The sequence below is a fragment of the Schistocerca gregaria genome, chromosome 3 (genome assembly GCF_023897955.1).
Source record: "Schistocerca gregaria isolate iqSchGreg1 chromosome 3, iqSchGreg1.2, whole genome shotgun sequence".
Classification (NCBI taxonomy): Eukaryota; Metazoa; Arthropoda; class Insecta; order Orthoptera; family Acrididae; genus Schistocerca; species Schistocerca gregaria.
The window spans coordinates 871,346,493-871,634,850 of NC_064922.1; positions in this window are offsets into that span (position 1 = coordinate 871,346,493).

Below are 288,358 nucleotides of genomic sequence, written 5' to 3' on the forward strand. Positions count from 1 at the left end.
GATGACGGTTTGGATGTACCGTGCACTATTCAGTGTCCCCTCGACGATCACCAGAGATGTACGGCCAGTGTAGGAGATCGCTCCCCACACAATGATGTCGGGTGTTGGCCCTGTGTGCCTCGGTCGTATGCAGTCCTGATTGTGGCGCTCACCTGCACGGCGCCAAACACGCATACGACCATCATTGGCACCAAGGCAGAAGCGACTCTCATCGCCGAAGACGACACGTCTCCATTTGTCCCTCCATTCACGCCTGTCGCGACAACACTGGAGGCGGGCTGCACGATGTTGGGGCGTGAGCGGAAGACGGCCTAACGGTGTGCGGGACCGTAGCCCAGCTTCATGGAGACGGTTGCGAATGGTCCTCGCCGATACCCCAGGAGCAACAGTGTCCCTAATTTGCTGGGAAGTGGCGGTGCGGTCCCCTACGGCACTGCGTAGGATCCTACAGTCTTGGCGTGCATCCGTGCGTCGCTGCGGTCCGGTCCCAGGTCGACGGGCACGTGCACCTTCCGCCGACCACTGGCGACAACATCGATGTACTGTGGAGACCTCACGCCCCACGTGTTGAGCAATTCGGCGGTACGTCCACCCGGCCTCCCGCATGCCCACTATACGCCCTCGCTCAAAGTCCGTCAACTGCACATACGGTTCACGTCCACGCTGTCGCGGCATGCTACCACTGTTGAAGACTGCGATGGAGCTCCGTATGCCACGGCAAACTGGCTGACACTGACGGCGGCGGTGCATAAATGCTGCGCAGCTAGCGCCATTCGACGGCCAACACCGCGGTTCCTGGTGTGTCCGCTGTGCCGTGCGTGTGATCATTGCTTGTACAGCCCTCTCGCAGTGTCCGGAGCAAGTATGGTGGGTCTGACACACCGGTGTCAATGTGTTCTTTTTTCCATTTCCAGGAGTGTAGTATATCCTGTCCAGTTTATCAAATTGTATGTATTACACATAATAATTAACAATTTTAACAAGTAGACTTACAATTTATATTACATCGAGAGTACCCCATCAGGATCATCAGTGTCACTTGTACAATGATAAACTTTGTTTTCTTGGGTAATCTTAGTTCCTTTTGGTCTTTAAAATCTGAGGCTCTGTGTATTTGTCATCTTTGGTTGAATGTCATCATTTGAGTAGCCCGGTGATTTTTACAGTGTTTCCTTTTTGACATACTAAAATGAAATTAATTTCTGCTTCACATGGAGCTTAATATCTAAACTGTAATTCATCTATAGTATAAACAGATTTGAAAAAAAGTTACACAACTGAAACGTATTATAAAATTATGATGGTTGTATTGTATGCCTTGATTTATTTACTGCATAAAATTATTATCTTCTATATATGGGTTTTTAATTTACTTTCAAAAACAAAATATAACTCACTTTCAGTACTGTCTCAAATTAATGATATTTTGAAGTGCATGTTATTTCATGAGTTGTAAATCCATAATGATTGTGAGTAGTTCGTTAGTTGTGTGCCTTAAATTATTTGGTGTACTTCCAATGCGATTATTTGAGTTACTTGCAAATAACTACAATTTTGCTTTATTATGTGTGTGATATCAACCAGAGATCACAGTGTCACACCCAGATCAGCAATGCAAATTGATACCACAGATATTAGCGAATGCTCTGTAATCTGCAATAACGAATGGAGGCACTCAAGAAGATAATATCTCCCTCACAGCATACCAGCGTCCATACACTGAGGTTAATATAGTATCAGGCATGCAGGAGTTCAGCCCAGTTCAATACCTCAGGTACAGCACTCAACATCATAGCGCAGGGCTAACGAGTAGTAGAAGTTTCTGATAAAAATGTACTTTTATTAGTGTTGAACTTTGTACCTCAGGAGATCAGTTTGTGAATTGGTACAAGTGATGCTTTCATAGTCAATGACAGTTGTAAATCATCCAGTATTCCTGTGGCAAGAAGTGTGTCAAAGTTAAGTTAATCTTTTATCCATTAATGTAATAAAGTGAACTAATATTTCCTGTCAGCAGACAAACATATGGATCTCAAGGCAGTAGTGTAGATGGTGTGTACAAAGTGTAGTATGTGCACAGTCACTGCTCCATGTGTTTATTTGCCTAGAGCAATAGGCTGGGACACTTACTTGTCACTGAGATCAGTTAACACAGACCTGGCTTTTGCATTACGCCACGTTCTTGATTCCTCAGCTGATTGTTTTAGCCATTCACACTGGTTACGTTTTGTGCTTTACTTCATGTCAGTCTCTACATAGTGTTTGGATTTTCTGCTCCTCCATAGATTGACATACACATCAAGTCAATCCTCTTCCATGGTCTTGTTTCCCGGTTTCCAGGCCGAGCATCCATCATCAGCTAGAGTAGTTACATTAGTGCCAACAGGATGGTTGCACAGCACTGTGATGCCTGTGTAGATACAAAACTGGAGGCGCTTTTTCCTTTTCACAGTATTAATTTGTGGTCACCATAGACCTGGAATTTTTACAAACTGGCAGGAACAATTGTGGCTCCAGAAACAGTAACATTCGCAACGTTTATCGGGCTCTTCGCGTCGCTCTCCTTCCATATCTGTTTCCATTCAATGGGCAAGTCGACGGTCCTGCCATAACTGTCATTTGGTACACATTAGACAGAAGTGTCTGCACACAGACACCATCTGTGGAGTGTGCCAAAGACGTAGCCCACTTGACATCAGTTTGTGACAGTCGATGAGCTCATGCTTGCTACAGAGAGCAAAACTGTCGTGTTGTTGTCTCTCTGGCATCGCTATCTCGCACACTTCAGCCATTGCATGCATCACTGTTGGCTATGTCTCAGATGAAAGTTTTACGTGGAAACACATCTTCTGGCTGGTGATCAATCGTGACATTAAACATCTTGTGTGGGGTGACACAGCCTGTACACAGAAACAGCATGCACCAGTTACCTCCTTGGCCAGGCCGAGATCACTTCCTGTGCCCTTTTTTGACATGCATGTGGTTGTTGGCGGTGGATGTGTTGTCTGATTTCATGTATGTAGTCAAACTCTCCTCCACAACATCGACAGTATTTTATCTAGGAATCCTGCCTACTTGGGTCACTAGAGAAACAGTCAAACAACTCGTATTAGTGAGTTTTATTACAAAAATAACAATTACAATACTTAACTTTGAAATGGGTCGCAAGAAAGAGGGCGACATACAAAGTAATCAGTCTGTGCAGTGACTGCTGATCTCTGGCTGACAAAAGTGTTTCCTGAACTGCCATCAAAGTGCCGAGCGTTGACGCTGCTATCCATGTCACTAACCAAGTCTGCCACCACCAGTTGGATGCAAGGTTTATCTCCTCTCCACATAGAGGCCGCTGCTTTCGCGTTGTCGTCCTGGAAGGGGATCGCTCAGCATGCTATTGGCTGACCTCTTCTCACAGCCTTTTCTTTACTGTCATTCCGGACTGGCGTGCTGGCGTTTGACTTTACACTGTAACAGACAACAATTATTCATATGTTACCAGTCATTAATGTTATTTAGTGTTCCCCTCGGTCTCTCATATCATAATGGTCGGTAGTTTGTGTCTTAGGAATTTGAGTTCTTTTTTGCATTTGCAACAGCATCAAGCATCTGACTACCACCCCATTTCACCCAGCTTGTAACTCAGAAACAGAGTGGGTCATGGAAACTTTGAAGAACCGAATGAAGAAGACGTCAAGTGACTTGCCCCATAATGTTGCACTGTCTAGTTTTCTAGCCACAATCCGTACAATTCTTGTTACTAGGTGTTGTATTGCGAAACCGTCGAATGGTGTTCCAATCTCAATGGCACAGTCCTGCAAGGAACAATAGGTCTGTTATTGGAATAATACCTTTAGGAACAACGAACAACATGTGGTATCAACACGATGGGTGTCTGGCACAGTTTTCGCTGATGGCTACAAATGAGTTGCAGAGACCATTCCCAAATCGTTGGACTGGACGCGGAGGAGACGTGTTGTGACTGGCTCGTTCGCCAGACTTGACGCCTCTGGATTTTTTCTTACAGGGATTCGTAAAAGACATTGTTTATAAAGACGTTCCAACTACACCTGAAGATATGCGCGAGAGAATTTTCAGAGAATCTGCTTCGATAAGTGCCGAAGTAATAAGGAATACCACTCAATCCTTGATAAGAAGATTGCACCACTTCAATGATACCAATGGTCATTACTTCGAACACCTTCTGTAGACGGACGTTCATGCCACCTCAGTGACCTTCGTTGACCTTCAAAGACCTTACTGTTACACATCATTGGATTCGTCTCGATAACCGCTATCAGAAAATAAGTAATAAACTATAGCATCCCATTTAAGAAAAAACAAAATTGACCTTCATATCTCTGAAGCGACCCCAGCTAGCAACAAAAAACCAGCGGCATATTATGGCCCCCACTGTCCCATGTTAATGTTATCCCACAAACTTTTCAGCTACTATCATACTTTAGGGGTTATTCTTGGTGGCAATAGTTAGTGACTCACCCTATACAGGGTGTTAAAAAAAGGTACGGCCAAACTTTCAGTAAACATTCCTCACACACAAATAAAGAAAAGATGTTATGTGGACATGTGTCCGGAAACGCTTAATTTTCATGTTAGAGCTCATTTTAGTTTCGTCAGTATGTACTGTACTTCCTCGATTCACCGCCAGTTGGACCAATTTGAGGAAGGTAATGTTGACTTCGGTGCTTGTGTTGACATGCGACTCATTGCTCTACAGTACTAGCATCAAACACATCAGTACGTAGCATCAACAGCTTAGTGTTCATCACGAACGTGGTTTTGCAGTCAGTGCAATGTTTACAAGTGCGGAGTTGTCAGATGCCCATTTGATGTATGGATTAGCACGGGGCAATAGCCGTGCCGCGGTACGTTTGTATCGAGACAGATTTCCAGAACGAAGGTGTCCCGACAGGAAGACGTTCGAAGCAATTGATCGGCGTCGTAGGAAGCATGGAATATTCCAGCCTATGACTCGCGACTAGGGAAGACCTAGAACTACTAGGACACCTGCAATGGACGAGGAAATTCTTCGTGCAGTTGACGATAACCCTAATGTCAGTGTCAGAGAAGTTGCTGCTGTACAAGGTAACGTTGACCACGTCACTGTATGGAGAGTGCTACGGGTGAACCAGTTGTTTCCATACCATGTACAGCGTGTGCAGCCACTATCAGCAGCTGATTGGCCTCCACGGGTACACTTCTGCGAATGGTTTATCCAACAGTGTGTCAATCCACATTTCAGTGCAAATGTTCTCTTTACGGATGAGGCTTCATTCCAACGTGATCAAATTGTAAATTTTCACAATCAACATGTGTGGGCTGACGAGACTTCGCACGCAATTGTGCAATCACGTCATCAACACAGATTTTCTGTGAGCGTTCGGTCAAGCATGTCTTGATTGAGCCCCATGTTCTTCCACCTACGCTCAATGGAGCACGTTATCATGATATCATACGGGCTACTCTACCTGTGCTGCTAGAACACTTTACAAGTGCGACACAACATGTGGTTCATCCACGATGGAGCTCCTGCACATTTCAGTCGAAGTGTTCGTACGCTTCTCAACAACAGATTCAGTGACCGATGGATTGGTAGAGGCGGACCAATTCCACGCTCTCATGACCTCAACCCTCTTGACTTTCATTTATGGGGGCATTTGAAAGCTCTTGTCTACGCAACCCCGGTACCAAATGTAGAGACTCTTCGTGCTCGTATTGTGGACGGCTGTGTACAATACGCCATTCTCCAGGGCTGCATCAGCGCATCAGGGATTCCATGCGACGGAGGGTGGATGCATGTATCCTCGCTAACGGAGGACATTTTGAACATTTCCTGTAACAAAGTGTTTGAAGTCACGCTGGTACGTTCTGTTGCTGTGTGTTTCCATTCCATGATTACTGCGATTTGAAGAGAAGAAATAAAATGAGCTCTAACATGGAAAGTAAGCGTTTCCGGTCACATGTCCACATAACATATTTTCTTTCTCTGTGTGTGAGAAATGTTTCCTGAAAGTTTGGCCGTACCTTTTTGTAACACCCTGTATATAGAATACATTGTTCTACTACAGCTGGTCCCTCAGGGAGAGCACTTTATCAAAGGCCTAACCAGAATGTAATTGATGCAGTATGTAGCAGGGGAGGGGAGAGTGACGGTGACACGGGCTCACTTCATGGGAAGCTGCTCGCATGTCAGCGGAGCAGTGGCGATAGAAACTGAGAACGAGTGCATAAGTGCCCTAAGACTAAGCAGTGGGCGCTCAGAGCTTAAAAATGGGACAGTAAGTGGCTTTACAGCTTAGAATTTCAAATTTTGCTGTTGAGAAGATCCTCCACCACCTGGCTGGCTGGGGACACCAACTCATGCGACTGTGACTTGAACAAACCACCCCCGACTTTTCCCTAGCGAAACTTAAGGGCAATCATGTTCTACAGACGTCAAGATGCAGCCACTTAGTGCCAAAGGAAGCGGAGGTGAACTATATTCAGTAAACTGGGCGCCAGTCGGGATTCTAGCGTATCCCTTCGCCTAATGGGTAAAACTGGTGCACTTTTTTCCGCACCAAAACTTCTAAGGCAGCTTTCCCATCAGTATTTTCAACATTATGGTTTATTCAGTCACATGTGCTATCGATATTGCACTTCACGGGACAAAAGTGTAAGTAGGGAACAGTTCAGTGAGATGACTAGCTGCTTTGCGAATTTACAATTATTATGTTTAATTGACCAATTAGAGACTGGTATTACAAGGTTTTCTATCTGCACAGGCATGTCAGCTCTGCGAAACCGTCTTGTCAACCCAGATGTCAGTACTGTAGCCACTGATAGGTGCTTGACCCAGAAGCTGATGAGTGGGCCCCAGAAGAGGAAAAATGTGATGCACAGGTTAGTCTATGGAGAAACAGGGAGCCCAAACATTATGTAGAGACTGTCACAGAGAAAAGTATAAAAAGTGACCAGTATGAATGACTGAAAGAACTAGCATGCATAAGCCAAAGCAATGTTAGCCAATCGCAGTGCAAGAACTGTCCGGCTCAACATATCGCTGCTAGCAAGTAAACGACTGGGTCAGCAGTTCTGTCCATCCAACCCTCCACATATGATGTGTGTGTCAGATTTCTGCACTATTCTGCTGCAAGATCAACGCCAGCTCATTTCCTTATCTGCTTCCATGTTTATGTTTGCTGGCAGGGATAGTGAATGCCTCCCTCCCCTCCTCCTTGAAAATACCACTCATGGCCAAAAATGGCCTGTTTTCTGCTGTGACCTTCATCATTCAACCAGAGAGGGTGCAAGATTCCCCAGCAGTGGGTCGACCACCGAAACAGGCAACTATGACTCAGCTAACTCCAGCAAAATGGCAGAGGAATGTGGAGGCTGCCGCAATAGCACATGAGGACTCGTCTACAGGTGAGAGGGGAAAGTGTGACACGGGTATTCCATTGTTTCAGCATTGGGAGTCAGACGAATGATTGCTGCCAGCGCCATATTCTGTGGGGAAAGGGCAGCAGATATACAAGCCGCCACAACTAGGAACTTACTACTGAGAAAATGCTGTGGCTGGCCCTGTCTCCCAGTTGACATAGAGACGGTGGCGCCACAGGTCCAAAGGGGCATGGACACAACTGATTTGCATGACAGATCAGCTCTTCCTGACTGACATTCATTAAAAAGTAATGCAGACCTTTGTGGCTCACCACTCCATGCAGCATCCACCCTTGCTGCTGGCCAAGTAACCAGGCCCAAAAAGACCCTCCTCCCCAAGGAAAACGCAGAGAGCCGAAAATTTACGAGGCATGCTAATCATGGTATAACAAATTCAAGAGGCTCCATGGCTGGTGCCCATGCAAACATTCTGCCAAATTGTAAATATTCCCCGAATATATTTGTGACCTTCTTACTGTTACACATCATTGGATTCGTCTCGATAGTTGCTATCAGAAAATAAGTACCAAACTACAGCATCCCATTTACAAAAACAAGTTTGACCTTCATATCTCTGAAGCGATCGCACCCAGCAACAAAAAACCAACGTCATATTATGGCCCCCGTTGCAACTTTTGTCCAACAAACGTTTCAGCTACTGTCATACTTTAGGAGTTATTCTAGGTGGCAATAGTTAGTGACTCTTCCTCTATATATATAAAGTACTAAATAACTTATGTTGGGTAATGCATGATGTCCATGCTATAGACCATCTATTCATTCATAGGCTGTTACAGAGACAGTGGCTTAATACGCGTTGTACGATGGAACCACAGTTACACTATGTGTTGCAAAAGGTTTCCATGTGCCTCAATTCATGTGTCTATGCCATGTACACTACTGGCCATTAAAATTGCTACACCAAGAAGAAATTCAGATGATAAACGGGTATTCATTGGACAAATATCTTATACTAGAACTGACAAGTGATTACATTTTCACGCAATTTGGGTGCATAGATCCTGAGAAATCAGTAGGCAGAACAACCACCTCTGGCCGTAATAACGGCCTTGATACGCCTGGCCAAGAAGTCAACCAGAGCTCGAATCGCGTGTACCGGTACAGCTGCCCATACAGCTTCAACATGATACCATAGTTCATCAGTAGTGACTGGCGTATTGTGACGAGCCAATTGCTCAGCCACCACTGACGTTTTCAATTGGTGAGAGATCTGGAGAATGTGCTGGCCAGGGAAGCAGTCGAACATTTTCTGTATCCAGCTAGGCCCGTACAGGACTTGCAACGTGCGGTCGTGTATTACCCTGCTGAAATGTAGGGTTTCGCAGGGATAGAATGAAGGGTAGAGCCACGGGCCGTAACACATTTGAAATGTAACGTCCACTGTTCAAAGAGCCGTCAAAGCGAACAAGAGGTGACCGAGACGTGTAACCATTGGCACCCCATATCATCACGCCAGGTGATACGCCAGTATGGCGATGACGAATACACGCTTCCCATGTGCGTTCACCGCGATGTCGCCAAACACGGATGCGACCATCATGATGCTGTAAACAGAACCTGGATTCGGCCGAAAAAATGGCGTTTTGCCATTCGTGCACCCACGTTCGTCGTTGAGTACACCATCGCAGGCGCTCCTGCCTGTGATGCAGCGTCACGGGTAACCGCAGCCACGGTCTCCGAGCTGATAGTCCATGCTGCTGCATAAGTCGTCGAACTGTTCGTGCACATCGTTGTTGTCTTGCAAACGTCCCCATCTGTTGACTGAGGGATCGAGACGTGGCCGCACGATCCGTTACAGCCATGCGGATAAGATGCCTGTCATCTCGACTCTAGTGTACGAGGCCGTTGGGATCCAGTGAAGGCGTTCCGTATTACCCTCCTGAACCCACCGATACAATATTGTGCTAACAGTAATTGGATCTCGACCAATGCGAGCAGCAATGTCGCTATACGATAAACCGCAATCGCGATAGGCTACCATCCGACTTTTATCAACGTCGGAAACGTGATGGTACGCATTTCCCCTCCTTACAGGAGGCATCACAGCAACTTTTCACCAGGCAACTCCGGTCAAGAGCTGTTTGTGTATGTGAAATCTGTTGGAAACTTTCCTCATGTCAGCACGGTGTAGGTGTCGCCACCGGCGCCAACCTTCTGTGAATGCTCTGAAAAGCTAATCATTTGCATATCACATCATCTGCTTCCTGTCGGTTAAATTTCACGTCTGTAGCACGTCATCTTCGTGGTGTAGCAATTTTAATGGCCAGTAGTGTAGCGTGTTCTGTCTCGTATGTTCACATTGGCCAGGCTGCATCCGAACAGTGTCGGAAGCAGCATGAATGCGTTGCTCCAGTGTCTCCATATCTGGAATGTTCTTTGCATGCATAATAATTTTGAGATGCCCCTATAACCAGAAATCGCACAGGTTGGGAGTGGGTGAATGAGTAGGTCATGCAACTGGATCCCCTCCACTAGTCCATCGACATCAAATCATCAATAACACTACTTCCAGCAGGGGAAGCAAAGTCACCCACAAGAAACGCCCATAGTTCCGGTCTGTTAGTCGATGTCGAAGAAAAACTGGTGCTGGCCCACACATTCCAGCTGCTCCGATACTGATGATTCGCTGTCACCACACCTCTGGGGTGCTGCATACTTTCTCACTAATGACTGTTATGAAAGTTGAAAGTACCACTTCTGTAAAGGTGGCGTCAGCTGCAAATAGGATGGACGATACAAATCCCTGAATAGTGGTTGCCTGGTGAAGAAACCAGCGACAAAACTTGTCCCAATGTGGGAAGTTTGTCGCTGGTAAGCCTTGCACATGCTGCAAGTGATAAAGGTGGTAATAATCGTCTGGCTTACACTGTACTGGCGTGATAACTTCCTGGTACCAGTCGCCTTCCGCAGTGGTAATTACATTTTCCTCCAAGTCTCGTGTCCGAACATTTCCGGTACGTCCTCCATGATTTACTACTTGCTGAACCGATCCGGTCTCATACAAATGGCGAAACACTCTTGCAAACATTGAATGCTGTGGTTGTTGATGGCGGGGATAGGTTTCCTCATACAACCTTGCTGCCTGCTGCCCGTTTCCATTTGCGTTGCAGTAAGTAATCACCATGGCGGCAAGCTCTCGATTCAAATACAGAACTATTGTGTACAACGCTGGATCACACCCACTACAAGGTGAGTCAGCAAGGGAAAATCGGACACAAAATTACCAAGTACTATGGCAGGAGAAGTCGTGAGGGTATGACGTATGAGGAACATTACGACGCTCTAGGAGGAAACCATGCAAACTGTAACTGGGGCTGCATGGTACAGCGTATTAGATTGCAGTCTCTGCAACGAATTATGAGTGAATAAATGGTTTCTAGCATGGAAACCATGTATATACAGGCATAAGTTCAGTAGACCTCTTTTGTCCCGTGTCTCTCGTCGATCTCACCCTCCGTGTATGTATGTGTGTGTGTGTGTGTGTGTGTGTGTGTGTGTGTGTGTGATCTGTTGTTTCATTGAATTTTAATGCACTGTTGGCCCATAACTAGATGCTGTCTTAAACATTCTGAACATTGTTCAAGTAGGGCAACAGAGTAACCATTGCTAATTCCTTAATAAACTGCTTGCACTTGTTTTTAACTGACGAGTATGTATTTCCTATTTTGTTGAGTTATTGTGGCAGGAAGGAGATCCCTTATTCCATACAAGGCACGCTAAGCAGGAAATGTTCAAATGTTGTATCAGAAAAATTATATCACATTAACCTCTCCTGCAGGTAGACAAAGAAGTCAGAATTGGTTGTGTAAGAGGCAAATTAATCAATCATTCTATTTGTATATGAATTAATATCAAATGCAGAGCACCGTTTTTATCTGCCAGCACCAGCTGCTTTCACTCAATTGTGACGTAATCGCTGGCTTATCACAAGTTAGTGCAGCAGACTGTTAGCATACACGAACATTTTATTACATGTTATGCATCCTTGATCATCTCCTCCCAATGGATTTATGTAACTAAAATGTATGAATAGTCATACATTTTTAAATCTCTCTATGAAAACATAAGAGACATAATTAATTTCTAGTCATGCATGCACATAGTCTAGGTACACGAAAGACATTCCGATGTGGTCGTACCGTCACTCATTTCTAGACAAGCCAATGCAAAATGGCAGCGCCAGTATATAAAGTAGAGTATAAGGCCAGCTTCGTTTTGTGCATCTAAAGGGGAACAGAGCTGCCAGAGAACATACCAAAATGATAGAGGTGTACGGTAACAATCCACCATCATATGACACAGAGGTAAAGCAGTGCAGCTACTTCCAGTGTGGTAAAGCAAGTCTAAATGATCACGAACGAAGTGGCAGACCATCTGTCTGTGAAGAACCGGGAATCACAAGACAAGCGGAAGCCATGGTGCTTGAAGATCGACGTAACACAATCGAGATGAGATTAATTAAGGTTGAGATTGCAGTTAAGGATGAGATTGCATATTTATTTACACGTCAAGTTCCGTAGGACCAAATCGAGGAGCAAATCTCCAAGGTCATGGAACGTGCCAATACATGAAGTTACAACATAAAAGTAATAACAGATAAAAATAAAACGTTTATAAACCCAAAAAAGTCAAGCCATAAGTTTAAGTAAACGCAATCAACAATATAACATAAGAACCAACTTAAGTTTTCAAGGAACTCCTCAACAGAGTAGAAGGAGTGACCCATGAGAAAACTCTTCAGTTTCGATTTGAAAGCGCGTGGATTACTGCTAAGAGTTTTTAATTCTTGTGATAGCGTATTCAAAATGGATACAGCAGTATACTGCACACCTTCCCCACAAGAGGTAAGGAAGTCCGATCCGAATGCAGGTTGGATTTCTGCCGAGTATTAACTGAGTGAAAACTGCTTGTTCTTTGGAATAAGCTGATATTGTTAACAAGGAACGACAGTAAAGAATATATATATATATATATATATATATATATATATATATATATATATATATATATATATTGAGGGGCCAATGTCAAAATACCTAGACTAGTGAAATGGAGCCGACAAGAGGTTCGCGAACTTACAGCATTTATTGCCCGAACAGAAGGTTTCTAAGCCAAAAATATCCTTTTAGAATGGGAAGAGTTGCCCCAAAATATAATACCATACGACATAAGCGAATGAAAATAAGCAAAATAAACTAATTTTCGTGTCGAATGATCACTCACTCCAGATATTGTTCGAATAGTAGAAATGGCATCATGAAGTCTCTGAACAAGAGCCTGAATGTGGGCTTTCCACGACAGTTTACTATCAATTTGAACACGTAGAAATCTGAACTGTTCAGTTTCACTAATCATATGCCAGTTCTGTGTAATTAAAACGTCAGGTTTTGTTGAATTGTGTGTTAGAAACTGTAGAAACTGAGTGTTACTGTGATTTGTAATATGACAACGGCCATCAATCACTGGGTTCTGCAACGGACATCCATTCGAAAAGCATGTCGAGCCGAGGTAATAGCAGAAATATTTAGTTGTGTCGTGCCAGTCTAGATGACTGCCTGATCACTGCTGAAGTGCATGACTTCACCACTTCAGGAAGAGGCGAAGGCGCAGCCAGCACTGAGCAAGGCTACATAGTGTCCATTTTGGGACTGGCTCAATGTACCTTGTGCTCATCTGGGTCAGACTACTGAAATCTCCTGACAACGTTATTCGAGGCTCTACAAACAAAGCATCAAGAAAAGCTGTCCGAGCGGGTGCTTCTGCTCATTTGCAAAGGACACAGTCGCTTATGGTGCTTCTTTGAGCCATCAAAAGCAGCCACACACCCATTGTGCTCCCGAAATGACTCTAGTGACTATTTCCCCTTCCATCGAATGAAGAGGCCACTGCATGGTAATCATTTTCAGAATGACATCGATGTGATTTTGGAGGCAGAACGTTTCTTGAAAACTCAAAACGCAGTCTTCTACAGCCAAGGTACAAGACATGTTCAGAAAGTAATTATTTGGAAAGAATGTATTTGAGAAACAATTACAGGGTATTGTTGATACACTTTTTGACTATTTTGCCACATAAACACTGTCCTGTTCAATACCTGTGGCGAGCTGCAGTGCAAGGCTTCTTTATGCCTTCCTCGAAGTACTCTTCCACCGAATCCTTCCTCCACTTCAAAACTTCTTTCTGCACCGGACCATCGGTTGAAAATTTTATTCCGATCATGTATGCCTTCAGTGAGACGAAAAGATAGTCTGAAGGTGCCATGTCAGGAGAAATGGGGAGTGGTTCAAAACATCCCAATCAAATGAGTCCAAGGACGCCTTGATGGTGAGGCTCTGTGAGGACTGTTAGACCAAAATCATGCCTTTTCGGTACAAAACACTGAGGCTATGATTTTTTTAAATAAATATCTGACATTGATCTGAGAGCGATCAATTAATTCCGCCTAAAGAGAGCTTTTTATGATATAAAGTTTATTACCTTGACTGAAAGTATGTACATAGGATTACTAGTTCGCCAGGACGAAGCTGCCAGCTTCAGATCCATAAGCCAATTCAGGAACCAACTCAGAAACATGTGGCACTTCTTGATGTGCCATGTGCCACACTTGTATGACTCTATCTGGCCATGATGCACAGCTATAATTTTTAATGTTCTACTCTCTTTTTATTATGAGTCCATTATGATGGTACGAATACAAAAAAAATGGTTCAAATGGCTCTGAGCACTATGGGACTTAACATCTGAGGTCATCAGTTGCTTAGAACTTACAACTACTTAAATCTAACTAACCTAAGGACATCACACACATCCATGCCCGAGGCAGGATTCGAACCAGCGACCGTAGCGGTCGCGCGGCTCCAGACTGAAGCGCCTAGAACCGCTCGGCCACTCCGGCCGGCGTACGAATACGAATGTGCAATTTATGGCACAGCATGATTTCATCGAAGATGGCAACTTAGTCCTATCAAAGCTATTAACCCAGTGTATAAACGTGCGGTCAGTACAATAAAAAACATCATATCAGAAGCTTTCTTCATACGATTTTTTTGCCTGAAATTGTAGTTTTGTACTTTTGGCAAATGGGAAATTGGTATGACATCACTGTGATGACTGTCCTTTTGTCTCAGGCGTGTAATAAGACCCACGTTTCATCTCCAGTCACGATAGAGCTCAGAACGTCTTCACCTTCCAATTCTAGTGGCTCAAGAAACTTGCGGACTCAATGGACCTTCTCGTTCCTGTGCTGTTATGTCAGCTGGTTTGGGATCCATCTTGTGGACTATCTCCGGCATCCCAGTGTTTCTGTGAGAGTCTCGTGTAAAAGAGCTTTGGAGTAATGTGGGAACATCGCAGAAATTTCACCCACTAACAATCGGCGGTCTTCGCCAACAGTTTCCTAGACTTCTAGCACCAACTCATCAGTCAAAACGGAGGGACTTCCACTTCTCAGTTCGCCATGAACATTTGTTCTGCCTCCACTAAATTTCCTACATCACCTAAACACAGCCTTTCTGTTCATAACATTTTCGCCGTAAACCGTTCGTTCGCGAAAAGATTTCGGTGAGTGTTATTCCTTCCGCAAGTAGGAAGCGGGTCATAGCACACGGATCGCAGTTGGAGGGAATTCTTAGCGACACCTTTCATGCAACAGGACACAACAATGTGAGTACTATCGTGTCCCTGCGATGCTCGCTCTGGTCAGGGGATCCCCCTCTACCACTCATTGTTTCAAACCTAAAAAAAACACAGCTGGTTATGCTCATAGTACGCATGGTTTCTGAACATGCCTCATACCTGTCACATCGTCGATTGTTTGGAAATACGTGGGTGAATACGTAGAGAGTGACTAACAGCATCAATTTTCTTGGTCACAGCTTGATTGTTTCGAGACGATAATTAAAATGTTAAGACTACCTAGTTCTTACTAACCATCTAACCACCCATCGTCCAGTACCTTATTATGCACATTCTCGGTGTCACCATCTGTGGCTGCTCTTTTGGGATGCCGTTCAAGTGAATCGTCTTCAAGTGAATGGCCACATTTGTATTCTGCAGCCGGCCACATTTGTATTCTGCAGCCATTTATGAAGTCATGGCACTCGCAATTATCCATATGAACGAAACACACATAATATCACTATTTGTAAATGCTGTACAGTATCTCACAGTAAGACATTCACCCATTTTGTCTTCACCTGTAGGCATCTAAGCTGGAGTCTGCTCCTTTAGGTCTGCGTCCCAGTTTTGTTTTTTAGCTTTTGGTAATAAGGAAATAATTTTCTTCGCCCGTCTAACATCCAGTCAACTAGGCACATGCACATTTCATTACGACCGTAATTATTACTACCCTGCTCAATTTATTTGTTTTTCTGCTCTCCCAGTAATTTCCATCCTGAATCCCTCCATTGCTATCCAAATGAAACTATTCCACTGGTGAAGTAGACACTTGGCTTACATATCATGCATTAGATACCGAGATGAAAAAAATAAATTTCATCAGCCCATTTACCAGTCAAATTTGTTATGAACGTTCACATTTCATGATGTCCCCACGTTAGTCCACAAACGTCATTCTTCTTCCGTTGGACAGACTATCGTAAATTGTCCCAAATGTCTTGTGAGCTTTGCAACCCAAGGCTCTACACTGACAATCGACGACACAGGACTTCAGAAGAAGTCGTCATCGAGTACTGATAATACGCAGTCACGTTTACTGGTGTAGTGAAAGTTGGAACTCTTCGTTACAAATAATCCCAGTTTTTAGTTGGCGAGTAAAGCTTAAATGCAGAGTTTCCAACAACCCTACCACAACAAAGGTCAAAAATTAATTATGAATTATGGTGTTGCTCACGCTGTTAAATACCGCATTTTCGAGCAACAAAAAAGTTATATTATGTCGCAGGTGTCATTAGAGAACAGTTAATAAAGTCATTTCATGAACTAATGGATAAACTAGGCACTCACGCTGGTCTCGATGTGAACTCATGGCTCAATCGTCGAAAATCTAGAAAGTGATGATTCCAAGCTCGGATGCAAAGAGGCCTAGGTGTTATAATGCGATTTATTGATGTGTTTCATAAACCATTCTTGAAGATTAAACTTTTGCAAGTTAGCACAATGGTGATGTAAAAAAGTAATCAGCACTCCGAATTTAAGTTACACTTCTTTTCTATTACTTTTGTTGCAGGATCATGTAACACACAAAACGTCACATTATAAAACATACTTGAAAATATCTTCCTCACTGTTAAGAGGCCTAGGTGTTATTATGCGATATTCAAAAGTTTTATACATGTGTTTCATAAACCATTCTGGAAGATTAAACTTTTGCAAGTTGGCACAATGGTGATGTAAAAAAGTAATCAGCACTCCGAATTTAAGTTACACTTCTTATTTATTACTTTTGTTGCAGTATCACGTAACGCACGAAACATCACATTATAAAACATACTTGAAAATATCTTCCTCACTGTTAAGAGGCCTAGGTGTTATTATGCGATATTCAAAAGTTTTATACATGTGTTTCATAAACCATTCTGGAAGATTAAACTTTTGCAAGTTGGCACAATGGTGATGTAAAAAAGTAATCAGCACTCCGAATTTAAGTTACACTTCTTATTTATTACTTTTGTTGCAGTATCACGTAACGCACGAAACATCACATTATAAAACATACTTGAAAACATCTTCCTCACTGTTAAAGTTCACATTTTATAAACTGGCTACAATTTGCGTCTTTGCAACATGACGACCAAGACATGACTCACTAACAACCGCTTACGCGGCCAAAAATCAGAGTTACAAATACGTCAAAGATCATAGTGACAAAAGAGAGAATTCACATAAGAATAATATCATTGCAATATAAACATATCGATGTATCAAAGTACCTCTACATTAATGAAATCAAATCTGAATGTTGTCTCAGAAATATGTTAACTACTTTACGGAAACACAGCAGAATATTGCTGGTATCGAGAGGTTGAGGTGAGGTGCCGTAATGGTTACGTAATTGAAGTACCATTACAAGTTATCGAGCGAAATATGCAATGCTAGCTCATCACTACCGAAATTGCGTCGTCATTGTTTCCCTGGGCGCAGTGTTGCTGAGCTAATAGCCATAACTGTCACCTGGTGATGAACCACATTGAATGAACCGCATCGTAACACTTAAAATCCAATGACTTGTTGCATTGTGTTTGTTTCTTTATTAAACATAGTACAGTCACGCAAGCAGTCTTTAATGTCTATGTGTAAACCATGTTCTCTTTTCCTAGTGGCACAGGCTACGTTGCTAGAACTGCATCGCCACTGGCTCAGTCTGCTGCTGCTGCGCAGTGCCCGCAGTGCTGCTCAGTTTGCAGCGGCGGCGACTGTACGACCGTCTGGCAGCAGCGCTGCTGTGACGTCACCCATACATTCTCTCTGAGCGAGCCGAGGTCGCGCCTGGAATGCGGCGCCGCCGACCTCCCCACTCCTCCAACGGAGCACAAAAAAAGAAAAGAGTTACAGCGAGGAGCTGACAACGGTATAAAGGCGGCATTGTAGTTACTGCCTTCTCGGGTTTGCAACGCATATTTAAAATTCGTCAACAGTTGTGCCTCGAACGTTGCGTCTGTGCAGAAAATTGGCGCAGCAGTTGCCGCTTAGTTGCGCTAGCGGCCGGGAGAGGCGCTGCTGCACTGCTCTGGTGCGTTGCCCCGACTGTCGGCTGACCTCGAAGCGTCTGGTTGATTCCAGCTAAGCGACTGCACTTCCTTTGCCTTCCTGTGCGAGACTCCTCCAGCGGTAGAGTACACAACCTGCAAACGCCTCACTGAGACCACACGCTAGTCGCTCGATACATTCGCTTGCAACAGCACGAACCTTTCCAGGTTCGTATCTACTCGATGGTTTGATGCTACAGTTCTGTTAACACTACATCTAATCCCACATCTGGCAAGTATATTCATTTACATTTTTTATGTTATTATTCAGCGAAATTTGCTGCTTTGCAAACAGGCCCTACTTCAACAGTCAGTGTACCAAAGAACAGTCTTCATTTAATACGGCACAAACATGCTAATAAAAATCTGCGTTGACATCGCTGAAGGACTTTCTACAAGGGAACAGCCGTGCCAGTCATTTATTCATAGTCAATATTTTGCTGGCGATAGTGGAACAATTAAAGTGTGCCGCTGCTATGATACTACGGTACGAACACCGTTACAACCTTTTCTGTCATTCTTTATTTTTGTGTTAGCTGAAGAGCCAGCACCGTGTTATGAGTGGAGCCCGAAATGCACGCGTTTTAGCTGACAGGCTGGCGTGAGCAGGGAAGAACTATACGGACGTGAGGTCTGGAACATGACAAGGAATGAGAATTCAGAAAGCGGACGTAATTAGCTTGATACTTAACTTTAATCCATTAATGATGAATGTCGCTCTTAACGGTACATGATTCACAATATTATCTGTTCAGAATACATTCTTGAAGATAGTACTTATAGCAACTGAATATGGCGCCTTGCTAGGTCGTAGCAAATGACGTAGCTGAAGGCTGTGCCAAACTGTCGTCTCTGCAAATGAGAGCGTATGTAGACAGTGAACCATCGCTAGCAAAGTCGGCTGTGCAACTAGGGCGAGTGCTAGGGAGTCTCTCTAGAATAGACCTGCCGTGTGGCGGCGCTCGGTCTGCAATCACTAATAGTGGCGACACGCGGGTCCGACGTATACTAACGGACCGCGGCCGATTTAAAGGCTACCACCTAGCAAGTGTGGTGTCTGGCGGTGACACCACATTTATTTTCATACTAAACCAGAAAGTCAGACAACCAGTCGCCTCTAGTAGTTCGAACAAGAGAGTACGCGAAATTCTGCTCTCTAGCCAAGGACCATTGATCACATCAACTTCTTCTTTCGATTCATTTGTTAAAGTCACTTCTATCGTACCAAATCTTTATTTCTTAAGATGTAATCGTTTCTCCTTTGTGTAATTATACATCCAAACTCTTTCTATCAGAGTGAAATTCGTGGTAAAAAATTTACCTTCACATTAAGGGATGGAAGAAAAAAATGGTTCAAATGGCTCTGAGCACTATGGGACTCAACTGCTGTGGTCATCAGTCCCCTAGAACTTAGAACTACTTGAACCTAACTAACCTAAGGACATCACACACACCCATGCCCGAGGCAGGATTCGAACCTGCGACCGTAGCAGTCGCACCGTTCCTGACTGCGCGCCTAGAACCGCGAGACCACCGCGACCGGCAGAGATGGAAGAGTGACTGTTTGTACACCTTTCTGCGAACTATTATTATCCCAGTTTTATCGGTGCCACTTCTACCAACAGATACAGTAGATAGGTCTCAGTACCGAGAACGATCGTAGTTTTGCTGTCGGAGTTTTATAAGCAGGTGCGCTCTAGATTTAAGACTTGTTTCTTCGTGAGTTCAGCAGTTAAGATTCTTTCACCATCAAAACTAATGATTATTCGCACAGTCCTTCTTTGGTTACTCTTGATGTACGCTTTTCTTATGAGTCCTCTGTACAGTGTGATTGTGAAGTCCCTCACATTCACGTAAATGTTTATCTAAGTAGGAGTTACAAGCAAGGAACGAAGACACCAATGGAACGTTTTTTCAAGAGGAACGAGTCTGTTGGACAGTATTTTGCAAGTCGTTCGTAGACATGCGTTGTCGACGCACTTTGTGTGAAACATCCAGATGACGCAGTGCCGAACAATTCAAAAATAACGAGATTAATCGCCAGTTTCCATGAATGCCGACCGTTATGCAGACAAGAATAGCAGAGGGAGGCAGGCCGTTTTGACAGGGGACAAATGTGATGCTGAGTTCGCTTTCAAAAAGTGTGAGGAGACCAACTGCGCAATCTCTGTAGTAGTACTCAGAAAGCGGTACAGAAGTTAAGGTTTCGTAGATATCATGTACGCAGTGTGTAGGAATTGAAGGCACTCGATAAAGAAAAGCAGATGTGTGGTACACGGTATCGGTCATTTATTGGCATTTATGGAAGTGTAGATCAGGTCCACCTTTTCTTCACTGACGACGCGTGGCTTCACCTTAGTTTATACACGAATAGTTAAGACGCAAAATTTGGTCAGTCGAAAATTCACATGTCTTTCATGCAACCCCTCTGCACTGTGTGGTGTTGGCGTATGGCGTCCTAGAATTTATATAAATATATATTTTCAAATACAGTGAACAGTGTGGTGTTCCAAGGCATTGCACAGTTTATCCCGCTCCTTGAGACTGATGAACGCTATTGTCTGTTGCAGCAGGACTGCACCAACTGTTACAATGTGACAGAATCATCTTTAAAGGATTATGGTAACCGTGCTCTCCCGATTTTACGTCTCCAGACTTCTTTCTGTGAGGCGCCTTAAAGTTATAGCCTATAGAAACAGACAGCACACACTGGCCGAACTAAATATTAACTATATCATAATCAACGTACTCTACAAAGAGGCTTCGTACATGTTCAGTTGAGTTCGAGTACGTATTTTGAGCAAAAGTGACAATGTGTGCGAGGTTATGACATGCGCTGAGGTGACAAAAGTCAGAAGTGCAGGTCGTTGAATGGACATTACAACCGTTAGGATGTGTTCGAAGTTATCCTCGTACCTTAGTGCCAACCTGTACCCGTCGTCGTAATCAATTTTCGAATCCTTTCACGCCTGAATCATTCCGAAACTCAACATTCAGTTCTACTGTGTTAACCGGATTGGCGTACACTGCACCTTTAAGGTGGCCCCAAACACAGAAATCCATGGGACGTAGACCAAGTGATCTCGAAGGCCACAGTACGAGTGCTTCCCGGTCAATCCGTCTTTGACGATATGGGTGGTCTGAATGTCGTTTCCCCACAGCAGTAAAACGTTCTTGTACCACATGCTCTGGCGTTACTCGAAGGGAACATATTCAAACAATCCTGATAGATGTTCCCGCAGGAAATGAAGGTAACTGGGTACACTGAGTTTCATGTGTATGGCCCATTAAGACGATTACCTAGTACCCACAACCACGCATTCAATTACAAACGTCGCTGATATGGAGTCCCGTGCACAGCATGTGTGTTGGAACCTAGATGATACAAATGGGAGGACTTTGAAAATAAAGCACACCATAACGAGTAAAGCCTGATTCATCTGTATAGAAACTGTTATTTTCAAACGTACAGTTGCCTACAGCTTCCTGTAGCATCCACCGACAGAACTTAAATCGCCTCACTAAGCCAATGAATTCGTTGGAAGTGGAATAGGTACTGCAATGTGATACATTATTCTCGGAACACTACTGGAGCTCATTCCCATAACGGGTTGGCAAGTCCCCTTCTAATATATTGATTGTTCCTTGCTACTGTAGTGTTGTCTTGAATCTCTGAGACTGCAGCACAGGTGCTCCAAGGCGCGGAAGCAGAGACGATGTTGAGGGCAGACAAAACTAGGAGAGATATTGTTGCATGAAGTAAACAGTAAGGGGAGAGCCTTGCGAAAATGCAGACGCCCCCATACGCGGTCCCAGGGCGTTAGTTACTCTTCAAGGAATTAACTTGTAACTTCATATGTCGTCTAGACGCTGTAGTAGATTGTCACCGTAGAACTTTGTAACCAACAGGCACGTACTAGTATATAAAGCCAGCTTGAGAACAGCAACGTCAGTAGACTCACAAGGGTTAGAAAGAGAGCGAAAACGCCAAAAATTGTTGACCCAACAGTCCCTACTCCGGGGAGCCCGAGGGGCGGGGCTAAATGACGTATAACAATAATGTTGCAAGCCTTATTTGGCAGCGCAGTTACGTTTAGCTGTCAGCTGAACAATGTTGATACCAAGTACAGACTTGGTGCAACTGCATTAACATCCCCGCCTTAGGAGCAGTAGAGGGGACCTAACTAAACTATGATTGGCAGACACCTGCAAGAGACCTACGGGATTGGCTGGATGGCTTTAAGTGGGAAAAAAACAGTGCCCCCACGCGACTGTTTAAAACCCCTAGATTCCGTATTTGGCAGAGTTCTCAGTCAGACGATCCGGGCGCCGAATACGCGTCCGTCGACTCCAGCCTCGGTCCAGCTCCGCATAAGTCTGCTCTCTCTCACTTGGAGCGCCTCAGTGAACAGTGTCACATTCATTGTGTATTGTTTTGCAACTAAGTTGTTGCCTTAAGATGCTGCAAGTTTTTGCTACAGTGGTTAGCATCCACTTCAGCACTGGCTTCTGTTGTAACGGTGTTATTCATGCTTTTTCTAACCCTAGAACTAGCCTCCAGGGTATTAGTTAGTCCCGTCTGGAATAAACAACTATTTCAAAACCCTGTTTGTCCGAGAGTCTCCAAAACGAGTTCCCTGCCGAGTCTCACCACCTGCATTTCTAGTAAATGCTTGTACTAGTGTTGGCTCGGATTGAAGAAAACAATTAAATGCTTTCACTGTGAATTGTCCTTCTGCCTTAAGCTCTGTACTGCTCCAGAGCGCAGAGTGACCAGCAACCCCTTTCTCCCTCTCCCACCTGTCAGGACACGACACCCTTGTCGATATTCCCGGACGGTGTTCGACTGTTTCCAACACCGCATCTTCAAGCAGTGTCCGACACTCGGGGTGACTCCGAGCAGCATATGATTCTTGAACAAGCGAGAAGACTCCCACGAATTGCTTTCAGCTCTGCCATACGCGAAATGCATATCCACATTCCGCTCATTACTGTAATGGCCCATGTTACCACCAGTGCTTGTATTACACATCTGAAGCTCTGCTAACAACTGACTCGAGAGTCATTCTGATTGGGTACCGTTCTATCGTATCCACTCTGTTTACAACTCCACGTCTCGAACATGTATACGAAGGCAACACGACAGACCAGCGTGTTGCGCTGGCTCAGATGGTTTAAATGGCTCTGAGCACTATGGGACTTGACATCAGAGGTCATCAGTCCCCTAGAACTTAGAACTACTTAAAACTAACTACCCTAAGGACATCACATATATCCATGTCTGAGACAGGGTTCGAACCTGCGGCCGTAGCGGTCGTGCGGTTCCGGACTGAAGCGCCTAGAACTGCTCGGCCACAACGGCCAGCACATGGGATGGCGACATGCACATATACAGAGATGGTAGCATCGCTTACACAACGTATAAAAGGACATTGCATTCGCGGAACTATCATACACTACTTGCCATTAAAATTGCTACACCAAAAGGAAGTGCGGATGATAAACGGGTATTCATTGGACATATATATTATACTAGAACTGACATGTGATTACACTTTCAAGCAATTTGGGTGCATAGATCCTGAGATCCCCCCCCCCATGAACCATGGACCTTGCCGTTGGTGGGGAGGCTTGCGTGCCTCAGCGATACAGATGGCCGTACCGTAGGTGCAACCACAACGGAGGGGTATCTGTTGAGAGGCCAGACAAACGTGTGGTTCCTGAAGAGGGGCAGCAGCCTTTTCAGTAGTTGCAGGGGCAACAGTCTGGATGATTGACTGATCTGGCCTTGCAACATTAACCAAAACGGCCTTGCTGTGCTGGTACTGCGAACGGCTGAAAGCAAGGGGAAACTACAGCCGTAATTTTTCCCGAGGACATGCAGCTTTACTGTATGATTAAATGATGATGGCATCCTCTTGGGTAAAATATTCCGGAGGTAAAATAGTCCCCCATTCGGATCTCCGGGCGGGGACTACTCAGGAGGATGTCGTTATCAGGAGAAAGAAAACTGGCGTTCTACGGATCAGAGCGTGGAATGTCAGATCCCTTAATCGGGCAGGTAGGTTAGAAAATTTAAAAAGGGAAATGGATAGGTTAAAGTTAGATATAGTGGGAATTAGTGAAGTTCGGTGGCAGGAGGTACAAGACTTCTGGTCAGGTGACTACAGGGTTATAAACACAAAATCAAATAGGGGTAATGCAGGAGTATGTTTAATAATGAATAGGAAAATAGGAATGCGGGTAAGCTACTACAAACAGCATAGTGAACGCATTATTGTGGCCAAGATAGATACGAAGCCCACACCTACTACAGTAGTACAAGTTTATATGCCAACTAGCTCTGCAGATGACGAAGAAATTGAAGAAATGTACGATGAAATAAAAGAAATTATTCAGAGAGTGAAGGGAGACGAAAATTTAATAGTAATGGGTGACTGGAATTCGAGTGTAGGAAAAGGGAGAGAAGGAAACATAGTAGGGGAATATGGATTGGGGCTAAGAAATGAAAGAGGAAGCCGCCTAGTAGAATTTTGTACAGAGCACAACTTAATCATAGGTAACACTTGGTTTAAGAATCATGAAAGAAGGTTGTATACGTGGAAGAACCCTGGAGATACTAAAAGGTATCAGATAGATTATATAATGGTAAGACAGAGATTTAGGAGCCAGGTTTTAAATTGTAAGACATTTCCAGGGGCAGATGTGGACTCTGACCACAATCTATTGGTTATGACCTGTAGATTAAAACTGAAGAAACTGCAAAAATGTGGGAAATTAAGGAGATGGGACCTGGATAAACTGAAAGAACCAGAGGTTGTACAGAGTTTCAGGGAGAGCATAAGGGGACAACTGACAGGAATAGGGGAAAGAAATACAGTAGAAGAAGAATGGGTAGCTTTGAGGGATGAAGTAGTGAAGGCAGCAGAGGATAAAGTAGGTAAAAAGACGAGGGCTGCTAGAAATCCTTGGGTAGCAGAAGAAATATTGAATTTAATTGATGAAAGGAGAAAATATAAAAATGCAGTAAATGAAGCAGGCAAAAAGGAATACAGACGTCTCAAAAATGAGATCGACAGGAAGTGCAAAATGGCTAAACAGGGATGGCTAGAGGACAAATGTAAGGATGTAGAAGCTTATCTCACTAGGGGTAAGATAGATATTGCCTACAGGAAAATTAAAGAGACCTTTGGAGAGAAGAGAACCATGTGTATGAATATCAAGAGCTCAGATGGCAACCCAGTTCTAAGCAAAGAAGGGAAGGCAGAAAGGTGGAAGGAGTATATAGAAGGTTTATACAAGGGTGATGTACTTGAGGACAATATTATGGAAATGGAAGAGAATGTAGATGAAGACGAAATGGGAGATACGATACTGCGTGAAGAGTTTGACAGAGCACTGAAAGACCTGAGTCGAAACAAGGCCCCCGGAGTAGACAACATTCCATTTGAACTACTGACGGCCTTGGGAGAGCCAGTCATGACAAAACTCTACCAGCTGGTGAGCAAGATGTATGAGACAGGCGAAATACCCTCAGACTTCAAGAAGAATATAATAATTCCAATCCCAAAGAAAGCAGGTGCTGACAGATGTGAAAATTACCGAACCAGCAGTTTAATAAGTCACAGCTGCAAAATACTTACGCGAATTCTTTACAGACGAATGGAAAAACTGGTAGATGCGGACCTCGGGGAGGATCAGTTTGGATTCCGTCGAAATGTTGGAACACGTGAGGCAATACTGACCTTACGACTTATCTTAGAAGAAAGATTAAGAAAAGGCAAACCTACGTTTCTAGCATTTGTAGACTTAGAGAAAGCTTTTGACAATGTTGACTAGAATACTCTTTTTCAAATTCTAAAGGTGGTAGGGGTAAAATACAGGGAGCGGAAGGCTATTTACAATTTGTACAGAAACCAGATGGCAGTCATAAGAGTCGAGGGGCATGAAAGGGAAGCAGTGGTTGGGAAAGGAGTGAGGCAGGGTTGTAGCCTCTCCCCGATGTTATTCAATCTGTATATTGAGCAAGCAGTAAAGGAAACAAAAGAAAAATTTGGAGTAGGTATTAAAATTCATGGAGACGAAGTAAAAACTTTGAGGTTCGCCGATGACATTGTAATTCTGTCAGAGACGACAAAGGACTTGGAAGAGCAGTTGAACGGAATGGACAGTGTCTTGAAAGGAGGATATAAGATGAACATCAACAAAAGCAAAACGAGGATAATGGAATGTAGTCAAATTAAATCGGGTGATGCTGAGGGAATTAGATTAGGAAATGAGACACTTAAAGTAGTAAAGGAGTTTTGCTATTTAGGAAGTAAAATAACTGATGATGGTCGAAGTAGAGAGGATATAAAATGTAGACTGGCAATGGCAAGGAAAGCGTTTCTGAAGAAGAGAAATTTGTTAACATCGAATATAGATTTAAGTGTCAGGAAGTCATTTCTGAAAATATTTGTTTGAAGTGTAGCCATGTATGGAAGTGAAACATGGACGATAACTAGTTTGGACAAGAAGAGAATAGAAGCTTTCGAAATGTGGTGCTACAGAAGAATACTGAAGATAAGGTGGATAGATCACGTAACTAATGAGGAGGTATTGAATAGGATTGGGGAGAAGAGAAGTTTGTGGCACAACTTGACTAGAAGAAGGGATCGGTTGGTAGGACATGTTTTGAGGCATCAAGGGATCACAAATTTAGCATTGGAGGGCAGTGTGGAGGGTAAAAGTCGTAGAGGGAGACCGAGAGATGAGTACACTAAGCAGATTCAGAAGGATGTAGGTTGTAGTAGGTACTGGGAGATGAAGCAGCTTGCACAGGATAGAGTAGCATGGAGAGCTGCATCAAACCAGTCTCAGGACTGAAGACAACAACAACAACAAGATCCTGAGAAATCAGTACCAAGAACAACCACCTCTGGCCGTAATAACGGCCGTGATACGGCTGGGCATTGAGTCAAACAGAGCTTGGATGGTGTGTACAGGTACAGCTGCCCATGCAGCTTCAACACAATACCACAGTTCTTCAAGAATAGTGACTGGCGTATTGTGACGAGCCAGCTGCTCGGCCACCATTGACCAGATGTTTTCATTTGGTGAGAGATCTGGAGAATGTGCTGACCAGGGCAGCAGTCGAACATTTTCTGTATCCAGAAAGGCCCGTACAGGACCTGCAATATGCGGTAGTGCATTATCCTGCTGAAATGTAGGGTTTCGCAAGGATCGAATTAAGGGTATAGCCACGGGTCGTAACACATCTGAAATGTATCGTCCACTGTTGAAAGTGCCGTCAATGCCAACAAGAGATGACCGAGACGTGGAACCAATGGCACCCCATACCATCACGCCAAATGATACGCCAGTATGGTGATGACGAATACATGCTTCCAATGTGCGTTCACCGCGATGTCGCCAAACACGGATGAGACCATCATGATGCTGTAAACAGAACCCGAATTCATCCGAAAAAATGGCGTTTTGCTATTCGTGCACCCACGTTCGCCGCTGAGTACACCATCGCAGGCGCTCTTGTCTATGATGCAGCGTCAAGGGTTTCCGCAGCCACGGTCTCCGAGCTGATAGTCCATGCTGCTGCAAACGTCGTCGAACTGTTCGTGGAGATGGTTGTTGTCTTGCAAACGTCCCCATCTGTTGACTCAGAGATCGAGGCGTGGCTGCACGATCCGTTACAGCAATAAGTATAAGATGCTAGTGATACGAGGCCGTTGGGATCCAGCACGACGTTCCGCATTACCCTCCTGAAGCCACCGATTCCATATTCTGCTAACAGTCATGGATCTCGAGCAACGCGAGCAGCAATGTCGCGATACGATACACAGCAGTGGCGATAGGCTACAATCCGATATTTATCAAAGTCGGAAACGTGATGGTACGCATTTCTCCTCCTTAGATGAGGCATCACAACAACGTTTCACCAGGCAAAGCCGGTCAACTGCTGTATTTGTATGAGAAATCGGTTGGACACTTTCCTCATCTGAGCACGTTGTAGGTGTCGCCACCGGTGCCAACCTTGAGTGAATGCTCTGAAAAGCTAATCATTTGCATATCACAGCATCTTCTTCGTGTCGGTTAAATTTCGCGTCTGTAGCACGTCATCTTTGTGGTGTAGCAATTTTAATGGCCAGTAGTGTATGTTCTCAGGTGATACACTGAAAAGGTTCCCGACGTGTTTATGGCCACATGATGGCATCTAACAGATCATGGACCTAACGTATGCGACATTCCATTCGGGAATCGTTAGAGAATTCATTTCCCCAAGATCCCCAGTATGAAGAGTGTGTTGAGAATACCAAATTTCAGTCATTACCACTCACCGTGGATAGCGCAGTGGCGAAGGCCTTCACTTGACGACCGACAGCAGCGGCGTTTTGTAGAGTCGTCAGTGCTAGTAGACAAGCAACACTGCGTGAAATAACCGCAGAAATAAATATGGGAGTACGACTAACGTATCCGTTAGGGCAGTGCGGCGAAATTTGGCGTTAATGCGCTATGGCAGCATACAGCCGGAGCGAGTGCTTCTGGTGGCAGCACGACATTGCCAGCAGCGCCTCTCCTAGGCTCGCGACCATATCGTTTGGGCCTCAGACGACTGGAAAACTGTGGTCTGGTCAGACGAGCCCGACTTCAGTTGACAAGAGTTAATGATTGGGTGCGAGTGTGGCACAGACCCCACAAAGCCATGAGTCCATGTTGTCAACAAGACATTGTGCAAGCTGGTGGCGGGTATATAGTGGAGTGGCCTGTGTTTGCAAGAAATGGTCTGGGTCTTCTGGTCCACCTGAAACGATCGTTGACTGGAAATAGTGAAAGTGGATCATCCCGCTACCTGGAGACCATTCGCAGTTATTCATGGACCTCATTATCGCAAACAACGTTGAAATTTTTATTGATGAAAATGCACCACGTCACAGGGCCACAATTTTTCGCGATTGTTTTGAAGAGCATTCTGGAAGAATGATTTGGTCACTCAGATCGCCTGACACGAATCTCATCGAACATGGCGTAGTTGATGAATCGGGGAATATACCACAACGCCCAAAGTGTCGCTCACATATGGATCGCGAAGATTACTCTAACTGCAACATGCACAGAGGCGTTTCAGCCATCGTTCATCTCGCGCTACTTATGGAATGAAATGGTAAAAAGCGTTAATAACCGGTACAATGAGTCGTAGCCTCTGCATACACTTCTCAGTCGTCTGAACATTATAAATGTAGATGCAGATGTAGAGTGCAATCTGTCGTTCCAAAGAAATTAATGTACGGAAAAGTGAACGATAAATCTTAAAGAAGATAGGGCTTGCAGAATTTCAAGAACCGATTTTTAAATGATGGCTAGCAATGCACTGAAGCCTCTTCATATTGCTCCAGTAGGGTTCGTAAGAACAGCGTGCAGAGAGGTATTTAAACAGCCATTCTTCCATACGTGAATGAAACGGGAAGAAGCGTTAGTAACAGGTACATTGCAAGTTCCCTGTGCCATACACCTCATAGTGGTTTGCATAGTATGGATGTAGACGTAGATGTACAATATGGACTTTCCACCTTACATCTCTATTCACTGTTAGTTTCAAATTTTTGAATGACGTGACTGACTGTAGTTGTGATACAACAGTGCGGCAGCCAGTCACGTTTCGTGAAGAACACGACTTTGCATACATCTAAATAGCAGTTAACGGCCAGTCCTTACATAAGGCTGATATTCTTTCCAAATCTAGCTAGACTTTACTGTAATTTTCATCAAACAGAATTACTTCATAATAATTGCGTTATACGCGATAAGCCTGAGATTGCATTTAACACCGTCTGATACGCCTTCCCGTCAGATCACCGATGTGAAGCACTGTCGGGCTGGGCTAGCACTAGGATAGGTAACCATCCGGTCTGCCGATCGCTGTTGGTAAGCCCTTGTGAGGCAAACTGCGGAGCTACTTGATCGCGAAGTAGCGGCTCCGATCTCGTAAGCTGACATACAGCCGGGAGAGTGGTGTGCTGGCCACATGTCCCTCCATATCCGTATCCAGTGTGCACTGAGGATGACACGGAGGCCGGTCACTGCCTATTCGGGCAGAGCTTGGTTTTTGATACGTGATTAACATATGAGATTAACAGTGAGTGTGCTACTACATTGTTCTGGAGCACATCAGATATCACTTCAGTATCTGGAGATGACTCTGCGTCCATAATGACGTGTTGCATTCTGCGTGTGAGGAGATTTTCGATCCAGCCGCAAACCAGTTTACTTGTGTCATTAGAACGTATTTTCCTCAGGTGTCCATGTAGTGCAGTATCAAAAACACCGGTTCTCTTAACAACCCTCTTCCAGGACACTCTGGACATGAAGTGTAAAGATCACGAGCTGAGTTTTGCATGATCGATGTTTTCCGAATCTATGCTGATTTCCAAGGGACGTTATTTTATCCCATGTAAGTGGATTTCTTTGAAGTATTACTTTTTTGCTGCAAATTTATGTACAAGTTACTCGAAACATACAATAATGTTGTTTCAAACTGTATCTTATTCTTTCCCACATATTTACGGGCACTAGTTAACAATAACCAAGGATTATACGAGGGGTGTTTGAAAAGTCCGTGCAAAAATAAAAACAACTTACCTGTTCGGGGTAAACATTTATATTTTTCGACATAGTGTCCTTTTAGACTTATACATTACGTGCAACACTGTTCTAATTTGTTGATCCCTTCCGAATAATAGGGATTGTTTTTGTTGATCCCTTCCGAATAATAGGGATTGTCTAAGTGCTGCAAAATAGCTATTAGTTGATGCAATCACCTCCTCATTTGAATAAAATCTTTGTCTCGCCAGCCATTTCTTCAAATTGGAGAACAAATAGTAATCTGAGGGAGCCAAGTCTGGAGGATAGGGGGGCTGTGAAACGAGTTGGAATCCTATTTCCATTAATTTTGCGACCACAACTGCTGAGGTGTATGCTGGTGCACTGTCGTGATGGAAAAGAACTTTTTTTGCGGTCCAATTGTTGGCGTTTTTCTTGCAGCTCGGTTTTAAAACGGTCCAATAACGATTAATAATATGAACCCGTAATAGTTTTACTCTTTTCCAGATAGTCGATCAGGATTATCCCTTGCGAATCCCAAAAGACAGTCACCATAAGCTTTCTGGCCGATGGAATGGTCTTCGCCATTTTTGATGCAGATTCTCCCTTGGTAACCCATTGTTTAGATTGTTCTTTGGTCTTCAGGAGTATAGAAACGACGCTTAAAGTCCTGCAGATTCTTCCTGAACAGCTGCAAACCATCCTTGTAACATGATTCCGTTTCTGGGTGGCGGAACCCATCTTGCAGATAGCTTTCTCATGTCCAAATGTTTATTCAAAATATTATGTACCCGTTCATTTGAGATGCCCACAGCATTAGCAATCTCACGCACCTTAACTCTTGTGTCATCCGTCACTATATCATGGATTTTATCAATGATTTTTGGAGTCGTAACTTCCACAGGGCGCCCAGAACGTTCAGCATCACTTGTGCCCATATGGCCACTCCGAAACTTTTGAAATCACTTATTAACTGTTCTAATCGTAGGTGCAGAGCCACCGTGCTTATCAAGCTTCTCTTTAGTCTCCTGAGGCATTTTGCCTTTCGTAAAATAGTGTGTAATCACCACACGAAATTCTTTTTCGTTCATTTTTTGACAATCACTCGACTTCTTTTATTCACACGAATGCCAAACACAAAGAAATAGACCAATATGGCTGAAACTTGGAGTGCATTCTTTCCAAAGATGCTACTAACTAAACATGACCTCGATACGCGCCGGTGGTGCTATCTCTCAGACTTTGCACGGACTTTTCTAAAGCCCCTCGTATTTATGCTGCACCCTCAGTGAAAATTAGGTTTTGAACAGTTATAATGAAACATGTGGCAGGATATATATCGGATAAGGAATCAGTTTGTGGACATTTGATGACACTTCAGTTTATAATGTGCTTGACATGGAATGAAGACAAGGAATGATTCTATGTATACATAAAAATAATGTTTCAAATTACTTGATACAATGATATTTCTGTTTAAAGATGCTTGATTTCATCAACAGTAACAGGTTGTTCTGCCTACAAGCTGTATGCTCGTCGTGTTTTCGTCGTTCTGTTCAAGTACTGACATTTTTATGACGCGCCCGTCTCCTTCTTCAAGGTGAGACATCAGTTTAAGGACGTTTGTACTAAAGACTGTTAAGTAAATGTTACGAGGAAGTTTAACGTGGATCCTTCAAGGCAGAAGCTATCACTATTATGTCTTCTTTTTATGAGAGGTGTCAGTTGTTTCAACAACCAGGAAGTTGCTTAAAAATATTTAGTGACGTTGGTGTGGTTAAATAAAGTTTAGCCTGGTGAAATGAGTTCTAATGTCATAGATTTCAGACGGTGCGAGTTTAGTGTGGATCGTTAAAACACTGCAGTGGCTGCACAAAAACAGGGGCCTGCGAACGTCATTTCCTCTCAAAACGTGTTAGCCGGAGTGAGTGCTTACGTAACGCACTTTGTTTATCCTCGAATGCTTTTAGCTTTCTCCGCTCCGTCAACAGCAGGAATATCCCCATCCGGGAACAGCACTCTGAATCAGACTAAGATAGACTGTATAGTACGTTACATGAACTAGCACCTCCTGCCTCGCTAGATTTCGAGTATTGTTAACTTTTACCAATGATCACGTTCCTGACACGAGTTTTTTGTTCATTCTGATTTTACTGCGATTTCTCGTCGTGAACCAACATGTTGCTTACTTAACTGTGCTCTGAATTTAAGTTAAACCAATCACGCCGTATGACGACGTGCCTTTAATTCTGACTGTCGCTGTCAGTCAATGGCCAAGTTGTAAAATTGATAAAACTCTTACAACAAAACCTCAAAAATTTTGCATCAGTTTTTCGAATGGATGCATTACTAACATCTACTTATTTCAAATCATTGGTTGTGGGTTATATTTTGCAAAAAACAATATTTTTCCAGAATGAGATTTTCACTCTGCAGCGGAGTGCGCGCTGATGTGAAACTTCCTGGCAGATTAAAACTGTGTGCCGGACCGAGACTCGAACTCGGGACCTTTGCCTTTCGTGGACAAGTGCTCTACCAACTTTTTTTTTTTTTAAAAAATCTCATTTTGTTCGTTTTCGTTCGTTTCATCTGCTCGGTGCGGACGTTGCAAGACACCCATTTCAGTTCGTCGTTGATCCATTAACTCAATTTTTTTATTACAGAGGGCAAGCTAATCCTCTGACCGAACACGCTGAGTTACCGAGCCGGCGTCCAACTGAGCTACCCGAGCACGACTCACGCCCCGTCCTCACACCTTTACTTCTGCCAGTACCTCGCCTCCTACCTTCCAAACTTTACAGATGGTCTCCTGCTCGTCAGTTGGTAGAGCACTTGCCCGGGAAAGGCAAAGGTCCCGAGTTCGAGTCTCGGTCCGGCACACAGTTTTAATCTGCCAGGATGTTTCAAAAACAATATGTGTTTTCAAATAAGTTATATATTGGAATAAGAGAACGATAATCCGTTCTCTAGATGTGTATTTTAACAGAGTACAACACATCTCCACCATCAATTTTGTGATGTTTTATTTATTCTAGACTCATAATATTGCCAACAATTATAACTACAGGTCTCTGAGAGAAAAAAAAGAAAAGAAAGTGCCTAACGTTAAATAGAGGATGATGCCGTGATGATCTTACAAACCTTCAAGGATGGTGGAGAAGGGTAAATATATCAACTTAAAGTAAGGGGCTCTGGTCCCGAAACGAGCAAGTAGAAATGTGTTAGCGAAAATCGTTCTGATATCCCTGACAGTAGAATACATGTACCGGTACTGTTGTTGCTAAGATTGTTGGGTAGGAAACTTTCAGAGGTGGTAGTATGGACCTAAATATGACAAAGATGTCTAGTAAAGACAAGCTTTAAAACCGCATACCATAAGAGCTATGAAAATTGGTTCCTCTTCGATGATGTGAAACGCATCTCCTTTGCTGCAAGCTCTTAGTTTTCCATATTTTTGGAAGGGGTAGTATGAACGAAAGCAAGAAAAACTTTCCATTAAATATGGACTCTAAAATGCATACTAGGAGCACTTGTTCATCTTTTCTACTGTGGAACACATCTCTTATAATGAAGAAGTGTCCACAGTTCTTAAGGTATATTTTTTCTTGTTATGATCCAAGACTATGGAAACCAAAGAGGTTACTGTAGAAGAGATGTGTTTCATCGTATCGAAGGCGAACTAGTGCTCATCGTGCTAAAGGTGTGTATTTTAGAGCCCAAATTTACTAAGTGTTTTTTTTTCTTGTTTTGGTCCATAACCACGTTTGAAAGTTGTCTGTTCTAGAGTCTTAGCAACAACAGTACCCGCTTATGTATTTCACTTTCAGAGGTATCAAACTGATTTTGTAATTTTTGACTCGGTCGTTCCCGGACAAGGGTCCCTTAGATTGAGACGTTTATCCTTCTCCATCGTTCCTGACTATTTGTAACATATAGCACGTAATCGCTCTCTATGTCGCGAGAAATAACGAATTTCTTCTCGTACTAAGCTGCAGTATACGTTGAGAGTTTGTAACTCCGATTAATGCCTTTTGTATAACAGAAAGAAATGCGACTGCAGACACGCAGAAGGCGCGGATCCGTGCATCGGCGAGGACAGCTTTGGTACGCTTCAGCCCAGATCATGTACGATTGCATTGGTTTTAGCCGAGCTTTGAGCTCGTTAGATGACAGTTACAGTATGTGACTTACAACTCAGAGTGACGTCGACAGTAGACCGTGATTTATGCCATGCGTTTGTGGGTCTTGTCATTTGTAGGTGTGTTCTTAGACGAAACGTTACTAAAAATTGCTGTAAGACGGCAAACTCTAACCTTACTTACTCCCTTTCTTCATGTATTGTGATAAACTAATAACATATCAGAATTATTCTGATATCTGTTACTTCCTATGGTCATGTGCACAATACTCACTACAATTCTTAGCCATCAGGATTTTCCATCTATTTCGACGAGTAACTATTGTTAATGTAGACTACTTGTATCATCATGTGGCTTTTGGGTACTTGTTTTTCTCTTAGACGATAGAACGATACCGTTCTCTGTGAAAATGATCATTGTGAATAATATGTCTCGGTATTTTCATGTTTCAGGATCGCAGTAAGGAAAGACGCAGATACAGTTCATCACATTGGCTTCTACTATATTATGCGTAGCTCGACGCTGCTTTAGCCGTGCGTGACAACCAGTGCAAAGGGTTAAAGTAGACCACAACATAAAACAATCCTCTGTAAATGTAGGAGTCATTTAATTCCAACAATACCTCAGCCTTGGGATGATGAAGTGAAAACTTCAGAATACTTTCTTTCCTTCGGTAGAGAGAACGATAATAGAAAAAAAACCGCATGACTAATGTGTCAGTGATTATTAATGTCAGTATTGTAAATTATTCCTATTCACAATTATCAGAATCATCATCATCATCAGTTATCTGCTATATTAGCAGGTCCTTTGTCTCTCCATTTTCTGCGATCCATTGTTTCCTTCTTAAGGCTGCTGTATGTTGTACCGTCCATCATGTCATACAGTATCTGGAATCTCTTCCTTCCTCCCTTCATTTTCCCTTCTACATAACCTTCTAAAACTGTTTTTATCAGTTCGTCATTCTTTCTTAATATATGCCCAATCCAATTTCTTATTCTTCTCTTTATTATATCTAGTAACTGTCTTTTCTCTCCCACCCTTCTCAGTACCTCTTCATTTTCTACTCTGTCCATCCAACTTATTCTTTCCATCCTCCGCCATGTCCAGATCTCAAACGCCTCCAGCCTTTCTCTGTCTGTTTTCCTCATAGTCCACGTTTCAGCGCCATATAGAAGAACACACCATACAAGACATTTTATGAGTCTCTTTATGAGTTCTCTGTCCAGACCGCTGCAGAAAATTCTCCTTTTCTTATAAAACGCCTCTTTTGCCATTGCTATCCTTGTTTTAATTTCTGTGGTGCACTTCCAGTCGGAGTCTATCCTGCTTCCAAGAAACTTAAAATTTTGCACCTGTTTTAGTATTTCTCCATTCAGGATAATTTTTATTTCCTTTTTTCCTCCTAGTGCCAATACTTTTGTTTTATTTGTGTTAATTTGCATTCCATATTTTTTTCCGTTAGTTGCAATGGTGTCCACCAAATTCTGTAATTCCTTTTCCCCTGTGGCTAAAAGGACCATGTCATCAGCAAATCTTCTTCCCCCAATTTCTACTCCTTTGTCATCTTATGAGCTTTGGTCAACCATATTTTCCCAGTAGAGGTTGAAAAGAGTAGATGATCGGCAGCATCCCTGTCTTACGCCTTTTCCTAGTCTGATCCAGTTTGTACTTTCTCCTCTCACTTTAACTTTTTGATTAAGATATAACGAGTTTATAAGTCTCCTGGTTTTCCAGTCCACTCTCTTTTCCCTCATTATAGTCGCCAGCTTGTCCCAAACCACATTGTCAAATGCCTTTTTAATAAACCTTTCTCCCAAGATTCGTAGGAGCCCTATTGCATCTCTGGTGCCCGTATTCCGTCTAAAGCCAAACTGCTCCTCGCAGAATTATCAGAACAGTCGACAATCATAATAAAAGACGTGAGCTCGATTCCTGGTATCTCACTGGTTTCTCACCTTGTGTATGGAGGTTTGTAATTGACACTGCTTTGCTATTTGAGGAACAGCTAGAGTTAGAAACCAGCGTCCTTGTGTAACTTCTGCAACTACTGAAAGATGGAAATATGACTACAGCTTCTAATCGACTTTCGTCTGTCGTACTGTGGTTGGCTATGGATTCTCCCTTTTCTATTTTGCACAAGCTCTCATGTCTGTCCCGGTGTATACCCTGTGATTAGCAGTTTTTTTTTTACCAATGTGAGCTTGTTTTAACTAAATATGACGTTGTCCCACGATTATTTACTGATCTATTACAAGATGGTGATTTTACATCTGGAATTTCGTAGGAAGCTAATATTTTTCTTAATTTATGGCCAAATTTGAGCTCGACGACATGTTAAGTGTCCTGCAATACATTTTAAAGACATAAAATCAAATAAATGAAACTGGCGTAATAGGCTGAAATCTGGCTTGTACTTAAATCAACAAAAACAGTCAAAATGTGGTGTGGTGCTTTAAAAAATAAAAAGAGCCCAATTCGACTTTTAGAGGAGGTAGGTGACCATAATTACACAAAGCGCAGAATTAATGTCTTGATCACGTTCTGAATGAAAATGTAACCAAGAAGGTAGTTTCTTCAGTTTGTCAGCTCAACAAAGGATGTGTTTGATTTAATCATTTAGGCAGCGAACTCCAGTATGTTTCTCGGTTTTATCCGTTATGAGAACGACAGAGCCCACTTTTGACACTGAGGCTCACACACAGAAGGCTCTGTTGCTGACTTCTGGGTACCCTTCATGTTTTGTATGGACAGAGAGTAGTCTCCGACATCCTAAAGTGTGGCGCAGTTGTCGTTGCCCTGGTGGCTGTGAAAGTGACACTAAGGGGCAAGGAGTGTGCAGAACTGCCTGGGCTCAAAATTTATTTCTTGTTATCGTATCTCTGAAGAGCCAAGCTTCCTAAGAGAAACAAATAAAGGACATTACCATTTACGTTTGTATCAATTTGTATATTGAGCAAGCAGTAAAGGAAACAAAAGAAAAATTCGGAGTAGGTATTAAAATCCAGGGAGAAGAAATAAAAACTTCGAGGTTCGCCGATGACATTGTACTTCTGTCAGGGACAGCAAAGGACTTGGAAGAGCAGTTGAACGGAATGGACAGTGTCTTGAAAGGAGGATATAAGATGAACATCAACAAAAGCAAAAGGAGGATAATGGAATGTAGTCGAATTAAGTCGGGTGATGCTGAAGTAATTAGATTAGGAAATGATACACTTAAAGAAGGAAGGGAGTTTTGCTATTTGGGGACCAAAGTAACTGATGACGGTCGAAGTAGAGAGGATATAAAATGTAGACTGGCAATGGCAAGGAAAGCGTTTCTGAAGAAGAGAAAATTGTTAATATCGAGTATAGATTTAAGTGTCAGGAAGTCGTTTCTGAAAGTTTTTGTATAGAGTGTAGCCATGTATGGAAGTGAAACATGGACGGTAAATAGTTTGGACAAAAAGAGAATAGAAGTTTTCGAAATGTGGTGCTACAGAAGAATGCTGAAGATTAGATGGGTAGATCAGGTAACTAATGAGGAGGTATTGAACAGAAGTGGGGAGAAGAGGAGTTTGTGGCACAACTTGACTAGGAGAAGGGATCGGTTGGTAGGACATATTCCGAGGCATCAAGGGATCACCAATTTAGTATTGGAGGGCAGTGTGGGGAGAAAAATCGTAGAGGGAGATCAAAAGATGAATACACTAAGCAGATTCAGAAGGATGTAGGTTGCAGAAGGTACAGGGAGATGAATCAGCTTGCACAGGATAAAGTAGCATCGAGAGCTGCATCAAACCAGTCTCAGGACTGAAGACCACAACAACAACAACAGTTTACGTATACATACCTCTGCTGAAGCACAACTCTTTGGTTAAACGAAGTTCTAACCTCAGTGTTGATGTGCTGTGAAGCTGTTACCTTCCTGCCTTCGTGTATAGGAAGATAAATTTTGAAATAATTTCTCATCACTATCATCAGAGTTCCACGCAGTACTCAAAAACCCGTCCACGATGGATGCTGCGTTAATCAGTCCAACAAAGTGACAGGAAATGTCTTCTTCTTTCTGGTACCCTCAGCAAAGTTAGGCAGGTACTCACTCTCAAAGAAATACTTATCCCTTAGACGTCAAACTACAATCTACAGAAAGGAGCGAATGACTGAACGCTTACTGATTGTGAAAACGACACTTTCTTCTCCCACCCTCAACAGAGTTCGGGTAATGTTTAGTGAACTGTTATAACTAACGGATATCTTTCCTTTCTGCAAGATACAGTTTGCACTTCGCTTCCAGTAACATCACCCTCTCTTGGGTGTCATATTCTGATTCACATAGGTGGAGGAATAACTCGGCTGAGTTTAGTTAGTTCTAAAGCTCTCAAGGTGTGCCACCAACATGCACACGTCAAATATTTATCTACAAACCAGGCAGGAATAGGTGGGCAGTTTCAGAAAAAGAATATCTATGACTGCGTTATGATGTAAACATTAACGATTGATTCATAGTAAATGAGTCTTACTGATAAGAAATACGTTCGCTTCCTTTCTGCAAGTTTCAGTTAGTGTTACTAATAATCTGATTCACCTATTCGCCCAACAAAATTGCACTTGAAGCCTTCGCCACTGTCCCTATTTTCTGCATATTTTAACCTTGTTTGGTCTCTAAATATTTAGTAGTCTACATGTCAAACCCAAATCTCCAAAGTGAAGGAAATGGTCCCAATCCTTTAAAAGAGTTCAGCTTTACTCTCTTCAAGCTTCATTGTCATCTAGACGACGTTAGTATACAAAAGTGGAAGATGTGGGTGAAAAGGTATAATTAAGACCCTATCTCTAGTAATTTTGCTGTCGCTCAGAGTAATATAATAAATCACAAATGTACGGAATGCCTGGACACTTACGGACGTAAGACAGCTTTTCCAAGTCTTAAGGAATTCACCTCTTGCTACGACTTTTCTTTTTTGTTAAAGTTGGCCTTGTCTTCTTTGTCTTATTTTCGCTCCAGTTACTAAGCTCCACTATGCGCGTATTAATTTGCTATATTATTTCAACAGTATACATCGGCCACCTCACATTAAATCATGGTAACATTTCGTCTTACTGAAGAAGTTGTCTTTTTAAGATACATTCACGAATAATAATTGCAGAAACTGTTTCGCGATTATTCCACATTTTGATCCAACACCGTGACATAATTATAACGTTCTCCATGGAATAACGTGAGGTTCATTGTGTCCTTGCGGCATTTGTACGCACTCCATAGAACGCTGCCTTTGAGAACGGAACAGTTCATTAGTCGTAGCCACCACTGGTTGCCACGGATGTCGCACAATTATATGCGTTTTTCTTTTTTTAATATTAACGAGCTCTTCGATGCTCGTCTCGCTACAGGTTCTGATAGTACCACTGACATCTTAATGTTTATCTAGAAAAAAATTGCGACTACCTGAACAGGAGGGAGTCTCTATGTCCGTTCTGCGATGTAAGCATGCAACAGGGACTAAAAAAATTGAGAGTGTCAACACATTAAGGCTCGAGGCACTATGTCCCTTACTTAATCGCCTTATCGGAAATATGTAATGCATCACTAAGTCAAGAACTTTTCTAGAGACTGAATTATACTGTTGTCAAACCCCTCCAAAAGAAAGAACAGAGACCTCAGTCAGTGGTAATTACCGATTTCTTTCACTGCTGTCATCATTTTCCAAAATTTTTGAGAAGATGATTTATTCTAGAATAGTGTGTCACTGGGGCTATAATAATATCCTTAGAAAATCACAGTTTGGATTTCAGAAGAGATGTACTACTTAGAATGCTATTTACATGTTCACTCACCAAATTTTACAAGCATTAAATAATAATACAGCCTAGGCAACTGAGTGTGTGAATCCCACATTCTCCTAGATGAATTGAAGATTTATGGAATTGATGGTTTGGTTGGCCGATGATGATGTCATATGTGAACAAAAGAATGCAGAAAATTGCTTAGTAATTCAACCAAAGTATTCCGGGGACATTATTTTGAATGGGGTGAAATCACCACATATGGGGTTCCTTAAGGCTCAATCTTACGTCCGCTATTGTTCGTCATACATGTAAACGATCTTCTGCCTAATATACAACAAGTAGAATTAGTTCTTTTTGGAGATGACACTAGTATTGTAATGAATCAAAAACATACATACATAAACCGAAGTAATAGTAAACGATGTTCTTAGCTTTAAGCATAATATATACCATCCTTATCACTTCCATAAATTTTTTGAGATAATGGTGCGAATGGTCTCACACTCAGTTTTAAAAAGACGCAACATACTCACTTCTGCACATCCAGGGATAACACACCAATGATAAGTGTAACAAATTATGGGGTGAAAACCTCAAAATTCTTATGTGTCCACGTCCCTCATGAATTGTTGCAAATAATCCAATGCAGTTCACAATGAACAGTGATGTACAGCATTGCAATACTAGAAGCAAAAATGGCGTTAATTAATCTACATTAAGGTTGTCTTTAGCACAAAGGGGGTTCACAGTGCTGCAACTAAGATTGTTGATAACTTAACCTGTAATATAAATCTTCTGACAGATGGCAAAGTAAAATTTGAAAACAAACTGCAAAAGTTTTTCCTTTACAACTCCTTCTACTCAATAGAAGAATTTCTGTTGCTGTAAGCTATAAAAGGTGTAGGTGGGAATTAATAACTCACATCAGTAAATTAAAAAAACAGAATCCTTTATAAATGTTCAGCCATATTTAAAAATTAATTTGCGATGTACATGTAAAATGATCATTCCTCATCATTAAAATGTATGGTGCAAACTAAATCTAAGGCTGCGGTCACAGTGGCACCCACCTTGGTTGCTTCCGCCGACTAACGACATCGGCCGAAAATGTCCGAGCATTTCAGTACGCCACAATATGCACGGTCACAATATACCCGATCTCATCGACCGAGCTTACTGACTTGGAACGACATCAGTGAAATTCATATCAGTTTGTTTTCTTCCATCATATGGCGACACAACACGAAACGTGGACTGTGAGAACCACATAAATTTACTCAAAGAAGGAGTTTATGGCATCCTCAGGATAAAAATATATTCGGGATATAGATCTAAATCTATGGGCTGAAATCGCAGATTTACTGCAAACCATAAGTAGGCAAAATCTGTATCCGAATCTTTAGGCGTAAATTATAACCTCAAAAAATTTGTTAAACTGAGAAGGATGGTGTATCTTATGCTTAAAGCAAATGTAGTGGATCTTCTTTGGGTTGTGGTAGATGGACATTAGCTGTCTACAAATTTTTATCAGTGATTACTGACGTTTGGTGCCAGTAAGGTGGTGATTCTGTTACATGAAGTGGTTTGAAAATGTGCTGCATGTTTCTCCACTTTCAGTGCTTAGGCGTTTAGTTTATCTTATTCTAAACGTTATGTTTGTCTTTCACACGTATGCTGAATGACAGACATTGAAGATAAATTGACGTATGTCTACACAAATTCAAATAAATTCCGCAAAACAGTGTCTGTAAGCTTGTTTTTCAAGGTAGCTACGAATTACCTCGAATATGTAACAGGACGTTTCTCCCTTCATGTCATATATTCGTAAAACTTGTTTGGTGATTCCAGTGCCTGGGTCGACAGAATACATAGCACTCGCCACATTCTTTTCGAGACAGATATAGCTCATTTGCATGCATTCGGCATCCTTTTAATAGCAAAAGCCGCTTGTAGCTCCCATTTCCAAGCATAGAGGCGTTGTGGTATCCACCCCACCCTTGGAGGTTAAAATTAAACCCATAGAATAGACTCTAATATGACCTAACCTAATCTCATTGACCCCGCCAAAAACTGACGAAGGAGATCGGCGATAGTCTCATTCGTGCCTCTAGGTCACAGCTGACACGATAGCCATTTGCCTACCCTCGTTAGATTTTAGCCAGCATTTGGTCTTTAAAAAACTCGAGATGTTAAAGGTCCGACACACGAGAGTCGGATCGCAGTAACCCGTCATACGCGATATCGCTGCAATCAGCGCCCGCCACGCACGAGCGACTTGGGTCAAGAAGTTCTGCTATGGAAAATGAACTCCTACTTTTAGCAGCAGTCGCAGCTGATCTGAGTATCCCCAAGAATACTTGCAAAAAATGAATTTATAGAAACGGGAACTGTAATTCTTTAGACTTGTTCTGAACCGCTTTCCTCGAGAAGTTTACAACTATATTACATTTTTCACTGACGTCGCGCGTGCAGCGTAAATCTTTCCACTGTGCTAATACAATTCGTTTTATGTTTATAAGTCCTCCATTCTACACTGCGGCGCCAAAGAAACTGATGTAGGCATGCGTATTCAAGTACAGAGGTATGTCAACAGGTAGAATTCGATGCTATGGTCGGCAATGCCTATATAAGACAACGGATGCCTGCCGCAGTTGTTAAATGGGTTACTGCTGCTACAATGGCAGGTTATCAAGATTTAAGTGAGTTTGAATGTGGTATTATAATCGGCACACGAGCGATGGAACACAACATCTCCGAGGTAGCGATGAAGGGGGGATTTTCACCTTACGAATATTTCACGAGTGTACCGTGAATATCAGGAATATCCTACATCGCTGCAGCCAGAAAAAGATCCTTTAAGAACGGGACCTAAGACGACTGAAGAGAATCTTTGAACGGGACAGAAGTGCAACCCTCCCGCAAATTGCTGCAGATTTCAGTGCTCAACCATCAACAAGTGTTAGCGTGCGAAATATTCAACGAATTATCTTCGATATGGGGTTTCGGAGCCGAAGGCCCATTCATGTTGCCTTGACGACTGCACAACACAAATCTTTACGCCTCGCCTGTGCCCGTCAACACCGTCATTGGACTGTTAATGACTGGTAAAACGTTGCCTGGTTGGACGAGTCTCGTTTTCAATTGTATCGAGCGGATGGACGTGTACGGGTATGGAGACAAACACATGATTTCATGGACCCTGTATGTCAGCAGGCATCTGTTCAAGCTGGTGGAGGCTGGTTAATGGTGAGGGGTGTGTGCAGTTGCAGTGATATGGGACCCCTGTTACGTCTAGATTCGATTCTGACAGGTGACAAATACGTAAGCATACTGTCTGATCACCTGCATCCATCCATGTCCATTGTGTTTTCCGACGGACTGGGTGATTCCAGCAGGACAATGCGACACCCCACACGTCTAGAATTGCTGCAGAGTGGCTCGAGGAGCACTGGCCACCAAACTTCCCAGACATGAACATTATTGAGCATATCTGGGATGCCTTCCAACGCGCTCTTCAGAAGAGGTCTCCACCCTCTCTTACTCTTACCGCTTTATGGACGGTCCTGCGGGATTCATGGTGTCAATGCCCTCCAGCAGTACTTCAGATATCAGTCGAGTCCATACCACGTCGTGTTGCGGTACTGCTGGCCGCGGTGGTCTCGCGGTTCTAGGCGCGCACACCGGAACCGTGCGACTGTTACGGTCGCAGGTTCGAATCCTGCCTCGGGCCTGGATGTGTGTGATGTCCTTAGGTTAGTTAGGTTTAAGTAGTTCTAAGTTCTAGGGGACTAATGACCACAGCAGTTGAGTCCCATAGTGCTCAAAGATTTGAACCGTTTTTTGTTGCGGTACTCCTGCGTGCTCGCGGGGGCCCTACACGATATTAGGCAGGTGTACCAGTTTGTTTGGCTCTTCAGTATTTTTCCATTCATTGATCCTATAGTCCAATTCAAGCGCTTACAGACCAATCTGTTTTGCGTTCTCGATGAGTTTATAACTCTTGTTATGAACAGTGTGAGCGCGAGTTAGATTATATAACATGACAAGGTACTTGAGTATGGCTGTAATAGATTTACACTGAATGTCCACTGAGTATTAGTACCTACGCTATTCTGTTTGCAAGTTAAAAACTTTCATAATGCTTGCAACTCTTTCATAAATACTGTAGCTCGAAATCATGAGATGGAGCCCAGTGTATCGACATAACACTGCGAACTCTTTCATAAATACTGTAGCTCGAAATCATGAGATGGAGCCCAGTGTATCGATATAACACTACGAACATCCCATCAATTCTACTTCTAATGCAAGAGCTTCGAAATGCTATTCACTACAAAATCGGAGGGTATAATTTGTATCACTTCTTAATATACAGGGTAGCTCCGGCCTCCACATCGCTTTTCATAGTAGTTCGTGGCCAATGAATAACTACATTGGTCAATCAAAACATTGTGACACCTGCCCACGGCGACGTTGGATGCCGCCTTGTGGCGGTAACAGAAGAATGTAAGCAGAGCGGACACGGACGGGGCTGCAAATGGCGAAACCCTCTGAAGTAAGCGACTTTGACAATGGGTAGAATATTATCACGCAGTGTACGAGTATGTCGAAAACGACGAAGCTGGTCGAATGGTCACATGCTACAGACGTTAGCCTCTACGGAAAGATGTAGAAAGATGTTTAACTACCAATAAGCAATAAATGACTACGCGTCCACGGCTCTTCACAGAACATGGGGTTCGGATGCTTATCTACTCTGTAAAGTAGGATAAATGGTGATCTGTGACATCTCTTCGAAAAAGCACAATGATAGTGCACTCACAAGTGTTTCGGAGCACAACGCTCATTGCATATTGTTGAATACGGAGCTCCACAGCAAACCAACCCTACGTGTTCACATGTCGACCCAACGACATCGTCGATTGCGATTAAAGTGGGTACGGGACCATTGGGATTCGACCGTCGATAAATGGAAACATGACTGCTCTGGTGAATCAGTTTTTTGCTACTTTAGGTCGATGGTTGTCTCCACGAGCGCCGCGATCGGTGTGAACGGCGGCTCGAAACTGACGCAGGCTTCTGGGAGCAGTGTTATGCTCTCGTGCGCTTGGATGGGACATGTGGTGGTAATGGAAGGCAAGCTGACAACTGCGAACCACCTGCACTCCTTCATTTTTGATGTCTTCCCTGACGTCGATGTCATCTTTCAGCAGTGTAACTGCCAGTGTCTCGGAGCCAGAACCGTGTGACAGTGGTTTGAGGAGCTTTATAGTGAACTCACGTTGATGTCTCGGGGACCAGATTCACCTGATGTAAAACCTATGGAACCCTGCCTCGGGCATGGATGTGTGTGATGTCCTCAGGTTAGTTAAGTTTAAGTAGTTCTAAGTTCTAGGGGACTGATGACCTCAGATGTTATGTCCCATGGTGCTCAGAGGCATTTGAACCAGCCATCTGGGTCGCTATCGGTCGCCTCACCGCGTACGCAAATCAGAGGCCCGTTATTTACGCGGATCACGACCTGTGCGTAGACATCTAATGCCACATACCTCGACAAACCTACCAACAAGCTGTCGTATCCCTGACACGCAGAATCATTGATGTACAGGTTGACACAGAAAAACGGGAACATTTCCATAATCCAATAGAACTAGAAGTGATGAAGGAAAGAAACTGCGTTCATAGTAATTGAAACCTTACAACTTTTCCATTTACGAAACATTGATGGTATTTATTATTTTTTTTAAATTAGTTCCTTTAGACGGCGCCCTCCTGTACGAATACATTCGTGAAATTTGCTGTTGAGATTCCTCATTGACCGCTGCATCATCTCAGTTGGGATTGAATTGCATCCCGAATTCTCTGTTTTAACTCATCCAGGGTTCTTGGTCGAGTCAAGTAGACTTTGCGATCTATGGGACCAGGGAATGTTACCCCTCGTGAGATCACACGGTTGCCAAACAATTCTGGCACATATACCATTGATTGCAGTGCAGTGTGTCATGTCGATCTGTCCTGTTGAAAGTGGGCTTCTTGAACATTTGGAAAATTGTTCAATGCAGGTGTAACGAAAGTTCGTAACATCTCCACGTAACGATCGGCACTGACAGTTATCTACATCTACATCTACATAGATACTCTGCAAATCACATTTAAGTGCCTGGCAGAGGGTTCACCGAATCACCTTCACAATTCTTTATTATTCCAATCTCGTATAGGGCACGGGAAGAATGAACACCTATAGCTTTCCGTACGAGCTCTGATTTCCCTTATTTTATCTTGATGATCGTTCCTCCCTATGTAAGTCGGTGTCAACAACATATTTTCGCATTGGGAGGAGAAAGTTGGTGATTGGAGTTTCGTGAGAAGATTCCGTCGCAACGAAAAACGCCTTTCTTTTAATGATGTCCATTCCAAATCCTGTATCATTTCTGTGACACTCTCTCCCATATTTCGCGATAATACAAAAGGTGCTGCCTTTCTTTGAACTATTTCGATGTACTCAGTTAGCCCTATCTTGTAAGGATACCACACCGCACAACAGTATTCAAAAAGTGGACGGACAAGCGTAGTGTAGGCGGTCTCCTTAGTAGGTCTGTTACATTTTCTAAGTATCCTGCCAATAAAACGCAGTCTTTGGTTAGCCTTCCCCGCAACATTTTCTGTGTGTTCCCTCCAATTTAAATTGTTCGTAATTGTAATGCCTAGATATTTAGTTGAATTTACGGTTTTTAGATTAGACTGATTTATCGTGTAACAGAAATTTAACGCGTTCCTTTTAGCACTCATGTGGATGACCTCACACTTTTCGTTATTTAAGGTCAACTACCACTTTTCACACCATTCCGATATTTCTCCTAAATCGTTTTGCAGTTTGTTGTGATATTCTGATGACTTTACTAGTCGATAAACGACAGCGTCATCTGAAAACAAACGAAGACGGCTGCTCAGATTGTCTCCCAAATCGTTTATATAGATAAGGAACGGCAAAGAGCGTATAACGCTACCTTGGGGAACGGCAGAAATCACTTCTGTTTTACTCGATGACTTTCCGTCAGTTACTGTGAACTGTGACGTCTCTGACAGAAAATTACAAATCAAGGCAAGTAACTGAGACGATATTCCATAAGCACGCAATTTCACTACGAGCCGCTTGTGTGGTACAGTGTCAAAATCCATCTGGAAATCCAGAAATACGGAATCGATCTGTAATCCCTTGTCAATAGCACTCAGCACTTCATGTGAATAAAGAGCTAGTTGTGTTTCACAGGAACGATGTTTTCTAAACCCACGTTGACTGTGTGTCAATAGACCGTTTTCTGCGAGGTTATTCATTATGTTCGAACACATGTTATTGTGTTTACCTGTTCATTTGCGAAAAAATACGTGCCGATAATCCCTTGTTATGAAACACCACACTATACTGTCACTATACTAGCGTGTAACGGACGCTCATGAACGTCATTAGGACTTTTGTTTGCCCAGTAACAGTAGCTCTGTTGATTCACATAACCTGTGAGACGAAAATGTGCCTCATCTGACATCCACAACTTGCTTAGAAATTCAGCGTCATCATTTTTTTTTATCATTTGTTGACAGAATCCTTATCGTAACCAGTAATCGTTGTCGTTCAATTGTTGCACCGTCTGTAGTTGGTACGGATGAAATTTTAAATCAAAATACAAAATTCTGCGAACACTCTCCCGGGACATCCCAACCGCTGCTGCTTGCTTACGAATTGAATGCCGTGGGCTCCGTAAGACAGACTCGCGTACATCAATGCACCCTGGAGAACGCACACATTTTGGTCGTCCTGTCGGCTTCTTCTTGAGAGCAGATCCAGTCTCTTTAGAGTTATTAATCCAACACTTTATCGCGTGTTTCGACGGAATGGCATCATGACGTCCTAAATTATAAAAACGTCGAAACTCCCGCTGCGCCACTACCAAACTATCACTGTTTTTATAAAACGTTTTTATGGCTAACGCATACTGTTGTCTCTTCCACTGATCCATGATTACTGAAATGGCGGACTGCTTACACACTAACTGCCAACAACATGCAGTGCCGCCACCACACCATGGCTGCCACTACTCGTTTCAAACATTCCCGTTATTTTGTGTCACCCTGTATTGCGTTCCAACGACGAACAAACAAGCTATTAAGCAGAAGGTAAAATGTTTTGGCTCATCAGTGCATATATTCTAAAGTGAAGTTCTTAGTCAACGTGGGCAATGCTAGGCCGATAGAAAACTGCATAACCACACTCAGTACTGTTGTTGTTGTTGTGGTCTTCAGTCCTGAGACTGGTTTGATGCAGCTCTCCATGCTACTCTATCCTGTGCAAGGGTCTTCATCTCCCAGTACCTACTGCAACCCACATTCTTCTCAATCTCTTAAGTGTATTCATCTCTTGGTCTCCCTCTACGATTTTTACCCTCCACGCTGCCCTCCAATATTAAATTGGTGATCCCTTGATGCCTCAAAAAATTCCCTACCAAACGATTTCTCCTTCTAGTCAAGTTGCACCACAAATTTCTCTTCTCTCCAATGCTATTCAGTACCTCCTCATTAACTACGTGATCTACCCATTTAATCTTCCGTATTCTTCTGTAACACCACATTTCGAAAGCTTCTATTATCTTCTTGTCTAAACTATTTATCGTCCACGTTTCACTTGCATACATGGCTACACTCCATACAAATACTTTCAAAAAAGACTTCCTGACACTTAAATCTGTACTCGATGTTAACAAATTTCTCTTCTTCAGAAACGCGTTCTTTGCCACTGCCAGTCTACATTTTATATCCTCTCTACTTCGACCATCATCAGTTATTTTGCTCCCCAAATAGCAAAACTCCTTTACTACTTTAAGTGTCTCATTTCCTAATCTTTTTCCCTCAGCATCACCCGACTTAATTCGACTACATTCCATTATCCTCGTTTTGCTTTTGTTGATGTTCATCTTATGTCCTCCTTTCAAGACACTGTCCATTCCTTTCAACTGCTCATCCAAGTCATTTGCTGTCTCTGACAGAATTACAATGTCATAGGCGAACCTCAAAGCTTGTATTTCTTCTCCATGGATTTTAATACCTACTCCGAACTTTTCTTTTGTTTCCTTTACTGCTTGCTCAATATACAGATTGAATAACATGGGGGAGAGGCTACAACCCTGTCACACTCCCCTCCCAACCACTGCTTCACTTTCATACCCCTCGACTATTATAAGTGCTATCTGGTTGCTGTACAAATTGTAAATAGCCTTTCGCTCCCTGTGTTTTACCCCTGTCACCCTCAGAATTTGAAAGAGAGTTTTCCAGTCAACATTGTCAAAAGCTTTCTCTAAGTCTACAAATGCTAGAAACGTAGGTTTGCCTCTCCTTAATCTTTCTTCTAAGATAAGTCGTAAGGTCAGTATTGCCTCACGTGTTCTGACATTTCTACGGAATCCAAACTGATCTTCCCCGAGGTCGACTTCTACCAGTTTTTCCATTCGTCTGTAAAGAATTCGCGTTAGTACTTTGCGGCTGTGACTTATTAAACCGATAGTTCGGTAATTTTCACATCTGTCAACACCTGCTTTCTTTGGGATTGGAATTATTATATTCTTCTTCAAGTCTGAGGGTATTTCACCTGTCTCATACATCTTGCTCACCAGATCGTAGAGTTTTGTCAGGACTGGCTCTCCCAAGGCCGTCAGTAGTTCTAATGGAATGTTGTCTACTCCGGTTTGGACTCAGGTCTTTCAGTGCTCTGTCAAACTCTTCACGCAGTATCATATCTCCCATTTTATCTTCATCTACATCCTCTTCCATTTCCATAATATTGTCGTCAAGTACATCGCCCTTGTATAGACCCTGTATATGCTCCTTCCACCTTTCTGCTTTCCCTTCTTTGCTTAGAACTGGGTTTCCAACTGAGCTCTTGATATTCATACAAGTGGTTCTCTTTTCTCCAAGGGTCTCTTTAATTAATAGGCAGTATCTATCTTACCCCTAGTGAGATAAGCCTCTTCATCCTTACATTTGTCCTCTAGCCATCCCTGCTTAGCCATTTTGCACTTCCTGTCGATCTCATTTTTGAGACGTTTGTATTTCTTTTTGCTTTCTTCATTTACTGCATTTTTATATTTTCCTCTTTCACCAATCAAATTCAATATATCTTCTGTTACCCAAGGATTTCTGCTAACCCTCATCTTTTTACCTACTTGATCCTCTGCTACCTTCACTATTTCGTCTCTCAAAGCTACCCATTGTTCTTTTATTGTATTTCTTCCCGCATTCTTGTCAATCGTTCCCTAACGCTCTCCCTGAAGCTCTCTGCAGCGTCTGGTTCTTTCAGTTTATCCAGGTCCCATCTCCTCAATTCCCACCTTTTTGCAGTTTCTTCAGTTTTAATCCACAGTTCATAACCAATAGATTGTGGTCAGAGTCCACATCTGCCCCTGGAAATGTCTTACAATTTAAAACCTGGTTCCTAAGTCTGTGTCTTACCATTATATAACCTATCTTACCGAGCGAGGTGACGCAGTGGTTAGCACACTGGACTCGCATTCGGGAGGACGACGGTTCAATCCCGTCTCCGGCCTTCCTGATTTAGGTATTCCGTGATTTCTCTAAATCGTTTCAGGCAAATGTCGGGATGGTTCCTTTGAAAGGGCACGGCCGATTTCCTTCCCAATCCTTCCCTAACCCGAGCTTGCGCTCCCTCTCTAATGACCTCGTTGTCGACGGGACGTTAAACACTAACATCCACCTATAATCTGTCTTATACCTTCTAGTATCTCAGGATTCTTCCATGTATACAATCTACCATCTACGAAGTGATCGGTCGCCCATGCGGCGACTTGCTGCGATTCGTCTCTCGTGTGTGGAGCCTTTAAGATTAGCATCTAAGAAACGGGGGATGTGCTTGAACAGTTGGCAGACACGACCGACCTGGCATCTGCAGGGCTGAGCCAGTGGCGCCAGCAGCCGGCTGGCGGCAGATCTGGCATCGTGGCAGCCGCCGAGTGCCTGGCGCGGCTCGCTGTGCCTTTTTTGATACCCGCTGGCGGCAGCGGCTGCGCCGAGCTAACGGAGCGTGGGAAACGGCCAACAGGCTCGGCGCCGCGAAACACAGCCGCTCTCTGTGCCCATGCGAGCGAGCGCGGTACACTCCGGCCGCACAACAAACTGGGCGACACTCGTTGCTGGACGCAGCTGTCGACTGTTACTTGTTTTTATGTGGGTAGTTCCTTTACTCTGGGCAGCGCGTACCCCGTCACCAATAACTGTAGCATTGTGAAACTTGATGCAAACTTCAAACCACATTGCGAACAGAATTCTTTGTTACATTGACAATATCTAAGAGGACTTGATGGAACTACACAAGAACTCATAAAAGAAATTGTGTCAGACACAAAAGCGAGGGTGAGATTCAGAGGAATTTGAGATCAAGACTGGTGTTAAACAAGGAGACGGATTGTCACCATTGTTGTTCAATATAGCACTGGACGAAGTGATCAGGTAGTGGAGAGCAATAAACGAGGAAATACGAATACCAAAGACCCATGTGGGGAACAAAAAGGACAACAGGGCTCAAGTGGACTGCCTAGCCTTTGCAGACGACATAGCAATAGTAAGTGAGACGGAAGAAGACTCAAAGACACAACTGGACAACTTAAGTAAGGTAGCCAGGAAGGTGGGACTGAGAATCGCCTATAACGATACAAAGACATTAAACACCACAGCAGACTGGGAAACACCAGAAGGCACTGTGCAAATGGTGGACAAATTTAAATACCTGGGAGAATTTATAACAGGAAGGAACAGGAGCAAGGCGGGAATGACAGAGAGGATAAAGAAGATGAGGTCAGCCTTCTGTATGAGAAGAGAGATATACAGTAAAAAGAATATATCCACAGAGGCAAAGATAAGCCACTACAAGGCAACGGTCAGGAATGCACTATTATATGCTGCTGAGACGATGACACTAGGAAGAAATGGGGTAGAACATCTAGAGAAAGAAGAGAGAAAAACACTGAGAAAATGCTATGTCTCAAAAGGGGTGGAGAGAGGTGGATGTGAAGACCTAGGAAAGAATTGTACCGGAACATGAGAACAATATCTGGGGAAATCAGACTCAAAAGGGCAAGGTTTGCTGGACATGTAGTTAGGATGAGTATGGACAGAATGACAAAGAGAGTGTGGGAAACAACAGGGAGGACAAGGGTAAAGACAGGAACCAAGTGGGTTGTTGAACTTCGGAAGGATTGGTTGGAATTGGGGATCAAGGTCGAAGGAAAGGAAAATTGGAGGAACAAATATACGCCGACCAGTATGCCGGAGATCAATAACAGAGAAGAATACAAGAAAAGATTAGATTGTCACCAGTGGAGCCGACAGGAGAAAAGGACACTGAAGACCTCGGAAGAAGAGTGGGAGAGAAGGGAAAGAATGAAGAGGTTCTGGGAGAAGAAGAGGAAAATGCAGTCCACAAAGTGGCTACCCGTGGTCGTACAGAGGCTGTAATGAAGGAAGAAGAAGAAGAAGAAGACATTAACTAAAAACACAGACTTTCAAATCAGAAGCACCTGGATGGCTAACACCATAATCTCGGCATTTACATTATGCTACTAAGCGTTATGGTCAGTTTGCTTCGCAGGTGTCTCGATTTTTTCAGTTATCGACATGACTCTCTGTACTTTTTCTTTCCTTTCAACTAATCATTCTAGACGGTCAATATTTGTTGCATATCTCAAGAAAATATTACACGATCATACACTTCACGGATATATACATTCTAAGACAAAAAAAAAGACACACAATGGTGGAGTTATCGGAATAGAGCGGAAATAAGTAGATGTGACATACATGCACAGGCAAATAAATGACTTCAGAAAAATTGGGTGATTTATTTCAGACAAAGTTTATCAAAAAATGGTTCAAATGGCTCCAAGCTCTATGAGGTCTCGCAGTGGCTGGCCAAAGTTGATCACAAATTGAGCAAGTCAACAACGCGTTGGTCCACCTCTGACCCTTATACAAGCAATTATGTGGCTGGGCATTGACTGACAGAGTTGTTCGATATGCCAAATTGTGTCGTACTGGCGCGTCAGATAGTCAAAATGCCAAGGTAGTTGGAGAGCCCTGCTCATAATGCTCCAAACGTTCTCAATTGGGGAGAGATCTGGCTACCTTGCCGGCCAAAGTAGGATTTGACAAGCACGAAGTCCTGATTACAAAATTCTCGCCGTGTGCAGGCAGACATTATCTTGCTGCAGTGTAAGCCCAGGATGACTTGCCATGGACGACGTATAATATCATCAACGCACAGTTATGCTGTAAGGGTGCCGCGAAAGACAACCAAAGCGGTCCTACTATGAAAAGAGATGCCATCCCAAACCATCACTCGTGGCTGTCAGGCCATACGCCAAACGACAGTCATATTGGTACCCCACCACTGTCCATGAGGTCTCCACACATGTCTTGTGCCTATAATCTCATTGACTGGAGAAGAATTGTCTTCAGTGATGAGTCCCGCTTGGAACTGCGCCCCAATGACCATCGAAGACGTGTCTGGAGATGCCTCGGACAGCTGTAGGGTACCAACCTGGCTGTCGGCCGCCATACCACCTGACAACCAGAAGTGGTGGTCTGGAGAGCTATTTTTTTTTTTTTTTTTTTCGTGGCAGGACCCCTTTGCTTGTCATTCGCGGCATCCTTGCAACACATCAGTACGACGACTACATTCCATATTCTACCCTTCATGACAATCCATCCTGGGCTTACGTTTCAGCAAGATAATACCCGCCTTCACACGGGTGGAGTTTCTACTACTTGCCTTTGTGGTTGCCAATGATTACTTTGCGAGCAAAGTCGACGGATCTCTCCAGCAACGTCGACTCTCCCCAGTTGTGAACGTTTGGAGCATTCTGGGCAGGAACCTCCAACCAGTTTGGGATTTTGACGATCTAACGCGACAGTTGGACAAAAATTGCCGGCCGCTGTGGTCGAGTGGTCCTAGGCGCTTCAGTCCGGAACCGCGCTGCTGCTACGGACGCAGATTCTAATCCTGCCTCGAGCTTGGATGTGTGTGATGTTCTCAGGTTAGTTAGGTTTAAGTAGTTCTAAGTCTAGGGCACTGATGACCTCAGATGTTAATCCCCACAGTGCTTAGAGCCATTTGGACAAAATTTGGCATGATATCCCTAGGTGGACATCAAACAACTCCACCAATCAATGCCAAGCCAAATAGCTGCTTGTACACGGGTCAGAGGTGGACAAACGCGTTATTGACTTACTCAGTTGTGAAGCTCTTCGTCTTGAATAAAGGATCCAATCTTTCTGAAAATACTATCATTTGTCTGTCTGTGCATGCCCGTCACGTATAGTGATTTCCGTCCCATTCGGATAATTCCTTCGTGGTGCATCTCGTTTTTTGTGTTGAGAGTGTAGAAATGACTGGTATCTTGTGAAGCTCCAAAAAGCTGTTCATGGATGACGCTATTGTATATAGAGCAAATGCAGAATTTGTAAATTGTGGCATAATGCAGGTGGACAGCAGAGAATTAACGCTTGGTATACGGTCTGACCACCAGCACGAAAAAATTAACGTATCGCTCGTAAAAATACGGAACGACAAGATTTTGTACGATTCCACAATTCATGAATAGCCACTCAAAGCAGACACATCCGCTAAATACCTGCTAGTAGGTGGGAAGTGTAGTGATTAAAAACTGTAGAGAGAATGAGGCCAAGGATTGAAATTGCTTTACTGACTGGGACCTTTCTCCAACAAGGTTACAGAGGAAGCAGAGAATATTCAAAAAGGAAAGCGTATTTCATCACAGGTTCTTTTACTAAGCACGAAAACGTAAGGGTGAAGATTTGACGCTCACCCAACTCTAGTGGCAGATGCTACAAGAAAATGGCTCTGAGCACTATGGGACTTAACATCTATGGTCATCAGTCCCCTAGAACTCAGATCTACTTAAACCTAACTAACCTAAGGACATCACAGAACACTCAGTCATCACGAGGCAGAGAAAATCCCTGACTCCGGGAACCCGGGCGTGGGAAGCGAGAACGCTACCGCACGATCACGAGCTGCAGACAAATGCTACAAGAGACACGTGCCTCACGATATGGTTTGTTACTAAAATTCCGAGAGCGTTCTTTCTTAGAAAAGTGTCAACCAATATATTGCTTCCTCCCCACTCATATTTCGCGAAAATACCGCGAAGGCAACATTAGAGCTCTCTTGGAGGCTTACCAACGATCGTTCTTCCCGCGCATCAGTCGCTACTGCAACAGAAAGAGGGACTGACAATGGTACGTGAAGTACCCTCCGCCACACACCATAAACTGTCGTGCGAAATATACATGTAACTGTAAATACCTTATCTTTCGGGGTTTTTAGGCTCTGTAGCATTTATTATATTCAACTTATAAATAACACATCAAATGAAAAGCAACTCAAACTGTTTTGTTTGTATACCTGTCCGCAAAGTAATGAAAGAGTACGGGACTATCAAGAGTGACTGATGAACTCGTTGAACAGTTAACCCAAAGAAATCAGTTCGGAAAGCTAATACTGAATTACTAATTCCAACAGTTAACCCAAAGAAATCAGTTCGGAAAGCTAATACTTAATTACTAATTCCAGTAAAGTCTGTGTGGAGGCTTTTAACAAGACGCTTAAAACTGTGTCCTTTATTGTTTGCAGCTGTTACAAGCCGTGAAGGCCTGCAGGCTCCGCTTTACGTGTCAACTTCGCAAACGCAACCTTCCTGCATGACGATGAAGGTTTTCTAGAATTCGTCGTATTCAGTGATGAATCGGTGTTTCACTTAAGTGTAAATATGAATACACGTAACATGCGCGTCTAGGAGTCAGAAAATTCCCACGAGGTGATAGAGTTGCTACGGGACTGCCCTAAATTGAATGATTTTGTACCATATAACGGTGGATAGTTTATGGGCCTTTCTTTTTCTGTGGAAGTCAGGGGCGGTGACAAGGGGGGGGGGGGTGCTATGGGGCCTATAGATCCCCCCCCCCCCCCCTCACGGAGTATCGTATTACACTGGATAAAATGACTTCAGAAATCAGCGAATATGTGACTCGAACAGATCCAATTTTTTATATAATTACGTAGCAATATAGGTTGCAGTGTTTTTGAAGGATGTTTTAACAAAAGAATAATAATAGTAAATAGCTTACTATCTAAACCAATAAATATCACTTAACTTAAAGTAGGCGTCTTATTATTTATTAATGCACATTTTTTACCCTTAACTCCAAAACAGTTACCAAAAACTACTTTAAGCAACAACAAATTTTACCCCCTCCTCCATTAGCCCTCCCCCCCCCCCCCCCTCCCTCAGTGACCGACTTCTAGAATTGCCCCTGGTGGAAGCTATTGTAAATAGTGTTTCTTACACTGATGATTAAGATTTTTCATTATCTCGAATTCCTTTTTTTTCTGTTTTGAAGCCCTGATTAAATCTAATGGCAGCAATAGCACTGAGGAACGCAGACTGTATTATGTAACACATGTCCTGCGCTAAGACCATTGCGCAACGTTGTCAGAAGATACTGCGCGTTCCAGACTTCCTGCATACACAGTTCTTGAATTAAATAATTTATTCGCATTACCAACTGCAAATATTTATATTGGATGAATTTTATCCATAATGGATGCTGTTGAACTCCGTGCCTATTCCTTTATATAGAGTGTTGGATAAGATCCGCTACCGGGAAAGCTAGTACTGAATTAGTAATTGCAGTGAAGTCTGTGTGGAGACTTTTAACGAGACGCTTACAGCTGTGTCCTTCTCGTATGCAGTTGTTTCAAGGTGTAAGGCCTGCAGGCTGCGATTTACGTGTCAATTTTTCAAACGCAATTGAATGTGTTTATTTAAGGCACGATCGGTGTTGGGCTATTGCCCATCTTCAGATGATGAACTTTAAATGCTGGAGTTCACTGTTTAAATAAAAGGCAAATTACGTGATATTGACTAAACGAACACCAGTGAAAGAGATGGTCATAGGGAAGCGGTATGTGTTGAAAATGTTAATCTACTTACACACAGCCGGAGAATCCGAATCGTAATTGCGCATTTGTCACAGTTTTTAAAAACACAGTTTCGATTTTCACGCATTAAGCAGTGAACGTAAACTGTGAACACCAGTGAAAGTTGGAAACTTGAAAGTGAATGTATAACCACCTGAAGATGGGCAGGAGCCTAAGACTGGCCGTGTTTTCAGTATGTTACCTTCAGTTGTGACTGGTAGTGGATATTATTCTGCTGCCTGTTTGCATTTTTACTTGTGCGTTGTTTTGCCTCTCTAGTCTTGCTGTGGTCGTTTTGTGGTTTTACTGTAAACGGAGAACTGGGAAATATAAATTTTCTGATTTTTACGTGCAACACTGACATCACTATTCAACGCCATAGCAAGGAACAAGAGGCGTGGAAAATTAAACAGAGGCGTTGCTCTCCTGTGTAACAATGCAATAGCCCATGCGGCAGACGCAACACGAGATTTCCATCTGCGTTTTCTATGGAAGGTTTCGAAGCATCCGCCATACAGTCCGAATCTCACATCATGCGATTTCCATGTTTCTAACAAGCTGAAAGAACACCTGGGGAAAAGAGATTTTCCAATAGTGAAGACGATTACATAGCGGTTCTCGAATGGCTCGTTGTCCACGGAATAGGTTACTGTGGTCGCCAACGTTCCGACAGTTGCTTACATAGAATGTGTGACTTACTTATTGAAATCCCCTCGTACATATTCTTCGACATACTAATACATACTGAATCAACGCTATCAGTACAGAGTTTTTTTTCATCCGGGTCCAAAACAATCTGAAAATCTACGAATCTCAAACTGGTAGGACAGTCTCATTGCGCATTTCTGTATTTGTGTATCGACTTGCAAATGGTCCATTTCGCTGTATCCACTTTTAAATTCCTTCACTATATCCCCACTACCTCCTCCTTTTATTTCGAGGCTGTCGCATGTTGCTGTTAAACAAGCGCCTGTCCCCAGTCCCGTTCAACACGAACATTCGTATATGCCGTATATCGTAATGACTACATTGTACACGGAATGTTCGTTACTGTAATTACTCACTCGTCTTGACTCCTCGCCTCTTCTCTGCTCCTGCTCACTAGTTCTGCGTCCGGTTTCATTTGCTGAGGCAACATGTGGGCAGCCCTATCTCATTCCACGCTTCCGCACTTCCGCTTATGCCCTGTCAGCTGCTTCCTCACTTCCTCCTTCCCCCTCCACAGACACCGCAAGTTAGTGAAAAAACAGCTTTACTAAACTTCCGATTCTCTGACTCAATATTGCCTCGTCAGGAACAAAGAATATCCTCGATCTTAACAATCTGAGCAGCGTAACAGAATCACTCGTTCCCATCAGGGCTTCCTTCTCTAAAAGCCTTTTAGTTGCAGAAACCTCACTTTGGGACACTCTCCCTTCACAACATCACATCTCTAGCATCAAAACACAACTAACGACCTTTATTCTAAATCAACAACAGCTTCTATCCTTGCTTTTGTACGCACTCTTTATACCCTCCTCTCGTCTCGTCCGCAAACTCCCGCAACAGTGCAGTCCTCATGAATTACTCTCTCTTAGCATTTGTAGACTTAGAGAAACCGTTTGACAATGTTGACTGGAATACTCTCTTTCAAATTCTAAAGGTGGAAGGGGTAAAATACAGGGAGCGAAAGGCTATTTACAATTTGTACAGAAACCAGATGGCAGTTATAAGAGTCGAGGGGCATGAAAGGGAAGCACTGGTTGGGAAGGGAGTGAGACAGGGTTGTAGCCTATTACCGATGTTATTCAATCTGTATATTGAGCAAGCAGTAAAGGAAACAAAACAAAATTTCGGAGTAGGTATTAAAGTCCATGTAGAAGAAATAAAAACTTTGAGGTTCGCCAATGACATTGTAATTCTGTCAGAGACACCAAAGGACTTGAAAGAGCAGTTGAACGGAATGGACAGTGTCTTGAAAGGAAGATATAAGATGAACATCAATAAAAGCAAAACGAGGATAATCGAATGTAGTCGAATTAAGTCGGGTGATGCTGAGGGCATTAGATTAGGAAGTGAGACACTTAAAGTAGTAAAGGAGTTTTGCTATTTGGGGAGCAAAGTAACTGATGATGGTCGAAGTAGAGAGGATATAAAATGTAGACTGGCAATGGCAAGAAAGCGTTTCTGAAGAAGAGAAATTCGTTAACAACGGGTATTGATATAAGTGTGAGGAAGTCATTTCTGAAAGTATTTGTATGGAGTGTAGCCATATATGGAAGTGAAACATGGACGATAAATAGTTTGGACAAGAAGAGAATAGAAGCTTTCGAAATGTGGTGCTACAGAAGAAGGGATCGGTTGGTGGGACATGTTCTGAGGCATCAAGAGATCACCAATTCAGTATTGGAGGGCAGCGTGGAGGGTAAAAATCGTAGAGGGAGACCAAGAGAAGAATACACTAAGCAGATTCAGAAGGATGTATGTTGCAGTAGGTACTGTGAGATGAAGAAGCTTGCAGAGGATAGAGTAGCATGGAGAGCTCCATCAAACCAGTCTCAGGACTGAAGACCACAACAACAACAACAGAATTCGTTGTGTCCCGTCTCACTTTTCACAGGTTGTTTTGTTACAATGCCGGTAACTGGTATTAAGATTATTGTTATTGTTATGGTTGTAGGATTACTGACAGTAATGCTGTTATCATCATTTCATGCCCAGTGCTTCTATCCAAAATGTTCTCTGATATATGCAATTCTTCGTTTCACTTCCATTATTATTATTACTTTTACTATTAGTATTATTATTTATAACATTATGATCATCGTTATTTGATTATACCGTGATGCAAAGGGTGCTCTGTGTGCGAAACCTTGGTCTGATGTAAGAAAATATTTCAAGCCCTAATCTGGTTAGATTACGTAAATCAAGTATAACGAATAAGACAAATGAATTCCTTCGCTTGCTTTCTCTGAAACAGCAATGCGACTTACACTTCGAACTCAACAGCGCAGTGATAATAATAGTTTTTTTCTGTGTGTTCCTTACTTTCACTGACTGCGTCATTTTCCACGTGGCACTGTAACAATGCACCTGTGTATGTAAAAGTGCATGTGACACGCAGACTTTGTAATAACGAAACAAGGAGATAAAAGATGCAGAACGAAGACGGTGCACCCAAATGTAAACGTAGCGTAAGTATACGATTTGGAAAAACGTGGTAGTTATTGAAATTGTGATTCTCCACAGACCAGCTTCAGCATTCAAAACGCAGTCGAAAGAAGCTAAAGAATGAGGAATATGTAGCTGTATTAAAATAACTGAAGATGGCAGAAAACCAGAATTGCGACCTCGCATATATACAGTTATTGTTTCACATTCAAAAGTAATGCAATCCTTGTCCAAACAACTTAACCACGATTATCATAGCTAAATTAATATGGATGACACTTTTATTTCTGCACCATGAAGATGGGTATAACGATAAAAGGAATTATCGAACGATGCCGGAGTTCATGACTAGTATCAACTGCGGATGGTTAAAAACTTACTGCAACCCCGTGAACGCTGAGAAGACTGAGGTCATATTCTTTCTACAACACATTATTGGTGCTGCTCTCTCAAATGGCTGTAAGGACTATGGGGCTTACTATCTGAGGTCATCAGCCCCCTAGACTGAGAACTACTTAAACCTAACTAACCTAAGGACATCACACACATCCATGCCCGAGGCAGGATTCGAACCTGCGACCGTAGCAGCAGCGCGGTTACGGACTGAAGCGCCTAGAACCGTTCGGCCACATAGGTCGGCCGATGACACCACCACCCCGGGAAATTTTCACCGCTACCAAAAGCAACTGACATCTCTTCTTTAGAGCAAGCTACATAAAAGTATAAACATGAGCAGCCGTATAAACATAAAGTTGCCGCTTTGAAGCAGGTAAAGTCTCTATATGTTTTGTAATAGACAGCATTATTAACAGCGACTGGCTGGTTGCGGCAGGTATATTTGATTTATAAATAACTCTTTGGAGGTTTATCTCTCTGTTAGCAATAAGAAGTTGATAGCGAAGAGCTCTGTCGTCACAGACTTTTCAACACACTGTACAGATTCACTATAGCCGCAGGTACCCGCATCCAAAACCAACATACCTATGTTTATTGTCTACAAAGTGTGTGTGTTTGCGTGTTTGTGGGTGCGCAAATGAAGAAACAAATATTCTAACAATGGCGATCTATTAACATCTGTCCACAGCTCGTGGTCGTGCGGTAGCGTTCTCGCTTCCTTCGCCCGGGTTCCCGGATTCGATTCCCGGCGGTGTCAGGGATTTTCTCTGCCTCGTGATGACTGGGTGTTGTGTGGTTTCCTTAGGTTAGTTAGGTTTAAGTAGTTATAAGTTCTAGGGGACTGATGACCATAGATGTTAGGTCCAATAGTGCTCAGAGCCATTTGCACCATTATCAAAATCTACCTGTATATATATATATCCGCCCATGAACCATGGACCTTGCCGTTGGTGGGGAGGCTTGCGTGCCTCAGCGATACAGATGGCCGTACCGTAGGTGCAACCACAACGGAGGGGTATCTGTTGAGAGGCCAGACAAACGTGTGGTTCCTGAAGAGGGGCAGCAGCCTTTTCAGTAGTTGCAGGGGCAACAGTCTGGATGATTGACTGATCTGGCCTTGCAACATTAACCAAAACGGCCTTGCTGTGCTGGTACTGCGAACGGCTGAAAGCAAGGGGAAACTACAGCCGTAATTTTTCCCGAGGACATGCAGCTTTACTGTATGATTAAATGATGATGGCATCCTCTTGGGTAAAATATTCCGGAGGTAAAATAGTCCCCCATTCGGATCTCCGGGCGGGGACTACTCAGGAGGATGTCGTTATCAGGAGAAAGAAAACTGGCGTTCTACGGATCGGAGCGTGGAATGTCAGATCCCTTAATCGGGCAGGTAGGTTAGAAAATTTAAAAAGGGAAATGGATAGGTTAAAGTTAGATATAGCGGGAATTAGTGAAGTTCGGTGGCAGGAAGAACAAGACTTCTGGTCAGGTGACTACAGGGTTATAAACACAAAATCAAATAGGGGTAATGCAGGAGTAGGTTTAATAATGAATAGGAAAATAGGAATGCGGGTAAGCTACTACAAACAGCATAGTGAACGCATTATTGTGGCTAAGATAGATACGAAGCCCACACCTACTACAGTAGTACAAGTTTATATGCCAACTAGTTTTGCAGATGATGAAGAAATTGAAGAAATGTACGATGAAATAAAAGAAATTATTCAGATAGTGAAGGGAGACGAAAATTTAATAGTAATGGGTGACTGGAATTCGAGTGTAGGAAAAGGGAGAGAAGGAAACATAGTAGGTGAATATGGATTGGGGCTAAGAAATGAAAGAGGAAGCCGCCTAATAGAATTTTGCACAGAGCACAACTTAATCATAGCTGACACTTGGTTTAAGAATCATGAAAGAAGTTTGTATACGTGGAAGAACCCTGGAGATACTAAAAGGTATCAGATAGATTATATAATGGTAAGACAGAGATTTAGGAACCAGGTTTTAAGTTGTAAGACATTTCCAGGGGCAGATGTGGACTCTGACCACAATCTATTGGTTATGACCTGTAGATTAAAACTGAAGAAACTGCAAAAATGTGGGAAATTAAGGAGATGGGACCTGGATAAACTGAAAGAACCAGAGGTTGTACAGAGTTTCAGAGAGAGCATAAGGGAACAATTGACAGGAATAGGGGAAAGAAATACAGTAGAAGAAGAATGGGTAGCTCTGAGGGATGTAGTAGTGAAGGCAGCAGAGGATAAAGTAGGTACAAAGACGAGGGCTGCTAGAAATCCTTGGGTAACAGAAGAAATATTGAATTTAATTGATGAAAGGAGAAAATATAAAAATGCAGTAAATGAAGCAGGCAAAAAGGAATACAAACGTCTCAAAAATGAGATCGACAGGAAGTGCAAAATGGCTAAACAGGGATGGCTAGAGGACAAATGTAAGGATGTAGAAGCTTATCTCACTAGGGGTAAGATAGATACTGCCTACAGGAAAATTAAAGAGACCTTTGGAGAGAAGAGAACCACGTGTATGAATATCAAGAGCTCAGATGGCAGCCCAGTTCTAAGCAAAGAAGGGAAGGCAGAAAGGTGGAAGGAGTATATAGAAGGTTTATACAAGGGCGATGTACTTGAGGACAATATTATGGAAATAGAAGAGGATGTAGATGAAGACGAAATGGGAGATACGATACTGCGTGAAGAGTTTGACAGAGCACTGAAAGACCTGAGTCGAAACAAGGCCCCCGGAGTAGACAACATTCCATTAGAACTACTGACGGCCTTGGGAGAGCCAGTCATGACAAAACTCTACCAGCTGGTGAGCAAGATGTATGAGACAGGCGAAATACCCTCAGACTTCAAGAAGAATATAATAATTCCAATCCCAAAGAAAGCAGGTGCTGACAGATGTGAAAATTACCGAACTATCAGTTTAATAAGCCACGGCTGCAAAATACTAACGCGAATTCTTTACAGACGAATGGAAAAACTGGTAGATGCAGACCTCGGGGAGGATCAGTTTGGATTCCGTCGAAATGTTGGAACACGTGAGGCAATACTGACCTTACGACTTGTCTTAGAAGAAAGATTAAGAAAAGGCAAACCTACGTTTCTAGCATTTGTAGACTTAGAGAAAGCTTTTGACAATGTTGACTGGAATACTCTTTTTCAAATTCTAAAGGTGGCAGGGGTAAAATACAGGGAGCGAAAGGCTATTTATAATTTGTACAGAAACCAGATGGCAGTCATAAGAGTCGAGGGGCATGAAAGGGAAGCAGTGGTTGGGAAAGGAGTGAGACAGGGTTGTAGCCTCTCCCCGATGTTATTCAATCTGTATATTGAGCAAGCAGTAAAAGAAACAAAAGAAAAATTTGGAGTAGGTATTAAAATTCATGGAGACGAAGTAAAAACCTTGAGGTTCGCCGATGACATTGTAATTCTGTCAGAGACGGCAAAGGACTTGGAAGAGCAGTTGAACGGAATGGACAGTGTCTTGAAAGGAGGATATAAGATGAACATTAACAAAAGCAAAACGAGGATAATGGAATGTAGTCAAATTAAATCGGGTGATGCTGAGGGAATTAGATTAGGAAATGAGACACTTAAAGTAGTAAAGGAGTTTTGCTATTTAGGAAGTAAAATAACTGATGATGGTCGAAGTAGAGAGGATATAAAATGTAGACTGGCAATGGCAAGGAAAGCGTTTCTGAAGAAGAGAAATTTGTTAACATCGAATATAGATTTATGTATCAGGAAGTCGTTTCTGAAAGTATTTGTTTGGAGTGTAGCCATGTATGGAAGTGAAACATGGACGATAACTAGTTTGGACAAGAAGAGAATAGAAGCTTTCGAAATGTGGTGCTACAGAAGAATACTGAAGATAAGGTGGATAGATCACGTAACTAATGAGGAGGTATTGAATAGGATTGGGGAGAAGAGAAGTTTGTGGCACAACTTGACTAGAAGAAGGGATCGGTTGGTAGGACATGTTTTGAGGCATCAAGGGATCACAAATTTAGCATTGGAGGGCAGCGTGGAGGGTAAAAATCGTAGAGGGAGACGGAGAGATGAGTACACTAAGCAGATTCAGAAGGATGTAGGTTGCAGTAGGTACTGGGAGATGAAGCAGCTTGCACAGGATAGAGTAGCATGGAGAGCTGCATCAAACCAGTCTCAGGACTGAAGACAACAACAACAACAACATATATATATATATATGTAGTATGGCTATATGGTGTAAACTAAATAAAGGCCAGTAAAAAGGAGTACCTTTTTAAATAATTTTGTTGCTTACAAGACCATGTTTCTTGTAGCCATTGTCTCAGCATATCGTCAACGTAGATGTTAACCCTCGTAGTACTGTAAGGTGTCAGGCAAATCCAACACCTTCCATGAGAACCCTGACATGATAAGCAAATCCAGTAGTATGTGATATAGCTCTGAATAAATCGTGACATTAAATTAACCAAAGTTATACGAGTAACAAGTGAGCAAATGGAATACCACAGACTAACACAAGAATGCCTAAATGCATGTCATACCTTCCCACCGTGACCCGACACAGTTCCGAGGGGAGAAACGAGGACAGAAGCCGAGAGCAAAACCGTGTTAAGCTAGAAGGCCCTACGATAAGGGACGGCCGGACACCCACATCGCTAGCTTACCTCTTTTCTTGAAAACAGTGCTATATGTGTTAATCTATATGGGCCGATTGGCACCCGTGAAAAGACGAAATAAGCAAAAAGTTTACAATCCGTCTGTACAACTAGATTTAACTTTACGGCAATGACTCACAGTCTATTCACAGGAAAATCATTCAAAAACAGATGGTTACTAAGCGAACAATCAAGAGCTGCATGTTGTGAATTACAGGGAGAGACTGGAAAAGAAGCAGACGGATCAGGTACCAGATTGAAGTGGAAGATGTAATTGTGACTGCAATGAAAACGTAGTGATGGGAAGAATGTGTAGCTAGGCGACAATAATAGATGAACCGAGGAAGCTCTTCGCTGGATTCAAAGCGCTAAGGAAAGTCCTAGATAACCATCTAATGGAAGGTGTGTAGATAGCAGCTTATGTTGATCAATACTACGTTCTTTAAATACGAGGTGTGCTCATAACAATGGTTTTTAAAGCATTTTATTTATTCGACCACATCATTGATAACGCTTCAAAATAGTCCCTATTAGATGTTAAAGGCTTATGTCAGTGCTTTTTCTAATTCTCGAACTCGGTCTTTGGGATAGCTCTTAGTTACTTCAATGACGCGTTTTTAATCTCGTCTGTGCTTGAAAAATGACAGCGTTTAAAGTCTTCTTTTATTTTTGCGAACAGAAAAATGTCACATCGGGCCAGGTCTGATTTTTTTTTGCAATAAATTTACGAACAAGCAGCGAACCTTCACATTCGACGGCACTTGTCAAGCTGTTTCCGGTCTTGGCAGTCCAGAATGTTTTCACTAAGACGGTATATCCGTATACCCAAGTTTCATTACCTGTTCTGCCCACCATTCAGTAGTTTTGCGTCGTTTTTGAACATCCGAAAAAATGTCATGGCATGAGCGAATTGATACGCCAACATCGTCTGCGACCTCTCCTCTTGTGATAAGGTGATTCTTTATATTCATTTCTTTCAAACGTTTTCGCATGAGTTAACTCATAGATCAATGTCATCTACGACTTCTCTGTTTGTGATTCCGCGATCTTTCATATTATTTCTTTCACTTTTTTCACGATTTCGTAGGTTGATGAAGTGCTGGGGCGTCCGGACCAATCTTCCCAGCGTCTTCACAGGATCTTTGGAAAGGTTAGCGTTACACTAAATCCATATTTTACTCATAGTATGCTCACCAAATGCAATATGTAATATTTCCCAAACTTTTCCGCACTTTATTCCGTTCTTGTAAGAAAATTTCATGGAAATTCTCTTATCCGATTTTATACCCTATAAATAATGGCCGCTGCTACCAAGATACTGCTGATAACAAAGTAAGAATCCTATATGACTAACACCGTAACTTCCTTTTCATGCATTTTTACCAACGCTGCAACTAAAAAATTGCACGAGTCTGGCCTGTATGCACACGAAATTACAGAACCAACGTTCTTTTCTAGACATGCCTCTTACTTAGAGACAGCGTGGCATCGCCTGCGTTAAACACACTGAAACGGAAAGGACGTTAGCGATACATCGAGTAGTCTCCGGCATGTATCATCGTATGGTAGGACGCGGAGAACAGGTGTAGACAGAATAAGGGTGGTACACGGCTGAGCATCAGTTTTAAATAGGGAACGCAGGAGAGGATGTGCTGCTGCAAAAATTCCGAGAAACGGCTGTAGCAGAAGACTTGTAACGGTCTAGCGGGGCACAGGACGCGCTTATCTGCAGTCGGCTGTGAGCAGAAAGAGCGTCCTTTCATGTAGGGTTATCGCCTGTCGGGTCCCGGCCTGCAGCAGGCAGCAGCAGCTGCGGTGCGTTCTCAGCCGGAGCGGAGGCATGCGATACATCCGCCTTTGAATGGAGTGACGCGGCGCCGGCGCGCAGCCGGCGGTGCTGCGTTGCCAGGCAACCGCGCCGGGCGCATTCCACAGGCGGTGGCGCGGTCGGCCGGTAGAGTCGCTGCCGCTGCCGCTGCACGGGACCCCACACAGCGCCGGCTGCCGTGTAAAACCGCCGCTTCTCCATCGCCGAATCTGTTTCACGTAGTCACTATCAAATTTCTATGTCAAAGATTTGATCAAAGATGTGATCAAATATTCCGTCAAATATATTTCACAAAGATCTTTGACGTAGCGCTCGAGGGGGTATTACACGGTCATCATATTTTTCGTCAAATTTCAAGATGGCTGACAACAACAACAACTTGTTATTACCGGCAGCAGTTGCATGTACCACAATTGGACTGTGTGCATATGCGGATGAGAAGCGCGGAGAAAAAAGGGAATCATACCTGGGTGAAGCCGTCGGTTTTACGAACACACGATAAAAGCATTCAACAAGACTTTTTATGTGAGCTTATAGTGGAGGACGTCAAGTCGTACATCAATTACTTAAGAATGGTTGAGCATACATTTCTGTATATGCTCAGTGAAATGTGTCCTCATATCACAAATCAAAATATTTATTTAAGAACTACTACATTTGCAGAAGACAGGCTCACTGAAACACTCCGATTCCTTGCTACAGGAGAGGGTTAGGTTAGGTTACGTCAGGTCAGGTCTCCAATCTTCTTAATCTATTTTTGTATTTAGGGTGCCTCACGTTGTTAAGCGCCTCATCAGCTTCATACATCTCTATTAATTTTGTAGTTGTCGGCACACACCATTTATATTTACCGGCAATGTTTATAAAAACACTACAGACGACAGAACGCTGCAGCGAAACTAGCGCTCCATGTGGTAACATGTCACATTGCAGTGAACAGAAGACAAGCGTCTTCTTTGATCAAATCTACAGATTTGATCAAATATTGGACGATATTTGACAAATTTCGCTATTACACCATCAACTATCTTTGACAAAGATTTTTGACAAATATATTTGACAAAGAAACTTGATAGTGTAATACCAGCCTAAACCCGGTTTGCTCCTCCTGCGCGATATTTCCTAAAATTACATAGAGAGATTGTGTAGAAGACATATACATCTACATGGATACTTTGCAAATCACATTTAAGTGCCTGGCAGAGGGTTCATCGAACCACCTTGACAATTCTCTATTATCCCAATCTCGTATAGCGCGCGGGAAGAATGAACACCTGTATCTTTCCATACGAGCTCTGATTTCCCTTATTTTATCTTGGTGATCGTTTCTCCCTATGTAAGTCGGTGTCAACAAAATATTTATGCTTTCGGAGGAGAAAGTTGGTGATTGGAATTTCGTGAGAAGATTCCGTCGGAACGAAAAACGCCTTTCATTTAATGATGTCCACCTCAAATCCTGTATCATTTCTGTGGCACTCTCTCCCATATTATGCGATAATACAAAACGTGTTGCCTTTCTTTGAACTTTTTCAATATACTCAGTCAGTCCTATCTGGTAAGGATCCCACATCGCGTAACAGTATTATAAAAAGGGGACGGACAAGCGTAGTGTAGGCAGTCTCCTCAGCATGTCTGTTACATTTTCTAAGTGTCTTGCTAATAAAACTCAGCCTTTGGTTAGCATTCCTCACAACATTTTCTGTGTGTTCCTTCCAAATTAAATTGTTCCTAATTGTAATACCTAGGTACTTAGTTGAATTTACGGCTTTTAGATTAAACTGATTTTTCGTGTATCTGAAGTTTAGCGCGTTCCTTTTAGCACTCATGTGGATGAACTATCACTTTTCGTTATTTAGGGTCAACTGCCACTTTTCGCAGCATTCCTATATTTCTCCTAAATCGTTCTGCAGTTTGTTTTGATCTTCTGATGACTTTATTAGTCGATAAACGACAGCGTCATCTGAAAACAAACGAAGACGGTTGCTCAGATTGTCTCCCTAATCGTTTACATTCACAGCAAAGGGCCTATAACACTACCTTGGGGAACGGCAGAAATCACCTCTGTTTCACTCAATGACTTCCGTCAATTACAACGAACTGTGATCTCTCTGACAGGAAATCAGAGATCCAGTCATATAACTGGGACGATATTCCATAAGCACGCAATTTCACTACGAGCCGCTTGTCTGGTTCAGTGTCAAACTCCTTCCGGAAATCCATAAATACGGAATCGATCAGAAATCCCCTCCAGTACTAAAATACTGATTACTTGATGTTTCAGAATGTGTCCTGTCAATCGATCCCTTATTTTGGTCAGGTTGTACCACAAATTCCTTGTCTCCCCAATTCTGTTCAGTTACACTTCTGTTCTCATGAGTTACATGATCGACCCATCTAATCTTCAGCATTATTCTGTAGTACCATATTTAGAAAGCTTTTATATTTCCAGTATTTTAGTGAACTAACATAAAAAGATTCATTGCAGTTGTTCAGTGTTACAGTATGATTCCAAAGCTGTGACGACGGGTCGTGAGTTGTGCTAGGGGAGCTCACATGATAACCGAAACGGTAGCTTAGCGTGTTCGATCAGAGAGCCGGTTGGCCTCTGCAATAAAAAAGCTGAGTGGAAGGATCAACAAACGAACTTGAACGGATGTCATGTGACTTCCGCACCGACCAAACACAACGATCAGCAACGGTAGAAAAAGATGGCATAGCACTTGCCCGCGAAAGTCAAAGGTCCCGAGTTCGAGTCTCGGCCGGGTACACAGTTTTAATCTGCCAGGAAGTTTCATATCAGCGCACACTCCGCTTCAAAGTGAAAATCTCATTCTGGAAGTATGCTTCCATTTTCGTAAACATTACGTTGAAGAAACAAAAAGATATTTAGATTTATACCATATTGACACCAATTGTAGGCAGTGCAAAAATCATAAATAAATTTTAATGTGTGAACGCAGCATAACCGGATACAATTGACTTAGAGGAACAAAGCCATATTTCGAAAATAATAATTTTGAAGACAAGGGAGAGATAAACGAGGGCTAGTCGGAAAGTAAGTTCCTATCGGACGTGAAATGGAAACCACAAAATGGGAAATGTATGATTTGCAACAGTTACCTTTACCTTTCAGCTTCTCTGTATATACGGCGCTCCGATTCAGACATCTGTCGTAGTGTTGTGGCAACTTTCCAATACTCTCTTCATAGACGCAGCCGCCTGTGTTTTCCGCCAATACTCTTCGCAGGCATACAGTTCGTTGACTGTACCAAAACGTTGTCTTTAAAGTCAGCGGTTCATGTGAGCAGAGATGAAACCTAGAGGCACCCGGTTGTGGGCTGTATTGTAGGTAATCAAACACATCCCACCGAAAACGCTGCGAGAGCATCTGCATTGCCTCTGCAGATTCCGGCCGATAATTGGCATGAACAAGAAACCGCATGATAGTTGTTGTGTTATGTGGGCTGCGTAACATCAAGCGAAATCCCGTATCAGACCCTCATAATTGGCAGGTGATGCTATTTCCTAGGCATCTTTAAAGGCTCACTGTGCCCTCAGAACTGCTAAGAATGACGTGGCGCTATCGATTGGCATACTAGAGACGCTACCCAACACATCTGTCCCGAGCTTCATCGGAGTTTCACAGTCGTTTCCATTTCGCGACCGATTGGAGCCCACTTTCCGAATAGCCCTCGTATTTCCGAAATGCTTATGGGCTCATATTGACCCAGTGGTACTCTAGACATTCATGGTCGTGTCTGTTTGTTCTATATCGTGTCTCCCTACCACTTTCGCGCAACGACGCTCTGAGCATGTTTTTTAGGGGATTAACTAGTTTGAACCTGGGACCTGAAGCTGGTAAGGAGACGCCAGACCACACATGACATGTAGAATTCATAAAAGTTCAGTGAGACTAGCGATGATATAACCAAATACTAAATTATCTCAGCGTCAGCTCCACTGCACTCGCTGTAAAAGAATCTTAATACTAACTAAATATAGTGGAAAGAGTTCAAGGCTTTCCTATTTTTAGTTAGCTGGTAAAATAACGTCGAAAAAGCAGTTAAGTTTACCATTGGAAATTTTATTCTACTCACAAAACATCATTTATAAATTGCACTATTGATAAAAGGAAATGTTTTAATACAGGATGGTAAAAACCAACTGCGTTCAACAAATATGTGAACGAATATTCCCTGAGTGGGTTTCCAAGTTCTACAATCGATCGAAGGATTACCTATGCCATATCACCTCTATAATCTAGGTTTAATTTAAGTTTCACAAAAGAGAAAACTATCAAAATGGTCTACAGTGACCCTCAATTATCTTTAATTACTTATCTGACTTGTCGTAAATTACAGTGGCTTATGTGGCATCTCAATAACTATATAAAAGAAAAATCATCGCGTTTCAGATCTGTTCTTCAAGTGGCAAATGTGAACACCATGAGTTTTAATTAACGATCGACACTAGTATTACGCAAAAAAGGGGTGTAACACATGAGTCTTCTGCAGTTCTGAGTGAAGCCTTATGCCCTCAAAAATATGACATAGCGTGCGTTCATTACATTGTCGGTATTTAGGCAGCGTCAGGGCGACAGCGGCCGGCGCACCAGCCATCCAGCTCGCCGTCTCGGAACTAACTCTCCCCTAAATTCTCCTTACTACAATTTACCGAAGTTGGTTTAAAAAAAAAAAACTATCTGGCTGTGTTTTCATCTGAACAATCAGGGTCTCAATGTTAACATTAAGCTACGCCGACAAAAATTCTGTCTATCCAATGAGAAACGTTATACTTTTCGTGGTGGGGCAATGTTTTTAAAGTTTGCAACGTAACAAAGACGAGAAAAAGTCACACGCTAAAACCTGCAGCTGGTGTGGTCCTTTTAGCGTTATCGTGAGATCTATACTGTTCTTCTGGAGGGCTGTATCTTTTAACATGGGCTGGGGTGTGGTCCTAATGCAATAGACACGCGAAATGGCTCACGCTAAAACTTGCGGGTGGTAGTGGCCCTTTTTGTGTTATTGTAAGATCTATACTGTTTTTCTGGAGGGCTCTAGCTTTTAACATGGGCTGGGGGGTGGTCCTTGACGTAACAGAGACGCGAAAAAGTCTCACGCTAAAACGTGTGGGTGGTAGTCTTAGAGGTAGGCTAGCGATGTGGGTGTCCAGTCCGTCCCTTATCGTAGGGCCTTCTAGCTTAACACGGTTCTGCTCTCGGCTTCACGTTTCTCCCCTCGGAACTGTGTCGGTCTCACAGTGGGAAGGTACAACATGCATTTAGGCATTCTTGTGTTAGTCTGTGGTATTCCATTTGCTCACTCGTTACTCGTATTACTTTGGTTAATTTAATGTCACGATTTATTCAGAGCTATATAACATACTACTGGATTTGATTATCATGTCAGGGTTTTCATGGAAGGTGTTGGATTTGCCTGACACCTTACAGTACTACGAGGGTTAACATCTACGTTGACGATATGCTGAGACAATGGCTACAAGAAACATGGTCTTGTAAGCAACAAAATTATTTAAAAAGGTACTCCTTTTTACTGGCCTTTATTTAGTTTACACCATATAGCCATACTATTTTATATATATATATATATATATATATATATATATATATATATATATATATATATATACACAGGTAGATTTTGATAATGGTGCAAATGGCTCTGAGCACTATTGGACCTAACATCTATGGTCATCAGTCCTCTAGAACTTATAACTACTTAAACCTAACTAACCTTAGGACACCACACAACACCAAGTCATCACGAGGCAGAGAAAATCCCTGACACCGCCGGGAAGCGAACCCGGGAATCCGGGCGAAGGAAGCAATAACGCTACCGCACGACCACGAGCTGTGGACAGATGTTAATAGATCACCATTGTTAGAATATTTGTTTGTTCATTTGCGCACCCACAAACACGCAAACACACACACTTTGTAGACAGAATAAACATAGGTATGTTGGTTTTGGATGCGGGTACCTGCGGCTATAGTGAATCAGTACAGTGTGTTGAAAAGTCTGTGACGACAGAGCTCTTCGCTATCAACTTCTTATTGCTAACAGAGAGATAAACCTCCAAAGAGTTATTTATAAATCAAATATACCTGCCGCAACCAGCCAGTCGCTGTTAATAATGCTGTCTATTACAAAACAAATAGAGACTTTACCTGCTTCAAAGCGCCAACTTTAGCTTTATACGGCTGCTCATGTTTATACTTTTATGTAGCTTGCTCTAAAGAAGAGATGTCGGTTGCTTTTGGTAGCGGTGAAAATTTCCTGGGGTGGTGGTGTCATCGGCCGGCCTATGTGGCCGAACGGTTCTAGGCGCTTCAGTCCGTAACCGCGCTGCTGCTACGGTCGCAGGTTCGAATCCTGCCTCGGGCATGGATGTGTGTGATGTCCTTAGGTTAGTTAGGTTTAAGTAGTTCTAAGTCTAGGGGACTGATGACCTCAGATGTTAAGTCCCATAGTGCTTAGAGCCATTTGAACCATTTGGTGTCATCGAAAAGCTGCGTTATTTTGTGGCACTATTGATTGTTTTTTAACGAAATTCTTGTTTTGCGAAATAATAAGAATGATACAAAACTTTCCAACAGTGCAACATGTTAGTAGAATGCGTTGCCTCGTGGAAGGTAATGGTAATATTCTATGTACAATGAAGATACGGACCCTGCATGTTTCATGTGCTTGAGCGTTGTCTACTGAAAGAGAGCAGCGCCGGCCATTGTGGCCGAGCGGTTCTAGGCGCTTCAGTCCGGAACCACGCGGCTGCTACGTCGCAGGTTCGAATCCTGCCTCGGGTATGAATGTGTGTGATGTCCTTAAGTTAGTTAGGTTTATGTAGTTCTCAGTCTGGTGGGCTGATGACCTCAGATAGTAAGCCCCATAGTCCTTACAGCCATTTGAGAGAGCAGCACCAATGATGTGTTGTAGAAAGAATATGACCTCTGTCTTCTCAGCGTTCACGGGGTTGCAGTAAGTTTTTAACCATCCGCAGTTGATACTAGTCGTGAACTCCGGCATCGTTCCATAATTCCTTTTATCGTTATACTCATCTTCACGGTGCAGAAATAAAAGTGTCATCCATATTAATTTAGCTATGATAATCGTGGTTAAGTTCTTTGGACAAGGATTGCATTACTTTTGAATGTGAAACAATAACTGTATATATGCGAGGTCGCAATTCTGGTTTTCTGGCATCTTCAGTTCTTTTAATTCAGCTACATATTCGTCATTCTTTAGCTTCTGTCGACTGCGTTTTGAATGCTGATGCTGGTCTGTGGAGAATCACAATTTCATTAACTACCACGTTTTTCCAAATCGTATACTTACGCTACGTTTACATTTGGGTGCACCGTCTTCGTTCTGCATCTTTTATCTCCTTGTTTCGCTATTACAAAGTCTGCGTGTCACATACACTTTTATACACAGGTGCATTGTTACAGTGCCACGTGGTGGATGATGCGGTCAGTGAAAGTAACGGACATACAAAAATGACTATAATTATCACTGCGCTGTTGAGTTCGAAGTGTAAGTCGCATTGCCGTTTCAGAGAAAGCAAGCGAAGGAATTCATTTGTCTTAGTCGTTATACTTGATTTACGTAATCTAACCAGATTAGGGCTTGAAATCGTTTCTTACATCAGACCAAGGTTTCGCACACAGAGCACCCTTTGCTTCACGGTATAATCAAATAACGATGATCATAATGTTATAAATAATAATACTAATAGTAAAAGTAATAATAATAATGGAAGTGAAACGAAGAATTGCATATATCAAAGAACATTTTGGATAGCAGCACTGCTCATGAAATGATGATAACAGCATTACTATCAGTAATCCTACAACCATAACAATAACAATAGTCTTAATACCAGTTACCGGCATTGTAACAAAACAACCTGTGAAAAGTGAGACGGGACACAACGAATTCTAAGAGAGAGTAATTCATGAGGATTGCTCTGTTGCGGGAGTTTGCGGACGAGACCAGTGGGAGAGGAGGGTATAAAGAGTGCGTACAAAAGCAAGGATAGAAGCTGTTGTTGATTTAGAACAAAGGTCGTTAGCTGTGTTTTGATGCTAGAGATGTGATGTTGTGAGGGAGAGTGTTCCAAAGTGAGGTTTGTGCTACTAAAAGGCCTTTAGAGAAGGCAGCCCTCTTGCCGGCAGCGGTGGTCTCGCGGTTCTAGGCCCGCAGTCCGGAACCGTACGACTGCTACAGTCGCAGGTTCGAATCCTGCCTCGGGAATAGATGTGTGTGATGTCCTAAGGTTAGTTAGGTTTAAGTAGTTCTAAGTTCTAGGGGACTGATGACCACAGATGTCAAGTCCCATAGTGCTCAGAGCCATTTGAACCAGCCCTGGTGCGAACGAGTGATTCTGTTACGCCGCTCAGATTGTTAAGATCGACGATATTCTTTGTTCCTGACGAGGCAATATTGAGTCAGAGAATCGGAAGTTTAGTAAAGCTGTTTGTTCACCAACTTGCGGTGTCTGTGGAGAGGGAAGGAGGAAGTGAGGAAGCAGCTGACAGGGCATAAGCGGAAGTGCGGAAGCGTGGAATGAGATAGGGCTGCCCACTATGTTGCCTCAGCAAATGAAACCGGACGCAAATGATTAGCTTTTCAGAGCATTCACACGAGGTTGGCGCCGGTGGCGACACCTACAACGTGCTGACATGAGGAAAGTTTCCAACCGATTTCTCATACACAAACGGCAGTTGACCGGCGTTGCCTGGTGAAACGATGTTGTGATGCCTCGTGTAAGGAGGAGAAATGAGTACCATCACGTTTCCGACTTTGATAAAGGTCGGATTGTAGCCTATCGCGATTGCGGTTTATCGTATCGCGACATTGCTGCTCGCATTGGTCGAGATCCAAAGACTGTTGGCAGAATATGAGATCGCTAGGTACAGGAGGGTAATACGGAATGCCGTGCTGGATCCCAACGGCCTCGTATCACTAGCAGTCAAGATGACAGGCACCTTACCCGCATGGCTGTAACGGATCGTGCAGCCACGTCTCGAACCCTGGGTCAACAGGTGGGGACGTTTCCAAGACAACCACCATCTGCACGAAATGGACTATCAGCTCGGAGACCATGGCTGTGGTTACCCTCGACGCTGCATCACAGACAGGAACGCCTGCGATGGTGTCCTCAACGACCAACATGGGTGCACGAATGGCAAAACGTCATTTTTTGGGATGAATCCAGGTTCTGTTTACAGCATCATGATGGTCGCATCCGTGTTTGGCGACATCGCGGTGAACGCACATTAGAAGCGTGTATTCGTCATCGCCGTACTGGCGCATCACCCAGATTGATGGCATGGGGTGCCATTGGTTATACGTGTGGGTCACCTCTTGTTCACACCGACGGCACTTTGAACAGTGGACGTGACATTTCAGATGTGTTACGACCCGTGGCTTTACCCTTCATTCGATCCCTGTGAAACCTTACATTTCAGCAGGATAATGCACGACCGCCTGTTGCAGGTCATGTAGGGGCTTTCGGGACACAGAAAATGTTCGACTGCTGCCCTGGGCAGCACATTCTCCAGATCTGTCACCAATTGAAAACGTCTGGTCAATGGTGGTCGAGCAACTGGCTCGTCACAATACGTCAGTTCAAGAAGGGTAGTAGGAGTAATCCATTTAACTACAGACCTATATCATTGACGTCGGTTTGCAGTAGGGTTTTGGAGCATATACTGTATTCAATCATTATGAATCACCTCGAAGAGAACGATCTATTGACACGTAATCAGCATGGCTTCAGAAAACATCGCTCTTGTGCAACGCAGCTAGCTCTTTATTCGCACGAAGTAATGACCGCTATCGACAGGGGATCTCAAGTTGATTCCGTATTTCTAGATTTCCGGAAAGCTTTTGACACCGTTCCTCACAAGCGACTTCTAATCAAGCTGCGGAGCTATGGGGTATCGTCTCAGTTGTGCGACTGGATTCGTGATTTCCTGTCAGGAAGGTCGCAGTTCGTAGTAATAGACGGCAAATCATCGAGTAAAACTGAAGTGATATCAGGTGTTCCCCAGGGAAGCGTCCTGGGACCTCTACCGTTCCTGATCTATATAAATGACCTGGGTGACAATCTGAGCAGTTCTCTTAGGTTGTTCGCAGATGATGCTGTAATTTACCGTCTAGTAAGGTCATCCGAAGACCAGTATCAGCTGCAAAGCGATTTAGAAAAGATTGCTGTATGGTGTGTCAGGTGGCAGTTGACGCTAAATAACGAAAAGTGTGAGATGATCCACATGAGTTCCAAAAGAAATCCGTTGGAATTCGATTACTCGATAAATAGTACAATTCTCAAGGCTGTCAATTCAACTAAGTACCTGGGTGTTAAAATTACAAACAACTTCAGTTGGAAGGACCACATAGATAATATTGTCGGGAAGGCCAGCCAAAGGTTGCGTTTCATTGGCAGGACACTTAGAAGATGCAACAAGTCCACTAAAGAGACAGCTTACACTACACTCGTTCGTCCTCTGTTAGAATATTGCTGCGCGGTGTGGGATCCTTACCAGGTGGGATTGACGGAGGACATCGAGAGGGTGCAAAGAAGGGCAGCTCGTTTTGTATTATCGCGTTATAGCGGAGAGAGTGTGGCAGATATGATACACGAGTTGGGATGGAAGTCATTACAGCATAGACGTTTTTCATCGCGGCGAGACCTTTTTACGAAATTTCAGTCACCAACTTTCTCTTCCGAATGCGAAAATATTTTGTTGAGCCCAACCTACATAGGTAGGAATGATCATCAAAATAAAATAAGAGAAATCAGAGCTCGAACAGAAAGGTTTAGGTGTTCGTTTTTCCCGCTCGCTGTTCGGGAGTGGAATAGTAGAGAGATAGTATGATTGTGGTTCGATGAACCCTCTGCCAAGCACTTAAATGTGAATTGCAGAGTAGTCATGTAGACTCTTGATGAACTGTGGTATCGTGTTGAAGCTGCATGGGCAGCTGTGTCTGTACACGCCATCCAAGCTCAACACAATGCCCAGGCGTATCAAGGCCGTTATTACGGCCAGAGGTGGTTGTTCTGGGTACTGATTTATCAGGATCTAAGCACTCAAATTGCGTGACATGTATTCTAGTATAATATATTAGTCCAATGAATACCCGTTTACCATCTGCAATTTTTCTTGGTGTAGCAATTGTAATGGCCAGTAGTGAAGTTACTACGATACACGCCACATACGAATCTTTGTGTTGAACGGAATGGGGGACACACACTTGCGTAACAGCAACATGCGACATCGTCGTCATAAAAGAAGGGGGCAGTGGGGATATAATGATGTAATTTAAAAGTTGATACAGCAAAATGGACCATTTGCATGCCGAGACACAACTAAAGAAAGGCGCAATGAGACTGTACTAGTACTTTGAGATTCGTAGATTTTCAGATTGTTTTGGACCCGGATGAAACAAACTCTATTCTGACGGCCTTGGCAAATAAGGCGTTGATTGAGTCTGTATTAGTACGTCGAAGTATATGTACGAAGGGTTTTCAATACGTAAGTCACACATTCTTACGGCAGGCCAACTAACTTTTGCAGATGCTGCACTACTCTACAAAGTGACATACAGCCATGACTATGTTTTTGAACATTGTCACTAAGTCTATGTGAGCAATTGTCGGAACGTTCTCGACCATAGTAGCCCGCTCCTTGGACAACTTCGAGAACCGCTATGTGTACGTCTTCACCATTGTAAAATCTCTTTTCCTCGAGTGTTCTTAACAGCTTGTTAGAAACATGGAAATCGCATGGTGTGAGATTTGGACTATACGGCAGATGCTTCCAAACCTTCCATCGAAAACGCAGAAGGAAATCTCGTGTTGTGTTCTCCGTATGGGCTGTTGCAGTGTCACACAGGAGGACGACGCCTTTGTTTAATTTTCCACGCCTCTTGTGCCTTTATACGGCGTTGAATAGTGATGTCAGTGTTGCATGTAAAAGACAGAAAATTTATGTTTCCCAGTTCTCCGTTTACACTACAACCACAAAACGACGACAGCAAGACCAGAGAGGCAAAACAACATACACGTAAAAATGTAAACAAGCTGTAGAATAATATCCACTACCAGTCACAACTGAAGGTAACGTATTGAAAACACGGCCAGTTTTAGGCTCCTGCCCATCTTCAGGTGATTATACATTCACTTTCAAGTTTCCAACTTTCACTGGTTTTCACAGTTTACGTTCACTGCTTACTGCGTGAAAATATAAAATGTGTTTGTAAAAACTGTGACAAATGAGCAATTACGATTCGGATTCTCCGACTGTTTGTAAGTAGATTAATATTTTCAACACATACCGCTTTCTTATGACCATTTCTTTCACTGGAGTCCATTTAGTCAATATCACGTAATTTGCCTTTTATTTAAACAGTGAACTCCAGCATCTAAAGTTCATCATCTGAAGATGGGCACTAGCCCAAAACCGATCGTGCCTTAAATAAATTGCATTCAGTTGTGACTGGTAGCGGATCTTATCCTAACTCTATATAAAGGAACAGTCAGGGGGTTCAACAGCATCCATTATGGATAAAATTCACCAATATAAATATTTGCACTTAGTAATGCGAATAAATTCTCGAAACGCGCCGTGTTACGAGTAAAACAGTAAATGGTGTAGTGTTATTATTTAAATCATGAACTGTCTCTGCAGGAAGCCTGGAACGCGTAGTTTTTCTAACATTGTTGCGCACTGGTCTTAGCGCAGGACATGTGTTACTTAATTCAGTCTGCGTTCCTCAGTGCTACTGCTGCCATTAGATTTCATCAGGGCTTCAAAAGAGGAAGAGGAGGCAGGCAAGGAGATTCCATGTTGCCAGAACTATTCTCAGCACTCCAGGGTATTCACATTCTTAAAGTAGGAACACGAAGAGGGAATTCAAGACAGTGAAAAATTTTAATCATCAGTGTAAGAAACATCATTTACAGTAACTTCCAACAGGGATTCTAGAATCGGTCAAGGGGTAGGGGGGTTAATGGGGGGGGGGGGGAGGGGGGGGACAAGTGCCGTCGAATGTGAAGGTTCGCTGCTTGTTCGTAAATTTATTGAAAAAAAAAAAAAACAGACCTGGCCCGATGTGACATTTTTCTGTTCCCAAAAATAAAAGAAGACTTTAAACGCTGTCATTTTTCAAGCTCAGATGAGATTAAAAACGCGTCATTGAAGTAACTAAGAGCTATCCCAAAGACCGAGTTCGAGAATTAGAAAAAGCACTGACATAAGCCTTTAACATCTAATAGGGACTATTTTGAAGCTTTATCAATGATGTGGTCGAATAAATGCATTAAAAACCATTGTTATGAGCACACCTCGTATTTAAAGAACGTAGTATTGATCAACATAAGCTGCTATCTACACACCTTCCATTAGATGGTTATCTAGGACTTTCCTTAGCGCTTTGAATCCAGCGAAGAGCTTCCTCGGTTCATCTGTTATTGTCGCCTAGCTACATATTCTTCCCATCACTGCGTTTTAATTGCAGTCACAATTACATCTTCCACTTCAATCTGGTACCTGATCCGTTTGCTTCTTTTCCAGTCTCTCCCTGTAATTCACAACATGCAGCTCTTGATTGTTCGCTTAGTAACCATCCGTTTTTGAATGATTTTCCTGTGAATAGACTGTGAGTCATTGCCGTAAAGTTAAATCTAGTTGTACAGACGGATTGTAAACTTTTTGCTTATTTCGTCTTTGCACGGGTGCCAATCGGCCCATATAAATTAACACATATAGCACTGTTTTCAAGAAAACACTGGTCAGTCTGGCTGTGATGTGGGGGTGGTTTATTTATTTCAAGTTTCTGCTAACAGTCACTTTTTATTTGATGCTTAATCTAACAATAAGCAACGCGTTTCGAACATGTTTTGTTTATCTTCAAGCGTTTGTACATACATACATACATCGAGAAATGTTACTTAAGAATAAACAGTCTTAAACTAGATTAATCTAGAGCACTTTGTTTTTTACCGTAGCAAAGTGTTCTATATTAATCTAGTTTAAGACTGTTTATTCCTTAATTAACATTTCTCGATGTACGTATATATGTACAAATGCTTGAAGATGAACAAAACATGTTCGAAACACGTTGCATTATGTTAGATTAAGCATAAAATAAAAAGTGACTGGTAGCAGAAACTTGAAATAAATAATTTTCCCACACAGTCACGGTTCTCAAACATAGCCATTATGGCTCAAAATAATGGGGGTGATTTTCTCTCAATTATTGTCTAGGCAGGTGCCGCGTAGGTCTGTTATCTCGACCTCGTGACCGACCCTGGTAGCTGAGTGGTCAGCGCGACGGAATGTCATACCTAACGCCCCGGGTTCGATCCCCGGCTGGGTCGGAGATTTTCTCCGCTCAGGGACTGGGTGTTGTTTTTGTCCTTATCGTCATCATTTCATCCCCACCGACACGCAAATCACCGAAGTGGCGTCGATTCGAAAGGCTTGCACCAGGCAAACGGTCTACCCGACAGGAGGCCCTAGCCACACAGCATTTACATCTTGGCCTCGTAAACATGTCATACAAATAGTTCGAAATCCTATACACACAAAATAAAGAAAATAATAAATAAATCAGAAGGTCCACGGACGAGCTGGCTACAAGCTATTCCTCCATGTTGAAGAGAGTATGCTCACAGGAGTGACACCGGGCCATTGAAATAGACACGCCAAAAAAAAAAAAAATCGCGACACCAAGAAGGAGTTGTGCGACATAAACAGAAGTTGGTAGGCGTGTTTCTACATCTGAAAGTCGACGCGTATTGATATTTGGCACCACTCGCATAAGAGTAGCGGTAGTTGCGCCACTATGAGGGTGCAAATCAGGTTTGCTTCAAATACACGCTGTAACGGTCGTGAGCTTTAGTTACCTTTGAGTTTGGAAGTGGTGAGCTGATGTCAGTAAAAAATGCCTTTAAGGCGTCAAAGATGTCGTTATCGACACCTTGTTGAGTTCGTGTGATGTGTGTGCAATTTTATGGGACTTCTTCTAAGGTCATCAGTCCCTGACCTTACACAGGGGTTGACACTACATATCTTAATTAGGCATGGTATTATTGGAGATGGTTTGCCCTTACCACTCTCTGACTTTTGAACTGACATCCAGTTAGCTGCGGGGTACCTACATTTGCTGTAGACACCGAATCACTGAGTGATTTAGCGTTTTTCACAAATACAAGTCTTTGCCAAAGATGAAAGTAGTAACAATGAACTCAAAAATTCTGGGATGATTGTTTTGTAGTCTGAAAGTTACTTAGTTAGCAAACCTGCCACACGTCACCAGTCTAAGTGCATATATGCTGTCCGCCGAATAATAACTATAAGTTTCTGCGTAACTTCACTTCGCCACAGATCCTAGATTGTAGTATACTGCTGTTTATTTCCGCTGACATTTCTGTAAGTTATACAAAAGTGACTGGGCACCACATAGCGGGTGGTGTGGTAGCCCTACGTCAATGAGTGTTTAAGTAACAGTAGAATTTAGTTCTCAAACCGCAAACTTACCCCAATCGTGGCAGATATAGCCCACCTGTTGTGGTTTGTCCTGTGGTTACTGGACTCCATTGTTTATTGTTTGTCGGCCTCGTGTGTTCTTATTTGTCTTATTTTACTTTACTGCTTTTCACCTTCTGTCTCTCTTTCGACTGTTGCAACTGCAGTCTGATTCCTGTAAAAGCTGTAGATAGACTTTTGCTCCCTGTAAAGGTAAAATAATCGTCTCCTGTCTGTGTATTATCTGAGGCGTGCAAGTTTTAGCACAGGATTGTCTAACATTCTTTGAAATGTGATCTGCATGGAACACTATCTTGCTAAGCAGACGACCAAAACATCTATGATCGAGTCACTGAACGGTAGAGAGACTGTTGGATCTAGAGCAAACTATACAACGCACATAACTTTGCACCTAGAGGAAGATGTAAACTACATCTGCAGAAAGCTGTAAGAGATACTTCGTACCTAGAGGAAGCTACACAGCACACTATGCGTAGAAGAAAATATATATAACTTGTTGTCTAATGTAGTCTATCGGCTATGTGACCCTGATTATGATTGTACACCGTGTACAGCATAGATAAGGTGCGAATGAGATTTCATTCGTGGCCGCTATGTGCCAGAAAAGTCAGTTTTCAGTTTTCCAATAGTAAATACAGACATATCATTACTAATAGGGAAACTGATACAAGGAAGGGCACACGATATTACAAGAAAAAACATACCAGCAAACATGCATGTGTGGTTATGAGCCGTCACTGACTTCAGTATGAAACATTCTTCTAAGCAGTACACATGTATTTGAAACGTAAACTAACCAAATGGGTTCTAATGTCAATAGGGTAACCGCATTTTAATGTTAAAAAACTAGGGGATTTCAGCTAGCGTGATATATTTCACATGTTTTCCATTTCCTTGGACCGTTTCAGTACATCTTTTTACAGATAATTCTGTTATAGTACTGAAAGCGTGCTACATATTAAATGTCGCGCAGTGAAATCAACAACAGCTTTACACGTTGAACAGTGAGTTTGTTCTGCCCATATGTCCATTGAACATTAGCAGAGAAAATATTCTCTCTACAGTTGCGTTATGTACAGGTATGGCAAAATCGTACTGTACAGCTTTCAACAATTCAGTGCACTACGCATTTATTGGTACCATTCCTCAGCAACCAATGTTGCAGAGTTCATCATGTAATATGTTCTTAAAGCACTTATTTAATCGTACAGTACAGAGTCATCAATAACAATATTAACACCTCTTAAAAATACAACAGTTTATCCACTGCTTGTCACTCTGGCTCTTTTTCCAGGGTTAACCACAGAAATCTAAACACAACAGTGCATTAGGTTTTCCACCTATTAATATAATTGTAACTAACTGTGCAAAAAGTGTGCATTTCATTTTAAAAGACTTAAACTAAATTTCCATCATCACAATTAGGAATAATTTCGTTTACTTTTAAAGGGACAAATGGTTTTCTGCCCTTTCATAGAAATTAGTGGCAGTTCTCTGTAAAACAGAGTACGCTTTACAAAATTTTGGTTCTCGCCTTAAATGTGTAGAGTTTTCTTTGCAAAAAAAACCTCATTACACTGTGTGCAATTGTCAAAAGTGAAATGGATTTCCTGGATGTCTGTTGCCAGAGCCAGGATTGAAAATAAACTAAAGTGCTAAGTAAATGATATATTTCCCTCAGCAACCAATGTTGCAGAGTTCATCATGTAATATGTTCTTAAAGCACTTATTTAATCGTACAGTACAGAGTCATCGATAACAATATTAACACCTCTTAAAAATACAACAGTTTTTCCACTGCTTGTCATTCTGGCTCTTTTTCCAGGGTTAACCACAGAAATCTAAACACAACATTGCATTAGGTTTTCCACCTATTAATATAATTGTAACTAACTGTGCAAAAAGTGTGCATTTCATTTTAAAAGACTTAAACTAAATTTCCATCATCACAATTAGGAATAATTTCGTTTACTTTTAAAGGGACAAATGGTTTTCTGCCCTTTCTTAGAAATTAGTGGCAGTTCTCTGTAAAACAGAGTACGCTTTACAAAATTTTGGTTCTCGCCTTAAATGTGTAGAGTTTTCTTTGCAAAAAAAACCTCATTACACTGTGTGCAATTGTCAAAAGTGAAATGGATTTCCTGGATGTCTGTTGCCAGATCCAGGATTGAAAATAAACTAAAGTGGTAAATAAATGATATATTTCATTTTTTACTAAAAGCGGGTGGTTTCGCAGAAAGTTCCAAAATTGATTGGGGGGGGGGGGGGAGGAGGCGGGGAAGGGTTGCCTCCGATAAAAACAGGTAATATGGTAACACTAAATATCAACCATGGGAACGTGATAAGTGCGTGTTGCGGTCCTGGAACATTTTGCTGCCAAAGTATGACTACAACTCACGCGCCAATATGGCCAAGGTATACAGGTCGAACAGAACTTTTTAAAGCCTGAAAGAGTGCCTTACCTTAATCCTTTGGATCCTTCTGTCTGGAGTCACCCAAAAGTGAAGCACTCTCAATGAAAAAGTCGAAGAACTAGAGAACAGAATGTAAAATCTTGTGAAGAGTTACAAGACGATCGGAGGGGGGGGGGGGGGTGTTTAAACAACTAGTATTAACTGTAGAGACGAATGCAGTATTGCATCTAAATGCGAGGACGACACTGGAAAACTTGCTTTAGAAAGTGGTAACACGTAATGTGTTGATGGAGTATTGTATTTTTTTCTAATGGACAGCCACGGGTGAAATCTGAGTCCAATTAGATGGGGACTTAATCGAGCAGTTCACATTTCACGTACATTTTACTAACTAGGACAATATTTCATACTGAAGTCAGTGGCGTCTCGTAACGGCACACTCGCAGTTGCCCTTCAAGTTGCTTGTTTAGAGACCTATGTTTACTGAACATTTTTGGTTCTGTTGTCGTATATCTAGACCCGTATCAGTTTTCACTACTAATTATGGTATACTTAATTTATCCCTTATGTTGGTTGTAGAACTCCTTGGCTGTGGATTACACTATTTTAATAAGTACAGCAACCAGCCCCGTTTTTAACTTAGTTTTAGTTGCGCCAATACGAGTTTCGGGCTTTTACTCATGTTCAGTGGGCATAATATATATTTCAATCGTCAGTTGTACATCGTTAAGACATCATCCGCAATTTTGATGCTGCACCTGGCCTGTGCAAATTAAAGTTTTGTTTAGCTAATACACTTTGCGAGCTCTATATTGACGAGATATTACTGGTGAGCTGTACTTCCTTTCTGCTCTGCATCTTCTTCTCTTTAAATCGTGGCGCAAACACTTTTCCACTTGTTTCTTGCACAAGAACAGCGCAGTATCCGCCATGCTGCTGGCTGACATATTTGCTTGCACCGGATAATTAAATCTATGGTCAAAGTCATATTTTATTGACAGGTTATGAATGTACTGTTTCTACTTAAAGCTCTGTGTGACTAAAAACTAGGAATTCCCTAGCATGAATGTACTGAGTTCTAGTATGGTTATTCAATAAACGCATCAGTGACTGGTTAATGAAACTATATTGATTATTATAAAAACAATATAGTACGTTTTATATAAAAGAATTAAAATTACATAGTTTACTCACACCTGGAGTGACATGTACAAACAACACAGGCAAAACAACTAAAGCACTTGATGCAGAATTACTGTATGCACTGGATGGGCTAATATCACAACTGTACATCACGTGTGGCAATATAAGTAAATTATGAAAATACTATAGAAACAACGAGATTGTGGCAACTCCTTAGATACAACAAAATTATGGAATTTTCTTAGAAACAACAATTTTTTGTAAGGAATTCCGTAGCTTACTTACTCAGCCATGCACTAAGAAAGTCGTCAAATAACATAATTCAATAGAAGCCCAACCAGTGCATATAGTAACTGTACATAAATTATGTTGTTTTTGTTGTTGTTTGTATGTCACTCGAGATGTAAGTAAAATATGTAACAATAATTCTTTTACGTAAAATATACTGTGTTATTTGTATAATAATCAACAGAGTTTCATTAACTTGTCGCTATTGCACTTATTAAATAACCGCGGTAGCATTGAGCACATCCATGCTAAGCAATTTCAGTTCTTTTAGTCATGCTGAGCTTAAAGTAGAAATATTTCTTTCAGAACCTCTAATAACTTTGACCGCCGATTTAATTTTCCGATGTAAACAAAGACGTCAGTTTGCAACATGACGCATACGGCCCTGTTTCTGTGCAAGGCACAAGCGCAAAAGTGTGTGCCATGACTTTAAAGGCGAAAATCGGAACAAAAACAAGTAGAATAGAAAGTAAGTACCTGTAACAAGTAATCCGTCGTAAATATAAAGCTTGTGAAGTGTACTAATTAAATAAAACTGTTAATTTGTGCAGATTAGCTGCAGCATCCAAATTGCTGTTGATGCTTTAACGAAGTGCAACTGAAGACTGAAATTATATATTACGCTATTTGAAGATGGTGAAAGTCCGAAACGCATATCACAAAAATAAAAATACATAAAAAGTTTCTGGTTGCTGTATTTCTAAAAATAAAGTGATACACACTGTACTCTTCCGCTTTTGCGTCGGCCAACTGAAGCAATTCGTTAATGTCTAAGCCGGTCGCGGTGGTCTCGCGGTTCTAGGCGCTCAGTCCGGAACCGCGCGACAGCTACGGTCGCAGGTTCGAATCCTGTCTCGGGCGTGGATGTGTGTGATGTCCTTAGGTTAGTTAGGTTTAAGTAGTTCTAAGTTCTAGGGGACTGATGACCACAGATGTTAAGTCCCATAGTTCTCAGAGCCATTTTTTTCGTTAATGTCTAAAAATGAACTCTAGTAGAACAGATATACTTCCCTGTTTACTTTCTGACAAATTCTAAAAATCGTAAAGTAATGTGAAAGGAGTTCAACGTCCTTGTGCAAGTATATGAATGCGAGTGTTTCACAGGGAGTCGGAGGTGTGACCGCAAGGCTACATAAGGGCGCTTACGCAGGGGAAATTTTGCCTTCTGCTTATTCAGCCACGCCCGGACGTGTTGTTTCTACAAAATCGTTTCTCCTCGCCTCAGCTCCCTTCCGGGAATGCGTCCCTGAATAGCCGCACCCTTCCGCTGCGTAGCAGGCGACGTCACAGGATATCCGCTCACCTCCCCTGGAGCCTCCAGCGACGCGACTGAGGGGGGAACTACCTGTGCCGTGTGCAAAGGGCGCATAAACCTTCTACCACGCAACGCACGCTCTGCAGTAGGAAGTTGTGAGTCATAAACAGACACACGTCGCTGGATACCTGTCGACCGTATAATGTGAATATCAGACCGCACAGAGTATTTGATGCAAGCAGCCTGTAGGATTTTGTAGCCTGGTGGGTCAGTACCTACAGAACCACATTAACTATTCATCTATCCCATGGAACGAGATTGCCCAACACAGTAATTAGCTCGAACACCAACGGTAAAAAATAGTGGATTAGTATTCCCTAAAGACGAAGGACAAGGAAAAGAAAGCAAGAGACGTATAGTATTGTTGCATAGGGGATCCTGTGCGGTAGATTCTGCCATGTAATAGGAGACTGCAGACTGACCACTTCCCTCGCGATGAGGGACGGTTGTCTCTTACGTGTACCTGTCGAGTGTGGGTGATATAACGGATGTGTGTACAGTGTGTTGCCATGTTTGTGTTGTGTGATGATGAGAGACACCAGATCCTTGTCCATACCTTGAAGGCCCAAGAAATGTCGACCGACCGCCATGTCGTCCTCTGTCTTGAGGTGGATGCGGCACGGAGGGGCGTATGGTCGACACACCGCGCTCCAGGCCGCTTTGCCGAGTCTTCACATCTTGGAGCCGCTACGTCTCAATCAAGTAGCTCCTCAGTTGGTATCATGAGCTTGATTGAACCCGTACCAATCCTTCCTCCCAGGAAAATCCTCGGCAGTGCCAGAAATCGAACCCGGGTACCCCACATGGCAGCGATCTACACTGACAGCTACAGACGCGGACTGTGATGAGAGAACGGATAGGGTAAAACCCACTGTCGGCACGTAGCCTACTCTCGAACAGCAGAAGGGAACCCGCTTGTATTAACGTTCACCTCCGACGGACAGATCATCATTAACAGTGTCACATGCCCTCACACCATGAAACACAGATAGGTTTGAAATTGATTCTAAGATAATTATGCAAAGTCGGGTGATCAGGAACTTGACGCCAATACCTCTCCTTCCCTTGCTGGTCCCTTGCTGCCACCACCAGGTTTCGAACTGGCTACCCGATGCCACCTCACAGGCTGCAGAGGTGGATGCTAGATGGGAGAAAGAGAGATAGGGGAAAATCGGTTCTGCATTTTGGCAGAGGAGGCCTCCGGCATTCACCTTAAGCTATTTAGTGACAATGTATGATCCTCACACGCAGCATATGACTGAGGATAGTCTTTTGAGACGGTCTGTACTGGTTAACAGAAAATATTCAATTATGTATTCGTGCCGGAAAACAAAATTCATTTAAAATTTAAAAAATCTAGGAAAGCCTTCGTCTTCCTGGCCACACAGGGAGCTGAACCTACGTCATCCTGAGTATGAGTCCTGTTTTAGTGTTATGCAACTTCGACTCGTTGCTAGCTGTGGAAGAAAGTCTCGTAATCGAAGTTTTGTTGGAGGTGAGTAGAGGTGTCAGTAAACACTGTCTGAGCAGCAGACTGTATTCTACTGTATTCATCAGATCTTCAGAGCCTGTTAAAGACGAAAGCAGCATAAATAATTTATGCTAGTCCACCCACCACGTGGGATGGAAACAGTCGAGATTTGGAACTGGGAAGAGTTAGGAAGCTCTCACATCAGTGTTGTATGTATCGACCGAGCGATGGTGTAACAGGAGTATCGATACGTCATTTAGAACAGTGGCGCTGTCGGGCATACTAGGCCAGAAGCGCGACCCACAATCCTGCTGCTGCTATCGGAATGCAGGTGCGTAGGGGTATGCGGTCAGTCAGTCAACATAGAAGTTAACCGTACGTAGGGCCGCGTTATGTTGTAAAGTGACTGCCACCAGCTGCAGAAAACCGACGTTTGCACCGCGGTGGCCTTCCTCAGCGTCTGCTAAAGCTGTTTATGGTGTCCATTAGACACGAAAGATGACTCAAAATTGTGAAAATAAATGATAAAAATAAAAAAACTCCGCTGCTCCGGTGCCAAGTCCCGGGTCTCACCATACAAGAGGTGAAGAAGGAGGAGGGGAAGGAGTAACAACCTCGTTAAAAAACCTAAGTTCACCTGGCCCAGGTGATAGTACCTTGTAAGGGCTCCTTGCTAGGACTAAAGTGGCGACCTCAACGGTAGTGAGGGGAGAGGGAATAGTTCTCGGTACGGCTGAACTAGCGGAAGAGTCAACCAAAGAAAAAAAATCCACTTGGCGCCTGCCTTGAAACAAGCGGCTAAGTGGTCAGCGTCTGCCCACCAGTGATGCTGCTGAAAACAGCTTCTCGGAGCTAACAACCTCGAGTAGAATCGTTAGGGGACTTGTTTCCCTAATCCGACAAACAATCAACAATGTATACGCCCATTGTAAGAGATTTTACCCCAGGGCGTAAAAAATCTCCAATTTCTCAGGAACTTAAAAGTAGGTATTCGCAATCTGGGGGCCTACAGCAATGTGCGAAGGATGAGTCGGAGCTGCCTGAAACTTGCCTTAAGCTAGCAACAAATAAAATTAAACACAAAAATATAAACTATTTGGCAACTTTCAACGCAAACTCACTTCTAAAAACAGGAAGACTTAAAATGTTAATAAATTTTATAAAACAGAAAAATAGAATGATAACGGCATTCCAAGAAATAAGGTATACTATGAACATTCATTTGATTCAGAGGGATTCAGAATCTTCAAAGGGAAGCTGGGAAAAAGAGTTATGAAGAATGTACACCAATTTGGAATAGGATTCATTGTAAACCAAAATATATTAAACTCAATAGTAGAATTTAAATGTATCAATGAAAGACTTTCAACATTAACCTTCAAATCAGTAAACAAACTGGATACCATTATAAATACACATGCACCAACAAATGAGAAAAACAGAACACAAAAAGAACAAATAGAACTTTTCTGACAGGAACTGTCAAACACATTAGACCAGGCTTCATCCAAAAACGCAATATATTGCTGGGAGACTTTAAAGCTCAAATCGGTAAAGAACGTCATCACTGATCTATAGTAGGTAAATTCCCTGCACAGAAAAGAACAAATGCAAATGGAGAAAGAGTTATGAATTTAAGCAGAGAACATGACATAGTTCTAAAATCTACATTTTTCAAAAAACTCCCTAGGGTGTCCCCGAATCCAGTCTGTGGGGAGAAACAACTTGATCATGTTGCTATAAGAAGACAGCCAACATCAGAGACATTAATGTAAAAGTTGCTAAGAGTGCAGATTTAGATTAATATCACTCTCTACCTATCGATAAATTCAAAATTAGGCCAATATATAAAAGAAAGAACCTATATCAACCAAAAACGTTTGACACTCAGAAATTAACTAAGGAAGATAATTTGGAAAAGAGAACACTTAAAACATGGGAACAACTTCAAAAAGACATAGTACAGACAGCAGAAGAAACCATTCTCTTTACAAAAAATGGGAACATGCCTGCTGGAATGATGAGTATGACGAACCAGCTTGGAACATATGGAATGCAAATAAAAATGATAAAAATAGGAACTCCCTAAAAGAAACCCGGAAGCAAGCATCAAAAAGCCTTAAAAAGATGAACGTACAATACATGAAAGACCAACAAGCATCAATAGACTCCAACTTCAAACAGAAAAATGCCAGGGGTTGTTACAAAACATTCAAGAGAAGCTTAAAGAAATTCACTCCACCTAATCTGTCACGGAACCAAACACGTAGAAACTGCATATAATAGCACAGAGAACTATAGAATACTTCCCGAACACTAACTGTGATCCATCGAAAGAAAAATGTACTTTCTATATTGTAAGCCCAACACCACCGAGCTCAAAGCCGCCAACCACAGAAGGAAAAGAAGACCTTAAAAATAATAAAGCAAATGCAGAGAATAATATAGTTGCTGAACTATGGAAGTACTCTAGTGACAACGTCTGCATCTTCATCAATACTCCGCAAGCCACCAGACGTTGTGTGGTGGAGGGTACCTTGAATACCTCTATTGGTTCTCCATTCTATTCAAGTCTCGTATTGTTCGTGGAAAGACAGATTGTCGGTATGCATCTGTGTGGGCTCTAATCTCTTTGATTTTATCCTCATGGTCTCTTCGCCAGATATACGTAGTAAGCAGCAATAATACTGCTTGACTCCTCGGTGAAGGTATGTTCTCGAAATTTCAACAAAAGACGGGCCGAGCTACTGAGTCTCTCTGGCAGAGTCTTCCACTGGAGTTTATCTATCATCTCCGTAACGCTTTCGCGCTTATTAAATGATCCTGTAAAGAAGCGCGCTGCTCTCCGTTGGATCTTCTCTATCTCTTCTATCAACCCTATCTGGTACGGATACCACACTGGTGAGCAGTATTCAAGCAGTGGGCGAAAAAGTGTACTGTAACCTACTTCCTTTGTTTTCGGACTGTATGTCCTTAAGATTCTTCCAATGAATCTCAGTCTGGCATCTGTTTTACCGACGATTAATTTTGTATGGTCATTCAGTTCTAAATCACTCCTAATGCCTACTCCCAGATAATTTATGGAATTAACTGCTTCCAATTGCTGACCTGCTATATTGCAGCTAAACAATAAAGGATCTTTCTTTCTATGTATTCGCAGCACATTACACTTGTCTACATTGAGATTCAATTGCCATTCCCTGCATCATTCGTCAATTCGTTGCAGATCCTCCTACATTTCAGTACAATTTTCCATTGTTAAAACCTCTCGATATACGACAGCATCATCCACAAAAAGTCTCAGTGAACTTCCGATGTTATCCACAATTTATATATATTGTGAATAGCATCGGTCCTACGACACTTCCCTGCGGCACACCTGAAATCACTCTTACTTCGGAAGAATTCTCGCCATTGAGAATGACATGCTGCGTTCTGTTACCTGGGAACTCTTCAATCCAATCACACAATTGGTTTGATAGTCGATATGATCTTACTTTGTTCATTAAACGAAGGTGGGGAACTATATAAAAAGCCTTGCGGAAGTCAAGAAACGCGGCACATACCTAGGAACCCTTGTCAAATGCCCTCTGAGTCTCGTGGGCGAATAGCGCGAGCTGGGTTTCACATGATCGTCTTTTTCGAAACCCATGCTGATTCATACAGAATAGATTTCTAGTCTCCAGAAAAGTCATTATACTCGAACATAATACGTGTTCCAAAATTCTACAACTGATCGCCGTTAGAGATATAGGTCTACAGTTCTACATATCTGTTCGACGTCCCTTCTTGAAACCGGCGATGACCTGTGCCCTTTTCCAATCTTCTGGAACGCTACGGTCTTCTAGAGACCTATAGTACACCGCTGCAAGAAGGGGGGTAAGTTCCTTCGCGAACACTGTATAAAATCGAACTGGTATCCCGTCGGGTCCAGCGGCCTTTCCGCTTTTGACCTATTTTAATTGTTTTTCTATCCCCTCTGTCATCTTTTCGATATCTACCATTTTGTCATCTGTGCGACAGTCTAGAGAAGCAACTACAGTGCAGTCTTCTTCTGTGAAACAGCTTTGGAAAAATACATTTAGTATTTCGGCCTTTAGTCTGTCATCCTCTGTTTCAGTACCATTTTGGTCACAGAGTGTCTGGACATTTTGTTTTGATTCAACTACCGCTTTGACATAAGACAAAAATTTGTTAGGATTTTCTGCCAAGTCAGTACAAAGAGCTTTACTTTCGAATTAATTGAACGCCTCTCGCATAGCCCTCCTCACACTACACTTCGCTTCGCGTAATTTTTTTTTTTTTTTATTTTTTTTGTCTGCAATGCTTTGGCTATGTTTATGTTTGCTGTGAAGTTCCCTTTGCTTCCGCAGCAGTTTTCTAACGTGGTTGTTGTACCACAGTGGCTCTTTTCCATCTCTTACGATCTTGCTTGGCACATACTCATCTAATGCATATTGGACGATGGTTTTGAACTTTGTCCACTGATATGTACGCGAGATAAAACTTTTGTCTTGAGCCGCCAAGTACTCTGAAATCTGCTTTTTGTCCCTTTTGCTAAACACAAAAATCTTCCTACTTTTTTCAATATTTCTATTTACGGTTGAAATCATCGATGCTCTAACTGCTTTATGATCCCTGATTCCCTGTTCTTTGTTAACTGTTTCAAATAGTTCGGGTCTGTTCGTCACCAGAAGGTCTAGTATGATATCTCCACGAGTCAGTTCTCTGTGTAACTGCTCAAGGTAGTTTTCAGCTAATGCATTCAAAATAATTTCCCTGGATTATTTGTCCCTGCCACCCGTTATAAACGTTTGAGTCTACCAGTCTATATCTGTTGAATTAAAATCTCCACCCAAAACTATAACATGGTCGGGAAATTTACTCGAAATATTTTCTAAATTTTCCTTCAGGTGCTCTGCCACAACAGCTGCTGAGCCAGGGGCCTACAGAGACATCCAGGTACCAAGTTTGCGCCCGCTTTAACCGTGACCTTCACCCAAATTAATTCACGTTTCGGATCTCCGTAAGTTTCCTTCGATACTATTACACTTTTTATCGCTATAAACACACCTCCCCCTTCACTATCCAGCCTGTCTCTGCGGTATGCACTCCAATCAAAGATTTTCATTACTGTTTATATCTGGTTTCAGCCAACATTCCGTCCCTAGTACTATGTGGGTACTGTGATCATTTATTAATGAGAGCAATTCTGGGACCTTTCTATAGACGCTCCTCCAGTTAACTATTACCACATTAATATTGTCATTGGCTGTTGCGTTTTGCCTACTGCTACCTTGTCGCGTCTCAGGCGTCTTGTCGGGCCTAGGGAGGAAATTCTCTAACCTAAAAAACCCACATGTGCACTCCTCACGTATTTCGCTACCCTTGTAGCCGCTTCCTGCGTGTAGTGCACGCCTGACCTATTCAGGGGGACCCTACATTTCTTTACCCGATAGCGGAGGTCGAGAAATTTGCGCCCTAGATCTCCAGAATCGTCTGAGTCTCTGGTTTAAGCCTTCCACTTGGCTCCAAACCAGAGGACCGCGATCGGTTCTGGAACGACACTACAAATAATTAGCTCAGATTCCACCCCACAAGGGAGGCTTTCCTCCTTCAACAACTCCGCCAACAGCCTGTACGAACTGAGGATGACCTCTGAACCCAGACGGCAGGAGTCATCGGTGCCGACATGAGCAACAATTTGCAGTCGGATGCACCCAGTGCTCTCAATCGCCGCCGGCAGGGCCTCCTCCACATCTCGGGCCCCCCGGCAAGCAGACAGAGTGAACACTGGCCTTCTTCCCCGACCTTTCTGCTATTTTCCTAAGGGGCTCCATCACCCACCTAACATTGGAGCTCCCAATCACTAATAAGCTCCTCCCCCGGGTGCTTGCTCCGACCTTGGTGAAGGAACGGCCACATATCCACTCACATGCAGAGCGGACGATGCCACACGGCCAGCCTCCACATTGACCCTCCGCCTCGTGCGACGCGAACGCCGTTGAGCCCACCACTCCCCTTGGGGAGAGGGTGGCCCAACCGCACCCGGTACCTGTGAAGATGTCTCGACAGCAGGGACAGTGGGTGAAGCATGTAACACCTGGGGTGTACCTTGTGACCCACCAGACTCCCCACTGCCGCTACACTCCGAGGCAGCAGCCTGAAGATGGCTGACCGCGGCCATCAGCACATTATACAATGTCTATCAGAAATACTCAAATAAATCTGGTCAACCCACAGCTTACCATCAGAATGGACATCAGCACTAATAAATGCACTACATAAAAAAGCAAAGAAGACAGACCCTAGCAATTATAGGGGAATCTCCCTCTTACCACTGACCTATAATATCTTGTCTAACGTACTTTTAAAAAGAGCAGAAGAACCACTTGACAAACAACTAGGAGACTATCAGGGTGGTTTTAGGAAGGGAAGGTCAAGTGCGTAACAAATATTAAACTTAAATAACATATTACAAATGAGGAAAATCAAGAACTTTCCACTTTTGTGGATTTTGAAAAGGCCTATGATTTCATCGACAGAAATACACTGCTTGATATTTTAAAAGAACTGGGACTCGATATTAAAACAACTGAAATAAATAAAGCAACTTTGAAAAATACAAAATTGAAAGTAAAATTTAGGGGAGAGCTCTCAAAATCGTTTGAAATAAAGTCAGGTGTCCGACAGGGAGATGGTTTGTCACCTCTGATGTTCAATTGTGTGTCAGAGAAGGTAATTCGAGAATGAAGGAAGGCCATCAATACTAAAGGGATTCAACGAGGAAGAAATCCAAACAAGATCACTGTCGACTCTTTATCCTTCAGAGATGACATGGCATTGATTACAGATTCGCAAGATAATGGCCAAGCACCAATAAGAGAACTGCAAAAACAAGCAGTCAAATTAAGACTTCAAATTTCCTTTGAAAAAACAAAGTTCATGACAAACATCTGTGAAGCCCCTCAAAATATCGCAGTTGACAACAATTCAATACACAAAACAGATTCTCTAAATACCTAGGCGAGTGGATTACATACAATGCAAAAGAAAAGATAGCTGTAGAAACTAGGGTGCACAAAATGGAAAGAGTGTTTCATATGACCAAAAACGCTTAGTGTAGATGCCTTTCACTGTATCACCTTTTTTTCCTTTGGCTGATGGTAGTATTTCAGAGTACTAAAAATTGAATGACATGATCTCAAATTTAGCTAGACTTTTTTACATCAAAATCATCATCATCATCATCATCATCATCATCATTCTGATTATGCATTTCAGCGTTCAGTCTGAAGCATAGTCTCCCTTATAAAATTCCTCCATGATCCCCTTTTCATTGCTAACATTGGTGCCTCTTCTGATGTTAAGCCTATTACTTCAAAATCATTCTTAACCGAATCCAGGTACCTTCTCCTTGGTCTAACCCGACTCCTCCTACCCTCTACTGCTGAACCCATGAGTCTCTTGGGTAACCTTGCTTCTCCCATGCGTGTAACATGACCCCACCATCTAAGCCTGTTCGCCCTGACTGCTACATCTATAAAGTTCATTCCCAGTTTTTCTTTGATTTCCTCATTGTGCACACCCTCCTGCCATTGTTCCCATCTACTATACCTGCAATCATCCTAGCTACTTTCATATCCGTAACATCAACCTTATTGATAAGGTAACCTGAATCCATCCAGCTTTCACTCCCATACAACAAAGTTGGTCGAAAGATTGAACGGTGCACAGATAACTTAGTCTTGGCATTGACTTCCTTCTTGCAGAAGAGAGTAGATCGTAGCTGAGCGCTTACTGCATTAGCTTTGCTACACCTCGCTTCCAGTTCTTTCACTATGTTGCCATTCTGGGAGAACATGCATCCTAAGTACTTGAAACCGTCCACCTGTTCTAACTTTGTTCCTCCTATTTGGCACTCAATCCTTTTATATCTCTTTCCCACTGACATTACTTTCGTTTTGGAGATGCTAATCTTCATACATTTTTGATCTAGCTCTGAAATATTACTTTGCAAACTTTCAATCGAATCTGCCATCACAACTAAGTCACCTACATATGCGAAACTGCTTATATTGTGTTCACATATCTTAATCTCACCCAGCCAGTCTATTGTTTTCAACATATGATCCATAAATAATATGAACAACAGTGGAGACAGGTTGCAGCCTTGTCTTACCCCTGAAACTACTCTGAACCATGAACTCAATTTACCGTCAACTCTAACTGCTGCATGACTATCTATGTAAAGACCTCTAATTGCTTGCAAAAGTTTGCCTTCCATTCCATAATCTAGTAGAACAGACAATAACTTCCTCCTAGGAAACCGGTCATATGCCTTTTCTAGATCTATAAAGCATAGATACAATTCCTTGTTCCATTCATAACTCTTCTCAATTATTTGCGATAAGCTAAAGATCTGGTCCTGACAACCTCTAAGAGGCCTAAACCCACACTAATTTTCATCCAATTTGTCCTCAAATAATACTCGCACTTTCCTTTCAACAATACCTGAGAAGATTTTACCCACAACGCTGATTAAAGAGATACCTCTGTAGTTGCTACAATCTTTTCTGTTTCCGTGTTTAAAGATTGCTGTGATTACTGCTTTCGTCCAGTCTGATGGGACCTGTTCCGACTCCCAAGCCATTTCAGTTATCCTGTGTAGCCATTTAAGACCTGACATTCCGCTGTATTTGATGAGTTCTGACTTAATTTCATCCACGCCAGTCGCTTTATTGCACTGCAGTCTATTGACCATTTTCTCCACTTCCTCAAATGTGATCCTATTTCCATCATCATTCCTGTCCCATTGTACATCAAAACCTGAAACATTACTAATCGTATTTTCACCTACATTGAGCAACTCTTCAAAATATTCCCTCCATCTGGCCAAGGCATCAACAGGATTCACCAGCAGTTTCCCTGACCTGTCCAAAATACTTGGCATTTCCTTCTTACCTCCCTTTCGAAGACTGCTAATTACACTCCAGAATGGTTTTCCAGCCGCTTGACCCAATGTCTCCAACCTGTTTCCAAAGTCTTCCCAAGATTTCTTCTTGGATGCTGTTATTATCTGTTTGGCTTTGTTTCTTTCTTTAACATAACTTTCTCTGTCTACCTGAGGTCTAGTATGTAGCCATTTTTGATACGCCTTCTTTTTCCTTTTACAGGCTGCCTTGACTGTGTCATTCCAGCAAGCTGTTTGCTTCATCCTACTTTTACACACTACTGTTCCAAGACGTTCTTTAGCCACTTCTAGTACTGTGTCCCTGTACTTTGTCCATTCCTTTTGCAATGACTGTAATCGACTATCTTCAACTAATCGGTACCTTTCTGAGATCATTGTTATGTACTTGTGCCTGATTTCCTTATCCTGAAGTTTCTCCACTCTTATCCTCCTACATATGGACCTGACCTCCTGCACTTTCGGCCTCACAATACCAATTTCACCGCAGATTAAATAGTGATCAGTGTCATAAAGAATCCCCTTAATACATGTGTGTCCCTCACAGCCTCCCTGAATTCCTGATTTGTTATTATATAGTCAATGACAGATCTGGTTCCCCTACCTTCCCAAGTATACCGGTGAATGTTCTTATGTTTAAAAAAAGGAGTTTGTGATCACTAAGCCCATACTGGCACAGAAATCCAAGAGCTGTTTCCCGTTCCTGTTGGCCTCCATATCCTCTCCAAATTTACCCATAACGTTTTCATACCCTTCTGTTCGATTTCCAGTCCCTGCATTAAAATCACCCATGATCAGAACACTGTCCATGTCCTTTACTCTAACAGCTATATCACTGAGTGCGTCATAAAAACTATCCATCTTAACTTGATCTGTCCCTTCACAATGCGAATATACTGACACAATCTTAATTTTCTTGCTAGACACTGTCAAATCTATCCACATCAGTCGTTCGTTTACATACCTTATTGCAACTACGCTGGGTTCCATTTCTTTTCTGATGAAAAGCCCTACACCACATTGTGCTATTCCTGCTTTGACTCCTGACAGGTTGACCTTGTATTCTTCCACTGCCTCTTCTTTCCCACCCCTTACCCGAATGTCACTAACATCTAAAACGCCCAACCCCATCCTACTTGCAGCCTCTGCCAGCTCTACCTTCTTCCCAGAGTAGCTCCCATTGATATTAATAGCTCCCCTCCTCGTTACCATTCGTTTGCCGAGTCGTATCTTAGGAGTCCCTGGTTTGTCAATTAGAGGTGGGACTCCGTCACCTCCAAAGGTCCGAGGCATTTTGCTCTGATTGTTGCCAGCATCATATATAAAGTACCAGGGAAGCAGGTTGCTAGCCTTACTTGCCCCGAGTTCCATTCGGTTTTACCCCTAACGGCTGAGGGACTAATCGATGGATTTGGTAGTCTTTGTCGTCTGAGCACAAAGGTGACCACGACTCAGAATATGTCCGAGATGCCCAGCCTTCTTCCAAAGTAACTGGTATCCCGACTGTCGGGACCACTTACTTGGCCACTCATACGTTGCCCGTGATTCATGAACTAGGACATGACTACAGGAACCCACACCATGAACCACTTTTTTTACATCGCACTATTAATTTTAAGCAGTCGCTTAATGCACAGTACAACTTGTGTCGACTGAGACGAGATTTGGAAGAAACCACTCGATCTCGGACGGAATACGCAATAAGCTGATACTTCCTGGGTTTCGCCAGCAACAATTAATTGTCTCTTCGTTAGACTGTGTAAGTACATTCTCGAGACTGTGACTTCCGGTAGATTGATGTGGTGTTGCAGGTTTACTCAGCTGGCGGGTTACAGTAATCGTATCTCATTGTGTCTTCCAAAATTCGTTCTTCAGAATGGGCTGTGTTTCAAAACCACAACGAGAAGCAAGTCACACACTCACAGTTTATCTGTACCGCCTCTTTCTCCCTGTTTCCGTTTTAGGTTGAATGGATATGTCTACTGATTCCAGCAGCTTCTACTCAGTAATAAATGTGCTTCCTCGGCTACACCACTTGATTTCAGGCAAGAAGACTACGTGTCCAACATTTAGTCTCACAAAACGTATCTACGAATACAGTATCAGTGACTCACAATTAGGAGTAGCAGTCAGTAAGCAATGCAACATACTTTTTTTCTGAAAGCAGATTGGTTTTATTTAGCATCCCAATACACCATTACTATTTCCCACGGTTTTAGCTACAAAACACTACTTTTCAACATAATTTCCCTTCAATACAATGGCCTTACGCCACCTCACTGGGGAGGGAGAGGGGGGACCTGTATGGCCGCACTGTACGACTCCACTGGTCGACGCCTTGCTGCACCAATAACCTCCCCATCATCCACGTACTGGTCCCCGCGGAGGGCAGCCTTCATTGGGCCAAACAGATGGAAGGCGGAAGCTGCTAGAGCCGTGTTTCAGAGTTAATCGCTGCACCATGAGGGAAGATATCAAACAGAATAACCGCTTCAGAGTCCCATAGAGATGGTGGCCATGACTTTGCCGGATGATGCCGCGGCTTCGAACTTTTTCTTCGGAGGGGAGGAGGTGTGGCGCCACTCCATGGATAGCCGATTTGTTTCCGGTTCGAAGTAATGAACTCGTGAAACTTAATGTCAGATTAAAGCTGCGTGCCGGACCGAGACTCGAACTCGGGACCTTTGCCCTTCGCGGGCTAGAGCTCTACCATTCTGATGAACTTATGTTTCATCACCTGTGACAATGTTCGACAAAAAATTATGAGGACGAGCCTCGTAACGCGCAAGATGGTGCTTCGTTGCTCTTAATGATGCTCTGTCAGGCAGCGAGGAGCTCAGTGAACCCACAACTCTTGAGTATCCCAACTGGTGGACGAACGTGTCAGTATTAGCGACAGAGACGTCCACTGCAGAAGCGAGGTATTTAATTGTGATCCGTCGATCATCTCGAAGGAGAGTACCCGCACGTTCCAATACTGCAGCAATCACAGCTGCGTGCCGTCGGCCGATACACGGGAGGTCGGACACGTACGCGGGACTTTGTTGCGACGTTGACAGACTAACAACTCGCCGTACTTCTTTTCACTGCCAGGTCTTTGTAGACATTCTGCAAGCGCCTACCAACATCTGCAATACTCTGGTTTTCCAGCAAAAGAAACTCAATGACAGCTGTTCTCTTCGAACGCTCCTCCGTTACAGAGGCCATTTTGAAGGCTTTGTGTAGCACCGAAACTATCGAAACTTCATGAGACTATAGGGGATGAAGCGGGCGTATGTGCCACTGTTAATTCCGCATTTTTTCCATCGAAATTGGCCACGAGAAATTAGTGTTGCGTTACTTACTGGAGGCCACTCGCATTATCTGAACAGACAAAGGCCTAGTAAACTTTAAAATCCTATCTATGTCTCGCTACATTAGACGCGAATTTTCTGCGGTAATTCGACTGCACTTAAAGTAGCATCGTGCTACTATACAGGGTGGTCGGAAATTCCTGTTACAAACTTCTAGGTCATGTAGAGGGTAGTGAGTACAGAACGTTTTGAATGGGAACCCATGTCCAGAAACGCATCGTTTCCGTTCCACGACAGTTTCAGTTCAGATGTGTACCTCGTCAACGTCTGCATAGGGCAAGAGAAACGTCTCAGAGTTCCCTGTCCTGGTATGCAACAGGGTAGACACGATGACGTGTACTACGCCAAACGATCCCCAGATGTCACTTATTGTCCGCTTTCTTGTGAGACCGAGTCAACGCCTGTGCATCACCGATTGAGGAAACATTGTGCAGTACACGTTTGCGGAACACACAGACATATTCCTTGTGTATGGCGAAGCTGGAGGTAACGGAAGAGCTGCTAGTCGGCTATATCGAGAACGTTTTCCACACCGTCACACTCCATCGCACAAACTGTTTGCCCAAGTTACACAACGGCTACGAGAAACGGGTACCTTCACCGTGAGGAGGCAGGACTGTGGTGCTCCACGGCGACGCTGCAGTCCCGAATTTGCAGAAGGTGTACTGCGTCGCATTGAAGATAGCCCGTCAACGAGTTCGCGAACAATTGCGCGTCCAATGGCTGTTAGTCACAGTACCGTCATGGACGTCCTGCATGAGCAACAACTACATCCGTACCACTTACAAAGGGTACACGCAATGGGTCCAGCAGACTTTCCACAACGCGTCGCCTTCTGCACGTGGTTCCTGCACCGTTGCATCGACGCGCCCCAGTTTCCACGTCGAGTTCTCTTCATAGATGAATGTAGGTTCACAAGAGATTATGTTCTGAACGCTCGAAATAGCCATGTCTGGGCGGACGAAAACCCTCATGCCACTCATGTACAGCGATTTCAAGACAGGTTTGGAATTAACGTGCGGACAGGTATTCTGGACGGTCATGTGATAGAACCGCACCTCCTTCCATCCAAGGCCGGCAGCTGTGGTGTAGCGGGTCAAGGCTCTACAGTCCGGAACCGCGGGACCGCTACGGTCGCAGGTTCGAATCCTGCCTCGGGCATGGATGTGTGTAATGTCCTTACGTTAATTAGGTTTAAGTAGTTCTAAGTTCTAGGGGACTGATGACCGAAGGTGTTAAGTCCCATAGTGCTCAGAGCCATTTGAACCATTTTTGAACCGTCCATCCAAGCTCATTGGTCCCGCATACTTAGTCTTCCTATGAGACGTATTGTACCCGTTCTTGGAAGCTGTGCCATTGAATGCCCGTCAGGAAATGTGGTTTCAGTATGATGGAGCACCACCTCACATTTCACTGGCTGTCCGGAGACATCTCAACAGACGGTATGGTGAAAGATGGCTGGGCCTTGGTGGCCCAACCGCGGGGCCGCCACGATCGCCGGATTTAACCCCTATGGACTACTTAGGCGCTTCAGTCTGGAACCGCGCGACCGCTACGGTCACAGGTTTGAATCCTGCTTAGGTATGGATGTGTGTGATGTCCCTAGGTTAGTTAGGTTTAAGTAGTTCTAAGTTCTAGGGGACTGATGACCTCAGATGTTAAGTCCCATAGTGCTCAGAGCCATTTGAACCATTTTTGAACACCTGTAGAGTCAGGAAGATCTGCTGACACTAGTTAAGGCCGCTGCACAAGACATTGAAGAGACACCAGGTGGGATGGAGAGAGTGTACCACAACATGCTTTGGCGGTACAATGTGTGTCACAACGTTGGTGGTCGCCACATCGAGCGGCTGTTGTAATGCATCGGTTCGTTGCGACTGGTGCCGTAGATGCTGGGTTCTTGTTGTTGTCGACTAATGTAGAAAATAAGGTGTATATTGTTGTCGACTAATGTAAAAACTAAGGTGTATATTGTAATGCAAATGCGTAAGTAATAACGGAAAGAGTCAGTATTCTTTTCAAATGTAAGGCAACAATTGTACAGAGTCACGCCTGAGTACATTCCTCACATCGGTGCGGATGAGATAATCATCTGCATTGAAACTGTCGTAGAACGGAAACGATACGTTTCCCGACATGGGTTCCTATTCAAAAAGTTATGTACTCCCTCTACATGTTTTAGAAGTTTGTAGCGGGAATTTCCGACCACCCTGTATTGGTGAGATGTTTCTCTATTCGATGTCCCTTACCCTTCTCTGATATTGTCAGGTAATTTTCTCCATCCTGTAAAAAATTAGTTATTTCCTTGTCAGAAGTTCTACGTATCAGCAGTATTTACATTTATTTCAATTTTCTGAGTGTGGCTGGTGAGCCGCAAATCAGATAGCTTAGACGAGCGGTTTCATCTATCCCACCCCGCCCAGGCAGTTGGGTTGAGCCAGGCCTGGCGAATGCCAAAGTATTTGGCGCGTGACGGGTGGTAGCGGCGCAGTTCCTGGAAAAGCGATATCGAGCCCGGCGGATGTGTGCTCGAGAAGGCTCATGCTTGCGAGGCTGTGTCTGGAGCACGCCCCGGTCTGAGATAGCGGCCCCCGCCGTAAACAGATACAGAGCCGCAGGGCACGGCCTGCGTCACCCCGCTGCCCGTAAACGGCGCCGCCGGCTGCAGGTCCGCACCTGCCGAGCCCTCATCTTTATTCCTACTGTCCTAACGGGATGCCAACTGTCTTTAAACACCGAGCTCTTATTGCGAAACAGTCTCATGAAGCAAGGACTGCACAAGAACAACCAACAAAATGGGAAACGTCGTTGAGAAATAAACTCTGTCATCCCGATAGCAGAAGATTCAAGCGAATTTTATACAATCATATTTAACATGCTAACTCTTCGGCATACGATAAAAACTGTTTACCCTACCCAAATAATAGCGAGGTAGCAAAAGTTATCCTGTCACAGTCGTCAGTTTTAAAATACCAGTTTGCCACTCCCGTCCAATAAAAATACTATTTGCCATTCCTTAACACTGGCTTGATGTTAGAGGTTCTCTTGGCAGACGGCACCAACTATAAATTCTCCTACAGATAGGCAACAAATATTGAACGTTCAATTTAAGTAAACCAGCTGCATCGCTTATACGAGGGCTATCCACAAAGTACATTACGTTTTCGTTTGTGTCCGTTAGGGGCGGGGCTAGCGCGGCCATCTTGGTGTCGTGGCATTCCGCCGCTCAGTCGGCATCCTGCCGTGCTAGTGAGAGGTTCGTCCTTTTTTTTTTTTTTTTTTTTTTTTTTTTTTTTTTTTTTTTCCTTTATTGTGATTTTAATACCTGTGACAAACAGGTAGGCCGGCAGCGGACCAGGTATGCCGCTCTTCGGCCTCAGAGTATACACAGAACACTCATCTCTGTTCTGTGTTGCCACTCCCGTCCAATAAAAATACTATTTGCCATTCCTTAACACTGGCTTGATGTTAGAGGTTCTCTTGGCAGACGGCACCAACTATAAATTCTCCTACAGATAGGCAACAAATATTGAACGTTCAATTTAAGTAAACCAGCTGCATCGCTTATACGAGGGCTATCCACAAAGTACATTACGTTTTCGTTTGTGTCCGTTAGGGGCGGGGCTAGCGCGGCCATCTTGGTGTCGTGGCATTCCGCCGCTCAGTCGGCATCCTGCCGTGCTAGTGAGAGGTTCGTCCTGTACTCCGTTGAGTTACTGTGGCAGTTTGAAATGTCAGCGTTAATTGAAAATGCAGCAAAGTGTGAATTGCGTGCTGTGATAAGGTTTCTGACTGCAGAAAATTGTACACCGATAGAAATCTATCGGCAGCTTTGTGAAGTGTATGGGGACAACATAATCACTGAAGGTGGAGTGCGTCAATGGGTCATAAAATTTAAAAATGGCCGAACTAACGTTCACGACGAAGAGCGACGTGGAAGACCCAGCATAGTGACTGCCGAACTAGTCGAAAAAGTCGATGCCGCGGTCCGTGAAAACTGTAATTTAACAATAACGGAACTCTCTCTGAGTTTTCCACAACTTTCACGAAGTTTGTTGCACAAAATCATTACCGAAATGCTTGGTTACCATAAGTTTTGTGCAAGATGGATACCAAAAATCTTGACAGTGATTCACAAAAATCAGCGAATGGCTGCAGCTTTACCTTTTTTGGACGCTTACGAGAAAGATGGCGAGTCATTACTCGATCGCATGGTTACTGGTGACGAAACATGGGTTAAGCATGTGAACTGCAAGACAAAGTTGCAGTCAATGCAGTGGGGGCACACAAATTCCCCCCAAAAACCCAAGAAATGCATGCAGACAATGTCGGCAAGAAAGGTGATGGCGACTGTCTTTTGGGACAGAAAAGGTGTGATTTTTGTTTATTTCCTGGAAAGAGGCACTACACTAAAATCTCAAAGGTATTGCCAAACTCTGCACAACCTTAGAAGAGCAATACAAAACAAGCGCAGGAGAAAGTTGGGCTCGAAGATCTTGTTGATTCACGATAACGCCCGGGCCCACACGGCAAATGCCAGTCGTGAAGTTCTCGAATCTTTTAAGTGGGAATTGTTTCCCCATCCGCCGTACAGTCCCGATCTGGCACCGAACGACTTCCACTTATTCCCAGCAATGAAGAAGTGGTTGGCTATGCAGCGTTTTGATGACGACGCACAGCTTCAAGAAGAGGTAACCACGTGGTTGAAGGCGCAGGCGGCCGAATTTTACGACGAAGGAATTTCCAAGCTCGTCCATCGCTACGATAAGTGCCTTAATTTAAATGGAAACTATGTAGAAAAGTAGTATTTAAGTGTGGCTTTCACCTGTATATAATAAAAAAATTCCAATACTTCTTTTATTTTTAATTCCAAAACGTAATCACTTTGTGGATAGCCCTCGTACAAAGCACGAAGATGATTTTAATCTTGCTAGTACAGAAGTAGCACGTTTTCTATTTTGAACACTTGCATGAAACAACACTGACATGTCGTTTTTTTCTACAATGCTCCTGTGTTCAATCTATAATTTGAATTCTCATAGCAGTCGGCTATATACGAGGGTAATCCCAATGTAAGGTCTCCGATTTTTTTATAAGTACATAGACATGTTTATTTGTACAATTGTTTACATCAGTTTACAGCTTGAACATTTAACTATTTTTCGACATAATCACCATTTCTGTCGATGCATTTTTGTAGACGCTGTGACAGTTTTATGTCTATGTCATACCAGCTCGTCGCCATGCTGTTCAGAAAGTTATGAACCTCTTCTTTCACCTCGTCGTGGGAGCTGAATCGCTGGAACCACAATTAACGCTGATAGGTGCTGTGAAACTCAGAAAAAACTCAAACAGGCAATTTAGAACCGGAGAAGAGGAATGTTGAGCAAGGGCGCACGCATTCTCCATGACAACGCTCGGCCACACATTGCTCGGCAAACCGTTGCTCTCCTCCAACGGTTTCAGTGGAACATAATCACCCACCCACCCTATAGTCCTGACTTGGCGCCCTGTGACTATTACCTGTTCCCTAGGTTAAAAGAACATTTGGCCGGAAAGCGATTCAACTCCGGCGATGAGGTGAAAGAAGAGGTTCATAACTTTCTGAACAGCATGCGGGGAGCTGGTATGACATGGCCATACAAAAACTGCCACAGCGTCCACAAAAATGCATCAACAGAAATGGTGATTATGTCGAAAAATAGCTAAATGTTCAAGCTGTAAACTGGTGTAAACCATTGTAGAAATAAACAGGTCTATGTATTTCTAAAATAATAGGAGACCTTAGTTTTGACATTACCCTCGTATATAAAAATCGATGTAACTAACTAGTATAATATAACTAAGTGCTAGAAGATCTTGACAGGGCGCTGAAAGACTTAAGTAGAAACAAGGTCCCATCAGTAGACTCCATTTCGTAGGAACTACTGATAGCCTTAGGAGAAATATCCATGACAAAACTATTCAATCTGGTGTACAAGATGTATGAGACAGGGGAAATACACTCAGACGTCAAGAAGAATTTAATAATTCCCGTTCCACAAAAGCAGGAGCTAACAGGTCTGATTATTACCGAACCATCAAGTTTAATAAGTCATGGTTACAAAATACTAACATGAATATCTTACAGAACAATGGAAAAACTGGTAGAAGCCGACCCCGGGGAAGAACAGCTGCGATTCCGTAGAAATGGAGGAACACACGAAGCAATACTGACCCTACGACTTATCTTAGACAATGGGTTAAGGAAAGGCAAACCTACGTTTATAGCATTTGAGAAAACTTTTGACAATTTTGACTATAATACTTCTTTGAAATCCTGAAAGTAGCAGGGGTAAAATACAGGGAGCGACAGGCTATTCACAACTTGTACAGAAACCAGACGGCAGTTATAAGAGCCTAGGGCTACGAAAGGGAAGCAGTAGTTGGAAAGGGTGTGACACAGGGTTGTTGCCTCTCCCCAATGTTATTCAATATGTATCCTGAGCAAGCAGCAAAGGAAACCGAAGAAAAATTTGAAGTAGGAATTAAAATTCCGGAAGGAGAAATAAAATTTTGAGTTTTGCCGGTAACATTTTAATTCAGAGACAGCAAAGGACCTGGAAGAGCAGTTGAGTGCATTGGAGAGTGTCTTGAAAGGAGTATATAAGGCGAGCATCAACAAAAGGAAAACAAGGCTAATGGACCGAGCGAGGTGGCGCAGTGGTTAGACACTGGACTCGAATTCGGAAAGACGACGGTTCAATCCCGCGTCCGGCCATCCTGATTTAGGTTTTCCGTGATTTCCCTAAATCACTCCAGGCAAATGCCGGGATGGTTCCTCTGAAAGGGCACGGCGGACTTCCTTCCCCATCCTTCCCTAATCCGATGAGACCGATGACCACGCTGTCTGGTCTCCTTCCCCAAACAAACCAGCCAACCAGCTAATGGAATGTAGTTGATTTAAATAAGGTGATGCTGAAGGAGTTAGATTAGAAAACGAGACACGAAAAGTAGTAGGTGAGTTTTCCTATTTGGGTAGTAAAATGATCGAAGGAGAGAGAATATCAAATGCAGGCTGGCAATGGCAAAAAAAACATTTCTGAAGAAGAGAAATTTGTTAACATCGAATATAGATTTAAGAGTTATGAAGCCTTTCCTGAAAGTATTTGTATGGAGTGTAGCCATGTGAAGAATTGGAACATGGGCGATAAACAATTTAGACAATGTTAATAGAGGTGTTTGAAATGTGGTGCTACAGAAGAATACTGAAGCTTAGATGGGTAGTGCGTGTAACTAATTAAGGGCTACTAAATAGAATTGGGCAGAAAAGAAATTTGTGGCACAGCTTGAGTAAAATGAGGGTTCGGTTGATAGGATACATTCTGAGAGATCAAGGGATCACCAGTTTCGTGTGGGGGATAAGAATCGCAGAGGGGGATCAGGGGATGAATGCAGCAAGCAGATTCAGAAGAATGTAAGTTTCAGGGGTTATTCGTAGATGAAGAGGCTTGCACAGAATAGAGTAGCATGGAGAGATGCATCAAACCAGTCTTCTGATGGAAGACCACAACACAGAACTACCGAATCGATTGAAACAGCAAAAACACTACAAACTTTAATGGCTCGAAACTAAGATAACTGTGTTACGCCTCCCATGCGCGCCCCCCCCCCCCCCCCTTTCTCCAGAAGTAGTGATATACATAGCACGTATGAAATTTAACCATAATCTTTTAAAAACAAGTGCTGTATGTATCGCTTACGGTGTCCGTTTCATTTGCTGTCGTTTTGGGAAGTCTGAGTCATCCTATAGGCGATGCCTTTCTTCGTTATAGTAGTTGTTCCCAACCTCATGTGGATGTCGACATCTCGGGGTGGCCGTTTTCGCATGTGGTCTCATATTGCAGATCTTCTCCTGCTCATACCTGATCCAAAATGCTTTTCGAGCAATATCAATAGCGATAAAACACACCTTGACTTACTCGCAGGATCTAAATTTGCCAATGCCTGGTTACATGGATAATCGCAACTCCTTGAGAACTGTCTACAGAAGTTGACAGACTCTGTTGCTCTCAAGAGAGCAGTAACATATTTGAGGTCCTCGTACTCCATAACACTCAACTGTTTAATTGATCGATCTATTGTGACTTTCATTTCGGGACATCCTAATGTTATGCAGTAAACGAATTCACAATTGCGAATATGGACAACCATCATCTGTAGAACGGATTGATAACAATGAAAATTTGTGCCGGAGCGCTGCAGTCACAGACTATGAGGTTGGTCCCGGCGGAGGTTCGAGTCCTCCCTCGGGCATGGGTGTGTGTGTTTGTCCTTAGGATAATTTACGTTAAGTAGTGTGTAAGCTTAGGGACTGATGACCTGAGCAGTTAAGTCCCATAAGATTTCACACAAATTTGAACATTATTTTTGTGCCGGAGCAGGACACGAAGCCGGATTTTCCGCTTAGCATTTGCTTATTCGTGCACAACTCACGCCAGACCCAAACTTCGATATATCGTCAACCATGTGTCACGCACAGGCGAGACATTTTATTTGAAAATCGCTTGCCCGGTGTCGGCGGATACGATATGGCTGTGGCTGTGTTATTCCGACTACGATGCAAGGTTTCTTTGGATATGCTTGCATATCCGAAGGAACTTTTCAATGTAATTTCGAATAACACAGGCTCTGCAATATCGTGTCCTAATATTGTGTGTTTTATAAATTCTTCGTCTCGACGTGTTCAAAGAAGGGCGTCAGTAAATTTCAGCCAGTGTAAATGTTGGTTTTTTACCGACCGTGACTAAATCTGCTGTGTAGAAAATCATAGCACATGACCAAAATTGTTTTGTAAAGCAGATTTTTTTAAACTAACGTATTATCAAAAGAGAACTGCGAGGCTGCTAAAATATTTTAAGAATTTTATTACCGGACAAAATAAGCTCTCTCCACAGATTCGACCATTACTTTTCGCCTTCAGGTCTTCATTCGATGTTTAGCGTGCTCTATCATCTTGCGTATTTAAAAAGTCATTGATTGTCACAGTCAGTTAGGAAGATTTTTTTAACTAAAATAAAAGAATCGACTAAAATTAATTGAAATATACGATGCTGTTGCTGATGACTGTCACTTAAATGTGCAACCGGACAGTTTGGTGTAGGAAAACAAAATTACATTTCAGTTATAGCTAAGGTATTACTATCGCTACTAAAAGAAATGCACCCATCCTGGTTAGAACAGAGCGAAAATACACAAACGGAACTACAGGAAGTCGCAAGATCTGTTAAGCGAGTGGCCGACAAATTATGGCGTGCCTTTAGTTATTTGTCAGCAGAATTCTTCTGGGCCTGCTGCCATGTCAGCTTATAAAATAATTATATAGTAAAAAACTTCGGTTATTCTAGTATTTAAGGATTTTAATTGTGTATAAGATGAAGCGGCCGTACACCCAAGATTCTATTGAGACTGACAGTGTACTGACACGGACATCGATTGTGAAAGCCTACGTATTTACTGAGTTATTTCATTTCATAATTGTTTCTTCTGCCCCAAAATTGTGATTTAATATAGCCGGAGGAAGAATAAGTGCCCTTATCACCAGCACCTTAACTGACGCCCGTGAAATGAATTAAAAGACCAGAGGGAGAGCTCCTTTCTTACAGCTTAACTAGATGATTTATAAAGGACACTCTTTCAGCCAGTTAACCACCTCGGCTTGCAGTGACGTAACCACAACAGTTCGCCTTCACAGTTAACGAACTCTTCCTTTGGGCATGGCGCACACTAGCACCAAAAACTCTTCCACGTGGCTCCTGTCTTCAGACTGCACCGTCGATGTGCCGAGATCAAAGCCTACTTGGTAAAGCTTTTTTAAACATCACAAACCCACTATCTTGGAGCTAGTTCTATCGCGTATACAATATTTTACTGGCAGAACACATGGAAGATGCAGAAGTTCTACTAAAGAGACTGCTTACATTACGCTTGTCTGTCCACTGATAGAGCATTGCTGTGCGATATGGAATCCTTACCAATAGGAATGACGAAGTAAATCGAAAAATTCACAGAAGGGCAGCTCGTTTTGCGTTATCGCGAAATAGTAGAAAGAGTTTCACGGATATGATAAGGAAGATTGGGGGGTGATCATTAAAACAAAGAAGTTTCTCATTGCGGCGAGATCTTTTCTCGAAATTTCAGTCGCCAATTTTCTCCTCAGAATGTGAAAATATTTTACTGTTGCTACCTACGTAGGGAGCAATGATCATCAAAATAAAATAAGATAAATCAGAGCTCGTACAGAAACATTTAAGTGTTCATTTCCCCCGCGTGCTGTTAGCGAGTGCATTGATTGAGAAATACGAAATAGCAGTGTCTGTGTTATTAAGAATGTGTGCATCTCGAAAGAATATTGGCTGGTACTTCTTGATGACATACACACTGCTATTTCTTATTTATTCACTAATACCAGCCTCTCTAATCTCAAAAAAATATGTCCTTCCTGGGCGGGAATATAAGTAACGTACGAGTGCAGGTTGTGACGCAAGGATGAAGGCATATCAATGCTTGGCTCTGGCCGTGGTTTTGGCACGGATGGCCGAAGCGGTTAAGGCGAGCGCTCTCATAAAGCGAGAAATCTGCGTTTGAGTCCCGGTCCAGTTCAAATATTCATTGTCATTTCAATATACAGCAAAAGGTGGTTCACATACACAACTGCGAATACGTTTCCGGTAGAGACATAATCTGAAAGAGGTTAAATGAACCATCTACCTGGCACTTAACTGTGAACTGTAGAGTAATCATGTAGATCAGATGCAAAGCACCAGTTTGCTTTTGTTCTACAATATTACTTTTATTGCTAACCGGTTTTCTGCTAGCAACGCCATCTTCAGACATTTACTGAGTATTATCACCAAAGAAGTTAAATGTTAGCAGACAACATTGGAAGAGAAGTAACACATCTAGACTGAATAGCTCTGAGCACTATGGGACTTAACATCTATGGTCATCAGTCCCCTAGAGGTTAGAACTACTTAAACCTAACTAACCTAAGCACAGCACACAACACCCTGCCATCACGAGGCAGAGAAAATCCCTGACCCCGGCGGTCTAGATTGAAGTAGAAACATACAGTAAGTAACATCTTTGCAATGAAATAGTAAAAACTGAACAGTACATAAATAACAATGGAGTGGGCAGGAAAACCTTTAGTACAAAATAGGAATAGCATGCCTACATAACAGTTTCTATTAATAAACAAAACTACTAAAATAAGATAAAATTAGTACTAGACAAGTCTGCATCAAGAGATATGAAACATGGAGAGTGATACACAACCAATTAAAAAAGAAGAGACAGTTGTCAATGTAAATACAGAATACATAAGGAACTTAAGCAATATCAATAAGATAAACAGAAATTAATAAATGCAGGAAAATGGAGCTGTTTGAGGGAACATACAGTTTGAGAGTGTGGTGCTACTGCATTTTAACATTAACATTATAATCAGAGCAGTGGCTGTGTACCAGTTTTCATTAAATAAACGAGCAAAGTAAAATATGAACAGTATTTGATGAGACAACTACAAGGGGAGCTAAACATGGACAGTAATACAAGTACAAGTTAAAAGGAAACCCTTAATTATTGAAACTATAGCCTATGTGGAATACAAAGATAACTGCAACAAATAAAACAACTTAATGAATACAGGAAAATGGGAATATGTAGGAAGAGAGAGTGTGGGAAGTAATGAACAACAAAGATGATTATATGAAGTTTAGGAGAGGGGAAGTGTTGAGTTGTGTCTGGTAATTTAGGATGAGATCTGGACTGTGTGCAAGATGTTTGTTAATTTCAAGGGCTTCCAGCAGGTTGAGTTTATGGCCTTTGTTTGTTATCAAACCGGTTAGCAATAAAAGTAATATTGTAGAACAAAAGCAAACTGGTGCTTTTCATTTATTATACTGTTGTTCTACCAAGAACCGACGGAAGATTCTGTTAATAGATTAGATGTAGTGTCGGTAAACGAAATACAGCATTTCACGTAATTCACTGAAGAGCCAAAGTGCCGGCCGGTGTGGCCGAGCGATTCTAGGCGCTTCAGTCTGGAACCGCGCGACCGCTACGGACGCAGGTTCTAATCTGCCTCGGACATGGATGTGTGTGATGTCCTTAGGTTAGTTAGGTTTAAGTACTTCTAAGTTCTAGGGAACTGATGACCTCAGCTGTTAAGTCCCATATTGCCTAGGGCCATTTGGGCAAAATTTGGCACGATACCCTTAGGTGGACATCCTACAACTCCACCAATCAATGCCAAGCCGAATAACTTCTTGCATAAGGGCCAAAGAAACTGGCACATCACATCCACGTAATATCGTGTAGGGCCCCCGTGGGAACGCAGAAATGCCGCAACACGACATGGCATGTCTGAAGTCGGGCTGGAGGGAATTGACACCATGAATCCTGCAGGCCTGTCCATAAATCCGTAAGAGTACGACGAGGTGGAGATCTCTCCTGAACAGCACGTTGCAAGACATCCCGGATATGCTCAATAATGTTCATCTCTGGGGAGTCTCGTGGCTAGCGGAAGTGTTTAAACTCAAAAGGTTATTGAAGAAGCCACTCTGTAGCATTCTGTTGCGTTCTCCTGGTGTAATTGCCCAAGTACGTCGGAATGCACAATGCACATGAGTGGATGCAGGTGATGAGATAGGATGCTTACGTACGTGTCACTTGTCAGAGTCGTATCTAGACGTATCAGGTGCCCCATATCACTGCAACTGCACCATGACAGAGCATCCACCAACTTGAACAGTCCCCTGCTGACATGCAGGGTCCATGGATTCATGAGGTTGTCTCCATACCCGTAAACGTTCATCCGCTCGATACAATTTGAAACGACACTCGTCCGACCAGGCAACATGTTTCAAGTCATCAACTCTCCAATGTCGGTTTTGACGGGCCCATTCAAACACACTTACGTCATGATAACTCGCCATTGTAGCCGTAGTAACCGATCTAACAACTGGGCCAGACACTTGTTGTCTTACAAGGCGTTCCCGACCACAGCGTCCTTTTCTGAATGTTGAGAGTAGCCGGCCGCGGTGGTCTCGCGGTTCTAGGCGCGCAGTCCGGAGCCGTGCGACTGCTACGGTCGCAGGTTCGAATCCTGCCTCGGGCATGGATGTGTGTGATGTCCTTAGGTTAGTTAGGTTTAAGTAGTTCTAAGTTCTAGGGGACTAATGACCACAGCAGTTGAGTCCCATAGTGCTCAGAGCCATTTGAACCATTTGTTGAGAGTACGCATGCCTATAACATTTCCTTTGGCGCTTCAGTATAGGTCAGTTCTCAAGGCAAAAGTGACAAAATAATCATGTTACCCGTGAACGCAAGACAATTGTGTTTTGAGCTTTCCACGTGTGTATGGCGAGTGGCAGCGTGTTGCATACTTCGCTGAATCGATCATGATCATCAGCCGGCGCTAAATTTCATTGTCTGGAGACACGACACCTGTTGTTGCTACGTGTTGGAAGAACAATTGTGTGGTATTTGTTTGCTGTTTCTTTTTTAATTTTGTATTTTAAAGTGCAAGAAGCAAACAGTAATCACCTAGACAACAGACTTGAACACAACATTAAAGCTCCTCCTCCTAGGAACAATATGCGTACATGTGTGCGAATCAATGGTTTCACCGCAATACGGCTGAATAAAATGTTTTGGATCTTCCAGCCTCGTAAAGTGACGATGCATCCACGAGCTTTTTGCCAAGTTCTCCTCAGCTATTATCAAGCGGTAACTGTTTATTTTTTTCCAGTGAGTCTCAACGTAACCCTAAAACACGAAGTTTTCAAACGGGCGTTGTTGTTTTCTCTGGCGATACACAACAGGACGGCTGTCAATGTCTGACAGAAATCATCAGCTCATGAAGCACGATCACTACTTTCCACATCAATTGTTTGCATCAGCTGAGACCTTCAGATCGTTTCGACTTTTTGGATATTTTACAAAGGGGAGCGTCGGTTGTGTGAAGTTCAGTGGGTGTTTTAAAGTTGACTGGACTGTCCTCCCAACATCTACCAAACGTAATTATTACAAGAACTATATTTACTATACACAGACGGTCAAGCAAAGAATTGACAACAAATGCTTAGCATTTCCTTGGAACATTTCGTAAGAGAATGGGTCATTCCTTTTCAACAAGTCGGGCTGTAATGCCAAATAAAAAAATGTTGTTTGAGAAGAAGTTAAAGTAGCGTCTGCTTAAATCTTTTTGCAGTGGATGAACGATGTAAGGGATTTCACATCAGATTTACTAACATCTACTTGAGAAGGAGATAGACAAGACGAACATGTTCCTTCGACACACTTACTTATCCAGGTTTTAAATGACCATAAAAGTTTCTTTCTAAACTACCTGGTTGAAGTTTTTAGGTATTTCCATTCCAATGCGTGCAGCGCGTCTTTCTAAATGGCTTCGTAGGAGTTAAGGTAAGGCAGTTAAGCCCTTCTTGAAGGGATAAAGGTTGGAGACAAGAGAATACGGCTATTTAAACTCGTTCTTTCTGGAGTCGCACATGTTCATTCATCAAATGCATCTTCGCGGTACAGATAACTCGGAAACGTGATTTTTGATGAGGCTTTCAGTTTTTTCAGTGTTATAGTAATTAAGATATGCATGCTTGAGATGAAATAGGTGACGGATTTCGTCCAGCCCAATGAGAATTCCTGAAGGACGGTTGTACAATGCGTTTTGCATACTTTTGTTGAAAGTTTGTAGCAACGCCACAAAATGGAGGCCACTTACAGTTAGTGGACTTGTTGTACCCCAGACGTTACAGAACTTTGTGTACAATACTACTCACTAGAAAAGTGCTTTCTTATTGCATTATTTAGGAAATCGATTTAAACGCTGAAGGACGCAGTTAGCAAGTTTTATTCGTTCCGACTTGTCATCGGATTTAATCGGTAGCAAAAGTTGTAATCGACATGAATAGAACTGTTATACGTCATCCAAGGACTGAACGCACGGTCGTGTTAGGAGTCTGGAATTCCTGAGGAGTCGTCTGAAAAAACTGCCTGTACACGTTCATAATACCTTGCTGTGTTCCGAATGCATTGACAGCCATCCACAATCTGTTTCAGTAGCCCATCAACAGTGTTAACAGCGCTAGAACACACCAAAACTTTTAAATTTCCCCACGCAAAAAAAATCCAACAGATTAAAGTCGTTGACCTGGAAGGCTATGCTACTGGCGAGCCACGACACTTGCCGAAGATTCGAGCTACGTATTCCCCAACAGCCACACGGAAGTATTTCAGTGTACCATTAACCACGTGCCACATACGAGACGAAAAAGAAAGTGGTATATGCATACGTATTCAAATTCAGAGGTATATAAATAGGGAGAATACGGCGCTGCGTTCGGTAACGCCTGTGTAAGACAACAAGTGTCTGGCGCAGTTGTTAGATCGGTTACTGCTGCTACAATGGCTGCTTTTCAAGATTTAAGTGAGTTTGAATGTCGTGTTATAGTCGGCACGGGAACGATGGGACACAGCATCAAATGGCTCTGAGCACTATGGGATTTAACTTCTGAGGTCATCAGTCTCCTAGAACTTTGAACTACTTAAATCTAACTAACCTAAGGACATCACACACATCCATGCCCGAGGCAGGATTCGAACCTGCGACGGTATCGGTAGCGCGGTTCCAGACTGTAGCGCCTAGAACCGCCCGGCGGGCATAGCATCTTCGAGGCAGCGATGAAGTGGGGATTGCCCCGTACGATCATTTCACGAGTGTACTGTGAATATCGGGAAAGCGGTAAAACATCAAATATCCAAGATCGCTGCGACCGAAAAAGAAATCCTGCGGGACCAACGACGACTGAAGAGAATCGTTCAACGTGACGGGAGTGCAACCCTTCCGCAAACTGCTGCAGATTTCAATGCTGGGCCATCAACAAGTATCAGCGTGCGAACCTTCAACGAAACATCGTCGATATGGGCTTTCAGAGCCGGGGGCCTACTCGTATCCCCAAGACTGCACGACACGAACTTTTCCGTCTCGCCTCGCCCCGTCAAAACTTACATTGGACTGTTGATGACTGATAATATGTTGACTAGTCGCACAAGTTTCGTTCCCAAATGTGTCGAGTGGATGGACATGTACGGCTATGCAGACAACTTCATGAATCCACGGACCCTGAATATCAGCACGGGGTGTTCCAGCTGGTGGAGACTCACAAATGGTGTGGGGTGAGTAGAGTTGGAGAGATATGGGACCCCGATAAGTCTAGATATGACTCTGACACGTGACACGTACGTAAGCATCCTGTCTGATCACCTGCATCCATTAATGTCCATTGTGCATTACAACGGACTTGGCCAATTCCAACAGGACAATGAAACACCCTACACATCCAGAATTGATACAGAGTGGGTCCAGGAACACTCTTCTGAGTTTAAATACTTCCGCTGGCCACCGAACTCGCCAGACATGAACATTACTAAGCATATCTGGGATGCCTTGCAACTTGCTGTTCAGAAGAAGTCTCCACCTCCTCGTACTCGAACGGATTTATGGACAGCTCTATGGGATTCAAGACACCAGTTCCCTCCATCACTACTACAGACATTAGTTGAGTCCATACCACATCGTGTTGCGGCACATCTGTTTGCTCGCGGGGTCCTACACGATATTAGGCAGATGTACCAGTTTCTCTGGCTCTTCAGTGTACGTTCGCATCCTGTCACCGCATGAAACACCATCTAAAAAGTAGCTTCAGACATCAACAATGGTGTTAGACTGCCATGATTGCAGTTCTGTATACATCGTATCGCGAAAACCACAGCTTGCCGCACCCATGCTTATAAGGATTGTTAGCTTGTTTCCTTGTCCTCTAGTAGGCCCTTTCGTTTGTAAATATAATAGCCAAACATCCTGTACACTGCTACAATTTCTCAATGTCGAAACTCAAGTTGTAAATAATTTTTAATATAGCTTTAACGTCTTTCGTCTTTTGTTTACGGTGAAATGGGCTGTGCCCGAAAACAAATAAACTTTTTAAAAAAATAATAAACCGTGTTCAGTACAGTGTAATGTCGTGACCCTCCAGATCTTTGTAGGCAGTTCTTGCTATTTCAGAGCAAACACAATGCCCTATGCAGTCCACCGATTGTCGATTTTGTAATGATGTTCGAGTTGCTATAAATTACAGAGAACAATCTCTGCTAAGAACAACAGAAAGCAGCCTATCGACAGCAGTATCTAAATATACGCCACTGTAGGATCGTGGCGGAGGGTACTTCTTACCATTGTCAGAGATTTTCTATTCTGTTACATTCGCGTGTTGAGCGATGGAAAAATGATTGCCCATATGACTCTGTAACCGCCCTAAATACTCTTGCCTTTTTCTCATGCCATCTACGATGTTTGCAGCAGAACTGGCACACTCTTCTTCGAATACTGGTTCTCTAAATTTAGCCAAGAAGATTTCGGCTGAAAAGGATGTGATTCTACCAAAGATTTGCTTTAGGATTAACAAAAAGTGGGTGAACATCCTGGCTTTGGCATGTCCTTGGGATAGAACAGGATGAACGACTAAAAAGGTATTTGAATGGAGGCCAGCCGGAAGAGGAAGGAGGGATGGACAATGTGGAGGTAGATACAAAATTTTTCAGAGCCAAAGGATGACGGAGAACCGCGCTGGAGAGGACGGTATGGAGGATACTTGTTGAAGAAGCTAAAGTCCATGCAGAGTTGTAATGCCACGAGAAGAAGCCTCTCTGTTACGCCTTGGTATGGGCTGTTATAATCGTCTGAAGCCGTTTGACATCTGCTGTCATGTCTACTTGTCACTGCAGACGCTGGAGCATTCCTCTAAAATTGCACGGACCAGCGTCTCGTGTGTTGTTTCCTTTACGTATTCACTACACTTTCTCTTCGAAAAAGTTTCAGTCTTCCATTCGCCTTGCTTAACACTGATTTCATGTTTTCATTGCATTTTACATAGATTCTCCCTATTATCCTTAAATATTTGGATGGTGAGACGTGCTGAAGATGTTAACCACCAATCTTCTAATCATGCGCTATCCAGTTCTTTCTCACTGTTGTACAACCATTTCACATTTATCCACATTTGAAGAGAATTACCATTTGTCTCTCCAAGTGCAAACTTTGTCCAGGTGATCCTTCATACCTTACAGCCACCCAGGTACGACACTGATCTGGAAAGAACAGCTTCGATAGCGAACAATTTAACAGTGTTGCTGTTTCTACCTGATATATTTTTTACGTGTGTTCATAACATATACTCAGGTGACAAAAGTCATCTGGTACCTCCTAATATCAGGGCGTCTTTCCGTCCGGCGCAGTGCAGAAGTTCGACGTGGCGTGGATTCAACAAGTCGTTGGTAGTCCACTGCAGAGTCTGCTCCCACAGCCCACTAACGCCAGATTACGCCACATTCTCGTAACGGAGAAGTTCGTCGTACGTCCCACAATGGTTTTGTTGTTATTTCACACTGTGTTGCTTGTCTTTTAGCATTGACAATTACATGCAAACGCCGCTGCTCTCGATTAAACAAACATTCATTGAGCCAGTCGCATATTTCTGGAGATATTTTATACGATTGTACCTTGATATTTAGGCTAGCATTTGGTACCGTGTCGTATTCTCGCCAGCACCTCCAGTTGCTTCTCAGATGACAGGGAATTCCTCTGTGTTCGCTTGCAGATGTGTTCAGCCAGGGGCTGGCGGACGGTTTGGCCTCCCTACACGCTGTATCGGCTGTCCCAGGCTGTTCTGGAAGCGGAAATGCCAGCGGTTAGACTTTCACCGCAGCTGACGACACTTCGGCGAATCCCTCGCAGGCTGTAACATTTTAATGACTCCACTGGCGCCTCGCCCGCTGCAGCGTCTAGTGGGGACGAAGAGGAGGCCTACTCGCGTATTCTGGCCGAAGACTTGATGGCAACAGTACCTCCGTGATGACAGCTTTAGTCTGTACGTATTCCTCGAAGGCACGTGCTGTTAAATATAGATGCTATTGCCGGACATTTAGCCTGACAACTCACACTTGCTGGAACTGAACACGTACTTGATGAAAATCAGCTTGTACATGAAATGCATACGGAGTTGCAAATACGAAGAACCGTCATCTGTATATGGGAATGATGACAATAAAAATTTGTGCCGGATCGGGACTCGAACCCAGTTTTCCGCTTTACACAAACGGTCGCCTTAAACACTTTCATAAATTTTACAAGAATCGTTTTCCAGCATTACAAAATAAAATATTTCAATTACGAATGCTGATAACAAAACAAATTATCACTGAAGAGCCAAAGAAAATGGTACACATGCCTGATAGAGTGTAGGGCCCCCGCAAGCACGCAGAAGTGCTGCCACACGACGTGTCTTGAACTCGACTAATGTCTGAAGTAGTGCTGGAGGGAAATGACACCATGAATGCTACAGGGCCGTTCATAAATCCGTAAGAGTATGAGAGGGTGCAGACATCGCAGATATACTCAATAATGTTCACGTCTGGGAAGTTTCGTGGCCGGCGGAATTGTTTAAACTCAGAAGAGTGTTCCCGATGCAACTTTGTAGCAATTCTGGGCTGTCGCATTGTCCTGCTGCAATTGCCCAAGTCCTCCGGAATGCACAATGGACATGAATGGATGCAGGTGATCAGACAGGATGCTAACGTACTTGTCACCTGTCAGAATCCAATCTAGACGTAACAGGTGTCCCATATCACTGGAACTGCACACGCCCCACACCATTACAGAGCCTCCACCATCTTTAACAGTCCCCTGCTGACATTCAGGGTCCAAGGATTCATGAGGTTGTCTCCGTACCCATACACGTCCGTCCTCTCGGTGCAATCTGAAATGAGACTCGTCCGACCAGGCAACATGTTTCAAATCATCGACAGTCCGGTGGCGGTGTTGACGGCCTAGGCGAGGCGTAAAGCAGTCATCAACGGTACATCAGTAGACCTTCGGCTCCGAAATCCCATATCGATGATGTTTCGTCGAATGGTTCGCACACTGACACATGTTGACGGCCCAGCACTGAAAGTTGAGGGACGGTTGCACTTCTGTCTCGTTGAACGATTCTCTTCAGTCATTGTTAGTCCTGTTTTTGCAGGATCTTCTTCCGGCCTCAGCGATGTCGGAGATTTGATGTTTTAGCGAATTACTGATATTCGCGGTACGCTCGTGAAATTGTCTTACAGGAAAACCCCCACTTTTTCGCTACCTCGGAGATGCTGTGTTCCATCGCTCGTGCGCCGACTATTACACCATGTTCAAACTCATTTAAATCTTGACAACCTGCCATTGTAGAAGCAGTAACCGATCTAACAACTGCACCAGACACTTGTCTTATATAGGCGTTGCCGACAGGAACGCTATATTCTTTACATATCTCTGTATTTGAATACGCATGGCTATGTCAGTTCCTTCGGCGCTTCAGTGTATACACGTGAACATAATAATGATAGCTCCTACATGAAACAGCACTTTCTCTAAAGTTAGTTGCTATCTATTGACTAGAAATCACAGAATACAGATATACGGAGACACGTGTGTCTTCTTTTCTTTGTTACACAGTGTAACAAGAATAACAGAAAACTCCTTTACTTAACATAACGCATCTCGTGGTCGCGCGGTAGCGTTCTTGCTTCCCGCGCCCGGGTTCCCGGGTTCGATTCCCGGCGGGGTCTGGGATTTTCTCTGCCTCGTGATGGCTGGGTGTTGTGTGTTGTCCTTAAGTTAGTTAGGTTTAAGTAGTTCTACGTTCTAGGGGACTGATGACCATAAATGTTAAGTCCCATAGTGCTCAGAGCCATTTAACATAAGAAACAGGAAAAAATATCTTAAAGATTCTCCTGCTGCACGAAAAGGAACTGGAGATCGCTCGTTTCGGAGACGTCGGTTGGGGACATGCCTTCGGATATTAGCGCCCAGACTTTGACGGTCACAAGAATAGAGCTGCTGCTGTGAACACTGCTCAACGGGGAGGTTCCAACTGCGGGGCGGGTTGGAAAAAGTAAGAGCTAAATATGAAACTTCCTGGCAGATTAAAACTGTGTGCCCGACCGAGACTCGAACTCGGGACCTTCGCCTTTCGCGGGCAAGTGCTCTACCAACTGAGCTACCGAAGCACGACTCACGCCCGGTACTCACAGCTTTACTTCTGCCAGTATCCGTCTCCTACCTTCCAAACTTTACAGAAGCTCTTCTGAGAACCTTGCAGAACTAGCACTCCTGGCAGAAGTAAAGCTGTGAGTACCGGGCGTGAGTCGTGCTTGCCCGCGAAAGGCGAAGGTCCCGAGTTCGAGTCTCGGTCGGGCACACAGTTTTAATCTGCCAGGAAGTTTCATATCAGCGCACACTCCGCTGCAGAGTGAAAATCTCATTCTGGAAACATCCCCCAGGCTGTGGCTAAGCCATGTCTCCGCAGTATCCTTTCTATCAGGAGTGCTAGTTCTGCAAGGTTCTCAGAAGAGCTTCTGTAAAGTTTGGAAGGTAGGAGACGGATACTGGCAGAAGTAAAGCTGTGAGTACCGGACGTGAGTCGTGCTTCGGTAGCTCAGTTGGTAGAGCACTTGCCCGCGAAAGGCGAAGGTCCCGAGTTCGAGTCTCGGTCGGGCACACAGTTTTAATCTGCCAGGAAGTTTCATATCAGCGCACACTCCGCTGCAGAGTGAAAATCTCATTCAAGAGCTAAATAGTCAGCAAAAGTGGACTGGTGCCTGACGTGTCTTCTCGTTATGTGGTGTCGTGTTAGTAAAAACGCTCAAAAATCGATCACGTTCTTGGTTCCATTTCGGAAAAGATAAAGAACCGTCATACCATTTATCCAGGTGACCGCATGCGTCCTTGATAGTGGAAAATAAATCTCTTCCGAAGAGAGGAGCATACTGGGGACGATCATGTGCGTTGGCAGCCGGAGATACAGGGCCAGTATCCGACGGAGAAGGAACCATACGCCCGCCGCCGCATCGCAGATGAGACGGTGTTCGTCCTTCTCGTCTACATCGCACCTCAGGCAGAGGGAGTTGTCTGGCGGGGTGATGGCATGGAGTGTGTGTTGCGCCAGGTATTGACCGTAACGACGATGTACCAGGTGGCGCTCGTTTCCGTGGGCAGTCTGTTAGTGGTGGTTTTATAAATCTTTTATGAATTATCTTTATTTAAAGTTGAAACACAGTCGTTTTAGAAGACACTGCATATTTGGCGCTTCTATATACTACTGTGGAAGTCTGCTTAGTTTAGTGCTACAACACTCATTCTTCAATATAAAGAGAATGAAATGATGCGTAATTCAAAACATGTGAATTTCAAACACTCTCTTAGAAGCATCTGAGTGATAGATGAGGAGGGGAAAAAATTAAATAGCGTAAGGAGTCAACATTTGAAACCCCCTTTGAAAAATTAAGAATGACACTGCTGGAAAAACTCTTGCGTTATTTGGTACAGAGACAGCTGAGTAAAACTGAACGTACTCAGACATTACTCTCTTTCGTTATTCTGATCAACACTAAACTGACACACAATATTTTTTTTAGCGCAACGCAGTCTGACTTTAAATAACCCCCTACAAAAGAATGGCCCTGACTGACAATAACCTATACCTTTCATGATTCACTTACGTCAAAAGCAAACACGTCACCCAAACGCAAATTTGGGTAAAACTGTTATTACAATATTGTTGTCATAAATATACTAATGATGTAAATGTACACTCCTGGAATTGAAATAAGAACACCGTGAATTCATTGTCCCAGGAAGGGGAAACTTTATTGACACATTCCTGGGGTCAGATACATCACATGATCACACTGACAGAACCACAGGCACATAGACACAGGCAACAGAGCATGCACTATGTCGGCACTAGTACAGTGTATATCCACCTTTCGCAGCAATGCAGGCTGCTATTCTCCCATGGAGACGATCGTAGAGATGCTGGATGTAGTCCTGTAGAACGGCTTGCCATGCCATTTCCACCTGGCGCCTCAGTTGGACCAGCGTTCGTGCTGGACGTGCAGACCACGTGAGACGACGCTTCATCCAGTCCCAAACATGCTCAATGGGGGACAGATCCGGAGATCTTGCTGGCCAGGGTAGTTGACTTACACCTTCTAGAGCACGTTGGGTGGCACGGGATACATGCGGACGTGCATTGTCCTGTTGGAACAGCAAGTTCCCTTGCCGGTCTAGGAATGGTAGAACGATGGGTTCGATGACGGTTTGGATGTACCGTGCACTATTCAGTGTCCCCTCGACGATCACCAGAGGTGTACGGCCAGTGTAGGAGATCGCTCCCCACACCATGATGCCGGGTGTTGGCCCTGTGTGCCTCGGTCGTATGCAGTCCTGATTGTGGCGCTCACCTGCACGGCGCCAAACACGCATACGACCATCATTGGCACCAAGGCAGAAGCGACTTTCATCGCTGAAGACGACACGTCTCCATTCGTCCCTCCATTCACGCCTGTCGCGACACCACTGGAGGCGGGCTGCACGATGTTGGGGCGTGAGCGGAAGACGGCCTAACGGTGTGCGGGACCGTAGCCCAGCTTCATGGAGACGGTTGCGAATGGTCCTCGCCGATACCCCAGGAGCAACAGTGTCCCTAATTTGCCGGGAAGTGGCGGTACGGTCCCCTACGGCACTGCGTAGGATCCTACGGTCTTGGCGTGCATCCGTGCGTCGCTGCGGTCCGGTCCCAGGTCGACGGGCACGTGCACCTTTCGCCGACCACTGGCGACAACATCGATGTACTGTGGAGACCTCACGCCCCACGTGTTGAGCAATTCGGCGGTACGTCCACCCAGCCTCCTGCATGCCCACTATACGCCTTCGCTCAAAGTCCGTCAACTGCACATACGGTTCACGTCCACGCTGTCGCGGCATGCTACCAGTGTTAAAGACTGCGATGGAGCTCCGTATGCCACGGCAAACTGGCTGACACTGACGGCGGCGGTGCACAAATGCTGCGCAGCTAGCGCCATTCGACGGCCAACACCGCGGTTCCTGGTGTGTCCGCTGTGCCGTGCGTGTGATCATTGCTTGTACAGCCCTCTCGCAGTGTCCGGAGCAAGTATGGTGGGTCTGACACACCGGTGTCAATATGTTCTTTTTTCCATTTCTAGGAGTGTATTATGTTTTCTATGAACTTCCTAACGCAGAACTGTGTAAATTTCGAATATTTTATAGCGTAAGTACTACAGCTTTTATTACTATTAAAATATGGGAGTGTTCTGTTTGACTGATCACGACGGAGATGTTTGCTTTTGCACAAACATGCAGCGCACATGTTTCCTTTCGCTTGGCTTAGGCAAAATTGCAGTAAACATTAAAATGATGCTGGTTTGTCATGTAAAATTACAAAAATATTAATTACGTGATAACTATGTGATATCACGTATGCAGAAAGTAGGCTTAGTAAGACATTCAGATGGGCAGTCCGGTGTCTGTCTGCAGACTGCCACACTCACACTCTTCCTTGTCACTTTCATTGTTTAGACGACATTCAGGTGTCTCCTCAAGAACTGTCTTATACCAACACAAGCTGCTGTTGCTTTTCTAGTTGTTACCAAACGTCAACTCTACAGATGACCAACCCCTGTTCTGCAGAGAATTGAACTCTCCAGTATCACTCTACAGTCTAAAGTTTTTGGTTGATTTCATTGTAGCAGTGGGCACTTGGCGATGAACAGGTGTTGCTCTCTCCACCACCGAGTGTTCCTTCCTCTTCCCACTTTCCTTTCCCCTTTTCTGGAAAATCCTCTGCCTATCATGAATTTGGTCGATGTTCCTGAATCTTGTAGATAATTTTTGTGCTTATCACAGGTCAGTCATCTCCCAGTTTTTTCACTTCCCCTGCAGATTGGTAGATACTGTAGCATTCTTCCTTGGCGCACATGGTAGGTAGCTTTCTCTGGAACTTATCGCTCCTGGCAAACACTCTGTCAGCGGATATGAAACCGCGCCCCCAGACAGGAAATTTATCATCTTTGATGTTCTGACTGGCAGTGCCCAAAAAATATGTCAATGTGTGGATCAGGGAGTTGTTTTTATTTTTCCCTGGGCAAAACAGTCTTATTGTGTGAACATTTTCAGGCAAACCATTTGCCTTTGAGACCGGAAAATTCAAAAGGGCCGAGGATGTTTCAATCGCCCCTCGTCCAGCTTGTTCCTTACTCCAAGTACAAAATACTGGATCTCTTGCACGTGATCCAACAACACAAAAGAAATAAAAGCTAAGGTGTCTTTTATAAAATGCCTCCTGGATGGGGGTTTGGGGAAGGGGTTGTATCTGTTGTGGGTCAGAGCAGAAGCTTACCTCGTCATCTTTATTCTCCTTCATGACTACGTAAAAACACTTAGCTCCTTTTCTGTGGATTCGTTTTTTTTAACATAGATTTCTTGATGAATAATTTTTCTCTGTTAGGTTTAGTATGATTTAATTTAAAGGTCTAGCTCACAGCAAGTGCAGCATACACCAGTAGCAGGGGATCAAAACCTTATATTCTACTCATAAAATACCCTATTAAACATGCTTTTTAAAACTGTTAGATCCTGCGAAACTGTGGCATTGCAAATAGCTCGCAATTAAAGCCTTATTTATATCTGCCTGTAGGTAAATCCTCTTCGATTTCTTTCCGTTATAATGGCTCTCTCTACCTTTCTGGTTACTCAAAGCCTGCTTTTGCCTCTCTTGGTTGTTATACTTTCTTCATTTTTTACCTTTAGAGCAATGTTGTGCAAGCGGGTTGCTTTTAAAAGGGCAATGTGCGTAAATAACTTTATGCACACAGGTTATCATCTGTTATACTTTAATATAAAGTGCTGATATAGGCCTGGCTCTATGTATCTTAACGTTATTTGTACTTACCCAGCTGGCAATGGGTCCATCTTGTTTATTCTTATCCGTGTCTTTATAAGGAACTTTTCTTGATACAAAGTGTTTCTGGATCTCACTCGATCACCTTTACTGCCTTCGTTCAAGTGTGGACAAGGGTGGAAAACATGACAACACTGTTTTTTATCTTAGCTAATGTCCTTATATATGATGTCTTTTGTTTCTTTCCTGATCCTTGATCTGCAGCACCAAATGTAACTGAACCGTCGTCACCATATTTTCTAGAAATATTGAACTAAAACTTTCACAAAAACTAATTGAATAGACACTGTGCAAATCTAAACACTGCATTTCTAACGTCCAAACACACACTGAGTGGAGTGACTGGTGTACCAAATTGTAATACTGCAGATCACGTGGGCACGTGGAGTCTTCACTTTGGCTGAGAGAACATGTTTGTGTATACTTGGAACTAACCGGGACATATTTCTCTTTGCTCTGAACCTGCACATTTCGATGGTTAGTTTAAATGGGGCCTTATTTTTTTGACTTATTTCAAGTAAAACAAGGGGCAACAGAGGCATTAAACCTTTCAAATCATGTGCTATCTCAATTTTCTTTCATGGACGTGTTAGCTTTTGCTTGGAAACTCATTAATTTTTCCTCCTCCTGGTACGCCCTAGAATGTTCCCTAATGTACTCATTCATCAGAAATTCTCTGTGCGTGGTTCTACCATCCTTTTCTGCAACCGAAGAGTTTTCTTCCAAACTCCGTGTTTCTCATTCTTTGTTTTCTTATGGCACGTAAGGCTCATGCAAAAAAATCTGTCATTTCCGAAGCTTGAAACCTGAATTCGTTTTTTCTCTATTAGTAGTCCTTGCTCACTAACGCAGATGCTGCTCGTTATAGCCATTGTTCTGCAGAATTTTATTAGTATCTGTCCTATCACTTCTTTGTCCAACGGTCGAACGAAGTGGCTCAGCGGTTACCGCTCTGGATTCGTTTCCAAGACGACGGCGATTCACATCCGTAGCTGGCCATCCGGATTCACGTTTAGCGTGCTTTCCTTAAACCGCTGAGTGCAAGCGCACACACACACACACACACACACACACACACAATATGTATTCGTTCCTGTAGCAGCTACACTACAGAAACCAGCGCTAAAAATTCAAAGTTAGTGCCACACTGGACACTCAACGAATAAGGTAGGAGCGACAGTACGGAGCACGTATCGATGAGCGAGGCGGCATAAGTTTTCCTGCGTCTCGTTTTCCTGTAATCGCGGTCCACGAACAGCCCCAGTGAGGGTGCGCAATCTGACGGAAAGCGCAAGCAGAGAAAGTTCACTACTCTTGCCCTGACAACTCTTTGAACTCCTCTTCTTCTTCTTCCTGAAACGTTTCTGCTTTCGCAGGTCGTTCACGGCGCTTTTCTCCTACAGTCCAACATTTAGCACTTCCCCCCATTGCAGTCCTTTTCGCTTCACGTCATCCTTCACCTGGTCTCGCCATCTTGTTACTGATCTTCCAGTTGGTCTTCATCCAGATTCTGTCCTTTCTAGGGCTCTTCTCGGAAGCGTTTCTTTTCTTTTAATGTGGCCAAACCATTTAAACCTATTACTCTACATATTTTATTTTAAGGGCCTGTTTCATATTGTTTCATTCTTACCCACATCTGTCGTAGAAAGCGCATCTCTGTTGCTTGTATTCTGCTCAGATCTCTCCTTGTCAAAGTCCAACATTCTGAATAAAGGGACAAAATTGGCAGATAATATTTGTACATCACGATCTTTGCTTTGACAAGTATTTTCCAATTTCTGATTACGTTCGATACAAAATTTCGAACAATTTTCTTTTCTTTATAAAGTTCCATCCCTGGTATTCCCTTTCGTAGTTAATTTACTTACTAGATGCTTGAAAGCATCTACTTTCTTAAAACATTTTCCATTGTGTATTACATATTTCATTTTCTTTTCATTTTTCTTGCTGATTTTCATTACTTCATTTTTAGTTCAGCTTATTTCGACGTCTGCTTCTTCAGTAACACTCTGCTAGGTATTTAGTTGTTCTTGCAAGCTCTGCTCATTTTCTTCCGAAATCATCACATCATCTGCATATACTGCTGACGCCTCCTTACACCGAGGAACATAATCTTTCTACTGCTTTGCAGATAATGTGCTGTACAGCCACAAATCGCAGAAAAGAAGGCCAACCATTACACCACCTTAAAATATATGTAGTTTCGGGTGAACAATCATAACAACAAATTGCACATAATTCCGATCTAAAGTGGAGAAACAACCAAAAGTTTTGCGTAGTGTAAACAGAGGTGGTTCAAATGGCTCTGAGCACTATGGGACTTAACATCTGTGGTCATCAGTCCCCTAGAACTTAGAACTACTTAAACCTAACTAAGCTAAGGACATCACACACATCCATGGCAGAGGCAGGATTCGAACCTGCGACCGTAGCAGTCGCGCGGTTCCGGACTGAGCGCATAGAACCGCGAAACAACCGCGGCCGGCTGTAAACAGAGACTCGCGGAAGATGACACGTAGGTGTCGAAACATGTTATAGGCAGGGAATACGAAAAGGAAAATAATTTTTGTTTTGCGGAACGTGGAATATAAGAAGAGGCAAATCTGTATCAGTTACCGATCAATCTATGCTGGACGTGGAAAAAAACCACATCTATGAACCTCGAGAGTTGGCAAAGCACATCTAAATAAACAAGGTACGAAAGCCCGTATCGACAAATACTGGTTTTTCTCTACAGACATACATGTCCACAAGGTACAACAAATAAAATAATCTTCATCTGCATCCATAGTCTGCAAACCATTGTTAAGTGCAAAACAGAGTCTATCGCGCATCGCGTTTCCTCCCGTTCCATTCAGGTACCACAATTTAAAAATTCCTCTGAACGCAATGTAATCAGTCCAATCCCGTTTACGCTTTGCCTATGGGATCGATCTGTATGAGTGTTCTGTATGCAGTTTTCTTCCTAGATTTTTTCATTTGTTAACTGTTTCTTTCCAGTATCTCACCAGTGAACCTTACTAAGTCTGCTATCTGATTTACCTTTGGCCTGAGCCTCTACAATCATTCCATTTCGTATCCCCACAAATGGTTACATTCACGCATTTGTATAATTTGACTGGCTACAATTGTGATTTTGTGTTCTGTTAAGTGAGCAATTTTATCTTTCTGAACATTTAAAACAAATTGCCAATCTTTTCATCACTTTAACATAGTGTCAAAATCTGACTGCAAATTTATGCAACGTTTTTTGAGGTCGTAATTCATTATTGGTAACTGCAAAAATCTGACGTTATTGTTAATATCGTCTACCACGTCGTTAACAGCAACAATTCCGATACATTTTCTTGGGACTCTTGAAGTTAGTTCTACAGGGTGAAAAGTATTTAAACCGACAAACTCTGGGAGGTTATAGTGGACATCAAAACAAATATTTTTCCCTAATATCATTTTTTCCTATGAGGATTATTTAAACCGGTAGTGGAAGATTTCTCTGGCGGCAAATTAATTAACCCAACAAACACTTTTCCATTTTTTTATGACCAAGAGACGACACCTTAACACAATCGAATTTCAATTACAGTAGATTTTCAAAAATGCCTCCATTAACACGTAAACAAAGGTTACACCGTCGGATCATGTTCTGTCTGACACGGGCAAAAACCCCAGGAGTATTCTGAATTGTTCCTGCTGCTGCTACTATCCGGGCAACCAGCTCCTCTTCTGATGCGACAGGAGTTGCGAAAACAAGGGTCGCATCTCTCCCCACACAAAAAAGTCTAGAGGGGACATATCTGGGGATCGAGCAAGCCATAGTACAGGACTAGCTCTGCCAATCCACGTTTCTGGGAACCGTCGGTCCCGGAATCGACGCACACGAAGACTGAAATGTGTTGGCGCCCCGTCATGTTGGAACCACATGCGTCGTCTTGTAGGGAGCGGGACGTCTTCCTGCAATTCTGGCAATGCTCTGGCGAGAAAATTGTAATGGTGCCTGTCGTTTAATGGCCTAGATAGCAGATACGGCCCAATTAAACAGTGCCCAACAACACTGACTCACACACTAACGAAGAACCGCACTTGATGAGTGCTAGTAACTGTGGCATGTGGGTTATCCTCACTCCAAACATACGAATTGTGCATGTTGAAGACTCCATCACGCCCGAACGTTGCCTCATCGGTAAACAACATAGAGAATGAAACGTAGGATGCATTTCACACTGTTCCAGGTACCACTGCGAAAACTGTGCTCTGGGTGGATAATCAACTGGTTCCAGGTTGTGGACACGCTGTAGGTGAAATGGACGTAACAATCGCTCTCAAAGGACTGTTCTTACATTCGCCTGATTCGTCCCTATGTTACTTGCAATTGCACGAGTGCTGATTGAAGGATCCCGCTCCACATGCTGCAAGACAGCTTCCTCAAATTGCAGCCTTTTTACCGTGCGACGGCTTCCCTGTCCAGGTAATCTACTAAATAACCCGGTCTCACGCAGACGTTGGTACACAGCAGCAAAGGTCGTATGATGCGGGATATGACGATTAGGATATTGTTGTTGATAAATCCGCTGTGCAGCTCGTCCGTTGTGGTGTGCTGCGCAGTACGCTCCAACCATATCAATTTACTCACTGCAGGTGTATCGCCGCATCTCGTGGTCGTGCGGTAGCGTTCTCGCTTCCTACGCCCGGGTTCCCGGGTTCGATTCCCGGTGGGGTCGGGGATTTTCTATGCCTCGTGATGGCTGGGTGTTGTGTGATGTCCTTAGGTTAGTTAGGTTTAAGTAGTTCTAAGTTCTAGGGGACTGATGACCATAGATGTTAAGCCCCATAGTGCTCAGAGCCATTTGAACCGTTTGAACCAGGTGTATCGCTTCGTTAGTAAACAGAGCCAGTACGTTTTGATGTCCCCTACAATCTCCCAGAGTTTGTCGCTTTAAATGCTTTTCACCATGTAGATGTGACAACGGTTTTCCGTGCAGGATTACATACTGTGTTCTCGCCACAAAGAAATCCTCAATCCAATAATATTGTACAAGGTGTAGCCATAAATCCCCTTAGCCACAGAACTCAGCCATGTCGCCATGTATCATGTAGTATAAGCAAAATGGCGCAGCTAACTGATAAAGTGGAGTATCGCGCTGTCAGTCGTTTTCTGCATCTGAATGGGCACAGCGCTGCAACAATCAATGCTGAGTTGGCGGAAATGCACGGCAGCAGTGCATCGCCATTTGCCACAGTGTTTATGTGGCTCTTTTAAATTCTGAATCTAATGTTACCGTAAGGCGTGGTTCTTGCTCCACTAGAACGCCCCAGTCCATCTGCACAGAATTAAGTCATATACGGTGCTTCTTTAGGCTACCAAGTTTCCTTCCGACCCCTCCCCCAGTTTCCCCTGACGCAGCACACACGTCTTCTTCCTCTTTCACTAGATGTAGAAATCATTACATCGCAGGCATTTCCGCGTGATTTTTGATATGTAACGCTTCTGAACAACCAAAACGCTGACGTCTGCAAATAAATTGAGAAAAATGTGTTGCATTGAAGTGTAAACACGTAGAGAAGGACAACATGAAGTTTCATGGTCCCAACATGATTTTTTTTTTCAAAGTGGTGATTAAAACTTTGTTTACCCCTCGTACTTGTGTTAGTAATCGTTGGTGTGGCACTGAGTGAAACGGTTTCGTGAAGTCAGGAGTTGCTGCATCTACGTTACGGCCTTGGTCCGAGGCTTTCAAGATGTCATACGAGGAAATAACACGCTTGCGATGAATTTTGAATTACCTGGCATACAAAAGTAACGGTTCAGCATATGCTCCGTGAGTATTGACACAGAAAACGCATCTCGTAAGAAGCGATGTTAGCAAATGTTGGGATCTGGCTTACAATTTTTAAAGACTCTGAAATCGCAGTCGCTATAATTCCATTGTCTGCTTAAATTCTTAACATGGTCGAGTTTAAAGTACGAATATTTCACTTGCGTGAAGTCTGGTGACATGATTGGTCAGCAGTTTGTGCCTTCCGGGCACAGACAAAGAGTGGAACATCCTTTAGTAATTGTATGACACATGTATAAAATTTAGACAATCCCATTTTCTCAACCAGAAAGGACGAAAGTGGGGACCAGTCCAATAATTTTCTACCTGCCCACATGTTCACATCAAATTTGTCTTCACTAATATCTATGGAACAAGTAGGAAACTAATTAGCAAGCTTCTGCCGGTGCAGATGGTTTAACATTCCCTCCCTCCAGCCAACAGATGGTGTACTATATTAGACTTTATTTGTACCTCGGGGATGACCCTTGTATAACGTAACGCCGGAGTTTTGCACTGTCTTGTGTGATTATGGAAATTAAAGCAAACAGGGAGAAGCAAACCGGCTGCTGTTTGCCATTCTCTCGAATGAACCAAGGGGACCGCCGCTATTAAATTCTCCGCTCCCCTCCACTCTGCCTGTTGGGCTACTGCCAAGAGTGTTTTCCCCTTTCTCCATAAGATACCGCAGGGAAATTAAACTTGAGCACTGACACAGCCTGGTCAACAGAAAGAGCTAACATCCACACTCTCGCATCTCTCTGTCCAAATAACGTTTTTGCAAATTTCTTCTGCCACTAGAATTGAAACTGTCTGTCATCTGGGTGACCTTCCGCCTCATCATAGCAGCCTAACGGCCTCGGATATTTACGGAGCTACTAAAATGGTAGCCGTGGATTCAGATAACCACGCGGCGTCCATATTTAAAGACTTTCAAGAAATTCAGAAAACGCTACCATACCTAAGTAAATAAAACGGTCATAAATCCGATGATTGTTTTGACCACCACTGTGCTTTATTAGGCATGACATGTCTTTGCCTTCCACCGACCTGTAAATTAACTCACCCAGCCATTCATAGAGGGATATGCAGTTTAACATGGCTTCAGAACCAGGTTGAACCTGGACATTTTTTATCAACAAACATTGCCATCGAGGAAAGAAATGATAAGTGCAGGCTTACCATAGTTCTTTGGGCCAGCCCGGTCATATTAATATACACTCCTGGAAATGGAACAAAGAACACATTGACACCGGTGTGTCAGACCCACCATACTTGCTCCGGACACTGCGAGAGGGCTGTACAAGCAATGATCACACGCACGGCACAGCGGACACACCAGAAACCGCGGTGTTGGCAGTCGAATGGCGCTAGCTGCGCAGCATTTGTGCACCGCTGCTGTCATTGTCAGCCAGTTTGCCATGGCATACGGAGCTCCATCGCAGTCTTTAACAATGGTAGCATGCTGCGACAGCGTGGACGTGAACCGTAAGTGCAGTTGACGGACTTTGAGCGAGGGCGTATAGTGGGCATGTGGGAGCCGGGTGGACGTACCGGCGAATTGCTCAACACGTGGGGCGTGAGGTCTCCACAGTACATCGATGTTGTCGCCAGTGGTCGGCGGAAGGTGCACGTGCCCGTCGACCTGGGACCGGACCGCAGCGACGCACGGATGCACGCCAAGACCGTAGGATCCTACGCAGTGCCGTAGGGGACCGCACCGCCACTTCCCAGCAAATTAGGGACACTGTTGCTCCTGGGGTATCGGCGAGGACCATTCGCAACCGTCTCCATGAAGCTGGGCTACGGTCCCGCACACCGTTAGGCCGTCTTCCGCTCACGCCCCAACATCGTGCAGCCCGCCTCCAGTGGTGTCGCGACAGGCGTGAATGGAAGGACGAATGGAGACGTGTCGTCTTCAGCGATGAGAGTCGCTTCTGCCTTGGTGCCAATGATGGTCGTATGCGTGTTTGGCGCCGTGCAGGTCAGCGCCACAATCAGGACAGCATACGACCGAGGCACACAGGGCCAACACCCGGCATCATGGTGTGGGGAGCGATCTCCTACACTGGCCGTACACCTCTGGTGATCGTCGAGGGGACACTGAATAGTGCACGGTACATCCAAACCGTCATCGAACCCATCGTTCTACCATTCCTAGACCGACAAGGGAACTTGCTGTTCCAACAGGACAATGCACGTCCGCATGTATCCCGTGCCACCCAACGTGCTCTAGAAGGTGTAAGTCAACTACCCTGGCCAGCAAGATCTCCGGATCTGTCCCCCATTGAGCATATTTGGGACTGGATGAAGCGTCGTCTCACGCGGTCTGCACGCTGGTCCAACTGAGGCGCCAGGTGGAAATGGCATGGCAAGCCGTTCCACAGGACTACATCCAGCATCTCTACGATCGTCTCCATGGGAGAATAGCAGCCTGCATTGCTGCGAAAGGTGGATATACACTGTACTAGTGCCGACATTGTGCATGCTCTGTTGCCTGTGTCTATGTGCCTGTGGTTCTGTCAGTGTGATCATGTGATGTATCTGACCCCAGGAATGTGTCAATAAAGTTTCCCCTTCCTGGGACAATGAATTCACGGTGCTCTTATTTCAATTTCCAGGAGTGTAGTTTTCGGGGCCAACCCAGTACATTTTTTGAAACCACTTAAAAGTCTTGATAGTTTATTGAAACATTAAACTTTACTTATTCACTTGTACAAGGGAGGATCGGAAAGTAATACATAATAATTTTGTTCCTCCCTGGTACTGCAACTAGAATGTTGAAGTTTCACAACGGTGCAGTTTGAAGTTTGCACTGCAGAGGGTATTTTGTTTTTATTTGCAGCTTTAGCCACGCAACAAAAATGGCGCGCATTTACTGTCGTCAGCTTGTGGGGAGCAGCGAAATGTAGTTAGATATTTGACGGTCAAAGAGCATAAACCGAGTGAAGTTCACAGACATGAGTGGCGTGTGTAGGGCCACTTTATGGACCGTAGCAGTGTCTCCAGGTGTTGTGCATTCTTCCAACAGCGCGGTGTGAATCTTAGTGATCTGCCAAGCAAGCTCTTGGTGGACGGTAACAACTGCAGAATGTCAGAGACATCGAGAGAGCAATTTTGAACGACCGACATGTGCAACCGCGAACTTTATCGCAGCAGTTCAGTATTTCCTATGCTGCGGTGTACGATTTTGCTCATGACACAATGAAATTTCGTAAATTTAGCGCTCTTTGCGTGCCTCAGAATGCGACAGACGTCCACAAGAGCCAGCGAATTATGATAGGCTTGGATCACTGGGCAATATTTTCTGAAAAGAATTGTCGCTGGTGATGAGTTGTAGGCGTACCACTAAAAGCCCGAAACCAAACAAGTCGCTGTGGAATTGAAACACGTTGGTTCCCCAGCATAAAAAATTTCAAAGTGGCACTGCCTGTTAGGAACGTGTTTGTGACAGAGTTTTGGAATATGCACAGTGCATTACTGGTGCACTTTGCTGAACACAGGACCACTGTGAATGCTGCAGACTACATTTAAACTTTGGTTAAGTTGCGTGGTACCCTTCGTGACAAACGCCAAAATATTAATGCTGGCGGTGTCAAACTTTAAATGCGAACATTTTACGTCAGGGTTTACCGTGACTGTTACTGACATTAAATGAAACAACAAGTTTACTGTTAGCAGTCACTGTTTATTTATCTGTACGACGGGTTTCAAAGGTTTAAACCGCCATCATCAGACGGATTTACATTTGATAGCACGAGATTTGTGTGTGTTGTGTTCCTATTTTTGGAGGAACTTGTCGCACTGTCTCCAGTGGTCACAGGTTCCTTTCGCTGTCGTAACACATCACATGTATACTGCCATACTGCCACAAGTTCCTCCAAAAATCGTAACACAACACACACACAAATGTCATACCAACAAATGTAAATCCACCTGATGATGGAGGTTTAAACCTATGAAACGCGTCGTGGAGATAAGTAAACAGTGACTGGTAACAGTAAACTTGTTGTTTCATTTAATGGTGTCAAACTTCTTCATGACATTGCTCGCCCCCCTGTTCGTGAGGCAAAATCGCCAGATTTGGGTAGGAGGAGTTCCAGCATACAGTGCGGACCTTGCACCGTCCGACTTTCATCTGTTTGGTCCCATAAAACAATTCCTGGCCGGCCAACGTTTCGCGACAGATGTGGACGTGACAACAGCACTCTGCAGACGGCGATATCCCAACCAAACGGACTTCTACGAATAGGGCATATTGAAACTGGTGCCATGATGGGAGAAATGTGTTGAGAACGTTGGTGACTATGTATAAAAGTAGGCAGAAGATATAAATTCGATTTTTTTGTTTTGTTTCCTATTTCCTTGGTGACTATGTACAAAAGTAGGCAGAAGATATAAATTCGATTTTTTTGTTTTGTTTCCTATTAAATTTATAGGTAATAAAATTAGTGTGTATTTCTTTCCCATCTACGCTCCTTTTTTCACTGGGTGGCGTTATGACAAACTAATTTTTCTTCAAGTCTGTATTTTTTCACTCAGTGTAAAAGATACTAAGTCGAAATTTGAGCAGTTTCACCTGAGACTTCATCGAAATCTAAAAGTTTAACTTACAGTCTCTTCTCGAGACAAATACCTTACAACAATGGGAACAAGTTTCACCTCCATTCTGTTCGGACTATCTCTCATTACTATTACGCAATCAAAGTTTTGTTAAGAACGCGACACATTATCATAGTTAATGGCAAAATAACAACAACTGACACAGTTGGCAGATGAAAATTGTGGGTCATATAACTTTTTCATAAGTTAAGATGCACAGTCCAATGTTTTGAAACTGAGTTCGTTCCTAGCAGTGTAGTATGTTGCCTCCTTAGCACTCCAGATCACTGTTATTCCCATCTTTGCATGGAGGATTATCATGCATCTTTGTCTTTAAAAGAACTCTTATGTATAATGATGCAGAATCAATAAAAGCACTCATATGTTTACCTTTTATCACGTAGTCTTTAATATCACCATTCCTTTATGTGCAACAGAAAGTTCTCCAGTACATAGTGTGCAGTAAACGCACTCATTGTTACTGCCATTACACAATTAAGTTTGTATTCTTGTTACAGGTTAAAATAAAACACATGCTTCCTTTTATCCATTGGTGAACAATGAGGCAGAAAATGAACAGAGCAAAATGACCAAACACGTGCAGACGAGTTGCTTGACACCCGAAAACACCAAAGACACATTGCTTTTGTTGTGTTGTCAAATGACTATGGTGAGTGAAAACATGTGGCGGAACCGGTAGAAATGATTCCCCATCGATGTCAGCGCTTGCTCCAAGGTCGGCTGAGAGATTAACGGCCGTAAAAGAATGTTTGGAAACGTGATGTCCAGCATATAGATGTAAGAGTAAATAAAAAAAAGTCCTCACCATCATAAAATTTTCAAACCCAGAACATTTTTGCAAACCCGTACAGCACTAAAAAGCGAAGACTGTCCGGGCTGCTCCCAGACGTATGGTAAGCCTAGATTAGTGACAGAAGAAAATCCAAGGACTACCCGGGGTCTGAACCCTAACCTTTGGATTTTTAGTCTGGAATTGTACTGAGCAGCTCAATCGCTGACTTATATTCACTGAACGCTATCTGCTATGATTTTTCGAATGCTAACGCACTGCAGCATTAGTTAATTTACCTTCAACGCCATGTTCTGATTTGTTACATACATGTGAACCGCTTGACTTGAACACCCTCTTTCAAACTCTGAAGGTGGCAGGGCTAAAATACAGGGAGCGAAAGACTGTTTAAAATTTGTACAAAAACCAATTTGTAGTTATAAGAGTCGTTGGGCACGAAAGGGAAGCAGTGATTGAGAAGAGAGTGGTTCAAATGGCTCTGAGCACTAGGGGACTCAACTGCTGAGGTCATAAGTCCCCTAGAACTTAGAATTACTTAAACCTAACTAACCTAAGGACAACACACACATACATGCCCGAGACAGGATTCAAACCTGCGACCGTAGCGGTCGCGCGGTTCCAGACTGTAGCGCCAGAACCGCTCGGCCACCTACGGCCGGCGAGAAGAGAGTGAGACAGAGTTGTAGCCTATCCCCGATGTTATTCAATCTGGATATTCAGCAAGCAGTAACGGAAAGAAAAGAAAAATTTGGATTAGAATTTAAAATCCATGGAGAAGAAATAAAAACTTTGAGGTTTCCCGACGACAGTGTAATTCTGTCAGAAACAGCAAAGGAGCTGGAAGAGCAGTTGAACGGAATGGACAGTGTCTTGAAAGGAGAATATAAGATGAACATCAATAAAAGCAAAAAGGGGGTAATGGAATGTAGTCGAATTAAGTCGGGTGATGCTGAAGGAATTAGATTAGGAAATGAGACACCTAAAGTAGTAGATGAGTGTTTCTATATAGGAAGCAAAATGACTGATGATGGTCGAAGTAGAGAGGACATAAAATGTTGATTGCCAGTGGCAAGGAAAGCGTTTGCGAAGAAGAGATTAAGTGTCAGGGAGCCCTTTCTGAAAATATTTATATGGAGAGTAGCCAAGTATGAAAGTGAAACATGGACGATAAAGGGTTTAGACAAGCTTTAGAAGAGTGGCGCTACAGAAGAATGAAGAATATTACGTGGGCAGATCACGTAACTAATGAGGAGGTACTGAGGAGAAGAGGAACTTGTGGCACAACTTGACTAGAAGAAGAGATCGGTTGGTAGGACACGTTCTGAGGCATCAAGGGATCACCAATTTAGTATCGGAGGGAAGCGCGAAGAGGGAGTAAGGGATGAGTACACTAAGCAGATTCAGGAGGGAGGAAGGTTGCAGTAGTTATTCGGAGATGAAGAGGGTTGGACAGGATATAGTAGCAGACCAGTCTCTGGACTGGAGACCACAACAAACAACATGCGAAGACCGTTTTAAATTCGCACATTCCAACAGCTCAAGAGTCAATCTCTAATTTACTATTCCACCGGCTCAGTGATTCATATTCACACGCGCTTGTTATTTTCTTATTTTATTTATTTATTTTTTTTTTTTTTACTGTCAAGACGACATTTAAGTCTGCCGCTGCATTGTGCATTGCAAGGTGGTTTTGTTTTAAAACTGTATGATAAACCTAGATGGTGCTGCGATATCAGAGTGCCCTCCAAAATAATGACCCGGGAAACTTATTACTACTAAATCAGACACAAATCACAATTACTTTGTTCAAAGTACTTACGGGCATTCAGCCAGGTTGAATTTTCGACAACTGCCGATATTTCGGCGGATGCACCCTCCGCCATTTTCAAGGCTTAACTGCAACGACCAGACGAAGTGCAGAAACACGAGAGCTCGGTTCTGCGAGTCTAACAGAAAAGATAACACTCACCTAAACAAAAGCCACCAAAGATAAACGAAGTCAGAGCTATCGATAGTAAGAAACTATGGACTGGTAGTTGAGGAAACGTTAACTCTGTCCCTATGTTTTTTAACAAGTGAAAGAGCAGGATTCCAGGCCGAGTTTAAACAAAAGCCTCCATCCCTATTCACAAGGTTGCTAGCCAATTTAATTTCAACAGACTCCTTAATCACACTATCCCAATAGCCGGACGTGCATGCTAATATCTCGGTATTATTATACCACATGGGGTGACCAGTGTCCAAATAATGTTCGGCAATAGCAGATTTGCTAGGCTGCTGTAGTCGCGTGTGCCGTTTATGTTCAATACACCGGTCCTCCACGGTCCTGATGTTCTGACCAATGTATGCCATGCCACAGCTACAAGGAATGCGATAAACACCTGCCTTACGTAAACCAAGATCATCCTTAACAGACCCCAAAAGCGCTTTAGTCTTAGATGGAGGTCGGAAAACACATTTCACATTGTATTTCCGTAAAATACGACCTATCTTGTTTGAAGTGCTTCCTATGTAGGGCAAAAAGGCAATAGATTTAGGAGTCAACTGAGAATTATCATCAGTCACCTGGCGCACAGTTGGTTGATATCGCAACGCCCGTTCAATCTGTCTTTCACTATACCCATTGTGGCGGAAGGTGGCCTCAAGATGGGCCAGCTCAGCAGGCAAAGTCTCAACGTCGGAGATGACATGTGCCCTGTGTACCAGGGTACGAAGTACCCCTTCACGTTGGGCCGGATGATGACAACTGTCCGCCTGCAGATACAAGTCAGTGTGAGTACGCTTCCTATAAACTGCATGTCCCAACGATCCATCCACCTTCCTCCTAACCAAAACGTCAAGAAAGGGAAGGCAACCATCCTCTTCCACCTCCATGGTAAAACGAATGTTGGGGTGGATCGAGTTTAGATGTTCTAAAAAGACATTCAAATTCTCCCTGCCATGCGGCCAAACAACAAAAGTATCGTCAACGTATCTGAAAAAAACAGGCAGGTTTCAATGGCGCCGACTCCAATGCACGCTCCTCGAAGTCTTCCATGAACAGATTTGCAATCACAGGAGATAACGGGCTACCCATCGCAACTCCATCTGTCTGCTCGTAATACTGGTCATTGAATAAGAAATACGTGGACGTCAACACATGTCGAAACAAATTAGTTAGTTCCAATCCAAACTTCACTTCAATTAACCGCAACGAATCAGACAAAGGAACACGAGTAAAGAGCGAGACCACATCAAAACTTACTAACATATCAGAGTCATTCAACTGCATTCCCTCCAAACGCCGTAAGAAGTCAGCTGAGTTCTTAATATGATGTTCACAACGTCCAACTTGTGGGCTTAACATTGAAGCAAGGTGCTTAGCCACACGATATGTTGGAGCACCGATATTGCTGACTATGGGGCGGAGAGGGACCCCCTCCTTACTTTGATTTTTTCCCTTACAATTAGTCACAAATAAACTACAAACAGTGGCAACATCAATATAGTAAGGCGTTGGCATATTTGACATAGGGATTGGGGAAGCCTGATAATAATTGAGCAAAGTGAATTAACTGTATTCATGAAGTGCCCAGTGACTGTCACGATATTGACTGAAAAAAAGGTAGTACTAAAGAAAACGTCACACTTGTGGTCGAGCTGAAACCAGACTGTTCATTCACTATAAAATACAACTCTACAGAGCAAAGCCTGGAGTAACCGAATTACTGTGAAACGACTTTAATGTAACTAACGTCCTCTCACCGTTGCGGCTCAGTCTCACCATAATATTACAGGTGGAGGATGAAGTGGCTGCAGACTCAATCATTGGTGGAACAACTACCTTGCCGTCGACTAAGTGCATATCAGCCAGAAATTTTTCTAAGTTACCAATACGTCGGCTCAAGCGGTGCTCCAAGTGTGGAAATCTGGTGGATCCCAGAGAGGAAGAGATTTCTGATCGCATGTTAATTAACAGGAAACCTCACATTGCCACGTTTTGTATCTCTTCAGATTGGGTAGGCTATGTATCTTCCGAGTACTGACTGACAAAAATGCTCTTTAGAGAACATTAGTCCCCTTCCTCTAGATGCCTACGAATAACTTCCGTCCTTCTATCTTACACTGAAAGCAATCCCTTCACTTTCTATCTCTATCTCTCTCTGTGACCAACGGGGCAGTCTTCATCATCCCTGTCCCGTTTCTCTCTGTAACCTGCGGTTTATTCACATATTTAAATGAGAAGAAAATGCTCGTTAACTCACAAACCCTCAAAATGAAGTTTTTAACTTGGCGATAAAAATAAACATCACATTGCCGGCACACAGGTGTGCAGTTTGGCGGTATTACTTCTACCGTGCAAGTCGGTTGACCCTCGTCATCTATCAACTTTCTGTCACACATGTCACTGTTGGTTTGTCCATCTCAGGAATCCAATATCAGATAAAACTTGTTACCAGCAACGTATAGTTTTAAAATGTTCTAAAGAAAATTTGTGAATTAAATTTGTCAATTTAGCGGATTTGGAGAAAGTGACGTAAACATTTTTTTAACGAATCAGTTAAACGATTTACTTCTGCCATACCCAGAGTACTAAATCAATCACATGTTCTTTAGAAGCACAGGAGAACTTTAGGCAACAAATTACCAGAAGCTGTGATGGAATATTGTGCCTTGTGCGAATGTGTTGTTTCGAGTATACTACCAACTGAACCCCCATGAACCATGGACCTTGCCGTTGGTGAGGAGGCTTGCGTGCCTCAGCGATACAGATGGCTTCACAGTAGGTACAATCACAACGGAGGCGTATCTGTTGAGAGGCCAGACAAATGTGTGGTTCCTGGTGAGGGGCAGCAACCTTTTCAGTAGTTTCAGGGGCAACAGTCTGGATGATTGACTGATCTGGCCTTGTAACACTAACCAAAACAGCCTTGCTGTTGTGGCACTGCGAACGGCTCAAAGCAAGGGAAAACTACAGCCGTAATTTTTCCCGAGAGCATGCAGCTTTACTGTATGGCGTCCTCTTGGATAAAATATTCCAGAGGTAAAACAGTCCCCCATTCGGATCTCCGGGCGGGGACTACTCAAAAGGACGTCATTATCAGGAGAAAGAAAACTGGCGTTCTACGGATCGGAGCGTGGAATGTCAGATCCCTCAATCGGGCAAGTAGGTTAGAAAAGTTAAAAAGGGAAATGGATAGGTTAAAGTTAGATGTAGTGGGAATTAGCGAAGTTCGGTGGCAGGTGGAACAAGACTTTTGGTCAGGTGAATACAGGATTATAAATACAAAATCAAATAGGGGTAATGCAGGAGTGGGTTTAATAATGAATAAAAAATAGGAGTGCGGGTAAGCTACTACAAACAGCATAGTCAACGCATTATTGTGGCCAAGATAGACACGAAGCCCACGCCTACTACAGTAGTACAAAATTATATGCCAACTAGCTCTGCAGATGATGAAGAAATTGATGAAATTTATGATGAGATAAAAGCATTTATTCAGGTAGTGAAGGGAGAAGAAAACTTAATACTCATGGGTGACTGCAATTCGTCAGTAGGAAAAGGGAGAGAAGGAAACGTAGTAGATGAATATGGATTGGGGGTAAGAAACGAAAGAGGAAGCCGCCTGGTAGAATTTTGCACAGAGCACAACTTAATCATAGCTAACACTTTGTTCAATAATCATAAAAGAAGATTGTGTACATGGAAGAAGCTTGGAGATACTGACAGGTTTCAGATAGATTATATAATGGTAAGCCAGAGATTTAGGAACCAGGTTTTAAATTGTAAGACATTTCCAGGGGCAGATGTGGACCCTGACCACAATCTATTGGTTATGAACCGTAGATTAAAAGTGAAGAAACTGCAAAAAGGTGGGAATTTAAGGAGATGGGACCTGGATAAACTGACTAAACCAGACGTTGTAGAGAGTTTATAATCTATTAAGTGAACAATTGACAGTAATGGGGGAAAAAAGTACAGTAGAAAAAGAAAGGGTAGCTCTGAGGGATGAAGTAGTGAAGGCAGCAGAGGATCATCTAATAGAAGTCCTTGGGTAACAGAATAAATATTGAATTTAATTGGCGAAAGGAGAAAATATAAAAATGCAGTAAATGAAGCACGCGAAAAGGAATACAAACGTCTCAAAAATGAGACCGACAGGAAGTGCAAAATGGCTAAGCAGGGATGGCTAGAGGACAAATGTAAGGATGTAGACGCTTATCTCACTAGCGGAAAGTTAGATACTGCCTACAGGAAAATTAAAGAGACCTTTGAAGAAAAGAGAACCACTTGTATGAATATCAAGAGCTCAGATGGAAACCCAGTTCTAAGCAAAGAAGGGAAAGCAGGAAGGTGGAAGAAGTATATAGAGAGTCTATACAAGGGTGATGTACTTAAGGACAATATTATGGAAATGGAAGAGAATGCAGATGAAGATGAAATGGGAGATACGACACTGCGTGAAGAGTCTGACAGAGCACTGAAAGACCTGAGTCGAAACAAGGCCCCGGGAGTAGACAACATTCCATCATAACTACTGACGGCCTTGGGAGAGCCAGTCCTGACAAAACACTACCATCTGGTGAGCAAGATGTATGAGACAGGCGAAATACCCTCAGACTTCAAAAAGAATATAATAATTCCAATCCAAAAGAAAGCAGGTGTTGACAGATGTGAAAATTACCGAACTATCAGTTTAATACGTCACAGTTGCAAAATACTAACGCGAATCTTTACAGACGAATGAAAAAACTGGTCGCTGTCGATATCGGGGGAGATCAGTTTGGATTCCGTAGAAATGTGGGAACTCGTGAGGCAATACTGACCTTACGACTTACCTTAGAAGAAAGATTAAGGAAAGGCAAACCTACGTTTCTAGTATTTGTAGCCTTAGAGAAAGCTTTTGACAATGTTGACTGGAATACTCTTTTTCAAATTCTAAAGGTGGCAGGGATAAAATACAGGGAGCGAAAGGCTATTTACAATTTGTACAGAAACCAGATGGCAGTTATAAGAGTTGAGGGACGTGAAAGGGAAGCAGTGGTTGGGAAGGGAGTGAGACAGCGGTGTAGCCTCTCCCCGATCTTATTCAAACTGTATATTGAGCTAGCAGTAAAGGAAACAAAAGAAAAATTCGGAGTAGGTTTTTGAGGTTCGCCAATGATATTGCAATTCTGTGGGAGACAACAAAGGACTTGGAAGAACAGTCGAACGGCGTGGACAGTGTTTTGAAAGGAGGGCATAAGATGAACATCAACAAAAGCAAAACAAGGATAATGGAATGTAGTAGAATTAAGTCGGGTGATGCTGAGGGAATTAGACTAGGAAATGAGACACTTTAAGTAGTACCGTAGTTTTGCTATTTGGGGAGCAAAATAACTGATGATGGTCGAAGTAGAGAGGATATAAAATGTAGACTGGCAATGGCAAGGAAAGCGTTTCCGAAGAAGAGAAATTTGTTAACATCAAGTATAGATTTAAGTGTCAGGAAGTCGTTCCTGAAAGTATTTGTGTGGAGTGTAGCCATGTATGGAAGTGAAACATGGACGATAAATAGTTTTGACAAGAAGAGAATAGAAGCTTTCGAAATGTGGTGTTACAGAAGAATGCTGAAGATTAGATGGGTAGATAACACAACTAATGATGAAGTACTGAATAGGATTGGGGAGAAGAGGAGTTTGTGGTATAACTTGCCAAAAAGGAGGGATCAGTTGATAGGACATGTTCTGAGGCATCAAGGGATCACCAATTTAGTACTGGAGGGCAGCGTGGAGGATAAAAATCGTAGAGGGAGACTAAGAGATGAATACACTAAGTAGATTGAGAAGAATGCAGGCTGCAGTAGGTACTGGGATATGAATAAGCTTGCACAGGATACAGTAGCATGGAGAGCTGCATCAAACAAGTCTCAGGACTGAAGACCACAACAACAACAACAAGTCTGCATTCGGCCGAAGCGGTGTCTTCATGATTGATCAACTGTACGCACCAAGATATATGCCCAGAATAATCCAATTCTTTTAGCTAACCAAAATGTTAGACTGAACGCAACAGACTCTCTCACGCTGGTGAGATGATGCCACGACGTCTGAACCGTTTGAAGTCACGCAGAAAAGAAATAAATGTCACGCTGAATTATCTCTGTGGGCTGTAGGGTGGCTGTGGAGTTCACGGACAGCCCCGATACTGACACCGGCTGGGTTCAATAACCACGGAGCGCGTCGTTTCCCGTTTTCCACTATTTGCCCATTCCCCCCCAAAGCAGGCGAGCTCGTCCGAATGAGATTCAAAGACTGCTGTTCTGCCGACAATGGATACGCTTCTTGTGGCAAGCCACACACTGTGGCGACCTCAGGTCTGGCCTCTCGCATGGGAAGGTCTCACACACGGCCAACCGATTCGGCTTAAATTTGGCAGGTCGCTACGTACCACCTAAAATGAAAAACTGAAATATTTTGTCCCAACACCCCTCTTCTCCCCCCCCCCCCCCCCGCCTTAGTTTTGAGAAAACCGTCCCTAAAGTTCATCACGCGCAACCGACTCAGAAGTAACTGCAGTTCACAGTCATCTAGATTTTTTTTGAAAGACATCATGTTTACACCACTGACTGTTAAACATTTTATTTCCACTATTGCAGTCTCGGTCTTTAGACCATTATCAAGTGCATATGTTTTGGCTTTAAGCCATGTCAGCGTTATTCACGCTGACACATTTATATATCGTTGTCATTTGCTGTTAATCTTTCTTCTAAGATAAGTCGTAGGCTCAGTATTGCCTCACATGTTCCAATATTTGTACGATATCCAAACTGATCTTCCCCGAGGTCAGTTTCTACCAGACTTATTAAACTGATTATTCGGTAATTTTCACATCTGTCAACACGTGCTTTCTTTGGGATTGGATGTATTATATTTTTCTTGAAGTCTGAGGGAATTTCGCCTGTCTCATACATCTTGCTCACCAGATGGTAGAATTTTGTCAGGACTGGATCTCTCAAGGCTGTCACTAGTTCTAATGGAATACTGTCTACTCTCGGGGCCTCGTTTCGACTTAGGTCTTTCAGTGCTTTGTCAGTCTCTTCACGCAAAATCATATCTTGCATTTCATCTTCATCTACCTCCTCTTCCATTTCCATAAATTCTTGATATTCATGCAAGTGGTTCTCTTTTCTCCAATGATCTCTTTAATTTTTCTGTAGACAGTATGTGTCTTACCCTCGTGAGATAAGCGTCTACATCCTTACATTTGTCCTCTAGCCATCCCTGCTTAGCCATTTTGCACTTCCTGTCGATTTCATTTTTGAGACGTTTGTATTCCTTTTTGCCTGCTTCACTTGCTACATTTTTGTATTTTCTCCTTTCATCAATTAAATTCATTATCTCTTCTGTTACCCAAGGATTTCTACTAGCTCTCGTCTTTTTACCTGCTTGATACTCTGCTGCCTTCACTATTTCATTCCTCATAGCTACCCATTCTTCTTCTACTGTATTTCTTTCCTCCATTCCTGTCAATTGTTCCCTTATGCTCTCCCTGGAACTCTATACAACCTCTGGTTCTTTCAGTTTATCCAGGTCCCATCTCCTTAAATTCCCACCTTCTTGCAGTTTCTTCAGTTTTAATCTACAGTTCATAACCAATAGATTGCGGTCAGAGTCCACATCTGCCCCTGGAAATGTCTTACAATTTAAAACCTGGTTCCTAAATCTCTGTCTTACCATTATATAATCTATCTGAAACCTTCTAGTATCTCCAGGGTTCTTCCATGTATACAACCTTCTTTCATGGTTCTTGAACCAAGTGTGAGCTATGATTAAGTTATGCTCTGTTCAAAATTTTACGAGGCAGCTTCCTCTTTCGTTTCTTACCCTCAATCCATATTCACCTACTATGTTTCCTTCTCTTCCTTTTCCTGCTGTCGATTTCGAGTCACCCATGACTATTAAGTTTTCGTCTTCCTTCACTCTCTGAATAAATTCTTTTATCTCATCATACATTTCATCAATTTCTTCATCATCTGCAGAGCTAGTTGGCATATAAACTTGTACTACTGTAGTAGGCGTGGGCTTCGTGTCTATCTTGGCCACAATAATTCGTTCACTATGCCGTTTGTAGTAGCTTACCTACACTCCTATTTTCTTATTCATTATTAAACCTACTCCTGCATGACCCCTATTTGATTTTGTATTTATAACCCTGTATTCATCTGACCAGAAGTCTTGTTCCTCCTGCCACCGAACTTCACTAATTCCCACTATATCTAACTTTAACCTATCCATTTCCCTTTTTAAATTTTCTAACCCACCTGCCCGATTAAGGGATCTGACATTCCACGCTCCGATCCGTAGAACGCCAGTTTTCTTAATCCTGATAACGACGTCCCCTTGCGTAGTCCCCGCCCGGAGATCCGAATGGGGGACTATTTTACCTCCGGAATATTTTACCCAAGAGGACGCCATCATCATTTAACCATACAGTAAAGCTGCATGCTCTCGGGGAAAGTTACGGCTGTAGTTTCCCCTTGCTTTGAGCCGTTCGCAGTGCCACAACAGCAAGGCCGTTTTGGTTAGTGTTACAAGGCCAGATCAGTCAATCATCCAGACTGTTGCCCCTGAAACTACTGAAAAGGCTGCTGCCCCTCTTCAGGAACCTCTCCTCCTGTCCTGTCCTCTCGACAGATACCCCTCCGTTGTGGTTGCACCTACGGTACGGTTGTCTGTATCGTTGAGGCACGGAAGCCTCCCCACCAACGACAACGCTCATGGTTCATGGGGGGGGGGGGGGGGAATGCAAATTTAGTGATCAAAAAAATGTGTCTTGTACGCAAAAAGTAGGAAGTTACGTGCCCTTTCCGCTGCCTTTTCATTAATTTAGCATCAATTCTTGCACATCACTTTGGAAACAACATCCCCTCCATAAAGAGTTGAGGGTATTGAAGTTGGATTCCGGGCACTTTGTCCTAGATCGTCGTCGCGCGGGCATCGTCTCTGGTCGTCGTTTGGTACTGATCGTCGCACGCTACCTGCTTCTCCCTTGATCGCCTTGCATACTATTACTCACGTATCTGCCCAGGTGTGGTCTGGGAGACCTCAAAAGAGTCTATTACATAGGAACAAAGCAACTGCTACGGAATATTTTTATTAATACCTTCAATTTCATACAATATGAGTCACAATACTGAAACTTCGAAAACGTATTAACTGACTAACTGAAAATATCGATAGTCATATTAACAAAAACTAAGGATTTGTTTCATACAAATGAAAAAACACAGTGTGCAACAGTTTTAACCCTGTTTCGTATTCTTCATTTATAAAAACTGTTACTTTGGGAACGCATTTATGTAATTAAAACAAGAACTTCAGAGAAATACATTTATTGGATAAAACCGCAAACAACATGTTACTGATATAACTTCAGTAAGTTCTATTTATTACATATTTCCATTAAGTATGATTACAAGTCTTCTTTGTATTGCTTATCACACATACACAAATAGAGACATATCTTCATGCAGGCTGCCAAATTTGCAAAATTTTACAGTACATTCCAGACTAAATGTTTCCTGCAAGAGGGGCATATGTATGTAGTTTATTTTTTCTTTTCCTGGAATTCCATGGGTATTGTGTTGTCAACATCGTCTCATCATCATTAAAATGTAAGTCACCGACGTGGCATCAAATGAAATGTTTTGCACTAGGACACCCCAGATGGGGTCTCCCGGTCAGGAATGCCATGCGATCGCTTCTTTTCATTTTCCAGATCTCGCTTGCAACAGCTTCATCCTCCAAGCATGCTTGTTGATGTAAAACCGGAAGCTGCATGATAATGTTCTATTGCCTTGCTCTAGATGTAGGAAGCGCTTCCTTGGCTGACACTTGAATCGATTTTTTTCCTATAATATCTTTTCGGAATTCCATTGGATTACATACCTCATTAATGTTAGTTTGTGAAACTGTACATTGTGTTCTCTCTCACCATCGCTATCTCCAATTCAGATTCCGAGTCGTGATCAGCGTCTAGTGCAAATCCATCGTCACAATCACTAATTTATTTCTCTAACCACTGCCGTAATATGCCATCAAAAACGGGATCATTCACCTCAATCCCTCGAGAAGGACTGGCCGCAAATCACACCCAGGTATAGTCTCTCAGACCAAACGGAAAAAATCGCGCCACTAATATGCGCCTAATAGGGAAACTGCAACGAAGCAAACACACAATCATTAGCCGACAAAGACGAAGGACTATGCATCCGAAATTGGAAATTTTTGTTACGTTCCTATTGGACCATACTGCTGAGGTCATCGGTCCCTATATGCATCCCACAAGCAGTGGCTCGGCTAGATTAAAAGAAATTAACGGTACTATTAACCTCTGAAAGACCTGAGACGAAAAAAGGCCCCGTGCGTAGACAACATAGCATCATAACCACTGACGGCCTTGGGAGAGCTAGTCCTGACAAAACTCTACCATCTGGTGAGCAAGATGTATGAGACAGGCGAAATACCCTCAGACGTCAAGAAGAATGTAATAATTCCAATCCCAAAGAAAGCACGTGCTGACGGATGTGAAAATTACCGAACTATCTGTTTAATAAGTCACAGCTGCAAAACACTAACGCGAATTCTTCACAGACGAATGGAAAAACTGGTAGCTGTCGATATCGGAGGAGATCAGATTGGATTCCGTAGAAATGTTGGAACACGTGAGGCAATACTGACGTTACGACTTATCTTAGAAGCTAGATTAAGGAAGGGCAAACCTACGTTTCTAGCCTTTGTAGACTTAGAGAAAGCTTTTTACTATGTTGACTGGAATACTCTCTTTCAAATTCTGAATGTGGCAGGGGTGAAATACAGGGGGTGAAAGGCTATTTACAATTTGTACAGAAACCAGATGGCAGTTATAACAGTCGAGGGACATGAAAGAGAAGCAGTAGTTGGGAAGGGAGTGAGACGGGGTTGTAGCCTCTCCCCGATGTTATTTAATCTGAATAGTGAGCAAGCAGTGAAGGAAGCAAAAGAAAAATTCGGAGTAGGTATTAAAATCCATGGAGAAGAAATAAAAACTTTCAGGTTCGCCGACGACATTGTAATTCTGTCAGAAACAGCAAAGGACTTAGGAGAGCAGTTGAACGGGACGGATAGTGTCTTGAAAGGAAGATATAAGATAACATCAACAAAAGCAAAACGAGGATAATGGAATGTAGTCTAATTAAGTCGGGTGATGCTGAAGGAATTAGGTTAGGAAATGAGACACTTAAAGTAGTATAGGAGTTTTGCAATTTGGGGAGCAAAATAACTGATGATGGTCGAAGTAGAGAGGATATAAAATGTAGACTGGCAATGGCAGGGAAAGCGTTTCTCAAGAAGAGAAATTTGTTAACATCAAGTATAGATTTAAGTGTCAGGAAGTCGTTTCTGAAAGTATTTGTATGGAGTGTAGTCACGTATGGAAGTGAAACATGGACGATAAATAGTTTGGACAAGAAGAGAATAGAAGCTTTCGAATGTGGTGCTACAGAAGAATGCTGAAGACTAGATGGGTAGATCACATAACTAAAGAGGAAGTGAAACTTCCTGGCAGATTAAAACTGTGTGCCCCACCGAGACTCGAATTCGGGACCTTTGCCTTTCGCGGGCAAGTGCTTTACCATCTGAGCTACCGAAGCACGACTCACGCCCGGTACTCACAGCTTTACTTCTGCCAGTATCTCGTCTCCTACCTTCCAAACTTTACAGAAGCTCTCCTGCGAATCTTGCAGAACTAGCACTCCTGAAAGAAAGGATACTGCGGACCCATGGCTTAGCCACAGCCTACGGGATGTTTCCAGAATGAGGTAATGAGGAAGTATTGAATAGGATTGGGGAGGAGAGAAGTTTGTGGCACAACTTGACTAGAAGAAGGGATCGGTTGGTAGGACATGTTCTGAGGCATCAAGCGATCACTAATTTGGTATTGGAGGGCAGCGTGGAGGGTAAAAATCGTTGAGGGAGACCAAGAGAGGAATACACTAAGCAGATACAGAAGTATGTAGGTTTGCAGTAGGTACAGGGAGATCAAGAAGCTTCCACAGGATAGAGAAGCATGAAGAGCTGCATCAAACCAGTTTCAGGACTGAAGACCACAACATGAACAACAACAACATTAACCCCTGAGACTTGGCAGACTACACCTGGGTGATAAAAGGTTAAGGGAATGTAAGAAACACAAGTGCTATAGCGCGATCCCCATTCTGTGTACCTCGTTACATGCTTACTTTGCCACGTAACTTGGGTTGTTTACATTTGTAACATTGGCTTCGGTTATCCGAGCTGCCTAAACATGCACTAACGGCACTAGCCCAACCAGACCTGCCACTGCGTCAATTTGTAATTCACTTTCAAGTGTACGATCTTTGCCCTATATTAACCTCACTGTGATTTAAGCTAGTCATTATAACAGCTGTTAATCTCAGTATTGTTTTAAATTTTGAGATTCTCTAACTTATCCTGTAACGTGTCCTGCTTAGGCGACCCGCTAAAAACAAATATCACCCGTTGTATTCCCAGTTTGTTCATTCCACTGAGTGAGTGTTGTCCTTGTTGCGCACACTGGTTTGCTACAAGAATAACTTACTTATTATTTTGTCAGAGCAACGAACATTGGGGTTCCCGGGTTCGATTCCCGGCGGAGTCAGGGATTTTCTCTGCCTCATGATGGCTGGGTGTTGTGTGATGTCCTTAGGTTAGTTAGGTATAAGTAGTTCTAAGTTCTAGGGGACTGATGACCTAAGATGTTAAGTCCCATAGTGCTCAGAGCCATTTGAACCATTTGAACGAACATTGTACCCTCTAGCCTTATAGCGGTTCAACTTATCTTCTCCTGATTTTCAGTGTCAAAGCAACGAGTATTGCACGCGATCGAGTTGCCTGACTGGCACACTGCAGTAACAGTCCAAACTCTACTTTCATTTTTTTCCGTTTCGGGGTAACACAACTTCAGAAATTTTTCTTTATTTTCTGACGATATGATACAAAAATCTTCTGAAGGTGTACAGTATACTGGTCATCTTCCGTGATTCCTTGTTCCGAATCTTTTCTTTTTTCAGTTGTAACGTCTGAAGCTTGCTACCTAAGGGTGTAAGGGTGTGTGCATGAATATGGTTAGCTTCTTCGAAAAGTATCTTGTAAGATCAGCTTTTCAATAGTACCGCATTCAGAATAGAAAAACATTAACTAAGAAAAGCAGGGACAATTAAGCTAAAGCGTCCCGCAGACGTCTAGGTAATTGGAGTATGACAGGGCTTATTTAAGGAACCATCCTATATCTCAGATTAATTGATTTAGAAAAATCCAGAAAATTGAGTCCCTCCCCTGGCGGATAAGACTACAGACTCTTACAGAAGACGCTCGTTAGAATTAAATAAGTGGTTTTGAAATAATCTGCGTCTTCAGTTGAGACAGCGTGACCTAACGAATATTAATTAGTTCCGGGAGATTTTGGGTGGAAAAGATTAACACACTCGAGAGAAAAAATACAAGTCAGTTAATCGGTTTACTTTTCTACCAGAACGTCGAAATATTTCGGTACCACTAACGTAAGCACGGGGGTAGATTAATGAAGTTTTGTGGACGGGGGCGGTTGGCTAAAAGAGAGAGAAGTCACAAGGGTCCTCTTCTTGAAAGTTATGGGAAAAATACTTCAGAAACTACTGTTTTAATCTATTTTGATACTTAAAAACATGAAACAATTGCAAAAATATGTTTCATTTTAGACGAAAGAGTTATACATCTCTTGAAACGTGGAGCATTCACAACCTTTTTCTGTGTAACTTCTTTCATACAATTGTTAACACACAGCAACAAGCTCATAAGTCTTTGCTAACACAGTGTTGATAAGCTAATTAAAAGCAAATAAACTGAAATTAGAATAAAATAATTTTAAAACTGTGGTTATTAATTTGTTGAGTTATATTTTTACCCATTTTGTTCCGAAAATTATGGCAGATCGGGAAGCCCTGCTAATGTGTGGCGCCCACAATTTGAACAGGAGGGGTAGCACAGGTAGTACAACCTCTCGGGTAAACAAAATAAAGTGGCTTGGAAAATACTGAACTACAGTATATGACTAAATCCGCTGAAGAAGGCTCTAAATTCGTGTGCTTAACTTTGCCTCAGATTACAAAAATTACCATTTCATTTTAATTTGGTTTCCTCCGTCTCCGCTTATCCCTTTAAGCCGGCCTTGCGTAGGCATCGTACAGAGACTGAAAGATGGCGAGAGTGGAGATCGTTACCTCTGTGCTGACAGTGTAATTATATCACCTATGCATCAGTAGACGCGATTCAGATAGCAAAGATAAGGAGAGCGAGCAGGTTCTAGTGTGAGAGAACAGATGGCGTGTGCACCTGTGCCCAGTCTGTCGGAACGCAGGCAATCTGCTGTATTTACACGTAGGCAAATGGGTGTCAAGTGTTCTAAATATTTACGATTCATGACAGTCTTCGTTGCTCTCAGTGGTCAATACTCTATGTGATCAAAAATCTCCTGAAACCCCCTAAAAATACGTTTTCCGTATTTGGTGGATTGTGCTGCTACCAACTGCCAGGTGCTCTATATCAGCGACTTCAGTAGTCATTAGACATCGTGAGAGAGCAGAATGGGGAGCTCCGCGGAGCTCACGGAATCCGAACGTGCTCAGATGATTGGGTGTCACTTGTGTCATATGTCTGTACGCGACATTTCCACACTCCTAAACATCCCTAGATCCATTGTTTCCGATACGATAGTGAAGTGGAAACGTGAATGGACACGTACAGCACGAAAGCGTACAGGCCGACCTCGTCTGTTGACAGAGACCGCCGACAGTTGAAAAGGGTCGTAACGTGTAATAGGCAGACATCTATCCAAACCATCACACAGAAATTCCAAACTGCACCAGGATCCACTGCAAGTACTATGACAGTTAGGCGGAAGGTGAGAAAACTTGGATTTCATGGTCAAGCGGCTGCTCATAAGCCACACATCACTTCGGTAAACGCCAAACGACGCCTCGTTTGGTGTAAGGAGCGTAAACATTGGACGATTGAACAGTGCAAAATCTTTGTATGGAGTGACGAATCACGGTACGGAACGTGGCGATCCGCTTGCAGGGTATGGGTATGGTGAATGCCCGGTGAACATCATCTGCCAGCGTGATTGGTGCCAACAGCAAAATTCGGAGGCGATGGTGTTATTGTGTGGTCGTGTTTTCATGGAGGGGGCTAGCACCCTTTGTTTTTGTGCGTGGCACTATCACAGCACAAGCCTACATTGATGTTTTAAGTACTTTCTTGCTGCCCACTGTTGTAGAGCAATTCGGAGATGGCGACTGCATCTTTCAACACGATCGAGCACCTGTTCATAATGCACAGCTTGTAGTGGAGTGGTTAGACAACAATAACATCCCTTTAATGTACTGCCCTGCACGGAGTCCTATAGAGTCGTATAGAACGCCTTTGGGATGTTTTGGAACACCGACTTCGTGGCAGGCCTCACCGACTGAGATCGACACCTCTCTCAGTGCAGCACTTCGTGAAGAATAGGATGTCATTACCCAAGAAACCTTCCAGCACTTGACTGAAGCTGGAAGCTGTTATCAAGGATAAGGGTGGGCCAACACCATATTGAATTCCAGCATTACCGATGGAGGCGCCACAAACTTGTAAGTTATTTTCAGTCAGGCGTTCAGATACTTTTGATCACATAGTGTATGTAGCCAGTTCCTTCGTTATGATTCCGAACTTTTTATAATAACATAGTGTCATTACGTGCAGTATTCTATGTACGATGCAGTTGGGAATTTATATGGTTGTCGTAAATGCCTCAATAAAGGCGGCACTGAAATCTTTGCAGGAAATCATGTAGATAACGTATACGAATAATGATAATTGGAGATATTCAAAGGACATAGAACATTTTACTGGCTCTGAGGGGCGTATTAACGTTTACATACAAGAGCGCACAACGTCATTAAACGACTTTTACGTATAGGAGAATAGCCCTACTACGAGGTGGACTACTTTTCTTGCAAAAAAAGAGTTATTATATCAACAAAAATGATCCTGTGAAACTTGAATAGTTCGTAATTAATTTTGATTGAAAGAGAATACTGTCTCTTCACGAAGGTTTCAATAAGCAGTATGTATGGAAGTGCACAATGTTGATGGTACATGTCAGTAACCAGCCACAATTCCGTTTCGGTTTTACTAAAAAAAAAAAAAGCACCCATAACGGTTTTGAATTCATACATCCATCGTTGGCGTTTTGTAAGCAATCTCCTGTGTAGACTCTTAGCTTTTTCCTGGTACCCCACCAATGAACCGAACTGCCACCTGCTTTACCTGCAGTTGAGCCTGTCCTATTGTCCCGTTTCAAATACCTGCGAATTCCTATAGTCGGGTATTTGTATAGTAGACCGACTCCAATTGTGACTTGCTCACACGTCGTTCATATGGTACTATGTGCACAATTTCACCTTTCTGAACATTTGAACCGTTAACAATCCTGGCACTACTTTGAAATCTCATGAAGATCTGGGCAACGCTCTTGGCAACAACATACGGGGTGTAGTGGTAAAATAGTAATTATCACATTTTAAAAAATTGTTTTTTTTTTTACTCCTCTAGCGGTGAGTTGCGGTACTGCTTGAGGTTTCTGTGTACCAGGGAGTAGAAATCTATCTGCAAACAAAAAAAAGTTAATTACGTAACTTTATTTTTTCGAGTCGATAACTGAATAAATAATTTGAAGAAGTGAACAAGAGCCAAAAATTCGTTTATTTTTTTATTTTTTACCCCAGACATGTGTTGGCATATAGATGCAAATCTTGAGGCATAGAAAGAAAACGAAAAACACTCACGTGCCGACTTAATCAGATGTGGAAATATTCGTTGGTTTGAAGAAGGAAACATATCCTATGTACGAATTCGTCCACCCTCAATGCTGTGTTCGCTCTGTCAGCTGTCATTCGTATCTGCTGTCGAGTTGCTTAAAATCTAAAATCTCGTGTTTGCAATGCATCAGAGTGTTGTTTTGTGTTTAATGTCTGACGTCTGAGGTTAGATATTCTTCACGAACGGTACTGTATTGTACTGTACTGAACTGGGGACCTAGAAACGACGGAGAGGTTCCGTCCCCCGCCACAGCCCGCAGTGGTACACAACCCCAGAATAGGCTACAGCAGTCCACTCACCCCGCTGCCGCCCCACATTGAACCCAGGGCTATTGTGCGGCTCGACTTCCAGTGGATCCCACCTTTCCCCCCCCCCCCCACCCCCCCCCCACCCCCACCTCCCACTCACCGGAAACGTCTCACACCAGACGAGTGTAACCCCAATGTTTGCGTGGTGGAATAATTATGGTGGAGGCGCAGGTGGAGGCAGTGTTTGCGCAGCAATCGCCGACGTAGTGTAACTGAGGCGGAATAAAGGGAACCAGCCCGCATTCGCCGAGGCAGACGGAAAACCACCTTAAAAACCATCCAGCGGACCTCGACACTAACCCGCGGAGCGAATCCGTAGTCGGGACCGACATGCCTTCCCGCCTGGAAAGCACTGCTTTAGATCGCACGGCTAACCGGGCGGGCTTCATTAACTGTAAATGAATAATATTTATTCATATAGTAATTATTCTAGATGGTTCAAAAGCGTGTTAGTTTCGCAACAGCGAGGTCCCTAGAAATGCCCTCATTTTCGATTTCCAAGTACAGGCTGGCAGAATACTTCCTACCTAAAAGTTATTTAACAGCATCTGAGTTCTTTGATGGTGTGGTGAAGAATACATTCTTGCTACAAAAGAATAATAGCGCCCCACATTGTAACAGAAATGCCAGACAATGGAAAAAAATTCTAGCACGAGACAAGAAGTTCAAGAATCCAAGACAGGTACACACTATGAATATGAGAACAAACTATTTTATAATGAGGCTAAAAGAATGGACCCGCAAAATTACAAATCAACATTCTTAACTTCGATTAGCTGCAGAATCCTTAAACATATTCTTAGTACGAATATAATGAATTTTCTTGAAACTGAGAAGCTTATGTTCAGCAAACAGCATGGTTTTAGAAAGCATCACTCGTGCGAAACTCAGCTCGCCCATTGACTATTGCTCTAGTGTTTGAGATCCGTACCAGGTCAGATTGGACATGGAAGCAATTCAGAGGCGGGCTGCTGGATTTGTTACCGGTGGGTTCGAACAACACATGTTTACTATTAAAAACAGTCTTGATCACAATTTATTTATTCCAGTGACCGGTTTCGACCACTACTGTGGTGATCTTCAGATCAATGAGTAAGAACCTCCTTCTGGTGGTAAATCACTACTGTCAATGTAGTTGTAGACCAAGAGACTCTGTGGCTGGTTGGAATCGTTGTTGGAAGTCAATTGCCAGTAGTGTTTGGCAGTTGGAAGTTTGTCACCAGCAGTGATGGAAGTACTGTTGGGCAATTGGAGATGAACAGCCAGCAGTGATGGATGTTAGATGTGAGAAGTTAGCGTTGATGGAAGGTAGAGGTGTGAAGTGTTAGGGTACGCTAACGATCTGTACATGTTCGACTTTTAGACTGAATATTTTTCATGATTATATACATTTGTACTAGATGTTAATGACGATTTATATTTCTGTCTGAACTGGGTGTCACATTATTACGGTAAAAAATACATTATTACTTTTGCAACAAAATCTTTCCTTTGCTAACTAGATGTCTATTAGTAATTTGTGGCTTTAGTAGTTAGAATGTTTTATTCAGCTGGCAGTATTGACGCTCGCTGTATTGCAGTAGTTGGCGTAATGAAGATTTTCGTGAGATAAGTGCTTACTGAAATGTATAGGTTATTGTTTGGATTTCTTTTTAGTCAGGACCATTCCTTTCAGTTAATTATTTGAAGTCAGATTATCCCTTTTTTGAGCAGTCAGATTGCGTTACGCTAGGATATTGTGGTTCTCAGTCATTCAGCAATTTACGTACAGACACAATCATTTAAATAAAGAAGTTTCAAGTGGTATAGACATTTCCTATATAAGGATGTTTCCTATATATGGATGTTTTGTGAAAAAGTAACTATTTCTGATGTGTCGATAAGAAGTTTTAATGCCTAGTTCATAATCAGTTTGAAGAAGGAAACAAATCCTCAGTTTTTAATATTGTTTTCTTCCTTCAGGATAATCCGATTCACGGTTCCACGGTACTGACGTAAGAGGTTAATGTAAAGAATGTCATATAATTTTTTTAAGAGAACTTTTTCGTATTTATACAAAGACGAGGTTTCAGATTAGTTCCCTTTTTCAAAGTACCGATGAATTATTGCTTTATGACAGCCGCTTCTTCGCTGCCTTCTGTTACAACAAGACTGACATAAGGTATGGATTTATCTGAGAGTTGTATGATGCACTTGTTTCAACCTCGCCTGTTACACACGTCAAACACTGGAAGATACGCCGTTTCATGCATCTTTAGACGTGCTTTGCGATAAGAACGTCGAGACCAATCCTTAGTCGCGTATTTCGCAGCCCTCTGTTAGCACTCCGCCTGCAGAGCAAACTTGGCTATCTCCACGCAATAGGTGCGTGGGCGCCAGCTTGTCAGTACGACATGGAAATGAGCCGGGCGCAGATGGCGGCCGCCCAGATAAAAGCACACGCACGCACACACACGCAGTGCGTGCGGCTCGCTTCCTCCCACGCACGCGGGCGCCTATCGGTCCCGGGCGCCCACGCACCACATGTCGGGCGGCGCCGCCAAATGGCCTCCAACTGCGTAGGTGTGGGCGTGTGTGACATGTGGGGCGGAAGGGAACGGCAACGTGAGCCGCCGCGTTACCCGACAAGCAGGCGGTGACCAGGCTTCGCTATCTGTTTTTTTTTTTTTATTTGATACTTTTCTAACGGTCCGTTCCTCGAAAGCATTCGCCCAAAGACTCACCACGCTCAAAACGCACAAGCTGCGTTTCTGAAAGGAGATAGGTTTTATTCACAATTCCAAAATACCATATTATTCCCCACCCCCTTGGTTATAACACCCTGTTTTTCAACATAATCTACACTCAAGCTCATAAATTAAGGATAATTGCAGAATGTGGTGCCACACAACGTGGCACTACACAAAACTGCCGCTAATAGCATACGAACCTAGGGAACACACACGATACAGATCTGTAAGTCCACGGTATTGGTGATAAGTTGAGAAAACCGTCCCAAAACTTGTGTGCTACAAAACGCCACTGTTTCCTGCCCATGTACTCCGACATCAATATGGGATACGATCACCATTCACACGTACACAGGCCGCACAACTGGTTGGCATACTCTGGATCAGGTGGTTGAGCAGCTACAGGAGAATAGCCTCCCATTCTTGCACCAGTGCTTGTCGGAGCTCCTGAAGTGTCGTAGGGGTTTGAAGACATGCAGTGATACGTCGATCGAGAGCATCCCAGACGTGCTGGAAGGGGTGTAGGTCTGGAGAACAGGCAGGCCACTCCAGTCGCCTGATATCTCGTGTTTCAAGGCACTCCTCCACAATGGCACCTCGGTAGGGCCGTGCGTTATTATCTTTCAGGAGGAAGGTGGGACCTACTACACTCCTGAAAAGGCGGACATACTGGTGCAAAATGACGTCCCAATACACCTGACCTGTTACAGTTCCTCTGTCAAAGACATACAGGGGTGTACGTGCACCAATCATAATCCCACCTCACACCATCAGACCACGACCTCCATACAGGTCCCTTTCAAGGACATTAAGGGTCTGGTTTACGCCAGATTAAAAGCCGGCAACAACCACTGTTCAGACTATACCTGTACTCGTCCGTGAACATAACCTGGGACCATTGTTCTAAAGACCATGTACTGTGTTCTTGACGCCAGGCTTTACGGGCTCCCCTCTGACCAGGGGGCAGTGGAATGCACCTTGCAGGTCTGTGGGCGGATAAACCATGTCTGCTCAGTCGTCTGTAGACTGTGTGTCTGGACACAACTGTTCCAGTGGCTGCGATAAGGTCCCGAGCAAGGCTACCTGCACTAGTCTATGGCCGTCTGCGGGCTGCGGGCACTGATGGTGCGATATCGGTCTTCTTGTGGTATTGTACACTGTAGACGTCCAGTACTGTAGCGCCTGGACACCTGTCTGCTGGAAACGTTGCCGTAATCTCGAGGTCACACTTTGTGTCACACGGAGGGCCCGAGCTATAACCTGCTGTGTTTGACCAATGTCCAGTCGCCCTAGTATTCTACCCCTAATAATGTCATCAATATGTGTTCTACGGCCGTTGTGGCCGAGCGGTTCTACGCGCTTCAGTCTGGAACCGCGCGACCGCTACGGTCGCAGGTTCGAATCCTGCCTCGGGTATGGTTGTGTGTGATGTTCTTAGTTAGTTACGTTCAAGTAGATCTAAGTTCTAAGAGACTGATGACCTCAGATGTTAAGTCCCACAGTGCTTGGTTCAAAAGGCTCTGAGCACTATGGGACTTACATCTGAGGTCATCAGTCCCCTAGAACTTAGAACTACTTAAACCTAACTAACCGAACGACATCACACACATACGTGCCCGAGGCAGAATTCGAACCTGCTATCGTAGTAGTCTCGCGGTTCCCGACTGAAGTGCCTAGAACCGCTCGGTCACCGCGGCCTGCCCCACAGTGCTCAGAGCCATTTTTGAATATGTGTTCTTTGAGCCATTTTCAACACACAGTCACCATTAGCACGTCTGAAAACATCTGCACACTTACTCGCTGCACCGTGCTCTGACATGCACCAACACACCTCTGCGTATGTGGACTGCTGCCAGCGCCACCATGCTACGACCACAGTCAAATGCACCGCATGGTCATACACCGAGGTGATTTAAACCTGCAAACTGCCACCAGAGCGTTGTTTCACCATGTATAGCATTATCCTTAATTTATGAGCATGAGTGTATGTTCAATGCGACGGCCTTACGCCAACTTACTGGAAGGGCCAATATGCTGGTAATCACGTTACTGGTCGACTTCGGAGCCAACATCGTGCCACATCAATGACCTTCCCATCAATCATCATCTACGTACTGCTTCCCGTGGAGTACACCCTTCTTTGGGCTAAACAGATGGAAGTCGGAAGTTCCGTGATCCAGACTATGGGTGGATGGGCAAGAGCAGTTCAATGAAGTTTTGTGAGCTCCTATCGGGCGCGCGTATTTCTGTGAGGCCTTGTGTTGTCGTGGAGAAAGAGAAGTTCTTTTGCATTTTTGTGGCGACGAACTAGCCTAGTGTCCTGAGGGTAGTACAGTATATTGTTGAGTTGATTGTTGCGCCATGAGGGAAGACATCAGACAGAATAACCCCTTCAGAGTTCCAGAAGACCGTCTCCGTGATATCAACGGATGAGGGCGCCACTTCAAACTTTCTCTTCAAGCAAAACTCCATTGATTGCCATTTTTTTCAGTTCGAAATGATGAGCAATTGTTTCATCGCTTGCGACAATGTTCGCGAAAAAATTGTCACAACGAGCCTCGTAATGCGCAAGCAATCCCGCACAGATGTTCTGTTAGACGGCGAAGAACCCAGCAGTCACACACCTTAGAATACCCTAACTGGTGAACGAGTGTGCCAGCACTATCAACAGAGTCGTCCAGTTTTGCAGCGACGTTTCTGATTGTGATCCATCGACCACCTCGAATGAGAGTGTCTGCACGTTCCAACATTGCAAGAGTCACAGCTGTGTGCCGCCAGACAGTACATGTGGGAGATCGGACAGGTTTGCGCGACCTTGTTGCGATGAAGACTGACGCCTCGCCCAACGACTCACCTTGCTTTTGTTCAGTGCTACATCTCCGAAGACATTATGCAAGCGCCTACGAATACCTGCTATCCTCTGATTTTCCGCCAAAAGAAATTCAATGGTAGCTGTCTGCTTGGAACGCACCTCCGCCAGAGACGCCATTTTGAAGGCTATGCACAGACCCGCAACCAATCAGAACTTCATGAAACTGTAGGTGCTGAAGCGGGAACATTCCGCGATGTTCCACAACAAATTCATCATTTTTTTCAACCGAAATTAGCCAAAACAAAAATGTATTGCATTTCTTATTGAATGCCCCTGTAGTGTCCCTTAGGCGATTTTTACGGACAGTGCATGTTCTAACAACCTTACCACAACAAAGGTCATAATTTAATAATGATTGTGGTGTTGCTCACGCTGCTAAATACTGGATTTTCGAGCAACAACAAAGTTATTATATGGCAGGTGTCATTAGAGCACAGTTAATAAAGTCATTTCATGTAATAATGAATAAACTGGGCACTCATCTTTTCGTGTTTGCCACGCTGGTCTCGTTGTAAAATCTTGGCTCAACCGTCGAAAATCTAGGTGGTGATGATTCCAAGCTCGGATGCAAAAAAGGCCTAGGTTTTATTCTGCTATATTCAAAAGTTTTGTAGATGCGCTCCAAAAACCATTCTTGAAGATTAAACCTTTCAAAGTTAGCACAATAGTGACGTAAAAAAAATCTGCGCTCCGTATTTAAGTTACACTTCCTTTTTATTGCTTTTGTTGCAATATCACGTAACACACAAAACATCACTTCACAATACAAAACATATTTGAAAACATCTTCCACTCTGTTAAAGTTCACATTTTATAAACTGGCTACAATATGCGTCTTTCCAACATGACGTTCAAGACTTGACTTTCTCAAGATCCGACTCTAACTCACTAACAATCGCTTACGTGCCCAAAAATCAGAGTTACAAGTACGTCAAAGATCATAGTGACAAAAGAAAGAATACACGTAAGAGTAATATCATTGCAACATAAACATATCGATGTATCAAAGTACCTCTACATTAATGTAATCAAATCTGAATGTTGTCTCAGAAATATGTTATCTACTTCACAGAAAAACAGTAGAATATTGCTGGTATCGAAAGGTTCAGTTGAGGTGCCATAAACGGTTACGTAATTCAAGTACCATTACAGTGTGTAATGAATATAAAAATAGTGAAAACATAAAATAAACAAGACTTAAGAGGCATTTGTGAAGAACTATATTAGTAATATTTATGAAAGTCTTATCGCAAATACTCTGATACGAAAAGGACTTTATCGCTGATGATTAATATCATAGTGAAAAATATGCCTAAATCAAATATTGGTATGTTTGTGTAATTATATATACGATGGACAGAACAATTTTTTTTCTTCTGCTTCTTTTGTTCGTTAGAGGTTTTAATGTTCGTATTGTTTTCTCTGCTAGACGATGTTAAGGTGTGTATGTGAAGTATTGCTTAAATTATATGTATAAAAATTAGGTCGTGTTATTATTTCAAGGTAATATAAGCACCTCATCATCAATGTTTCACTTGCAGAGAAAGATTAATTAGTATTTTTCAGCTGCTACGACGCGCAAAAGCAGTTATTTCAGATGTTCGTATTGTTTTCTCTCCTAGACGATGTTAAGGTGTGCATGTGAAGTATTGCTTAAATTATATGTATAAAAATTAGATCCTGTTATTATTTCAAGGTAATATAAGCACCTCATCATCAATGTTTCGCTTGCAGAGAAAGATTAATTAGTATTTTTCAGCTGCTACGACACCCAAAAGCCGTTATCGCTGAGGGGCGACAATTGGCCGCCATAACGGAGTGTAGCCATGTATGGAAGTGATACATGGACGATAAATAGTTTGGACAAGAAGAGAATAGAAGCTTTCGAAATGTGGTGCTACAGAAGAATGCTGAAGATTAGATGGGTAGATCACATAACCAATGAGGAAGTCTTGAATAGGATTGGGGAGAAGAGAAGTTTGTGGCACAACTTGACCAGAAGAAGGGATCGGTTGATAGGACATGTGCTGAGGCATCAAGGGATCACCAATTTAGTATTGGAGGGCAGCGTGGAGGGTAAAAATCGTAGAGGGAGACCAAGAGATGAATATACTAAGCATATTCAGAAGGATGTAGGTTGCAGTAGGTACTAGGAGATGAAGAAGCTTGCACAGGATAGAGTAGCATGGAGAGCTGCATCAAACCAGTCTCAGGACTGAAGACCACAACAACTACAACAACGCGTCAGATTCAAATATTAAGTTATTTGCAGATTTCATTCATAGCAGTGGCTACTAAATCATTTTAAATCATTATTTACTTTGAGTTTGAGGATTTCAGTAATTCGCATTTACAAGAGTTGAGATATTTTCAGCAATATCAATTAAGGCAGAGCAGTGAACTCTGGCCTGGCCTTCATTTCGTGAAATTATTAACTTCTAGGGAGCCTGGCGCTGATCTAAAATAAAATCAATCATTTATTTGGCCTCCTACAAAGTATTCAGCTTATATTGGCCCCGCCAAAGTAATGAAAATAATTAATGTTAAAGTCTCATCTTAAGTAGTTTAAAGTAAGGGACCAAAATACCCCTCGCACAATTCCACAGCCGGAAATATTAAAATTTTTTACAATTTTGTGAGCTACACTGCCGGCCATCAGATTACACCATGAAAGACAACGAACAACAAATTCTGCGTGTACAAGGCAGTAGGGTGAATATTTGGTTAAATTTACACTAAATTTCTGGGTGCACAGTGGTACTTCAGCATTAGCTCTAACCCAGCTAGGCTCTGAGGTGTCCACCCTGGATAACAGATCCGGACATGTTCCAAACAGCGCCAAAGCTGTGCCAGAGTTCTTCGTAGTGCCTGTTGAGTGCTGTCGCACCAGTCTCTCCGCAACACGTGACCAGATGTTTTCAGTGAGTGAAAGGTCTGCACAGCACTGGTAAGAGGCGGCATACGTTACCATGTTGAAAAATAACACCACTTAGACTTAAATGATAATGGCAGTCATTGGCGGTAGGGGGTAGACCAATGTGACGCTCGGTTTTCGCACCGCAAACTACAAAGCTGACTTTAGACCTCTGTTGTATACCCCTAAGATTGTATTATGTGTTTTTTAAAGCAAAAAAACTTGCACCTAGATCACACTAGACGAACCGACGAAAGGCCTTCGCGAAGCGCGAGGGGGGTCGGTGGCAGCTCTGAACACCACAATTTTCAACCCACAACAAAAGTTCAGACACTGTTTTGAAACTGATGATATTGTGTAACCTAGTAAATATAGATATTTAAAAAAAAACTGTTTTTAACAAAACAGCCGCACTCTGCAATAAAGGTCAATGTTTTGACAGAAAGGTCATTATAAAAACGCGCACCAAAACTAGAAATTAAAATATGTCGCAAGAATACTATGTACCACAGCTGAAAAAACGCAACTCACAACTCCAAAAAAAAAAAAAAAGTGTCATGTAAATTCTTGTATACTTCATGAACTACGGCTTCCACCAGGTTAAAAAAATGCTGTTTTGAAAAGACAGGCCCCTAAAGTTTCAATTTGTATTTTTTAATATCGGCATTGCCAGCGCCATAACGACCGAGCGAGGTGGCGCAGTGGTTAGCACACTGGACTCGCATTCGGGAGGACGACGGTTCAATCCCGTCTCTGGCCATCCTGATTTAGGTTTACCGTGATTTGCCTAAATCGTTTCAGGCAAATGCCGGGATGGTTCCTTTGAAAGGGCACGGCCGATTCCCTTCCCAATCCTTCCCTAACCCGAGCTTGTGCTCCGTCTCTAATGACCTCGTTGTCGACGGGACGTTAAACACTAACCACCACCACCACCACCACCGCCAGCGCCATACGGGTGGCCTTTTCTTCGCCGATGTCGAAACACTCTCATTTTAATAAGTTTGTTTGTGTGGCCATCCTCCGTAGCAAGCATAAAAATACTCATTTTGACGAATTTATATCGACCAGACTGGCTTCCGCTCACCAATCGAAGAGTTTTCTGCTTGGATGGGATTACTTTTCGAACCCTTTTGTCGGTATAAAAACGTTTGTTTGTCATTTTCAAGCACTCACGTTTTGCCTCGTGTAAAAGAACAAGAGAAATGACAAATTAAGCAGACGCCAGACAAGCACGTGATTCTAGACTGTTTACCGTAAACGAATTGTGTTACGAAGAGAAATCTTGTTGAGAATAGTATTTTCGTTGATACTAATGCTCTCTCTGATACTATCCGAAGCTAACAGGACCTATACTCTACAGTCCGGAACCACGTGGCTGCTACGGTCGCCGTTTTGAATCCTGCCTCGGGCATGGGTGTGTGTGATGTTCTCAGATTAGTTTACGTAGTTCTACGTCTAGGTGACTGATGACCTCAGATATTAAGTTTCATTGCGCTTAGAGCCATTTGAACAATCTGAACCCCTCTCCACCTGTAACTGTTATAGCAGTACTCGGGTCACATTCGAGCTCTCGGAAGCACCAGACCACAATGCAGTAAATCGCACACTCCACATGAATGAATCCTAAAACTAGACTTGCTAAGGAACATCTAAAGCTAATAAAAAATTAGTCCAAAAAAATTTACCATGTTCTATCCCCTTAACACGCCGGAAACGCAGCGGCTGCTGTTAAAATTACCATCTATGCGAACCGGAGTTGGTTGTGTCGTGTACCCCATGGCGCTTAATACGGTCACGCCAGTTGTTGAGCCTGTGTTCTGGTCGAGGCTGCGGCCAAGAGAGACCAAAAGCACCGGGGAAACGCCCTCATGTACACAGCTCCCAGAAGGAGCTGAGGTACACCAAGAACACTGGTGACAGATCGTGTCGTACACTGGTCAAAGCTGGGACTAAGGAACACCGAATGCACTGGAAAATGTGCTCACATAGAGGGTGATTCCGTGGCGATGTTTCAATCTGAGGTAAGGCACTCTGGTCCGGAAACGAGCGAGTCGGAAGTTATACCATTGACCGTGGACATCTCCTACTGCAACCGCTTTGCTTTCCATATTTTGGGAGGAGGTAGAATCAACCGAAACAAGTAAAAAATACCTACTAAACATGGGCTCCAAAATGCATACCTCAGTAGAGGAGGTGTTTCTCACTGACAAAGACCAACAAGAGTTCAAAGCTCTTAGCGAACACTTTGTAGAGGCCATGTTTACCAGACATTGTTTTCTTATTTTTGGCCATGCCACCTCATTCAAAAAGATGGAAATCAAAGAGCTTCCAATACAAGACGTCCTCTGTCAGATGTACCAGAACGATTTTCACGTGTGACTTTCGACTTGGTCATTTTCGGACCAGGGTCTTTTACCTCAGATTGATACATTAAATCCCAAACAAGACTGGGAGTCCTTTTAGATGCACGCAACCATCATGGATACAATTATTGGAAATAATTTAAGAAGGCTGTGTGGTTCCTGGAAAACAGTCGCTAGTTTTCTCTGACCTTGTTCATTAACTGTCATGACACGTTTCGTGTTTAACCCATCATCTGATGACCTATTACAAACAGACTAAAGTAACAGATACTTGTATACGTTTGTAAAATTGTCGAGATAAGACCAAATAAAATCTGTTACAACACAATTTGCTGGCTTTTACAATAAATTTACATTTCGGTAAAATTTGTAGCATAACATCTGTTATTTTTGAAACTTCCTGGCAGATTAAAACTGTCTGCCCGACGGAGACTCGAAATCGGGACCTTTGCCTTTTGCGGGCAAGTGCTCTACCATCTGAGCTACCAAAGCACGACTCACGCCCGGTACTCACAGCTTTACTTCTGCCAGTATCTCGTCTCCTACCTTCCAAACTTTACAGAAGCGCTCCTACGAACCTTGCAGAATGAGAATGTGCACACTCCGCTGCAGAGTGAAAAACTCATTCTGGAAACATCTGCCGGCCGCGGTGGTCTCGCGGTTAAGGCGCTCAGTCCGGAACCGCGTGGCTGCTACGGTCGCAGGTTCGAATCCTGCCTCGGGCATGGATGTGTGTGATGTCCTTAGGTTAGTTAGGTTTAAGTAGTTCTAAGTTCTAGGGGACTGATGACCACAGATGTGAAGTCCCATAGTGCTCAGAGCCATTTTTTGGAAACATCTCCCAGGCTGTGGCTAAGCCATGTCTCCGCAGTATCCTTTCTTTCGGGAGTGCTAGTTCCGCAAGGTTCGCAGGAGAGCTTCTGTAAAGTTTGGAAGGTAGCAGACGAGATACTGGAACAAGTAAAGCTGTGAGTACCGACCGTGAGTCGTGCTTCGGTAGCTCAGATGGTCAGTTGGCCTTTGGCTGTGCTGCGGTGAGGACGCGCCGTTTGTGTTCCTGCCGCGGAGCGAGGTCTCGTGTTGTTTACATCGTACTCGGCCGTTTCGCGCCTGCCGTACTCAGCATATAGATCACTATGGCCCACCAGTACAGAAAATCGACGCTCAAATTTACGTTCCGCAACGAATTTGCACGGCCCAAAGCACTCGAAGTCGAACGATTTCTACGAGAAGAAGTTAAAATTCCGGCGACCGACATTCTCGGCACTTGTCCATTGTGAGCAGTATCGTATATGTCAAGACCATCAACGACGTAACATGTGAACGGATCCTTCGGGAAACGAAACAGGGCCTCCGTTTCTGCCATGCTGATGGCAATATGGGGACTGTGCACGTCGATTATTCTGGCATGGGGCTTCGCACGATCAGAATTTTCGAACTTCCTTTCGAACTACCGGCGGAGGACGTCGTGACAGCGCTGCGCCCCTTCGGCACGGTGCATGAACATATTGCGGAAAAATGGACGCAATTCCAGACATATCCTGTGCTGAACGGAGTCCGTCAGGTCCGAATAGAACTTAAAAGACACGTACCTTCATATCTGAATATCAGTGGCTGCCGTGCCATCGTCATCTACGGCGGGCAACCGAAGACCGCACTGGTTGTGGGAAGGAGGGACACCTCAGATCCGAATGTATCCAACGTCGAATCACTCAACTGCCGACGGCTGCCGAGGACCCGCCGTCGCAGCCGACGCTGCTTCCCGTGACTTATGCAGCAGCCCTCACGTCAGCTACCACTTCACCACGACAGCCGACATCCGCGGTTGGATCGCTGCTCCATGCTCCAGTACAGGACGATGATGACACACCCGTCCCACAAGCTACGGATTCAACTCCGATGCAGCCGCCCCCGTTGCCGTACAACAAGATACATGACGACAGCATGGCCGTAGACTCGCTTATTGTGCCTACGGCTGCCTTTGTGCCGGAACGTCGTGAATCGTTGCTAACGTCTGACACAGGACACACCAGGAAGCAACGCTCTCCGAAGCGATGGAAGCGGAGGAGTAGAGCACCTTCCGAACGAGTTGCGACACAGCCTCCAGAGGACGACGACTCCACCTTCATTGACGACACTACCACAGAGGCAGCCGCCATTTGCTGCAGTGCCGCACCACCGAACGGAACTGAGGACAAACCACACATATCTACAGTGGCAAAACCGGATGCCGATACGCAGGACAACTGCTGCCTACCACCTTCTGGACTGCAAGCACCCATGCCGCGTCCTGAGGAAGCTAGGGATACCGATCTGGCTTTGAGTTCCCCGACGTGGGCGGATGACCACGACGACGACGCCGCCATGCAAGTTACGCCAACAGGGCCCACGCCATTGGCGCCGGCTCTCTAGAAAGGACTGCAGGTGAGGTTTGGGGGGATGCGGAGGTGTCAATACAGTCCGAAGCGTAATTCCAGTCTAAATGGATAACTTAGCACCTGCGGTTGGACAACAGGCTTATCGTATCGCCACGATTAACCTCAACACGATGCGAACGGCAGTGAAGATCCAGTTGCTGCGTGAGATGCTTCGTTCTTCGGACGTTGACATTGCCCTGTTGCAAGAAGTGTATATACCGGCCCTCCCTGTTTTCTACGGTTATGTGACATATTTGTCACCGGCGGACCGAAATGGCAGCGGTACGGCAATACTAGTGCGCGACGGAATCGCCATCGAAGAAGTGACTTACCTTCCGTCAGGAAGGGGCCTGGCGATCACAGCACTGGGCACGCCCATCATTAACATTTACGCTCCATCAGGAACTGACGAACGCCGCGAACGATCGCTGTTCTACTCCGAGGATATCGCCCCTCTCTTTATCAGTCGTTTCGATCAATATATCTTCGGCGGCGACTTTAACTGTGTACTCCACCCCAAAGACCAAGTCCCTCATTTCTCGACTTGTCAAGAACTTCGGCTCCTGATTCGTGATATGCTTCTCACCGACACGTGGGAGACACTACACGGTGACCGTCCCGGGCCGACATATCTTACTAGTCACTCAGCCAGTCGCCCAGACCGCATTTATGTCTCACGAGCTCTAGCGCCGGGAGTATTGGACGCCGAACTTTGGCCGCTTGCCTTCTCCGATCATAGCGCTTTCATATGCACACTCACTCTACAGCAGCAGCGGATATGGCGCAGCCGAGGACCCTGGAAGCTGAATGTGGCACATCTTCAAGACCCGGAATGCCGTCAAATTATCGCCAACACATGGATGGATTGCGAACGTCGACTTCCCCGATACCCTTCGACTCTAGCATGGTGGGTGGAATGTGCGAAACCAGCGTTTCGGCGTGTGCTAACACAGTTAGGAAAAGATATCGCAGCAGGGCATCGTCACACATTGGACTTTTATTACACGATGCTCCGCGAACTCGCCAGCCAACCACCATCTCCAAACTGACAAATGGAAAGCCGCCGAATAAAGGTGAAATATTGTCGCTTACGAGGAAACGTTTGGAGGGGGTCGTCGTGCGATCGCGACGTCAAGACCGAGCGTAAGGAGAAAACCCGTCTATGCATCACATCGTGCTCGACAGCCGCCGACGCCGACAGCAGCTGATCACGGACCTCACATTGCCAGGTGGTAGGGTCGTAATGACTCAGGCGGCGGTTACAGAAGCCTTTGTATATCACTATCGCCGGTTTTACGACGAGGTGAATACAGAGGAAGCGGATGGGCACGACATACTGCAGCACGTGTCGCACACCCTCGACGATGCAGCAGCGACGACGCTGTTAGCTGGACTTACCAGGGACGACATCGAGGACGCGCTTAACAAGGGAGCCCTCAACAAATCTCCCGGGCCAGACGGACTGCCGCTCGAGTTTTATCGGACTTTCTGCGATCTAATGATGCCCCGATGGGTCACCATGTACCAAGAACTGATGACCCCCGGTTCCCACGTGCCACCTGGATTCGTGGAAGGTCTCCTCATACCGATACACAAACCTTCCAGAGGTCGGACGGTCGAGGACTACAGGCCCATTACAATGCTCAACTCGGACTATAAAATCTTCGCCCGACTACTCGCCAGCCGCATAAAGAAGGTTCTGCTCCTACTCCTCTCCATGGAGCAAACGACACAGGGCGGAGTGACCAACATGCAAACGGCAACCAGCGAATGCAGGGATTTAATAGCTATCGCCACATCCTGTCGCCTTGGAGCTGCTCTGATCTCCATTGATTTCGACCACGCCTTCGACAGAGTTCACCACAAGTTCCTCCTGTACGTTATGGCCCTTCCCGCCTGGCTTTCTCGACATCTTTCAGGGCCTTTTCCGTGGAGCTGCATCCCGTGTACTGGTGAATGGACGGATTTCGGGTCCCTTTCCGATCCGACGGTCAGTTCGCCAAGGGTGCCCACTCTCCATGATCGCATTCGAACCCCTTGTCGGAGGGTTGAAAAACAGAATCTCGGGCATGTCATTGAGGTATCACACATTGCACTGCAGGATATATGCTGATGACCTTCTGTTACTTGTCCGATCTGGTGACGAGGTACAGTCGGTGATACGAGGGTCAGTCAAAAAGTAATGCCTCCTATTTTTTTTCGAAAGAGGTAGTATATGGACATGCCTTTGAACAATGTGGAGCGCGAGTCTTCGCAGGTGGGAAATAAGTATCCTCTGGACAAAGAAGGAGCCGTGGCTCAATTGCGCGAGGCGCGATACGTAGGTAGCAGGCGAGGATCTTCTGCACTAGCAACCATATCTCTAACGCCGATCCACATGTTAAACGGTGTTCGTCAGTATCCACGAGGTGGCAACGTGGGCAAAGGGGGGAATCCGACATCCCAAGAGCGTGCAGCCTTTGTCGTGTTACAACCCTCCCGTTCACCACCTGGTACCACGCTGCTCGTACTCGCGTGAGGAGGAACTGCTTCTGGACCGCTCTCCACACTGCAGGCCATAGGGTGGTCGGGCTTTTCCTCTCAATCGTATTGCGAGGGATGGACCTTAGCAGCAGCCGGTAAACGTCTCTCGCCTTGGGAGTGCGAGTGTTGGGGAAGTCTGGGTGCACGTAACTATACTCAAGAATAAATGCCGAGAAATGCGAGAGTGAGAGTGCAATGTGCGCAATCGTGACAGGTGGCAGAAGAGACGCCGGCAGCAATTCCTCTAACAGATGTCCCGTAAGGGAAGCATCTTTGTGGGTCCACAATTTCACCATTGTGCACAAGTATAACGCTGTAGCTCTCGCTCGTACATTTATGAGTCCCAGTCCGCCATCACGCGGGGGGAGGATGAGTGTTTCGTAAAAGAATTTGAATAGGAGTCCCACGGTAAGGTAATATCTAAACGCTTCTTGCAGTCTATGTGCCATCGCTGTCGATATCGGTAGGACCTGAGCCATGTGGATCATCTTAATCGCCACGTGAAGGTTGAGGTATTCCACACGCTGTACGAAGTCCATCTGTCGAAGTAGGTTCCGGCGAACTTCTGTGCGTATTGCCTGTAGTAATCGTGCATAGTTCATGGCACCCGTGCGGCGCACTTCCTGTGTAAATGTTATGCCCAAGAACCGGATCTTGTTGACTAGTGGGAACGGGGATAAAGCGTCCTCCTGTAGACCTCTCCCAATGGGCATCGCTGCCGACTTGCCCACATTCATGAGGCTTCCCGCTGCCAAACCATAGCGATTGATCCATTGTACGAGGGTCGGTCAAAAAGTAATGCCTCCCATTTTTTTTCTACTTAAAAAAATTAAGTTAAGTGAAAAATTTGAATTTGGCGCCATTCCTCAAACCTTCTTCTGCAATCCACTGCAGTAGTAACTTTCTGTGTCAACAGGTGGCAGCACAGCAGAAGTTTGTAAGATGGCCGACATCGATGTTCGTTTGAGACAGCGTTGTGTGATTGAATTCTTGAATGCAGATGGTGAAACGCCCATACGCATTCATGAAAGACTGAAGAAGGTGTATGGTGTTGTGACAGTGGATGTCAGCACTGTTAGACGATGGGTTCGTCGTTGTAAGGAAGCTGAACGGCAAACACCGTTGACTGACGAAAAGCGGAGCGGCAGGCCGGTGAGTGCAGTGACTCCACACAACATTCAGCAAGTTGATGACCTCATTTTTGGTGACCGTCGGGTGACTGCATATGAAGTGTGTCGCATTATTTCTCTTAGTAAAGGCAGTGTGATCACGATTATTAAACAATTGGGGTACTCAAAAGTTTGTGCACGGTGGATTCCAAGAATGTTAACCGATCAGAATAAAGAGGCAAGGAAAACAATAGCCTCCCAACACTTGCAGCGCTTCCGTTTGGAGGGAGATGAGTTTCTGAAAAAAATTGTGACCGGGGACGAAACATGGGTGCATTTTTTTGAACCCGAATGAAAGAGGCAGTCAATGGAGTGGCGTCACACAAGCTCGCCGAGGAAGAAAAAATTCAAAACTGTGCGATCGGCAGGGAAAGTTATGGCAACAGTTTTCTGAGATACAGATGGTGTGATTCTGGTTGATTTTTTGGAGCAGGGATGCACAATAAATTCTGTTCAATACGTCACAACCCTCAAAAAACTTAAAGCACGTCTTCAGCGAGTTCGCCCAACAAAATCAATGGCAGATGTTCTTCTTTTGCATGACAATGCAAGACCACACACCAGTCGTCACACCTCTGACGAGATTGTCAAAATTGGATGGGAAGTTTTGCCTCATCCCCCATACAGCCCTGACCTGGCACCATCAGACTTCCATCTGTTCGGGCCACTAAAAGAAGCTCATCGTGGGATTCATTTTGAAGATGAGGAGGCCGTCAAAACATCCGTGCGTCAATGGCTTAGGAAGCAGAGCTGTGATTTTTACCGTGCTGGGATACATGCCCTTGTTCAAAGATGGACCAAAACTGTAGAGATGGGCGGAGATTACATTGAAAAATGACAAAATGATCCTCAATGTTGTGGTTTTCAACCTATGTAATTGCATTTAAATTTCCTGACAATTAAACGTAGAAAAAAAAATAGGAGGCATTACTTTTTGACTGACCCTCGTAATTAATTCTGGAGACCACAGCAGAGGTCACACTGACCTGTTCCTTCTTCTGGAAAATGTGTTCCAAAGACTTTGTAAGTAGGCTGTTTAGGTTTTTATGTTGGCAACGCCACGTAGCGCCCTGTATGAAAATCAATGACTATGCTGTTTGCAGTCTGTGGTTAGTTGGACTCATTGTTGGAATATTGGAATATTCGCTTGTGTGGTGTTGGGCAGTTGCAGGTGAGCTGCCAGTAGTGGTGGATGTGCAGAGAGAGATGCCAGAGTTTTGAGAGTTTACTATAAGCGGACGATCTGGACGTATGCCTGCCAGAAAAAGGAAATTTGTATATATATATATATATATATATATATATATATATATATATATATATATATATGATGACTTTTGAACATCATTAAGATAAATAAATTGTTTGTTCTCTATCAAAGTTTTTCATTTGCTAACTATGCCTATCAGCAGTTAGCGCCTTCAGTAGTTAGAATCTTTTATTTAGCTGGCAGAATTGGCACTCGCTGTATTGTAGTAGTTCAAGTAACGAAGATTTTTGTGAGGTAAGTGATTCATGAAAGGTATATGTTATTATTAGTCAGGGCCATTCTTTTGTAGGGGTTATTGAAAGTCACATTGCGTTGCGTTAAAAAAAAAAGTGTAATAGTTTAGTGATGATCAGAATAAGTAAGGAGAAAAATGTCAGAGTCCGTTCAGTTTTACTGAGGTGTCTCTGTTTCAAATACTGTAAAAGTTTACCAGCATAGTAATTCATAATTTTCAAAGGGGAAGTTTCAAGTCCTTTCCTCATGTACTCATTTTAGTACTTCTTCATTACGTACTTCATCTGTGAACTTAATTTTGAACACGTTTTAAATACCTCCGTTTCTACCCATTCCGGGTTTCCAGTGACCCAAGCTTCATTTCCATGTATAGAATGCTGTACTCAGTACGTAGACATCGACACAGGCACTGGACGCATGTTACCGAGGAGTGGAGTTCAAAGATTCGTCTGACTACTCTGCTATAGGTTTCTGTTCGTTTCCTTTATCCATTTAAGATGAATGCTGGGAAGATCGTTACAGAAAGGGCGCAACCACATGCTTTTATCCAGCCTTTTCCAGTAGAACTTACTGCTCAGCATCTCATCCCCTAAGTACTAATAGGATGTTAAGGCTCTAACCTTTCTTTCTTACCATGCAGTCAGAAACTGTCACTGCGCTTCAGCCTGACGGCTGGCAACGATATTTTGCACACGCTGATGAGAATCGGGCAAAGATTGTCAGGGCAAGTTTCTCTGGAAGTTACTTAACAAAAATTCCGTACTTGACGGCTGGCGCCAGTCTGGCCACGATAAGATGATGGTCTGGGTGATAACATTATCTCGAGTGGTGAGTGGACAAGGAGAAGAATTCTGTCACGTTGAACAGTGATAAGAAGCAGCTGAGCATCTATACCTATAGCTAAATTAAAGTGCTCCACGTCGCGTTTTTCTGTCTGTGTGAAGGCTAATCTGAGGATCTACTGTCGGAATTTTAATGCAGTTTTCACTAAAAGGTGGACTGACTAGTGAGGAATGTTTGTGTATATAAGCTACGCATTACCGTGACGTCAGACAAGTCGCAAAGCCATAGATACTTAGTGCTGACCGCGCGAAGCCATGACTGGTCGCAAGTTTAAGCACGGAACGTGAGACTTTTAGCACATGTATTTTCCGAAAACTTGTTCTGTGAATACACCTGTCTGTATTACAGAGTTTAATGTTCACAAGTATGAAACAGAGACCATAACATGGGTATAAACAACTTCTGTGAATTGTATGGAAGTGAGTGGTAAGCTGTGGGAAAATTGTTTTACAGAGGGATAGTGAAAATTAAGTGGACTGACGTGATAGAAAATGAAGTGGCTCTCTGCAGAACTGAAGAGGGAAAGAATAGGTGGAAAACAGTTACTAGAGTTAGGGACAAGATACGGGACATGGGTTAAGACATTGGGGAGTAACTTCTGGGGAACTGGAGGACCCATAGGGGGCAAACATTACAGAGGAAGAGAAAAGTTTGTAAAGCAGTTAACTGGTAGCGTTAGGTGTAAGTACTACTTTAAGATGAAGACGCACATGCATGACATAGTCTTGGGGAGCATAAAACACATCAGAAGACTGGTGTTTAATAAGAAAAAGAAAGGGAAAATGCCTTGGTTTAAGGTGTTCAGTTGCAGCACGCCCAAGATAATATTCCATACTTATTGAGACACTTCAAGGCTAATATCGAAAGACAAAAAGCAGAGAGAGATAGTCTCAAGATCTCCTGGCTAAAATGAATTTGTCACAAGACATGGATTCTTGAGACAAACCCCCGCCGATAAAACTAAGCTATTACATCCATTTTTGTAGAGCTGATTCACTCCACGAAAGAAGTGGTAGGCATGTTTCAGCGTACAACTTATTTAAAAGACGAATAAGGGAGTTGATATTTACTTGTTCTATCTGACAATTCATATCAATGAGCCACGACTCTGATGTTAAAAACTGCAACAGAAATAACTATTAAAAAAAAAAAAAAAGATCGCGATGTTGCATGCTCGAAAATGCGAAAAAGAAAACGTCACGCATTACAATTCCTTTCAGTATTTCAATTCTTTTCAGCACTTATATTCTTTTCACTAGTACTCAGGTGAATCAAAACTATTATTCATCAGATTTATATTACGATTATTTGTTTGGGTTCTTTTCTACATGAAAGCGAATTATAACAATCTTAGTTTATTTATCGAAAGACGATACACATACCTCAAGATATTAATCTTCCGATGAACAACGACAGAATAGGGAGTGCAAAATGGTCGCGTATATTATGTTTCTCGTAACTCAGCAAGCGAAAGAGAAAGGCAAGAAACAATTTTTAAAATGCGCGCGCATAGCTTCTTTGGATTCTTATGCTACCGACACCAAAGATCAGTCACATTTTTTTTTTTTTTTTTTGAGAGAATATATAACTTTCTAATTTCAAAAAGGGAAGTGAGTGATATATTCGTATGTTGTATAAAACATTCTCGGACTTCTTCCGGAGTCAGTTCAGGGTACAAACTCCAACTTCAGACGATTACCTCCACCGTCTTCGTCAGGAGCAACTGAGTGTCAAAACTGCTGCTGTTGTGGCCTTATATATCCAATATTCGCCCGTCTATGGGTTATTTAACGCCACCACAGGACTCGTTTTGATTGTCAATTATTCCTGGCGAAGAAGATGGAGGTAATCGTCTGAGGTTGGAGGTTGTACCCTGAATTGACACCGGAGGAAGTGTGAAAATGTTTTATACAATAGTGCTGTTGCGAAAGACTTCATTTCCACTATATTATAGTCATATGACTGAATTTTAAGAGAGTTGCTTATTCAACATACTGCAGTGATTTTCCTCTTGAACTGTTTGCCCCTATTCTTTGTTCTATATTTAAGAAATGATCATTAAATACCGGGTGATCAAAAAGTCAGTATAAATTTGAAAACTGAATAAATCACGGAACAATGTAGATAGAGAGGTACAAATTGACACACATGCTTGGAATGACATAGGTTTTTATTAGAACAAAAAAAATCAAAAGTTCAAAAAATGTCCGACAGATGGCACTTCATCTGATCAGAATAGCAATAATTAGCATAAAAAAATAAGACAAAGCAAACATGATGTTCTTTACAGGAAATACTCAACTTGTCCCCCATCATTCCTCTGCAATAGCTCTAGTCGAGGAATAATGTTGTGAACAGCACTGTAAAGCATGTCCGGAGTTATGGTGAGGCATTGGCCTCGGACGTTGTCTTTCAGCATCCCTAGAGATGTCGGTCTATCACGATACACTTAGGACTTCATGTAATCCCAAACCCAATAATCGCATGGACTGAGGGTTGGGAACCTGGAAGGCCAAGCATGACGAAAGTGGCGGCTAAGCACACGATCGTCACGAAACGACGCGCGCAAGAGATCTTCACGCGTCTAGCAATATGGGGTGGAGCGCCATCCTGCATAAACATCCAGCAGCTGTTTATCAGCCAGGCTGGGGATGATGCGATTCTGTAACATATCGGCGTACCTCTCACCCGTCACGGTAGCAGTTACAAAACAAAAATCACGCATTTCCCCGAAGAAAACAGGTCCGATAACGGTGGATGTGGTAAATCCAACCCATACCGTGACTTTCTCGTCGTGCAATGGAGTTTACACGACAGTTCTAGGATTTTCGGTAGCCCAAATTCTGCAGTTGTGGGCGTTGACAGACCCTCGGAGCGTGAAATGATCTTCGTCGGTCCACAACACGTTACTCAACCAGTCGTCATCTTCCGCCATCTTTTGAAACGCCCACACCGCAAATGCCCTCCGCTTCACTAAATCGCCAGGTAACAGTTCATGATGCCGATGGATTTTGCACGGATAGCATCGGAGGGTACGCCTAAGTGCCAACCAAACAGTAGTGTATGGAATGCCGGTGCGACGTGCGAGTGCACGAGCGTTGACTTCCCGTGCATAGACGAACCCGCTACAGTCTCCATTTCTTCCTGAACTCTCTCAGCAGCATTATGCCTTTTGCTCGGTCGGCCACTACGGGGTCTATCGTCTAAACAACCAGTGGCTTCGAACTTCGAAATCATTCTCACCACAGCTGCATCTGTCAACTGACCTTTGTCTGTTCGAATCCTCTTCCTACGGCGATAGGATCGTAATGTTGAACTAGCACATTCCCCATTCTGATAATACAGCTTCACTAAAAGCGCCTTTTCAGGTAACGTCAACATGCTGCGAGTGCTGGCGCATCACATTCTCTCTCTCATTACAGCTCCTTTTATACACGATTGACATGCGCAGTCACTGACTTTTTTCTGTCCAGCGCCATCTGTCGGACATTTTGTGAACTTTGTTTTTTTTGGTTCTAATGAAACCCCATGTCATTCCAAGCATGTGTGTCAATTTTTACCCCTCTGTCTATATTATTCCGTGCTTTATTAAGTTTTCACAATTTATTCTGACTTTTTGATCACTGGTATATTTGAAATTTGTGGCTCATCATTTATAACCCTTCCGCCCAGTTCAAAAGTGATATTATCTTGTTCTGTAACTTGTTGTCCTGTTTGTCGTTTCACTACATCCCACACAACCCTAAGTCTGTTATCGAAATTACTAATTTCTGACATCATGTGCACGTTCCTTGGTTTCTTAACTTTTCTCAGTAATGTTGTCAGGCAAGTTGATGTGTCACGCCACCTGTTTCCGACCGTCCGTAGTGACACACTGGCTGTAACCTCCACCAGGATTCAAATTCATCAAAGGCGGTTGAACAGTCCTACGACGATCTCGCCAACTGTTCTTGCCACGCTGTCCCGAATCCATCTCGTCGCCTTTCATCTCCAGTCCCTGAACTGAAACCGACTGTCTGGGCGATTTGTCCGCATGATACCCCCACGCCCCTCATGCCAATGATTCGATCTGTGCTCTCCTTAAATCGCTTATGACAACGGTCGGGAAAGGATGCGATCGTTTTTCTTCCACGTCTTTCCCCAGTACGAGCTTGTACTCAGTCTCCACTGTTCTCGCCCTCGTCTTCCTCGATTTCCTGACGTCAGGTATCACAGCTGCAGAAGGTGGACTTAACATATACTACTGGCATTGAGTGACGGTGTGCCTCCTTCGCCATTTTCTAAACATTCATGATGGTGTCTGATTGTTCTATATCGTGTCTCCCTACCACTTTCGCGCAACGACGCTCTGAGCGTGTTTTTTAGGGAATTAACTAGTTTGAACCTGGGACCTGTTGCTGGTAAGGAGACGCCAGACCACACATGACATGTAGAATTCAGAAGAGTTCAGTGAGACTAGCGATGATATAACCAAATACTTAATGATCTCAGCGTCAGCTCCACTGCACTCCCTGTAAAAGAATCTTACTATTAACTAAATTTAGTGGAAAGGATTCAAGGCTTTCCTATTTTCACTTAGCTGGTAAAATAACGTCGAAAAAACAGTTAAGTTTACCATTGGAAATTTTATTCTACTCTTAAAACATCGCTTATAAATTGCAATATTGATAAAAGGAAATGTTTCAATACAGGATGATAAAAACCAACTGCGTTCAACAAAAATGTGAACGAATATTCCCTGAATGGGTTTCCAAGTTCTACAATCGATCGAAGGATGACCTATGCCATATCACATCTATAATCTAGGTTTAATTAAAGTTTCACAATAGAGAAAACTATCAAAATGGTCTACAGTGACCCTCAATTATCTTTAATTACTTATCTAACTTGTCGTAAATTACAGTGGCTGATGTGGCTTCTCAATAACTATATAACAGAAAAATTATCGCGTTTCAGATTTTTACTTCAAGTGGCAAATGTGAACACCATGAGTTTTAATTAACGATCGACACTAGTATTACGCAAAAAGGGGGTGTAACAGATGAGACTTCTGCAGTTCTGAGTGAAGCCTTATGCGCTCAAAAATGCGGCATCGCGTGCGTTCATTACCTTGTCGGTGTTTAGGCAGCGTCAGGGCGAAAGCGGCCGGCGCAGCAGCCATCCAGCTCGCCGTCTCGGAACCAACTCTCTCTTAACTTCTCGTTACTACAATTTACCGAAGTTGGTTTAAAAAAACTATCTGGCTGTGTTTTCATCTGACCAATCAGGGTCTCAATGTTAACCTTAAGCTCCGCCTATAAAAATTCTGTCTATCCAATGAGAAACGTTATACTTTTCGTTGTGGGGCAATGTTTTTAAAGTTTGCAACGTAACAGAGACGTTAAAAAGTCTCACGCTAAAAATTGCAGCTGGTGTGGTCCTTTTAGCGTTATCGTGAGATCTATACTGTTCTTCTGGAGGGCTCTATCTTTTAACATGGGCTGGAGGATTGTCCTAACGTAACAGACACGCGAAAAAGTCTCACGCTAAAACTTGCGGGTGGTAGTGGCCCTTTTTGTGTTATCGTAAGATCTATACTGCTTTTCTGGAGGGCTCTAGCTTTTAACATGGGCTGGGGGTGATCCTTGACGTACCTGAGACGCGAAAAAGTCTCACGCTAAAACGTGTGGGTGGTAGTCTTAGAGGTAGGCTAGCGATGTGGGTGTCCAGTCCGTCCCTTATCGTAGGGCCTTCTAGCTTAACACGGTTCTGCTCTCGGCTTCTGTCCTCGTTTCTCCCCTCAGAACTGCGTCTGCCTCACGGTGGGAAGGTACGACATGCATTTAGGCATTCTTGTGTTAGTCTGTGGTATTACATTTGCTCACTCGTTACTCGTATTACTTTGGTTAATTTAATTTCACGATTTATTCCGAGCTATGTGACATACTACTGGATTTTCTTATTATGTCAGGGTTTTCATGGAAGGTGTTGGATTTGCCTGACACCTTACAATCGGCACTCGTTTTTGACTTTATGCAGGTTCAGGAAACCATTCTCATAAACGAGGGTCCTGGCTTAAAGAAAAAACCAGAAGGCTGAAGTACAAGAATTGAAAAAGTCAGGTTAGACAAGCAGTTACTGTGCTTTCAAGCGAAGTTATTTTAAAAATCTGTTCTGTTTGTTTAGTCTAGTGGTTAGCAAACGCATGATGCCCATGTTCGCTTTTCAGCGGTTCTGCTCCGCTTTGAGTCGTTCGTTGAAGACGTGTTCAAAAAGCTATGGTCGTGATATTAATCACATTCCTCTGTAAGAGTGGACAACCTACAACGATTCTACACTATGCCTGGGTCTCTTTGCAATCAACGGTCTCAGTTGGGACAACCTGCACAGTGAATATGTGTCGTGAACAGAACGTACTAGACAAGATTATTGGTTCATTTACTTGAGAGCGTCTGGAAGCCCTGACCTGGAAACACTTGCTGCTGTGAATTCCCCAGCAGTGCGTGTACACTTGCCGGAAGACATCGCTGGCTTTCCACTCGGGGCGAGTCGACGCTTGTGCAAAGGAACGGCTATGACGGATCTCATCCGTAGCGAAAGTCCAACTTTCTACGAGCTCTGCGTACTGTAACAGACGTCCGGGAGCTATACGGAAAAGAGCTGTTGAATAAGAATCCACATCCGAAGGCATCTCAGTAAAGGGTCTCTAACGAAACACTTTCGTTGCAAGGCACCAAATTAAAATTCGCATAGGCTGCGCCGGACGTCAACTCGTTTTAAGTATCGATTACTGCTGAATACTCTAAATTGACCTGCTCAGTCAATTTTGCCTTATCCCACATGCTATTATCTTTTCATGTTTTCTTTTATTGTAAAGTTCTAATACAGACCGGTATACAATGCATTCACTACTAAAGGACGTACGGAAGGTAGAAGGAATGAACCGTTCTCAGCCTCTCTGAAGGAACTGTTCTTCACGATTACCTCAAGCGATTGAGACCAGCACAAAGCTTGCCAGTTTCTAATTTCGGCACTGCTCCTCTCTATTAAGAGGGGTAGGACGTCAAACGGGCCGCCTTGGAGCAGGAGAGGCACCGAAGGACATTTTAATTTCTACTGTCTACTTTTACAAGTAAATTCATAAAACTTTGTCAGCATGACCAGGAAGGATTCAGGATTCACATTCGTAGCATCGGAAGTTCAAAAACATAACAAAACAATTTTTTTACATGTGAAATTTCATAATTGTTGCTGTATCTCTTTCCACCCTGGAATGCACAATCGTGCGGATTCATTTTCAGATTTGATGTGGCTCAACAACATCACTTTCCTGTGTAACTCTGGACTGCAACGATTCTGTGGGTTCACAGTTGTTTTGTTGACTATTGTAGCCAACAGAACACAGCAGATCATTTCAAACTTCAACGAAAACACAAAGCCTTGTGTCACCGAGATAAACAAAACATGTTTTTCTATATTTAGTTAGTTTCAGAAATTCCTGCAAGATTTTAGATTGAGATGTTTCATTTAACTTGTGTCAGTTGCTCAAACACAGACATGGAGTGCCTTTTGGAAGTTATAAATGTTTGTATCTTGAGTAACAGGATCATGCTAGCGACTACCTGGACAGACTATCACACTGAGAATTTTTTCAGTATTTTTACCTAATTCAAGGTGCCATAAAGTATAGAAGCTGATACCCAACCGATAAACTTTTAAGAAATTTTCTCTCAGGGTGGAAAGGGATAGGTACACTTTCCTTCATAAGTAAGAGAGACTGTTCGATGAATTTTGCACAGCATACAAACCATACTTACAGGTGTCTGAAACTCTAGAATCTATTTAATTTATGAAAAATGAATGAGCTGTCAATTTTTAACACAGTTTTTAATAGATTTGGAATATTCTAGAGTTTTATACACCTGTAAGTATGGTTTGTATGCCGTGCAAAATTCATCAAAGAATCTCTCTTATTTGTGAAGAAAAATGTACCTATAGCAACAAATGCAGCCAACAGTAAGTGAAGAAATGATGAAATTTCATATCTAAAGAAAAAGTTATTTTGTTATGTTTTTGCTCTTCCACTGCTATGAGTGTGAATCCTGAATCCTTCCTGGTCATCCTGACAAAGTTTTATGAATTTATTTGTAAAAGGAGAAAATAAAATGTTCTGTGGTGCCTCTCCTGCTCCAAGTCGGGCCGTTGTACGTCCTACCACCCTTAAGAAACAAAATTTGTATTGTGTCCTGCCGGTATGGTCACATTATAGACGTAGCACTATCTCGGATTGACTGAAGGTCGGGGTAGAAAACCGGCCTTATCTTTCCAGAGAAACCATCTCTTCTTATTAAATTATTCTGGCTGCTATGAGGGCATAGGACATCTCTGTCTTTGGCCATTTCCCTCAGTTCCACCTATGTCTTTCCAAGTCTCTCCCCCCCCCCCCCCACCCCCCCTGCCCACGCCCTCCGCTTCCACCGTTCTCTTCTATGTACACATCTGGCCCTGCCTCTCTTCCTTTTTTTCCATTCCAATGCCTTATTCTCAATTTTCCCGTCTGTCTTTCTTAATGTGGGCCTAGCATCCTCCACTTTCTCTCACGTATCTGTTCTTTTACACTATGGCCACCGACCTGCTATAGATATAAATCCGTGCAGGCGAATGCAGCGTTACCTGGCGAGCAATGACTACTAATCAGTAGTGCAGTAGTGACGCTTCTGTCCGTGTGTAGAATGGGGAAAGCGACCGATGTGTCTGAGTTTGACTGAGGGCAGACTGTGATGGCCCGGAGGCTCGGCACGAGCAGTATGGAAACAGCATGACTTGTCGGGTGTTCGAGGAGTGCTGTGGCGAGTGTCGTCAACACTTTTGGTGAAACAAAGGTGAAATCGCGTGGAGTTGGGCGGCCACGCCTCATTACAGATGTCGGTCGTTGTGGGCCGTGCAGACTGGTAAAATAGGGCAGGCGGGAACCTGTGGCGGAGCTAACGTCAGACTTTAATGCTGGACAGAGTGCAAGTGTGTCTGAACACACAGTGAACCTAACACTCCTAACGATGATCCTCTTCAGCCTACGACCCATGTATGTGGCAATGATAACACCACGACGTCGGCAACTACGACTGAAATGGGCACGTGACCATCGGTACTGGACGTTGACGCAATGGCAGAGGGTTGGATGGTCTCATAATTCCCAATACCTTATTCCTCATGCCGATGGGAGGGTGCGAATCCGTGCTCTTCCAGGGTAACACCTCCTTGGCAGCTGTATTGCGAGAAGGAGACAAGCTGGCAGCGGCTCGATTGTGCTCTGGGGAACATTCACGTGGGCATCATCGGGTCCAGTGGATCTCATCCAAGGCACCATGATAGCCAATGAGTATCGTACACTGGTTGCAGACCATGTACACCCCTCCACGGCGATCGTGTTTCCCGACAGCAGCGGCATTTTACAGGACAACGCACCATGTCACAAGGCCATGAGTATGAAGGAGCATTTCGAGAAACACAGTGGCGAGCCCCAATTGATGGTGTGGCCTCCCAACTCGCCAGATTTGAACCCAACCACGCACATCAAGGATGCGATTTAACGTGATGTCAGAACTCATCATCCCTCTCCCCGGAATGTGACGTCAGCTCACTCCAGCACCCTACCATGGCTTCATTGCTTCCATGCCACGACTCATCGCCGCTGTTACCAGTGCTAGAGGTGGATATACCGGCTGTTAGGTAGGTGGTCATAATGTTCTGGCCGATCAGTGTATATGTATCTGGTTCGGTTTCCTCCAGAACCCCTCATAACATTTTTTCTAGCCACCATGTATTCATGATGCCCGGAGACTCCTATATATGAAGCTCTTTAACTGTGACATTATCATCTTGTCTAGTTTCCAATTTTCATTGGTGTATAGAAGAACAGCCTTCATATTTGTATTAAAAATATGAATTTTTATTTTGCATGTGATTTTTTTGTTCTACCATATTGGAGACAGTTGCTTGAAGGCCTTCCTTATCAGGTTCTTCACATTTTCTCCAGCTCCACCATCTTCTGTCACCGCACTATCCAGCTACAAGAATGAGCTAACAGTCTCCATCTGCTGGTCCCGCACAAACAGAAGCACTTCCCTATTCCCATAATTTACCCTTGTTTCCTTCGTTGCACCTTGAGCCAGCAATCTCTGTTTCTTGCGCTAATAAAACAACATCGTCTTGCGAAGTCCAAATCCTCCAGACGTTCGTGAATCCTACATTGGATTCCTCTTCTCCTGCCTGCTGTGACTGTTCACATAACTGAGTCAACGACAAGTAGAAAAAGCGTTGATAAGAAAATACTGGACACCAGTTGCTGTGAAATTTCGCTAATGGAGCACACAACATTGTAGCCAACATATAGATCTTCGGTACTGTCTAGAATTTTCTGTGGTATACCGTACTTCTGGAACACCTGACACAGCAAGTGATGAAAGAAACTATCCATTTCGAATACTTAGGCTGTGGAATGATGTATGAAATACGTTTCATTATCTGTGTGGAGCTCTACGACGGCCACTGAGAAAAGTTAATGAACGGACCATAATGACATTTTTTCAAAGTAATAGTATTACGACCTTTGTTATATGACACTAAGATCTAGGTATTAAGGAAAAAATACGGACAAAGAATAGTAGCCAGTGAAGTGAGACTTTTAGAGATGTAGCCAGTCGCAGTCTAATTGCAACGAAAGTAATTGAAGATAATCATTTTTTTGCAATGTCAAGTTTTGTTAACGTGGAAACAGCAACACTTTCACGTCGTGAAGAGCTTATTACGAATCTGTCACAGTTGCAGGACTTATATTCTGGCGATTAGTTTCGAACCGACAGGATGACCGAATCATTCTCAAGCCTGACCTACTGCGGCTGAACTGAAAGTGCCTGCTGTTGATGCCTACCAATGAAACTGGCAGTAACTACATCACACAACGATAGTGGTTACATATAACCGATATACAACTCAGAATTAAACTGGCTTACGCTTTACAGCTGAGAAGGTAAGCGTGCTGCTGAGACTTCGAGACTGCCTGCTGCTTATCAGATTACGTTCCACGGCATTATTACAAATATTTCATGTTTCTGTGTGGATGGATGTTAGATGTTAATGGCACTTGGTCTAACTGCTAGGAAGGTCAATAACATGTTCACCGAATCAAGTTATGAAATTTGGAGAAGTGATCTTAAATTCACCTAGAACCTGCTGTGCAAATATTGCTGAAATGAAAAATGCTATTTGGTTTTCACAGAACGGCTTGGTAATCAGGGACTTGAACTGCTAGCCAATAAGCAGAGTGTAATAATACTTAGAAAGCGTAGTTTTGTACAAAAATACACTTTTATAAATGGAATAATGTCTATTGACATTAACAAACTAAAGTTAGGATAAATTAGAATATCAGTGGTGGTTGTAGCAGGATTCTAGTGCGAGTCGTTTGTGACAGATCATATTTTGAAAAGTTTCCACAGCGACATTTGTTCGTGCCATTCAACCTGTGTAGCTGCAACGTACGATGTTGTTATGTTTGCTTACAGTGTGTTTGTGTGTTCCCTGAGTGAATTGCGACTTGCTGGTCAGTGTGTGACAGTCCAAGCAGTGGGTCGTAATTCGAAAATGGGATTTACCAATGCACAAAAAGCACACATGTTCATGGTGTGTGCAAAGTGTAGGAAGAATGCAGTCCCTTCTTGTACGTTGTGTTCATCACGATATCCGAAAAGACGTCAATCATCTCGGCAATTATTTGTTAACCTCCTCAGCCAGTTACGTGAAAATGGTAGTGCAACATCTAGTAACGTAACTTAATTTAAAAAATGACGACATAAGAAGGGTAAATTAGTTTTATTGCTCCTGTTGCAGTTGGTCCGCGCGTTGTCTCCCGTTGTCGTTCGTGGGAGTGGTACAAACCAGGCAAGTGTCCTACGTATTTTCCATCGACACAGGTTCCCACTGCTATCACATCTCTCTCCGTCAACAGTTGCATGGAAACAGTTATGACGTGCACATTGGCTTTAAGACAGGATACTCCAAATCTATCATGTGTCTTGTTTAGTGATGAGGCGACATTTGCCAGTCACGATCAGGCAAACCGCCGAGGCATTCACTCTTGGTCTACTGACAATCCTCTTTGACTTCGTCAAATGGAACGTCAGCGTACACGGAGTGTAAACATGCAATGTGAGATAGTGAACCATTATCAGCTCACTGGCCCGTTTTTCATAGACAGAACCTGGGCGCGAACCATTATCTACAGCCTCCATGGACCATCTTGCACCCGTGCTAGTAGCGTTTCCTCTGGAGACTGGGGTGAACATGCGGTGCCAACACGATGGCTGTCCAGCCCATTTTGCACGGAGTACGATGACCTGTACCCTGGCCGACCTGTTCCCCAAATTTGACGACTGTAGACTTTTTCCTGCGATAAAAGCAGAAAGACGATGTCTGCAAGGACATTTGATGATATGCAAGTGCGTTTTACTGCAGCCTTCTCGGACATCTTGACGAAACGCTATCACGTGTGCAGCAGTCGCTCCATACCCGACTGGAAGCGTGTGTTGCCGCTCGTTTGGAACAAAACGTGTGATGGTCGGTTGCATCGTTACTGGTCACAACCCACATAACTAGTGTATGCAATTTTGTTATTCCTCAGTGTGTGCTACCACAGGTATTGTACAAGTATCGGTGTGGGAACTTCTAAAAAAACGGTATCTCGTAAACGACTCGCAGTAGAATCTTGCAACAAAAACACCAAGTCGGTCGCTGTAGCCGAGCGGTCCTAGGGCTTCAGTCAGGAACCGCGCTGCTGCTACAGTCGCAGGTTCGAATCCTGTCTAGGGCATGGATGTCTGTGATGCCCTTAGGTTAGTTAGGTTTAAGTAATTCTAAGTCTAGGGGACTGATGACCTCAGATGTTAAGTCCCATAGTGCTTGGAGCCAAAAACACTGACATTATAATCTACCCTACTTCAGTGTGTTGATGACAATAGACATTGTTCCATTTAAAACGTTTATATTCGTACAAAAATGTGTTTTCTATTTGTTATTATAATCTTTTGAAATGTTCAGTAGTGTGTGGATTCCTAAGGGACCAAACTGTTGAGGTCATCGGTTCCTAGACTACCACACTACTTACACTAACTTAAACTAACTCACGCTGAGAACAACACACACACCCATGCCCGAGGGAGGTCTCGAACATGCGGCGAGAGAGGCCGCGCAATCCCTGACAAGGCGCTTCAAACCGCGTTGCCACTCCACTATAATCTGTTGATTGGCTAACAGTACAACCCCCTGACTACAAGTCCATTTTGTGAAAACGACACATCAATAACACTTTCCATTTCCTCAATATCTGCGGTGCAAGTTTTAGATGATTCACCCTGTATTCATTTAATCCCATTTCTTCCATTTGCGCAATTTAACTACCCTCTACTCTTGACTATTTTTATGAAGCTGTGGTCAGACTGCGCTACAAAATATTTGTTGGGTCAAAGTTGTGTACAAAAGAGGCAATTTTTTGGGCATTTTTCTGAAGACGACATTTGTATGCACTGAGAAGATTAGAAAGAAAAGAGAAGGAGGCATATGAGCCAGTTTGATACTGTGTCGAATGCGACTGATAGATTGTGATCATCTATGCAAATTACCGTCAGCCAACATGAATTGTAGCTTCCGCTAGATGATGTGGCGGTGGCGCTACAAATACACTCCTGGAAATGGAAATAAGAACACCGTGAATTCATTGTCCTAGGAAGGGGAAACTTTATTGACACATTCCTGGGGTCAGATACATCACATGATCACACTGACAGAACCACAGGCACATAGACACAGGCAACAGAGCATACACAATGTCGGCACTAGTACAGTGTATATCCACATTTCGCAGCAATGCAGGCTGCTATTCTCCCACGGAGACGATCGTAGGGATGCTGGATGTAGTCCTGTGGAACGGCTTGCCATGCCATTTCCACCTGGCGCCTCAGTTGGACCAGCGTTCGTGCTGGACGTGCAGACCGCGTGAGACGACGCTTCATCCAGTCCCAAACATGCTCAATGGGGGACAGATCCGGAGATCTTGCTGGCCAGGGTAGTTGACTTACACCTTCTAGAGCACGTTGGGTGGCACGGGATACATGCGGACGTGCATTGTCCTGTTGGAACAGCAAGTTTCCTTGCCGGTCTAGGAATGGTAGAACGATGGGTTCGATGACGGTTTGGATGTACCGTGCACTATTCAGTGTCCCCTCGACGATCACCAGAGGTGTACGGCCAGTGTAGGAGATCGCTCCCCACACCATGATGCTGGGTGTTGGCCCTGTGTGCCTCGGTCGTATGCAGTCCTGATTGTGGCGCTCACATGCACGGCGCCAAACACGCATACGACCATCATTGGCACCAAGGCAGAAGCGACTCTCATCGCTGAAGACGACACGTCTCCATTCGTCCCTCCACTCACGCCTGTCGCGACACCACTGGAGGCGGGCTGCACGATGTTGGGGCGTGAGCGGAAGACGGCCTAACGGTGTGCGGGACCGTAGCCCAGCTTCATGGAGACGGTTGCGAATGGTCCTCGCCGATACCCCAGGAGCAACAGTGTCCCTAATTTGCTGGGAAGTGGCGGTGCGGTCCCCTACGGCACTGCGTAGGATCCTACGGTCTTGGCGTGCATCCGTGCGTCGCTGCGGTCCGGTCCCAGGTCGACGGGCACGTGCACCTTCCGCCGACCACTGGCGACAACATCGATGTACTGTGGAGACATCACGCCCCACGTGTTGAGCAATTCGGCGGTACGTCCACCCGGCCTCCCGCATGCCCACTATACGCCCTCGCTCAAAGTCCGTCAACTGCACATACGGTTCACGTCCACGCTGTCGCGGCATGCTACCACTGTTGAAGACTGCGATGGAGCTCCGTATGCCACGGCAAACTGGCTGACACTGACGGCGGCGGTGCACAAATGCTGCGCAGCTAGCGCCATTCGACGGCCAACACCGCGGTTCCTGGTGTGTCCGCTGTGCCGTGCGTGTGATCATTGGTTGTACAGCCCTCTCGCAGTGTCCGGAGCAAGTATGGTGGGTCTGACACACCGGTGTCAATGTGTTCTTTTTTCCATTTCCAGGAGTGTATATTACGATTCCTTGTTGCCGGTGTAAGAAGGTCGCTTCCAGTCTTGGCCGGCAGTGAGATACATGCTTAGGCCCAAGTAACGTAAGACAGTTATTCTGTGGGTTGTGTATGTTAAGCGGTGCCGTAATGACATCGCCTGCCTACACGTTGCACCGTGATGATCGTAACTGGAGTTATCCCAAGTCTGTCAGATGAGGTGACAAAGTCTACCGACTACTACCGTCCAAGGGTTAAAAATATCTAACTACAGTACAGAACCGCGTCTCCGCCATTATTTGGTGATTTATATTGCTATGGGGTACTGGAGCGAATCATGTTCCGTTCGGCGCAGCGCATACCTAGCTATGTGTGTGCGTTTTACAGCCTGTAGCGTGTTGGCCATTGAAGATGGTGACAGGTTTTGTGAATTAATCTAAACCTGTTGGCGAAGTCATTCGGCTGAACTCATAAAGGTGAGCATCGCCTGTGTTCAATACTTTGGCGTGTAATGGTATATTCAAAGGATAATACTCCAGCCACCATATGCTATTAGAAACATTTGTTTCCAGTTTTTCATAGGGTTCTGTTTTTTTTTTTTTTAATTTTTAAACCGTCAGCCGTACCATTATGAGTTTTCTTGCAAGTGGTTAGGAGGAAATGCACTTGTGCAGTCATCAGCTTTTCAAATGGTTCAAATGGCTCTGAGCACTATGGGACTTCACTTCTGAGGTTATCAGTCCCCTAGAACTTAGAACTACTTAAACCTAACTAACCTAAGGACATCACACACATCCATGCCCGAGGCAGGATTCGAACCTGCGACTGTAGCGGCGCGCGGTTCCAGACTGTAGCGCCTAGAACCGCTCGGCCAACCTGGCTGGCCATCAGCTTTTATCCTACCTGTTGTGTTTTATAAAATAGTACCGTGTGCTCAGTTATCATGCAGTCATTCTAGTTTCTTGTAAATGCTTGTAATATTTCTGGTAGTAAACTATTGTACCGTCACCAGCTTTTGCGCTAACTGTTGTGCTTCATGAAACAGTTCTGAGTAATTTGTTTTTCATTAGTTTCATGGTAAATGCTTTTGTCTTTTCTGCTACTGAACTAGAATTGTTTAGATACCCTAATGTTTTAAGCTTTTGTTCTGATTGTCAGCGACATCCTGATTAGAGTAGTTACTTTAAGCGAAATTAAAAAAAAAAAAAAAAAGAATTTGGAGATTTGTGGTAAGGTCTTAAGGGACTAAACTGCTGAGGTCATCGGTCCTTAAGCCTATACTCTATTTAATCTAACTTAAACTAACTGACGCTCTATTCCCTAGGTAGGATTCGAACCTCCGATGGGGGTAGCCTCACGGGCCGTGAGAAGGTGCCCTAGGCAGCGCTGCTACTTCGCGCGGTAAGCGAAATCACTTCTCTGCTTGGGTAATTAGTCGATCAATTTAGTGTCAGGAGGGTTTTGATCGACGTTCCCTTGCAGTAATAAGTAGTATCTTGCGACCCTTTTACAGTGTAATTTTTTCTCTGATTTAGTTCTTTTATCTAGCAGTTGTGCCTATGAGTGGAGACGAACACTGAACTGTGTTCCCAACTGCTATGATGAAACTGTTAAAACTAATATTATCCAAGAATTCAAATTAACTTCTTTCTTGCTATGATTACTGATTTCAGCTCCTGTGACAGCTTGGTCAAGCTCGTTCAGTTTATGTAAACGATTAAAGAGTTAATTATTTTTCTACTACTTCTGAAGTTCTTATAAAACAAAATTTGAAATAAAGGTTTGTCAGATCGGTTGTAGCCGGCTGGAGTGGCCGAGCGGTTCAAGGCGCTACAGTCTGGAGCTGCGCGACCGCTACGGTTGCAGGTTCGAATCCTGCCTCGGGCATGGATGTGCGTGATGTCCTTAGGTTAGTTAGGTTTAAGTAGTTCTAAGTTCTAGGGGACTGATGACCTCGGAAGTGAAGTCCCAAAGTGCTCAGAGCCATCTGAAGATCGGTTTTAATCAGTCGTTTTGGAGGCCTGTTACCTTCCGCTCACCGAAATCCTCGCTAGCAGTTTCAGCTGACACAGCAAGTGATTGACCTCGGTCCAGGTGGCAGGTACTATAGTATGAGATTAATTATTAAGAACGAGTAGAAATAAAAATAGCAATTTAATAGGAAGTGTAACTGCAGAAATTTGTACTACGCGTAGCAGTTAGCAGAAATTTAATAGAATACCGGCCAATACGGAACTGTTGAACAGAAATCACTGTTGTTGTACTACAATGCTACAGCTATGTCTCCTGTAAACAGGAGTGCTAGATCTGCAAGGTTCGCAGAAGAGCTTCTGTAAAGTTTGGAAGGTAGGAGACGAGGTACTGGCAGAAGTAAAGCTGTGAGTACCGGGCGTGAGTCGTGCTTCGGTAGCTCAGATGGTCAGCCGGCACGGTAGCTCAGCGTGTTCGGTCAGAGGGTTAGCTGCCCTCTGTAATAAAAAAACTGAGTGAATGGATCAATAACGAACTTCAACGGGCGTCGGGTGACGTCCGCCATGATCAACTGAAACGAATATTAACGAACAAAATGAGATTACAAAAAAAAAAAAGATGGTAGAGCACTTGCCCGCGAAAGGCAAAGGTCCCGAGTTCGAGTCTCGATCGGGCACACAGTTTTAATCTGCCAGGAAGTTTCAGTGCAGAAAGAATTTTCGCAGACGGTTCCGTAATGAAAATGACGATTGCTTTCGGAGGGAAGCAACAGATAACTCACACATTTCGATTTGACTTTACACCCTTGGTGAGCTTAATATGAGAATGAGTTAAAGACGTGTACCATACATAACTGTCGAAAACAAAACAGTTCAAAAGTAATTTCGCGCTAGTAAAACTGCATCGTAGCTCTCAGAAATTTACTTGGTGATTACTGCATGAGATAACTCAAGGAAGAAATGCTGTTTGTGTATGAGGGTACTCATGGCTCTAGGCCACAGCCTTAAGCTTAGTAATTGTGGTTGTTATCTTGTTATTATGACCAGATACCGTTATCTCTTGACTGTGGAGATCCGTTCTTTTTTTTTTTTTTGTCAGATAAGCTACGAGAACGTTGCCAGCCATTCTTGAACTGCTATTACAAGATGCCTGTCAAACACTTTTTCCGCAAAAATATTTTTCGTGGACCTGTAGACTTTCTACTATGCATCTAACGTGTTTCTTAATTCGCTTCCCCTCTATATGTATTTTTATTATTTTATCTCGCAGTCTGGAGACCATTCGAGCCAACGCTACTGGGATTTTACTGAGTGATTAAGATCCAGTAGCGGCCTTATCATTTAACGCGTGTGTTTGTATGTTTGGTTGTTAGTTGCAGACATTCTCTGCTCTGGAATACTATATTGCTACAGAAGATGATATAATGAGGGTGCGGCAAATGAATCGGATGTTTTGCCACAAACACCAATGACAGTTCATTCAGGTCTTGCTATCCTGCGACAAGCCTCACACACACACACACACACACACACACACACACACACACACATACACACACACACACACAACTCGTGCCTGTCTAAAGTGTGTTTCCCGAATGATAATGATACCACTTGGAGGTAGAATGTTTTGGTCGTGCAAAGCATGTTCAGTCGACATTCCGTTTCTACCGAGGCGTGCTCCAACATATCTATACTGTTGATGCCAACTGTCCTCGGTCTGAGGCTAAGAACCTGAAGATCACTGACGTTACTGCCTTGCACAGGATCCTTTTCGAAACCCACTAGGAAGAATCGAGACTGTCTGTGGTAGTCTGTAGACCAGCCGCATCCTGAGAAAGTTTTATCGAGATCACACCAACTACCGGAGCTGAGTGAGATTTGCCGTCCTTTTGTTGAAAACAGATTTTTTTGCTGAAAAACATCAGGTAAGGGTCAGTGATCAAAGTATCTCACAGTTCCTAGTATCAGCCACGTGTTCTGAAGACAACGTGTAGTTCAGCTTTGAATTCATACACCCAACTTCGAACTCTGAGGTTCCACTACGCACGACGTTAGTGCAGACCTTGTTATGAGTGATAGAATTAGATGTTGTTCGTCATTTTTTACCCCCGTTTCGGCTGGGGAGCCACCAGATGAGTACAATCGAAGCTTCTTTACGTCGGTTCCATTTCAGTGAGTGTTATGTTCCGAACACACCGATACTTGGATGAGTGCACCAAAGGAACTTTAGGATACATGTCGACCTTCAGTGAGTGCCCGTCATCCCCTTTAGGTGATATTAAAAAACTAAACTCCACCCGAAGAGGCCATGAAGGCCCATCGATATCGACCGGCCACCGTGCCATCCCCAGCCTGCAGACATCACTGGATGCGGATATGCAGGGGTGTATGGTCAGCACACCGCTCTCCCGGCCGTATGTCAGTTTACGAGACCGTTAGGCGAATTTTGGAACACTTACGTTGTGAGTCATGCGCCTCCTCACCCTTCAGTGTTGCGACTGCTTTATCTCAGTTTCATCAGATGAATAAACTGTTATTAACATTTTTAGATGCGTGAGATGTCTGACGTACTGAACGATTTGAAAGAAAGCAGATATGGTCCACCACAAGTCTTAAATGCATGTTATGTTGTTTATAATAAATAAACTAATGTAGAAAAAGTAAGGAAGGGTGAATGAATTAACTACAGCAGAAAGAAACAAGAGTAACAAAAAGAATATACCAAAAGTAGATCTAGAAACATAAAGTCGTAAATGACATTACTCGGAATAACGCAAACGATCCACATCTACATCTACATCCATACTCCGCAAGCCACCTGACGGTGTGTGGCGGAGGGTACCCTGAGTACCTCTATTGGTTCTCCCTCCTATTCCAGTCTCGTATTGTTCGTGGAAAGAAGGATTGTCGGTATGCTTCTGTGTAGGCTCTAATCTCTCTGATTTTATCCTCATGGTCTATTCGCGAGATATACGTAGGAGGGAGCAATATACTGCTTGAGTCTTCGGTGAAGGTATGTTCTCGAAACTTTAACAAAAGCCCGTACCGAGCTACTAAGCGTCTCTCCTGCCGTCTTCCACTGGAGTTTATCTATCATCTCCGTAACGCTTTCGCGATTACTAAATGATCCTGTAACGAAGCGCACTGCTCTCCGTTGGATCTTCTCTATCTCTTCTATCAACCCACACTGCTGAGCAGTATTCAAGAAGTGGGCGAAGAAGCGTACTGTAACCTACTTCCTTTGTTTTCGGATTGCATTTCCTTAGGATTCTTCCAATGAATCTCAGTCTGGCATCTGCTTTACCAACGATCACCTTTATACGATCATTCCATTTTAAATCACTCCTAATGCGTACTCCCATATGGAATTAACTGCTTCCAGTTGCTGACCTGCTATTTTGTAGCTAAATGATAAGGGATCTATCTTTCTATGTATTCGCAACACATTACACTTGTCTACATTGAGATTCAATTGCCATTGCCTGCACCATGCGTCAATTCGCTGCAGATCCTCCTGCATTTCAGTACAATTTTCCATTGTTACAACCTCTCGATACACCACAGCATCATCTGCAAAAAGTCTCAGTGAACTTCCGATGTCGTCCACCACGTCATTTATGTATATTGTGAGTAGCAACGGACCTACGACACTCCCTGCGGCACACCTGAAATCACTCTTACTTCGGAAGACTTCTCTCCATTGAGAATGACATGCTGCGTTCTGTTATCTAGGAACTCCTCAATCCAATCACACAATTGGTCTGATAGTCCATATGCTCTTACTTTGTTCGAACGCAATTGGTCTGCTCGTCGAACACAATTGGTTTGATTTTTTTTACCAAGAATTGAATATTATGGATGAGAACTTCTGAGAGACATCCAAGAACTAGGATCTTATATTTCACTGACAATTTTTTTCTGATTACTTCGAAGGGTTCGTCTGCAATTCCAGAACTTTTGTTTGGAGAGAGGGAACAGTAATACAATCATCTGCTGCTTGTCGACTGCTGGTCAACATGCTTGCGTTCTTCTGCCCCCTCGAACTTGATCATTTTCGCTAGAAAGAAAACAACTTCAGAAATTAATTAGAACCGTTTCTCCTGGCTCATGTACAGGATTTCTTTCATTAGAAGGGATGAAATGCGAACTATTCTGCCAGCGGATAAGACGTTTTGTTTGTTCTACGAAACCTCAGCCGAAGATTCAGTTATTTTGATTTTAAGCGGTCACTATTCATATAGTACAAATCTGGAGGTGATAAACTTTGGCATCGAAAGTCGTATAATATTGTTCTGCTTGGCACCACACAGTACTCACAAACTGCTGCCTCATGATTACTGTCTTGTTGGTGGAATAAAAAACTCATTTTGAAAACTTCCTATCGTCATATTTTTTAAAGGAAAAATCGGTTTCTCGAAACAAAAGTAGGGTAGTTACGTGTAACGCATACTGAGTTTTCAGTTCCGTCTTTCGTCACTTCAGGGGAGAAATAAATGCAGAAAAAAAAGTTGCGTAAGTCATATTTGGGAGATTCGCCATATTTGTTGGCGCTATTATACCGTGACTTTCCCCAGTCACTTTACACTCAGCTTGTAAGAATGTGCAAGTAAGACTGCCGCACGTTATCAAGTACAGGGAATACTGAGCGCGCTTAGTTAGGACAGGGGAGACGGTGGGTGGGGGGGGGGGGGGGGAGGGATGGCAGGCTCGAAAAAGAGAACGCTGGGAGTGGCTTATAAAACACAAGACGACGCACAAGGGCATCAAGCACAGCACTTAGGTAGATAAGTGTTCGCTTTTGGAATCACAGACAAACAGCGGCAATAAACAAGGCGAAAACCTTTAGGTCGTGGAGTATCTGTGTGCTCCACTTGTACCGATGGCACGAGTGATAGTCGGACGTCAATGGGGCTGAACGGATTGCTTTGCACGTAATCCTATTTTGGAAAGGAAGCTCTACTGTAACGTATCTGCTCCAAGCCGGTAGGGACTGATAATCGAAACAGCCATTATTCAATCGCTATTTTAGCACAGACGGTAATAATATCTGCTTTAAGTGAGCGACGAGAGACAGAAATAGTCGTTGAGACGAGGATAAATATAGGCAGGAATTTACTCGAGGCGTCCCAATTTACACAGGAAGTGGAATACTCCATTTGTTTCAGTCTTAGTAAGTGGTGGGGATGTATATCCCGAAATCCGAATAAAGATTTCATTACACGGAATATTTAACCTTATCTGTAACTATACAGGAATTTTATTGTCCGTTGGTTTTGCAAGCAGCAGCTAGAGAGATTATTTATTATTTTTAGAGGATGCTTGTGATGTAACTGAATACTTGACTGGAAACAATGTCATTAGAACAGTTAATTCCTCCAACTAAATTATATGCTGTGAGCGATGTATGTACAGATGTGTGAAAAACCATCTACCTATATCTTAAAATTCTGAAAGAAATATTTTTAGATTTAATAAGTTCATATATCAGATCCTACAAACGTTCTAAATTTTTTGAGTCAAAATTAGACGTAAAATTTAAGTTTCCTCGTCTTTAGCAGTAGAAATGACTTTTCACAAGTGCCTTATTCCACATCTTCAGGTCCTGGATGTTACTTAAAATCAGAATGTCTGTAAGAAGTGTGTTGTCAATAAAAGGCAACTACAATTAACGAAATTTGTGGTAGTGGTCATAAAGTACCATAAATTGTCCCCCCCTTCCCTCCCAATGATAGTATACGTTATTGAAAATCCGTTGGTACTGCTAAGATTTGGCTAAAATGGTTCAAGTGGCTCTGAGCACTATAGGACTTAACTTGTAGAACTTAGAACTACTTAAACCTAGCTAACCTAAGGACATGACACACATCCATGCCCGAGGCAGGATTCGAACCTGCGACCGTAGCGGTCGCGCGGTTCCAGACTGTAGCGACTAGAACAGCTCGGCCACCCAGGCCGGTTGCTAAGATTTATCTAAACAATATTTTCAGCTTCTGGACCTTACTTACAGATTAGTAAACATTTAAACATTATTTTATTAATAAAAATCAATATTAATTAACGAATAATCTATTTTTTGTGGTGGTCATAACATTCCCTCCTCCTCCTCCCATTACCGTAGGTAGTATAGATTATTGAAAATAGTTTGATATTGCTAGGGATAGTAACACATTAAAAATATATAACACAGTTTATAATAGAATTTGTGGAGGGGTGGGGATAGGAAGAGTTTCAACAAGTTAGTACTGTCGAATGGAATTACGAGAATATGTAATTTTCAAAAATATATATTACGAACTATTCGAACAAGAAATCGAAGTCTAATGTGTCTAGGTTCATAGTCCGGAAGAGGTTGAGACATATTACAAGCTCTTTCAGCATATTTCATTATTAAATGAAAACTTTGTGAGGTTGCTACTGAAAAATCTGTGATTGGCGTTCCGCATTCAGTCACTAATCATAATCCAACATGTTCATTACAGTGATCTAAAAAACTATGTAGGAGTCTAAGAATCGTTAAAACACTACCATCACATGATTCACGTATCTATGTAATTTTATGTCGATATAACTGTTATATGAGTCGTCAAGTTAGTTTTAATGAACTACGAAAAATGGCGAAAGTGATATAGTTTTATCGCTGAAGTGAGGCGTTCACAATGGCTCAGTGCTTCGGAAAACGCTCACTAGTCATTTTGAGGAGAAGTGGTGGCCTTCTGACATCTGCAGCCAGACGACACTTGTCTCAAAGCTGGGAAAGTGAGTTCTGGGAACTCTGTCGCCGTGGTTTTACCCAGCTGACAATGCTGGATTATTCTATCGCTGAGAAGTTTTTATTAGAATCCTGATAAGTCAGCGGATATCGTCATCCTATTGATATGGGCATAGATCAAGTTTGCTGTCAGAGTTATCTTCCACCATTGTCGTAGCATTTCCGAACATATTGTCTGTTACGTATAGGCGACGGAAGAGGTTCAAATGGTTCAAATGGCTCTGAACACTATGGGACTTAACTTCTGAGGTCATCAGTTCCCAAGAACTTACAACTATTTAAACCTAACAAACCTAAGGACATGACAGACATCCATGCCCGAGGCAGGATTCGAACCTGCGACCGTAGCGGTCGCGCGGTTCTAGACTATAGCGCCTAGAACCGCTCGGCCACTCCGACCGGCAACTGAAGAGGACTACAGCGACACTACACTTCCGTGGCTCACTTCTGGTGGTAACAACATAATCAGATTTAAGGTCGTGCAATGTACGTTTTCCTGTGTTACTGGCAAGTTAAGTTTGGGTATGATTTCCCCCTTTGTCTGCCAAACTCCTTTTCTATACACGTCCATTGGTCAACTCCTGCTCCATTCTTACCACCACTACTCGCATTTGGGTGGACGTCCGCTCAGACCTAAGTCTCGCCATCCAGATTTAGGTTTTCCGTGGTTTCCCCAAATCGCTTAAGGCAAATGCCGAGATGGTTCCTCTGAAAGGTCACAGCAGCCTTCCTTTTCCATCCTTCCCTAAACCGAGCTTGCGCTCCGTCTGTAATGACCTCGTTGCCGATGGGAAGTTAAATCTCCTCCATCTTACCATTACGGTATTAGATTGGGAGACCTTGGACGCCTATCATTTTCCTGCCATTTAGCATCCTTATTTTATTCTATCTGGACGCCCACAAATTTAGCGCAACTTTCTTCAGTCTATATTCAACAGTGGATACTAGCCCGCTCGTGCTGAAAAATATCACTTATTTTGCATATAATATGTGCTCGTGATTTCAAATGTAACTACCCAGGTGAGTAGAGCGACATGCCCGGAATATCATACTGTTTACCAATCAATCAGACTCAAGGACTTTGTCTAAAATTCGAGAAGAAGGAACAGAGAAATAAAAGTAGCTACATAAGAACAACTAGATCCAGGGCATACTTTGACTCACTACAATAGGATCTACGACCATCGAATATTCCTGGGCATCTGTGACACACTCAGCTGCCGATAATACCAAACCAAACAACTTCTCTTGAAAAAGCTATAGATCAACGTCTATATGTATCTCGTATGCACTGACTGTCGTAAAACATTTGATGCTGGGCAATCATGAAACCGATTGGAAACGCTAGTGTCTCTTAGAAGTACATGAGTTTCTTGAGTCATATATACGAACGGAGCAGATGAAGATTTCAATAGCCGAAGGAGTTCATGGGGTCATATGCTACATCTAGTTTTCCCCAAGCGTGGACTGGGAAAGGAGAGGGATCAAGTACATGTTCAGTAAGCGTATCTTTTTGACTTCACGGAGGCGACATTCTGCATGCCCTGCACCTGAAACATCTCTCACCTGCTGATGACATCGTACTCATAAGTGAGCACCTGACAGAACTGAAAACAATGACCAAGAACTGAGATTTTCCTATCCAGCAGTTGATTTGGAAATATTTATGGCAAAGACTTAAGCCCTGAGTCAAGACAACCAATCGGTTGACATTTTCCACGAAGTTATTGAAGTGGTCTCTGAAATACAGTTACCTTTAGCCACAAAGTTCACTAGGGGAAGACAACCAAAAGACAAAAATTCTATGAAGAATAGACTTGAAACGGGTAGCATTCAGAAACTATCAGTCCATGCTGACCAATAAGGATGTTCCAATAAACCGAAAACCAAAAACATAGAATACCTGTCTCCTACCGCTAACAACGTGTGATCTAGAAACATTGGCCCTGACATTTTTAGTGCTCACAAATTCCAGTGTACTGAAGGGGAGATGTCTCACCGGTATCGAGACGACTGTTTGAACGTGAGTGGATGGATAACTACTGCAGAAGAATAAGAAGAAGAAGAAATCATATAAGCCAACAGAGTCAACGGGCAGTGGACTGAGATATCGCTCACTTTGTTGTTGGTTGGGAGGTATTAATGCCTACAAAGTGCGTTCCATAAGCAATGCGACCAATATTTTTCTGAAGCAGCGGTACACCACAGTGTCTTGTAACCGGCTGGGCTAAGTGGAGGGGGGTGCTAGCTTCAAACCGCTCTTTGTCTCATTCGGCTGCGAGCTGCCGGAGAGTCAGGACGTGCGTTTCCGTCAACCCCATTTTGAGTTTATGTAACATGCCACAATGGATCATTCTGTAGAGCAACGGTACGCTATCAAATCTTGCGTTAAACTTGGGAAGTCCGCCATTACTTCAGCATGGCTTTGGGCTGATTGCTTGTCCAAATCACAAGTTTTTGGACGGCACAAGGTCGTTCATGGAGGGCCGAGAGGAGATCAGCGACGAACTTCGCAGTGGACGGCCATCAACCGCACGAGGCGACGAAAATGCGACGCGTGTGCGCGATTGTTTGAACTCTGACAGACGGCTGAGCCTTCAAATGATAGCACAAACTCTAAACATGTCAAAAACAATTGTTTTCCGCCTAGTGACCGAAGATTTGAACATGAGAAAGGGGTGTGCAAAACTCGACGCAAAAGTGTTGACTGACGAACACAAGCACATATGAGAGGTTCGGTGCCGAGAAATGTTGGAAATGTGTGAAAATGATCCCCATATTTTTAAACTCAGTTATAACTGGTGATGAGTCGTCGATTTCTGAGTACGACCCTGAGACAAAAAGGCAGCGTTCAGAGTGGTACACCTCATCGTCTGCCTGTCCCAAGAAGGCATGCATGGACAAGTCCAGGATCAAAACCATGCCCATTGTCTTCTTTCACTTCCGAGGCATTGTCCACCTCAAATTCTTACCTACTGGGACTACAATGAACTCAGCTTTCTACTTGGAGGTACTCAAAAGAGTGAGAAGGAGGGTCTCGCACTGCCGAAGCGACATCAAGGACACGAGGAAAGTTGACCACAACAACGCGCCGAGTCGCAGCGCATTCATTGTCAACGACTTCCTGCCCAGTACCAAGGCCCCATTGGTTCTCCAGCATCCCTACAGTCCTGACCTGGCTCCTGCTGACTTATTTTTGTTTCCTCGATTAAAAGGAGTCATCAAAGGAAAACAGTGGGACACGATTGAAAGCATCCAGGCGCATGTTACATCAGCTCTAAAGAACATTCCGGTAAAGGCATTCCAGGATGCCTTTCAGGCACACTGCCTACAGAAGTAGATTGATGCAAGAGGCTGCCATTTTGGAAATTTTTGATTATTTGTACGAATATATTCAATAAATGATTTTTTTACGAATTTGGTCGCATTACTTATGGAACGAACCTTGTATATCGCCCTTTTCAGCCTAAAAGCAACAAAATCATAAAGCGTGTTATTCAAAACAATTTGACTACCTTCAAAAGCACTGCAGTACAACGGCATACGGAGATGCTTTGATGAAGCTTTGTACTGTATTTGACGATGGTCTGGCGATATCTCAATGGATTTGAACACGGTTGATGATAACTTCTATAGCACTGTTGCTAATGGTGGTTGTGGATAATCAGTCCAGAAAAGGGCTTAACATAACACAAGGAACGATGCTTTATTTCTGTAATAGCGAGGAATATGTAACTAATGTGAAGCCACAGCTTGTGGCGTTCTGTAGTTGCACCGTGAGCTGCTGTTCACACAAGACGCCACAAATTCTACGTAGTTTCACAGCTTTCGGCATGGCGTGAACTGAAAACGTATGAGCGTGTATTAATGCTATAGTACAGGTTACGTCATAAGAGCTGTGACAAGAGTTGAACATAAGAGAGAAGAGCCCCAGATGTTGTATCCGAAATTAGATTTCGCGCAGGGATAAGTCAGGAGCCACAAACGCATTTACAAAAGAAATAACACTCGAGGACGGAAATGCTGTCTTGTATGGCATACTGAACAACATATGGTGTGCAAATGCCATTTGCAGACATGCTGCTCCACCAAAATTTTATAATATTATTGTATTCGTTGATATAGACGTTTCGAATAACTAATTTTTATTTTAACAGCTGCCAAATTGCTAGTACACTCGTGGGGTATTTCCCGCATATAACCCACAATTTATTCGTGGAGGTATGTGCCGTCTATGCAACTAAATGAAGGCAGTTTGTTTGTTGCCATACGCGTTTCGCTTCATTTATTTGGGAAGCATCATCAGTGGCCTGAAATACATGTTTCTTTTTATATATAGAATAAGCGTATTATCTGCTTGGTCTCACAAATCACGAAGTGTAAGATTCGCTTTTTTGGTTACACATTAAGTTTATTTACTTATTCACCCAAACATCTTTCAAGATCGTGGCGTACATCATTGGTTTCTAAATTTTGTACCCCCCCCCCCCCCCACCCCCACCCCACCCCCCCACTCACACACACACGCACTGCGACAGAAAATTGTTCTTGTAGTAGCAGAAGCTGCGGAAGTGTACCTGCCAACCACTGTATTAACTTATTTCAATAGCAGATTGAAAACACTTCGAAATCTCACGCAGTACAGCAGCAATTACTCCACGATGACAGAATGCTCTTGTTTCTAAATACAGCCACAAGAGAACAGTGGTGGAAGGAAAGTGGCGTAACAAAGTACAATCAAACATTTTGTGGCATGATAAAAGTTCCGTGTATTACGCTGTTCCACTGAAAACTGGGAGTTCATATATGCAACTACAGTATTCCATTAGCTGTGGCAACACTTTTCTTGCGTGTCTGAACACGGCTTAACAGTGATTCGGGGTCAGAGAGGCTCCAACGCCTGCGATATTGTCCTCATACTCCGATATCCTGACCATCCTAGTCAGGAGGAGCGGAGCGGGGAGTAAATAGCTGAATGGACTGACTCTTCAAGTGGTTCAAATGGCTCTGAGCACTATGGGACTTCACTTCTGAGGTCATCAGTCCCCTAGAACTTAGAACTACTTAAACCTAACTAACCTAAGGACATCACACACATTCATGCCCGAGGCATGATTCGATCCTGCGACCGTAGCGGTCGCGCAGCTCCAGACTGTAGCGCCTTGAACCGCTCGGCCACTCCGGCCGGCGACTGACTCTTCCTAGAATATTTGTAAAATATGTGGGAGCCATACCAAACAGGACTAATAGAGGATACTGAGTGTACACAAAGATGGGCAGCACGTACAGTAACAGGTTCATTTGACCCATGGGCAAGGGCTACGATATTACTTGCAGATGGACCTGGCAGACGCTTGAATATGGGGACAACTAGCTAACGAAATCCTACTTAAAGCAGAAAGAGTGCCGAGTTTAGGAATGTGCTGTGGCCTATGTATCGAGTCCACAAGGCTGGACTAATGAGATTAACTACAACACGCAGAGGGGCATTTAAATATTAGTCCAGCGCTTCATAACCGAATAGATTAATTAATTTACCAGCCAGACGGAACTTTAATTCACATCCTGTAGAAATAGAGTAGTAAATTCTTACTTCTGTTGTGCTTGGCAATATGCACAGCCTGCAGTATTTGCAGCTTGCATGGCTCCACATGCACACAGATTTTCACAAAACGCTATACCACTGATTGATGTATGTTAAGTTCATTAGTTGCTCGTGAGGATTTTGTATAAATTTGTTCGCAAGTAGTTCGGATAAGCTCGAAACTTTTGTGCTATATACCGATGACTCAAGTTTTTATATTTACACATGTTTGCCTCGGCAGTCAACCCTTTTGTGTTTACAAAGGGATGTGGAATGTGTGTGAATTTTTAGTGATATTTAATATCCAACCACAATTTTTCCGACGGCGTTGGTATTACGGTATTGAAATGAATCAATTATACAAGTTCAAAAGTGTGCCGGATCGGGACTCGAACACATACGCTCCACTTGTCTACATAAGGTAAGCTCGGTTTAAGGTCTAGTCGACATCAAAGTCATCAGGGAATCAGCACAAGCGCGGACTGTGTAAAGGGTGGGGAAGGAAACGGCCGTACCCTTTCAAAGGCATTTGGGGAAAACGAGGAAAACGTAAATTTGGATAGCCAGACGCGAATTGGAACCGTCAACCTCCCAACTGCGAGTCCTGTCCTAACCACTGCGCCACCTCGCTCGATCCTGCTGGCCTAGTACGGTTGCCTTAACCCGAGCTGAATCGCTTTCCAGCCAAAGGTATTTTAACCTAGGGAACAGGTGACAGCCACTGGGCGCCAAGTCAGGACTATAGGGTGGGTGGGTGATTATGTTCCACTGAAAGTATTGCAGGAGAGAAACGGTTTGCCGAGCGATGTGTGGGCGAGCGTTGTCTACATCTACATATACATGATTTTTCTGCAATTCGCATTTAAGTGCTTGGCAGAGGGTTCATCGAACCACAATCATACTATCTCCCTACCATTCCACTCCAGAACATCGCGCGGGAAAAACGAACACCTAAACCTTTCTGTTCGAGCTCTGATTTCTCTTATTTTATTTTGATGATCATTCCTACATACACTCCTGGAAATTGAAATAAGAACGCCGTGAATTCATTGTCCCAGGAAGGGGAAACTGTATTGGCACATTCCTGGGGTCAGATACATCACATGATCACACTGACAGAACCACGGGCACATAGACACAGGCAACAGAGCGTGCACAATGTCGGCACTAGTACAGTGTACATTCACCTTTTGCAGCAATGCAGGCTGCTATTCTCCCATGGAGACGATCGTAGAGATGCTGGATGTAGTCCTGTGGAACGGCTTGCCATGCCATTTCCACCTGGCGCCTCAGTTGGACCAGCGTTCGTGCTGGACGTGCAGACCGCGTGAGACGACGCTTCATCCAGTCCCAAACATGCTCAATGGGGGACAGATCCGGAGATCTTGCTGGCCAGGGTAGTTGACTTACACCTTCTAGAGCACGTTGGGTGGCACGGGATACATGCGGACGTGCATTGTCCTGTTGGAACAGCAAGTTCCCTTGCCGGTCTAGGAATGGTAGAACGATGGGTTCGATGACGGTTTGGATGTACCGTGCACTATTCAGAGTCCCCTCGACGATCACCAGAGGTGTACGGCCAGTGTAGGAGATCGCTCCCCACACCATGATGCCGGGTGTTGGCCCTGTGTGCCTCGGTCGTATGCAGTCCTGATTGTGGCGCTCACCTGCACGGCGCCAAACACACATACGACCATCATTGGTACCAAGGCAGAAGCGACTCTCATCGCTGAAGACGACACGTCTCCATTCGTCCCTCCACTCACGCCTGTCGCGACACCACTGGAGGCGGGCTGCACGATGTTGGGGCGTGAGCGGAAGACGGCCTAACGGTGTGCGGGACCGTAGCCCAGCTTCATGGAGACGGTTGCGAATGGTCCTCGCCGATACCCCAGGAGCAACAGTGTCCCTAATTTGCTGGGAAGTGGCGGTGCGGTCCCCTACGGCACTGCGTAGGATCCTACGGTCGTGGCGTGCATCCGTGCGTCGCTGCGGTCCGGTCCCAGGTCGACAGGCACGTGCACCTTCCGCCGACCACTGGCGACAACATCGATGTACTGTGGAGACCTTACGCCCCACGTGTTGAGCAATTCGGCGGTACGTCCACCCGGCCTCCCGCATGCCCACTATACGCCCTCGCTCAAAGTCCGTCAACTGCACATACGGTTCACGTCCACGCTGTCGCGGCATGCTACCAGTGTTAAAGACTGCGATGGAGCTCCTTATGCCACGGCAAACGGGCTGACACTGACGGCGGCGGTGCACAAATGCTGCGCAGCTAGCGCCATTCGACGGCCAACACCGCGGTTCCTGGTGTGTCCGTTGTGCCGTGCGTGTGATCATTGGTTGTACAGCCCTCTCGCAGTGTCCGGAGCAAGTATGGTGGGTCTGACACACCGGTGTCAATGTGTTCTTTTTTCCATTTCCAGGAGTGTATGTAGGTTGGGCTCAACAAAATATTTTCGCATTCGGAAGAGAAAGTTGTTGACTGAAATTTCGTAAATAGATCTCGCCGCGACGAAAAACGTCTTTGCTTTAATGACTTCCATCCCAACTCGCGTATAATATCTGCCACACTCTCTCCCCTATTACGTGATAATACAAAACGAGCTGTCCTTTTTTGTACCCTTTCGATGGCCTCCGTCAACCCCACCTGGTAAGGATCCCACACTGCGCAGCAATATTCTAACAGAGGACGAACGAGTGTAGTGTAAGCTGTCTCTTTAGTGGACTTGTTGCATCTTCTAAGTGTTCTGCCAATGAAACGCAACCTTTGGCTATCCTTCCCCGCAATATTATCTACGTGGTCTTTCCAACTGAAGTTGTTCGTAATTTTAACACTCAGGTACTTAGTTGAATTGACAGCCTTGAGAATTGTACTATTTATCGCTCAATCGAATTCCAACGAATTTCTTTTGGAACTCATGTGGATCACCTCACACTTTTAGTTATTTAGCGTTAGCTGCCACCTGCCACACCATACAGCAATCTTTTCTAAATCGCTTTGCAACTGACACTGGTCTTCGGATGACCTTACTAGACGGTAAATTACAGCATCATCTGCGAGCAACCTAAGAGAACTGCTCAGATTGTCACCCTGGTCATTTATATAGATCAGGAACAGCAGAGGTCCCAGGACGCTTCCCTGGGGAATACCTGATATAACTTCAGTTTTACTCGATGATTTGCCGTCTATTACTACGAACTGCGACCTTCCTGACAGGAGATCACGAATCCAGTCGCACAACTGAGACGATACCCCACAGGCCCGCAGCTTGATTAGAAGTCGCTTGTGAGGAACGGTGTGAAAAGCTGTCCGGAAATCTAGAAATACGGAATCAATTTGAGATCCCCTGTCGACAGCGGCCATTACTTCGTGCGAATAAAGAGCTAGCTGCGTTGCACAAGAACGATGTTTTCTGAAACCATGCTGATTACATATCAATAGATCGTTCCCTTCGAGGTGATTCATATTATTTGAATACAGTATATGCTCCAAAACCCTACTGCAAACCGACGCCAATGATATAGGTCTGCAGTTCGATGGATTACTCCTACTACCCTTCTTAAACACTGGTGCGACCTGCGCAATTTTCCAATCTGTAGGTACAGATCTATCGGTGAGCGCGCGGATGTGTATGATTGCTAAGCAGGGAGCTATTGTATCAGCGTAATCTGAAAGGAACCTAATCGGTATACAATCTGGACCTGAAGACTTGCCCGTATCAAGCGATTTGAGTTGCTTCGCAAACCCTAAGGTATCTTCTTCTAAGAAACTCATGATAGCAGCTGTTTGTGTTTCAAATTCTGGAATATTGTCATGGAGAATGTGTGTGCCCTTGCTCAGCATTCCTCTTCTCTGGTTCTGAATTGCCCGTTTGAGTTCTTTCAGAGTCTCACAGTACCTGTCAGTGTTATTTGTGGTCCCAGCGATTCAGCTCCGACGACGAGGTGAAAGAAGATTTTTCATAACTTTCTGAACAGCATGGCGGCGAGTTGGTATGACAAGGGCATAAAAAAACTGCCAGAGCGTCTACAAAACTGCATCGACAGAAATGGTGATTATATCTAAAAATAGCTAAATGTTCAAGCTGGATGGAAACCACTGTAGAGATAAACAGGTCTATGTACTTATAAAAAAATAGGAGACCTTACTTTTGGGATTATCCTCGTAAAAACATTGCTTGAAATAACCACAGAAATCAATTTGGATGTTCGACGAACGTATTCGTTAGGACAGTGCTGTGAAATTTGGCGTTAATGGGGTATGGCAGCAGACGACCGACAGGAGTGTGTTCGCTGACAGCACGATATCGCCTGCAGTGCCTCTCCTCAGTTGGACCCTAGACAACTGGAAAACCGTGGCCTGGTCAGCCGAGCTCCGATTTCCGTTGGTAAAAGCTGATGGTAAGGATCGAGTATAAAGCAGACTTCACGAAGTCATGGACTCAAGTTGTCAACAGGGCACTGTGTAAGCTGGTCGACGCTCCATAATGGTGTGGGCTGCGTTTACATAGAAGGGATTGGGTCCTCTGTTCCGACTAAACCGATCATTGACCGGAAATGGTTCTGTTCGGCTACTTGGAGAACATTTGCAGCAATTCGTGGACTTCATGATCTGAAACAACTATGGAATTTTTATGGATGACAATGCGCCAAGTTATCGGGCCACAATTTTTCGCGATAAGATTTGATGGACAGTCTGAACAATTCGAGCGAATGATTTGGCCACCCAGATCATCCGACATGTATACCCTCGAACTTTTATGGGACACAACTCTTGCACCGGCAACACTTCCGCATTCTGTAGGGGACTTCCAACGACTTATATATCAATAGTAAGTTGGGAATGTGGGTCTCACGGGAGGCGTGCCAGAGATAAGTACTTGCCCTGTCCTCTGTGTCCTCGGTGGCTCAGATGGATCGAGCGTCTGCAATGTAAGCAGGAGATCCCTGGTTCGAGTCCCGGTCGCGACACATTTTTTCAACAGTCCCCGTTGGCATATATCAACTCCTGTATGCAGCTAAGGGTACTCATTTCATTGTATTGATTTACTTGAAAATTCATTCCAACGACTTGTTAAACCGTGCCATGTCGAGTTGCTGCACAGGGCAAAAGAAAGTTTGACACTATAGTAAGAGATATCCTATGATTTTTGTCACGGCAATGTACATCTGTGCAGAAAAGGCTTCATTCGTAAAGAAGGAAAGTACTAAAACACATAGCGTAACATTTGCACAAGCATGTTGCGTAACATTAGCAGGAACGACTGTGAAGTGCCACTACGGTGAGTCCATTTGTGAAGTTGTGGTCAGCAACTAAGATTAGGAATTGTCGTCCTGTCGACGAGAACATTGGAGATGGTGCAAACGCTCGAAATGAGCAATGGCAAGACAGGACATCGGCTGTGACATTGAGAAAGGAAATATGTCGCCATTCTCCGGTGGTCTGGGGTAAGCACCGAAATCTTAAATCAGAGCGACTGCGCGGGGTTCTGAACTCTCCTCCCCCGAAAGCGAGTCCGCTATCTTAACTACTGCGCCACTTGGGTCGGCACAGGCGTGATCAGCTCGTGAGAGCTTATCAGCGTGATGACTCTGTTATGATGGCAGGTTCTCGATAAGACACGTCAAGAGCGTTCATTATCTTCTGCGGGAAGATGGATTAATATCTGAGTAACGCGCCTCTGACGCCTGGCCGGAAATACGGGAACTTCGGGTGATTGAAGATTTAATCTGTTGTTTACACATTTTACATTACAGCATCGAATATCAACGGGAGAATTAGGGGCACCATGAGAAAGTATCAAACTTGAATGTCTCGAATGACAGTGGAAGAAACTTAGCTCAACGTCTGGATGTTCCTGTAAAACCCTGTGTGAGAATTACACATCTTGACAGATGATCAGTCAGCTACTATCTTTTATTTGGTGCTAGGTGTCATCCAGAATTACTCGGTCAGCTATTCGTCTTAATTTATTAGTTACAAAAGCATTGAAAACTGATCTCTTGCAAGTTTAGGTGTTCTACGAAGGTGTGTAGAGTTCCACTGGGTCCTACGATCTTCTGGCATTTTACACAGAGGCCTACGCATGTCACCTAGACTTCTCCAGTAACTATAGATGTCGAAAACTGTAGATTTGACACATTGTTGTTCGTTAAAATCACCCTCTTTCCACTATCACGCGTAATGGTCATGCTTGAAATCTGTTAACCTGTACTCTACCCTTGTAGCGATCAAACAAATTGCATGTGAATCCTATCAGACCTTGATTCGAAACAAGGCCCCAGGAGTAGACAACATTCCATTGGAACTACTGACAGCCTTGGGAGAGCCAGTCTTGACAAAACTCTACCACCTGGTGAGCAAGATGTATGAAACAGGCGAAATTCCCTCAGACTTCAAGAAGAATATAATAACTCCAATCCCAAAGAAAACAGGCGATGACACACGTGAAAATTACCGAACTATCAGATTAATAAGTCACAGCTGCACAATACTAACGCGAATTCTTTACAGACGAATGGAAAAACTGGCAGAAGCCGACCTCGGGGAAGATCAGTTTGGATTCCGTAGAAACACTGGAACACGTGCGGCAATACAGACCTTACAACTTACCTTAGAAGAAAGATCAAGGTAAGGCAAAGCTACGTTCGTATACAGGGAACGAAAGGTTATTTACAGTTTGTTCAGAAACCAGATGCAGTAATAAGAGTCGAGGAGCATGAAAGGGAAGCAGTCGTTGGAAAGGGAGTGCTGTACCAACTGAGCACTTGCCCGCGAAAGGCAAAGGTCCCGAGTTCGAGTCTCGGTCGGGCACACAGTTTTAATCTGACAGGAAGTTTCATATCAGCGGACACTCCGCTGCGGAGTGAAAATCTCATCCCCCAGGCTGTGGCTAAGCCATGTCTCTGAAGTATTCTTTCTTTCAGGAGTGCTAGTTCTGCAAGTTTCGCGGGAATGCTTCTGTAAAGTTTGGAAGGTAGGAGACGAGATACTGGCAGAAGTGAAGCTGTGAGGACCGGGCTTGAGTCGTGCTTCGGTAGCTCAGATGGTAGAGCACTTGCCCGCGAAAGGCAAAGGTCCCGAGTTCGAGTCTCGGTCGGGCACACAGTTTTAATCTGCCAGGAAGTTACAGTCAAGTATAAATTTGAAAACTTAATAAACTACGGAATAATGTAGATAGAGAGGTAAAAATAAACACCCGTCCTTGGAATGATATGGCGTTTTATTAGAACAAAAATGCAGGATGGCGCTCCACCCCATATTGCTAGACGCGTGAAAAATCTCTTGCACGCGTCGTTTGGTGATGATCGTGTGCTCAGCCGCCACTTTCTTGATGCTTGGTTTCCCAGGTCCCCAGGCCTCAATCCCTGCGATTATTGGCTTTGGGGTTACCTGAAGTCGCAAGTGTATCGTGATCTACCAACATCTCTAGGGATGCTGAAAGACAACATCCGACGCCAAAGCCTCACCATAACTCCGGACATGCTTTACAGTGCTGTTCACAACAATATTCCTCGACTACAGCTATTGCAGAGGAATGATGGTGGACATATTGAGCATTTCCTGGAAAGACCATCGTCTTTGCTTTGTCTTACTTTGTTATGCTAATTATTGCTATTCTGATCAGATGAAGCGCCATCTGTCCGACATTTTTTGAACTTTTGATTTTTTATTTCTAATAAAAACCTATGTCATTCCAAGCATGTATGTCAATTTGTACCTCTCTATCTACATTATTCCCTGATTCATTCAGTTTTCAAATTTATGCTGACTTCTTGATCACCTGCTACATTGTCGACTGAGGTGTGGCACCGCTGTGGCCGAGATGTTCTAGGCGCTTTAATCCGGAACCGCGCTGCTGCTACGGTCGCAGGTTCGAATCCTGCCTCGGCAAGGATGTATGTGATGTCCTTAGGTTAGATAGGTTTAAGTAGTTCTAAGTCTAGGGGACTGATGACCTCAGATGTTAAGTCCCGTAGTGCTTAGAGCCATTTTGATAGCACGTCCAGTATGCTGATACTGTTTGGCACAGTGACAGGTCACTGATATCTACCAGAGATGGTCGTTTCACGAGCTATTAGTACGATCGAGCGACTAGGTACCAAAGGCAAAACAAGAGGCTTTAAAATGCCGCAGCCATTACTACACAGCCTCAATTCGAGTCTTAGAGGACATAAGCATACTGCACAAAAATTTAATCATGTCCTCTAAAAACACAAGTTTCCGCAGGTGTGCCATACTCAACTGAAGTCAGTTATTAATAGCTGGATCCCGCAGAGCTATCACATTGTGGCCATTTTGGTTTCTAGATTCATTCGCTGTTTGTAAAACGCAGTGTTAAGGTGCAACTCCGGTTCTCGTCAGATCACACAAGTTGCACATCTTCGGGTGTGGCCAGTATTGGGTGGGTGACTGTTTGCGTACGCGGCGCTGTTGACACTTCACCTTTTGATTTTATGGCTAAAGGGTCACCAGTCTTTGCTACAGATTGTTGGATTAAATTCCCAATCTCTCCAATACAAGTATGACACTCCACTACACTCATACCCATTACAGTCACCTACACATAACAGATACAATTACTGTACTGCTCTCATACTTCGCAAAGCAAAGGTACCTGCGAGAGCAAAGGACAGACAAAACCTTTTTAATAAGGCGGCTGAACTTGTCCTTCCGAGCCTCCGGCCAGACAAGTGTGGATTGCTTTTTACCTACTGTTTCAAACAGTCTCAGACATTTCCTAAGGAATTAGTCTAAAACAACTGCTAGAGAAAAAGAAATAATTGAACTTAGAGACGCAGATAGCGTTTGTAGATTACGAAAAAGCTTTTGACAAAGTCAGTAGCAACCTATTGGGGCATATCGTGAAAAAGAAGCTTCCGAATGCACCTAATTAGCTCTGTAAAAACTACTTACAAAGATTCAAAAATTATGATCTCAGATAGAAATAACTTTTTTAAACAAATAACTCAGGGAGCTAGATAAGGATGTTCCAACTGTTTGTAAAATCTACATAAAGACCTAGTTAGGGCCTGGAAACAGAATATCACCTATGGCGAAAAGATCAGGGAGAAATGTTCTATTACTCTACTATAAGCAGATGATCAAATAAATGTCAGGAAAAATGAAGATAATCTCCAAAGAACCGGTTGTTATGTAATTTGTTATGTATAAAGTGAACATTTCCTGCAATAAAAGAAAGGATGTGGCATTCAAGAGAATATCACCTACAAAATCTAAAATTATAACAAATAATGTTGTGCTGAGAGAGATAACCAGCCTTCAGTATTTAGACTACGACGTAGGACGAAATTTCGACAGTGAGACTGATAATACGATCCTAAATCTTAGCGCAGTCTTGTCGAAAAATTAGAAATATGCTACAAAAAAGCCACGAAAGAGACACAGATGAAGTTTTACCAAGTCGTGACAAGAGTCCGAGAAGAGTCCAGGTTACCAGATTACGGAATTATTAAAGAGTGCATCAAAGAAGATCGCATCATAAATGACGACTTTTGAAATTAATTACAAGATAGTTCTAAGCACGAGAAAATAGATCTAACCACAAACAGATAGTGGAAACATGTAGATAAAAAGCAAGAAAATAGGTTTCTAAAACAAATTCTGGAACTGGTGAAATCGACTAATCTATGAAGGGAGAAGAAGAAGGTTAGAATCGAGTAATTTAGCGAGCAAAAAGTTGTCTGAGTGTCCGTCAATCCAGGAATGTCCGCTGCAGTGCAGTAAACACAAGTGTCATCTTGTAAGACAAGAGTGTCCGCAGCAAACAAACCATAAAGTTGTGCCAGAAAGGGCAACAGTAGGCCGCCGAGAATGTTGAAATAAACGTACTGATTCCTGTTCACGGTGACCTGAATAAGAGGGCCCAAGTCACGTTACAGGGAGAACCCTTAAAATGTCACAGAACACACTACGACATCTTTGGTCGTCGATCACCTCGACGCCAAGCATCATTTGATAAGAGGCAACACAGCAATTCGTCGCACCACACTACTCACCTCACGTAATTTATTATCCAATTTCTGCGTTGTTTGCACCACTGAAAGTGTGCAGATGCTGAGAGCGATCGCCTTTTGCGAGGTACGCGACTCCAAATGTCCACTGTATGCAGTTGCCTTCGCGGTATTAACTCTAAAAATGGTCTAGAGGGACACATCCACAGACGGCGACAGTTCCTTTCGCATTTGAAACCGGGTGCCATTGACAAATCGTGGCACCCATCTCCTGTCCCTGGAGGTTACGAACTTTTTTAACGACCACTGCTCTTAAGCCGTGTTACTCGGCTGCGAGCGGCGAACCATTCTTTGTAGACACGATGAACAGTCCACGTTAATAAATCAACAAAGTGGGCAACTTCTTTACGGTGCAGTAATGATCACATCCAAACACGACAGTGCGATTCTGGCTGTTTGTCACCTTTCCTTGCTCACCCATGGTTGTACGCTGATTATGTACAATCGATTAGCACACAGACACCATTTCACTGCCATGGCTTATCAACTGTAGAGGATCACGTGACTTCCTGGTATCACTTCTACACAATGTACAGCGCTATGTGGCGGCCATTGCGCTCATTTAAGGGTTTGTTGTTGTTGTTGTGGTCTTCAGCTCTCCATGGTTCAAATGGCTCTGAGCACTATGGGACTCAACATCTTAGGTCATCAGTCCCCTAGAACTTAGAACTACTTAAACCTAACTAACCTAAGGATATCACACACACCCATGCCCGAGGCAGGATTCGAACCTGCAACCGTAGCAGTCCTGCGGTTCCGGACTGCAGCGCCAGAACCGCACGGCTACCGCGGCCGGCTCAGCTCTCCACGCTACTCATTCTGTCCAAGCCTCTTCATCTCCGAGTAACTATAACTACTGCAGCCAACATCCACGTGAACCTGCTAACCTGATTACTGTAGGCGTCTCTTGGTCTCTCTCTGCAATTTTTACTCCTCCCCCCCCCCCCCCCCCCCTCACACCTTCCTCCAATACTAAACTGACGATGCCTTGATGCCTCAGAATGTGTCCTATCAACAGATTTCTTCTTTCAGTCAATTTATGCCACAAACTTCTTTTCTCCCCAAATCTATTCAGTGCCTCCTCGTTAGTTATGTTCTCTGCCTCTTCTGTAGCACCACATTTCAAAAGCTTCTCTTCTTGTCTAAACCGTTTATCGCCCGTGTTTCACTGCCATACATGCCTACGCTCCAGACAAATACTTTCAGAAAGACTAACTTGCTAACACTTTATTTTATATTCGATATTAACAAATTTCTCATTTTCAGAATCGCTTCTCTTACCTTTGTCAGCCTACGTTTTATATCATCTCTTCTTTGCCTGTTAAGTGTATAACTAACATTTTTTCCGATGACCATACAACTAGATATCCACCACAGTTAACTGCTCAGTTTTGTTATCCACAGAGTTTGCGCAGCTGATGTAGGCGCTTTCTCCAGAGGGAGTTAGTACCTGAACCCCGTCAGTTGCTATATGACTAAGGCGACGTACGAAGTGACGAATGGAGTGCAAGCTACAAGAGGAGGGGTCGCCTCTGCACTGTGCTCCAGTGGTTTTGCTGGCAACCAAATCGGTGGTCGTGGACTTTTCCCGGTTACTACCTCAGATCTTTCTGTGGCAGGAAGGACTGCAACTGGAAACACTCAGCTAAGGAAATTAGAGCTTTTCTCTCGGACCATCTGTGAATGGAATACACAAGGGTACCGGCAGATAGTACCAGAAGTACCGTCTGTCGCACGCCGTAAAATGTCTTCCGGAGCACTAATCTGGGCACGGAGCGAACTATATTACGAGGGTGAGTCAAATGAAAACCTTAAATATGTAATAGCATATCGAGATTTCGCACCGTTATCCTGTAAGTTGGTAAGCGTGCTACAAACAGCGTGCAGAGTGGTCTGTAGGTGGCAGCATAGTGCAGATGCACACATACCGTCGCATTACCAGTATAAAGATGGCCACCCCACTTGCGACTTGCACCAGGGAAGAAGAGCGTTCTGTTATTCGGTTTTTGCGTAGTCAAGGTGTGAAACCTATTGAAATTCATCGGCGAATGCATGTTTGTCATAACAGCAAATCTACGAACGGAATAGGAAGTTCGCAAATGGTGTGACTTCAGTGGAAGATGCTCCTCGTCCAGGTCAGGTATAACGAGTTGTGATTCCACAGACCATTGCAGCAGTTCAAGCGATAGTGAAGGAAAACCGCCGAATGACACTGAATGACATTGCAGCATGTTTACAGATTAGTCATGGGTCAGCTCACCACATTGTGCATGATGTGCTCCAGTTTCACAAAGTGTCTTCAAGGTGGGTGCCACGGCAGCTGACTCCTGAAATGAGAGAACGGCTTGCTCATGCTTGTGAAGAACTTCTTCGGCGCTTTGATCGAGAAGGTGATGGCTTCCTTGCAAGAATCGTTACTGGGGACGAAACCTGGTTTCAGTTCCACCAACCGGATACGAAGAGAGCGAGCAAGGAATGGCGCCATTTCTCATCACCAAAACCAAAGGAGTTTCGAACAGAACCATTAGCAGGGAAGGTTATGCTGACTCTCTTTTGGGACGAAAAAGGAGTCGTTTTGGAGCATTAAATGCCTAGAGGAACCATTGTCACCAGTGCATCATACACAGATCTCCTAAAAAATCACCTGCGGCCTGCAATCAAATCAAAGTGTCATGGATTGCTGTCAGCAGGTGTCCTTTTGCAACATGACAATGTAAGGCCCCACACTGCCCGTACAACAGTTGCAATAATCACAGACCTGCATTTTGAGTGTCTTCCTCATCCACCATACTCACCAGACCTTGCCCCATGGGATTTCCATGTGTTTGGACCACTCAAAGACGCAATGGGAGGAAAGAAGTTCCATTCTGATGAAGAGGTATGCCACATGGTACATGAGTGGTGGCACGGACTACCAAAAGAATTTTGTTCTAAAGGAATTTATGGACTTTGTAAGCGCTGGAGGACTTGCATTGAGCGTGGAGGAGATTATGTTGAAAAGTGATACAGCTTTGTACCACCTATGCACAATAAATAATATTTAAAAAAAAAAATTTAAGGTTTTCATTTGACTCACCCTCGTGTATCAGATATGATAGCAACGACAGCAGCCAACAGCACAGAGTATCCTGTACGTGTGTGTGATAAAATTAGATCGCCTTTACATTTATATGCCTATCGAGGGACATGGGACCAGCCCACTGCGCTGTCGGCCGTTGTAATTTTCCCAGGCCTCGGAACCGCTCATTCTCACTGAAGTAGCTCCTCAATATTGGAAACACGAGGCTGAGTAGACCCTGTTACTTGGTGGTACTGGGAGTAAGGCCCGAGTCCTTCGCATATGAATAAGACCTACTTATTTGACTTAATATCTGTATTAAATTACTAGAGTTTAATGTACCATTAGCACGTTTAAGGTCAGAAATGAGCTTTGGAAGTGACCACAACATGAAAAAAATGATAATCAGAAACAAACAGTTGCGCCAGGCCACGTAAAACATCTCCAAACGAGTAGATTCTGGTGCGGTACTCGCTGTGGTTTAGCGAATAACACAGTCAATTTTTTGGAATGGCGTCCCAGTAAAAATGAAGGGTTTTATAAAGTACACCAATATTTTTATCAAGAGCAGATGACCATGTCAGTAGGCGGGCAAGGCGATTTGTGGTGCATTTTTTTAGTGCAGGTTGCCTACATCAGGGGCAGGTATGCATTCAGGGGCAAACCTACTGTTCTCCTTTGATTGACAGGTACTTAAACTAATGTTATGCTAAAAGGATCCTTCTTTTTGATTGACAGGCACTAACCTATTGTTCCTCCACCTCCTCTCAGTCCCTTCCCCCCTCAGGAAAGCACCAACCCATTCCTCCCCCTTGCTGCTACAGGTACACTTTCAGGTCTGAGTTATTGGAATAGACCATCTTACTCTTATCAGTTTGATTGACTACTTTGTTAAATTGATCAGTTATTAACCTCTCCCCCTCTGGTAAATTCCTCTTCCCTCCCACACTCCCTCCCAGAAATTGGCGGGAAGAAGACTAAGCTGATTGGTCATTTTGATGGAAATGTGTATGGAATATTGTTTAAATAATTTAGACAATGTTTGGAATATTATTTCAACAATTTAGGGGATTCAAGGCAGTGTATGGAATATATAGAAATTGGTGGAGAGGAAGGTAACAGGAAATTCAAGAGTATATTGTTTATTTATAAAAAATTCAGTTTTGGGGGGTTGGATTTCTCTTGCCTATCATTCTCTACTGTTTGGAAACATGTAGATCTTTTAAGAAGTAATTACTTGGGGCAAAGATGTTACATAACCTAATGTTCGGCACTGTAGTCTGGATGTCTTAACCTAATGTTCAGCCCTTTGTCACCACTTAACCGATTGTTCTGTTAAGAGGTTTTCCATGTCACCCCCATTTTCTTAAACTATTCTCCAGCCTTTGATATCAAATTAAGTAATTAGTTACGTCCTCCTACCCTTTTCTGCTACACGTTTCGAATTTCACATGCTTTTGAATGCCATTTCTGGGAGGGAGGGTGGGAGGGAGCGTAGTTTACCAGAGGGAGAGATGTCAGTTAATTGATCAATTTAATTAAGTAGTCAATCAAACTGATAAGAGTGAGAGGGGCTATTCCAATAACTCAGACCTGAAAGTTTACCTGTCGCAGCAAGGGGGATGGGGGTGTGTTGGAGGTATTCTGAGGGAGGGGGGGGGGGGGGGGGGGCGAGTGGGAGGAAGTGACAATAGGTCAAGTGCTCGTCAATCAAAAAGAAGGATCCTTTTGACAGAACAATAGGTTAAGAACGTGTCAATCAATGGAGAACAGTAGGTTTGTTCCTGAGTGCATACCTGCCCCTGATGTAGGCAATCTGCATTAACAAATTCCACCACAAACTGCCTTGCCCACGTACTCGTGTCGTCTGAAATAGTTCAAATGCTTTATTTTTGATCATGCATTGACCTCCAGTGCAAGAACTGAATATGAAGACGGCCGTTTGAGACGGTCGAAACAATCCTCTATAAAGATGATTATGACTCCGTGCTAAAATTAAAAAAGTTACTAAATGCCCGAATGCCAAGTGTAAGTCTGAGTATATGTTAATGTGTGTAACACAGTGAAATCAGCGATATGCCACTGTGTAGCACTGTAGCTCGTCGATTGAGAACGCAGCAAGCGAGCAGCATTGCAAAACTTGCAGTGCTTCTGAGAAATGACTAAGAGATTCCACATCATTTGTCAATGCCACTTGCAAAACAGAGCACCATATTTTTTTTTAATAATGAACGTCAGGAAAACCTTCATGTTCCATAATATGAGATCTGAGATTGCCCTCTCGGAAATGGAAAGAATATGGAGGACCTGTAAGTGACGTCACATAACCGGCTGTATTCCATAGCGCGCATAATAACGTGTGATGCTATCTCGGGCTAGCTACTGCCAGACTCAGCCTCAAAAGGACACGAAGACGTGGAAATGCAGCGAACTGCATTCGCCTGAGAAGTGACATGTTTCATAATGAGTGGAATAATACATTCTGATGTCCTTAGCTGATGGACAGCCAGTTAGTGAGTGGGAAAGCACAAAGTAGGAAATCAGTCTTCTCGACGCTGTGATGCACTTGATTTATCAGCGTGTGGAGCAGCTCTCATAGTTCAAATCTCGGTTCGTCGCTGTCTCTTTGGGTTGTCTGCAGTTCTCCATGTCGCTCGACTACGCCGTTAGGAAATTCAAATCTCATACCAGCACCATTTTATTGGTGTCGTGTCCATCATGGTTCAAAATTAATTATGAACTGTTACAGCTCACATCAAAAAGTGAAATGCGTCATATTATAAACCTAGAAAGTTTAGTCTTCTGGATAAAACAAAATTTGGAGATCCGAAGGACTATGAAACAAGGTAAAATGTCGTGACATGTCAGTTGGGAAAGCGTTATCTACGTTGTGCTTACTGTAGAGAGCCGGAACCCTAACAGGGCGACATTGGGCGCCAGAGAGTGAGCACAGTGGTGTACCAATATGAACTATTCACTAAAGCATGTACGAAAACTTTAAAGAAATTCTTTGTAAGGCACCGTATTCATACATACATACCAAAAGACTGACTGTGTTTGAACAAGTGAAAGGAATATAAACTGGTAACGTAAAAACACCACTTAGCAAAGTAGATCGTAATGTAAGCGAATAGCTCTCACACTTTGGAAATATTCAAGCTGTTCGAGTGTTTTGTTGAATGACGTACATCGGTTAGTGCTATGGTACATCAACATACGATAAATAGCGAGCTTTGTTAAAAATATAAAGCAAATAACCGTTGTCGACAATATGGTGGTGCAAGTTCGTAACTGGGCAGGAAACCATACTAAAGCAGAACATGTAAATAAAAATCCACTGTAAATATATCATCAGTTCCTTTGGGCCTTGGCCCACTGCAACGCGGGGTTGGCCTAGTGACTATGGATTTGGCGATGTTAGTGTCAGAGGGCAACAGGATGCCCTTCCTGTCTCCACCCCGTACCCCCCCCCCCCCCCCCCCCTCGGGAAGTAGTGTACCTCTGCGTCTAGGGTAACCATGAAATAGCGAGAACGTTTTTCAGATGTCTGCAAGTCATTAACTGAGGCGAGACGTGGGTACCAGCCTGGTATTCGCCTAGTGGGATGTGGAAAAGTGCCTAAAAACCACTCCAGGCTGGCCAGCAGAGTGGCTCTCGTCGTTAATCCGCCGGGTGGACACTCCTACCAAAGTCCAGGAAGCAGCGCTTTAGCGCTCTCGGCTAACCTGGCAGGTCTCCACTGTATGTACAATACGTAAAATGTGGTCTAATAAAATAGGACTATTGCAGACTTTCGAAAACAGAGACAATTTTATGTCAATGATCATTTTCCTAGTGCTTCAAAAATACTGCATCTAAATCATACGCACATAAATTCAAACAGTGTTATTATTTTCAGTTCAGAACTGCTAATACTGACAGCGCGAGACCCAAGCAGCTGATACATTGCCTCATGCAAGAAAAAATAACTGTGAAACGACAGCGAGGGAACCTTTAGAGGCGTAATAGCATTACAAAACTGGTTCGTTGGGCGATTATTAGGAGCAACAATAAGGTAATCTCAAAATCGCATTCATTAATGATGATTAGGTCTTGTGAAACGTTATATTCTATGACCAAAAATTTAAGTTGTGGAGAAAAGCATTTAAAGAATAAGATATGAAATTCATATTATAGTTAAACATACGATATCAGTTCTTTTGCTGCAGGTCCTTCTTCTCAACTACCCACTTCTTTTCCCGCTTACTCTGCCTTTTGCATGTTTTCTGACTACATCCATACACTTCCATTCACAATTTTTTAAACATACAGTGTGACATGACGTTGGCTCCACACCCATTCTCTCCAGAATTAATTTGGAACATATATAACCACAACTGAAACCACTAACTGTATTCAAAACACAAATATTTTTCAGAATATTTGGAAAATAATTTTATTTTATAACTTCTTTGTCCCGCAGTTGTTCGGAGTGATTCATTTTTGTTCTGAAAGGAACATAAGTCATACTGTCAATGAACAGAAATATTTGGAGATTCAAAGACACGAAATTCACACTGTAAACTGAGCGTTACGCTCTTTGTGAATTCAGAGAAGGCTTTTTAACGTGCGAGGTGTGTATGATGAATATGAAGATTGGGACAGCATTACAAGACTGATTCCAGCCAAAAATTCACTAACAAGCCACGTAGTGTGGGCAGGTGCATAATTGTGATGCAAAAGCCACCGTTTGTTTCGTCACAAATTCGGGCGTCTTTTTTTTATATATTGCGTCACACAGCGGCCTTTGAACTTGTAAGAAGTACTTCGTTTTGATCGTTGGGTCTTGTGGCAAAACTCATGGTGCGCTATGCCGTTAAATTCGAAGAACACAATGACCGTATACTTCACGCATGAACACACTTGTCAAGCTTTAATCAATCCATACGACCATACACTGTATAGATATTTACCAACAGATTAACTAAATAATAACAAATCGCTCAACTTGGGCTAATACGACACGCTAAACTACAAATTCCCGCTACATTTCGTGTATAAATTTCCAAAACTCTCAGTTAATTTTCACAGATTAAAGTAGCATGGAGAATAGGACAGAAGTAGAATGGGCAAACTACAGGACCTTAAGAAGTGGAGTAAGATGAGACTGATAGGGCTGAGGAAAAAACTGATTTCCAGACGCAGGTGGAAACGACTTAAAGAAAAAGCATTACCTTCATTTACACTCTTGTGTAGGCACAGTTAGCAGAACAACGTTCAGAATCTTCGAACTTAGAGAAAAACTGGTAACTGCGAGTGCATACTTCGATTTCATGTTGTGGAAATTATGAAGTTTTCGAAGTTGTGATAGTTTGTTGCTATTACAGCTCTTAAAATTTATGGCATGGCACGTCCTTCGAAATTTGTGGACGTAAGCTTTTCATAGTGTGACTCCCTCTATAACCGAACCCTGGATCCGCCCCTGTTAAGGGTCTCCTTAACGTCTGATGCCGAGGTTTTCACGGACGGAGCACAAACTTTCATCTGACAAGGATTTTGTAGGAAGTCACTCGTGACCTGGTTAAAGAACTATATCGGCTTTTGTTGCAATGTATTGCATGGAAAATGCAAATCAAGTATGTCCATCGGGCCTGGAAAATGGTCCCCCCGCTGCTTCAGAAGGTCTGACTCGTGATTTGAGCACTCCACTGCTGCTTTCGAAATCAGTAGTGGACTACTGATAATAAAGTTTAGATAATGTTGATCTTTATATACGCGCTTTTCAGTAATAACTCAGTGGCCACTATTTTCTCGTTAAATTACCTCTGCATCCGTGTTACCTGCATAAGAAGCACGGAGATGTGCTTGCAAATTGTACATTGCGCCTTAACGATTACTCCTTCGTGCGTCAAATCTATCGGCATTCGCTTACAACACATAAAACGCCTTTCCCTTTGTTCGGCGTTGGACGCAGGAGTGATTTCTAAATAGAGATGTGATGTTTATTTCTGGGTCACAATGGCTGGACCGAATCTGTTGCTGATACTGTTACTCATTTGAAGCGGTCCTGTCATTGTCTACATTACGTCAACGCCATTGTAGAGCAGCAATCTAGGTCCATCACGACTCCGTAAAGTGGACTTCGCGCGCTAAGCTCGCACTAGATTTTCAGTTTTTGAGGCCACACGTAGAGAAGAAAATACAAGCCTGATTTTCATAGTTAACTCACAGCTGAAAATGGGGCACCTTCTTTGTTCTTTAACTGTAGAATAGAGTATCTGAGAATCTTTGTTCAGGAGGGTCAAAAATGGATTGTGAATGTTGAGTATTTACATTATCTCATGATATGGTTGATATCATCCCTTGCTATGCAGGGCCCAGTTCAGAACGCAGGCGCGATGGAGATAAAACACCAAAATGTGATAATTTTGCTCATTACGAAAACATAACAAGAAAAGTTAAATTCTAACCCTTCATTTTTCAGCGTAAGTAACTTGGCAATTTAATTGTAGATCAACATAATCTTCTGTGTACTTAAAATAATTCCCCTCTTTTAAAAGATGTATAGAAGTTCAACCGTTTTTTTTTATAATAAAAGGACTTTCACATGCTGCTTATTAAAGCACTAGCTTAGCGCCATCTGCTTCAATCACGTAGTCTGTATGGCCTACAGAGATTTTTTGTTTTTATTTAATCTAATTTTTATGTTGTTCACAAATTGCAACACCTTCTAAGCTTTTCATACTAATTGAGGCCATATAAGGATGGTCTTCTGACCAAAAAGCCATTCTGGTAGCTGTTTCAATAAAGCTTTCACTGCTTACTTCAACTTCAAAGGTTACATTTCCAAAAATGCTGAAACATGTATTTCTTTATTTCTGACCAAGGTCTTGCTCCAAAATTGCGTTAACATCGACATTTAAAAAGGTCTTCACCCTCTTAGGGGGCTAATTTCGAAAAATATCTTCTTAAACGACTCCTACAGTACATGGTTTTCAACTTTCAAGTTTCCACCTTTAGCAGTTAGGGCTGGTACACATGTCAAGGATCTGTCTCATTGTAGCACGCACTAAGGATGTTGGTTTGTTGTAATTTAATCATCCTTCATTCCCTAGTCAAGACGGCAGGGTAAGCAGTAGCGAGAATCTGGTACCATTTGTTTTTGGAATAACATTATAAATGTTGTGAGTGTGTGGGCGCGCGCGCATTTTCTTACTCACTAGGAGTTTGACAGACGGAATTCTATTATTTTTTCATTATGTTTTCCTCTCTTCTTATCACTCCATACGGAAAATGGTAAAGAGGTTTGTTTTCAGTCAAATCCTAACGGTAGAGTTTCCAGTTGGGAACATATTGGAGGGGGTTGCTGGGCCTAACGTTTGCCTTGATGCAAGGCAAACCTCCACAAAACCGTGTTTGGAACCGGGATTTTGGAGCTGTTTTTACTACATTTCTAGGATGATACATTCCAGACAAAAATATGAAATCTTAGTTTGTGTATATGCTACTGTATTTGCTGTTACGTGGCAGTTTATTTCCAAACTGCACTGCTAGTTAGTTCTTCTTCTCCTTTCCTTTTACTACAGTTAAGGAGAACTGTTATTTCCGCGCCCGTGGGGGCTTTCTTTAGCTGGCTCAAAGCATGGAATTAACTTAGGAGAACTAGAGTACCGTAAACTTGTTTAGAGATGAAAGCTTTCCCCACGCAGGTATATAACAGGAAAACGGCAGTCTCCCATGTCCATGGAGCAGGAGTTTAGGAGAGGGCGGTCTGCATTCCATAAGAGAACTGCATTGTGCGACGTGCCAAAGAGAATTCTTTCCGGCTGGATAAGATCTGAAGGCTAGATGAAACCACAGAGCTTCAGACCGTGGACTAGCCATCGGTCGTTGCCAAGCCATGCAGGAATGTTCCTTTAAATCTGAGTTAGGGTTTCTGTGATTGGCACACATTAGTGAAGTTGGTAGCAGGCACAATTTCCTGAACATTCCTATGTGCAAGGCTTTTGGTTGGTCGTGTCCAGAACGCTGCATGTAGTGAAAGAGATTTTCTGGATTTCTTCCCGCTTCACACCTTTCCTGATTAAAACATTACAAAATTTGCAAGAGTAGGAATTTATTAAACATTTTTTATAAAATTATAGTTGGTCGGAACTTGCAAGGTTTGTTGCAGTTGGCTAGTGAGATTCCAATACTGAAAGTACCAGTTAAGTTTCAGAAAGTAAAGTCAAAACACACTTGCGGCATGGACATCGAATAGTACACTTGCTACAGGGAGAAGATATACACAGGGACTTAGAGCTAAGTACAGAACCCGACCTGGATTCTGAATTTCCAGCCGTTATTGCAGCCGCCGTCCACATTTGCACTGTTTAAGAGTGATGAACATGTGTCGTAAATACAGCCATCGAAGCGAGGAATAGGTGAAGCTGTTTAATTTGGATCGGCGTTGGATTGCACAGATTTACCACTCACAGCCGGAAAATTGCACCCATCATGCTAAACGTGGTGGTGTTTGTTCTTGCTTTTCTGGGGACCTTTCTTTAAATTATCAGCTTTTGTCACAGTCATCGGCCGTATCCATGATATAGTTTCGTATTGTGCTTTCATGTGTCCACTCCCCTATGCGAGAGCTATATTTTATAAGTGCAATTTCTTGTCCACTTACTAAATGTTTGTGTGCTTGATTCAGTGAGTAAATCATTTTATTTAATGTCTTATGGGGGTAAACCAAATTCTTATAGTGATCGCTAGTTTCCATTTGTGTTTTATTTGTGTTTTGATGAGCTCCTTCATATATATATATATATATATATATATATATATATATATATATATATATATAATTTGCATGATTTTACGGGAAGCTTCCCTTCCCTATAACTCACCAGGGATCGGACATCTAAATATCTTAGGGGTATGGCAAATAGCTCAACTGACACCTCAAAATATGTGTATCGGAGATGATTTTCTTGATATAAAAAACTCATCTTTTTTATGGGAACAGGTCGCCACCAATTGTAAGAAATTGTCTCTGCTTTCAGGTGAAGTAATTTTGGAGAAAACACGAAAACATGGATTTCCCAATGGTAGTTTGAACCCTGCTCCTAAGGGAATGTGAGTCCTCTCCTTTAAACACGGCACTACCTCACTGTCTCAAAAGCGAGTACTTATGTACATAAATTCGCAGACGTGATTAGGAATCGTTCAAAAGTCAACAACTTACCTGTCTTACACAGACATAGAAACATACACACACTAGGTCACCATATTTTTTTGTGGGACGTATCAGCCCAGAGAGCAATTAAAAATGGTTCCAAACCCCGATTCCGGCCAAAATTTTCTGGAGAAGACAACTTATAAACTCATTACATTCATATAAAAGAGTCAGTGAAAGGGAGAGGAGAAAATGAAAACTGAATAGAACTAGGAAAATGTGAGAGGCAAGGTAGCTCTCCATCTCCAACCCTTTTCAGTCTATACTTAGAAAATATTATTGATCACTGTCCACTAGATGACAACTGGTTAAATATTGGTGGTAGAAGGATGGTATTCGAGCTTTGCAGATGACATAGTCCTACGAGCGACAGGTGGAAAGGAATTACAGGGTATAATGTGTGCAACTGAAGCTAAAGGAAAGATTTATGGAATGAAAATCACAAAGAAAACAAAAGTAATGGCACCAAGAGGAAATAAAAGGGTAAATATAAAACACATAAAATGTAGCCTGGATTCAAGAGGTTAGAAAAGATTTGGAAAAAAAGTAAAAAGATGCAACAAAAGAGAGACTTTCGGAAGAAAGTGTTGAGAATGGAAGGATTCCAAGGCAGGAGGGAGAAGAAGACAGTGCCAAAATGATCTGAGGAGAGAAAAAGAATACAAAATGAGAAGATGAAAGAATACTAGAGGAATGAGAAAGAAAAACAAAGGAGGAAGTATTGAAGTTGGCTCCTGATCCTTAGATGATCCAAATGGGAAAAGAAGGAATAAACTAAATGGTGAAGTATTAGAACATGTGCAAAGCCTTAAATACCTAGAAAGCAGGATAGAGCCCGACTGGAAGAGCAGCGCAGAAATTAAAAACACAATATGAATGGCGAAAGAGGTATTTTATAAGAACAGGAGAATTTTCTGCAGTGTTATGGATAAATGTTTTAGGCAAACAATAATAGTGGTTTTATATGGAGTGTCCTCGTGTATGGTGCTGAAACGTGAACACTAAGGAAGAAAGGTACAACAAGACTGGAAGCTTTCGAGATGTGGGCATGGCGGTGGATGGAAAGAATAAATTGCATGGATAGAGTGAAAAATGAAGAGGTACTGAGACGGGTGGGAGGGCAAAAGAAAATTACTGGAAGCAATAAAAAGAAGGCAACGAAACAGGACGGGCAGCAGCATTTACAGCAGCAGCAAGAAAGAAGTAATGGATTGCAGAAAATGGAGATGTAAAGAGCCTGCTAAAATAGCAGGAAACTGATGATGACGACATTTAGTTAAAATATTCAAGCTCTGCAGAGAAATCTATCTCATTTTGTGGTGGGCTAATAGGTCATCAGCATCATTATCATCATCATCATCATCATCATTTAAGACTGATTATGTCTTTCAGCGTTCAGTCTGGAGCATAGCCCCCTTATAAAATTCCTCCATGATCCCCTATTCAGTGCTAACATTGGTGCCTCTTCTGATGTTAAACCTATTACTTCAAAATCATTCTTAACCGAATCCAGGTACCTTCTCCTTATCATTCTTAACCGAATCTAGGTACCTTCTCCTTGGTCTGCCCCGACTCCTCCTACCCTCTACTGCTGAACCCATGAGTCTCTTGAGTAACTTTGCTTTTCCCATGCGTGTAACATGACCCCACCATCTAAGCCTGTTCGCCCTGACTGCTACATGTATAGAGTTCATTCCCAGTTTTTCTTTGATTTCCTCATTGTGGACACCCTCCTGCCATTGTTCCCACCTACTAGTACCTGCAATCATCCTAGCTACTTTCATATCCGTAACCTCAACCTTGTTGATAAGGTAACCTGAATCCACCCAGCTTTCGCTCCCATACGACAAAGTTGGTCGAAAGATTGAACGGTGCACAGATAACTTAGTCTTGGTACTGACTTCCTTCTTGCAGAAGAGAGTAGTTCGTAGCTGAGCGCTCACTGCATTAGCTTTGCTACACCTCGCTTCCAGTTCTTTCACTATGTTGCCATCCTTTGAGAATATGCATCCTAAGTACTTGAAACTGTCCACCTGTTCTAATTTTGTTCCTTCTATTTGGCACTCAATCCGTTTATATTTCTTTCCCACTGATATTACTTTCGTTTTGGAGATGCTAATCTTCATACCATAGTCCTTACATTTCTGATCTAGCTCTGAAATATTACTTTGCAAACTTTCAATCGAATCTGCCATCACAGCTAAGTCATCTGCATATGCAAGACTGCTTATTTTGTGTTCACATATCTTGATCTCACCCAGACAGTCTATTGTTTTCAACATATGATCCATAAATAATATGAACAACAGTGGAGACAGGTTGCAGCCTTGTCTTACCCCTGAAACTACTCTGAACCATGAACTCAATTTACCGTCATCTCTAACTGCTGCCTGACTATCCATGTAAAGACCTTTAATTGCTTGCAAAAGTTTGCCTCCTATTCCATAATCTAGTAGAACAGACAATAACTTCCTCGTAGGAATCCGGTGATATGCCTTTTCTAGATCTATAAAGCATAGATACAGTTCCCTGTTCCACTCATAACACTTCTCCATTATTTGCCGTAAGCTAAAGATCTGGTCCTGACAACCTATAAGAGGCCTAAACCCCCACTGATTTTCATCCAATTGGTCCTCAACTAATACTCGCACTTTCCTTTCAACAATACCTGAGAAGATTTTACCCACAACGCTGATTAAAGATATACCTCTGTAGTTGTTACAGTCTTTTCTGTTTCCATGTTTACAGATTGGTGTGATTACTGCTTTCGTCCAGTCTGATGGAACCTGTCCCAACTCCCAGGACATTTCAATTATCCTGTGTAGCCATTTAAGACCTGACGTACCACTGTATTTGATGAGTTCCGACTTAATTTCATCCACCCCAGCTACTTTATTGCACTGCAATCTATTGACCATTTGCTCCACGTCCTAAAATGTGATGCTATTTCCATCATCATTCCTATCCCATTCTACCTTGAAATCTGCAACATTACTGATCGTATTTTCACCTACATTGAGCAACTCTTCAAAATATTCCCTCCATCTGCAGAAGGCATCCACAGGATTCACCAGCAGTTTTCCTGACCTGTCCAAAATACTTGTCATTTCCTTCTTACCTCCCTTTCGAAGACTGCTAATTACACCCAATGTCTCCAACCTGTTTCCAAAGTCTTCCCAAGATTTCTTCTTGGATGCTGCAATTATCTGTTTGGCTTTGTTTCTTTCTTCAACATAACTTTCTCTGTCTACCTGAATTCTAGTATGTAGCCATTTTTGATACGCCTTCATTTTCCTTTTACAGGCTGCCTTGACTGTGTCATTCCACCAAGCTGTGTGCTTCATCCTACTTTTACACACTACTGTTCCAAGACATTCTTTAGCCACTTCTAGTACTGTGTCCCTGTACCTTGTCCATTCCTTTTCCAATGACTGTAATTGACTACATTCAACTAACTGGTACATTTCTGAGATCGCTGTTATGTACTTGTGCCTGATTTCCTTACCCTGAAGTTTCTCCACTCTTATCCTCCTACATATGGACCTGACCTCCTGCACTTTCGGCCTCACAGTCCCAATTTCACTGCCGAGTAAATAGTGATCAGTGTGATCAAAGAATTCCCTGAATACACGTGTGTCCCTCACACCCTTCCTGATTTCCTGATGTGTTATTACCTGTATATAGTCAATGACAGATCTGGTTCCCCTGCCTTCCCAAGTATACGGGTGAATGTTCTTAAGTTTAAAAAAGGTTATGGGCTAATAGGTTCAAAAAATAAATCAGCGAATGTAAATGCACTATTGATCATTGAAGCTGCAACACTAGGAACCATAGCAAGTAACGAAATTTTACTTATTGTGCACATAGGAAGAAGCTTACGTTATTAAATTTGTGGATGAGTGTGGGGTACACCACACATTGTCCGAAAAGGCATTGAAAGCCCAACAGTGCCTACCAGACACCGTGTCTTCCTCAGCCCTCAGGCGTCAACAATTGCAGATACGGAGTGGCATGTGGTCAGTATATCGCTCTCCCAGCCACTGTCAGTTTTCGTGACCGGTGCCGCTGCTTCTCAGTCAAGTAGATGATCAATTAGTTTCACAAGGTCCGAGTGCACCCCGCTTGCCAACAGCACTCGGCAGACCTGGACAGTCACCCATCCAAGGGTCTGCTGTGATCTGACGGGAACAGGTGTTACTGCTATGGCTAGGCCGTTGGCCGAGTATGGGGTACATAGATGTGATATTTATTACAAAGAGGTGACACGTCTAACAGCAACAACGGCTGTGTCTCGGGTGGGCACTGAATAGACCTGAGCTTGGATAATGGATATGGGTACGTGATTCCATGCTGCTTCAACTCTATCGGAGTGTTTTATCGATACTAACGGGTGCATGTGGTGGCTTGTCAATCTCTCGGTAACCCATAAACAAATGTTTTCAGTAGTTGAGAAATACGGAGAACGTGTTAGCCATGGCAACAGGTCAGAGCAGCATAGGCAACACAGTCTTCCATCATGTGGTTGAAAGATGGAAACCTCAAAGATAATTTACAGCCAGCAACCGTAACATATCGGAAAATGAAGGCTGTTCTCCAAATTACTGGATACATGAACCAGAGGTAATCAATCGTGTTGTGTGCCCAATAGAACGCTAGATACTGCCCGGAATGACGATGACGAGTGCGGTCTAACAATCTGGTAACATTCATTCCCCTCGGGGCGTCCACATACAAACACGTTCGTTGCGATGCTAAACACAGAATCCGGGACACGTCAGAGAAGACGATTTGGTGCCACTCCTGTGTCTATTGTCACAGTTCATAGATCGTTGGTGGTGAGCCTCTCTCTCTGCTGTTGTGTCGAGGGAATCCACAACAATGGTCGTCTTGCTCAGAGTCCGTGGAGACTATGCTTCCATTACTGATCATCATCCTGATTATGATGTACATTTCCAGGTTACACATGTGTGTACGTAGCAAACGCAAGCAGTTTAAAACTTCTTCGCAATCTTTGTATCCTTCTTCTACCAGTGGCTGTGAAGTCCGCCTCCACAGCTGAGCTGTGAGGGCGGCAGAGAGCCATGCGGGGTTCCGGGTTCGATTCCCCACAGGTCGGAGATTTTTCTCCGCTCGGGGGCTGGGTGTTCTGTTCCCTCCGTCATCATCTCATCCTCATCAACCCGCAAGCCGCCAAAGTGGCGTCAACTAAAAAGGGGCACCAGGTGACTGCTTTACCCTCCCTAGCTTAGGTTTTCCTTGGAATCCGGCTTTGAGGCATGCTTAGTAGATGGTCATGCCATTCGTTTCTGTATTGTTTGATGTTTTCCACTATTCCCTTGAAACATGGAGCTCCTCTCTTATCCCACTGTTGTTCTTCTTGTAATTTTCTAATATGTAACCAGCCAAAGCTCTTATTAGAAGTCTCATTTCTGCCGCTTCAGTTATCTGTAATTGTTTCTTCGTTAAAGTCAGTACTTCAGAATCATATAGCAGTAATGCTACGGTCACTTTATATAAAATTTAAGTACTGCCCCTTTCCTAGTTGTTGTGTTCAAGAGCGTTGTCTTAATCATACCTAACATGTGTGAAGGTACTTTCTAGTTTTTTCAGGATGTGTAAGAGATGTCACAGCCCACATAGTTGAATGTATGGACGTTTTGTAATGTACGAGGGCTATCCGCAAAGTACATTACGTTTTGGTATTAAAAATAAATTACTAGAAATTTTTTAATTATATACAGATGAAAGCCACACTTGAATATCACTTTTCTACATACATGAATGTACAGTAGCCTAGATGGCGCTCGTAGCAACACCATGTTTACTTGCCTACACTTTCTGACGTGGGCGCTTCAGTCTTGTTGCAAACCTTGCCCACAGTACGAGCAGCCCTTAGCGGCTCGCTATCTCACAAGTGCTCATGACGTCGCCTTTCCGGCTTTGATCTTTTTTAATACGTGACTTGTAATTACTGCATCTTTTCGAGTCAGTACAAACTTTAATTTTATTAATGTACCATATACCTAATGTTTTAGTATAGTTAGTCTAATTCTAAACGTCTTAAAGTAGTAAAGGAGTTTTGCTATTTGGGGAGCGAAGTAACTGATGATGGTCGAAGTAGAGAGGATATAAAATGTAGACTGGCAATAGCAAGGAAAGCGTTTCTAAATAAGAAAAATTTGTTAACATCGAGTATAGATTTAAATGTCAAGAAGTCGTTTCTGAAAGTATGTGTATGGAGTGCAGCCATGTATGGAAGTGAAACATGGATGATGCATAGTTTGGACAAGAATAGAATAGAAGCTTTCGAAATGTGGTGCTACAGAAGAATTCTGAAGATTAGATGGGTAGATCACATAACTAATGAGGAAGTATTGAATATGATTGGGGAGAAGAGGAGTTAGTGGCACAATTTGACAAGAAGAAGGGATCGGTTGGTAGGACATGTTTTGAGGCATCAAGGGATCACCAATTTAGTATTGGAGGGCAGCGTGGAGGGTAAAAATCGTAGAGGGAGACCAAGAGATGAATACACTAAACCGATTCAGAAGGATGTAGGCTGCAGTACGTATTGTAAGATGAAGAAGCTTGCACAGGATAGAGTAGCATGGAGAGCTGCATCAAACCCGTCTCAGGACTAAAGACCAAAGCAACAACAGTCTAATTCTGCAGACGAAGCTCATAGTAGCGTCGAAACCAGGTCAATTTTGACTTAATATTTGTGACCGAGGGCGTATTTGTTACAATATAATTCTGAGACGGTCACTGAATCTTAGCAGCTCCGTTCAAAGTTTTACGTTTCTTACCTGCCCAGGTGTCTAAGGCTGCTTCTAAATATAAAGAATTAAAAAAGAAAATTCTAATTACAAGTATAGCTATCTATTTTAACAAGCAGTGTGAAAAAAGGGGACTTATCCCGAATTATACAAAAGCCTACATCAATTTTTCTGTATGTAAGAAAAATCCAAAGTCCTTTAGACCTATCATTAAGAATATTATTTGTAACAGGATAAAAGAGCTGTGCGCTAAAAAACCGTCTTAACGAAGAAGCTTACCATTTGTACATAAATATCACAAACACTTACCGTGTTAACTATAATTTTAATATTGACTACATGTGGACGCAAATTAACGAACATCTAGAGATTTGTAAAATAGGTATAATGCAGAAACACGAGAAGAAGCTCAGCAATCTTTTTTGTCTGTTTTCTAATGAAAAATACCCTCAGAATACATTTCAAAACAGCAGTCACGTCTTTCATGAAAGAATTTTAAATAAAACCAACACCGTCTTTACTGAGAATGAAAAATTCCTGTTAGGAAATGCAGAAACACTAGAAGAAGCTCAGCAATCTTTTTTGTCTGTTTTCTAATGAAAAATACCCTCAGAATACATTTCATAAAAGCAGTCACGTCTTTCATGAAAGAATTTTAAATAAAACCAATACCGTCTTTACTGAGAATGAAAAATTCCTGTTAGGAAAAGGACTAAAATACAATGTCAGGCCTAACCTGTCAGACAGAAATGTAAGAGAAAATATGCTTGTTGATTTAAAAATCGGTCTCGATTATAATAAGATAGATAATGCTTCTCAAGCCAGAATTTTGTATGATGTAACCCGCATGGTAGAGAAAAATGCAGCTACTTTGTCTAATGCTACGCACAACGACAGAATTTTAGTAACGCCCACTAATAATAAACTTAAAACAGCAAATGCTTTAATAACTAAATCCGATAAAGGTTGTTGTCTAGTCATTGCTTGTATTTCTGAGTATATTTCTAAAACTGAAACTTTCTTCCGTGAAAACAACATATCGGAGCTGCATGATGATCCGACTCCTAAATTACAGAAAGAAGTAAGGTCAGCCATTAACAATGCAAAATTTCTTATAAAACCTTTCCAAAAGAAACTACTCATCAACATGAAACCTCAGCCCCCTAAACTTTGGCCCCAGTTCAAAATTCATAAACCTAAACATCCAATACGTCCAATCTCCAATAGCATGAATAGCGCAAATCACGATTTGGCTCGATTTCTACACGAAACTTTGAAAAAATCCTTCGTTTTCGAAAATAATTATTCCGTTCCTAACAGCCACGTTTTGGTCCAACATATTAAAAACTTAGTATGCAGTTCAGACACCAAGTTTTTTTCCTTAGATATTAAAAATCTTTATACCAATGTCCCGGTACATGAGACGCCCATCATTGTGGAAGAAAACTTACGTCAATTAAAAAAAAAAGATCTATCAGATGAACAGATTACTGATTTTATGAATCTCATTAATGTCGTTGTCAAGTACAACTACTTTGAATTCAACGGACAACTGTACCAACAGTCTGATGGGCTTGCTACGGGCAACCCTTTAGCCGGCATCCTTGCCGACATCTTTATCAATTACCTGGAAAAAAGCTATTTAACCGTGTCTCAGCCGCTTCACTAGGTATCCTTTCTTACACAAGATACGTTGATGATATTCTAGTCATCTATAACGGACCCGCCGATAGAATTGATCATATATTTAAACTTTTTAACGACCTCCATGAAAAAATTTCTTTCACTATTGAACTCGAAAACGATAACCGCCAATTAAATTATTTAGACTTGACGCTTACAATAGAAGACAATAACATCACTTTCAATATTTTTCGAAAAGAAACGTATACTGATCAAATCGTGCCTGCTTCCTCTTTTCATCCACAGTCTCAAAAAATGGCCTTTTGTCACTCTGCCGTCTACCGGGCCACCTCCATACCACTTTCAACAGAAATGTTTAATGAGGAGATTAATTTACTTAAAACCGTAGCAGCCAATAATAAATGTACGCCTAACATAGTAGACGATATCCTAAAAAAGAAAACTGCAAGAACTACCACGCTCAACATCTCATGCACTTAAATTAACCCAAAGAAACGTTTTTCTACTCCTTTCATCGGAAACCATTTCCTATCAGATTCAGCACATGCTTCGCAACAAATACAACTGCAATGTTGCCTTCTCTACTAATAAGAATCTAAAGAGAAACTTCATTCATAATTTGAAATCCATTCGCTCCCCTATGGAAAGTTCTGGCGTTTATAAGATCATCTGCGATACCTGCTCCTCCTATTATATAGTGCAAACCGGAAGTGCTTTCATCATCAGATATAAAGAATATCTTTTGAGAAAGAACGGCACCAGTCCCCTAAATTCATCCTTTGCCGATCATCTCTTAATTACTGGACACGTGCCTAAAGCCATAGGCGATAACAATATTCTGCATGCCGAAAAGAAGGGGCGTAGGTTAGATGTCTTTGAGGAATTGGAGATTTTCAAACATCTCACTCGTCATGATGGCCTCATTCTCAACGAACAGTTGCAGCTGCGAAATAAAAACTTTTTTGACTATATAAAGCCATTGCTTGATCTTTGATTCAGATATCCTCATACAGTTTACCGAAATGTTGTTTTCCTGTCACATCTTTGCAGTTTTCTTGTATGTCATAACTAACGTTTTTACGTTACAAAATCTATCTCTATTTAAAGCAGATAAATATGTAACTTCGTCTTGTTATTATTAATGCTTACGTTATGCCTGAATTAGCTGCATCACAATTTCATGTGTCTAATTTTGAATGTACAGTAGCCTAGTTGTTTCTGCACAGTTAGTCTAATTCTGAAGACGACGCTCATAGTAGCGTCGAAACCAGGTCAATTTTGACTTAATATTTGTGACCGAGGACTTATTTGTTACAATATAACTTTGTTTATAGTTTATGCCCACATTAGAGCACTACAATCAAACATTATGCAACAGAGTTCACGATAAATTCGTTGAGATCTTAACGGTCAACTGTTTCATGCTTTCCTACAACTTCTCCATTCGTAGTGGCCTGGCAGCTCGTTCTTCTGCAGATACGACATACTTCTTCCACTGCGATGTTTCGAATGTCAGTCGTATGTATTTGTTTTCCAGAAGCAGCTTCTCATCTCTATGTGCAATTTGACGTTTGGTAATGTTCAATTCATTCAGTTCCCCTTGTACATTTTTGAACCAATGTTTTTTGTCTTAGTGCTCCAAAAGCATTCAAAAATATATGTTTCAGAAGTCTAGTATTCGGTAAGTGAAAAATGTGGCCAAAAAATGCAAACCCAACTTTTTTGCATCGTACACTCCTGGAAATTGAAATAAGAACACCGTGAATTCATTGTCCCAGGAAGGGGAAACTTTATTGACACATTCCTGGGGTCAAATACATCACATGATCACACTGACAGAACCACAGGCACATAGACACAGGCAACAGAGCATGCACAATGTCGGCACTAGTACAGTGTATATCCACCTTTCGCAGCAATGCAGGCTGCTATTCTCCCATGGAGACGATCGTAGAGATGCTGGATGTAGTCCTGTGGAACGGCTTGCCATGCCATTTCCACCTGGCGCCTCATTTGGACCAGCGTTCGTGCTGGACGTGCAGACCGCGTGAGACGACGCTTCATCCAGTCCCAAACATGCTCAATGGGGGACAGATCCGGAGATCTTGCTGGCCAGGGTAGTTGACTTACACCTTCTAGAGCACGTTGGGTGGCACGGGGTACATGCCGACGTGCATTGTCCTGTTGGAACAGCAAGTTCCCTTGCCAGTCTAGGAATGGTAGAACGATGGGTTCGATGACGGTTTGGATGTACCGTGCACTATTCAGTGTCCCCTCGACGATCACCAGAGGTGTACGACCAGTGTAGAAGATCGCTCCCCACACCATGATGCCGGGTGTTGGCCCTGTGTGCCTCGTTCGTATGCAGTCCTGATTGTGGCACTCACCTGCACGGCGCCAAACACGCATACGACCATCATTGGCACCAAGGCAGAAGCGACTCTCATCGCTGAAGACGACACGTCTCCATTCGTCCCTCCATTCACGCCTGTCGCGACACCACTGGAGGCGGGCTGCACGATGTTGGGGCGTGAGAGGAAGACGGCCTAACGGTGTGCGGGACCGTAGCCCAGCTTCATGGAGACGGTTGCGAATGGTCCTCGCCGATACCCCAGGAGCAACAGTGTCCCTAATTTGCTGGGAAGTGGCGGTGCGGTCCCCTACGGCACTGCGTAGGATCCTACGGTCTTGGCGTGCATCCGTGAGTAGCTGCGGTCCGGTCCCAGGTCGACGTTCACGTGCACCTTCCGCCGACCACTGGCGACAACATCGATGTACTGTGGAGACCTCACGCCCCACGTGTTGAGCAATTCGGCGGTACGTCCACCCGGCCTCCCGCGTGCCCACTATACGCCCTCGCTCAAAGTCCGTCAACTGCACATACGGTTCACGTCCACGCTGTCGCGGTATGCTACCAGTGTTAAAGACTGCGATGGAGCTCCGTATGCCACGGCAAACTGGCTGACACTGACGGCGGCGGTGCACAAATGCTGCGCAGCTAGCGCCATTCGACGGCCAACACCGCGGTTCCTGGTGTGTCCGCTGTGCCGTGCGTGTGATCATTGCTTGTACAGCCCTCTCGCAGTGTCCGGAGCAAGTATGGTGGGTCGGACACACCGGTGTCAATGTGTTCTTTTTTCCATTTCCAGGAGTGTATTAACAATGAATTCACTTTGGAGGTAAGGCACCGATTTGGATGAGAGTCTGCAATGGCCATTAACTTAGCGTTTTTGATAGATAGGCCTTCGCAATATAGTTCTATCAACTCTTTGCAATTTATCAGCTGACGCTTGATTGTTTAGTTTACGTAGTGTTTCACTTGCATGTGTATGTTAACTCCTGTTCAGCGACGGAGGAATACTGCCGAAGTGTAGCTTTTACTGAAGGAGGCAGTTCTCTGTAAGCTGACCATGTAGTTCTCTATGCTCGTTGTAGTTTCAGTGTTCCGAACTCTTGATATTCTTTCGTTGGTATTCCAAGTAACAATCTCATCAGGTTATTTAAACATTTTCACATTATTTTAGTAATAACAACAATAAAACATATAAAATGTTTTAATATAATATTAATTTGCTTTCATCAGTGCCTTAATAGAACATAATCAGAAATTGTTTTAGCACAACTCCCATGATGTTGCAGTTTAATGAAATACATCATTTGGAAAGTAATCGTCCAAAAAATCTGAGAAGTACCGAAGTACGTATTTCATTTAATAATTGTGGTAGTAACAAATTACGACAACTTAATAATTTATAAAATATAAATCTGAAAAGTGCACTCACTGTTATCGGTGTTTCACTTAGCACAAATATTTTAAACATTTGTCTGCTGAATACGACTAAGCGAATGTGTAAACGGCGGGTGGGGGGGGGGGGGATTGTTTGTTTCAGTCGATTTCGCCTCCATTCAGGAAATTTAGTGTTTCTGTCAGCAGAGGGATCTTCTGAACTTTGTCTTGCCTTACTCTGCTTCCAGTCGTTTGCTGGTTCTACCTGTTGACCAACGAACCACGTCGGAATAGTTTCTGGCAGCAGGTTTGATCACTCTGTCAGTGGGCTGAAATCTTCTCTACAGGCGTTCACGTAGCCAGTTTATCCACATGCGTCAGCAAGTGGAAAGTACCTATACTGTATCAAAACAGGGAATTACTAGAATTTCTTACGATTTTTCAGACTTTTACCTTTCACGCTACTTTATTTTCCGGATGTTACCTGAGAATTTTGGAAATTACCATCAGTAAAAACATAAACTCTTGTAGCAAAATCTTTTTTGAAGGAAAGAGGTGATGATTTCCATTATCATCCTCCATCCCCCCATCCCCCCCCCCCTCCCCCCTCCTCCACTGAATCCGCACCTGAGCTTCCTACGAGATTCCTACGACGTTCGATTGATTACGAAAGCAAGGAAGAATGGAGAATATGGTACGTCTTGCCATGAAAGAAGAAAGCCAGGTCTGAAGTGGAAACAACATACAAATCAGGAAACTGCAGGCTTAATATCTACAAACAACACTCTGCAACTATTTAGGCTGAGGAGCAAGATTATGCACACGTGTAGCACTTCCAGAGACTGGTCTTCATCCAGCGCCACGCATGTGCCCTTTGCGCGGTAGCCATATGAGGTTAACAACAAGATAGGGCGCTATCTGGAGCCGAAGCTGTATCAGGTTTTGGGTTATCCTCCTGACCTGGTCACAGCCCGATAAGTCGTTCTCCCTGGTGACGCAGCGTTGGTATTTCTAGCCAGCAAGCAGCGGCTCTTAACTTGTGTATAGTCTGTTTAAAATGTTTATAACATTATCAGTTGTTATTCAATGAAAAGGAAATTGTTATTGATAAAGCGTTATGAACTAAAAACTATTGATAAGAAATGTTGTAGGCACTTGAACTTTTTTTTTTGTTTACAATGTTTATAACGTTACCTGTTTTTATTCAATGGAAACGGAATTGTTATTGATAAAGTGTTACGCATTATACTCATTACACTATCTGGACTAGAAACAATTGATAAGAAATTTTCTAGGCACTCAAAAACCATTGACAATAGCCAGAACAAATGTTAGCCCCGACTGCTATAAATGTATGACGTTGACATACGACCACAGATAAAACATTTATTCTGTTGACATATTGAACACTCTTGTCGTAAAAATAAGGTCGTTATCTTCAAATTCCTTACAACATATTACGTAAACATTGTTACGTTAGCGTTTACCTAACGCTTTTAACGCACTTAATGGTCTATTGGCGAACACTGAAATTCTGTGTAATAAAATATGCTTCCATTTTAGTCAGTGTTTGACACAGGCTTCACCCTGAAGTTATTTCTGCGAAGAAGCATTTAAGAAAATCATGAATCTTTTAAATGGGTTAGAAAGGTACTTCCTTAGTTAGTTATACTCATTATTATAATACTTGCAACAACAAGGCAGTTATCGGGCCAGAAGGTATGCGAGTTGGGGGGTGGGACAGGCAGAAATTTCTTTCTTCGAGAGGGTGGTGGAACAAAGAGATACCGCTAGGGCGGTGAGGGGATGGGGCGGAATGGAGTGTTGATAATTTTATCTGATAAAAGGCAAAAATGAAAGGTAAATGCATGAACTGTACGTGAGTTGGGCGTGTTTATTTACGCCTGGTAGAATGGGCAGATGTTCGGGGGCGTCTGCTGACGGCGATACAGTAGCTTGTAGCACTTTATATTGTTACTAGGTCTTCCATTTCTACACACGTTATTTCTGGGAATGCCTCGTAGAAAGCTCTTTCTACATAAGTATATTAAAACAAAAAGGTAATAATTTTTAGTTAACTGTCCCGGTCGCACAGTTTTTTGAATACAGTTACCGTTTTCGGCTGTGCAATACCCATCTTCAAGATCTATAATCGAAGTAAATGAAAGTGCATTACTAGGTACTACATTAAGAGATTCGAGGAAATGACACAAGTTACAACAAAAACACGATGTACCTCTCCCCTACACTGCAACAAGTCATAATATGTAAAAGTAATATGAGTCAAAACTATCACGAATGCTTCAACCAGTTATGAAGGGTGTAACGGGTAAAGTGCTGGTCTTTCTGTTGGTGACTGTGAACAGTGTACTGAACAGCATTACATCACTGTTTACGTCATCTGCAGACTAATAAGTCGTAAGTTTTTAGGTTAGTTATTACCTCCAAGCATATGGGGAAAGAGCAAGCCGTTAATGCTTTTTTTCCCCAGGGCATCAGGTCAGTTGTTGAAGAGTGTACACAATGACGCATAACAGTTAGTCTATACTGACAGGCGTAGTCCACTTAGTGGTGCAGTACGACTGTACAGTAAACGTCAGGTCTTAAAAGTTTGTGACGTGTTTATGCGAAGACTGCTCGACACAGAGAAAAAACAAGCAACACACTGATGTGTGTTCATATTATGATACTACATATAAAAATATCTACATTTACACCCATTACATCTACATCTACACCATACTCCACGCCGGCCGCGGTGGTCTCGCGGTTCTAGTTGCGCAGTCCGGAACCGTGCGACTGCTACGGTCGCAGGTTCGAATCCTGCCTCGGGTTTGGATGTGTGTGATGTCCTTAGCTTAGTTAGGTTTAAGTAGTTCTAAGTTCTAGGGGACTGATGACCACAGCTGTTAAGTCCCATAGTGCTCAGAGCCATTTGAACCGTTTTGAATCATACTCCACAAGCCACCTAATGGTGTGTAGCGAAGGGTATTTTCGGTACCACTATAAGATGCCTACAACCCTGTTCCACTCGCGAAATAGTGCGTGGGAAAAATGATTGTCGGTAAGCCTCTGTATTGGCTCTAATTCCTCAAAATTTTACCTCGTGGTCAATACGCGAGATGTATGTGGGGGAAGTAATATGTTGTCCGAGTCCTCCTGAAAAGTGCTTTGCCGAAATTTTAGTAGTGAATCTCTCCATGATGTACAACGACTCTCTTGTAACGTCTGCCAGTGGAGTTTGTTTAGTATCTCCGTAACGCTCTCTTGCCAGCTAAACAATCCCTTGGCGAAACGCGCCGCTCTTCGATGGATCTTCTCTATCTCCTTCATCTGTCATACTTGATAGGATCCCAGATAGACGAACAATTCTGAAGAATCGGGAGAGCAAGCCCCTTATAAACTACTTCTTTGGTAAATGAGCTACATTTACTTAACATTATTCTGATGAATCTGCTTTTCCCACTATCTGTTTTATGTGGTCATTCCACTTAAGGTCGCTCTAGACACACTATGTGATCAAAAGTAGCTGGACACATGATTGAAAATACAAGTTCGGGGCGCCCTCCATCGGTAATGCCGGAATTCAATATGGTGTCAGCCCAACCTTAGCCTTGATTACAGCTTCCACTCTTGCAGGCATACGTTCAATCAGGTGCTGGAAGCTTTATTGGGGAATGGCAAACCATTCTTCATGGAGTGCTACAGTGAAGAGAGGTTTAGATGTTGGTCGGTGAGGCCTGGCACGATGTCGGCGTTGCAAAACATCCCAAAGGTGTTCTGTAAGATCCAGGTGAGGACTCTGTGCAGACCAGTCCATTACAGGGATGTCATTGTCGTGTAACCACTCCGCCACTATGAATAGGTGCTTGATCGTGTTGAAAGATGCAATTGCTGTCCCCGAGTTGCTCTTCAAAAGTGGAAAGTAAGAAGGTGCTTAAAACATCAATGTAGGCCTGTGCTGTGATAGTGCCAAGCAAAGCAACAAGGGATGCAAGCTCACTCCATGAAAAACACGACCATACAATAACACCACTGCCTCCGAATTTTACTAATGGCACTACATACGCTGGCAGGTGACGTTCAGCTGGCTTTCGCCATATCCACATCCTGCCGTCGGATCGATACATTGAGTACCGTTATTCGTGACTCCACACAACGTTTGTCCACTGACCAGTCGTCCAATGTTTATGCTCCTTACACAAAATGAAACGTCGTTTGGCATTTACCGGCGTGACGTGTGGCTTATGAGCAGCCGCTCGACCATGAAATCCAAGTTTTTTCGCATCCCGCCTAACTGTCGTAGTACTTGCGGTGGATCCTGGTGCAGTTTGGAATGTCTGTGTGGTGGCCTGGATGGATGTCTGCCTATTACACATTACGACCCTCTTCATCTGTCGGTGGTCTCTGTCAGTCAACAGACGAGGTCGGCCTGTACGCTTTTATGCTGTGTGTGTCCCTTCACGTTTCCACTTCACTATCACATCGGAAACAGTGGACCTAGGGATGTTTAGGAGTGTGGAAATTTCGCGTACAGACGTATGACAGAAGGGACACCCAATGACTTGACACGTTCGAAGTCCGTGAGTTCCGCGGAGCGTGCCGGTTCTGCTCACACAATGTCTAATGACTACTGAGGTCGCTGATGTGGAGTACCTGGCAGTAGGTGGCAGCAGAATGCACGTAATATGTAAAACGTATATTTTTGGGGGTGTCCGGATACTTTTGATCACATAGTATAGTTACGCCTAGATATTTTACGGCAGACGCTGCTGCAGCTGTTTGTCATCACTAGTGTAGCTGTACAGTAGTGGATTTCTTTTCCTGAGTTTGCGCAATAGGTTACATTTATTTACTTACTTTCAGGCTCAACTGCCAGCGTCAGCACCCATTACGCTCTGTATGTAGCACGCCAATGACAGATGTATTGTGTTTTCGTTGCAACTTCTGTCGCTCAGTTTTAATCTCATAGTAGTAGCTAGTAACGTACTTTCGTTTACTTCTGTTGTGGATTGTGAAGATAGCTATACCATACTCAAATTCTGTTCGTAAAACTTTGCAGTCAAGACAGTTAAATAAAAATTATGCACATACTAATCGTTCTCCAGATTGTCATTTTATGCCAAATTTGGTGCAAATAAACTTGAACTAATTATTAATTAAAAGTTACTTGCGTACGTAAAAAAATTCACCACATTGCCCGCTATAACGGATGTATGTGTGACGATTTGTTTTAGCTGCTACCCTCTGCAGATGTAAATGATATACTACGGCAGCTCTATCGATGTTATACCTGTTCTTTGGTAAATGGACGTCACCTACCCGGTTCAAATGGCTTTAACCACTGTGGGACTTAACATCTGAGGTCATCAGTCCCCTAGACTTAGAACTAGTTAGACCTAACTAACCTAAGGACATCACACACATCCATGTCCGAGGCAGGATTTGAACAATTATACTGCGACCGTATCGGTCGCACGGTTCCAGACTGTAGCGCCTAGAACCGGTCGGTCACTTCAACCGGCGCTGAAGTGATCCGCGAGTAATTATGATCAATAGAGGTTTTAGTTAACGCCATAATTTGCTCTTGAAGTCCATCGGTCTGGGTGGTCTTATTGAGTTTTAGTGATTCCAACTACTTTTCGTAGCCTCTAGGCAAATAAATCATGGAATTGTCCCATAACCATGCAACTTAAATGCACAGTAACATATAAATGTTATAAGAACTTAAGTAATTTACATATTATTGCTGTTTATGATATCTTTAATTATTACTGAAATGGCCTCCTCGCATCTCAGGCACACTTTCATTCTTCCGATGAAATTTTCCATAACTTTTTTGCATACTTGCACCCCTAGTTCTATCTCTTGAAATAATCGTAGTTTCTTGGCGAACACGCAAGATTTCTAACAGACCCACACAAAGAAATCACATCGTATCAAATCACAAGGTCTGGGACGCCAATTCAGGAGTGAATTGGCTAGTGAACCTCTCCCTTACCCATTGTTGCAATCGATTGGTGACCAGATGCGTGATCTTGTTAAAACCAAACCTCTTCAGCATATATAATCCGTAAACTGATTCGTTCCAAATAATTTCGATATAAACGGTACATAATATGTATGTAATATTACCTTATACTGCCATTGCCCGCTATCTTACGTTCAATGACATTTTGGAGAAAGAAGGAATTTGACATCCCATCGAAGTTGAGAGCATTACAGACGGAATACATGCCCGGATTGAGCAAGAATATGGAAGAAAGCCGCTCAGGGCTTGTGAGAAGGAACCAGCCCAGCGTTTTATGGAAATCACGCGAAAGCTAAAATCTTTATAGACCTACGGAAACCACGTTTCCCCCGAACGAATGTCCAATACCTTGACCACTCCCAGGTCAACGGGCGAAAGAGTGAGCATCTGGCCCCAGAAATGTCCGCCACGGGCCTACTCGCGAAAGGTGGAAGAAGAGTGTCTCAGTCAGTCGGCGAAGAACTGAACAGCCGCTTCCTCTCCGTTCCCCTGTACGAAAACCGCCGCCTTTTCGTTGCGCATGCAGTACTCCGTCGCACCGCTGCTGACTGCAGCGCTCTCGTCACACAGTGGCTCTCCCCCGCACGTCAGTAGGTCATCAGTTCCGGCCTCGAGGCTGAAGTCTGTTTTGTTCACTGGCGACACGAACCGCGCAGCCGGAATACACAGACGCCACGCGCCGTCTCTGTTTACACGAGAGACCCACGCACAGGTTTCGCCACAGCTATCGCTACTGTCAGCTATTGTTGCTGGTAAACAAACATGCTTGTAGGACATGTTTCTTTTCTCAACTCAGCGCTACTTTTTCCCTTCTTTTTCTTAGGGTCCGTGCCTCAGTCTGTAAGAACGAACCGTTATAAGATCGCTTTGTCGTCCGTCCTTTAGTCCGTCTGTCTGACTGTTAAGAACCTATTTTCTCAGGAACGTATCAAGTTCAACTTTATGGCACGTACGGAGGTCTATGGTTTCTTCTAAGTCAATGCAGTCGAAAGATACAACCATTTATACCAGATATCTTGATATACGAAAACTCACTCGAAACCTATAGGCTACCTGTGGAATTTGAATCATGAATTTGTGCTAGAAGCAAGGTTTCACAGTAAAAGTAAAGGGGGAAAATCCGAGATTTTTAATGTTTTGCTGTATAGCATAAAAAAATATTTCTTTTGTCATTTGTTATCCGACTTCAAAATTGAGATTAAAACACTCTCGAAAGCTTTGGAATCACTGGTACCGACTTCTCGCCATTACCAGTGCCGGTAACGGCGAAAAATTGTCCAACCTCTCGATTTCGGGAATGGGTAAACTGTCTGTATACATAATTAATTTGTACAGGACCCCAAAGCGCGCGAGTCCAACTGGCAGATGGCCAATTTTTTCGCAATAAATGCATTTTATTTTGATCGAGCTTTACAAAACATATGCATACTACGACTGCTACAAGCCTTTCCACTGATATTTGAAAGTAATGGCAATCACTGTTCCTAGAAATATTCGAGAGAATTTTGCACTTCCATCCAGTCATTCTTCCTTAACAGTTGACTTTGTTGTAACTGCTACCGTATCTCATACCCAAGTAAACAGATTTGTTGGTCTTCCCAGTCGTCCAATTGTAGTCTTTGGTGTTCCATGGCTTCTTCCGCCTATGTCGTGCTCTGAATGGACCGGTTTTCTTGAGCGATCAGGTCGCAAGGTCATCCACCTTATCAATCTACATCGCATAAAATACACTACTGGCCATTAAAATTACTTGACCAAGAAGAAATGAAGGTGATAAACGGGTATTCATTGGACAAATATATTATACTAGAATGCCGGCCGCGGTGGTCTCGCGGTTCTAGGCGCGCAGTCCGGAACCGTGCGACTACTACGGTCGCAGGTTCGAATCCTGCCTCGGGCATGGATGTGTGTGATGTCCTTAGGTTAGTTAGGTTTAAGTAGTTCTAAGTTCTAGGGGACTAATGACCACAGCAGTTGAGTCCCATAGTGCTCAGAGCCATTTGAACCATTTATACTAGAATTGACATGTGATTACATTTTCACGCAATTTGGGTGCATAGATCCTGAGAAATCAGTACCCATAACAACCACCTCTGGGCGTAATAACGGCCTTGATACGCCTGGGCATTGAGTTAAACAAAGCTTGGATGGCGTGTACAGGTACAGCTGCCCATGCAGCTTCAACACAGTACCACAGTTCATCAAGAGTAGTGACTGGCGTATTGTGACGAGCCAGTTGCTCGGCCACCATAGACCAGACGTTTTCAGTTGGTGAGAGATCTGCAGAATGTGCTGGCCAGGGCAGCAGTTGAACATTTTCTGTATCCAGAAAGGCCCGTACAGGACCTACAACATGCGGTCGTGCATTATCCTGCTGAAATGTAGGGTTTCGCGGGGATGGAATCAAAGTCGGAAATGTGATGGTATGCGTTTCTCCTCCTTACACGAGGCATCACAACATCGTTTCACCAGGCAACGCCGCTCAACTGCTGTTTGTGAATGATAAGTCGGTTGAAACTTTCCTCATGTCAGCACGTTGTACGTGTCGCCACCGGCGCCAACCTTGTGCCAATGCTCTGAAAAGCTAATCATTTGCATATCACAGCATCTTCTTCCTGTCGGTTAAATTTCGCGTCTGTAGCACGTCATCTTCGTGGTGTAGCAATTTTAATGCCCAGTAGTGTATTTCTTTATTTAAGACAGCCTGTTCGACAGACTTTGCTGACATTTTCAGACCTTAGAAATCATTTTGTTGCGAAACGTCTTCATTTTACGTTGAACCTCACTCCAAGTTGCCAAGTGGATAAAAATGTTTTTATAGTTTAGTCATGACAAACCTTTTATAATGTGCTGATTTTTATCCACTTGACAACATGGCGTGAGGTTCAACGTAAAATGAAGACGTTTCACAACAAAAGGATATCTAAGACCTGAAGATAATAGCGAAGTGTGTGGAATCAGCTGTCTTAAATAAAGAAATGTTTTATGCGATCTGTCGAATATTTTCTAGCAGGTGAAGCACATCGGTCGTTCAGTACTCTCAAAGTGAGAAAATTCAACTGAAAAATATCCTGTCTGAGACATAAATGATACCTTGAATTCTTTGCCATTTTAGAGACACTCAGCTTTTCTGTCATTTTATTTGAAACCTGACATTTAAAAATATAAACGCTTATAGTAAAATATTTTTTGGAGGTGGGAGAGTCATGAACCCCTGCCATCTTTTCAGCGCCTGAGCTTTTCGTCCTCCTATTCATGGAGAGAAGGCCGTCAGCGAATGATGTGATATGAAATTAACGGCCTAAGAGCCTGAGCACATCAATGACAGTTACTGGGTCGTGTGATGGGCCCCTCCTATATGTCTCAGTACATCTTACTCACGCAGAAGCGATGGAAGAAAATACCTGCATTATCTTTGGTTCTTGAGAGGCTATTCTTGCAGCTAAGAGCTGACATATGTAGGTATCCGAAGAACAATGTCATACTATGTATCAATCTTCAGTGCTGTTGCAAATGATGATGATGCTATTTGGTTTGTGGGGAGCTCAACTACAGTGTTATAAGCGCCAGTACAAATTCCTAATTTTTTCACTGTCCAGTCTCCCCACTTTCTCGAATGATGATGAAATGATTAGGACAACATAAACACCCTGTCCCGTGGCGGAGAAAATGCACGACCTGGCCGGGAATCGAGCCCAGGATCCCGAGATGCAAATGCAGCGCCACACAAAACCTATAGTTTTCTAATCGTGCAAGATGTACTGCTTCCTTAACTTTTTTGAAAGCCGTAACTTCGTATCTCCATTAAGCTACGTAACATTACAATATTTTCGCAAGCTGTGATACTTTCCTGATAGGAGAGGAAGTAGGGGACGCTTATGGAGCGATTATCACGCCAACCACTTAACACAGCAACCACAGCCTTTAAGTAATCAGCGATGTGGGACATCCGGCGCCGATAAGTGACCTTCATTCATTTCCTTCCTTACGGTCGATCGAAATTACATAATTTCTTGCAACGGAACATAAAAGTAGCTGTAATACTCATTTCTGAAAATCAACCGACTGATGAAATAAGAGTACCGAATGCCGATATAGCTTAGCGCCTAGTCACTGTAAGTCGCAACATATCTAGAAGTGTTGTCACTAGCATTAGGAAGGTACCAATATACAAAGATAAAAAGGCTGATATTTTTAAACTGTTCACTGATGACCATTTTGAAGTTGTACTACACAGACTGAAATTAATGAAGAACTATGATGTTTCACATCTTTTCAACTCCCAATGAGTATTGTGTAATACGCAGTGGATACTTTATTTTAAAATTTCTGGTGCTTACACATTTGAGGACTGTACTGAAATACCTTACCATTTCATAGTAAGTATTGAAAGGAGTATACTGTGGCACCAGAATAAGATAAGAACATTGATAAATTAAAATGAAACTAGTGTACTATAAACAGTGAATGTCTCTGATAGGTTCGATAATGTGGATCGCTGACTGTGCGTGACCACAGAGCCAAAGATACTGCACTGCTTTGTTAGAGTAAGAGAGCACTGGACGAACAGTAGTAGGTAGCTGTTTTTGAGGGAAAGACGATGGAGTAGGCAGTTTTTGTGGTGTGCTACCACCAAGAGTTAGATTAATGTAGGTATGTCAGTATTGTTGAACGTGGAAGCAGAAGTCTTCAGGCAAAGATTTAAATAATTATGATTTCTGTTTTTGCCAGAGCTATTGTATAGATGAGCTGGTTGATAATTTGTAATTGTTGAGTCACCCCAGAATGTACGTAAACGGTTTTGATAAAAAGTCTAGTTAAATATTTCATTTTTGTAATGCTTTTGAGATTTGATAACAGAGCTATGTGTAATTTGATGATTTGCATTTATGTTGGATTAATGAAGTTAGATAATACTTGCTGCTTAAATCTCATTGTTTGTGGATCAATTGTGAGTAATGTAACTGCGGTTGTCAGAAGTTTTTGAAAAGGCAAACTTAACTTGCAATACAATTTTGCCCAAAAAAAACTGAGTGTTAGCAATTCAGCATAATCAGTACCGTCCCCCAGTCCAGGTCATATATTTTTTAAAGATGTTGGGTTTTCTTAAATGTTCTCGTTTATCAGCCAACCAGCATTGCACACTGCTGAGCCTGTAATTAGCATATTCATATTTTTATGAGAGACCAGAATATATCACGTTACTCTGCTGCTGCTCTAGAGGTAAAACAATGTAATTTATTTCTTACGTGCACAGGGACCAAAATTATCAGTTTTGAACAGGGCTAGATGATTCAGTGAATAAAGGCAACACCCTCTTCCAGTTTAAAACCACGGGGAAACCAAGCTAAGACTCGGTTGAAAATCTGCGCTGGCTAAGAGAAATATACAGGGTGGCGCACGAAATGAGTTACCAATTGTTTCTTTCACAATTTACGACGCACATTAGATATCCCGCTGGGATCTCTACAGCAGTACCAGCAGAGCTTGGAAAAACAAATGAGCTACGAAATGACGTGTAATTCACGATACTGCCGCTAGGAGACTAGTAAGAGGCTATGGCTGACAATGGAAAACTGACGACAGAGCAACGATCGGCAATTGTGTTACTTTTTCATGAAACGAAAAGCCTTGTTGTGACTCAGAGGCGTTTTCGACAACAGTTTAACACAAGATGGGTCCTTTGCAAGAAGACCATTCACAGGTTGTACGATAAATTTGTACAGGAAGGAACAGTATTGGAAGCGAAGCGACCTCGGCCTGTTTGTTCGCCGGAGAATATTGAAGCGGTACGAGTTGCTGTACAGAGAAGCTTCTTGCTACTTCAACACGCAGTGGTTCATGCAAGGTGGAGCAAGGCCACATACTGCACACACTGTGTTGGAGTTTTTACGCGACCATTTCGACTTGCGGATCATTTCACAGGTTTCCAGGTCGCTTCAATGACGGACAAAATTGGCCCCCCAATAGTCCAGACCTCAATCCATGTAACCCTTTTTCCTTGGGGGTACCTAAAGAAAGAAAAATTTCCCGAAACGTCCACGTGATTTAACGGAGCTCAGAAGACTTATTCTTCAAGCTTGCAGTGAAATTGCGGAAGACATTTGCCATAGGGTAATCACAAACTTCAGTGTTCGTTTGAAGGAAGTTAGGAAACGAAACTGTGGACATATTGAACATGTGCAGATTTAGAACAAATCTCCATGGACGGCTCTTCATTGTAGTATAAGTTCCTTTCACATTGTATTGACAGTAAAGTTTATATTCAAAAACAAAATGGTAACACATTTCTTGCGCCACCCTGTATATAAACAGCAACCTTGCATTTTTAACGCGTGAATGAGCCGTTTCGGCCTCTGTGAGGGCGCTCTAGCGATCCTACTGGCGCCACTTGTGCGCGCGTTCCATCGACTCTGGCTCTTGAAGTATCATCTTTGCTGGGTTATGTGATCCCTCTGGGGTGTGTGGTAGTGAGTGATGTGTGGGACGTACCGGAGTACTCGGCGTCCTCGAGATTGCAGCGAGTTGAAACTGTTGACCGTTGGACTATGGAGGCCCGCGGTTTCCTGCAGCGTCGACCGTTGCTACCAGCTACTTCAGCGGGCAAGGAGCGGCTCTTGTCGCATGCAGCATTGGTTAGGAAGTGCGTCAGTCAATCGCAATTTTAATCTGCCACTTGAATTCATTGTTCGTTATCATTGAATATTTGATACTACTGATTGTGATTTCTGATTGTTGTAGACCTAACGTCCATTCCCTGGGCGAGTTGTTACTTTTGGTCTGTAACGGAAGTCGTGTGCACACGCTCTTACTCCGTGTCGTTTTAGGGGTACATTTATACCGACCATTGCCATTTGCTTGTTATTGTTGTGGTCTTCAGTCCTGAGACTGGTTTGATGCAGCTCTCCATGCTACCCTACCCTGTGCACGCTTCTTCATCTCCCAGTATTTACTGCAACCTACATCCTTCTGAATCTGTTTAGTGTATTCATCTCTTGGTCTCCCTCTACGGTTTTTACCCTCCACGCAGCCCTCCAATTCTAAATTTGTGATTTCTTGATGCCTCAGAACATGTCCTACCAACCGGTCCCTTCTTCTTGTCAGGTTGTGCCACAAATTATATTCAATACCTCCTCATTACTGATAACCATAGATGTTAAGTCCCATAGTGCTCAGAGCCATTTTTTTGAATACCTACTCATTAGTTATGTGATCTACCCATCCAATCTTCAGCATTCTTCTGTAGCACTACATTTCGAAAGCTTCTATCCTCTTCTTGTCCAAACTATTTATCGTCCATGTTTCAATTCCATACATGGCTACACTCCATACAAATACTTTCAGAAAAGACTTCCTGACACTTAAATCTATACTCGATGTTAACAAATTTCTCTTCTTCAGAAACGCTTTCCTTGGCATTGCCAGTCTACATTTTATATCTTCTCTACTTCGACCATCATCAGTTATTTTGCTCCCCAAATGGCAAAACTCCTTTACTACTTTAAGCGTCTTATTTCCTAATCTAATTCACTCAGCATCACCCGACTTAATTCGACTACATTCCATTATCCTCGTTTTGCTTTTGTTGATGTTCATCTATATCCTCCTTTCAAGACACTGTCCATTCCGTTCAACTGCTCTTCCAAGTCCTTTGCTGTCTCTGACAGAATTACAATGTCATCGGCGAACCTCAAAGTTTTTATTTCTTCTCCATGGATTTTAATACCTACTCCGAAATTTTCTTTTGTTTCCTTTACTGCTTGCTCAATTTACAGACTGAATGACATCGGTGAGAGGCTACAAACCTGTCTCATTCCCTTCCCAACTCCTGTTTCCCTTTCGTGCCCCTCGACTCTTATAACTGCTATCTGGTTTCTGTACAAATTGTAAACAGCCCTTTGCTAGCTGTATTTTACCCCCGCCACCTTTAGAATTTGAAAGAGAGTATTCGAGTCAACATTGTCAAAAGCTTTCTCTAAGTCTACAAATGCTGGAAACGTAGGTTTGGCATTTGCTATGTATCCAAATTACAGTGTCTATTAGTCCCTAAGAGGTCCCAGTAAAGATATACCTTGACTTATTTAATTTGTTTGAATTATTATATAAATATTTATGTAAATGACTTTGTACACTGATTCTTGTTACTGTTAGGAAAGTTGATGGGCAATGTTTATAGACGGGCCGCTGCTATATTGAACTTTTAACTGTCGGTTTTCTTGAAAATAATCTTTAATTGCCCACTTAAGTATTTCTGTGAACCATAATTTCTATCAGACTTGCTCGCTGTTTGTTGGTTGGTATATGCTGACAGCCTTGTATCGGCAGCTGTCCTGCTGGTGCGGGACAGATACGCGTTTGCCTTCTGCTTCGACGGCTCTCCCGTCGTCACACCTGGCCTAAGTGTTGGCGGGTCACACGCGCCTCTGCGGGTCTCCCGGTGCAGTCTCAACTTGAGTAGTTCTCATTCTTTTGATATTGTGCCGCGGCCGGGGTGTCGCCGAACAAGGGAGTAATGTTCTCAGTGTTTTTGTTATTGTAAAGTCCTTGTGGGCGTTTGATGAAAATCTTTGGGCAAAATGAGCACTGGGTTTCTTAATACTTTTTATAAAAAAAGTGTTTAATTGTAATTATTTTAATAGTGTTTTAGGGCCACGGTAGTTTATGTAAGTACTCACATTAAAAAAAGTTTTGCCTAACCCCGGTTTCCAGAACTCTTGAAGACAGGCGTTAACTGTTGATATTGTATCACAGACACAGTCCCTTTGACTGTTCAGAGTGTCACTAAACCCGCCCAAGGTGTAAACAACCATGCATGAGCAGCGCTTATTAGACATAGGGGGTCCGACAGCCGATCAGTTCCAGTCATTCCATCAGGAAGGAGTATACGACTCTTGTTATCTGTAGTTTAACCATGCCTAGACGGTCAATACCGCGGTTCGATCACGTGCGCATTATTACTTTGTGCCAGAGAGGGCTCTCAACAAGGGAAGTGTCCAGGCGTCAAGGAGTGAACCAAAGCGATATTGTTCGGACATGGAGGAGATACAGAGAGACAGGAACTGTCGATGCCTCGCTCAGGCCGCTCAAGGGCTACTACTACTGGAGTAGATGACCACCCCGTACGGATTATGGCTCGGAGGAACCCTGACAGCAACGCCACCATGTTGAATAATGGTTTTCGTGCAGCCACAGGACGTCGTGTTACGGCTCATGCTGTGTGCAATAGGATGCATGATGCGCAAGTGCAGGCGAGGTCCATCTTTGCAACCACGACACCATGCAGCGCGGTACAGATGGGCCCAACAACATGCCGAATGGACCGCTCAGGATTGGCATCACGTTCTCTTCACCTATGAGTGTCGCATATGACTTCAACCAGACAATCGTCGAAGACGTGTTTGGAGGCAACCAGGTCAGGCTGAACCCCTGCGAGTGCAGCAAGGTGGAAATTCCCTGCCACTTTCGGATGGCATTATGTGGTTCGACATACGCCGCTGGTGGTCATGGAAGGCGCCCGTAGGGGCTGTACGATACGTGAATGCCACCCTCCGACCGATAAAGCAACCATATCGGCAGCATACTGACGAGGCATTCGTCTTCATGGACAACAATTCGCGCCCCCATCGTGCACATCTTGTGAATGACGTCCTTCAGGATAACGACTTCGCTCGACTACAATGGCCAGCATGTTTTCCAGACTGTTTATGGACGACGTGACCCACCAACTACTCTGAGGGATCTACGCCGAATTGCCGTTGAGTAGTGGTACAATATGGGCCAACAGTGACTTGATGAACTTGTGGATAGTAAGCCACGACGAATCCAGACATGCATCATTGCAAGAGGACGTGCTACTGGGTATTAGAGGTACCGGCGTGTACAGCAATCTGGACCACCCCCTCTGAAGGTCTCGCTGTATAGTGGTACAACATGCAATGGTGTGGTTTTCAAGAGCAATACAAAGGGCGGAAATGATGATGTTGATCTCCATTCCAATTTTCTATACAGGTTCCGGGACTCTCAAAACCGAGGTGATGTTTGTATGATGTTTGTATATGATTTGTGTATAACAGACTTGTGGCCAATCAGTGAAGTACTACTGTTTGCTTCGGTTTTTACTCGTCGGTAGCGTTTGGCTAGCTTGGCCGTATCTTGTCTATATGAGAGCAGAATAACCAGTTGAGATGTGTGCACTCTAATGTCTTTTATTTTAACGTTTGTTGTTCTTGTGTTCAAGTGCCTTTGTGGCATTAGCTCATAGTTGTGATTCTAGTCTCGCGGTCAGAGTGCCGCCACAGGTTTATTTCATCAATTAATTGTTTGTAACCGGGCCACGATTGTATTGCACAGCTGACGTCTACTTCTAGTACCATTTGTAATTTTATGTATAATGCAAATTTTCTTACCCATTGTGATTTTAATTTAAAAATCTTTACTATTTGTATGTATTTGGCAAGAATCTTGATCTGGTTAGTTGGCTTATGATATAATTGTTATTAAAAAAACATATGTGTTTGAGAATGATAAATGACGCATCAAGTTGCGCCACACTTCCACGTGTTTTCCTTAAATTAATCCCGATTCTTGCCCTCGGTCTCAGTGAACTTTTCAAAGATCAAACCGTTGGTCTCTAAATTGCCACAAGTATCCATTATTCCTTAGGGATATGCTGCTGCGTTATTTGAAGACATTGCACTGGACATAACGCATTCCACAACGAAAAAACTTGATAGGTATCTCGACCGTGCTCCACTGTCCTGATAACGCCGGATCTTCTTGAGAGAACATTTGTTCGGTCATTAAGCAAACACAAAATGGCGTACACGCTCACCAGATTTAATACCTTTTGACTTATCTATCGAGAAAGGAAGCCCACATTATTAATCTTACGGTAGTTACACGTCACTTCAGAAGCACAAATACAATACGTACATAATTTACAAATTTACAGGCGTATTAATTATGTAATTTATCACATCTGCTATAGTGCCCAAGAAGCAGGAGGTGTATCCAGGGAATGAATTTTGAGGGCACTGTTCAACAGTGTGGTTTGACAATCCGTCAAACCACAGTTGCACTCTGCAGTGGCAGTCTTTACCCGTCTGTATAGTAGGTCACCGCATCTCCCAAGGTTCATCTGGATTGTATTAAGTGTACTGCAAGTCCTTCGGTGCAAATCAAGTTTCCCATGGCTGGTTGTTGGCTTGGAGAGAGCTCTGGAGCTCTGTTGGGTCTTACTATTACCACCTTCTCTTCGAAACTTCGCGGAGACTGAAGTTATGGTCCACCAGGTTGTTAGCTGTTCTGAGGGCGGTATGTTTAGAGCGGAGTATGTTGATTTGGACGGCAGGTACGTCCTCATTGTTTCAGATTTTTTTTTATATTCCCTAGGAAGATTATTCTTTCTTCTCAGGTTAGATGGTGGAATGCGGTTCAGGGCCGATAGCCAGAGTACTGGAGTGGACCTGATTGTGGCAGTAACAATCCGCATTGTTTGATTTAGTTGCTTACCTGACAACGGTGCTGCAATACTTTGCAGACAAGGCTAGCAGTGGATGATCGGAAGGTTGAATCTGCTGGTTTCCTCGTTGCACCACAATATTATTTCTTGACCTCAATTTAGCTGCAGTCTCTGTTACTTGCCGTTTAAATGACAGCCTTGTCTCGAGTATAGCTTCAAGGTACCTTGAATACTTGGCATGAGCCAGGTGGCTACCCTCGAAAAATATGCCCAGTTCTCGGTTGGCTAGGCTATTACTCAGACGAAAGGAAGTATATTTCACAATGGATATACTGGGGGAAAATTCAGTTTTATTAGTCTTCGGGTGAAGTCCTTATATATAAATCTACTCTCCTACTGTGCTCAGGTCTTTGGTTAATATATTTTCGATAACCTGGTTTATTTGTGTTGTTTTGCTATCATCTAGTCTTCATCATAATCAAACATCGTGGACTGAATGGCTGGTATGTGAGCAACATAGGAGCTAAACAGTAGAGGAATTAGGACTGAGCCTTGAGGTAGGCCACTGTTCAGGGTCTTTGGTCACTAGTGGCGTTTCCTATAATATGTCTCCAGGAGAGCTCCGACTACTCCTAAATGCCAAATGCCATACAACACGTGCCTGTACATCGACAAGTCAATATGAAATTCAGCGTGCAGTGTTGCCTCCCCAGAAGTGCTTTACATTATGTATCAATGTTCAGGGTCAATATTTTGATCATTTGGTATGATAGTCATAATAATAATAACACAAGAACCATACCTGACTCACATATCTGCTCACGTTTGATACTGTAGGGCAGAGGTTTGTGGGAACTCTTTAGCTGATGACGAGATAGTGGTTTGCGGCTCTGTTACCTTCATGCTATTTAATCAAATTCCAGACGTGTTATACTGTTAGGGCCAATAACTTTATTTTCATCGATGACAAAACACATTAATTTTAAAATCTCACCCTCGTGTTCTTCTCATGAAGTATTTAGAACAACAGCTCTTCAAACCGGCATAACGAAGACACTTGATTTGATGTTGCGCTGAGGCTGTACAGACAATTCCAAGACTTTCACAGCAGTACATAAAAGAGCTTCACAGCAGAATACCTGTAGCTTCTGACTGATGTGTTATGATGCGTATTTCAGGATGGCGACTTATATAAGGTTTCAAGAACAGTGTCTATGGAACTCACCTAGCGTATGGACAAAAATTCCTGGACCAGTTAAGGATAATCTCTAAACAATAAAGACGAAGTCCCTCCATACTTGCCTAGTAAAGACAGAAAAATGATAGAGAAAAAATTGAGGATACACAACAGTACCTTTTGAGGAAAAGGTAGGGAGGATGAGGAGGTGGAGGAGGTGAGGTAGGAGAGAGCGGGAGGGAATGGGGGAGTAAGAAAAGGAGTTGCAGAAAGACCAGAGGGGGAGGAGGGTACGGATGAGGCAGGGATAGAGGAAGGATGGAAGGGGGAGAAAGAAGCGGGGGAGACAAGGACAGGACCGCGGAGAAGCTGTTAGACGAGTAGAAGGTGGCAGGGAAGGAGCGGACACGTGGGTTCGCATCATGTGCATTACCATAGCTCTAATTTCTCAAAAAATGGTTCAAAGGTCATCAGTCCCCTAGAACTTGGAACTACTTAAACCTAACTAACCTAAGGACATCACACACATCCATGCCCGAGGCAGGATTCGAACCTGCGTCCGTAGCGGTCGCGCGGTTCCAGACTGTAGCGCCTAGAACCGCTCGGCCACCACGGCCGGCTCTAATTTCTCACCGTAGGCGACAAGCTTTCCGGTACATGTTTTGTCTGATAAAATTCATGAATAGATGATGTTAAATTCATATTCATTGCCCAAAACGTTTGCCTTATACTCCTTTTTTCTAATCACATGACTGAACTAGTGAGTAAAACTGTCTCTTCCTTCAAAACAACTTTTGAAGTGGATAACCTAAATATTTTTTAAAAAAATGCTATTTTTAAAGAACAGAAAATGAGAAGCGCATCATAAAAAAGCGCGTCAGTAATTTTTTTCGCTAGAAGTGGGAACAGCTGTCTTTAACTCATGTGTAACATTTGTATTTTTGTCATGAGACTGCACACCGTGTTGGAGGATTTCGTTGATGTAATCTTGTCGCCGTCTTGCAGAGCCGTTGTTACTCAGCTGATACCTCAACAATATTTCATCAGATGGGCCTCTAGTTCCAAAGTCCACAACTCAGAGCCATCTTGAAATGAAGCTGCAAAGTTACACTCCACGCAGTAATCAATACGTCATTTTCTAGGCTTCATGTTACGCAACAAAACAGTAATGCATTTTGTTCCCTCGTAATTCTCACATGAAAAGAGATCTTTAGCAATGAGAATTCGTATTCTTTTCCATAAGTTCATTCAGGATTTACGTTCTTATCCCGACTGGTTGCTACAGATGAAAAGTTTCCTCTTTTTGGTTGATAAAGATTCCTTATTTTTATCCATAGTGCCTATTGCTGGAGCCATGACTGATTTACATTCGTAAAGTGTAAAGAAAGTAACATCAGCCTTGAGCCACAGACAGTTTTTATTTAAGATGGAACGCATTTCGAAACCCGAAGGCCCATCTCCAGGATTGTAGAATATTATTTCGTCGTTATTTTTCCATGGTAGTTCCCGTTGTTCCCATGAAATTAATACAACCATGAAATTAATACACTTGTGAATATAACAAACACAAGGACGCTCTCGAACGTCGTCTGCATACAGCACAATACACCGCGGGAAAAAGTGCTCTTTCGTAGTTTCGTTTGTCCAACGATAAAGTCGACAGTTAAATTTATTATTTATTTGCGTGCGGCGAATTTATACTTGCTGCCTATGTAGTGTAATAGGTCGTGTTACATTTATCATTACAAATTTTTCACTGATTGTACATACAGTGTAAGTCGGCTGTTTAGGTTTTCTTATTGGTAACGCCACATAGCGCTCGGTATGAAAAATCACTGGCTGTGCTGTGCGCAGTCTGTGTTTAGTTTGCATTGTTGTCTGCCATTGTAGTGTCGGGCAGCGGCAGCTGGATGCTAACAGCGCGTAGCGTTGCGCAGTTGGAGGTGAGCCGCCAGCAGTGGTGGACGTGGGGAGAGAGATGGCGGAGTTTTGAAATTTGTAATAATTGGTGTCATGAACTGATATATATATATATATATATATATATATATATATATATATATATATAATGACTGTTAAGGTAAATACATTGTTTGTTCTCTATTAAAATCTTTCATTTGCTAACTATACCTATCAGTAGTTAGTGCCTTCCGTAGTTTGAATCTTTTATTTAGCTGGCAGTAGTGGTGCTCGCTGTATTGCAGTAATTCGAGTAACCAAGATTTTTGTGAGGTAAGTGATTTGTGAAACGTATAGGTTAATGTTAGTCAGGGCCATTATTTTGTAGGGATTTTTGAAAGTCAGATTGCGTTGCGCAAAAAAATGTTGTGTGTCAGTTTAAGTACAGTCTTGTATAATTGTTCTTAGGGGACGTTTCATATGTGACCCTTAGCCGAGGATACCTCACTGGAATCTTCTGATTTTTTCTTGTAGTTTGTGTAGTTAGTGTAGCTTTTGTTTATTGCTAGCGCGTAATCATAGACAGAAGTTCCTTTGTAGTTGCAGTTTTTCATTGTTGTACAGTAAAACAGCTGTGGCATGCATGTAGTTTTGCACGAAGTATTTCGCAGCTGCGCTTGCAATTAACTAGATATTATTTTCAGTGCTATGTTAATGTGTTCTCGTATTTTTGCTCTTCAAATTGTGCTTTTATGTGTTATCGTGTGAAATATTGTGACAATAATGGCTTGTGAAAAACGTAACACTAGGCTCCAAAGTAAACTGAGAAATAATAGTGACGACGAGCGTCACTTATCAGTACCACTGTGTAGTGAATTAACAGACATTCGAAGTAGTAATTTGGTAATTGTGCATAGGGAAATGGAGCGGGTGGCAATTAATGGTGTAGACAATGAAACAAGTAGTGAACAGGGAACAATTATCGATCGATCGGTCGACAACAGCTCGCCTCAGGATTTCTTGTAAATACTGTAGATTCAGGTTTTGCGTCCTTACCGTTTTCTCAAATAGGCCTAAGTCAAGACACATTTTCTGCTTTTCAAAATGCGAATATTGCCGGTTCAAATGCACTGCCGAATAGCACTGAGGAACATGTTTCAGATACCAGTGCATTGTTATTACAGTTAATGCAACAAATGGGACAAAGGCTATAGAAGTTAGACACAATGGAACAAAATCTTCAAAAGTTAGACACAATGGAACAAAATCTTCAAAAGTTAGACACAATGGAACAAAATCAGAGACAAACACAGCAAAAGCTTCAAAAGTTAGACACCACACTTGAACAAACACGTGACGATTTAACTACTGAGTTACATAACATTGAATCGAAATGCCAAAAAATCTGTAATGAGGTAAAAACACAAATTTGTGAGCATTTTCAACCTATTTTTTCGCTGCATGCAAATGCATTACAGAATCATGAAGCAGACATAAAAGAACTGCAAACTATTGTTCGTGAAAATCACGACACCTTGCAAGCTAAAATGGACTCAATTGCATCCACCGATTCGGTTACGCAACTTGCAAGAACTCAGGAAAACTTAAAGGACACAGTAGATACGATTTCAACACAAATGGACACTCTGAAACTTGGTTCAGAAAAAGACACAGAGGAAATAATTTCACTGTCGGATAAAGTATCCGAACTTTCAGATCAGTTCACTAACTTATCTACAAAGGTAGATGATGATCTGAATGACACAAAACCTGTAGCCTTCACTGACACTGAAGAGTATGAACAAATTAGAAAATTCAAACAGAATCAAAATCAAATCAACACACTGTACAAAAGAGAAATGCGAGAAGTACAAGATCAGTTGGCTCAAGTAATACAAGAATTACGTATTTCAGAGGACACTCGCGCTCCAGTACGGGAAGTGGGACTTAGAAATACGGAAAAGCCACAAAATAATAACACAGGGCATTTCGGAAATTGTGGAAGAAATTGGCAAGGTGCACCGAATTTTGAGATGGAACCGCCGACACGACGTAACAATGAACGATATGCTACCCGCCGACACGATGATTTTGACTATAAGCTGTTCATTACTGCACGTAAATTCAAAACCTTTAAGAATTCTGGCAACGACATTCATCCACAAGCGTGGCTCCATCAATTCTCTCATTGTTTTCTTCCCAGCTGATCATTGGAACACAGATTAGAATTTATGTGTGGCTACTTAGAGAATGAACCAGCTGAAAGAATGCGATCGGTCATTCATGATTGTCACAGTGAAGGAGAATTTTATCATGACTTCCTCTCAGCATATTGGTCTCAAGCTACACAAGACCGAGTGAAACATAGCATCATAATGATGAAACATTTCGAACAACCTGAATTTTCCAGTCTTGTGAAATATTTTGAAGACATGTTGCACAAGAATCAGTACCTGTGAAACCCATACAGCCCCTCAGAAGTCATCCGCGTTCATACAGATGTGGTGTTTTGAACGCGGCTATAAAACCACGCGCCTGAAAATTTACTAGCACGCTCATTAAAGGCCCTTGCCTCAACAGTAAAAAGTAACGCGCCACAGGACAAAAGTTCACAAAGACGATCTCCGTTGTTATGAGTAATGTGATGGTGGAGATGTAAAAGGCTAGCGTTATCTATCGTTCGGTCACTGGACGACTTAAGAGTCTTACACGGAGATATTCGGTTGATCTCTTTCTCTCCTAAATCCTATCAATAAGTCTTTTAAATTTCTGCAGGTCATTCACCTGTCTTTGTTTTTCAGTCTGTGCGTGTTTCGCTATCGCAAAGCGGTCATTACGGTCGTCAGTTCTTATCGTTGGAAACCCCAGGTGCTTTCTGCAGTGAACTAGGTAGTAGAATTTAGAGCACAGCCCCGAGCACAGCCACTGTATTGAAGTTCTCCAGTTATTTCTTTCGTCATACAATATCTGAAACATTAACAGTGGACGCCGGCCAACGAACAATCTTTTGTCAGATCTGTTTCATATAAATTTTGAATCTTAATATCTTACATTCGATCCTAGGCTGTTTTATTTAAAAACTTTTATTTTAATTTTTATTTCCGTTTTACCAGCAACAGTGTTCCAAAAGATGTGTATTTCATGACTGCTGAGTCTCCTGATGCCATTAGACCTGTTCTAGCAGTGGCATTCCGCCTTGTGCGGGATTTTGAGCGACATCTTCTCGTACTTAAACATCAGTCGGCGTCCTGTGTCTTACCTGCAATCGGCAGTGACTCAGGTGCACTGCGCAAGTCGGCCAAAGCGTAGACTTTATTCTGTACACACATAAACAAACACACTTACGCATGCAATAAATTCTCATTTGTATAGGTTGACTCTTACATAGAACACAACAGCAGCCAGCCACTTTTCACAATGTTATTTATTTATTTACTTATTTATTTTAATAGCGCCGTTACCGGTTTCGAACCGGTAGGTTCATCTTCAGACGGCTAGTTCACGTTAAGATATATTTTACAGTAGCTTCCGCTTTCTGCTTTCCCAACTGGTGAAACTTCCTTGGTGAGGTGATGGCGATGAAAAATACGAGCCAGTGTGCACATAACCTAAAGCACCATTCACACACTAAGAAATTTCACCATGTGGAAGTATGTAGACAAACGTTAGTAATATCGCCGTCTTTGTATATGGGGTGGACCATTGATAGTGACCGGGCCAAATATCTCACGATATAAGCATCAAACGAAAAAACTGCAAAGAACGAAACTCGTGTAGCTTGAAGGGGGAAACCAGATAACGCTATGGTTGGCCCGCTACATGGCGCTGCCATAAGTCAAACGGATATCAGCTGTGTCTTTTTAAATAGGAATCCCTATTTTTATTACATATTCGTGTAGTACGTAAAGAAATATGAATGTTTTAGTTGAATCACTTTTTTCGGTTTGTGATAGATGGTGCTGAAATAGCCACAAACAAGTACGTGGTATCACGCAACATTCCGCCAGTGCGGACAGTATTTGCTTCGTGATACATTACCCGTGTTAAAATGGACCATTTACCAATTGCGTAAAAGATCGATATCGTGTTCATGTATGGCTATTGTGATCAAAATGCCCAACGGGCGTGTGCTGTGTATGCTGCTCGGTATCCTGGACGACATCATCCAAGTTTCCAGACCGTTCGCCTGATAGATACGTTATTTAAGGAAACAGGAAGTGTTCAACCACATGTGAAACGTCAACCACGACCTTCAACAAATGATGATTCCCAAGTAGGTGTTTTAGCTGCTGTCGCGGCTAATCCGCACATCAGTAGCAGACAAATTGCACGAGAATCGGGGATCTCAGAAACGTCGGTGTTGAGAATGCTACATCATCGATTGCACCCGTACCATATTTCTATGCACCAGGAATTGCATGGCGACGACTTTGCACGTCATGTACAGTTCTGCCATTGGGCACAAGAGACATTACAGGACGGTGACAGATTTTTTGCACGCGTTCTATTTAGCGACGAAGCGTCGTTCACCAACAGCGGTAACGTAAATCGGCATAACATGCACTATTGGGCAACGGAAAATCCACGATGGCTGCGACAAGTGGAACATTAGCGACCTTGGCGGGTTAATGTATGGTGCGCCATTATGAGAGGAAGGATAATTGGCCCCCAGTTTATCGATGGCAATCTAAATGGTGCAGTGTATACTGATTTCCTACGTAATGTTCTACCGATGTTACTACAAGATGTTTCACTGCATGACAGAATGGCGATGTACTTCCAACATGATGGATGTCCAGCTCATAGCTCGCGTGCGGTTGAAGCGATACTGAATAGCATATTTCTTTCCGTGGGGAAAGTTGAAGGATCGTGATCGTGATCCACCGACAACACCTGACAACATGCGTCTGCGCATTGCCAATGCATGTGCGAAAATTACCGAAGGCGAACTACTCGCTGTTGAGAGGAGTGTCGTTACACGTATTGGCAAATGCATTGAGGTTGACGGACATCATTTTCAGCATTTATTGCATTAATGTGGTATTTACAGGTAATCACGCTGTAAGAGCATGCGTTCTCAGAAATGATAAGTTCACAAAGGTATATGTATCACAATGGAACAACCGAAATAAAACATTCAAACGTACCGACGTTCTGTATTTTAATTTAAAAAAATTGTGAGCCATATGTTTGTGACTATTACATCGGCATCTACCACAAAGCGAAAAAAGTGGTCCAACTATAACATTCATATTTCTTTACGTACTACACGAATATGTAATAAAAATGGGGGTTAATATTTTAAAATACGCAGTTGATATTCGTTCGACCTATGGCAGCGCCATGTAGCGGGCCAACCATAGCGCCATCGGGTTTCAACCTTCATGCTAGGCAAGTTTCGTTCTTTCTAGTTTTTCCGTTTGACGCTTATTTCGTGAGATATTTGGCACGGTCACGATCAGTGGACCACCCTGTATATACTTCCATGTGTCGAAAACTCTTTTGTACCCAGCCACGGGCTCAGAATGTCAGCTTTCGACAAAATAACAGTTCTCATTTGTTTGAATGGGATCTATTGCCCAAAATTAAATACAAAATATTTCACATTGCCCAATTCCGATCAAGATATTAGAGAAGTTTCCTTAAGCCGTAAGGCAAATTATGCAACGCGCCCCTTCCAAATATTTCTCATTTTTAGGCCCACCTACCCCAGCAACAGCTTGCTGGTATTTGACTGAAAAGGCACAACTCAATGGGTCGGAATTCCAGCAAAACATTTCACCACGAGGGAAAGAGAAGGAAATTAATTTTATAACGTTATATTCCGAAATTCTGCTCATATTTTTCTTCTTCCTCAGTCAGGCGACAACATCGATCAAGTATCTGTATGAAATTCTCACTTACTGGTTTTCGAAACTTATCAAATGGTTCAAATGGCTCTGAGCACTATAGGACATCTGTGGTCATCAGTCCCCTAGAACTTAGAACTACTTAAACCTAACCAACCTAAGGACATCACACAACACTCAGTCATCACGAGGCAGAGAAAATCCCTAACCCCGCCGGGAATCGAACCCGGGAACCCGGGCGCCAAACTTATCAGCTGGGTATAAAATTATACAGTCTGGCAACCGCTGGACTGGGTTTCGCGTTCCTCGTCAGCTTGCAAACAACTAATATACACTCCTGGAAATTGAAATAAGAACACCGTGAATTCATTGTTCCAGGAAGGGGAAACTTTATTGACACATTCCTGGGGTCAGATACATCACATGATCACACTGACAGAACCACAAGCACATAGACACAGGCAACAGAGCATGCACAATGTCGGCACTAGTACAGTGTATATCCACCTTTCGCAGCAATGCAGGCTGCTATTCTCCCATGGAGACGATCGTAGAGATGCTGGATGTCGTCCTGTGGAACGGCTTGCCATGCCATTTCCACCTGGCGCCTCAGTTGGACCAGCGTTCGTGCTGGACGTGCAGACCGCGTGAGACGACGCTTCATCCAGTCCCAAACATGCTCAATGGGGGACAGATCCGGAGATCTTGCTGGCCAGGGTAGTTGACTTACACCTTCTAGAGCACGTTGGGTGGCACGGGATACATGCGGACGTGCATTGTCCTGTTGGAACAGCAAGTTCCCTTGCCGGTCTAGGAATGGTAGAACGATGGGTTCGATGACGGTTTGGATGTACCGTGAACTATTCAGTGTCCCCTCGACGATCACCAGAGGTGTACGGCCAGTGTAGGAGATCGCTCCCCACACCATGACGCTGGGTGTTGGCCCTGTGTGCCTCGGTCGTATGCAGTCCTGATTGTGGCGCTCACCTGCACGGCGCCAAACACGCATACGACCATCATTGGCACCAAGGCAGAAGCGACTCTCATCGCTGAAGACGACACGTCTCCATTCGTCCCTCCATTCACGCCTGTCGCGACACCACTGGAGGCGGGCTGCACCATATTGGGGCGTGAGCGGAAGACGGCCTAACGGTGTGCGGGACCGTAGCCCAGCTTCATGGAGACGGTTGCGAATGGTCCTCGCCGATACTACAGGAACAACAGTGTCCCTAATTTGCTGGGAAGTGGCGGTGCGGTCCCCTACGGCACTGCGTAGGATCCTACGGTCTTGGCGTGTATCCGTGCGTCGCTGCGGCCCGGTCCCAGGTCGACGGGCACGTGCACCTTCCGCCGACCACTGGCGACAACATCGATGTACTGTGGAGACCTCACGCCCCACGTGTTGAGCAATTCGGCGGTACGTCCACCCGGCCTCCCGCATGCCCACTATACGCCCTCGCTCAAAGTCCGTCAACTGCACATACGGTTCACGTCCACGCTGTCGCGGCATGCTACCAGTGTTAAAGACTGCTATGGAGTTCCGTATGCCACGGCAAACTGGCTGACACTGACGGCGGCGGTGCACAAATGGTGCGCAGCTAGCGCCATTCGACGGCCAACACCGCGGTTCCTGGTGTGTCCGCTGTGCCGTGCGTGTGATCATTGCTTGTACAGCCCTCTCGCAGTGTCCGGAGCAAGTATGGTGGGTCTGACACACCGGTGTCAATGTGTTCTTTTTTCCATTTCCAGGAGTGTATAATGAGAATTGCACATTATGCTACATTTACGCACGCTCTTGCCTAATTTGTTCTCTGTACCCATTCTGTGTTTGAAATTGTCTGTGACTTCGACGCAGTCCCGCACTGTCGTTTAGTGAACAAAGCACGAGCTTACATAGTATCGCAGGAGGACTTGCTGTCCGGAGCTCGTGGCCTAGTGGCTAGCGTTGCTGACTCTGGCTTACGGGCTCGCGGGTTCGATTCCCTGCCGGATTGAGAATTGTCACTGCCCGCGGAGTAGGTGCTTGTTTTGTCCTCATCATTTCATCATCATCATCATCATTTGTGACAGTGACTAGATTGGATTGTGTAAAAATTGGACTGTGTAAAAATTGGGACTTGGTACGGGGGCTGATGACCGCGCAGTTGAGAGCCCCACAAACCAAACATCATCATCATCACCAGGAGTTGCTTGCAGGCAGGACGGAACCCGCTGTTCTTAACAGGATCAAACCGACAGGTGTAAAGGTAATTTCGGGAATACCCAAGGGAGTGTTAAAGAGTCATTAACTGTTTACAATATATTGAAATGAACTAGTGGATATCATCGCAAGTTAGGTGACGCTGATCGCAGGCGATGCTGTTGCCTACAGCATGGTTAGTACCAGTCTGAAAAGCTCGTTAGGGTGTTGCACGGTAGGTTGTGCTTGAGAAATAACTATTAAGAAAAATTCGATACGTTGCGCCTTCTCCGAGTTAATTAGCGTTGCAGTTACCAATTAAGTCATTGCGCGCGCAAATACAAGCTGCCCGCCAGATCCAATTAGTGTCAGTTGTTCCCGTAGCGTAGATAATAGCGCACGAGACTGCTCAACCTTTGGCTCGGGTTCGATCCTTACTACCGCCCCATGTGGAGTTTTCGTATCGCTCTCTCGTTCCGCTTTAGAAGAACGTTGAAGAACATGTTTGGTGACACCGTCTCTGGAGGCGCTTGAATTTGCTAATACAACGGCCTGATCGTCTGACTTCAATGATAATTAACTCGGAAACGACGCAAGATACAAATTTGTTTCTGAACATTTTTATCTCAGCACAACCTACCCTGCAGCACCCTTACTGACCATCCTGTAGGCTGTTTCTCAACATCCTGCATAGGAATTTTGCAACACCAGAAGACCATGGTGCCGACGGCCTTGCGTAGTGGTAACACTGGTTCCCGTAAGATCATCGAAGATAAGAGCTGTCGGGCTTGGCTAGCACTTGGATGGGTGATCGTTCAGGTCTGTTGGCAAGCGGGATGCATTCAGTCCTTCTGTGGTCATTCGAGGAGCTACTTGACAGGGAGGTAGCTGCTCGGTTCACGAAAGCTAACAACAACCGTTGAGCAGTGTGCTGAGCACAACCCCCAACACTTCCACCGGCCGCTGTGCCCGAGCGGTTCTAGCCGCTTCAGTCTGGGACCGCAAGTCCGCTACGGTCGCAGGTTCCAATCCTGCCTCGGGCATGGATGTGTGTGCTGTCCTAGGTTAGTTAGGTTTAAGTAGTTCTAAGTTCTAGGCGACTGATGACCTCAGATGTTGAGTCCCATAGTGCTTAGAGCTCTTTAAATCATTTTTAGCTAGAGGATTGTAGCGAAATGCAGGAAGACCTGTACAGGATCGGCACTCCGTGCAAGGAGTGGCAGCTGACCCTTAACATAAAAAACTGAAACGTATTGCACATAAGTTGTCAGAAAACCCCATTACTGTATAATTATAAGATTGCAGAACAATCACTGGAAGCATTCACGTCCATTACATACCTAGGAGTATGCTTTTAGAGCGAACCACTGGAAGCTGTAGACCACTATTAAATTATGCTGTTAGTAAAAAGCTACTAGAAACTGTAAGAACCGTGAGATGGGTAGACCGTGAGATGGCTAGCAATCATCAGGAGCGACCTTAACTCGATTGACCACATGAAACTAACTGCAAGAAAAGTATGTCCCAGGCTGAGATTCATTGGAAGAATCTTAAGTATATGTAATTCATCAACACAAGACCCATCTGTTAGACCCATATTGGGTATTGTTCGTCGGGACGCCCACAAGGTTGAGGTAATAAAAGATATAAAAAAGAGCCAACGAAGAGTGGAACGTTTCTACACTGGATCATCCAGTAAGCGAGAGAATGTTAAGAGTATGCCAACAAATTCCAGGCGCTTCGAGGGAGACATCATGTGTCAGAGACCGTACGATGAAGAGTCAGACAACATATTACTTCCGTCCATCCCGCCTTCGTAGCCTCTAAGGAACACCTGTACGGCGGTGCTCGTCTCAGAGGGAATCCGGCTCGGATCTTGGTAGTGGATGAACTTTTCATTGCTAATATTTCACAGGCAAGGGGAGCAGAGCGATAAGTAATTGTAAATAGCTGCGCACTGACCGTGAACTGAATTCCGCGCCTTTGCAGATGCATTCTGACATCTAGCCACACATTTGCATGTCAAGGAAGATAAATAATTTCTCATAACATTAAGGCAAAAGAAAACGATTTTTTAAATGTTTACGTCGCTGTAAAAGGTTCTACATTGAAGTTCAGTTTTTTTAAACAGTTGTCACTGGAAAAGATGTCATCGATTTTATGTTCATTATTCCATTCATTTCTTTCAGTAAATTTAGTTCCATTGATAAGTTATCTGCGCTTGTAAAAAATACCACACATAACAGAGAGTTGGACGTCAAGCTTGAAAGTAGGACTGAAAATAAAGTATAATACAACTAAATGAACGTACAATATAAAATTGCGTAGGCTTCCACGGCCAGAGTCAGTCGACATAAAAGTTTTCTGGGTATAGTACCACGCCATAATGTAAAAAAACTACTGCTGCTGGTTGCAGCGGCCTTCCTCTGGGTCTAGGCCCAGAAGAAGGCCGATACAACCTTGGCCGAAACGTTGGTTTTTCTCCAGCAGCAGTAGTTTCTTACATCATGACGCGGTACCATACCCAGAAAACTTTTATGTCATTAAATGAACGTATGTCCAGCATATCGGAAAACAGTACAAGTTAAAAATGATGTACTGTAACATATAATTTCATGGCCGTGCCTGCGTCCTAGTCGTGTTAACTATTCCATAGCACGGGTTGTAAGTAGTCTGTTTAGGTTGTTTTGTTTGTAACGCCACGTAGCGCCCTGTATGAAACTCACTGACTGTGCTGTGTGCATTTTGTGGCTGGTTGGCATTGTTGGGATATTTGCTATTGTAGTGTTGGACAATTGGATGTGAACAGCGCGTAGCGTTGCGCAATTGGAGGTGAGCCGCCAGGAGTGGTGGATGTGGATAGAGAGATGCCAGAGTTTTGAGCGGACGATCTGGACGTGTGTCCGGCAGAAAAAAGGAAATTTGTAAAGATAGTTATCATATATATATATATATATATATATATATATATATATATATATATATATATGACTTTTTACACTATTAAGGTAAATACATTGTTTGTTCTCTATCAAAATCTTTAATTTGCTAACTATGCATATTAGTAGTTAGTGCCTTCAGTAGTTAGAATCTTTTATTCAGCTGGCAGTATTGGCGCTCGCTGTATTGCAGTAGTTCGAGTAACTAAGATTTTTGTGAGGTAAGTGATTCATGAAAGGTATAGGTTGTTGTTAGTCAGGGCCATTCTTTTGTAGGGATTATTGAAAGTCAGATTGCGTTGAGCTAAAAATATTGTGTGTCAGTTTAGTGATGATCAGCATAAGTAAAGAGAAAACTGTTTGAGTACATTGAGTTTCACTCAGCTGTTTGAAAATCAAATGACGTAGAAGTTTACCAGCACAGTCATTCATAATTTTTTTAAGGGGACGTTTTATAAGGTAACACTGTCTGTTTCGTCTGGAAGTGATGTTGTGGTCTTCCCCTCACCCTATTAAATGTGTGATGGCTGAAGTCGAGGAGATCGATCTCAAGGGCGGGTAATTTTCCTGTGAGGCGTGGTGTTTTCCAACACCCGCTGCAGAGGAAGTTACGAAAGTTCGGGCACGAAACAGCATCCTTCATAAGACCGGTACGAGAGAAACAGGAAACGCCCAATGAAAGCACCTACAGTGGCTGGACAAAAATAGGGCAGCCTGGGAAACACATTACCACGCCTAAAGCTTGTAAGAAATACATTGACATTCAAAACAATTTCTTGTCGTATCGGAATGGATAAATACAGGTCTTGTATGGCTTTCAAGGAATCTTACACCATTCTTCCTTCAAGATAGTGGCAAGTTCAGGTAACAAAGGTGGAGGTTGACAGCGATCATCCACCCTTCTCTCAAAAGTAAACTAAAAACATTCAATAATTTTGAGATATAGTGGTTCAAATAGCTCTGAGCACTGTGAGACTCAACATCTGAGGTCATCAGTCCCCTAGAACTTAGAACTACTTAAACCTAACTAACCTAAGGACATCAGACACACCCATGCCTGAGGCAGGATTCTAACCCGCGCGGTTCCAGACTGAAGCACCTAGAACCACTCGGCCACAGCGGCTGGCGAGATGTAGTAACTTTGGTGGCGAGGTACGATGCGACAGTCCATCCTCGTGCTCACAAAACCAGATCTGAACGGTCCAAGCTGTGTGGATTGAAGCCCTGACGTCTTGGAACAAAGCTTTACCATTGGCGAACAAACGTTGTCCATGGGATGGACCTGATCAGTAAAAATGGTCCCATAAAATTTGGCATTTAGTGTAGGAAATGAGACACTTAAAGTAGTAAAGGAGCTTTGCTATTTGGGGAGCAAAATAACTGATGATGGTCGAAATAGAGAGGATATAAAATGTAGAGTGGCAGTGGCAAGGAAAGCGTTTCTGAAGAAGAGAAATTTGTTAACATCGAGTATAGATTTGTCAGGAAGTCGTTTCTGAAAGCATTTGTATGGAGTGTAGCCATGTATGGAAGTGAAACGTGGACGATAAATAGTTTAGACAAGAAGAGAATAGAAGCTTTCGAAATGTGGTGCTACAGAAGAATGCTGAAGATTAGATGGGTGCATCACATAACTAATGAGGAGGTACTGAACAGAACTGGAGAGAAGAGAAATTTGTGGCACAGCTTGACTAGAAGAAGGGATCGGTTGGTAGGACATATTCTGAGATATCAAGGGATCACCAATTTAATATAGGAGGGCAAGACCAGAACAACAGCAAACTTTGGCAGTAATTTGACCTTGCGGACTAACTGTGGGGCTCATGGAATACCATGATATGCCTATCCAAATCATCACCGACCCCACCATTGATTACTCTTGCGACTTAAGCTCGGCCAGAAGTTGGAAACCGTCGACCAAATGAGTTTCTCCCATTGCTCCATAGCCCAGGCTGCAAGTCTTTGGCACCATGCTTTCCTGTTACTGGCATTTGCATCAGTGATGAGTAGTTCTGGAAAGCCAGTTCGGCCCGATGTTCCCTACTTACGGAGTTCACTCCGTGTTTTGGTGCTGACAGGCTTCGCGAGTGCCACATTCAGTTCTGCAGCGATTTTTGCAACTGTCGATCTCTTATTTTGTGTCACAATCCCGTTCAATTACAGCCTCTCTAGATTACTCAGCACACACTTTCGCGACCGAGCGATGTGGCGCAGTGGTTAGTACACTGGACTCGCATTCGGGAGGACAACGGTTCAAGCCCGCGTCCGGCCATCCTGATTTAGGTTTTCCGTGATTTCCCTAAATCGCTCCAGGCATATGCCAGGATGGTTGCTTTGAAAGGGCACGGCCGATTTCCTTCGCGTCCTCCCTAATCCGATGAGACCGATGATCTCGCTGTTTGGTCTCTTCCCTCAAACAATCCAAATCCACACATTTTCGTGTCTTCGGTACGATGCCTCTTGAAACACCAGACACTTCGACTACCTCCCCTATAGGAGCATCCACAAGTCAATCACCAACAATTTGCCAGGGTCTGACTTCACTTGGTTGCTGCCTAATGCACTCACAACTACATAGTACACTGCTCTCACTACTACCGACCCTTACAACGTACCGAGGACATTCCTGTGAATTAATTTAGAAAAGCAAAAGTGTTAACTCGAAACGTGGCTCAAGCGTACTAACGTCCTAAAATCCAGGTGCAGAGGATGGCTGCAGCGATACCTGAGAGTTACAAGTTCAGTTCCCTCCCTGCAATTCTAACATGAAGGCATCTCTCTCTCTCTGATAATGCAAGGGGCGGAGTCTATCGGCTCTCCTTCTCAAAATCTTCCTGTGTCTGGCAGCACCCAATTCTCGTCGGCCAGTCACTGAAGACTTTCCAAGGCTCAACCAATGAAAAATTTATAACAATAGCAAAAACCTCGCTTCTCTCAAAGAATCTGATGCGAGTAACCAAAAATACATATTTATCTCTTGATCAGAGCCTGCCGGAGTGGCCGAGCAGTTCTGGGCGCTACAGTCTGGAGCCGCGCGACCGCTATGGTCGCAGTTTCGAATCCTGCCTCGGGCATGGATGTGTGTGATGTCCTTAGGTAAGTTAGGTTTAAGTAGTTCTAAGTTCTAGGGGACTGATGGCCTTAGAAGTTAAGTCCCATAGTGCTCAGAGCCATATGAACCATTTGCACTTGATCAGAAAGCACAAATTTTCTCCCACTATGAAAGTGGTTTCACGTTTCGTCCAGAAAGGTCTCCGGATCTCTGCGCAACTGAGAACGTTTCGAGCATTATTGACGGAGCGCTCCAAACATCTAGGAATTTTGACGATCTGAAGCTCCAGTTGCCGGCCGAAGTGGCCGAGCGGTTCCAGGCGCTACAGTCTGGAAGCGCGCGACCGCTACGGTCGCAGGTTCGAATCCTGCCTCGGGCATGGATATGTGTGATTTCCTTAGGTTAGTTAACTTTAAATAGTTCTAAGTCTAGGGGACTGACGGCCTCCGATGTTAAGTCCCATAGTGCTTAGAGCTATTTAAACCATTTTTAGCTAGAGAATTGTAGCGAAATGCAGGAAGACCTGTAGAGGATCGGCACTCGTGCAAGGATTGGCAGCTGACCCTCAACATAAAAAACTGAAACGTATTACACATAAGTTGTCAGAAAACCCTATTACTGTATGATAGTAGGACTGCAGAACAATGACTGGAAGCAGTCACGTCCATTAAATATCTATGACTATGATTATAGGGCGATTTAAAGTTGAACGACCAAACCAAACCAATCGTAGGTAAGGCAGATGCCAGACTGAGCTTCATTGGAAGAATTCCCAGAAGCTGTAGTCGATCCAGGAAAAACCTGGCTCACAAAATACTCGTTCGATCAACATTTGAATAATATGTGTCAGTCTGAGATGTCCTACATATATCCCGCGAAAATATCATGACGCTAAAAATAGAAAGATTCTAGCTCACTCTGAGGCCTACCAACCGTCCTGAATGGAACAGGAAGCGGGCCAGGGAGAGAGATAACATTAGTACACAAAGTACCCTCGGCCGCACACCGTAAGGTGGCTTGCGGAATATAAATGAAGATGTACGATAAATGTAAAAATGGGAGGCAGCATCGTTACAAACCCAGTGTCTGGTTTACTCCAGCCGAGTTGGTGAAACTATTGTACCTTGGAATACTTTTCACACTGTAATAGAAATTTAATATGTTTTCTTATTCCATTTCTCAATGCTTAGTTTCCCTTTTTATCTGCTACAGTCTGTATCTGAAATTACATAAATAACTCCGGAAAACGAAGGTTTTCTTTCCGAACCTGAAAACACGTTCCAAGGCAAAACATAGTCTTGCACTAGGAACAAATATTCAAATTTAAAAGCATTGTAACAGAGAAAATCTTGTCAGTGCTGTATTTAGTTGTCTGTCTGTTTCGATATTACTCTACTACACACCAGTAATCAATAAGTGAAACCAAATAAAGCAGAAACGTTATCAAAAACCAGTTACAAGTTAAATTCATTTTGAAATTGAAGCTGCTGGAAATTAATTCTCGTTTTCAAGACAGGTAAAGTAGTTATAGATTAACGAAACTCGGTTCGTTTGCGAGGACCACCTATTCCATGGTAACAGACCGCCTTGTGTTACAAGGTGCAAGATGGTACACGACCAAGTAATTATAGCTTATCCGTCCACACGTTACACAACTAGTTTTAAATATGTATCTACGCATAATTTTACTTGCCTTACAATTCTATGACTGAAAAATTAGAACCCTAATCCAAATAACTTAAATATATTAAACAGCGCTTAAGTATATAGGTGCAATACATTTACAAATGCTGCAAAAACGCAACCTCGTGTCTAGCAACAATGAAAACTGTAGAAAATGGGAGGGAGGGGGGGGGGGGGGGACTTCTTATGGTTGCGTCTAGTGTGCATTCACTAGTCTGAACTACCAGAAAAAAAATCTGCTACGCTAACCAACCAGCTACGGAGGTGGACACTTGCCTAATAAAGGGTTACAGAAATGATTACACTGTAATTCAGACGCAACACTCTCACCTACTCTCCTTGCTTGAACACAAATTTCTCTGCGTAGCGCACGGACGAGCAAAAATGATGGATCCACTGAGTAGAACTATCATCATTTTTACTCGGCTGACTTGTTACCCACATCTCCGATGAATCTGGAATGCTCATATACCAGGCGAGGTTTGACCTACCAGACAGTAGGCCTTGGTTCATACAGCTGTCACATAACACAGCTTGCTCGTGTTGAACTGTCGAGTTCTTGTTGCTGCTTCGCTACGCTATTGTAGGACTGCGTTGTGTTGTGACTCCCAGCGTGCAGTTAATTGCGCTGACCTTTGTTGGAAAGTAGGTATTGGTATGTACAGCAACAACAATATAGGAGAGCGCAACAGCAATAGCACTCATATAGTAACAAAAATCACACGAGTGTTTGCGGAATTCTTGTTCATTACCACACAACGTACCTATTGGATAGTCTACACAAGGAAGCACAAGCACACAAACAAACACACACACACACACACACACACACACACATATATATATATATATATATATATATATATATATATATATATATATATATATAGAAAGTGCAGAAATCAAGAAAATCAGATGCTGAGGTCGACCGTGAATGATGGAAAAAGATGTTCCATTGTTCCAAAACGCTTACTGTAGCCAAGAGAAAAAAAATTGCAGCTTTGCAACATGAGATCTCTCGTAGCGATGTGTGCTATGAACTATTTGATTCGAAGGTAATATACATTGTCCAGTCATATATCGAAATAATCAACAACTAAATGCATTACAGGAATTTAATTTCTTTAACCAGTTTCAGGCTCTTAGTGCCGTTCATCAGAAAATGAAATGTGAGTGGAATCTTATGGGACTTAACTGCTAAGGTCATCAGTCCATAAGCTTACACATTACTTAACCTAAATTGTCCTAAGGACACACCCATGCCCGAGGGAGGACTCGAACCTCCGCCGGGACCAGCCGCACGTTCATCAGAAGTCTACTAAGTTACTTACTTACTTTCGCAATACGGCCCAAGGGATCGCGCACTTTGTTGAGAGATGGCCTCCACTTCAGCCTGTCTTCGGCTCCTTTCTGCCATCCTTCCAACAGCCTCACTCTCTGAAGGTCTTTCGATGCGCAGTCACTACATGGAGTTCTACGTCCTCGTACGGACCTTCTGCCGGTTGGCTCGGTGTTGAGTACACTTTTCGGCCATCGGTTGTCCTGCATTCGAGCAACATGCCGTGCCCCCTGAGGTCGTCGTGTCTTCATTATAGCAACGATGTTCTGCTCCTTGTAAATATCATACAACTGTGTATTGTGACGAATCCCCCATTTTTCACTCTCATTATCGTAAACTGGTCCAAAAATCTTCCGAATGACTTTCCTTTCAAATAACATCAGTTCATCATAAGGCTACACCTGTATTCTTTGCAAGTGTCAACGCTAAGATGCCCACAGTCATGAGGTTCAGGGTGCCTGCATCTTATTGTTGACAGTCACGATGCATATCACCTTCTGAGGAAGGGCACTAAGTGCTCGAGACCAGTTAAAAAATTAAATTTCTTTCATGCAGCTAGCTGCTGATTATTTCGGTGTATACAACTACAGTTGCTCAGGATGTGTAAAATATTAAACTCTTCCGCCTGTCAAAAGCCTGACTACCCATCTTTTGCAGCGCAGACTGCTGCAAGCCATGCTGGGAGGGAGCCACTGAGGTTCTGGAAGGTGTGGACGGAGGTGTGGAGCTATGCCGACTCCGATCCTGTGACCAGCTGCTCTAGGCTTCTCGGCTGAGGGTCCATGGAGCGAATAGCCCGACCGAGGTGGTCCACAGATTCTCGACTGGGTTTGCACCATGGAGTTTGTTGACCAGGGGAGTACGGTATAATCCTGGCACTCTTCGAATCATGTACACTGCCAGTTGTGTGACACGTTGCACTGTCTAACTGGCGGAGGAAAAAGGAACAGCATGTAGGGGTGGACAGATGCACACTTGTTTTGATCCATTGTGCCTTGCAGAATGGCGAGCTCACTCAGGGAATGCCACGAAAACATTTCCCAGGCCATAACGCTTCCGACAACTAAATCAGAGTGTTTTCCGTCTGTTCGATGGAGCATAAAACGTGATTCATCTGAAGAGACAACCTGTCGCCACTCGGTGGACGACCAGTTCAGATATTTTGGTGCAAATTCCAGCTTTCGTTGCCGATGAACAGTAGTCGTCATAGGCGTCGTCGGGGAGACGTATTTGGTAAATCTTTGGTTCACCTGTGCGGTCAGAGCTGAGCATTTGCACGCCTGTTCGCCCGTACACATCTCCATAACTGCCATTCAGCCCTGCCATCCACAGACGAAAGGCTCGTGGCGCACTACAGTCCCCTCGGCGCCGGCTTTGGTAGCGCTGTTTTGCCTTACATGGTATAATTAAACCACAGCGGCACTTGAACGGTTTACAAAAGTTTCCTTGCGGAAATTCTTCCGCCGTTGACCCAGAAGCCAATGATCACGCCCTTTCAGACGTCAGATAACTCGTCTCGCTTCCGCATAGCCGCCACTGCTACTGCTGCCGCCTGTCGCCAGTGAGTGGTTATTGCACGTTGACGTCGAATGTAGGCAGTGTTCACATTAATATGACTGGAACGTGTATTTTGCAACGTAATGGTGAACATTTTTGTACCCGTCATAAATGAATGCACAGCTCTCTGCAATGGATGGTTCAGATGGCTCTGAGCCCTATGGGGCTTAACGTTTGTGGTCATCAGTTCCCTAGAACTTAGAACTACTTAAACATAACTAACCTAAGGACATCACACGCATCCATGCCCGAGTCAGGATTCAAAACTGCGACCGTAGCGATCGCGCGGTTCCAGACTGTAGCGCTTAGAACCGTACGCCCACCCCGGCACGCTCTCTGCAATGGAACTCTGCTGTCTGCCCTCGAAGAATTATTACACAAGACTAACCTATAGTCCTGCCCCCCATCCCACCACCCTCCCCCCCCCCCCACCCCCACCCCCCACACACACACAAAAGTAATGCACAGACACCTCTGAAAGATTCAGAACAATTGCCAGGAACACCTTTAACTGTTCCACTGTCAGCCATCTTGTTTTTATACCTCCAACTGTTTCACTGTCCGCCATGTTTGTTTCTACAGTTGGTAAACAGTGACAGTGAAAGAGACAGTGACCTCGAGTTCGAGTCTCGGTCCGGCACGCAGTTTTAATGTGCCAGGAAGTTTCATATCAGCGCACACTCCGCTGCAGAGTGAAAATGTCATTCTGGAAGTATTTATAGTTTTTGACATTGATGAAGATGAGAAAAAAGAAAACGTAAGTGAAAGATAATGTAAACAGACACAAACACACACACGCATGCACACACGCACACATATAATTAATTATTTTCAGGTATTGGGAATAACAATTTTCAAGTCGTAATTTTGGCTTAAACAATTTATTTATTTTTAAGGTATAAGTGGTTTGCAGATGACAAACTGTGGAACAAAACAGTCACTGTAGAAACACAATACATCAGAAAAACCACACCATGTGGTGCAAAGGTATGAATTCATAATTGTATGTGTTTTTTCAAATATCTGTAGTCACGATTTAAAAAGTAATAGTTACATGAATACAAACAGTAAAGAACATTCTTTATCTTTAACAGCCATAAAATAAAAGCCCACTGACGACGTTACAACCACAGTAAAACATGTTTGGGTTAAAAAGAAAATTGCATTTTGCTGAAAGCAGACCCTATCCAAAAACATACGTATTTTTGTACCCGTTTAAAAAACAATGTATGCTTTGAATTGTCATCCCATTCCAGTTATCTAATAAAGAGCTCTAAGTGAAGGCCCTGAGGAGAGAAGGTATGACGACCGGCCGCCGCGTCCCCCTCTTTTTCCCGACGTCATGTGGATGCGGTACAGAGGTGCATTTGCTCAGCACACCGCTCTCCCGGCCGCTTTTGCAGGCTTTCCAGACCGTAGAGCAGTAGCTCTTTAATTGGCACCAAGAGGCTGAGTTCACCGCGTACCAGTCCCCACACCAAGGAAAAGTCCTTGGCAGTACCACGAATCGAATCTGGGTCGTCCGCTTGGCCACTCGCCTACCAAGGCGGACAACTCTCTAATAAAGGTGTGCAGAAATGACATCGAAATGGGCAAAATAGTACGAGAGCTGTCCAGAAAGTAAGTTCAAATCGGTGGCCAAGTAAAAACTATAGCGAAAATCAGAAATGTTTTATTTGCAACAGATACAGGGTGTTTCAAAAATGACCGGTATATTTGAAACGGCAATACAAACTAAACGAGCAGCGATAGAAATACGCCGTTTGTTGCAATATGCTTGGGACAACAGTACATTTTCAGGCAGACAAACTTTCGAAATTACAGTAGTTACAATTGTCAACAACAGATGGCGCTGCGGTCTGGGAAACTCTATAGTACGATATTTTCCACACATCCACCATGCGTAGCAATAAGATGGCGTAGTCTCTGAATGAAATTACCCGAAACCTTTGACAACGTGTCTGGCGGAATGGCTTCACATGCAGATGAGATGTACTGCTTCAGCTGTTCAAATGTTTCTGGATTCTGGCGGTACACCTGGTCTTTCAAGTGTCCCCACAGAAAGAAGTCACAGGGCTTCATGTCTGGCGAATAGGGAGGCCAATCCACGCCGCCTCCTGTATGTTTCGGATAGCCCAAAGAAATCACACGATCATCGAAATATTCATTCAGGAAATTAAAGACGTCGGCCGTGCGATGTGGCCGGCCACCATCTTGCATAAACCACGAGGTGTTCGCAGTTTCGTCTAAGGTACTTTGTACCGCCACAAATTCTCGAAGAATGTCCAGATAGCGTGATGCAGTAATCGTTTCGGATCTGAAAAATGGACCAATGATTGGAGGAAATGGCGGCCCAGACTAGTACTTTTTGAGGATGCAGGGACGATGGGACTGCAACATGGGGCTTTTCGGTTCCCCATATGCGCCAGTTCTGTTTATTAACGAAGCCGTCCAGCTAAAAATAAGCTTCGTCAGTAAACCAAATGCTCCCCCATACGCATATCGCCGTCATCAATCCTGTGCACTATATCGTTAGCGAATGTTTCTCGTGCAGCAATGGTAGCGGCGCTGAGGGGTTGCCGCGTTTGAATTTTGTATGAATAGAGGTGTAAACTCTGGCGCATGAGACGATACGTGGACGTTGGCGTCATTTGGACCGCAGCTGCAACACGGCGAACGGAAACCCGAGGCCGCTGTTGGATCACCTGCTACACTAGCTGCGCGTTGCCCTCTGTGGTTGCTGTATGCAGTCGCCCTACCTTTCCAGCACGTTCCCAGTCCGTTGAAATTTTTCAAACAGATCCTTTATTGTATCGCTTTTCGGTCCTTTGGTTACATTAAACCTCCGTTGAAAACTTCGTCTTTTTGCAACAACACTGTGTTCTAGGCGGTGGAATTCCAACACCAGAAAAATCCTCTGTTCTAAGGAATAAACCATGTTTTCCACAGCACACTTGCACATTGTGAACAGCACACGCTTACAGCAGAAAGAAAACGTACAGAATGGTGCACCCACAGACTGCGTTGTCTTCTATATCTTTCACATCACTTGCAGCGCCATCTGTTGTTGAAAATTGTAACTACTGTAATTTCGAAAGTTTGTCCGTCTGAAAATGTACTGTTGTCCCAAGCATATTGCAATAAACTGTGTATTTCTATCGCTGCTCGTTTAGTTTTTATTGCCGTTTCAAATATACCGCTCATTTTTGAAACACCCTGTAGCTACACCTTCCAGCTGCTCCTCTTCATAGTCACCGCTCAGACTTAGATATTTGTCGTAGTGTTGTACCAACTTTCCAGTACCCTCGTCGTCGAAGGTAGCAGCCTGTGCTTTCTACCAAAATTCTACGTTGGTCTGCAGCTCGTCGTCAGTGCCGAAACGTTGTCTTCATAGCCAACGGTTTATGTGAGTAGAGATGAGAATCACAGAGGGGCAAGACTGGGCTTTATGGTGGGTGATCAAGCATTTCCTATCGGAAACGCTGCAGGAGCGTCTTCATCGCCCCTACAGTGTGCCACAAAGAATTGCCACGAAGAAGGAAATGAATGACAGTTATGTTTTGTGGGGTTGCACGAACTCAGGCGAAATCTCTTGGCAGACTCCCATACTTAACGGGAGACAATATTTTCCAGGCATCTTTAAGTGCTCACTGTGCGCTCAGAAATGCAAAGTGCAGCGTGATGAGATCGACGGTGCAATTAGGAACACTGACAAACACATGTGTGCAAAGCTTGAAAGGTGGCTACACTGAGTCACAGCGCCAGAGGTTGCGCCAAAGATTATTATTCTACCGACTCCACTGGTGCAATAGCAGATCAGAGGATGTCGAGTGCAGTTGTTGTTCTGTTGGGCGAGAGAGTAGATGCTGTTCGGTTGGTGTAATGTATAGATGGAAGATGTTGCAATTATCACAGAGTATTTTTCGTCAGTATATATTGAGGTAAAAAAATTATAGATTTCTTTAATGACAATGCCTCTTAGTCACAGGTTCAGTCAACAAAGCATCTGGCTCGTGGTCATGTATTAGACTTGTAATTCTCGTGTCTATGTGCAATTATAGTATTTACGGTTTTTCAATTAGTTCATTGTAAATGGTTTTTAAAATATCTTGTCGTATTGAGGAAGAACCGAGCCAGATACATGTACGTTGAGTCACACTACCACACACAGAACAGTTACACTTGTGCTTTGTTTGTTTCGTAGCTTTCATAGTTGCAGGGGACTTAATTAATCAGTTGTGTTAATGGAAATTTCTTGTCATTCTTTATTTTTATTTTATGCAGTCAGATTGCGTGCTAATAGTAGTCAGGGCCAACGGTTACGAGACTTCGTAACTGGACACACAGCTACTAAAATTATTGCATTTATCCTTTCTTTTTAATTCATCGCAATTTCACTGTGGTTTCCATTTGCTGACCGATCGGAACTTACTTTCTGGACACCCCTCGTAGTTGACTAACATGTAAAGATGATAGCGAATATTGAGTTACGAATTTCGATTTTGTCTTCTTCGCGTTTCGTCGCTTGTAATTGCAGTGTATGACCATCTAGCGCAGTCAGTTTATGATGGAGGAAAAGAACGGCATACCAACTACGGGAACACTGCTGAGTGCAAACAGCACAGCTTTACTTAACAGTGCTAATTATTGCTTCAGAAGACAGTCAGTCGCGAGGCGTCCTAAGTGGCCGGACAGCTGCGGCGAGAAAGCCGCGCCAGCTGCTCCACGGTTCCGCCTCAAAGTGTGCCGACACTGCGGGGGAAAGCGGCCGCTCGCTTTCTATTCTGGCCGCGGCTCAGCCTTCCCGCTCTTGCGACAGCCTCGCAGCGCAGGAGACGCGTTGTTTTTAGCACGCTTTACACAGTGCAGGATCTCAGTCCGCTCTGTTCTCCTGCTTCATTCACAACTCCGATGCCCGTGACGATTCGCTAGGAGCGCGTTTCAGATCTCCGTCCAGCTATCCGTATGCAAATTCGATTACGAGATCTACACCTGCCATCCCCTCTCTCGTGGATCATTTCGGTACTGAAACCGAAGACGGAAAGCCGAATTATTAAATTTCACAAGTCTGGTCTCATGCGGAACCCGACGACTGTCCATGCCTCACAACCATGTTGTGTTGTTGTTGTCTTCAGTCCTGAGACTGGTTTGATGCAGCTCTCCATGCTACTCTATCCTGTGCAAGCTTCTTCATCTCCCAGTACTACTGCAACCTACATCCTTCTGAATCCGCTTAGTGTACTCATCTCTCGGTCTCCCTCTACGATTTTTACCCTCCACGCTGCCCTCCAATGCTAAATTTGTGATCCCTTGATGCCTCAAAACATGTCCTACCAACCGATCCCTTCTTCTAGTCAAGTTGTGCCACAAACTTCTCTTCTCCCCAATCCTATTCAATACCTCCTCATTAGTTACTTGATCTATCCACCTTATCTTCAGTATTCTTCTGTAGCACCACATTTCGAAAGCTTCTATTCTCTTCTTGTCCAAACTAGTTATCGTCCATGTTTCACTTCCATACATGGCTACACTCCAAACAAATACTTTCAGAAACGATTTACTAATACATAAATCTATATTCGATGTTAACAAATTTCTCTTCTTCAGAAACGCTTTCCTTGCCATTGCCAGTCTACGTTTTATATCCTCTCTACTTCGACCATCATCAGTTATTTTACTTCCTAAATAGCAAAACTCTTTTACTACTTTAAGTGTCTCATTTCCTAATCTAATTCCCTCAGCATCACCCGATTTAATTTGACTACATTCCATTATCCTCGTTTTGCTTTTGTTGTTGTTCATCTGATATCCTCCTTTCAAGACACTGTCCATACCGTTCAACTGTTCTTCCAAGTCCTTTGCCGTCTCTGACAGAATTACAATGTCATCGGCGAACCTCAAAGTTTTTACTTCTTCTCCATGAATTTTAATACCTACTCCAAACATTTTCTTTTGTTTCCTTTACTGCTTGCTCAATATACAGATTGAATAACATCGGGGACACGCTACAACCCTGTCTCACTCCTTTCCCAACCACTGTTTCCCTTTCATGCCCCTCGACTCTTATGACCGCCATCTGGTTTCTGTACAAATTGTAAATAGCCTTTCGCTCCCTGTATTTTACCCCTGCCACCTTTAGAATTTGAAAAAGAGTATTCCAGTCAACATTGTCAAAAGCTGTCTGTAAGTCTACAAATGCTAGAAACGTAGGTTTGCCTCTCCTTAATCTTTCTTCTAAGATAAGACGTAAGGTCAGTTTTGCCTCACGTGTTCCAACATTTCGACGGAATCCAAACTGATCCTCCCCGAGGTCCGCATCTACCAGTTTTTCCATTCGTCTGTAAAGAATTCGCGTTAGTATTTTGCAGCTGTGACTTATTAAACTGATAGTTCGGTAATTTTCACATCTGTCAGCACCTGCTTTCTTTGGGATTGGAATTATTATATTCTTCTTGAAGTCTGAGGGTATTTCGCCTGTCTCATACATCTTGCTCACCAGCTGGTAGAGTTTTGTCATGACTGGCTCTCCCAAGGCCGTCAGTAGTTCTAATGGATGGTTGTCTACTCCGGGGGCCTTGTTTCGACTCAGGTCTTTCAGTGCTCTGTCAAATTCTTCACGCAGTATCGTATCTCCCATTTCGTCTTCATCTACATCCTCTTCAATTTCCATAATATTGTCCTCAAGTACATCGCCCTTGTATAAACCTTCTATATACTCCTTCCACCTTTCTGCCTTCCCTTCTTTGCTTAGAACTGGGTTGCCATCTGAGCTCGTGATATTCATACACTTGGTTCTCTTATCTCCAAAGGTCACTTTAGTTTTCCTGTAGGCAGTATCTATCTTACCCTTAGTGAGATAAGCTTCTACATCCTTACATTTGTCCTCTAGCCATCCCTGCTTAGCCATTTTGCACTTCCTGTTGATCTCATTTTTGAGACGTTTGTATTCCTTTTTGCCTGCTTCATTTAGTGCATTTTTATATTTTCTCCTTTCATCAATTAAATTCAGTATTTCTTCTGTTACCCAAGGATTTCTAACAGCCCTCGTCTTTTTACCTACTTTATCCTCTGCTGCCTTCACTACTTCATCCCTCAGAGCTACCCATTCTTCTTCTACTGTATTTCTTTCCCCTATTCCTGTCAATTGTTCCCTTATGCTCTCCCTGAAACTCTGTACAACCTCTGGTTCTTTCAGTTTATCCAGGTCCCATCTCCTTAATTTCCCACATTTTTGCAGTTTCTTCAGTTTTAATATACAGGTCATAAACAATAGATTGTGGTCAGAGCCATACAATGCTAAAAAAAATGTTCAACTGTGTGTAAACTGCTAAGGGAGCAAACTGCTGA